General features: G+C 38.0%; 1 protein-coding gene and 1 pseudogene across 2 annotated transcripts; both read right to left on the reverse strand.

Moving 5' to 3' along the window:
* Positions 1-18,644: 18,644 nt before the first annotated feature.
* On the reverse strand, positions 18,645-192,016 carry ABCA12 (ATP binding cassette subfamily A member 12; the record flags this gene model as incomplete). Its single annotated transcript, XM_079782526.1, has 53 exons — positions 18,645-18,746; positions 20,281-20,418; positions 22,752-22,857; positions 23,931-24,023; positions 25,181-25,284; positions 27,654-27,788; positions 29,020-29,161; positions 29,462-29,571; positions 30,706-30,910; positions 32,947-33,200; positions 34,510-34,669; positions 35,686-35,801; positions 37,338-37,515; positions 38,083-38,137; positions 41,255-41,360; positions 43,104-43,191; positions 45,061-45,188; positions 48,987-49,080; positions 49,851-49,937; positions 50,547-50,799; positions 53,860-54,010; positions 54,335-54,571; positions 56,126-56,286; positions 56,954-57,150; positions 58,409-58,627; positions 61,459-61,645; positions 62,544-62,699; positions 63,691-63,825; positions 63,912-63,981; positions 65,033-65,362; positions 71,708-71,822; positions 75,067-75,382; positions 75,990-76,169; positions 80,364-80,454; positions 81,706-81,825; positions 84,431-84,570; positions 85,539-85,749; positions 86,068-86,232; positions 89,214-89,387; positions 91,224-91,348; positions 92,591-92,703; positions 93,352-93,608; positions 99,399-99,505; positions 100,514-100,632; positions 104,493-104,568; positions 108,976-109,088; positions 115,487-115,665; positions 116,134-116,319; positions 119,124-119,221; positions 121,250-121,341; positions 131,318-131,471; positions 175,408-175,501; positions 191,948-192,016. The coding sequence occupies 53 exons, from the start codon at positions 192,014-192,016 to the stop codon at positions 18,645-18,647; spliced, it is 7,791 nt and encodes a 2,596-aa protein (XP_079638652.1).
* Positions 192,017-277,815: 85,799 nt separating this feature from the next.
* On the reverse strand, positions 277,816-282,119 carry LOC307106543 (large ribosomal subunit protein uL16-like; annotated as a pseudogene). Its single transcript has 2 exons — positions 282,081-282,119; positions 277,816-278,375 (listed from the first exon to the last, which is right to left on the reverse strand). The product of its transcript is annotated as a large ribosomal subunit protein uL16-like (transcript).
* Positions 282,120-288,358: the final 6,239 nt, after the last annotated feature.

Genomic DNA, 288,358 nt, shown 5'->3' on the forward strand with positions numbered 1-288,358 from the left:
GATTTATAGTACCAAATCAGAATAATTATTGTTATTGGACAAATTTGCTTTGGCTTTGGTAAGAAACTATAGTAGACAGCATTCAAATTACTGTAATTTAGAATTTTAAGAAAATATTATTTGGTATAGGTATAGCTCTGCATTACATCATAATAATCTAATTTCCTATCAACATGGTGCTTTTTCATGTATTCTTTCGTCTACAAGTAATAGACTATCTAACTCAAGTGGTTTAACAAAAGTAATATAATTGTCTCATACACACCCCGCCCCCCTCGCCCCCGAGACACAGAGTCCAAAAGCTGGGTGCTTTCAGGATTGGTTCAACAACTTAGTAATATAATGAAGGATTTAGGTCTGTTCATATTTCAGCTCTACATTCTCCGAGAATTCTCCTGGACCTTAAGTTTATTTAAACCTCTTGGATATAAGAGTGTAGCTTTAGTTTAGGTATAACATGTAGACACGACAACATCGGCCATAAAAAAATGTAATTTTCCTCTATATACCTTTTTTTTTTTTTAATAGGAAGGAAAACCTTTTCCAGAAATTTCCTAACCAACTTTCCTTTAGGTGCCTCCTGCTAGAATTGAGTCACATGCCTCTGACCTAGATGCAAGGAACTTTAAGAAAATGATGTGTGGCATTTTGAGACCCTGTAGCTGGATGTCATCTGGACTAGCAAAGAAGTGAGGAGGGGGAAGAATATGACAGTTGGGAAGGCAACAGTTATCTACCAATAGTTTATCACTTCCTATTACTGTTTTTGTAAAATAAAGTTACTAAGAATTAAATGCAATTTTATTTAAAGTAAACCTTTGTTTTTTAAAGGAATTAGCCTCAATACATCACATATATTTGTATGAGAGAGTCACAAAATAACTCTAATTAAACCTCTTGAATTTATTTCAAATAAATTTTAGAAGTCCCCTTTAAACACTTTGTGATATTACTGTTGCAAGTAATAAAGAACAATAGGATGTGATGAATTGAGAAACCAAATCACACTCTTTCAATAAAATGTGGCAAAGACCAACCGACTAGTAATATAATTAGGAAACAAGGCCCTGAACATAGACAGAGGCACAATAGAAACCAATCAGATTAAGCAGACATCCGTGCTATAATTATATCCCACAACAGATGTAGAGCTGAAAACACCAGGGCACCTGTTTTGTTCAAACTGATGTTAGACTTTATAGACACAGTTTGAGAGGCGGCGGGCAACAGCAAATCATTGCTCTTCATTTGTCTTGATTCACTGCGCACATCTAGGTTTTCCAAGGATGAGACAATCCATTCAGGGGAAAAAAGAGACAACTAAAAAACACCAAACAACAAAACGAAGAGTTTACCTTTTTCCAAATGTTCCTATTCTGAAAAGTGTTGAAAGCATGGTTCTCTTTTCAGTGTTCTGGTTTTATCGATGATAAATACAGGTCATTTCCCCCAAACAAATAAGCTTCCGTGAGAAATATTGCTGAATATCACTGTGTAAACAGGGACTTATGAATCCTCAGAGGACTTCCTTCATTGTTTTATTCCTTCATTCCTCCTGTGACAGGAGAGAAAACAACTCTGAAATGCAAAGGAGACCTTGTTTCATAGGTCCCCAACTAAAGGCACAGAGCCCAAGGCCTGCCATATTTAACCAAAGACAGAGGAGACCAAAGTTTCACTGATAACCAAAATAAATGGAATTCTGGCTGCATTTAATCAAGGATTAATAGAGGATATAGAAATTACAGCACATTATTAAGGAGCATTTCACCTCCTGAAAGACAAAGTGCTTTTCTAACAAAAAGAAGCACAGTACATTGAAAAGTCCTTAAAGTAAAAAAAAAAAAAAAAAAAAAAAATTAAAAAGCTCATCCTAATGAGGCTAGAGCAATGACATTTTATTAATCTATTAATTTTTCAAGAATAAATGCTTTTGGTAGTCTTCATTATCCTAAAAGTCAAAATCTCCATTTCAATAAAGTGTTTTAAGGGGAGGTGAAGGGAGTTCTAATGAATATTTATATCTAATTCTGTCTGGATTTGGATGGTGACAGGACACAGAGCCCTTTTATATGCTTTTAAAAATGTGTATGGAACCTAACGTGAAAAACAGGACTGGCATCACATTGAAATTGCCGGAGCTGAATGTACTCCAACAGGGCATTTCAAACGTCTTAAAACAATCATTATTTTTCATGGTGACAAATGGCTTTCCCTCCAAGACACACAACAGCAAAACCAGTATTCATTTCATTACAGCTTAATTGCACCTAAGATATTAGGTTTAAGCCTGTGGAGTATTGGAACCAGCAGCCGCCATCAAGAACCCAGCATCTGATCACTTCTCCTGTCAGTCAGTAAGTCCGTAAATATTTATTGAACACCTAGTGTACACTGTGATGAATTTCGGGGACACAGCAGTGAACAAATCATAGGTTCTGTTAACTTTCAGTCTTCTTTCTCTCTTTGTCTTTTGCTTTAGGATTATAGGGGAGCATTCTGAAACTTGTTTTTGAGAAATTCTCCAGTGATTCTAATGGTAGGAAAAAGATAAATACCCACACAGACATATCTTTCAGGTTTTAACCTAAGTATAGCTTCATCCAGAGAAACTTTCTAGATACTCCTTCCTTCCACAATAGTCAAATTAGGCTTTTGTGGGCTTCAATGTTATGTTAATAACTATTTCCTTCCATTTATCTTAGTTTAAAGAAATATTTCATTCCAAGTACATGAAGGACTGAATGAAGGTAGAGGGCTGCTTTGAATGTCTGATGTAGGTCTTTCTTCTGGTCTAGATCATCTAAAGCAAATTAATAAAACTAGAGTCCCGGTGCATGAATTCGTGCACAGGGTTCCTCAGCCTGTCTGGCGATCAGGTCCTATTGGGGCCGTCTTGCCCAGTCCTGATCAGGGCTGATCAGGGCTGGCCGGGGGGAGAGACTGCAGGAGGTTGGCTGTGGGAGCGCACTGACCACCAGAGGGCAGCTCCTGCTTTGAGCATCTGCCCCCTGGTGGTCAGTGTGCATCATAGCGACCGGTCGACTGGTCATAACGGTTGCTAGGTTTTTATATATATAGATAGTCTGGCATAGATTACATGGTGACATATCTTCCAGAGATGATATTCACAATTTAACCAGGACTTTCCATGAAATGTGATGCTTCTCCTACTTGTGAACACAAAAACATTGGGAACTAAACTAAAAGTAATTAGCATGATGATTAAGATCATTTGGAGATTATTTTATGAATAATAGGCATATTTCTAACTGTATTAATTTTCCACTCATCTCCCCTTTTTTGGTTTAATTAAAATAAATGAAAGAAAATAAAAATTGGACATATAGGTTCTTTGATTTAATAAGGAAACAATACAGATATTGTCAGTAATGCTTTATAAAATTAAAACATATGCTTTATAGCAGCAACTCATGATATTTAGCCACGGCATTTTCAATTTTGCTCCTTTTTAGGTTTATTTGAGATCATTTTTCACTGCCTCTTTATCTGTCTAAATCCTTCATCCCTTCTTAGCATAAACATCACACCTTGGCTATGATTCTTGGAAAAATCATGCCACGTATGGTAGTGTGAACACCTCACCATTTCTAAGAAGAGCCTTTATTCTTCCCACCTTGAAGTACAGAAAGTATTGTAAGCAATACTTTATTAGCTTTTTAAAGACGTTATCTTCTTAGAGTAGTTTTAGGCTTACAACAAAATTGAGAGAAAAGTACAGAGATTTCTCCTATGCTCTTGCCTGCATATATGCACAGCCTTCCTTATGGTCAACATCACTCAGCGGAATGATACATTTCTTTACCAGTGGCGACCCACACTGACACATCATAATCACCCAAAGTCCATAGTTTAACTTAAGGTTCACTTTTGGCCTTGTACATTGTATGGGTTTGGAAAAACATATAATGACATATATTCATCATTACAATATATTTTCACTGCCTTAAAAATCCTCTGTTCTCTACCCATTCTTCTCACCTCTTCCACACCGTTCTGGTAGCTGATTTTTTTTTTTTTACTGTTTCTGTAGTTTTGCTTCTTCTAGAATGGCGTATTGTTGGAACCATACAGTATGTAGCCTTGTTATATTGGCTAATTTCACTTAGTAATATACTAGTATATTTAACTTTTCTCCATGTCTTTTCTTTTTTTTTTCTTTTTTAAATTTTTATTAAGGTATTATATGTGTACATATCTTACCATTACCCCCTCCCCACCCCACACCCACACATGCCCTCACCCCCCAGAGTTTTGCGTCCATTGTTTATGCTTATATGCATGCATACAAGTCCTTCGTTTGATTTCTTATCTCCCCCCCTCCCTAACTTTCCCCCTGTAATTTGAAAGTCTGTTTGTTGCTTTACTGTCTCTGTATCTATCTTTTTGTTCATCAGTTTATAATGTTCTTTATTATCCATAAATGAGTGAGATCATGTGGTATTTTTCTTTCATTGACTGGCTTATTTCACTTAGTATTCCATGTCTTTTCATAGTTTGATAGATTACTTCTTTTAGTGCTAAATAATATTCCATTGTCTGGGTATGCCGTAATTTATTTTCCCTCTACTGAAGGACAGTTTGGTTGCTTCCAAGTTTTGGCAATTAAAAATAAAGCTGCCAGTGTGTTCAGACTGAGACCAGGCAGGAAAAAACAAACAAACAAACAAACAAACAAAAATGCTGCCATAAACATATATGTATAGGTTTTTGTGTGGCCATAGGTTTTTAACTGTTTTGGGTATATTTCAAGGAGTGCAATTGATGGATTGTGTGTAAAGAGTGTTTTTAGTTTTGTATCTATTAGTTCTGTAGAGAAAAATAAAATTGGCAGTCTTCCATGTTTCATATGATTTAGTACAGGTGTGCTTTTTTTTATCCCATTATGTCTGTTTTATAGTCAGATGATAGTTTCTGAGACACCTGACCATGCTGTTATTTTCTTTTAGTTCTTAAACATTTCAGATCTGCAAAAATTGGTTAAAATTAATTAGATTCTAAAATACATTAAATAATGGAATCTTTCTTTGAAAAGAACTATTAAAGTAATTGAGTATAAACTTTCTAGGGTAAACCCTATTTGAAAACAAATTATTTACACTAGAAATATATTTAAAAATTAATATAATTACTCTCTTTAGGTTTTATAGCATAGGATGAAGCAGCAGGAGGAGGAGGAGGAGGGAGAGGAAGAGGAGGAGAAAGGGTAAAGAAACAAAAAGAAAAAAAAGGAAAGAAAAGAATATAGAACTTTTTTAAAGGAAATCTTTCTTTGCTTTTTACCTAGGGCAGATGGCATTGGTAAGGGGCAATGGGATCTTCCATCATGCTAACAACAGTAATGAGAATGGTGATGATGAGGGTAAGGATGGGGTCAAAAGCCTACATGTGAACCAAATCATTTTGAAATAAAAACTAGAACCTTCTACTATGAGACTTAAACACAGTTATGAAAATCACCCCCATCCATTGTTTTTCACTTTTCTGTACCTGTTATTCTTATGATCATGAAAGTTGTGTGCTGTTTTAGTTAGCATATTTACACTCTGAATGCAACCACTTCAAAACTGCCTTTGGTATATTTCTTTTTTTTTTTTCCTTTGAAAGTCAAAGTGACTGTTTTGTACTTGAAAGAGGTTAAAACCCATAATATTGATCCAGACAGAAAGTATCCTCTGCATAGAATTTCCTTTCCAAGAAACTGAAGAAAAGTTTGTTCTTGAAGAATGCCACTTTGACCTCTCTGTTCTGTTGTCTATTTGGAGACATAATAGGCTACAAGCTGTTCTTCTGCAAAATGAATTTGTTTTGAAGTTAGATCTTGGTGCAAAGTGGGATTTTGTACAGACTACTTAGAGAAGCTGCACCAGAATGGGGAGCTGTGGATGTGGATTTGTTGTTGGATGGAATTACCAAGCAGGTTTGGATCTTTGAGGACCCATTATTATTCTTCAAGTTTGGCCACTAAGATGTAGTTTGATTATTGCTAAGTTGCTTCAAAGACAGTAAGCAAATAACTGAGTAAATCCCTTAGCTCCCAGGCTTCCTGACTACAGTTCCTATGTATTCTTAGAAAACACCTTTCAAATCCTTAAATTTAAACTACTTATCCATTTCATCGCTAAAGATCAATGTATTCACCAAAGAACTGCTTACCATTCCATCTCCAGGGCACATCCTTTATCATAAAATAGAATCTGCTTTATAACCTCAACTGATGTAATTCATCCAATGATTAAAACATGCCATGAAAGTAAATTCTATTTCCTTCTTTACCACACATGCTAGTGTTAACCTTTCTCTAGAGCAAGTTCTTTTTATCAATGTCAAGCCTTTTGCCCAGTCCTTACCGCAAAAAAAAATGAACAATGACGTAATGAGTACAAAATCAGCATTCATCAGCTATTGGGAAATACATAATTTCTGAATGTATTTTGCTCATTCAAAATTAGGATGCATTTGGTCAACAGTAGTTGATATAATTAATATTTAAAGTATGTGTTTTATTGCTCTCTAAATAAACAGTGTAACCATATAATTTGAAAAGGTTTGATATAATTTATTGAATATTTTATATAGTCCTCCCAATAAATGATTGACCACATCATAATTATTGTACAGTTCTGAGAGTGTATGGTAGCGTTATGAATAACCAAGCTTGGTCCACAGATGTAAACCAGGACTGTCCCGGGCAAACCAGGTGCCTGTGGTTTGGACCCCTGAAGCATGTTCTCCAGCTAAGGAAGAGTTAAGTTTCCTCAGCCAGCAGCCAACTTGCTCCCATTTATATGTAGAATTCATATTTGCAAGCAAATAAAGCAATCAATTCCCCTTTCCTGCAAATAAGGAAACCTTGTCTAGTCAAATTTTCATCAATAACTTCTCCAGTGTGAATGTAACTGAATTAATCTGCATTATTCCTCCACCAAAATGGGAGGCTAATGTAGCAAGAACTTCTTGCTCTAATCTCTTGGTCACTCTTTCTACTGCCTGAAAATAATATATTACTTACACATTTGTTTTCCGATTTGTTTTCTATCCCTATACCTCCCCAAATACCATGTAAGCTTCATAGAGGCAAATACTTTGTTTTGCTTATTGCTGTATCCCCACTGCTCAGAACTTAGTAGGTGTTCAACAAGTATTTGTTAAATGAATGAGTGAATGAAGGTTTATATGCAGTAAATATTATTTGGTTAAAAGCTGAAAGAAAGATAAGTAGGAGGAACCCTTGGCGAGGAAGTTTTGTAAAGCCACAGTTTCAGAGGATTTTTAGGGCAGGTCCAGGATAGAATGAACCCAGCCAGGGGTAGATCAGCCTCAACCAGATGATGCCGAGCAAAGATGGAGGTCCAGTGATGTCATATTTTGCAAGATCAGAAATGTGAATTTCAAGACCAGAAATGTGAATTTCAAGCCAATACCTAGAACATAGTGAGAGGAAAAATAGGGGGGCACCCTCGGGGGGTGGGGGAGCTAGCAATCTGAATCTATACCTAGTTAACCAGTATCCTAATGCACATTCTTATTAACCTATAATTAACTCACTGCTTTTCCTTAGGCAATAATGTGTTTTCCTAAATACTTCCAGTTTACAAGGGCCACAAACCAAGAATTTAACAGCTTAGCCAGAGGGGAGGTCACTGGCACCAGCCAGGCCAGGCTTTTAGCTGTAATCTTACTTCCCCATTCTAATTTAGGTAGGGCAGCCTGGAAGTTAGGAAACAAAGAAATTTAGGAAAATATATAAGGAGTAATCTAATTGTAGAAGATGCTCAGGCTTTGGATCTTTGAATTCCCTGAGCCAGCAGCGCTGCTTTGAATAAAGGTTTCTTTTTTTCCTGAATTTTCTGAGTACCTGTTGTATGTTTTCCAGTTGCCTGGTAAATTCTGCAACGATAGTATTTTGGCTCTTTATTCTTTTTCATAATATTGTGTGGTGTAAGTAAAATACGTCTGGTTTTTGAATTGTACATTTGTGACCTCTGGTCTAATTCTAAGTCCTTAAGTTGAAAATTCATTAGGATAAAGTAATTCTTTTTAATATATATAAATAATGCTGAGAGGATGAACCTCTATCATTCTCAATTTCAAAACCATAGCTTTGGTTACATCGATACCTCTGCAGTTACCAGCTTCAGGAACTGGGAGATTTGACTATGGGAGGAGCAGGGGCTAACCTAGCCTATTTGACTTTGAGAGTGGATCTTTTTTCTAAGGCTCCTTTTCTTTATGACAAAATTATTTTTAATAACTATCATGAAATAAAACTAATAGTAACCAGGAAAGCAATGAAAATTTATCTTTTATTAAATTTCATATATAGTCAAGCAAATTAAAAATTAAAAATTTAATAAGTTTAGAGAATTAAATATTATGTCTACCATAGGAAAAAAGTAATGAATTAATGCTTTTAAATAATATTAAATTCATTTTCTGTTAAAAAGAAAAACTATCTATACATTAATCTGTCACTCCATGAATAACATTACAGCTCTGTGTTCAAGTCTTACCTTGTGCACATTTGTCAATGGCTTTATTAGAATACATTTCTGCATATTCAAATTCTTTGACTAGTATAGCCAGATTGTTTAATCTACCTGTTCAGAGTGGATCAAATTTTAACATTTTATTAATTTTAACTTCTAACTTTTTCTCACTCAAAGCAACCATTATATAAATGCTTAGAAAACTCTTTAAAATATGAAAATATTTTGCAGAGATTTATAAAACTCTCACTTCACAATTAATTCAGCTATCCCAATACTCACCTTGTCTTCATTTCAAATAAAGGCAGCTTCAAATGTCTGTGCAGTTTCAAATGTCGGTGTAGTCAAATATTTTTAAATAAAATATAATTTTGAATAAATAAAAACTCAAAGTGGCTACATAGAATGACATAACTGAAATAACAAATGCAGCTTCTTTATCTTTACAATTATAGTGCTACCATTGTTTATTTAAATCCTATGGTTCAAGCAGGAATATATAGTTTCAGAGAAGGCAGAAATTGAACTCAAGCTGGAAGGATTCTGAATCTTCTTGAACATGTATAACCAGGAGTTCTCCAAATATTCCTCCATTTGGAATACAATGGTTATCAAAGGATAAACATTTCTAAAACTTCTAATTTGAAGCTTACATATTATTAAAACTCAATAGTACCCACATCAATTGTTTAGAACTTATATTGACAAAAGATGTTTTGAAGTAGGGGTAGTTTATCACTGATCTTATTTAGAATTGTTGGAGCTAGGTGAAAACAAAAACAAAAACGTGTTTTAGTTGGTTCTATTATTATTTTTTAATATTCTACAGACTTTGTACCCTAACTTTGGCTGCACTGGAGTGGACAGATCCCATTTCCACTCTTGAATAGTCACAGAAAAGGAGTAGTAAGTAGAAGGAGGAAAAGAAATAATTGAGGAGGAGTATACTATATCCACATGACCTTTCCCATAAGCTCCTACTCTATTCTCATGGAAGGTATTTGCACATTGTCTTACAATTACCCTCTGGATCTGATTTTCTACATGTGCTAAGGTAAGTATTGTTTTTATTAAAAGAAGAGGGATTCACTGAGGATGCTTAAGTAACTGAGCTCTGGTACCCCCTCATCTCATTCAGGTAATTTTAGTTCCCTTTGCTCCCCAGTGGCTGAATTCAGGGCTACCATTGTTTGCCTATTCTTGGACCCAGAGTTTCAGAAAGCTGTGGTTCTTATTTCTGGTCTATAACACTGTTTATCTTGTGTGTGTGTATGTGTGTGTGTGTGTGTGTGTGTGTGTTGTTTTTTGTTTTTTGAGTCCAGGTTTGGTTTTCTTTTCTCTTTTGCATTTTATCTGCCATTATCTGTTTTTCAGCATAGGTGGGTCCAGCAGAGATTGGACTGAGAGCCAGCTTCTCAATTTTCCTTTGGCATGTTCATATGTGTGCACAATTGTGAGGTTATTTAAAACTCTCTACAAAGCTCTGGAATGAAGCACACTAAACTCATTATAATGGTTTTCTCTGGGGAGATGAGGAGAGAGCCCACATTGGCAATAGTGTCAAAATTACTTTAATCCTATGTAATATTTTAAGTTTTAAAGGAGGCTGTAGAAATATATTTTCAGTAATTTAAAATTGACTTAAACATTAATGAAATAAAACATAATGAGAAGGAGGAGTGAAGGAAAGTGTTTTATAAATAACTAAGGCTTTATTCTTTTTAGTTTTTAAATTAGAAGAATGGATTTACCTTTATTAAATCTTAACCCTTCTATTTATGTAATATTACTTTAATGGAACTCTAAAAATATTAAAAAATATGTTATATTGCTGTGCTTCTTGCTTTTATATAAGATATTTAAACTTTAAAAATTGAAAAATTATTCACAAAGTTTAATTTGCTGAGATATTGTAATGAACCATTTACTTCCAGTGATAAAATCTACAGTTAGAAGTGTACTTCTGTGTCAACACTTTCCTGAAAGTAATCAATTTACTCAGAAAACTCATTTCTTTGTGGTTGTTCTTATTCACTAATACATAACATCATGCCATAATGTCTTGATTGGATTGTTAGGTAGGATTCAAATGACTCACATATGATTCTGAGACAAAGTCTTCTTTTTAAGAACAGCTCAACATGATTCATATTCCATGCCATATTTTAAGAAAACAAGAAAGAATAGAGCAGCACCTACCAAAGCAGGTGGGACAAATACTTTAGAAGCTGTTTTGGTCCCTATAGGTGCTGTGGAACCACCTGGCTATAGAAGCAAAGGAATGCTCACCATGATAGTCTTGTTGGGAAGGACTTCTTTTAGAAAATAAACAGGCTCAGCTCTTTCTTCCTCTTGTCTATGGCAATTGAGTGAATGTCCATTTTCTAAAAAGCTGCATTGGTTTTTACATGTAAGTTTAAGAGAATAAAAACTAGGGCATAACTTGCTTTTTACATCATTTAAAACCATTATTGGATACCTGAAAGGCTCTTCCTCCCAATTCTAATTTTAATGCCATAATTATATTACAGGTTTTCAAAGAATATTAGTACCTGGGATTTATACTGAGGCAAAATCATTTATAGTTCTATCTATGGAACCAAAGACTGATATAAAGTTAATAAGACTCCAAGGAGTTATATACTGTTTTTGAACCTTTTCAGTGAGATATCAATTATCCATTGCAGATAGTGTTCCCTAATCTGACCTACTGAATCAGAGACTCCAGGGAAGGACTTGGAAAGCTGTATGTATTAAACAAAGGGCCCTAATTGATTCTTATTATTAGGGAAGCCTGGGAACATTGCTCCGAGTTAAGCTTTACAATCAATAAAGAACGATGACACAAAATCACTACGTCTGAAACACTGTGTCTTGATTGCAAGTGTTATATCATCATGTCTAAAGAAATAAGGATACATCAAAAGGGAGTTGGTTGGCCACAGAAGCACTGAAAAGAGCTTCTCGGAGACAAAGAATGGCAGAGCTCAGGGCTCTCTCAGCTCTGAGGAGGGAAGAAAGTTTTCAGAATCAAGAATGAGCCTTTTGAAGGTGTATCCTGCTATGGAGATGGATGCTTCAGGCGCCAGCAGCCTGATGACATTAAATGTTGGAATCATCTAATTAACTCAACTTGCCCCGTCTCTGCTCTGCAAGCAACCTTCTGATTAAAGCTTGACTTCCTATATAGTGTGCTTGTGGAGACAGAAAATGCACTGGCTCGGAGGAGGTGGGTAGGAATGGTTAATTAAAGTTCTCTTTGTAAATCAGTAATCGGGCACTCAGATTTTACCCATCAGTGCTCTGGACTTTCATGTGAGTCCTTCCGTGGGTGCTATATCCCCTGCAAGCTGTTAGGTTGTGATTCTGAGCCTGCAGAGCTGAGGCGAAGTGAAAGGTAGGGTCTGAGTTTCTGTGAAGAAGAGACCTGCCTGGACAGACCTGCCACAGCCCCTGGCCTTTGAAGCTTTTCCTTATTTGCCTTTCCGATGATGATGTCTTTCCCTGTAGCCCAAGGTATTTATCTCCTGGAGGTTAGAGAGGTTTGGGGATTATAAGGGAGGAAATTTAGGGAATTAGAAAAATTTCAGAAAGGCTGTGGAAGAAAAGACCAAGGTAATACTTAGTTTATGACAAACAAAATAGAAATATGCAGCAGAACCCAAGGACGGTATTATTTTAAGAATGGATTTGCCTAATTTCTTTGACTTTCCACCTTACATCCTGTTTTGTAGATTAATCTAGACTGGAAAACTAGGAATGAGTTCAAGGTCAGAGTTTTTTTGTAATGTAAAAAATATATACAATTTCAGTCTTAAAATTTGCTGTTTATTATAGAAGGGGGGGCGGTCTGATGTAGAGAGGGCTTTCCTGCTTTCCATTCTGGGGAACTAAGGAAAGGAGAGAGAGAAGGCAAGATGAGGATGGACTTAGTGCTAATTTTCTACTCTCTGTACTTTGACAACAGAGTGTGCGTGTCTCTTAGTGTTAAATAGTCATTAAATTAGCTTAATGTAGAAGGTAAGCTACTGTATGTCACTCCGGGACATGCCACATCAAAGTAGACTAGACTGCACAGGATGGTACAATAAAGGAGATGTTGGGTCTTGGCTTGGACACCTGCAGTTGACTGTGGCATAGTCTCTGACTTGAGAGCAGTGTTCCTGTCTTGGAATCCAGCCTGGTAGGACTAGGTGACCGCTGAGCTAAGGGTAACCTGTGGTGCCTATGGAAGAAATGGAACATGTAACAAACATCCAAGAAGCACTACCAGATACTGACCAAGCCAAGAAAGACCAGATCACAAGCTATGGAAGTCCAGGCTTCAGTCATTAATCCTAACCAGGAAAATAGTACTCACGGAACAGGGAACATTATCCATCCCAGAGACCATCAGAAGCACAGGGCACTATCCCTGGCATCCTTGATCCTTTCCTGCCCCCATTAGGGTATATAAGCCCTCTCTTCTGATAACTAATAATTTTCCAACTACTGCCCATTTCTCTGCTCCCCTTTCCCTTACTCTCTTGAAAAAGTCAATTATATACTTCACCTCCACTTTTTCTTCTATTTTTAATTGAGGTAATTCCTGAGGTTTTCTTTCCTATCATCCCACAGAAACATCACTTGTTAAGGTCACTCATGAATATGCCAAATCCAATGGCTAATTTTCAGTTCTTATATTAATTTACCCAAACAGCTGTCTAGATAATGTTAGTGACTCCCTCTTTTTTAGAAACACCTTTTTTTTGGGGGGGGGGGGGGAGGGATGAGGAGGACTTGCATGTTACACATTCTTTTATGGATGTTCCTTCTTTACTTGAAAAAATAGTGTAATGCCTCAGGATGCTCTCTGGAGACTGTTTCTCTGCTTTAAGTGCACTCAACTCCCCGAATAATCCCATCCAGACTTGTAGCTTGAATTTCCATCTATATGCCAATGACCACCACAGTTTTTTCTCCAGTATGGACCTTTTCCTGAACTCTAGATGTATAGATCCATCAGGGCACTCAACATTTCCTCTAGATTGTCTACCAATCATCTTAATCTACCGTAAATTTCTTCCTAAACTCTTAATTTCCCCCCTAAGCCTGCCTTTGTCTCTCCACTTTCACCATTCTTCAATAATGACAATTCCATTTATTCAGGTGCTCAGATCAACACTCTTGAATTCATTCCTGACTCCCTTTTTTCTTACACATTCCTCACTAATCTGGCAGTGAGTCCTGTCATTTTGCCTTCACCATAGAGTATAAGTAGAATCTGACTTTTTCTTACCGGCTCTGCTCCCACCTTATTCTGCTGCACTGGTTTCCTGGATTGCCCTGACTTCCACATTGCCTCACTACAGTGTGTCCTCCACAGCTTCCAGAGTGGTCTTCAAGGTGTGGCTGGATCCTATGGTTAAAAAATAAAAGTCATCAAGTTTGGTTTATTATTCCATTTGTCAGTTCTACCTGTCTCTGTTTGACTTTATCTAATGTGCAACCTCTTTCTAATATTATGGATATGATGGCAACTGGGAGCCCTGGACTCATCTCTCCTCAGTAGAGCAATCCCAGGAAAAGGAAATAGCTCTCCCAAAATTTAAATATTAATACATATTTAACAACTTTGCTGGAGTCACATGTCAATCATGCACCAAATCATAGGTTCTGTGCCCAACTTACTTGCTGGGAGGAAGTGGGGCCACCATCATGGACAGCCTCACTGAGACAACCTTGAACAGAAGAAAGTAAACCATAGAAGTCATAACATTACTGGGACAAACAAAAAAGATAGCTAGCTACTATAATTTAATACATTGTGTTTGTTGAAGAGAGTTATTTAATCCCCTTTATCCTATTTCTCCATCTAGAGACAATAACACTTCTCTGGACTGCTGTGAGGTTCAAATGACTTTATACATATAAAGTTGCTTTGTGAAAAATGCAATTATAAACTCTGTACTATAAATGTTGGCTATCATTAAATTGAGGTTAGTCCATCAGTGGCTGATAAAATACCAGGTGTATTGGTTAATAATGCAGATTTTTTTCAAAAGATGGAGTTATACATATATTGATATATATGTGATTTTGTTGTATTGACAGCAAGCTTCAAAACTTCATGTCAAATTTTCTGAAGGTGTTAACGTCATAGATATATTTATGCTTAAAAATGTCGCATTTTGTGCCAAAAAAAAGAGCATTTGCGGGAAGTTTTAATTCATTACTTTATTTTGAAGCAAAGTGCTGCTGAAAGTTATCATATACTTTGGGAAGCTTATGATGAACATGCTCCATCTCAAGATACTTGTGAACACTGGTTTAAATGCTTTAAAAGTGATGATTTCGATGTGAAAGACAAAGAACATTCAGGTCAACCATAAAAATTTGAAAACCAACAATTAAAAGCATTATTGGATGAATATGCGTGTCAAACTAAAAAATAACTTGCAGAAAGATTAAACGTTGCTCAGAAAACAATTTCCAATCATTTACAAGCAATGGGAAAGATTTTAAAGGAATGAAAATGGGTGCCACATCAACTGAATGAAAGACAAATGGAAAATCAAAAAGTCATCAGTAAAATGTTGCTTCAACGGCACAAAAGAAAGTCTTCTTTGCATTGAATTGTGACTAGCGATGGAAAGTGGATTTATTTTGAGTATCCCAAATACACAAAATCATGGGTTGATCCAAGTCAACCATCAACATTGACTGCAAGGCCAAATCACTTAGGAAAGAAAACAATGCTCTGCGTTTGGTGGGATCAGGAAGGTGTGGTGTATTATGAGCTTCTAAAACTGGGTGAAACCATTAATACTGATCACTACTGACAACGAATAATCAATTTGAACCACACTTTGATGGTGAAATGACCAGAATGGGCCAGAAGACACAGGAAAGTAATTTTGCTTCATGATAACGCACCATCACACACTTCAAAACCAGTTAAAGACACATTAAAAGATCTTGCCTGGGAAGTATTAACCCACCTGCCATATTCACCAGACCTTGCTCCTTCAGATTACCACTTGGTCTGATCAATGGCACACACACTTTCTGAGCAGCACTTCAAAACATACAAAGAAGTGGAAAATTGGGTCTCTGAATGGTTTGCCTCAAAACAAGAAAAGTACTATTGGGACGGTATCCACAAATTACCTGAAGATGGGGGAAATGTGTAGCTAGCGATGGACATTACTTTGAATAAAGCACTTTTGATGTTTCTCTTGAAATTACCGTGTTTTCTTTTATTACAAAATTCACATTATTAACCGGTACACCTGCGATAGATTCAGAGGATGACCTATAACTGTTAACAATGGCATAGGTGTAAACAAAAGGCAACCAAAGGGTTAACATATTTATCAGAGGGAGAGATAAAGAAAAATCAAGTTGACAATCAGGTGAATAGAATTGTTAATTACATATTTAAGTGAGTAATGACTACAGGTACATACTTTGCAAAGAATTATTTAAGGGAAAAAATGTTCTCAAACAAGGCTGCAACCCAGGTGTTGGCCAGGGCTGGTTTGTCATCCATGTGCTCAACTGGGAAGAATCTATTTCCAAACTCAGCATTCAATATCCTGCACATCGTCGGGTTGAGGGTCTCAGTTTCTTGCTGGCTGTCAGCTGGAGTCCATCTTTGCTCCTTGTAGTTGTTGACCAGAGGCTACCTGTAATTTCTTGCCAATGAGCTTCCCCAACATGGCCTTTTACTATATTAAAGCCAGCAAGGGAGAGAGGCTCTAGGTAAGGCATGCTACAATCTTGTGCAATGTAATTCCCTTCTGACCAATGGAAATCACAGGCCCCCCCCCCCACCACACACACACACACATTCAAGGAAGGAAATTGATCATTCAAGAACATGAGAACAGGAAGTGCTTGAGAGGTAGATAGGATGGGCTGGAAAGCTCCACACCCATGCTCTGTGGGATCAGAAGCTCCATTCTACATATATCGGAGGCTCTCGGTCTCATGGTCTCCTCTGCCGCTAAGCTTCTCCTTCTCCGTGGCAAAGCAGTCATTGCACCTCTTTCAAAGAAGATGTTAACATATCCTTTCCTCAATTTCCACTAGACGCTCATTCACATAACACATTGTAAATGTGGCTGACTTCAATGAAAATGTAGAGGTAGTGAGGAAAGTCCACAGCATGGCTGCACAGCAAATGAAGGCAAACACACGTTTGGATATTCATTGTTTAAAAGTCTATTCAACCTCTCCACTTCCTCACGAGACTGATCTCTGTCCAATCCTCAGCCTTCCACCATCTCACAGGTTCCTCCTTCCTCCACTTCCTTTCTCTCTTTTCCCTTTGCTTCTTTTCCTTCCATTGCTCAGAAGCAAGCAACCAACCACTACAATAACAAACACAATGAACAATAAAAAAATCCCAAGTTTCTTTATTCTTTCATTGAGTTTGACTTTTTTTTTTTTTCCGTATGGGCTCCTGAAGACATATCCTCTCAGAGTTACACCTTCTACTCCAAAAGTTTACCTATATATTATTTATATTTCACAAAGGCATTTTCTATCCCAAGAGAAATTCTGTTGCCATCTGTTAAGATACACATTGTTAGTCTGGATATATTACAAATTAGGATGCATGTTCTGATAGAAAAGTATGAGGGTCAATAAGTACAGTAGTAGAATGGGGTGGGGGACTGAATTTAAACTGAGAACAAGGAAGGAAAGCTGCTCAGAGAAAGAATAACATTTCTGAAGACTGTTAGCTAGGCAGCAAGAGTTGGGGCACAGCATTTCAAATAGCGGGAACAGCATACGCAAAAGCCTGGAAATGGGAGGGAGCGTGGCTTGGCACACTGGAGAAACTGAAAAGCCCAGAATGGCTAAATGCTAAAGAGGAAGGGGAGGATGAAAGGGATGAGAATGGAGAAAGGGATGAGGGTGGAAAGTAGGAGCACATACATGGGTCCTTGTAGGCCACATGGCTCCAGTTTTTAGGCCCCTGGCTCTCCCCTAACAAATAAAATGACTTCATGAATAGTTTTGTGGTTTTTTTTGAACCTTGAGTTTATTGATTTCAAAACAGAAACAGTTGTGCCAAAGCTGGCAAACTTGGACACACACACATACAGCATACACACACGCACACACACACACACACACACACACAAGCAAATGTTACATAAAGCACCTTCCCTGAGGGCCATATAATTTGGCATTATTACGAAGTCAATCAATCTTATAGCCATTAAAATGATTCTGGGTCAGCCGGGTAATTAGCTGAAAATTATCTTCATATTCATTTTTTCTCCACAGGAATCTTTCTTGCAGAGAGACCCAGAATACGAGGCTTTTTGTAAGAGCTTAAAAAACAAACAAACAAACTTGCCTGCCAGCAGCACATGGATTCTCTATCAGTTTTCAGGATTTGTATCTGCCCAGCTGACACACCCATTTTTCCCTGAAGAGAAAGTGGCGTCTTGCTCTGCCCTGTGCCTGCCTATTGTCAACGCACGTCAGGAATACAGCTAAGTTCTGTTTACCACCAGGGTAAACTGCCTTCCTATGACATTCTTGTAGAAAGCCATTGTGGGGGGTGGGGTTCAGTCTGTCCCCAAGTGTTTGCAGGAACGGAAAATGACATCATGTCCACTGCTTACTGCCAATGCTAATCTGGCCCTTAGCACATCACAGTAGATTCATTTAGTCATGATGATTTTCATTCTGCTATTTGTTGGAAATAATTTTTTTTTTGTCCTCCCAATTCTACCTACCCCAGACTGCCTTATTTTTCTTTTCCACTCTTACTTTTCAACTAATAACCATGCCTTTTAAGGTTTCTTTTTTATTGAAAGTAATAAATTAAGACATTCATCTTCAGGTGGTTCATCTTTGCATAAAAACCACCAGCATATACATTAGCGTGCTCACAGCGTTGAGTAGATAGGAATTCATTTCAGTAGCAACAACATTCAGTAACTTAGGAAGAAAATTCTCCGTTTATAGTTACTTGCTAGTCTTACACAATTGTAACTTTCTATGTAGTATAACACTTTAAAATGAAGATGTCCTAAGGAAGTGGTATCCTCAAGGGAGTGGTGCCTTCCGCGGTTCTTCCTCAAAATGAAGCCATTGGCTTTGCTGCGATCGGGTTTGCTGGAGGTATCAAGACTACATCCGGTCATCCTGTGAGTCAACACTTATGGTGGAGCCTTGGCTATTGGTATCAACATTTCCATAGGATTTCTGGTCTTTGGCAAAGTTGATGAAAACCTGATTTTTTTTCAAGGGAAATAAAGCCATTAGTGCTTGATAAACCAATGGAAGAAATAAGGTTAATTTACACACACACATACACACTTGGAAGAGCAAATAAAAAAGATTAGATTCTATAGGGGCATGCCTATATATATATATATATATATATATATATATACTCTTGCTAGGAGTCCTTCCTTTAGCTATTCAAATTTAATTAGGGTTTGAAAATAATACCTATATCTACAACTATAATTATGTTTATAATCATAATAGAAATCTAACATATGTAGCTACTTATCTGTACCTGAATGCTCTACATCAATATCTCTCTCTATTGAGTATAAACAAGGAGTCCAAACCAAACCCTTATCAAATGCTTATATGGTGATATTGAAAGAAATGCACTAATTTCAAGAGTTAATGCACTAAAATAAAATTTGTATAAAAATCTCATATTAACATTATGTTCAGTAAGCCAATTATTTAATAGGCAGACATTTATTACTTTGTTTAAAATTATTAAATCTATTAGTCATCTATTCATCTGGAAAAAATGAGAGTCTATTTCATGCCAGATATGGTGCTGGTAGTTAGTTACAAGTCAAAGGCTAAATATTCTGTGTTAGAAAAGCCATCCTCGTCTAAAACCCCATAGAAAATTGTCCATAAAATGCAGCACCATTTATTGACTCAGAGGCCCCCAAGGCCTCACCTTCTGACCCATTACAGTAGTAGATGCAATCAAATGTTCTATACATCAGGTTGGTTGAGCCAAACAATTCAAAGGTGATGAAGGATGCCCCATGAAGCCTTGAGTTATTGAATATAAATGTAATTAAGACATGATGTGAGTAAAACAAAAGAATTCTGCCTTTGCCACTTTGGTTTCCCAGAACCTAGCAGACCTAAAAAACTGGCACCAAATTCTCTCCAGATACCCCACAGAGTATCGAATTTAGGAAGCCAATCAATGGAAATGGTATTTAAGAAACCTATCAAGGAGAACGTAAGGAAAGCAGTTTGTTTTACAGGTGAAAGTTGTGTTTTGTTGCTTTACATATGTACATAACTTGATGGATATAGATGTCTTGTAGAAAGGAAAAAAATCTCCTTTTCTCGCCCTGGCCAGTTTGGCTCAGTGGGTAGGGTATTGGCCTGCAGACCTAAGGGTCCCAAGTTCGATTCCAGTTAAGGGCATGTACCTCGATTACAGGCTCCTCCCCTGCCCGGCCCTGGTCAGGGCATGCAGGAGGCAACCAATCGATGTGTTTCTCTCTGTCTTTCCCTCTCTCTAAAAATCACTGGAGAGATATCCTTGGGTGAGGATCAAAAAAACAACAACTTATTTTCTCTAGTAACAATAGTTAATGCTTTTAACATTTTTTTTCTAACAGCCCAAAATCTGGTTAGAAATCAATTAAGTTTTTCAGGTGTGAGATTAAATGTTGCTTCAACTATAACAAATAGAATGTCACTGAAAGGAAATAAACACAATGTGTAGTAATTAATGTGATATTGTGCGCGGGGGTCATGGCCTCCAGCTTACCTCCTCCAGAGTAGTCTGGCTCACTAAGAAGTTTGTGATATTTAAAGCAGTCTTGTTGGTTTCCAGCAGATCAAAAATGTTTGCTACTCCTCCTGCCGTGACTGGCACATGATACTCGAGCATACTGAGGTGCTGATCCTGTGGGAACCAAAGGAAAAAAAATGTATTTTGCAATGTCAGGTAATATTGACTTGACTAGTCATATTTGAGCAAGAGCCAAGAAAAATACTGAAATTTATTCCACTGAAAATGACACTACAGTGTAAATAATAGGTGTGTTTTGAAACTAACAGCTTAAAAAGATAAGATGAAAAGTTTTATGAATGTCAAAGAGAAAACAAATTAAAAAGCTAATGAAAATTCCAAAGCATTCTACATTAGTGTGCACTTATAAAGTCATGATAGTCTCACCTGCAAAAAAATATTATGGGATGATATTTCAGATGTCAGATTATGCTCTCAGCTCACATAAGCTTTTTCAGAGATAACATTTAGAAATTTCATTTTTTAAATGTTAAAATTCACCTGAAGGGCCAAGGATTAGTTGCTCAGTTTATATTGGCTAAAGAGGCTAGATTGCAACAGCATTTCCTAAGGAAACCTCATTCAAATAACACTATATATTTTCACACCTGACCCCAAAATTCTCTTCAACTTCTTTATGTTAGTCAATACATAGGATTAGCATCTACTTAGTAATCTATTCTCATTTCCTTGGAGCATCTCTAACACCTTGCTTTTCTGCATATTTAATCAGTTGTCATGTCCCATTTCCTTTTCACCTAAAACAACTTTCCAATCTAAACTTTCCTCTCTATTTGCACCATCAGTATCATTAACCTGAGATTGATCGCTCCAGGTCTGAGTTACTGCAACCACCTCTTCAGAAACCTAGAAACTATTTACACTCATATACTGTCCCAAAGCAGCATGGGTAATCTTTTCTAAACACTAGCTTAATCAGGATGTAGTCTTGCTCCAGAATCTACCCCTGGAACTCTATGGGTTAAATCATGGCTGTGCATTTCAGCCTGGCATTCCAGACTTCCCTTGCTGGAAACCCCTCCTCTCAGCCCTGTGCTCACTGCCCAGCCCCTCTCATCGACTTATTTTCACTTCACACCTGTCACTGCAATCAGGATCTTACTTCATTTTACTTCCAACTTGTTCCTGCTATTTCCCTTCTAGATATCTAGAAACCACCAGATGCTTGTAAAGGATGGTCTGTTTAAAAAGAAATAAGACTTTTATCATCACTGCATTTGTCTTGTGTAGCCCTGGTCCATGAGGAACAGACCAGGGCGAATGTAATCTCATCACTCAGCGAATAAGCACGGACTTCGATCTAGAAATTCACGGAAAGAAAAAGCACTATGACCAACGTGATTTGTGCAAGGAACGGGTCCTTTCGTTTTTTAAACTTGATTTTAATTTAGATGATAGAAAATGGGCTTTGATAAGAATTGTAAACGCTATTATTTCCTGGAGAAGTTAGCTAAAGCTTGGGAGGTTGAGGCAAAGGTATTTTGTAGAGATAAAAGAATTGTTTTTAAAAACACATTCTATTTTGTTCTCTCCAATCACTTCACATTAATATGGTGCACTTATTTCTCACACCAATCTTGTGATGGAGATGCCATTATTGCTATTTTAAAAATGAGAAAAATGGGGCTCAGAGACTTTAACTGTCTTGCTAGAAATCACACAGGGAGAACTTGACCTCTGCCCAAGACTTCCAATTTCTTTTCACCACTCCACACATGATTTCCCTTTACAACAAGAATTTGCTATAATCATTTTGTACAAGTTCCTGTACATCAAAGCTGTTATATAATCATAATTTTTTTTTCATAAAGTGCATTTAAGTTTGAACTATGTGAGATCTCTAGGGGTCCATCCTGTGGATACATATACTAGTAAGATGGAATTCATTGAATAATGTGGGTTTAAGAACTTGATTCCAAGTGATTCTGCTCAAACCTTTGTGGGCTTATCTTTTAAATGAGGGTAGCAAAGAAGAGAATTGCTTCTGGCTGAGCCATTCTGGAATTCTGGAATTCTTTTTCTAAACAGAAATAATATCTGTCATCCCTCAGTTCCCTAATGTATATAACTGGTAAACTAGTTATGTATACAACTCGGAAACTAATACAGTATGGTCATAAAGCCTTTGTGAGGAAGAAATAAAGGAAGGTGTGTGAAAAGATGACATTACTGTTAATAGCTACAAAAATATAATTTTTGTAATTATACAAAACAGGTTTTTGAAGATTCTATATGAAGAATAGAATAATTTGAAGTTCCTATTTATTTATGCTAAGTGTGCTTCAGAGCATCTTATAGAAATTTAACTAATGAATATATTAAGGTTAACAATAAAGCTGTGGTCAACTTGAAAAGGGCAAATGTCCACTATGTTATTGGATATCATAACCAGTCAATATAAAAAGGCAGGACAATCTCTTACTCACTTTTAAGTATGTTTTTGGAAAGTGCAGTTGCATGAACCTTGTGAGGGCTTCCATGCTAACTTTGGTATTCTTCACGTGAACCTTGACAGTAAATCCTCGTCCAAACCTAGAAAGCGAAAGTGCAAAATACAATATAAGTTCCATTTTGCTGAAATAGCTCCCCTGGAATTCTAGATAATGAAACAGGACCCAAGCTGACCATTAGAGCCCCTTTTCTTATATAAAGACTATTATTTTGTCATAAATGTTCAGGGCATGCTGCAAACTGGAAATAGTGAACTGCCATGGGTTTTTTAAATTTATTTCTACTGCTATACAAAGTCAAAATCTTTGGACAAAAGCTGCATTAGAAAAAAAATATATAAAATCTTGACTTTTTTGGACATCCATGAATTGACAGTTGATATCAATTTCTGGGGTGAAATACTTTCTAATTTAAAGCAAACAAGGTCTTGGGAGGTAAGTCATTGGGAATTTGGTGTCAATGGTAAAGATTAAAGTCATTGGGTTGTAAACATGGATAAAAATAGATATACCAGCTAACTGTTAGCACCAAGAGTAGAGTTTATATGCAAGTTGAGAACAACATATAAGGTCTCTTCCATCCTTTTTATTTATCTTGGTTAATACTATCATATAAGAAAGCCAGTTGTACAGATAAAGTTATAACATCATGAAGTTTGGATATGTATATGTATATCCACTCTGGCAAATATAAAATGTTAATTTCATTTTAATTTGTTAGTATTATATTTAAGCACATTACCCCAAAATATCATTGATTAAAAGGTTTTGAATGAGATACAAAATGTTAAATAGCTCACTGAAAGCTTGTGCATATGGCAAATGAACATATTAGATAAAAATCTTTGCCTTCCTATACCTGTCAAAGTCTAATTTGTTATTTAGTAAACTCCTGAAACTGCCTTTTGAGGTTATTTTGGTTGTGGATTAATCTTTTAAAGCTTGTAGGCCTTGTAAGTTTTGGGGTTATTAACTAAAAATACATCCAACCCTCATTAAGATAATTGAACTTTAAAATGAGGCAATGATCAACTTATCCATTCCAATTCTACTACTCATTGCAGGGTAGGCTGCTGAGATTGTCCTTGGACGTGAGCATAGTGCCATCAGATTGATTATGCCACTCCACATGTTAAACACACAGTTGCTCTTCACCTGCTCTTTATATGCTGCAAAGATCCAATGCACTGGAACCTCCCATTCACCATGATGGCCAGCCTGGTACAGAGAGCTTCACATTCTTCCATGCTGAAAGACAGCACAACCATTTCAGAATTCTGGGCACAGAAAATTGGAGTTCCATTCATGAACAGAAATTAACTATTTCATTATGGCACTTTAGAAATACTATTTTAGTTTCTTAATATGGCTTTTCCCTTGAAGAACTAAAAAAAAAAATTTAATATCACTTAAATATCTTCACATAGGGTTTATTACTGCTCCTTCTTAAGCCTGAGGCCAACTCTTTCACTCGGAACACCCTATCAAGCACATTACTTCTTTCAAACTCCCTCAAGCTTTGACTTGAGACCTACATTTCCTAAAAAAATGTTCCCCAAATAACACTGAGCTCTTTTCATCATGCTTCATAGTCCATACTTAGTTGGTTTTTATGGTTTTGTATTTATAACTCGTTAACCTGCATGTGATTACATAATTTATAATCTCATAGACCATGATAACTTCATACGAAAGTTCATGACAATTAAATGATTGGCTCCAGGATAGATGGTATGCTAGGGCAAGGCTAGGATAGAAACAAGTTTCTTGATGATAAACGAGTCGAACACTCTTTCTACTATATGATAATTGCAATAAAAGGGTGAACTTCATGCAAGGTCAACCTCACAAGAAAAGCACAGGTGCTTCAGGTGCTTCTTTACTTAACTGATTGGGAGGGTCTACTCTATGGAGAAGGCCTGGGAGCTGCTTCTTTAAGGACTTGTAAGGTTACACCTTGGAGAGACTTTCTGAAAAGACCATTTTCAGGGCACGGTGAGAGGAAAGGTCAATGAGTGTGTATGGAATCACGAGTCATTCAGATAGACTGATTGGAGAAGGTGTCATAGGGAAAAAAGGGCTAGACATTTAGATAATAAAAGGCCTTGCATACTAAGCCAAAAGATGCTGAACTTTATGCAATAGGCAACAGGGAGTCATAGTTGAGTTGTGAGGATCATAAATCATAAGAAATTTGTTTTTAAAAAGATTGTTTAGGCCCTATCTCAGCTGGATTCTCACTATGTAACCTGCCCGACTTGCTACTAAGGCTATAAACACAAAATACTTTCACCTAATTGTGAACACTCATTATCAATATGTATTACATGGGGATTACCTTTTCCCACCCATCATCCTAGAATCGTGCCTACCTATTGACCTGAAAGTTCCCGCACTCAGTTTACCTGTGAGATGTGAGGATGACAGAACATTTATTCTGTACTTCCTCTGAAATGATCTTCCAGAGGTGCCGTTTTGACTTAGGATCCATCCCAGAGCTTGGCTCATCCTTAATAGAAAGTTACAAGAAAAATTTATCAAATTAATTAATTTTTGATGAGGCTCCTCACATGAATCACTACATCTCACTAGCCTAGAACAAAAATCACTTTGCGAAGTCCTGTGACTAACTTGTTCATACTTAATAGACTTCTTTCTGCTGCTGTCTAAAAGCTCAGGATTAATCATTTAAAATTGACAATCTGTTTTAAAAAGTGTCTCATTGAAGTTGACATCCTATAACTTTACACTTGTCTCTTATATTTCTTTGGAAAACATTCTGCTTCAATTACTGACAAAGCAGAGTTTTTACATTTAATAGTACATTGTCACATATATATTTGAAGCCAACAGCAACGAGATTGCTGCCTTGCTCGTGATAGCAGACGTGTGGCTGTGAGTAATAATATGCTATGTGAAGTGGAAAGAACACAATTTGAGTTTTCAGTTAATACATTTGAGGTATATATATTTTAAAAAATATTTTATTGATTTCAGAGAGGAAAGGAAATGGAAAAAGAGATAGAAACATCAAGGATGAGAGAGAATCATTGATTGGCTGCCTCCTTCACACCCCGTACTGGGGATGGAGCCCACAACCTGAGCATATGTCCTGACCAGGAATCAAACCATGACCTTCTGGTTCATGGGTCCACGCTCAACAACTGAGCCAAACCGGCTGGCTTGAGATGTATTTTTAGTTTTATGTCATTAATTAAAATCTCATAATCTTTGGGGAAATAAGCATATAATTTGCAGAAACTGCCAAGTGGAAAGATATAAATTATATTTGAAAAGTAAATGCTGTTTCAAAAATTGTTCAGACATAAAATTAGAAATGTAGCAATGGATAATCTAAGCAAGCAATAGTAGGGCAAACGGATGATTAAACAAACAAATTACAGGTCATCAAGATTAGGTAAAAATTAAATATACACATATGTAATGGAAAGTATGTACATATGATCACCAGAGGCTGTTTTTATAGTAGGGGCTTAAATTTAAATTTAGAGAAAGAAATGAGTGATAATTTGGGGAAACAGTAAAGGATATATTGTTACAGCTCCTATTTTTGAAGATGATGGCACATATAGTAAATGCGTATAAAAGAAAATATACTATCTTTCTCTCAAAGCCAATATTTCAGTGAAGCTCATTAATAGCTAACATTTGCACAGCAGTTTTAACTTTTTGAAGTACTTTACATCTATTATCTCACAGGAGTGCCTAAGGATTGTTTTGTTCAATTTAAGGGACACTTACACAATAAAATTCCATTATAAGCATCGATTGGCAGGGATATAATACATTGTAAGCTCTGGTATTACAGAGAGTTGGGCTGTGCATCACTCCATCTGGGCAGTTTACATGAACTGATCCTCTGCATGACTTAATCCCGGGAATAATGTGGTGATTTATAAGTGGATTTTTATTGCATATACTTAAGGTTCTTTTGGAGTATGGATGTCCTTAAATTAAGGGGATTTTCCTAAATAAGGGCAAGCTTATTTCTCTGAAGTACTGGGGAGCAGAATGCTATGTTACCCCTGTGTATAATTTACATTTCCAGGTGGTCAGTTTAATTTTCTAGCTCTTAACAAAAATACTTATATTTCTTGCCTTTGAAAAATTCAGATAAAATAAAATGGCAGATTACCAATCACATGTCAAGCTAGGTAACTCATGGTTTTCAGTAACAAGGAAATAACATTTTAGCACAACACATTGTCTTAAAATGTGTCTTTCCTTCTTTCTAGAAGTTTAAAAATATGTTAGTTCACCTGATCCGTTACCAATACAACTGATTTCTCCAGTAACTGGGAATCAAATTCTACCATATTCCATTACTGACTCACTTGTATACCCTGAATTTATTCCAGCTAATTCCCATTCCCATGCCAAGTGTTTTCTCTGAAACCGACTGTGACACAGCTTCAGACAAAAACATATTTCAGGGCAACTGTTGTGGCAACAAATTATTTGCTGATATAAATTCCTTTCATGAGATAGTATAGGTAAAGTGCTTCGCAAAACAACCAGCACACAGTGAGCGCTTCACAAATGTTAATTCCAATAATGAGAATGAAATGTGACACCCAATTGGATATGTGGTTCTAATTGTGCAGTAGCCTTTTAAAAAATATTTGTTTTTATTGATTTCAGAGAGAGGGAGAGAGAGATAGAAACATCAATGATGAGAGAGAATCATCAACTGGCTGCCTCTTGTATATCCCCCCACTGGGGTTCCAGCCCACGACACAGTCATGTGGCATGTGCCCTGACTGGGAATCGAACTGTGACCTCCTAGTTCATGGGTGAAGCTCAACCACTGAGCCACACCAGCTGGGCTGCAATAGCCTTTTTCACGGCTTCTCTTACCAGCAGTAGGATGGAAGGCTTCCCGATCAAGGCCAGTGCAGTGGATAGTTTTCTTTTTGTGCCGTAGCTGCATAGAGAGGTAGCCCGGTCCTTGTAGGGCATCAGGTGAAGTCTGCGCAGGAGTTTATGAACAGTCTGTGGGCGGAAAAGAGAGTTAGATTGAACTTCTCCTACCAAAACCCTTAAAGCACTAAACAAAGAAACATAAAAGCAGTTTGTGAAAAGAGTGTGAAGAAATACATACCAGAAAAATTCAAACATTTAAACTGAACATAGACTTTATTTTTATTTTCAAAGGTCCACTTAAAATTAATAATGTTTTAAAAGATAAAAGTGATTCCATGGAGGCTCATTTTCAAGTGGGATTTCCCCCCCAAAGGTGTGGCGTTGTATGCATATGTGCATGTGAGTGTGTGTGTTTGTGTTTGCAATTGCAGATTATTTTTCCTGCTACATTAACACAGGGTTTCCTTGTTAAGCTTAAAAGAGCTAAAACAGAATTCAACCTTTCTCAAGGCAGGTTTCTCATTGATGTCCTCACGGTTTCATCTTTCTTCTCCCGGAGAGGTGAGTTGTCAGAAAGGCTTTAAGTCTTTTTAAACTGACCTGGTATCAAAATTTTTTCACATTAACTGAGGAATCATGAGTGCTTGTGGCTATTTTTGTACTTAAATAGCCCTGGCAAATAGTGGATTTCTAGGAAGATTTCAACAGGTCCCTGGGGTTGCAAAAATAGAGGAAACTGCCCTGAGGGTTAACCACTCCATTACAAGGGCAAATAATTGTAGTGAAGTACAAACCCACATTTAAAAATTCAAATGGGAAACTATTCTATTTTACTTGGGCATTTTGTAGGTAATTCCATTTTGTATCTGGACATTAAAGGATGTTCAGGCTTCACCAATCAATGCTCCACCCACAGCCAAGGCCTGTGTGATCCTTTTTTTGATAGCTCTTAAAAAGTAACTGAAAGCCTGCCCGGCATGACTCAGTGGTTGAGCATCCACCTATGAACCAGGAGGTCACAGTTCCATTCCCGGTCAGGGCACATGCCCAGGTTGTGGGGCCGATCTCCAGTAAGGGGGATGCACGAACCAGCCAATCAATGATTAGCTCTCACCATTGATGTTTCTATCTCTCTCTTCCTCTCCTTTCCTCTCCGAAATCAATAAAAATATGTTAAAAAATAACTGAACAAAAACTGACCGAGGAGCTTCTAAAGCTGAGTTCAAAGGTATGTATATGATATATGCAACCAAGCTAATCAGGAGGAAATGTCTTAGTTTTGTAGATATCAACTTGGTCTTGAGGGGATGAAGGGTGGGGAACAGAAACAAATGATCTAGTTTGTCACACTTATACTCACTTCTTTAATATCTTTTTCTGGAATTCCATGTATCCTGGCATAGAAATACAAATGCTCTTCCACAGTTACCAGGTCATCTAAGGCATCTTCCTGAGGACAGTAGCCAACTAGTGAGCTATGAGAGTCTACGTGAGCCAGAGATCTGAATTGGGAGAATCAAAGACACAGATGAGTTTCAAAACTTAGTTCCCTCTCCATCCCCAAATGTTGGGAAGGCAGTTCTCTTTCAGTCATAGTGATTAGTGGTTCAGATAAAAAGAGGAAAAAGAATCCCACCATCAGTTACACTTAAAGTTTAAAAATTTCTACTTTCTTGAATAGCCATCCCCCCATCCCCCGAGGATTTAATACCATAACCATAAAATAACATAAAGAATCTGCTTTAATTATTTTTCATTCAATTACATAGTGCTAAGTTATTCAAAGCATTTGTTTTTCATACCCAGTCTTATTTCTGATCAGAATGTTTCCACTTGACGGAATTATGTCTCCAGTCAGCATTTTGAAGATAGTGGTCTTTCCTGCTCCATTCACCCCAAGAAGGCCAAAGCACTGGTTAGCGGGAGAAAAAAAAAATTAAAGCTTAATTAAAACCAAAGACATGTTACTATTGTATATATTTCCTCCTTTTCCTTGGGTAAAATAAATTACCAAGAAAAATAAATCACTGGAATTATTCATGCACATTGTAGTGCTTTATTGGCATTTGATAAAACTTTCTATTTTAAAACAACTGGGTAATAAATTGGCAGTTACATAATAGTCATTGGATGTAAAGTACAGCATAGGGAATATAGTTAATAATATTGCAATAACTATGTATGGTGCCAGATGGGTACTAGATTTATTGTGGTGCTCACTTAGTTAGTTATATAAATGTCTAATCACTGAGTTGTACACTTGAAACTAATATAATTTTGTATGTCCACTATAACTGAAAAATAAAAATTCTTAAAACATATGGGTACTTATGTATCATTTCCTTCTCTTTAACTACATTTGAACATTTGAAAATATATATGACTTGTTCTATATATATCACAGCACACCTCTGTGTGACATGAAAAAATACCCGAGTAAGATATGCTAACCTGACAAAGTAATTGTATTTATGGATTTCACATTTTTCACACACACTGTAATCACAACTTTACTGAATAAGCTGCTGAAGCAGAAATTTCTATATACTGTCGAATACATTTGGTACATTTACTTTGCAGCTCTGCTTGGAAACTAAGGGATATGCCCACCCTGTCTTTCTCCTTTCAAAGCTGCCTTACTATTGCTCTGTGAAAACAGCAAGAATAAATATGGATGCAGTCCCAGGACCTCACTTCTGACAACTGATTTCTTTATGCTCTCTATTGAGGAGGCCTGGAAACTAAACATTGAGGAGAACACCCTACACCGGCTTCTTGACTGACAGCCCACCCAGGGGGGAGAGTAGCTTGGGAAGGGGCTCAGGACTTGGCATGTGATGAATCCTCCCTATCAAGAGGGAAGGCATATACTGTAGGTAAGTAACACGTGGGTCTATAAGTAAATTTTATAGATAGAACCCATCAAACGATTCAGAGGTTGATTTATATATTTTTAGGGAAAAAAATTAAGGAAAGATAAAGATTTGTATTTGTCACTTATCATACCAACATTAAGGACAGTTAGAAACAAAATACTGTTTCTCACCTCCCCAGCAGGTATCCCAATGCTGATGTTGTTTACAGCTATAATCTTTTTGTGGATAAGTTGGTAGGACTTGGTGAGACGATGGAGTTGGACCAGGTCAAATTCACCTGCACCATTCTCAACTCTTAATCTCTCAGCCCGCACATCTTCATCTTCATCTATTGTCTCAATTACAGGTGAAGAATTAAATTTTCTGAAGAAGAGTCTAAAAAATGAACCCAATAATTTGCATCAATGATTCTGAAAGGGCACCATTCAATTTTGACATGTTTTTATGGGTTCTTGCCTCACTACAAGTATGCTATCACATACTAGGTTTGTTTTAAATTTGTTATGCATTTTGCTACTCAAATAACTTAAAAATTAGTATGAGTGCTCTTCGCCATATTTGCTATGATATTTGGAAAACAACTTTTGCTTTCCATGACTCGAATGCCCACAGATCCACTGTTACAAATCAGATTCCTAATTTTTAGTAATAAGGAGGTCAGTTTGGTTACTTCCTAACAGAGACCAGAATCATTAATGAGAATCAACACTTACAATTGCACAATCAGTGATCACCTTTTTAAAATACTCTCTATTTCTTCTTTTATCATCAATAATATGAATGTTATTTCTATAATCTTTTTACTGTGAATGTCTTTAAGGTCAACCATGAAAGCTCAGTAAGTGTCAAATCTCAAATCTACATCAGTATCTTGCTTAACAAACACCAAAGCAAACCAAACAAAACAAAGCTAAAAACCCAACAAATCAGTTTAGTTTTCCTCCTGATGTCTCTGTGTCTTTTAATGATATCCCCAGAGATCACAACTGTGATGCTTTCTTTGAATCTTCCCCATTCCAAAATCCACTCACGCAGTCAGTCTGATAGCACTGGAAATGCCTTATAATATCCAGTCATTGTCATCGATCATTTTCTGTCTATTTCTATTACCATCATGGGCTTTCACTCTTTCTCACTTAGGTTTTTCCAGGAAACTCAAATTGCTACAGTGTCTCTGACTCGTCCATCTCAATTAGCACTATCTCAACAAAATCATATCTCCTGAGGCACCATTTGATCATGCTGCTCTCTGTTCAAAAACCTTTAATGGACTACTGTTTGTTTGTTGAACAAAGTCCAAACCACGTATCTCTAACCAAACATTCAATAAACTCCATGATCTTCCAACCACATACTCTAACTCCTATTTCATTGCATTTATTCTGTTCTAAACTAATAGATATTTCTCAGATATGTCCCAAGATTTTTTTCTCCAACTTTGCTCTTGTCATTTCTTTCATTATTATTTACTTAAGTTTTATTTTCTGATAGGTAATATGTGCACATCATGTATTAAAATGGTGCTGAGAATATATAATGAAAAGTAAATATTCTTCAACCATATACAGTTCTTTTCAGCATAGGCACACATAATTATATAGTCTATGCATGTGTTTGTATAAATAACATATATTTCCTGTCTAACCCAAATGGTAATATACTTTACTCAGTGTTCTAAACCCTGCATTTTTCACTTAATAAATATTAGAAGTAATCAAAAATATTACACAGGTAACTGTGTCATTCTGTCTAATGGTTGCATGGTTTTTAATTTATGAATACATGTATATAATTTATTTAACTAGTCCCTAAATAAAGTTAGGTTGTTTTCATTCTTTTGCTCTTAAGAATAGGTTGCTATGATGAATAATTTTATGTATACATAAATTCACATATTTGTGAGCATATCTGTAGAAAAAATTCCTAGAAATGGAATCGTTGGGTTAATGATAGGTGCATTTATGATTCTGTCCTCAATTTTATTTTCCTAAATCCATAGCTAATATGACACACATTCACAATTTTTCAAAAAGTTGCCCCAAATGCATTGTTAATATGCTACATAGTCAATCTTCTTTCCCCACTTCTATTTTCCCTAACTCAAACAACATAAACAGACTACATCTTTTGTTTATGTGCATATTTTCTCTCCATTGCTCAATCTTAATTTCTTTATAGCTCACAATTGTGCTTAATGTTACTCTCTAGTATACAATAATACTTGCATAGTAAAATTTTATAACTATTTACTGAATGAAATGAATGGTGAATTATGCTACAATTTTTGAAAAGGCTTTTTGAGCAAAACATTTCCATACTGATGGAAAAGCTTAGACATATTGACCCCTCCCTGAATATTTTGAATTGAGTTCCGTCATGGATGTCACACACTATGTTTTCATTGTATTTACCTGAATTTTTTTATTAGCCACTCATTAATTAAGAGTCGCAAGAAAAAGAACATGGTGCCCTGAGAAACCAAAGCCACGAACATTGCACCTAGTTTATCCATCTCAAAGGTTTCACTTGGGTATTCCACACCATATGCTTTTAAGAAGTCCAGGACCGACTGTTGCTGAGAAAGTTCAATCAATCCATAGCCAAAACAGAATTGTGGGAATATCAGGAAAATGCGCTTGAGGGTTTCAGAAATAAGTTCTAACGTCTGAAATAAAATAAACAAAAGTGAATCTCAGTGCTAAACTTCCAACAAATTGACAAAAATTTAAAGCGAGATGTAGACAAATATTGGAATGAGAAGCTTAACTCGATTGGCAATTATTTCATATGTATGCTGAATTTGCATATAGATATTTACTGTAACCAAATGGTGGAGATTCATACTAAAATTCAAGCAGATCCAGGCCAGTGTGGTTCAGTGGTTGACATTGACCTATGAACCAGGAGGTCACAGTTCAATTCCCGTTGGGGCACATGCTCCGGATGCGGGTGAAATCCCTAGTGTGGGGCATGCAAGATGCAGCTGATCAATGATTTTCTCTCACCATTGATGTTTCTATCTCTCTCTCTCCCTCTCCTCTCTGAAATCAATAAAAAGATATTTAAATATATATATATATATATATTAAAATACAGGCAGAAAAGATTATATTTTTCTTGAGATGATCTAAGATGTTGGGCCAAACCCTGGAGACAGAATCACTTCTAGACCTGCCTTAGGTTTTAGGAATGTAGAAATAGCCAGGGTATAGGGGTCTGACGCAGGGTATCAGCAGGTGCCTGAGTGAAACTTAGTACACTACAGCTTCAGAACCTAAGGTAATTTGTATTTGAAGAGGGACTAAAATGGTGAAATGAGATGGGAGGAGAAAGACGACCTATCTTAATGAGAAGCAAATGGCTCATTTTCTCATTATTCACACTTGGGGCCAGCCATGCTCCTCATGAATTTTCTTCTTCCTCCGGGAGTGTGCTTGTTTCTTCCTCAGTTCACTTCATTTCTTCTCTATTCTTTCCCATTCCATTGCCTGGCACTGTTATTGCTTCCCTTGTAACTAATCGTAATTGTCAGCTCTGAATGCAAAGTGATGCTTACAGTGAAGGAGGCTCCAACCCATGATCAAAAGGGAATGAATGGGGATTTTTTCCCATAAATGTTGAAATGAATCTTAACATACAATCATATGATTAAGCCATTGTCCTTGTCACTACCATATCATAAAAATTTGTTAATAAGTGAAAAGTTTAGCTGACCAATTGGTTGCATGATTCTTGTAGTGGAATACCTGATTTCACTCTATCACCCACTCTAGCCCTATCATATGTCAATAGTGTTGTTGCTGGGTAAGTGCAATTAAAAGGCTGTAGTTTCTCCTCTACTAAATGTAATAGAATCTAATGAAATGTCTCTTTTCTATTCAGGTAATGCAAATTACAGAAAACCTTTCCACCTTGGACTTGTTGAAGTATATGACATATCCATTGAAGTTTAGCAGACTATTAAAAGATCTTACCGGATCATTAAGCCTTTCCTTGGACAGAAAGTATACCACCGACAAGGAAACAATGGAATTGATGCCAAAGAAAAGGTTGATGCAGACATAAGTGATGAAAGCCATTCCTGTTTCATGGAAGATCCCAGCCAGCAAGTACATCCAAGAAAATGTGGCATACCTATATGTTAATAATTAAGAATTAAAATGATGCCTTCATTATTCTCTCTATTAAACACATACATACATACATACATACATAGATGGAGTTCCAAAGTGAAAATAAACATTAGGAATGAATTTCCAAGCCACATAGCTAGATCTCTCCTTTTTACAATTCTTCTCTTTAGCAACAACAACAGAAATCCAATAGAAGTTTTTAAAATGACAGTAAGAACCCTCTCTTTTAAGTAATCTTGAGCAGTCCTACATCGTTACAATTTTAAACTAATTCCTCCTAGAGATGGTATTATACTACCTAGGCAAGATCTTTTTTTCTTCTTGAAAATATGGATTTAATCAATATAAATCTTCCAATTTAAAGTTGAGGAAAAATAATAATATCATTATAAGCAAGCTAAACAGACCAGGATATGCTTGGAAGCTGGCTGTCTTATTTTGAGCAAATACTTGAGCAACCTTTGGGGTAATGAAGTAGAACTAGAGACAAAGAGATCCTTCACCAGCTGCAATTGCTAACTGAATGGATAGGACTCATGCATTCAGGGAAGAAAGAATTGCTACTCTAAGCATTGATTGTATCAATCTATATTACCCTAATATAGAAAGAATATTATGTGTATGGTTTAGACATCTATAAAAATATAAATAAAATAAACATATAAAATGCAATATATATATACTCAAAATTTGTTAATACACAAATCCATATATGCATATACATTTTTTCTGATCATTGTAAAGCCTCCACTTTTATGTAAATTAAATTACATATGTAAATTGCTAAGCATGGCACTTGGTACCTAGTAAATGCTCATTAATGGCAGGTAATTCTATTAATAACAACAACATTCACGTTGAGATGTATTGTACTTTACAAACTACAAGCGTAATGTGTTGTTAGTCATCACTCATGGCTAATGAAACCCCAAGGCAATCGTAAATGAGCTAATGAGATTTAGGCTTTGTTTGTGCCTAGGAGATTTTTATTCTGTTAATTCTTTCACTGCAGCTTACCCAAACAGCAGGAGTAGGAGAGATACAGCACCTAGGTTGTTCCCATTGTAGAAAGCAGGTAACTTGAAAATTGCAATGACACCAATTGAAAATGCTACAGGCACCAAGTAGAAGACCTACAGGAATAGGTAAAATAATGTTTAATATATGACAAGTATTTTTAAAGAAAAATTAATAGCCCATATAATTTAAAACTATAACAAGTTGACCTAGAAATGTTTAAAGAAAGAAATTTTTATTGATGTTCCTGTGGCTGGTAACATTCAGCTTATTTTACATTGATTTCACTCTAGAAATTGTCTCCTGCAACATGAGGTCAAGCCAGCCTTCATCTGTATAGATATACATGGAGTCCCTAGTGTTCCTGCCTCCAGGCCTTGAGACTGGATGATTTGGTGCCAGAAGCTCAGTGAGAAAGATAAGACAGCAAGGCACCCGATCCTGGCATTAGATTCAGTCCTCAAAGTATTGATTTCATTTTGAAGACTGGAACTCTCTCAGATGGTTGATTTCTAAGGCTTGGTTATCAGTGTGAGCCAGTCTGTGCCAAACAGCAGAGCAGCGGGGCTCACACATTCTTGGAATCACAGGTATATGAACAAAGAACAGTGTTTTATTGACAAGCACAAATATGAAATGTTGAGAGTTTACAGCAAGATGCACACAATAAAAGAGACAGCATTTTAATTTGGGGCGGGGGATGGGGGAGGTGAGAATCTTCTAAATTGAAGTGAACACCAGATTTAGAACAACAGAATCTGAATATTTAGCAGCCCTTCACAGAAGTATATACTTTTAAGCTTTCTTAACATTAAAGCTCCTATTAAGTCCAGAGGAGTCATTACTGTTCTTTTAGATTTGACTTCTACAACAAAAGCATTTCAGACCTCACTAAATACATTCACAAAATGGATATGCAGTTAATTACTCTCCAATCCTTTAAGCCAATGATCACTACAGCAACCCAGACAATTTCACCATAATCACCAGGCAAAGCATGCCCATCCTGGGCTTTTGGCCAATACAGGCACATTTGGAGTCAAGAAAAACCATCCGAACTTTGAGATCACTTTATGCAAATGAGAGGGCTAGCAATAAAATGCATCCTTTATTGTTCCTACTAATCTTCTCCAATGTGTCGTTCTGCCTGGGCTGCTACTTTGAAATGTTCAGTATTAGTTGATTAAATTGTATAAGCTTGATTATTTGGTACCATGGGGCAAGGTTGTTCTGCGGAGCTTCTGTTTCTCCACAGTAATGGCCCTTGAACTTCAGTGTGCATAAATTAACTTGAAGGATTTTGTTAACAGTGGATATTTCCCAGGCTCCATTTCCAAGACAGGGATCTAAGGTGTCTGGAGTGGGGCCCTGGAATCTGCAGTCAACAAGTGTACTGGGGGATCTGATCCGGGTGGTCCTCAGACCACAGAGATGAGAGCAGGTGGATTTCTCTGGGATCCTGGGATAAATGTAGCTCTAGCACATCATCCAACCACTGGATGACTACAAGCCAGATGCCAAGCATTTTTTTCTTAGTTTACTTATTTTATGGTAATAATATGAACAAACTAGCATCAGTAAGTTTAAAATTTAAAACTGATATCTTCTACTAAAATCAACCCTGTCTTCCCGAGAATACACAAGTTACTCACCATGTCATATATGAAGTTTGTTACCCAGTAGCATGTCACACCGATGCCTGAAATGTGCTGCAACTGCTTGGCTTTGGTCTGATGCTCCCTTACAACATAGGTGACAAAGCTGGCGGTAGTGACAGAGTAGCCCATCAGGATGGAGAGGGCTACTAAAATATCGATTAGGCTGCTCATTCTGTGGTGATCAATAGGAAGAAAGCACACATACATTTTTGAACCTCTTTTCCTTTCAGAAAGATTCATGACTAAAATCATCAACAAAACACTATAGGAGTTGGCTGTGACACAAATAAGTCTTCCTGTAAGGCATCCAGATAATACCTTCTACATGACTCGGCTGTGACCCTGGAATAAATGTAGCTCTAGCTCATCTGAATTGACTGGGGATATTTGATAGAAAACCTCTGTCTCCAAGGGTTATAGGGTGTATCAAGAGTTATATAGTTCTTGAGAATAGAAATAGAACTTAAATGCTATGCAGGGAAATTGAAATGATGAAGCACTGATGCACTTGACTTACAAAAGCAACAGATTCTATGAATCTACAGTCAACAAGCGCTACTTGGAAACCCCACTGTACAATCTTTCAGAAACTTCCTTTTGTCCCAGGCAGTGACTTATATTACCAACTTTTCTAGATTGACATTCATGCAGATACAACTGTGATTTCCAATTATAATACTTAGTGCAAAGACTCATCTAGGTCAAGGAGGAAGTAGTCATGTCATATATATGCACTTACGTGGCTTGTTCTTGGTCTTGCACGCCTGGATAAGGGTGACTATACATGATGATGGCTTAAAGAAGAGACAGTTCTTTTAGTCGGTATTCAGTTCATCAGAAATATCAATTTTTAGAGAATAAGAGCAATACTTTTCTCCTTATGGTATGATCTAAAGAATTTTACTTTAGGAAATTGTTATATAGTAAAGAAAAAAGTATGTAGTTGAAGTAAAACAGAGATACTAACAATAATAACCAGTTTTGCCTAGAACTTTAATCACATCACTGGGGGAATAAAATTTTCTTATTTATTTTTTTTGTGTGTAAATTAATGGGCTTTCTTTTTACTGAGATTCAGTTTTCCTTAGGACCCTACATAAACCTAATTGTTAAATTACAATATAGGCAGGGGAAAACCTTTTTAAAAAAAATTTCTGCTTTGTGCTTCAGAATCAAAAAGTACTCTAGAGGAATCTTTGCAAATACATTTAGCCCACTATAAAATATGGTGCAATTGTTTTCATACATATCGTTAGCTGAAAGGTCAAGTAAATGTGTCAGGGTTAGGGATCTATACCAAAATCTTCTCTGGGGTTCTACAGCATCCAGCACAATGTTTTGAGTACAGTGATTAGTCAATAAATGCTTATTAAATCTAGTCAATCTTAAAATTTCAACTATTTCTTCCACATCCAATACACATTAAAAGTAACACATTTTAACTCTGGCTGGTGTGGCTAACTTGGTTGGGTGTTGTCCTGTGTACCGAAAGGTCGCCGGTTTGATTCCTGGTCAGGTCATGCAGGAGGCAGCCGAGATGTTTCGCTCTCACATAGATATTTCTCTCTTTCTCTTTTCCTCTCCATTCCTCTCTCTAAAAATCTATTAAAAATATTTTTAAAAGTAACATATTTTATGTTGTTTCTCTAGTTGTAAACCTAAAATGAGATATTTCCTTTTGACCATTGTTACTAACACAATAAAAGGTAAGAATGAACACCAGGGGGTTGAGAACAATGTGTCAGTTATTCTGAAAAAGAGCCATGTTGTGTAATATTTGTTAGTAAAAACAATATTCCTTGGGAAGCAAGAACAGAATTTTCATGTGTAATTAACCATGAGAGGAAACCATATGAATATAATAGATATTGACATTATAAAGGAAAGTTAATTAAAATATTTTAAATAGAATGTGAGAATTCAAAGAAAATCAATTTTACAGCTAAAGCAAAGTCCAGGTCATGTAGACTCCAACAAAAATGCTTTAAAACAACTAGAGTAGTGGGGTGGGGGTGGCAGGAGAATAGTTAAGTTGATTTTTGTAGACAGTATTGCCATGCCAGACCCTACACATGCATTATAAAATATCAAAGGTATTTTGGGATGACATGGATTTTTTTTTCTTTTAAAAAAAATCAAACTTTTTCCAGAGAGGGAGGGAGGCTACTCTCCCCCTTACATAAGTCTATGTAAGAAAAGTTGATTACAAAATATAATTCAAGCTAAGCCTTATTTTTAAATTAAAAATAAATTTATTTTTAGGGTCAATGTAAAATGTATGTTCCAGAATTCTGAATTCTTTGTATTCTGTAACTTAAAAATACAGTAGTAGGTGGGGAGGGGGCGACAGCAGGTGGAGGGGGTTAATGGGGGGAAACAGGGGGATATCTGTAATACTTTCAACAACAAAGACTTTTAAAAATATAGTGGTAAGAGTCATAACTAGCCTGCTGGAGTCCAGGATGGTTCAGATTGCTTTGTTCTTGGTAAAGAACACTAGTAATAAATGAAAACTGAATACAGATTTCAATAGCTGACCCTTCAAAAGTGCACTGGTCTCTTGTTCTCACCTATCCACCTTTGCTACATTTCCCTTAGTCACTTCTATAGTTTTTACACTTTCATTACCTGTCACAGCAACAAATGTCCTTTGCTCGGAATAATACATCCTACTGAAAGTCAAGTGTTCAATAGTATTTCAAACCAGGTTATACTCAGCTAGCTTTAGTCACCATCTCACTTAATTTACCACTTTGACTATGCCCTTTTTTGATGCGCCACATCTCAGGACTATATCTATCTCTTGCTGTTTCATTATGGTTCCTCCTGCTAAGAAAATGCCAAAGCAGTTGGGGGAAAATGGTGTTTTCTCTGAAATGAAGATTGCAAAAGATTCTGTTTCTAGAATGAGTATTTGGTCCACAGTTGACTGGTACAATCACAGAACATACAGCATACACTATTATGCCCAACAGCAGGTTTAAGCAGATGAAAGAAAAGTAGGCCTCAGCATTTCTCAAAAACATGTTGTATCTTTTCTCCCTACGTAATAGGTTATTTGTTAGCTCATTTATTGGGCTAGCCCTCAGGCTTAGCCAGCAAATATGAGACTTATTTTTTTATCTTTATCTTTATCTTTATCATTATTATTTTTTAGGATCAATATGGCAAAAAACAATTTGAGCAATGCTTAAGACAATTAAAATAGTCTGATGGACAGTAATTGAATTAGAAAAAAATAAATCAGTCTCTTTCAAATTATAGACTCTAGTTTTAAAACTATGTGGAAGCCTCTTGGGATATCCAACTAAAGTAAAGCTGGCTGAGAATAAAGAAGTATTTAAAAAATAAAGAGGCAAGAGTCAGACAGGCATGAGTTCAAATCCCACTTCGGAGCCCCAGATAAATAGGAGGGAACAAGGATACCCAGCCTGAAAGGGTGCTTGAAAAGATTAGCCACAGTCCCTAGAAAGCATGCGTCATATGGTAAGTCTCAATTAATGGTAACACTTTTGGTCAAGCATAGAACTTTCATGTGTTGTCCTCATGTTTAGATTTGTGCTCAGTATTTATTGACATTATTTTTTTATTTTTTAGCCTATATACAAGTAACTAGTTATAAAATATTTTCCTCTGAGATATAACTAGTAGGTATGAAAGCAGAAATAAGGGCGAAGTCAGCATGACTACCCTGAATTGATAAATGAGAAACTAAATTGAAGTTAAAAGGATTATCCCAAACTTTCCATCTGGTGGTAGTTGGGAAGTAGTAGCTTTAAACTCCTTTTAAATATCTGTGATTTAGGTACCATAAAATGCCTGCCACGGGGAGGAAATGGGATCTAATATGAATTTTTATACGGAGAGTGGCAAAAGGTGCAATACAAGAAGCTCTGTGTAAGTAACTTTACCGTGTCGGGCAGCATCATATTTTGACATGTTAAGTCGTAGGAGGAAATTATTCAGGCTGTTGAGGTAAGCTGGAAGGGAGTGATATCCTTCTGGATCATACCACACCTGTTCAATTCCAAAAGAAGGCAAGATCAGAATTGTGTTTCAATAAATTAGGCTGTCTTTACACCTGACAGCCTACAGAATTTGTATTTAAAATAAGAGTACCAATTCCTAAGAGCTTATTTCATCTTGGAAGATTATGAACCATCCCCCAGAGTGTGGACCACAGACCTCTAAGTTTCCAATTCAGTGATGGACAGCGATTGGGTATTTTTCTGTATGGTAAGTTATTAGTTATCCTGATCTTCTCTGTAGCCCCAGCTTTAAATAAACTGGAGAAAGTGCTATTATCTCCATCTCTGCAGCTGATTTATAGTGAGTCTCAGACTAAAACTGAGGCATGTTGGCTCTCAAAATATAATAAAAACACATGGCATATATGTCAGGCTGTAGAAAAAAATTAAACACATATGCAAGCATCAGTCTTAGCAACAAGACTGATAACCTTGAAATTCCCCCACTAACTCTCTATTCTTAGTTACAACCCACAAAGAAGTGAGTTCCTTTACTTTCTATGTCAAATACAGAGGGACTTAAACTACTGGTGGACCTCTATTCAAGAAACCCAGGCAATACTTAAAAATTAAAAATCTGATTTACAGAGAAATTATTTAATATTACAACTCCTTTGTTTACGCAAGAATATTTACAGTGTTGAGAGAAGGAGGAAAGGAACAAAAGGGGGTGGCATTCAAATATTCAGTATTATTACTTACTTTTCACTTGCACTATGACCTTGTGGAAACCAGCTAAAATAGACTCAATACCTATTTTATAGAGATGTTGTGAGGATGGAATTAGGTAGCTTGTGTAACAGGTGATGCTAGTGCTTGGTTTATAACAATAACTAAATGAATGTTAGTTCTTTACTTCCCCAAGTTGGTATATGTCTCTTACAACCTAAACAGAAATATGGGAAGGGCAACTGAAACTCTCTAAGACTACCATTGATTGTAAGTCTGATCATACGTGTGTGATCCTGTGACTCATGCTTGTTTCAAAACATAGGTATGATCTAGAAGAAAAAAGAGCCAACAGGATTTTTTAAATCTCCTTCAAATTCTGTTAACTGTCCATGTTCTCTAAGAAACAAGACTAAATATATATGACACAACACAATAAAATATAAATAAAACATTAATGTATAGTTTAACAAAAAATTATAAAGGGAGTACACCATTGACCCATCACTCAGGCTGAGAAACAAAACTCGCCAGCATCCAGAATAACTTCTCCCTGACCCTCTGTCCTTCCAAATCATAATTCTCTCACCCCTAAACAATAGGATGGAGAGTTGCCAATTCTCAATGTCTACAGTGAATGAAATTATAGTTATTTATTCCTTTTTGTCTTTTCTTTTGCTTATTAATAATGTTTGGGAGATTTAGCCTATGTATTATATAACACTGAGTTTTTTCATTTCCATTGCTAAAAGGTCCATTGAATAAACACATAGTAATTTATTTGTGTATTCTACTGTATATGGACACTTGGAGTTGTATTTTGGGCTAATATGAGAAACACTAGTATGCATACACTTGTATATATATCCTGGTACTTATGTGTATGTGTTTCCCTGGGGTAAATACTCAGACTGAAATCACTGTGTTATGGGGTATGTATTACCCCAAACTGCTTTTCAAATGGATTATACCCATGTTTTGTTTTTACCTCATGGAAACGCTTGAACATTTCAAGTTCATATTCTCATTTCTATGACATCCCAGAAGAAACTTTATAATTTACCTTGGCAAGTGTTCTATTGGCAGGAACTGCTGTTACATCGAAACGAAGGTCGTTAGTCAAAGGCAGCCCAAAACTCCAACCTCCATATCTGTGTAAAATAATAAAATTTATATTTATTTAATGGAGCAAATAGTCATAAATAGATCTAAAATGTTTAAGAGCTCAATCTATTCTTTCCATTAAGAACACATTTATGGTATAAAATAAATACTTCCTGATAAATATTTTACATTTTCATTGATTTATTTTTATTATATTTTAGTCTAAAATGTACATATAGCTAGAAATAAAAAGTCCTAAACAATAGCAAATGTGGAGTAATCATCTTAAAACCAATGACAATTTAACCAAATTAGATTTAACCAATTCCTCCAACATAACCAGATTTGCACCATCACAGAAATCATGAGACTTTAGAGCTTAAATATCCCTTTTTAAATAAGTTTTGCTGTAAACCAAGCACTACAGTGATATAGCATCAGTTTTTAACTTTTTCCAAGTGACTCCATTTCTTCTATTCTCCCAACTTTTCCCCTTAGCTTGTCCCCTGCCGCTGTATGTTTTTTCTTCCTGGATATTTGAAGGTGAGTTATGATTATGTAACTCCCCATCAGTTCATGGTCTCTTAATAAGAAGTGGATTTAACAAATCCAAGTAGCAATTTAAATAATAGATTAGTTTAAATGTCCCAATAGGGGTTAGGTTAAATAAATAATAATGCAGTCATGCTGGTATAATCTTGTGGCTGTCATCTTAAATGTGGTCATAGCACTCACTATAGTTTTGGTATGTAAAGAACACTATAGTGTATTGTTCACTTTTTAAACAAAATAGGTTTTAAAACAGTTTTTTAATAATCAACCCAATTTTGTTGGCAATATTGACATGTATCTCTGACCAGAAAATTTTTGGAAGGATTATTTTACAGCTAATATTAGTCTTTTATGTACATTGAGAAATAAAAGTGGGAGAAAATGGAAAAGAGAAGAAAATAGTAGCTATTGCAAGCCCACCAACTCCCACATCCCTAGCTTTATTGAGGTATAGTGACAAATAAAAATTATATGTATTTAAGGTATACAACTTGAGGTTTTGATATGTGTATACATTGTGAAATAACCCCCACAATCAAGCTAATTAATATATCCATCACCTCACATAGTTACCATTTTCTTTGTGTGTGTTGTATGAATACGTACTGAGAACTCTTAAGGTTTATCCTCTTAGCAAATTTCAGTATACAATACAGTATTGTTAACCTTGTCAGATGGCTGTCCATTAGATCTCCAGAATCTATTCATCTTGACACTGTTATATCCTTGAGTAGCATCTCCCCATCTCCCCCTCTCCCTAAACTCTGGCAACTGCCATTCTACTCTCTACCTCTATGAGTCTGACTATTTCAGATTTCACATATAAGTGAAATCACGCAGTATTTGTCTTTCTGTGTTTGGCTTGTTTCACTTAGTTTAGTGTCCTCCAGATCCCTCCATGTTTTTGCAAATGCAAGCCTGCCAATCTTACATTCATAGAAAATGCTTAAGTGACTTAGGTATTTGTCCAGGGACCTTGAGGTACACATTTTATGCACATGCAGAGATATGCATATTGAAACTAAGGCCTTGTGTCATGGGAAGCAATGCCTTAAAATTCTCCAAGTTGGCATAATCCAGTCAATAACTTCTCTTTTACTTCAGGAAAAAAAAAGTGTATAAATTTTACAATACATTTTCGAAGCCGAAAAAACCCCAATGCTTTTTAATTTGTGCAAATGAATCCTAATTTAAAGTCATTACTTAAATATTAATACATAAGCTGTTTAGATAAAGCAGATAATTTAACTATGTAAATAATCAATAGACATGTGCATCTATTGCCTCAAGTTCAGAAGGCAATTACCATTAAAATTAAAAAGCAAGATATGCTCAATTAAATGTTATAAACAGAGTATTTTTACCTTTTTTGCATAAACTCATTAGCAGTTGATATAAGATAATTTTCCAAGCGGTGCCCAGTGAGGTCATAAATTACTTGGGAAGAATAAGTTCTTCTGTGAGGTGGAGAGTAGTTAAACTTGGGACATTCCTGAAAAATAAAGTTAAAAGTTAAGTTCTTTTCTGGCCAGTGCAGTGCAAATCAAATAGACAATGTCAAGGACCTTCAGTCTCATCACCTATTATTGCAGCTGATGGAGTGTGACCTCTGCTCCCTGACTTTATTTTTTTTTAATTTTTAACAATCTTTTATATTTATTGAATGTAATTTCACCTGTTTCCTTTTTTTTTAAATTGTTTAAAGTATTGCATATGCACCCTTTTTTCCTCAATTGAACCCCCCAGCCACTCTCACTCCTGAGGGCAAGCCCCCACCGCCCCAGTGTCTGTGTCCATTGGTCATGCTAATATGCATGCATACAAGTTCTTTGGTTGATCTCTAACCTCCATCCCCGCCCCCCGCCATTTGTCTCTGGATCTATTTTTGTTCATCAGTTTACGTTGATTATTATATCCCACATATGAGTGAGATCATACGATATTGATCTTTCTCTGACTGGCTTATTTCTCTTAGCATAATGTTCTCCAGTTCCATCCATGCTGTTTCAAATGGTAAAAGTTCCTTCTTTTCTATAGAAGCATAGTATTCCATTGTGTAGATGTACCACAGTTTTTTAATCCACTCATCTGCTGATGGGCACTTAGGCTGTTTCCAAATCTTAGCTATTGTAAATTGTGCTGCTATGAACATAGAGGTGCATATATACTTTATCATTGGTGTTTTTGGTTTCTTGGGATATATTCCTGGAAGTGGGATCACTGGGTCAAAGGGGAGTTTCATTTTTAATTTTTTGAGGAACTCCATACTGTTTTCCACAGTGGCTGCACCAGTCTGCATTCCCACCAGCAGTGCATGAGGGTTCCTTTTTCTCCGCATCCTCTCCAGCACTTGTCCTTTGTTGATTTGTTGATGATAGCCATTCTGACAGGTGTGAGATGGTATCTCATTGTTGTTTTAATTTGCATCTCTTGGATGATTAGTGACTTTGAGCATGTTTTCATATGTTTCTCAGCCTTCTGTATGTCCTCTTTCAAAAAGTATCTATATTGTTTTTTTGTCCATTTTCTTATTGGATTGTTTATCTTTCTTTTGTTAAGTTGTATGAGTTCTCTGTAAATTTTGGAGATTAAACCCTTATCTGAAATAACATTGGCAAATATGTTCTCCCATGCAGCGGGCTTTCTTGTTATTTTGTTGATGGTTTATTTTGCTGTGCAGAAGCTTTTTTATTTTGATGTAGTCCCATTTGTTTATTTTCTCTTTAGTCTCTATTGCCCTAGGAGCTGTATCGGTAAAGATATTACTATGACATATGTCTGATATTTTGCTGCCTATGAAGTCTTCTGACATTTTTATGGTTTCCCGACTTACATTTAAGTCCTTTAGCAATTTTGAGTTTATTTTTGTGTATGGTGTAAGTTAGTGTTCTAGTTTCATTTTTTTGCATGTATCTGACCAAATTTCCCAACACCATTTATTGAAGAGACTGTCTTGACTCCATTGTATGCTCTTGTCAAATATTAATTGACTGCTCCCTGACTTTAAAGAGCTTTGAAAAGGAAGGCATCTTGCCTAGGCCAAGAAGTTAGAACAAATAGTTATTATATAAATAGAGCTTACACTTGAGTTTTGGGTTCACTTGAAGTAAAAAAAAAATAACACAACTAATGTGCGATTATTTTTTTTACTGTACTGACAAGTTTGATATATTTGGAGAACAACAGTGAACACTAAGATGACTCAAAATTCCCTCAATAATTCACAGGGAAGAAAAAAATGTTTGCCCCAAATTGGAAAGATAACATTAGCAGACTTATGTTCTCAGGGTCTAATAGAAGTGGATGAAAAGTTTGAGTTATTGCCCTGGCCAGGTTGTTCAGTTGGGTTGGAGCATCATCTCAAACACCAAAAGGTTGTGGGTTCAATTCCCATTCAGGGCATATACCTAGGCTGAGGGTTCAATCCCTGGTCAGGAAGCAACCAATCAATGTTTCTCTCTCACCTCTCTCTCACTCTTCTTCTCTCTCTCTCTCCCCCTTCCTCTCTCTCTAAAATCAATAAAAAGCATGTCCTTGGGTGAGGATTAAAAAACAAAAGTTTGAGTTATATTAGTTTTAAAGTACCAAACTTAGGTGTCAGAGCTCAATTTTATATATATCTAAATCAAAATCTAAAATAATTTCCTATAAGTATAAATCTAATATTTACACATCCTATATAATAAAAGCCTAATCTGCTAAGTGTCCCACCGTCTAGTCGGCTGTTCAACCAATCAAAGCATAAGATGCTAATAATATGCTAAGGTCGCTCAATTGCTCGCTAGGGTGTGCACTGACCACCAGAGGGCAGATGCTCCAATCGGTAAGTTAGTTTGCTGCTGGGGTCCAGCTGATGAGGACACTCCCTGGAGCCCTCTTGTGGTTCCTCTCTAGCTGGCCAACTTCCTGCGTCACTCCCCAGCCCCAATCATGCACCGGTGGGTCCCTCGGCCTGGCCTGCACCCTCTCACAATCCAGGACCCCTCAGGGGATGTCAGAGAGACAGTTTTGGCCCTATCCCGCAGGCCAGGCTGAGGGACCTCTCTGGTGCATGAATTCGTGCACAGGGCCTCTAGTATAAATATAAAATTATTCCAAAATGAAAAGTACATATATTACAGGGTCCCTGCAGACCCTTCACGCAGTCTTCCCATTGTTAACATCTTACATTATAATCACACATTTGTTTAAGTGCTTTGGTACATGACTATTAACCAATCTCAGAGCTTAGTTTTAAGCACTTATTTTTATGCTTGTAACTTTCTGCACTTTCTATTTACTTTTCATTGTAGCTTCCTATGTTTCACTGCCTTGAACTGTAGTTTGGGAAAGCCTAGCACTTTTCCAGTTTTTCCTTCCATCCCTTCATACAATGTCCCACACCTTGAGGCTAGTACCACACATGGACTTCCACATTAGATAGATAGAGGCGGGATTAGAAAACTCTTTAAGTACTGGGTAAGGCTAATATGTAAATATGCAAAAATCCCAAAAGATGCCCATTGAACCCCAGCTTTTACTGTTAGTAATTGTCTTGCATGAAAACACAAAATCAGGTTGCATTTACAGGAAACATTTTCATTCTAACATCTTTTACAAAGATAGTTCAGGGTACAATCCTATGACACTTTGTAGAGAATATTGCTAGATTCTTCCCCATGGGGAAGTAAGCTGATAACATAGTGACTCTCAGAGACTAATAGTGATCTCTCTTCTTCAGCTATGTTTAATTTCCCCAGTGAATTTGGTTTTCTTAAAAGCGTATTGAATTGATAGGCCTAAGGTGTGTATCCATAGCATAGAGATAGGGTAAGTGATAATTGGACAATCTTTCCTGTTTCTTTCAGGGCATAGATTTTTCTTGCATTCTGGAGGTGTTGCTTAGAGGCAAAGGAGCTCTGTTTTGAACTTCCACATTACTGACTTCCCAGCTGACCACTACAGTGGCAGTCTTGCTGTGTTTTCAAATATGACAGTTATGGTGCCATTGTGTTGTATGAAATATAGAGCTTTCTGGTTAGAACTGAACTGAAACCAAAAATTCATCTTTGGTTAGTTTCCATGAAGACCGTCATAGAATTACCTACCCTTGGAAATTTGTCCTGAGATGGATTTACAACAGTGACCTGAAGTTCAAAGCCAATATTTTTGAGCTGCCCAGGTCCACATCTCTGAGCTACTAGCTTCCATAAAATGAAATTATACTGACTCTTTGGTAACCTAGATATATCTTTCAAGTTTTGATATTTATGCTTTTCTTTTTCCTACTTCACTAAGAATTTCATCTTACCTGGACATTTTCTGAGCAAGAGCAAACTCCAAAGTTGCTGATACGTTCTCCACTGCTGTTCCATTTTCCCAGACTGTCTTTTTCTAAACAGCTCCTGCAAGTAAAATTGATATTGAAATGAGGTATGTGTGTGTTCTCATATTTATGCATGAGCATAGGAGAGTGTGTTAGTTATTGAATTCAGGTCCTGTACAGCTTACTGATTTTTTATTACTTGAATGTACATTGCACTACCATTTTCAAGTAATCTGACATTTTGGGGAGTTAATGGAGAGCACTTAGTAATTAAACAGCATTAAAACCAAAGCTCACAGAATTGTCCTAAAGTGGCAGGAAGTGGTTTTTTGACCCCTTTCTTGTCTTGGTTCTTTCCATTCTCTCCTCTGACAGGAAGGGGATACTTTAGCAAAATGGTGCATTAATGTCAGGCTTACATGTGTTGTGGAAGTTTGAATAAGCAACACTACATAGTTCAAAAGCATGGGAATTGGAGTCAAGACTTGGGTCTCAGCTTTAGCTATACAACTTCCTACCTAAATTTCTTTATAAAAGAATCTTAGTCCCTAGGAGCCTCAGTTTCTTCATCTTAAAAATGGGATTAATACTTCACAGGACTGTATTGATTGTTAAATGAAAACATGTACACAAAAAAATCTTTACAAGCCACAAAGCATCTACTGTTTATTATTACAGCATGGCCAGGGAATGAACTAAAGGAGATAGATAATATCCATTAAACACATTTCTATCAGTGTACTGCCCTCCTCCAGCCAAATACTACACAGCCACTTGTTCACACACCCTCACACACATGCACACACACATAGTAGAATGTTGAAAAAAAAAAGAACGAGAAGCACTCACATATCACTGGTGTTCAAACACATGTTGTCAATGCCAGGGAAGGTCCACATTGCTGAGACCAGTGCTGCTGTGCTTGGGTTAGAATTCCTGCAACATAAAAAGATAGAAACAAATTCATGACTCCTTCACTTGTCTCCCATGTTAACCTCATGCTCATGAAGAATTTGAGGAAATAAAATAGCCTTTCTACGGCACTGCTGTCTTAAATATCTAAGAAAGAATCACAGAGGGAAAAGTATCACAGAAAAAGATAAACACACATCTCTATTTGGCTGCCTTGTTATTCTCTTGATTGTCATATAAGTTTACTGATCACATATTGTATCTACAACACTATATTATACAGAATTCTAACATTATTATTCAATTTGTGAGACCAATAAAAAGTTATTTGCTATATATTACAATAGATTGGAAAGCCATACCTAACCTGACTCTCTTGATTAAAGTCTAGTTTTTAAAAATAAAGATCTACTAAAACTTTATTTTTAGGCAAACGCAAAAACTCTTCTAAGTTATTTGTTGGCAATAGAAGTGTCATGTCACAATTAATCAAACTGTCCCATCCTTTGACAGAAGTAGCTACTGTAGTTCCTAAGTTCTTATTCTTCAGCAATTCATCCCATTCACTCAGGCACAACTGTACTTCTAGAAGCAAGGTGGAAATACCTTTTTAGGTAAAGAAAGGAAACTTACGCGTAGAAGGCTGTCTGTTCAGAGGTACCATAAAGAGATGGGGAGATCTGGATCTCAGGATAACTGTTGCTGGAATTTTTCAGTGTGCCCAGGCCCATGGCAGTGGTTACAAAGACAATGGGGAGGATGACCTGAGCAATGAAACCTTTCCAGTTCCTGCGGGTGTGGTGGAACCTCTTAATGAGGATAGCCATTATCTTCTTCAATAACAGTCCAAAACCATCCAGTCTCTCTCCTGTTGTCAGGATTTTGTCTGATTAAGAAAAAGAGATTTCAGATGGTTCTGGGAAGTCCTGATACATCACATAATAAAGTTACTCCAAAAACTACAGATAGAAGATATAATGTGACACGGTGGGAAAACCTTCTATTTTAAAGATTTGGATTTTAGATTCAGCTCTTTATTTATCACCTTTGGGCTAAACCCCTCCATCTCATAGAGCTTCATGTATAAGTGTTTTGAAAATTATAAATCTCTGTACACAAAATATTATTAGTCACGTACATCATAGTTTTGTACGTCAAAGAGACATCTAGAAGTTTATAAATGAACATTGTCCCCAATCTCCAGTCTCAGTGAAGGTTCAGTATGTATGACTAATTACTAATATCAAAGAGATAATTTCTAACAAGACATTGAATTCAAATAAGATAAATGGAAAGCAGAATATCAACCTAATCTAAGAACTCATTCCTACTGTGGAAAACTTAGTCATTATAAGTCTCACTGTCTCTCATTCTTTTTTTTGAAATAAGAATATTTTTTATTTACTTATTTATTTTTTTACATGGCTTATACCTATAGTATATATATTTAAATATATTTTTATTGACTTCAGAGAGAAAGAAGAGGGAGAGAGAGATAGAAACATCAATGATGAGAGAGAATCACTGTTCAGCTGTCTCCTGTATACCCACTACTGGGGATCAAGCCCAAAACCCAGGCATATGCCCTTGATTGGAATTGAACCCGGAACCCTTCAGTCCACAGGCTGACATTCTATCCACTGAGCCAAACCAGCTAGGGGTATAGTATATTTTATTTTATTGTCTCTCATTCTTAATGTGAAGTCCAATGAATTCACCTTAAACATGGGGAAAGGAAAATGCCTCCTCCAAAGTACAATTCTAGTTCAAACATTTATTCATTAAATTCTCTTTAGAAATTTGGTGTACTTTTATGGCATTTCAAAACTCCATTTTTACCACTAGAATCACAAAGAAGAGCTTATTAGGCAAAATGTTTACCCTCTTCCTCTCCAAAATGCTCTTCAGGTTCTGAGGAAAATTCCATGACTTCTAAGAGTCAGAGCAACTGTGGAGGCCATAAACTGTTTCCTCCTTAGTGCTCTTACAACTGATAATCTGAGCAACACCCCCTAAAATTAGGTTCAAATATAACATTTTCTCCTAAGGCCTGCTGCCAAGCAAGCATGTGATAAGTTGACAGTATCCACTCTGTGGATATTTTAAATTCTTCATCACAAATTATGCAGCACAAAAAATCATGATCTTCATTTAGCAGATAAGGACAAATACAAAGCTGCTTAATTTAAAATGAACTCCAATTAAACAGAGTGAACAACTTTAAATGAGAAGTCATATCTCTACAAAGGGAAATTGCAGAAGGAGCTGAATATATTAAGTTAATTAGTATGCTTTTCTGTTTCTTAAGAAAATTCTGTTTCTTAAGAATGGCTTACAGGTGGATCAAACGAAACTTTCTAAAAGATAATGTCAATGATGGGTACATTTTGACTGAAGAAGAGCTTCAAATTATGAGACAAATACAGAACATGTACTTCCTGAAGCAGATGACCACCTTCAAAGTCCTCAATTTCATGGACTCGACAGCTCTGTTCCCCAAAAGATGATAAATCAGGAAGATGGCAGAGGACAAATGAGACTCCCAAGTTCCAGAATTATACAAACATTGGAGATTGCCTTTTCTGAGTTTTGGAGCTAGGCAAATATTTGATGAAAAGTTCTGTTCCTAGAGACTTTTATAAATTTCAGCAAACTATTGAAATGACTCCTCCATAATTTATACATCATTTTACTATTAAAAAAAAATAGTGTTTCCAAAGGAATAAATTAACTGTCAGAAAGAGAATAACAGAATAAAAGTTATTTTCAAAAGAGCTCAATTCCTCAAAGTCATGTCAAGAAACACAATTTTTCAAACATATATTGTGTGAAGAACATGGGGGGAGGGACCTCTTATTTAGAGTCAGAGCCATTAGGTCCAACCTCATCAATTCAGAGACCCTCCTCCAAAAGCATTTCTCAGAGCCTGAATTTTCTCAGTACTTGAATTGTTCAGAGAGGTGGGAAGGTTAGACATGTTTTCCAATGAGTTCCATAAGGAGTGATGACTATATTTTTAACTTTTTAAAATGTCTATTATTTTCACTTACATATAAAAGCCTAAGTGACCCTTATGAACGGATGACTGGTTGACCTGTCACTATGTCGTGCACTGACCATCAGGGGGCAGATGCTCAATGCAGGAGCTGCCCCGTGGTGGTCAGTGTGCTCCCACAGCCAACCTCCCGTGGCCAGCCAACCTCCCGTGGTCCGTCCCCTGGCTGGCCGGCCCTGATTGGCCCCCATCAGGACTGGGCAAGACAGGCCCCCTCCTGCTCTGATCGATAGCCAGGCTGAGGGACCCCCAACCATGCACGAATTCGTGCACCAGGCCTCTAGTGTCTAATAATAGTCAGTGAATGTAACCTTGTTCATTGTTGAATAGCACCAGTTACAAGAAGGGTTTTAACTTGTAGAACACAAATCTGAGATTGTAGTAAGTTACATCTTGAAAATGACTACTGGTGGCTGGAAGAATACTCATTCCTGCCCTAACAAGGAAATTCTTTCACATTCTTCAAAACATTTTTAGAGAGTTTGATTTAGTTAAATAAACATGTTTTTATGTTAAAAAGAGAAGGCTAGCCGAAACCGGTTTGGCTCAGTGGATAGAGCATCGGCTTGCGGACTCAGGGGTCCCAGGTTCGATTCTGGTCAAGGGCATGTACCTTGGTTGCGGGCACATCCCCAGTGGGGGTTGTGCAGGAGGCAGCTGATCGATGTTTCTCTCTCATTGATGTTTCTGGCTCTCTATCCCTCTCCCTTCCTCTCTGTTAAAAATCAATAAAATATATTTTTTTAAAAAGAGAAGGCTAATATTTCTTTCATCTTTTTTCATTTAGAAAGAAAATTTAAAGTTGAGTTTTTTAAATTTAAAATCTGTCATGTGATTTTCTCATTTATGTCATTTACTGACATTAAGCAAAATATGTGATTAGATTTATACCATCTCTGTCTGTGAAGTTGCTGCTGCTCACAGATAAATCATCAGGAGTTGAGATGCCATTGGTACTGGAATTTCCAATCTTCTTTTGTGTTAAGTGCTCAAGACTCATATTACTGGGTTTGTGCGACTCTTTAGTCAAGTTCAGAAAGACCTGGAAAGAAAAAACAGAACACTTTGTTAACATAAAATATGCATTCTAGGCTCAGTTTTGATTTTGAATTTTTATCATGTTAATTGAGAAAAATAAGTGTGACTTTAATTGAACACATTTGTAGTAAAAGATAGGTATTCTCTAATTGGAGCAACACGTGTATTTTTTTTTAGAAGTCAGTCTTACATAAGAATTATATTGAGATAATTTTAAGATTTTATGACATGTTAATTTAAAAATATTTCTTTTTTTTAAAAAAACACCATACATAATATTTTAAGAGCACAGCAAGTTATATCAGCTTTAAGAAATGTCCAGATGTACCTCCTCTACGGTGGTATCTGAAATGCCATAGCACCCGATGTTGAGGTCACCCATGCCGTTGTCCAGCGCTCTTAGGAGTGACAGGTAGGCCCCTGAGACTTTGGTGCTAAATGGAGGAAGGACATAAACAAGCTCTCCCCCGATGTCCTCCTTCAAGTAGGCTTCAGGGAGGTGTGACCGGATCATTGCTGTCACAGCCATCGTGTCACATATTGCACTTGCATTTAGATTTGGACTCTAGAGACAAAAACAGCAGTTAAATACTCCCTTGTCTTTACATGTAGTGTCCAAGGGCCCTAATCAGAGGGTAGTGCATTCTTTTTGTCCACCCCTAGGGGTCCCTGTCCCACTAGGGGTCCCTATAGTATGCAAATAGCTACTCTGGCTCCATTCTCCCACCTCACCCTGTCTCTTCTCCAACCTCTTCTCCATCCTCTGCATCACTTGAAACCACAGTCTTTCTTCTGTGTGAGAGTTCTTCAGGCTCAGGTGCAGCCCTTCCTCACAGCCTTTGCAATTGCTTCTTTGCCCCCAGACTATGTGACATGGCTCATTCTCTCCCCAACTCCAACTATTGGCTCAAATGTCACTTTCTCAGAGACTCCTTCTCTTACTACCCTACTTAAAATGGCATCATTCAAGCATTCCTTGTTTCATTCTCTGCTTTATTTCTACCTATAGCATTTATCACCTGCTAATAAATTAAGTATATTTATTAATTGTATCACCTAAATTCCCCACACTCCATTAGAATATAAACTCCATGAGGGCAGCGATTTTAATCTTCAAGATCCCCAATGCCTAGAACAGTGCCCTGGGCACATAAGGCATAACACACACAATACAAAAAAAATGTGAATGCATTAATGAATATAAAAGTAAACTACTTTTTAATATTATGAAAGACACATCAGGATGATTAGATAAATAAATGACAGTGGTCAAAACCTGACTGATATCATATACATCTTGCACAATTTGATAAATCATATGCTATTTTAGGCAGTACAGGGATCCTTAGTCAGCATTTTTGGTTTTCAAAGATGTACAAGAAAAGCACCATTGGTCTGCCTGAGTTGGTCTCCACATTGCCATTTGAGGAGTACTGACCAGAAATTAAATATATGATGCCATATTCTCTTAATCTGCTTTGCTTTTTTTTTAATTTTTGTTTTTTTACAATATACAAAATAAATATATTACCAGATTGTAGATACAAAATAATTAGCCATTTACATGCACTAAACATTAATATTTAAAGAAAAATGATTTTAAACATAATAATGTTACATGCAATAAACATTAATATTTTGAGAAGAAAGATTTTAAATATAATAATGTTACCAAAACTGTACTAACATAATATAATAATTTGCTTTGTATAGGTTAGGAAAATCTACCTGTTAGCCTTACAGGATGAAGTGCTGGGAAAAATGAAAGGCTGATCCTTCATCAGTAACCTGAGGAAATAAGTCGTTCTTTACCTAGCACAATGGTTCTCACTGTGATCCCAGACCAGTAGCATCAGCACCATCCAGGACCCAGTTAGAAATGTAGTAAATCTGGAGCCTGAGCCCAGACCTATGGAATGCAAGACTCTTGGGGTGGGGCCAGAAGTCTGGGTTTACCAAGACCTCCAGGTGTCCTGATGCTTGCTCAAGTTTGAAAAACATGAATCTAACATATGAATAGTGAATTTTAGCAAGGAATAAAGTTGGAGAGATTCTGCCCCTGTTTCATACAAAATTCACTCATGACCCCATAATGAGGTGTATTTTCTCTCCCACAAACCTTTTTCTTGGTGAGCGTGAGGTGGTACCCATCCCCAAATGCTTCCTTGAGGTAGAACGGTGATCCACAGCAGCGGAGCCCACCCATCTCCAGGAAGGCAATGCGGTCACTCAGCACTTCGGCCTCATCCAAGTGGTGCGTCGACAGGATGATTGTTCTGGCTTGAAAACACAGAGGAGAACAACAAAGAATGAAAAATGAAAATACAGTTCTAAGATATATAGTGTTAGCACAAGTACATCCTGTGATTTATGAGAAGACTCACATTTTATGAGCTAACAGGAAAACTAACAGAAGGAGCTTCCGAAAGGAATAAAGAGAAATTCAGAAGGAGTGTTCCTAAGTATTTAGGGGTCTCGCTCTCTTTCCCACCCTCCCGTCTCCCACTTCCTTTCATCACTATGAAGCAGTGATTTTAAAGACTGTTTGAATGTTCCTCTCTGATTAATCCTCTCCACTCTGATTGCTCTTTGCTTCACATCCTGTTAGCACTTATTTAGTCTGTTTTCAGTTTATCTTCATTTGTGTATGTTTGGTCTCTCTAATTGGATTCTAAGCTCCTCTAGGCAGAATTTGGAACTTCTATTGGATTTCTATGCTCTCAAAAAGGCCAGTTAAGTGCTTAACTCAAAGTGGGCACTACATTAATATTAACTCACTGTCCCAGAAATTTAGCTGGGAAAAGAGAAGACTTGGGAAAAGGAAGAGCCCATGTGGGACTTTTAGTGAAGATTATCATAAACAGAAAAGGCTTCAGTTTGCTTGTGTGTATCCCAGAGAGCAAACCTATGACCGTTGGGTGGAGAAGTTATAAGAAGGTACTCATACCAGTTTTGTTCTTGGATATGACATCCCATATACTTCGGCGAGAACATGGGTCAACTCCAGTGGATGGTTCATCCAAAATGACCACCCTTGATCCACCAATGAGAGCTATGGATATGGATAACTTCCTCTTCATGCCTCCTGACAATGTTCCAACTCTCTTATGACGATGGCTATACAGTCCAGTATCTTTTAAAGTCCTTCAAAAAGAAAGTATGGTGGTCACTTTTGACAGAGCATTAGAATATTGCAAAAATTTAATAAGTACCCTAAATGATAAATATTCACTAAACAACCATTATATGCTCAGCAAGGTGCAATAAACTATTGAAAATTCATGACATAATTTTCTATTATTTATCATCTAGCTGAAGGTGTAAAATGAATGCTCAGCAAACAACACAAAGGAATATGTGGCTCATTATTTTATTCATTCACTTGACAAATATTTATAAAGTTTCTTACTTTTTGGTGCCAGACTGTGTTTTAGGTACAAGTGGAAAAGCAGTAAGCAGATAATGTTCCTATCCATAAAGTTATTATTTCTGTGTGTCTCATGATAAACATGTTTTCAAGTAAGTATGCAATAAGCTAGGTGGTGATAAGGGCAATAAAAAATAGCCTCTCTGGTGTGGGTCAGTGGTTGAGCATTGACTTATGAACCAGAAGGTCACAGTAGGGGGTGTGCAGAAGGCGGCCAATCAATGATTCTCTCTCATCATTGATGTTTCTATCTCTTTCTCCCTCTCCCTTCTTCTCTGAAATCAATAAAAATCTATTCTAAATAAATAACAAATGAATGAATAAATAAATAAGGGTACACGAGATAAATAGTGCCCGGGGCATGATATTTTAGGTACTTACATTATATAGGAAAGTCTCTTCAGAAGGTGACATTTTGTCAAAGACCAGGAGAGTGGAGGAGTAAGTCAAATAGATGTTTGGGAAAAGCTGCTTTAAGTAGAGGGAACAGCAAGTGTGCAACGGGGCTAGCGTGCCAAGAGCAGAGTCAATGTTGGGAGAACAGAAAGAAATGCATCAGAAGTGAGCCTGGGAACAGGTCAAGTAGGGCCTCAGGGATGGCATACTCTGACTTGTGGTTTACAAAGGTCACCGGGCTGCTCTTTGAAGAATCAACTATATAATGGAGGGTAAAAGCTGGGTGTCGAGTTAGGAGGCTTGAATCAGCATAGTAGTCATGGAGATTAGAAACAGAGGATTTGGGGCAATATGGGAGCCAGAGTTGAAGACATTTAAACAATACCTGTATGGCATTAAATGTATTTGAGACCAGAGAAGTAAAACAAACAAACAAACAAAAAAAAAAACCCCACACACAAACAAACCTAAAACTCAACTGGTTTGTGAGAAAATGTTCTCTACTGGTATTATCACCACAGCGTGACTTCCCTTGGAGAAGAGTTACCCACACACATTCTCATTCCTGCCGTCACTGACCTTTTCACTTCCTCGTGCAGCTGCTTTTTGGTCCAGTGGGGAACTTTGATGGAGCCATATAAGAGGAGGTGCTCCTTGGTGGTGAGGTAACTGAACAGGACGTCATGCTGCATGCACACTCCCATGCTCTTCCGCACATTGTGCAGGTCCTTTTTGATATCTTTCCCGTAAACATAGATGGTACCTGCTGAGGTCCCAAACAGCCCAGTCAACATGGAGCTAGAAGTAAAGAAATGATAAAGCAGGTGTAAGCCAAGCATCGAAGCTAGATTTTAGGAATAAATACATCTCAGTTGTTAGAAAAAAAAAAGTTAATAGTCTATCTCCTCAGATAAGGTCAAACTATGAAAGAAAATGGTATTAAATTGGAATAAAACAAGAAAAATTACTTTTAAGCTTTTAATAATTAAGAGTGTTATGTAAATAATGCATAATGATGATGATGAAAATGGTGGGGTGGTGGTGGTAATAATGACAGAAATTGTTGGACTTTGTAATTGCCAGTACCCTCTCTCCTTCAGCAAACTGGTGTATGTCCTTGGCATCAGATAGTAGCTATAGGCTGTTAGTCTCAAATTTAGATCTCTAGCCCAGATCTCATCACTCAGTTCCAGGCTTGCTTTATACATCCAAAAGGACTGTGGTCGGCAAACTGCAGCTCGCGAGCCACATGCGGCTCTTTGGCCCCTTGAGTGTGGCTCTTCCACAAAATACCACAGCCTGGGCGAGTCTATTTTGAAGAAGTGGCATTAGAAGAAGTTTAAGTTTAAAAAATTTGGCTCTCAAAAGAAATTTCAATCGTTGTACTGTTGATATTTGGCTCTGTTGACTAATGAGTTTGCCGACCACTGCAAAAGGAGATATCTTCCAGGGTCCTCTGTCTAATTCAATTTGTTTAAACCTGAACTTACGATCTTTGAACTCAAACCCATGCCCTCAGTCATATTACCTCCTTCATCATACAGTGAATTCATACCATGGTTGCACAAGCCTCAGACCCAGTTGTTTTTGTATCCTCCTCTTATCTTAGCCTCATAACTCCACCAGCATCTTTCCATTTTTCCAGCCACCACCATAGCGCAAGCCCCCATCACCACTTGCCTACTGCCGCTGTAGGCTTCTAACTCCACTCCTTGCATGTTATCTGGCCATCACCAGTTCTTTTCTCCACTCTGTGACCAAAATATTCTCACCTAGATAATTTCTTGTCATCTTTTAGATGGTGAGTGAACTGGGCAGTTATTTAATAATTATTTTCTTCACTAAAATGTAAGCTCCATGAGGTCAGGGAAAGGATCTGTTTTCTCACCACTCTGTGTCAGTACCTAACTAATGCTAAGAACTTCAGTGACGAATGTGGATTACATAGGGGATCAATACAATAAGCAATCCTTCCCGTAAAAACACATTAAAACACAGAGACACAGAAGCATGGAACAGGCTGTTAAACCTCAGAAGGAAGGCAGGGAGGAGGTGAGTGGGAAGAGATCAACCAAAGAACTTGTATACATATATGCATAACCCATGGGCACAGAAAATAGGGTGGTAAGGTGGGGGGCAGAGGGAGGGGGAAGGCTGGAAGAGGTCAATGGGGGGAACAAGGGGACATATGCAATACTTTCAACAATAAAGATAAAAAACACACATATAACCTATTTCATTCTTTATATTAAAGGTTCATATTCAGAAGAGTAAGATGGTGACTTTCTTGGTTAAAATGACAACCTCTTCAAAAGTTTCTCTATCTCCTTTTTCCATTGGCTTCTATTGCCTGTTAGAAATCTTGCCTTTTATGCATTCTATTCACAAGAGAAAGCCAATTCTGAATTTAAACAGGTCATGTAACATGGCTGCATGTTCACTCGTTTCATGACCTTTCTTTGTCCCCTTTTATTTACACAATAAATTAATTTGAATATGCTTTGGCAGTCACTGAATTTACTCATGATGATACTAAATAGGATATCCAGCAACTGATGCTTTTTCTCAAATAAGGGCTAAAGCGCCCACAGCATCTTAGAGCTGATGCCCAGCTAAGCAATATGAAGCATGGGAAGTGAATAGCAAACAAAACAAAACTAAAGTCAAAGCAATGTCACTTTTAAAACATTTGACTCTCTTCTCCACTCAGATACCAGAAAATGCTAGTTAAGTGAAGAGTGAGAAAGAACAGCTCCTGTACCACTTCTGTCTTTTTTTTTTATCTGTATCTGAGAGCTGGTGATTATGTTGTTTCTTTATGAGGCTTCCCTGTGAAGGAGCAGCTGGGGCTGGGTGTGTTTATACCAGAGCATATAAACTCTAGCTTATATGTGAGCCAGGAGAGAAGCAAATAAGTGAAACAGCCTGGGCACATGGCATAGTATGGGTTGATGGGGACCAGAGATAAACCAGAAAGCAGATGCCCCCTTTAAGAGAAAAGTCACTAGCCCGGCCAGCATGGCTCAGTGGTTGCGCATCGACCTATGAACCAGAAGGTCACGGTTTGATTCCTGGCCAGGGCGCAGGGTTGTGGGTTTGATCCACAGTGGAGGGCACGCAGGAGGCAGCCGATCAATGATTCTCTCTCATCATTGATGTTTCTCTCTCTCTCTCCTCTCCCTTCCTCTCTAAAATTAATAAAAATATATTTTTAAAAAGAGAGGAAAAAGTCACTAATAAACCCCAACCAAATGTGCCGACCCAAGACTGGGGTCTCAATGTTGCCAAAACTTCCTTTTATCTAAGAGATGCCAAGAATATTTGTGGGTTTTTTTTTGTTTTTTATTAGAACATTCCCCTATTTTTTTTTTTAATATTGGCACTGAAATAAAAATTTTAAGAAGTGCTGGGTGGGCCAGCACTAGGTGGAACAAATAAACCTGTCTGGTGGGCTGATCTGCCCTTTGCGCTCACAGTTTAAGATCTCTGATTTACACTCCATCCTTCAGTATACAGGTTGAGCCATCTTAATCCATCTGGGAGCTATAATGGCTTTACGTTTTATGAAAGAGGCAAGAAAATATTAAATAACATGCTTCTGTGACAATAAGTGTTAAAGAGTAACCTACATGGTCGTAGTTTTCCCTGCTCCGTTGGGTCCTAGCAATGAAGTGATATGCCCTTCGTAAAAGTTCAGATTGAGGTTATCAACAGCAATTTTAGAGCCATAGGTCTTTGTGACTCCATGCAGGGCAACTCCGACTGTGAGATCTTTAGGTTCAGGCTCAATGTTGGAAGGAAACATGTATTCAGGACCTAGAGAGAAATCAAGAGAAGTGTTGTAAGTTTACTAAGAAAGAAACCACAAATTAGATGTTTTTCTTAATTAAATTATAACCCTCTACATAAAAAATAATTCTGGAAACAAATGGTCTTTTATAGTGTTTAGAATCCTCTCTTGGTTAAAGAATGAGTAAGAGTGTGGAACCACATTCTCCAAGGTTTATATGGCCCTTCTCTGTCAGAAAGTGCAGTACCAGAAAACAGCATCATTATACTGAATTCTGCCTTATTTTCAAATATTGAAAAAACAAGTCAAAGGTTTGTTTGGCTAGATGATACCAGACTTATGAAATAAATGTCTACAAGCTGTGATTTTACAGTGACAAGGCTATCTCATTAGCTCAGATCTGTGGTTTACAGAAACCAGTTCATTAACTACTTTTTGCATCTCTTTCAGGCATCACAAAAAGACCACTTATTGGGTCATCCTTACTTTATAAAAATGACACTACTCTTCCAATGTCAGGAAGACATGAGTTTTATTCTGTTTGTCCAGTGTTGGTGATTTGGTGATGGGTTGTGCTAAACTATCCATACCTGTTACTTGGTTACTTCTTATGAGTAGTGACAGATGGCTGGAGTTAGGGGTGCAGACTGTGGCCAAGGAACAGAATTTTTCTCTGTGTGAGTCTAACTGGACCACAAAGGGATCTGCAATATTGGACTAATTAGCTCCATATGCTAACCAACTGAGCTAAGGAGCCCAGAAAAAGCCACAATTTAATCTCCATAAGAGTCCAAACAAATACGTGTGGATATATTCATCCATGATGAAAAGTATAATTTTGCCACTTAATAAAGCATAATTGAAATCACCAGTCATGTAAGTTTAATATCACTTCTCTCATAATAATACATGGTGTTGACCTACTTGTCTTGCTGGCAGATGGGTTGGTGTTCTGCATCATGATATTAGTAAACATAAGGCCATTGCTTTTCTCATGCTTCACCTCTGCACATCCAAATCGCTCCTTCCAATAGGAAGGAAGGATTGGGAAATACCATGGGGCCGCCATGCCATATGTACCTGTAATAAAATATATATTAGAAAAATAACTATTAATTGATTGTCAACATTAAGCATCAGAAGTTAAACAACATATTACTATATATGGTTCAGAAAATAGTTGTGGGTTGTTGTTGTTTTTTTGATACTATATAAAACTAAAGCGTGGTCTTGGTTTTCAAAGTAAAGTGGCCCAGCCTCTGTGGTTCAATGGTTGAGCATCAACCTCTGAACCAGGAGGTCACAGTTCGATTCCTGGCTGGGGCACATGCCCGGGCTGTGGACGCAAAAAGCAAAATGTTTCTATCTCTCCCTCTTCCTTCCTCTCTGAAATTAATAAAAATATTTTTAAAAAGTAAAGTAAAAAGATAGCTTTTCTTTTATTCTTTCCTTTTTGAACATTTTCATTGGGGTATGATTATATATTATAAAATTTACTCATTATAAGTAGAGTCAGATGTTTAGTAAATTTATAAAGTTGTGCAATTCACATATTAGAACATTTCTATAACTTCAAAAGGTTCTCTTATGCTCATTTGCAGATAATCCCTACGCCCAGTCAAGTCCCAGGTAACCACTGACCTTATTTCTATCTACATATTTGCCTTTTATACAAACTTTATATAAAGAGAATACTCTTTTATTCATTTACAAAAATGTACCAGTATAAACAAGGCTTAATGGAAAAACTCCTAAGCATGTTAGAAATGATGGCTACTTGAGAGCTAGAAGGGGAAAACCCAACTAGTCATTTTCCTTTAGAATTTGGTAAATTCTCCTTAGAATTAAGAGACTGACTTTTGTCTTACACTCCTATTTGTAAAGACTGGATTCCATGCTTCTTAATTCACTCCATCCTATAAAGAAACACCAGAGAAGGAACTCCCAAGTACATTATCTCATCTTAGAAAAATTCTGGTTAATTTTGGTATTTAACTAATTTATTTTTGGAGATTATATATGGTAAATAAAATATTAGAAAATATGTAATAGCTGGTTAATATGTTCATACCTGGGAAAACATTCCTGACATACCAAGCAATAAGGAAGTAAATGAAAGAGTCAGCTAGAATTAGACAGCACAGCCAGCCAAAGGAGGTGGTGTCATCCTGAACGGGGGAACTGTACATATTTTCCCACTGAAGACCTGTAAAGTGAACACATACATTTATTCTTGGGTGAGACATATTGCAGTTGTGAAAGATAAAATCCACTTTTAAAAAGTGAGCCTACCAATGCCCTGCTCCTCATAGCGTGCAATGTATTGACTTGCGTAACTGAATGCCGTTGGCGACAGAAGGCTCTGTGAAGAGAACAAACAGCAATGAGAGTTCTCACAGATTTCATACATTTCACCAAAGGAATCTTAACACACTTAAAACTTTGGACATATGTAGAGTAAAATCATATTTAAAAATACAGAGGTCCCTTACCAAGCATGTCACAACTCTGAGAGAAGAGAAGAGGGAATAGCAGTAAATAAAATCAAGAAAATTGTAACTTGGAAAAGATTTGTTAGAAATCTAAAATATATACCTAAACTTATTAAATGTTGCTCAGAATTTTTAAAAATAAGTAAGTACAAAGTAATGCAATGTTAAGACTAAAGTCAAATGAAATATTAGGAGCCAAATGATGTTTTTACTTTATAAATAGCTTTCAGGTAATAGAAGTGTTATGAGAAAATATACTAAAATATCAATTGATTGAATACTTATTATTGCAACAAATTAAAATTTTAAATTTTGTTTAAACCTAAAGTAGTCAAAGTTAAATGAAAGTTATTTATCACTTTCTATTTCTTTATGGAAACTTCTTAGTCAATAAAGAGGTTTACTTCTGCTTTCCAAATGTCATAATCTTAATACTTTCACTAAAATTCTTAAATTAATCTAGTACTTTTAAATTAAAAAGCAAAAAAAAATTTCAAAATTGATTATATGCTGTTAGTGCATTTATTTTTATGCCTGTAAGTTATATTGCATATCATGAAAACATCAAAATCATTCATATGAAAGAATAATTCCAGTAATAGAGGCTTTAAAGTAAGAAATCTTGATGATCTTTAAAATTTGACAGATTACATTTTAACTGTTCTTTCTTCAGGAACTATTTCTTAACAGCATCAATTTATGGTTTTAGAAACTGTGGGAGAAGTGTTTCTTCTTCATAGTCTTGTGCTTTTAGGGTACACAATGATGTAGAAAAAACTCCCAGAACAGTTTAGCTTATTTTGCAATCACTAAACTTTTAAATTTAAATAACTGTATTTTCAGTTTGAAAGTCTAAAAACAAAAAACAAAAAGGATCCCTTTTTCTCACACACTGGCCATTCCATGTGACAGTTGACTCACCATGAATACTTTCACTACATAGCTCAACTCATCGTCAACTGTGACCAGAACAATAAACGGGAAAAAGGCAATGATGTATATGAGGCTTCCGATTAGAGCGGCGATGTTGGTGTTGTTAAAAAAGACACTGATGAGATAGCTCATGCCGATAACTGAGAAGCTATAGTCCGAAAAATACAGGAACAGAATGAACCCATTGGTTTTAGGAAGAATATTGCCAAACTTGAGGATAACGATGAGGATGGCAATTGTGATCAGCAAAAACCCAACACTCTCGATCAGCCAGGCAAAAAAATGACTGCAGGAGTTCACACCCATCATCTTCATGTACTGTAAAAAGGAAAAAGTGTTAGCTGCTGCTGAAGATGATATGTTCTCAAACAACAATTTTTCTGTACCATGCAAAAATGCCCAAGAGACACTGCACATATGTGAAGGAGGTAGGCATCTTTATGCTTTTCATAAGTCAAGTATGTGTCCATGCTTGTTCTGTGAAAGTAATTTGACCATTTATTCCAGCCCATCTTAGTATGTTCTCAGAGAATCCCAATATAATGAAATAATAAATTATTTGGATGGTGAAGGTTTTATTTGTGTGTGTGTTTACAATTCGATTTTTAACTGGTATCTAACTGATGTCTCCAGATTAAATTACTTTAGAGTAGACCATCAAAATGTATGGTATCCCTTGAAGAATTTTACAACATGAAAATAAAATTTGTCATGAGTATTTTCAGCTGGTGAAAAACCATAGTTTATGCAAAATTCAATGTTGAGACTGATATAATAAAATTATTATTATTATTTTTTACTAAACAATCAGTATTCATGTTCCTGGGAGATATAAAACAGACCTGATTCCTAAGAATTTAAAAGATGGGAAAATTTTGAAGGGAGACTTTCTGGCTTTTGCCACACCTTCCCCATCTTTAAAATCACTGGCAGCCTAGGTCAGGTTTGTCATCTTGGTTTTCCAAAAAGACACCACACACTCAAAATGAACTCAGGTATCTTAGAGAATCTATATCTTTCTCAATTGATATTTTAATAACTCAGTGATACTCATAGAAGTCAAGGCATTTCACCAACATAGAAAAACAGACCAACGTGATGTGTCTATGCATTAACTCAAAGGATTATGAAGGATCTAAATTCCCCTGAACCTTGGTTGTCTCGAATTTGGTGGCATGTGGTATTTGGAGGAACCTGGATATCCTGGTTTCTAGTTTTAACAATTCATAATTAACATTAAACTTCTAAATCTGATATTTCATAAAAAAAAGAACCTCAAAGAAATAGTCCAGTAACTTTACAATCCCCACCTTCTTAACTTGTCTAGGGGGAAAAAAGGGAAATGTGCTCAAGCAAGAGAGTGAATTTTACTTTCTGCCTTTGCAACTTATCACATTTTGATAACTCTTCTGCTCCAGTTGTTACCATGGAAACAGCTACCTGACTGCCAACAGTTTAAGCTGTGGGCCTTAAGCTAATCACCGCTGAGAAAAAGCCTCTGACTTTTCCTCTTAACTTTGCCCTTTCCACACACTCTTTTCTCCCTACTGCTCTCTCCTCCAAGGCCCTATCACCCTTGGTTGTAAAGACTCAACCTATGTTTCCATAGGAAGGGACGTGTGGGTCAAAGTTAAAAAATCAGCATGGAGCGAAGATTCACTGTGGAAGTTTACCCATCATTGAAAACAAAATTACATTTTGGTGTGAAAAAATCCTTACAGATTTTATTTTTAAAAATATTTCTCTGCACCCCAACCCCTTTGAGAAAATTACTGTGTCATGTTTCATGACTACACTTCGAAGATATTCACCTATTCAAGTATGACCATGATGTGTTAGCTCTTTATTTGCCTTTCTTGCTATTTGTAATTTGAAGATGGAAGATGTGGTTTTTGTTGTTGTTTTTCTGAGTGTCTGCCTATTTAAATATAATTAAATGAGGCATTATAGAACCGATGTAGCTACTCCAAAGCTAATATTCACCTCCAAACTTTATGTGGTCTCCAAAATATATTTACCAACCTCCCCCCCCCCCACCACCACCACCACCAATGTATGTCAGTAGGAGACAGTGTCAATATACTTCACAAAGTGGGTATAAAATATCCATGACACTATCAAGGACATGACATAAAGCTGACTCCATTAGTATGAATATGTTTTCCTTTCCTGACAGTTGATAGCTGCAGTATAACATATTTACAAATCTAAAAAATTATCCATCCTTAGCCTTGTTAAAGATAATTCAGCAAACCTGAAAACCAGGACTAAAGGTGTTTATCATTGTAATTTTGAAATTTTTGAGACTCGAGATCAGATTCCTTTTCCCAAGATTTGGTAAAAGTTGGAAACTCGTTATTGCCTTTTATCGAAACAAATCGAGTTAGGTGCTTTCAAAAATACTCACTACTTAAAATTCTAGCATGAAATTTCAGTCTTAAACTTTAGGATTTTATGCCATGAGGAGAACAGCTGCTATTCATAAAGAGTCAGAGCAATGAGAGCATGTAAGTCATCCAGAAATTATCTAGATTCCCTGCCAACTTTGTTATAATAAACAAGACCAAACTTGCTGATGGAAGATGGCCCAGAGAGAATGGTTAGCTATGCTTTCTTGGATGTCGTTAGTTCCTCCTCAAAGTGACAGCTGTCAGGTGCCAGCTTTGTAAGCAGAGTCACGTGTCTCAAGCTTCCCAACCTGCCAGGGCAATGCATCAACACCCAATAACCTGCTGCTCAAGGAAAATCCCCTGGACAGTGGCCAAAGTCTGCCCCAGTTTGTGGCAGAAATTAATGAGAAGAAAGAGATTCTGTAAGATTTTGCATAAATGAAGCTTATACACAGGGATTGGCATTAGTGCTATCAGGAAAAGAAATCATAAATATTCACATATTTTACTTGACAGTAATATGTTGTTCATTCAGTTCAATCATATGCCAAGCACTAATTTGTAAAGAATAATATTTTCTAACTCAATTTAAAAAATTCTCATATCAGTAGGTATTTTTATTACTTTTTAGTAAGATGTACAGGATGTTGTGATCATTGCTTGAAATGTTCCTAATTTCCCCTAGTGATATGGATAATGTATGACAAAAAAGCATAAAAGGTTGTCTAAAGTGAAGCACCAAAGGACTAAAAATCTTTGTATAGTTCTTGGTAACATATCTGCAGCTGATAAATATTTTACTTTACCTGTCTAAACTGAGAAAGGACAACTCCAACTGAATATAGGCACTAAAATTCCCATAAATGACTTACATTAAATAAAATAGATAAAACTAACCCATAAATGAAGAATATATATAATACAAATATATAATACATACATATATATACACATATACATATATATGTATATAATGTGTGAAAAGGGACTCTTCCATGTGTTATAAAAGCAGCTTTTCTATAGCTTTAATATTTTGATTTTTAAAAGCAAGGAATGCAGAACAAAACCCAATTGAAATACATTTTGAAATATTTTTAAAAATACAGTCTTAATCTCTTGAATAAACTTATTTGTCATTAATATTTGTGCTAACTTCTTTATCAAGTTAAAGGAATTCACTGGAGTCATACCATAAGGAGGTCAGGGATTACTGGTTTCATTGAAATAACAACTAACTTGGTTTTCTTGCCCAGATTTGAGAACAATTACAGAAGAAAAAGACTGTGTGTGTGTTTTACCTTTTTAATTTAATTTAGAATGAGAAGGAAATAGAGAGTGGGTAGCTTTAGAATTTAACTAAATATACAAAGGATGACATTAAAAAGTAATTCTGAATCACTGGTAACCTAAGAAATTATCATCATCTTTAAACGTCCTTAAGAGTCCATGCTACTAAAATAACATTGTGAGAGGGAAGGTAGCTATGATGTGGATGTGGAAAGGATTTGATTGGAAGTCAAGACCCTTGAGTTCTAGCCAGATCTACTATTAACTAGCTCCACCATTTTCAGCAAGTCACCCCTCACTTTCTGGGTTTAGCTTTTTTATCTTTAAAAGGAAGGATATTAGTTTAGAACTGTGGGTAGTGGCGGGAGGCTGAGTAGGAGGCACTGGGAATATTCCACTCATTCCTCACCTGCTTCCATTCATCTTGCAAATAGACCATATTCCTTTGAATTCAGGACACCACTGATTTTAAAATGTGCCATAATTTTACATGCAACGAAGAAAGAAAAATCTCTGCCAAATAAATTATAACACCCTATCAAATGCATCCCAATTTCAGAGTCTTTAAAATGTGAAGAAAAAAATCATTACCCTGGAAGTGATAAAATATGGCTAATTGAATGCCTCCCATGTTCCAGCAGTGAGAGAGCTCCATTATAGAAATACAGTGCTGAATGAAGTCTTGGTAACTTTCAGAAAGCTTAAGAGATCAGGCCTAAGTGAATATGAACTGGAAGATTCAAAGCCTGATCCTCTGATTCCAAGTTCACTGATATTTAACCATGTGACTGACCCCCAAGTTCAGCTGGTTAAATTTAGTAAGTGGATGACTGAAAAATGAAGACACAGAACTACCAAACAGACACTTCTTCATTGTTCAAAATGTCTTTCATGTCTTTGAGTGAGAAAGGACTCTTTATTATGCTTTGATATTTTTTGGTGATATACATAGATGCTTAAAAATTACTACCTTTAAACATAAAATAATATAATGTATGTTTCATATGTATATATTATGTATGTAGGTTTATAACTCACACATTTCCTGTGTGTTTCTACCACAAGTAATATTTTTAAGGAAGATATTTATTTTGAAGTAAAAAAGAACTTAGTTTTATCACAGTTTTCTACTTCAAAATTTTCTATTAATCTGTGAAGATTCACTTCTGAGTACCAGGAACCTGAAAGAAAAATATATGGTAGGAATTTGCAACCAAAATCATTGTCCAAGGAATTAAGAAACCATTGCAATCAGTCCTGCATACAACAGGGCTCAAGCCAGTTGATGAGACCTTCATTTATCAACTTGTAACTGAAATCTAAAAATGCAGCTATGAGGATCAACCAGAATTTAACAGAAAAGGTAAGAAGTGTAGGTTCAAACTGTAGGACAACCTTAGAAGCCTGACACTGAATTAACACAAATATGAAGCAGTGCCTTGTACCTTGTAAGGAGAAGTAATCAATTGCCTAGCTGCATTAGCAAAGTCTGAAAAGTACAAGTAGATTAACAGGCTACTCAATTATCTCAGATTGTCAGCCAGGACTTGCAATAATTATTGTGAAATAATTACAGTTTTGAAATGTTTTTGCTTTCTCTTCACTCTTGAGTGTAAGAATGGACTCATTATAGGATGAGCAGACAAAATAATTCCTTTTCCAATACAATCCAAAAATCACACAATGCTTTTTCATGAATTCTAGAAAGAATATATTTTGGATTTGGGGATAATGATGCAGAATATGCTGAAGAAATCATGCTTTACCTCCTAGCTACTGTCTTCCATTGTTATATTATTAACCTAACAGTAACATAACATGAAATTCTTAGTCTATAAATCATGAGTTAGTGGGAGATAGAGGGGAAGGTAATTGAAGGAGACAAGTTATTCTGGAAAGAGAATGTTCTTCTTGAGAGCTGAAACAAGCCATATGTCTATGTCTGTGTCTGGCTGTGTCTATGTCTGTGTTTGTGTCTATCTGTGTCTGAGTCTGAGTCTGTGTGTCTGTGTGTGTGTGTGTGTGTGTGTGTGTGTGTGTGTGTGTGTGTGTGTCTGGGTCTGTGTCTTTGTCTGTGTCTGTGTCTGTCTGTATCTGTGTCTGTGTCTGTGTTTTGTGTGTGTTTTTGTCTGTGTCTGTCTATATCTGTGTGTGTGTGTGTGTCTGTGTCTGTTTCTATGTCTGTGTCTGGGTTTCACATCCCCAGATTCAACAAACCATGGATCAAAAACAGTATTTTTGGTCCACAGTTGGAAATCTGAGAATGAGGAGGGTGGACTGTATGCATTGATCTATGACGTTTTATATAAGTAACTTGAGAATCTGAGCATCTGAGTATCTGTGGGGGTCCTGGAACTAATCCTCCATGGATACCAAGGGACAACTAAAGTTTAGGTGGAAAAAAAAATAAAGTTTTGGTGGAGTCAAAAGTTACATGCAAGATTTTCAACTGTGCAGGGGCCAGTGACCCCAATCCCCATGGGTCAACTCTATATCTATACCTATATTTATATCATTATTTGGACTCATTTAATTACCATGCCAATAATCTTCTTGCTTTAATAGCATTATTGTTATTATTTAGACATCTTTGATAGATCTTAAGTCCTATAGGTAACTTTTTGGGCAAAAATTACTCTTAGGATCATTAATTGTACTTAAATTTTATACAGAATTATTCAGATTTTATTTTCAGAAACACTTTATAAAATACCATCTATGTAATTTTGGGGGAAAACAAAATACTACCTTATCCGCTGCCTTTATGATGCAAGAATATATTTCTTTTTAAAAAATCTTTATTGTTGAAAGTATTATTCAAGTCCCTCCTTTCCCCCCATTAACCTCTTCCAGCCCTCCATAAAATCTATTTCTAAAACACAAGGTATGACTCAGGCTTTCTGAATTTGTATAGGTATAATGAAAATCATAGTAATTAATTATATAAATAGAACTTATTCAGAATAAGAAGAGATTCTCAATATACCTCATGAAGCCGGAGGTCTTTCTCATAAACAAGCTTTTTCACAAATGCAGCTATAAATACAATCCAGGCAACCATGAGCACAATTGGAAGAGAATAAGAGACACTGGTTAGGAAGCTGTAAAAAAAACCAAACAAACAAAAAGAAAAATTCAGTGATCAAAATGAATGTCATACTTACAGATAGCAATATATAAAAAACACACTCCTTCTTACACTTAAATTATACTTCATTTTTGAAATTGAAAATAATCACTAATGTTACCCCTTTATTTATGAAATGTGAAGCTGACAACAGTAGGCCCATGATTTTCTTGCTCTAAGGCTGCAAGGACAAAAAACAGCTCTAAAGTGTTAGATAAAATTGTCATATTGTTTAAAGGGTGTTTGAGTATGTCTTGTACAGGAAAATGATTATCATCTATACTAATAAAATGGTAATATGCTAATTAGACCGGATGTCTTCCGGATGACCATCTGGACGTCCTTCCTGACAAAGCCGGGCCTGGGCGAAATCGCCTGCCCACAGTCCCGGGTGCCTGCAGCTGTGGCTGCAGCCCGGGAGAGGGAGAAGCTGCCCACCCCGCAGTCCCGGGCAGCTGCGGCCCGGGTGAAGCCGCCTGCCCATGGTTCCCTACACCTACGGCTGGCCTGGGAGAAGCCGGCCGGGGTCCCAGGTGCCTGCGGCTTGCTGGAGGAGGGAATCCTGGGTCCCAGGTGCAGGGCCAAGGTAGAGGCAGTTAGAGGCGATCAGGCAGGCAGGCAGGCAGGCAGGCAGGCAGGCAGGCAAGCAGTTAGGAGCCAGCAGTCCTGGATTGCGAGAGGCATGTCCGACTGCCCACAGAGATCAGGCCTAAACCAGCAGTCGGACATCCCCCAAGCGGTCCCAGAATGGAGAGGGTTCAGGCTGGGCTGAGGGAATCCCCTCCCCTCCGCGTGAATTTCGTGCACTGGGCCTCTAGTATAGATATAATTGCAAGGCCCCAAACCCTGCTGCCTAAACCAAATTCTTATCTAAAAGGCAGACTTAACATTAGGTGATAATTGGTTTATCTTCCCAAATTACTGTATTTATGTACTCTTTGGAAGTTCATAGTGATTATTAAACTAAATTGTCCAAAATAAGATAAAATAAAACTCAAGACATTTAATTTAAAATGCAGACAAAGAACTTGAATTCAGGAGATTTTTCATAAAGAGTATAGAAATGTCTTTCTTTGTAATGTGTGAACTAGAGGGTTACACACAGGAAGACCTCATCAGAACCCACCTGTATTCCTGAGTGACCTGCCCATGATACCTGAGGGTTCTAATGCAGTGTTTCTCAAAGTTGAACATTCATCAGAATTACCCAGAGGGCTTACTTACTGAAACACAGATTTCTGAGCTCCACCCATAAGCTCCTGATTTATTATATCTGGGTTGGGATAAGGGATTTGGATTTTAAATAATTTCCCAGAAGATTGAGAACCATAGCTTCCTACTTTGGCCGTCTTTCTATGAGCTAAGCAAATGAGTAGTTTTCAATGAGAGAAACTCTAAATTGATCTGATTTGCATATTAGGCTTCACTGAGGCTTTTACCTGGAGAAAGGTCCCAAGGCCATTTCCTTTTTAATCTATAAGGCTAAGAAGGAATTACCTTCAAGTTCCCCATGAAAAATACAAGTATTAATGGAACATGACATCACCATCATTCATTCTCACTTTAGCATCAGAACTGTAACTCCATCAGAAATATGAGGGTGTTTTTTTTTGTTGTTGTTTTTTTTGTTTTTGTGGGAGAGGAGTGAGGGAGGGTTGGGGCCATATGCAATTTTTTGGTTCCTAAGAACCTGTCTGGCCTGGAGTAGGCACTTAAAGGATATTGGTTGAATGAATTTTGTCTTGGTTCAGATCCAGCCCTGATGTTGCATCTGGCTCTAGTATTAGGCAAAAGCCCTCATTCATTAATAACAAATCCCCTGCAATGATTCTTTTAAGTGATTGTGTATTTTAGATTTGATATAGGACAAAGAAAAAAAAATGCTGGTCTCATAATCTAAGGATCAGTGGGGTACCAGCTCTACAACTTGGGACACATAACATAACCTTTGTGAATTTTAATTTTTTTTCATCTGGAAAGCATGGCTGATAATACCTGCTTGAGAGGAACAAATGAGCTAATATATGCAAAAGTACTTTGTATGTGACAGAGTTTATTAGTTTATGTACGTGTGAAGCATTATGATCATTCTCGCATATAGAATGCAAAGTATAGTTACTTTTAGTCTTAAATGAAATATCCATGTACCTGGGATTTACTAGGGGGAAAAAAGGAAGCAGGAAAATAGAGGAGAGTTTTCATTTAATTGAACCCACAGGTCTTTACTATTACTGCAAGCCATTGCGTTTCACTCGTGGGTCAGGCTGCAAAGTCCTTCCTGGCCTTCACAATAAGCAGCTCACCTTGACAACCAACGGACCCAGCCCTTGCCTGTCTGCTGTATCACAGCTGCACAAAGCGTTACATACCCTCTTCGAGTCTATAGCTGTTGAAGCTATACATCCATACAGAGAAAGAAAAAACCATTCAGAGCATCTGTATTGTATATAAATTGCAATAACTGGGCTGAATAATGTGTACAATTCCTTTAAAGTAATATTCAGCCTCAAGCTTTTGTGTATGAGAATGAGCTTGAAAACACTTAGCCCTCCAACCATTTTTTTTTTTTTTTTTACTATGGCCAGAGTGGAGGAGCCATTCAGTGTTACCCGGCTGGAAGATTTCTTGAACATTCATATTCAATTGTCTAACAGCGTGATACTTATGTATGTTTTTTTTTGTTGTTGTTCATTCAGCAAAACCACTTTAAAGATTCCTAGCAAGTGGACTAAAGGTACATGACATAGTTTTAGGCAGCACATTATTTATCTAGAGAGTTGATCAATGATATGTTCCATCAAAACTTTCTATGCAATTGACCATGCATTCACATATTTCTAATTAAATATGAGAATTGGAAGGGATTTTAAGATTGTCTTGTTTAACTCCCTCATCAGACTAGAGAAAGGTAAGACTGGCAGAGAGTGGGTAATATGAAGTCATGCAGCTGTGCGTGCACTGAAGGCTGGAGCCCAATACTCTGAATTCTGCAATCAAAGTCCTTGGAAAGCTAAGAGTTATGATAAAGAAAACATGGATCATTTGGTAAAAATCAATCCCATCTTGTTGTTAACGTTAGAGTTGTGCCAGAAACAAGCATTTGACAAAAGTTTGGTGAATATTTCCCCTTTCGCTTCAGATGTATGAAAGAACAGACATAAATGCGTTCTCAGAAAAACGGTGGATTATTAAGAAGGGCTGAAAGTGCACCGACTTACTTGTCTTTCATGTAGCAGGGGTAAGGAATTGCTTGGACCTGGACTGCTATTTCCTGGGAGTTCCTTCCAGTCTGCAATTCAATGATTGCTCTTTCAATATTATCCTGTAAGTAGACAAAAGCCCGGCCATAGATCTGGTTGTGTGATGGAGAATTATGCGGCCCCGGGGCCCAAATCTTGGTCCTTATGTTTCTTGTGGTCTGTGAGGTCTTGAGACTCATGCGGATGGTATATTTTACGACAGGAGGAAGAGAGACATTGTCAGAGTCATAGCCTCGGTACTGGCTTGTGTTAGAAGGAAGCTTAAATATAACACCTAAAAATAAAATGGCAACAACAGCAGAAAGGTTAGTTTATGGTTGGCATCATTCATTGTTTGGAAGGTACACATAGGGGATTTTCAAACAGGCAATTTAGTAGTAATGTGACAGTAAGTTCAGGCTCCCAATTTACAGAGAAGATGGCTAATTAGGAGTTACAATCTGAGAGATTCAAAGCAAGAATTTAAAGATATAATCACAAAGTGGCCAGATTAAATATATCAGTCCAAGCCAGTTACTGAAATCACACACACACACACACACACACACACACACACACACACACTTCACAATGAATAATCTTGACTAATTATAAGGATTGACTCAACTTTACCCTGTAACTATGGAATCCTTTTTCAGTTTTAATTTTAACCATATCAACAAAATTACATATAAGTTGAAGGTTCCTTTGACGATAAGGATGGTTGACTTCGTGAAAGGTTCTTATTTCTAAGGACATTGGAGTGATTGGAGTGGACAGTACCCTCCCCCTGCCCCCACCACCCTGACTACTTCTCTGAGTTCTGGATGAAAAAGGTGAGGAAAGAATTTGGCCAATTTTAGTACAAAGAGAAACTCAAACTCTAGCTGAATAACACTTACTTCCAAAGAGTTCGTTGCTTTTGTAGAGTCTTGCAGCCTCTCTCTCCATTTCATCTACACTTTCTGCTGCCTGAATGCGGTCATATAATACACAGGAGGAAATATTTACTGTCAGGGAAGATAGTGTGTTGAGATGATCAATGAGGTCGATGCTGTTCTCTAATTTCAGCCTTAGAATATCTGAAGAAGCAAAGCAAAACAGACAGAAAGCATGTTATGATGTTGTATTACAATGTTGTTTCTTCCAGTAGTACTATGAGACAAAAGAATGATTTGGTAAGTATACACTAAACTAGACAATAAATGATAGGAAGTTGCAAAATTTACTCTAAAAATATCTAATACCCTACATTGAGGAAAATGTGTCCATATTCATTGAGGACAATGTTCAATTACAAATGCAGTAAACCCAAGCTCAAAGAACAATACAAACTAAGTTAAAAGTATATTCTGCTGTAATTCAAATAACCAATGGCTAAATGTGAATAATTAAAAAAAATCTATCTACATGTAGTTAGAAAGAAAACTATAAACGGGAGATGAAATTTTCAAATAAACAGTAATGCCTGCTTTGTTTAGAGAATGGGAATGTAATAATTTAAACAAAGAAAAGCCTATTCAGAATGTGTATAAAACAAATCAATTATATTATTTAACATGTTGTTCTACATAATTATTTCTTAGGAGACTGTGACAATCTAAGCCACACACAACTTTCTAATATTGTTTGATTTAAAAGCTATGTGGGTTATCTCTATTGATATCTGTATTAATAGTGATCTAGATAAAATGATCAAGATTTTATTTCAGATAATTACTCTAGAAAAAAGAGAATTTAATTTCTCTTCAATTTCATGATTTCTTATGAGGAAATCAACTCAGACAAAGAGCAAATAGGAAATTGCAAGTCAATAAATCACTTGGCCAATTAAATTTTCACTGACTTCATCATGAATACTGAGGAGGCTGTGAATATCATAAATTCCTCCTCATAGAACCAAACAGGTCTCTTCCATTGTCCAGTATAAGACTAAAGTTCTCACAGAAGGCAACTTCTTAAATGAATTTCTCATTGGAATTTAAAGGGAAATATTTTGCTTGATACCTATGTTGGTGGGGGAGGGGTAAATTTGTGGTTGAACAGTGGCCTCCAGTGGTCATTGGAAATCAACACAACACCAAGGATTCTTTAAGAATGCTGGTAGATATAAAAGGCATCCAAATTGGAAAAGAACAAGTAAAGCTGTCTTTATTTGCAGACGACATGATATTGTACATAAAAAATCCGAAAGACTCCGTCAAAAAACTAATAGACTTAATAAATGAATTCGGCAATGTAGCAGGATACAAAATTAACGCCAAGAAATCTATGGCATTTCTATACACCAATAGTGAAATTACAGACAGAGAGACTAAAAAGGCAATCCCATTTACCATCGCACCAAAAAAATTAAGATGCCTAGGAATAAACTTAACTAAGGAGGTAAAAGACCTATACACGGAAAACTACAGGACACTGAAAAAAGAGATAGAGGAAGATGTAAACAGATGGAAGAACATACCATGTTCATGGATTGGTAGAATCAACATCATTAAAATGTCCATACTACCCAAAGCAATCTATAGATTCAATGCACTCCCCATTAAAATACCAATGGCATATTTCACAGACCTTGAAAGAACTCTCTAAAAATTCATCTGGAATAAAAAAAAGACCCTGAATAGCCACAGCAATCCTGAGAAAGAAGAATAAAGTAGGAGGGATCTCAATACCAGATTTCAAGCTGTATTACAAAGCCACTGTTCTCAAAACAGCCTGGTACTGGCACAAGAACAGACATATAGATCAATGGAACAGAATAGAGAATCCAGATATTGACCCAAACCACTATGCTCAATTAATATTTGACAAAGGAGGCATGAACATACAATGGAATAAAGACAGTCTCTTCAATAAATGGTGTTGGGAAAATTGGACAGATACATGCAAAAAAAAATGAAGCTAGATCACCAACTTATGCCATACACAAAAATAAACTCAACATGGATACAGGACTTAAACATAAGACAGAAAACCATAAAAATCCTAGAGGAATCCACAGGCAGCAAAATCTCAGACATATGCCAAAAGAAATTCTTCACTGATACTGCCCCTAGGGCAATGGAAGCTAAAGAGAAAATAAAAAAATGGGACTACATCAAAATAAAAAGCTTTTTTATAGCAAAAGAAACTATCAACAAAACAACAAGAAAGCCCACTGCATGGGAGAACATATTTGCAAATGGTATCACTGATAAAGGTTTAATCTCCAACATCTACAGGCAGCTTATACAACTTAATAAAAGGAAGATAAATGGTCCAATAAAAAAATGGGCAACGGACCTAAATAGAATCTTCTCAAAAGAAGACAGAAGGAAGGCCAAGAGACACATGAAAACATGCTCAACGTCACTAATTATCCAAGAGATGCAAATCAAAACAACAATGCGGTACCATCTCACACCTGTCAGAATGGCTAACATCAACAAATCAACAAACGACAAGTGTTGGCGAGGATGTGGAGAAAAAGGAACCCTCGTGCACTGCTGGTGGGAATGCAGACTGGTGCAGCCACTGTTGAGAACAGTATGGAGTTTCCTCAAAAAACTGAAAATGGAACTCCCATTTGACCCAGTAATCCCACTCCTAGGAATATATCCTAAGAAACTGGGAACACCAATAAGAAAGGATATATGCACCTCTATGTTCATAGCAGCACAATTTACAATAGCTAAGATCTGGAAACAGCCTAGGTGCCCATCAGCAGATGACTGGATCAGAAAACTATGGTACATCTACACAATGGAATATTATGCTGCCATAAAAAAGAAGGTATTCTTACCATTTGCAGCAACCTGGATGGAATTGGAGAACATTATGCTGAGTGAAATAAGCCAGTCAATGAAAGAAAAATACCACATGATCTCACTCATTTATGGATAATAAAGAACATTATAAACTTGAACAAAAAGATAGATACAGAGGCAGTAAAGCATCAAACAGACTGTCAAATTACAATGGGAAGGTTAGGGAGAGGTGGGGAAGATAAGAGATCAACCAAAGGACTTGTATGCATGCATATAAACATAACAAATGGACGCAAAACTCTGGGGGTGAGGACATATATGGGAGTGGGGTGGGGGGGGGCAATGGTAAGATATGTACACATATAATACCTTAATAAAAAAATTGAAAAAAAAAGAATGCTGGTAGATAGAGTCAAAGAAGAGCTATGAGGGTTAGTCATCCCCAAATTCAAACTATACAGTGCCTTAGATACTAAGCTACATACACAACACATACAACTATAGATATCAATTGCTATATTCATTTTAGCCATTTTTAAATTCTAAAAATGATACCTCTATCTAAAGTTAGGAATAATAAAATTCATGTAAGAACTTTATAGTACATTCATGATATTTTGGTTCCTTACCCAGATGATACTTTTAGAGAATAATTCCACTAGTATCTTTCTTTAATCAAACTAGGCTGGATATAATAAAGTGAATACAATTATATACAAAGTGCAATACAAATGTAGGCATAATTCCTCCCCAGTGGTTTGTAACCTAAGACACTATGTCCCTGTAGCTCCAAGGAGGAAGATGGGGTATTTTCCCTCTGCTGCCAAATTCGGATACTCTCAATCCCTTCTTCATACCCATGGTTGCATAGCAACAGCGAATCAGACTAAATTAGAGGTCTTGCATCCCTCAGGTTGAAGGTGGGGATGTGGCAGAGAGAGTGCATGAGTTCAGATGGTTTCCTTTGATCTTCTTCAGCTGTTCCTTTTAAATGATCATGAGAGGAGGATCCAACCTGACTACTGATTTAGGTTTAGTATTTTCTTTTGAGTCTCTGCATTGCCTTTGTTTTGCTTCTGACAACTCTATAACCTCTCCCAGTTACATTCTGGTTTAGTCAAAGTGATACTGAGCCTAGTGGAGATAAAATGTTAAATGTAGCCAGAAAGAAATCATTTCATCTTCTTTTGTCCTTAAGGACTTGCTTTTCATTAAGCTACAAAAAAATATAAAGTGTCTTCTTATTTTTAACAACCCAACAACCTATCTGTGATTTTACAAAAAGCTGCATTTACAGTTGGAATATATAGCCTTATAATTAGTGAAACTAACCACAGGTATAATTACTACTTATAATGGTACAACTATTGGGGAATATGATAAACATATATCCAGGATCTTACTTTTCTTAGAAAAACTAGCTAAAAACCAATTAAAAGGAAAAAAGAAAGGAATGTCTCATAGGGGCAATGGTTTTCACATTTCTGACATGACGAGTGAGTAAACGTTTTGTGAATATGGACTCACCGAGTTCATCTATCTGTTTCAATAGTTCAACGGCATCAAGTCCCACGGAGAATTTTATAAAAACTTGCACAAAGGGATTCCTTAGTGTATTCTAACAAATAATGACAGGGAATCGGTTTTAATATAAGAGGAAAACATTATTAATCACCATCTCTCTAATAACACCCACTGTGAAATGAAGCAACCACCATGTGCACTATCAATGCACCATGTTGCAAAGGGTCACATAGACATTCTTGAGAAAGGAAGAGAAGGTATGTGGCTGGTAATGACCTGAATGGCTGGGCTTTTGCTTGTCTGTAGACACAAATTGGTTAGCATGCTAACATGGCCAGATATGACCATAATCATCAACATTAGGAAATTATGTTTAATGTAGCAATACTTTTTCCATAGCTAACTAATTTGCATTTGTTTTTAACATATGATATACAAAATTTTGATGGTTCATAGTTAAATTTTATTAAACTGAAACAAACAAAAACAGTTAAAAATTGGGATGTCTACAAGGAATTTGACATCACAACTCATTTGTGTATTAGTTCTACTTTCTAGCTGTGAAGCTTTCAGCAGGCACTCAGTCCTTTCTACCTTTAGTTCCTTTTCTGTAAAGTAGGGATGAATGACTCATCAGAAAAGTCTAATGTAAATTATTATATATTTTTTATACTCTAATAACTGAACATGAAAAAAATAAACTGATAATAAAACTTTAAATTACATCAATTCTCTTCTTCAATTGATAACTGATCTAACTCTGATGCTTGAACTCTAATTATCAACAGCTCTGTGTGTGATTGAAACATTTTGAAAATATCATGCATCTCTCATAAGAATAGCAAATTATACTTTTCAATCAGGCGTCACTGTATTTGAATTGCATTGTCAAATCTTTAACCTAGAGTGTCATGTGTTTTAACCAAAGAACTCCCCAAATTTAACATTCTTCTCCAGTGTATTAGTATTTTAGGAAACCTGCTTCTGTTAAAATAGCAAAGCACACTATAAAGTAGAAAAATAAATAAATAGGCATATTTTAACTAGAGTTTACAGCATTTTATTTTGGGGAAACAGATTTACACCACTAGCTATAGCCTCCAGATCACTGTAAGATGGCTTATCTCTGAATTACAGACAAGGTGCAATTTAAGAGGTGAGGATGGTTATGAACATGAGTGACAGATCTGTTATCCTGTCTCAGACCCACTCTCTGAAGGAGAAGCAATTTTAATCTGTTGAATATGGATACTAAGTCCCTATCTTATCATTCCCATAATGAAGGTGATTAAAATCTCAAAGAATTATAAGACATAGGAAAGTGAGCGGCAGGACCATCTCCTACCTGGAGCATTGGAATCGTCTGGTTTAACAGATGGAAAGAATTCATGAAAAGTGGTGACTGGTTCATCCACTCCTGAGATTTTTCTCTTAATTCTGCCAGCTGCCTCAGAGTTACATTAGACTGAAAGACAAAAAATAAAAACAGATATGGTTTATTAGTATTTGTCCTAGATTTCATAAAGGTCTCTTAAGGTTTTGTTACATAACTTCAAGGAACACTTTCAAAAGGTAAAAAATATTGTCAGAATTTCCCACATGGTCAAAGCTTTTTATTTTTTTAATATATATTTTTGTTGATTTTACAGAGGAAGGGAGAGGGAGAGATAGAAACAACAATGATGAGAGAAAATCATTGATTGGCTGCCTCCTGTACGGCCCCCTCTAGAGATGGAGTCCACAACCCAGGCATGTGCCATGTGCCCTGACCAGGAATCGAACCATGACCTCCTAGTTCATAGATCTATGCTCAACCACTGAGCCACACCAGCTGGGCTTGTCAAAGGTTTTTGAATGGCAGCTTTTATAGGGTTAAGATTACTAATAAAAATTCTGATAAATTTAGGGTTTGCTTCATTCCCATAATGGATTTGTAGCCAAATGAAACCATGTTTTCTGCAATTCTCACAAGTTATTAACTTTACAAATGATACACTTAAGTTTACTGTTAAAGAAACAGTAAAGTTCAAAGATAAAGGAAGAGGATAGAGTCATATATTGCTGGTGGAAACAGATGTTACAGGCATGTGTGTTTTTAAAGCAATCTGACATTAGTTATTAAAATAAAATATAATACCCTTCAATCTTTCAATCTTGAACATTCATCTCACTGAATGAAATAAAAATACCATTGTGTAAAATCATATGCACAAGAGTATTTGTTGCCACATTGTTTACATTAGCAAAAATCAAAAGTAAACTCTTGATGGTATGAAAACCTCTATGGTATAAAAATTTTCAATCTTCAAAAAGAATGAATTAGTCTATACCTATTGAGTGGAAGAATTTCCACAAGGTATTGTTGTATGAGCAAAGTATTATAATGCTACCTAATTTTAATAATGCAAACAATGACCAAAGAACTCTGCATATGAATATATATAGTTTAATAATTTATAGAGGATGAGAGAAATGTGCATAAATTATAGAAAGGCATATCCTTGAATGTTAACATTCATTAGTTTACATGGAAGAAAGAGTGGAATAAGGAAGGACAAAAAGAAAAGGTGAGAACCAAGCAGAAAGGAAAGAACGAAAGAGACAGCACTAGAAAATAAGCATATAATAACTTAATTGTTACAAAATTAGGTACAAATGTGTAGTCAATACAGCGAGTAAGGTATTAAAATGTAATGCAATAAAAACAAAGAACACTCTAGAAATCAGTGATGCCCTCATGTCCATTTCTATAGACCTAAAATAATGTTATATTCACATAAACTATCTATATATATAAAACGCTACGCAACCAGCCAATTGGCCAGTAGGTATGACGTGCACTGACCACCAGGGGGCAGACGCTCAATGCCGGAGCTGCTGAGCAACAGCAACTTTGCAGAGTGCCCTCTCGCACTCAAGGACCCCCTGGGGAATGTTGGACTGCTGGTTTTGACCTGATCCCCACAGGCCAGGCTGAGGAACCCCACCTGCAGGAGGGACCCCTCTCACTCTGCAGATGCCCTTCGAGCCCCAGTGCCACCCCAGGTGCAGCTGGCCAGGGGAGGGACCACAGGAGGTTGGCTCCAGGGCATGTCTAGCCTGTCTCACCCAGTCCCACGCCCCTGGCCACCTTCTAATTAATTTCCTTTCAATGTGCATGAATCTATGCACTGGGCCTCTATTAGTTTAATAACCAAATAATGGTAAAACAGAGATTTTTTTTAACTTTTATTCTATCATTTTAAAAGTATTAAGTTTTGCCTGGCCAGTTTTCTCAGTAGTTAGAGCATCGATCAGCAGACAAAAGGGTCACAGATTCGATTCCCAGTCAAGGGCATGTACCTCGGTTGCAGATTTGTACCTCGGCCTGGCCCCAGTCAGGGGGCACAAGCAGGAAGCAACCAATGATGTGTCTCTCATGTCTATGTTTCTCTCTTTTTCCCCCTTCTCCCTCCCTTTCACTCTGTCTAAAAATCAATGGGAAAAATATCCTCAGGTGAGTATTAAAATAAAAAAGTATTAAGTTTATAATTCAAATCATTAAAGCCAATTTTAAAAATGAGAGGGAAATACTATTATGGTTAAATTAGATAAGTATAACTACTATTAATAATGTTGTCTTTCTCAACGTCTACCTCTTATATAAGATGTTAAATTGTACAACCAAATATGAAGTCAAGAGTCTATAATTTAGGGATTCTTTTTGTTTAAATTGGTTATATAATGGCTCATTATTATTTTTTCTAGTGCCATTCTTTTTTACATACTTTGAAAGTCAGACAGAGTTATAGAAAAATAATTCTACTTTGGGAGATAAATTGAAAAATCTGAGGCCCTGCTTTAAGTAGCCTCATTCTCAAGCATCAACATGGTACATTCTCTTCAAAGAACTACTACACAATCTACATTGTTTGCACATATACAGAGTAGAAGTAGAGAACTGTTAATAGCTTCAGAAAGCCACATAAGATATAAAGAAATCTGAGTCAGCTAGAGTAAATTTGGAAGTTGGTTACTTTAAAAATCATTTTAATATGCACAATAGAAACTTTGATTTATAATGGTCAAACCTTTTCCATTATTGCCCTTGTGACTGGAGTATATGGTGCATACAAAATCTTTCCCAACAACATAGGTTTCAAGAAAGCCCAAATCACAGGTCCAGCGGGCATGTTAATGATGTCTTTATAAAGGGAGAAGCAAAAGGGTGCTGGAAAGAAGAATAAAACATTTTAGTATTTGTATTTCAAATCTATTTCCTGATGGCAAATTGAGACTTTTATCACACCAAAAAATACATGCCTTAGCACTAACAACAGATGTGAGGCATTTAATATCAAAGTTAGAAAGCATAGTAACAAATCTTTTTAGGTGTAAAAGTCTAACCCAATAAACAAGCCCACAAGAAGTGATGGCATTTTGCCAAGAGGAGTTAGCAAGGTTGAAAATCACATTTCAAAACTGCTTCCAACAGATCCACATCTCCAGCACTTAATTTATATATATATTAACTCGGAATGTACCAGATACATAAGAGCTGTTTAATAAATGTTTGTTGAATGAATAAAAAGAGGAGTGAATGAGTCAATACAATTGCTGTACTAAACATCTATAGTATATTATTTGATCGTGTTTTGCATCTCAAAGTTTATAGATCACGTAAATAACTTTGATGCACCACTAAATGCTCATACTTCTGCTGCATTCCTGGAACTCCTCCTATATGCTGATGCTAGTTTCTAGTTCTAGAACGTTAAGAAAAAATATGGACTGAGCAGATTTAAGGTGTGTGTTTTTTATGTTATCTATTGTCAAGGAAGATATAAGTATGACTGACAAATTCTTCGTGTTGTGGTTTAGTGACTAGACTTTGCAGCAGACACCTGGGCTCAAATCACAACTCTGATATTTAAAAGTTGGGTGACTATGACCAGATTCCTTCATCTTTTTGTGCCTCCCATCCCCTTACTAAGATGGAGATACAATCATGCACATCTCATAGGATGGTTGTGAAGAATGAATGAGTTAATATACATAACATGCTTGACATGTGATAAGTGCTGTACAAATCTTTTCTTTTTATACTTGGAGGAAATTAACCATTTATTACAAAAGGGTAAGATATAGTAGACAATGTTGTTAGGAGACATTACCATGCTGATTTTCAGGTATACTCACTGGTATGTGTAGGAATTCCATATTTTTCAGCAATTTCCTCTTTACTTAATTTATAAGTCAAAAAGTCTTTGGTGTGGTTGCCTTTTTGCCTCTGGGAGGAGGGTAGCAAGGCGGTTAAGTATTCAGTGGTGATTCCTTGGGAACACAATGCTTGGGAGATGGTACTAAATGACCCTTGAGCTGTGCTCATCCGGTTGCTTCTGTACATTGCCTGTGAGATCAAAATCCATGATGTCTGAATATTATATGAGCAATAAGTGTTATTGAAAACAATAAAAAAGAAAACCTGGCCAAACTTAGAGTATTCTTATAGTTTCCATAATTGTTTTAAAACGTGCATCCCAAATGTAAATGCAGAATTTTAAACTTCACCAATTTAAGTGACCAAAACTTTTGCTGGAGTAGAAGAGTTTTCCTGTAGGAGATTTTTTGTAGTATACTTTATTTATAACAATGCATTATAACCAATTTCAAATAAACGTTAATGTGGCAAAAGGAATTTTCTGACATTACGGGGTGGCTTTTCTACCTGCGTTAAGGGGACACTTCTGGGCAGATGCATTTGCTTCAGGGACCTCATTTTGCTGAGCAGCGGACGGGTGCCGGAAGCCAGCTGGTTGAGAATGCCTTTTAGCTTTATGAAGAGTTCTATCATCTTTTCTACTGGCTTTTGATCTTCCCTAGGGAAAATCACCTAACAGAAACAGAATAAAAATAAATTATTTATGCGGAGAAACCGGAACCTTCACACACTGTTGGTGAGAATATTAAAAGGGACAGGAACTTCGGAAAACATTTTGGAAGTTTATTAAATGGTTAAACATAAATATACCATACAATCCAGCAATTCCATTCGCAGGTATTTACCTGAGAGAAATGAAAACACATGTCCACACAAAGCTTGGAACGTTCATTGCAGCATTACTCACAATAGCCAACAGGTGGAAACAATCCAAATGAATGGATAAAACATACGGCCTTAAATTGGAATACTATTTGACAATTTAAAGTGAAATACTGACATATGTTACAACATGTATGGAACTAAAAAATATAACACTAAGTGAAAAGACCCAGACACAAAGACCACGTATTGTATAATTCAATTTCTATTAAAAGATCTAAAAAAAAAAAAAAAAAAGGAAAATCTTGGGCTAAAGGTCAAAATGAGAAGTGACTGCAAATGGACACCGGTTTCTCTTGGAATTGATGGAAATGTTCTATAATTAGATTGTGTTAATAATTGCATAATTTTTAATATTTACTAAAAAAATTTAATTGTATACTCGAGTGAATTTTATGTTATCTAAATAATCCTCAATAAAGTTTCCCAAAAAATCATTTAAAAAGTAAGGTAAATATCAATTACATAATTCTTCATGTATACTATTGCTCAATATCATGTAATGTGCTCCTGAAAAGCAGAAAACTGTCCAAAAGCTCATGTGCTTTATCAGGCTTAATCAGAATCACACAATGCATTTCTACTGCAGAAAAACAACAACACTGAAAATATTTCAAAAATTTAAAGTCATTCATTTATTTATTAAACAAACATTAACTGAATGCCTACTACGTTCCCAGCACTGGGCAAGGTGATGGGTGTACAGTGGTGCACAAATTGGCATCCTCTTTCCAATAAGAGAGCTTTGGTCTAAGAGGAAAAACAGATATCAAATAAGTCAACAAACAAAAGGCTGGGGAATATGATTAGCTAGATTTTAGCTAAGAAATAAAAGGGGGTCTTTCCAAGATAGAATCCCAAAGAAGAGAAAGAACAAATAATAAAACAATAAGGAGAAGAAGGTTATAGACTCGGGGGTAGGGAGTGGGGGGACATGTGAGGTCCATTAGGAAGGAAAACTCTTGAGAGGTCCAAGGGAGAAATAAACCACCATTATGAGCACAAGATTTAGTTGGAAAGATATCATGAAGACATAGCTGCCTCCATAGCACAGCTACTAACTGCCATCAGATTTTTCTAAAGTAGAATCAAAAGTCTAGCCATTCCTAGTTTAAAATAACATGACTAATGATGAGAAATTTGTTTATTAATTTTGTTTTTATTACTTTTGTTTGCAAAAGAATTAGGTATGGTCTTCAGCTTGTCAAATGCACATGTTTAATTACTGGACTCAACAAGAAATGTTTGGTTTGATATCTTCCCTGCAGAGGCATAATAAAATAAAGATGAAAATTTTAGATGAACAAAATTAATTATATCACTTCATATGGATGTGAGGTTATAGTTTATGTAAAAATAACCATTTGTTTAGTTAGGGGGTATTTTCTGAATTTTTCCTATGGGCCAGGCACTGTTCTTGGCATTTGAGATGTTTCGGTGAACAAAGAGTACCTATGGAGCTTATATCCTAGGGGGGCGGGGGGGAGACAAAAAATAAATAATAAAAATAAATATTGAATAAAAGATATAGTATTATTCTGGAAGGGCAATAGAAAACAAATAGAGCAAGAAAAGGAGATCTGAGAGTGCTGTAGGTGAGGCTGGTTGCATCTTCAATAGGGAGGTCAGTGTAGGCCTTACTGAGGTCAGTGTTGAGTAAGACCAACAGCCCTGCAAATCATGTGAAGGGGGCCTCGCTCAGCCGTGCCACACAGCAGCCCTGGGCCATTTATATTGTGCCAGGGAGTAGCCAAGTAGGAAACAGAACTTTAGAGATGGAGAGGGGTTGTACAGATTATGGGGCCCTTGTAGGGCTTGGGGCGGGGGGGGGGGGGTTACTTGAATAAAATGGGGAGCCGCTGGAAGGTTGAACACAGGTGTGACATAATTTAAACCAGTTTTAAAAGGATCATTCTGGCTGCTTAGGGATGGTGGGGGTGGGGGTGGGGGAGTGGGGTAAGTGTGGCAGCAGGGAGGCCAGAAAAGAGATCATTGCAGAATATAGGTGTGGGATAGTGATCATTCAGAAAAGAATTATTTATAAGTAGACTTTGCTATGTTTCAACAATATAAGTCAGCTCTGTTGCTTTTGGTTTTTCTCACCAAAAGAGTGGGACATTTTTTCCCAGTGTTTTCAATAACATATAAATATTTTTTACTTACTCTAGATTTGGGTGATCAAAGGGCTTAAGTTTTTTAAGTTTAAATTTTCTTTCAGTTTTTTTTTTTATTAAATAAGTACTTATAAAGCATCCACTTACTGCAAGATGGAGTCATTGCTGCCTTTACTAAGCCCTAATAACGACCATTTGTTTTGTTCTACTGAATGACTAATGGTAGCGTCTTTCTAAACCGATGAGGAAAACACTAATTTTTTTAAAAAACATACCAAAAATCCCTTATTTTTTTACTTGAAAAAAATAACTGTTCTAGTTTTAATTTTTATCTTATCAAATTAATGCTTATTCACTGTAAAAAAATTATAGCATTTGTACTTCACACATTAATATAGTATATATTAAACTTAATTCCTGGTCTTGGATACACAAACTAAGAGTTAATGAGGTAATAATATTCATTTTCTCATCTACAAATGTGCAAATTTGCCATATTTGATCTCTAAGGTCCCATTTCACTCTAACATAAAGCTATAATTTCACAAGCTATATAAATGAATTTCATTCCTTACAGTATCAAAGAGCATGCATGTGTAATCAAATATTTTTATACTGAAGTATGAATATAAAAATATTTCATCAACAGCAACTTGCCTTGTATGTGAAGTTGTAAATGTCTAAGTAGTGCAGCAGAGTGAGCCCGATGAGGTAAGACTGGCGGGATCTCTCTGGAAGAGGCAGGCTGCAGAATTCCTTCATCGCAGCTTCCAGTTTGGGATTGGTCCCATTAGCACCACAAGAATGCAACCAGAACACACGAGAAATAATCTGCAAGTTGGAGGAAGAAAAAGATTTTAGCTGTGAACCCTTTGAGAGCCACCTGTCCATTTTGAGCGTTTTTTTTTATACTCTTAGTCTTCATTACAAAACATGACAGCCCAGCGAGAGTAGCGCAGTGGTTGAGCATCGACCTATGAATCAGATGATCACGGTTCGATTTCCGGTTGCAGGCTCGGTCCCCAGTATGGGGCATGCAGGAGGCAGCCGATCAATGATTCTCTCTCTTCATTGATGTTTCTATCTTTCTCTCCCTCCCCCTTCCTCACTGAAATCAATAAAAATATAAAAATTAAAAAAAAGAAAGGGGTTGCAGAGTAGGGAACATATTTTTTAAAATATGACATTATCCTCAAAAGCAAATACTTATTTAAAGCACTAATTACTATCAATAAAACTACAGCAAGTCCACAGTTCACTGGAAAGCTTAAGGAATAAGATGTGAAAAGAGACAGAGATGGGTCTATGATGATTTATTGCTTGAACACCTGGGAGAATGATGGCACCAAGAAAAATAATTGATTTGGAGTAAGTTTGGGGAAAATACTAGGTTAAGATCCATGCTGCCTTTAAATTTTAACCTTAGTTTATTCAAATTGCATTTTATTTTTATAATTATTGAAAGTTATAATCTTGTACAATGAACTCTTGTCATCATGGACAGCAATGCTGGTGTGAAAAGTGAGGTGTTAATATGAGAAATAAGGAGTCATCTCTATTGCCACCAAAATGAAATAAAGAGAAAAGTTTATGAAATTCCAGATTAGGGAAATGTGTCCCTCCTTCCTTTTGAAAGCAATAACATGCATGCTCTCCATTTACATGCTTTAATGTATTAAAATGAAACTGCTCTTCAGAAGCCCAAAACACGATTGCTGAAATCAGGTCTTAGGATCAAATGAGCAAGAGGTGAGATCAAAGGGAAAAGGTGAATGAAAATTACCTGCTCAATCAAGAGGAAAAAGTGCAGGCAAAGCAGTTCTAATGTTTGTATTGGGTAACCAATTAACATGACACAAGTAAACATAAATACTATCCAAAGGCAGCGTTTATAGGCTTTTTAAAAAGACATTATCCAATATTGGAGGATGGCTGGGCTGTGCTTAGAAATGACACACTCTGTCACACGTGAGTTTGGAATGGAGGAGGCCGTAAGCTCTGCAGCTCTTTTGGAAAATTTCCATGACGTTTCCAGACAATGGACTTGAAAAGGGGATAAAAGATAAGAGATTTCAAGTGGAAAACCCTATTACCAGCCTATGAGTAAATGACATTATTCATTTTCACACCAAAAAAAAATGTTTACTACACTCATAAACTTACACAAACTTCCTTTGCCCATATCTATGTTATATACTACATCTTATCTTGGGACTTTTAAGTACAAATATTTACTTTTATTTTAATTTTTACAAATTAGTCTCTCTGTTTTTGACCCCTAACTAGGTTACTGAAACTTTACTTTGATACCATCATAATAGAAAATGATAATGCAAAGTTACCTTTGATAACGTGTGATAGTGAATATTAAAGAATGGACGGCACCATTATTTAAGAAAACCATCTGGGGGCAAAGAGAAGGAGAGGAACAAGGAGGTAAGAGGAAGGAAAAGATCAGAGGGAAAGGAACAGAAAGTGATAATATTCTTGCTTCAGGATTTTTCTTCATCTTCACTTAGGATAGGCCTCTAATTTTATCACTTGCATGGAAAATTCACCAGATTTACATTCAACTACTCAGTATTTTACTGACAAATGTTCAACAAATATTAAATACTACTGAGACTTTTAGAAACTGGATATAAGTACAGATACATCATACCCCACCTCAGCTCTGTTATCCGGAATAGGAATGGCCAGCAAATTGTCGATACTCCTATTGGACATTCCTGTCCTTCTCCTTAGTTCTTCTTTCAGCTCTTCAACATTTTTAAACATTTCTATTAACTGACCTGCAAGGGGGGAAAAAAGGAAAAAAAAAAACTCACATGCTGATTGCAATGTAATTTTGTTAGTTATACCAACACAGAGAAACCTTCTTGACTAAAACATATATTCAACATATATGCCTTGTGTGAGGAACAGATTTCTCCCAGTTTGGGCAAAATTTGCATCTTAAGGGTGTATCTCTATCTGACTTAGACTTGTTTCTATTATGATATCATTAACCTACGGTAACAGATTCCTCTGTGTTCTGTAGAGTCTCTCCCCCTAGTCCCAGGAATAATTCAAGATTCATTAAAAGAATATATGGTTTCCTCACTGTTTCTGATCACATAGTGCACTAAATATACATCCCTCTATTTGATTTAAAGCATCACACAAATTTAAAATACTTGTGAACCTCGAATCATATAATATTGTCAACTTAGGGCAAGGTTTGTTAAATCCACAACACACGGCCACAGGGCACAGGGCATTTTCCCTTAACTTTGCCCAGCACCCTGCAGTTTATAAAGAGTTTTCACAATCATTACCTCACTTTTAAATAGATTGTGTTTCACTTCAAACCTTTTTAGGACAGCTATTATAATTATTTCATATCTGGGTCATTTAATGCATAGTATTTTGACTTTACTTTGGCAGATGGTGATTTCCATTCTGCAAATGCCTTTCGACTTCTTTATGAAGTATCCCTCATGCAAATACTCTGTCTTTATTTTTGGACTTAGTGCCCTTCCAATTTTGCTGCCTGTTGTCCAAAATTCTGAATGCCTTTCTTTTCAGTATTGAGGTATTATGCAAAGGAGAAGCGTATTGCATGATGCATCGTGCTCAGAATACTAACAGGAGGTTCTGAATTGAGATTTCTGTAGAGAGAAGTGCAGCTATTTTAGTTTTTAAATCATATTATTCTTACGGAAGTAAATAAATTTCATCCTAGCTTTCTCAATGGACTATCTAATGTACTTTGATATATCAGAGAAACAAAAGATAAATAAATGGTCTAACTAGTTAAATGTTTGGAGACCTTTTCACTGTGAAATCAGATTTCCCTGTTTCATTCTCTGCTAGCTTTTTCTGTGTTTTTACTTTAGTTGAGTAACCATATTTGAAAGCTTCAGGTTTCTAATATGAAAGAGCAGCTACAAAGAAGGTTCTGTAGGGAACTTCAAAAAAGGCTTTCTTAATCTGCAGCATAAGAAAAACATGCATTCTCATAAGACAGCATTTACATGTGGATGAGGACACACCTGGTTTTTCGGAAGTGTCTGCACTGTTATTGACATGCAGTGTGGCTTCTATGGCCGGTATTAATCGTGTAATATTTTCCAAGTAATTCATTTGCAACGCTTGTTCTAGAAACCTGGAACAGAACATAAAAGAAGTAAGAATCGGACTAGGAATTTCAGTAAATTGAGAATGACCCTGGCTGGTTCTGCCCAGTGGTTAGAGTGTCAGCCCTCGAAAGGAAGGGTTGTGGTTTCGATTCTCAGTCAAGGGCATGTACTGCAGTTGCAGGTTTGACCCCCAGCCCCAAGGGGCATGTGTGGGAGGCAACTAATGGATGTGCCTCTCACATCAATGTTTCTCTCCCCCTCCTCCCTCCCTTCCATTCTAAAAAAATCAATGGGAAAAAATATCCTCAAGTGAGGACTAATCCTAATATATAAAAATCCAGGGGCCATCATGACCAAAACAACTGGACAGACAACCGAACAGCAGGCTGTGTGGGGCGGCCAGGCTCGCAGGGAGGGGCAGTTGGGGGCGATCAGGCAGGCAGGCACATGAGCAGTTAGGAGCCAGTGGTTCTGGATTGTGAGAGGGATGTCCGACTGCAGGTGATTGGGCCTAAACCGGCAGTCAGACATCCCCCAAGGGGTCCCAGATTGGAGAGGGTGCAGGCTGGGCTGAGGGGAGCCCCCCGTGCATGAATTTCATGCACCAGGCCTCTAGTAATAATAATAATTTGAGAAGGGATTTCACCAAGGAGGAACACAATGGAAAAACTTACTGATCCATATTTAAATTAATTTTGATTGAATCCCCAGTAAGCAGGTCCTTCAGATTTTTAGATATGATGTTGTCCTGGTATAGTAAGCTGGTGGCTATTTCGGTGCCAAGCTCTGCTGCTTCGAGGAGCTGCACATGGAACGCACTCTCTTCACACAGGCTTCTGAAGCTCATGCCAGAGAGCTGGCACATTTTCTCCACTGAACTGAAAGTTTCAGGCTCACAAAGAAGTTCGGTCAAGTTTCGAAGCTGAGACACCTTTTCAGAAAGGGGAAAGAGTGGCAAATAGATCAGTCACATTATCCTAAACACTTGGTAGTTGATAACAAGCAACCAAAAGTGACTTACTTAAAAAAAAGTTACATGTGGTTAGTTAGTTGGCATTTAGCACAGTTTTTCCACAAAGCACTATTTTCTCTCATGTAAATTTATTGTTCTCTTAAGAATTTTGTAAAACTTTTGAACCTATCAGACTTATGTTTCCCAACTGCATTAATACTAGTATCTTGTAGAGTCACAGTTTAAAAAGATGTCATTTAGCTTTATCCATTTAAACCACAAATATTTAAATTTTATATTTCAGTTTGTATGTTAAATCACAGGTAAGGGAAGATAGCAAAGCAAGTTTGGTTTGGAACTTTAAAAAGTCTTTCTTCCTCACACCCATTAAGATGGCTACTATTTTTTTAAAAACCCCAAAACAAAACAAAACAAAAACAAAAAACAGAAAATAACAAGTGTTGACAAGGATATGGAGAAATTAGAGTACTTGTGCACTGCTTGTGGGAAGGTAAAATAATGCACCATGGAAAACAATATGGTGGTTCCTCAAAAAATTAAAAAACAGAATTATCATATAATCTACTTCTATGTATATACCCAAAAGTATTGAAAGTTGGATTTTGGACAGCTATTGGTTCAGGGCAGCATTATTCACAATAGCCAAGAGCTCGAAGTAGCCCAAGTGTCCACTGCCAGATGAATGGATGAAACATATGTGGTATATACATACAATGGAATATTATCCAGTCTTAACAAGGAAAGAAATTCTGTAACATGCTACAACATGGATGAGCCTTGAGGACATTATACCAAATGAAGTAAGCCAGTCACAGAAAGATAATTACAGATGATTCTACTTACATAAGTTACCTAGAGTAGTAAAATTCATAGTGACAGAAAGTAGAATTGTGGGTTTCCAGGGACTAGGGGGAGAGAGAGATGTGGAGTTGTTTAATGGGTACAGTTTCAGTTTTTTGCAAGATGGAAAGAATTCTGGAGATGATTGCACAACGATGTGGAGGCATTTAACAAGACTGAACTGTACAGTTAAAATTGGTTAAGGTGGTAAATTTTATATTATGTATATTTTAGCACCATAAAAAACACACAATAATGGACAAGAAAAGGCCTTTCTAACTGCAGCCTGAGAATCACATGCATTTTAATAAGACTGCATTTAAAATATGGACTGAAATACACCTTGGTTTTGAGAAGTGTCTGCACTGGTATCGACATTATCTTTTACCCTTTTATCTATTGAGGAAAACTAGGTCCATTTGTTCTATGGGACAAAAGTGTTTTAAAGAGGTTAAAATCCTGCACGTATAAGAAAAGAAGAAAAGTGGAAATCAACTAATTTCCTGTCTTGTCACCTATATTCAATGAAGTTCACTACACTCAGCTCATTTTTGAGGATATATCCCCAAATCATACTTCCTGGAGGAAAATATTATGCCTCCAGGCAAGCCAGTTCTATTGTGCTTGGAAGCTACCCTAGAGCTATTTCTTTTAAAAAGTCAAATAATTGGGAGCACCACCTGAAAGAGCAAATATGTGTCATTCACTGCAGCTCAGTGGTTTTTTGTTTTATTTTGTTTTGTTTTTGTTAATCTTCACCTGAGGATATTTTTCCATTGATTTTCAGAGAGAGTGGAAGGGATGGGGAGAGACAGAGAGAGAGTGAAGAACATCAATGTGAGAGAGACACATCAATTGGTTGCCTCCTGCATGCACCAGGGATTAAGCCTGCAACCAAGGTACGTGCCCTTGACCGGAATCGAACCTGGGACCCTTCAGTTTCCTGGGCCAATGCTCTATCCACTAAGCCAAACCAGCTAGGGCTGCAGCTCAGTTTTTAATAAGAAGTTGTATTTTGACAGAAATGAATTGTTTTATAATACAGGCAAATGTTTGGAACATTTCTTTCCATATATCAAATGGAACAAGCACAAGGATGTGTCTTTGATGAGAGGTTTATAGTAACAACATGCAGGCAGCTGCAATTAAACACCAATCATCTTAGCAAATACTATTGGCCTGTTTTCAACTGTATTTAATATCCCAATTGACTTCTGGGTTTGAACTATCTGAAATGGTCAAATATGTATTAAACTTCTACTTACTAGTCTTATTGCTATGATAAATTTTCCATTTTGTAATAGATCCAATCATTACCAGCTGTAACTACATGTTTGCCACTCTGTTCCTTCCTTTGATTTTCCAGATAATAGATATGCTTGAACTTCTAATGAATAGAGGCCAATCCTTCCTGCCATATCTTCCACCTACTTTTATTTTAGTGATTTCTTAAATAAAAGAATAAATACTGGTAGCTCAATATGTTTATTTCAATTGAGCATCTGAGGGTATAGTCCATTTAAATGACTTACTCTCCTTCCTAGAGACCAAAATATATTTTTTAAATGGCAACTTTGGTATACATGTATGAGAACCCAGTAAAAGTCCATATAGTACAATTTTTACTTGACAAGCTAAAAGTAATAGAAGTGAAATGGAAATCTAGCCATGCTATTGAAGTGGCTTTGGTCCTCTGAAATAAGGATTTAACTCAATGTTAATACCATGGAATGCACGGTGAGGCACATCTACTAAGGGGTAGCATGCTGGTAATTTAGTATTTGTCATTATTTACAACCATCTTCTAAAATTTGTTCATGCACGCATTAAAACTTTGAAGCTACATGGGTCATTAGTAATCAACATAAATTCAGAGAATTATAATTCTCTCTTCAAAATTATGTGTCAAGTCCAGATTGCAGGTCTGTCAGAGCCTCAAGTAAGCCCCTCTCTCCTTTATCACCACCCTGCCTAGTAAGAGCTCAAGTCTACTCTTGAACAATGACCCATAACTAACTCCATGTCCCTCTGCAACTGAATCCCCCAGTGCCTATGGTGCCCAAATGCATCTGAATCAGGATTGTAAGTGACATGATGGTGTACAACTCAAAATATTGTAAGCATAAAAATGATAAAACAGCAATACACCTGGCCTCTTTGCAGGGGGAAGGGGACTACTTAAAAATGTAAAAGTGTTACAGTAAAAATACTGTGTTATCTATATTTCTGCCCAATATGGAGAATATCTACTTCATTTATAGTTCCCCAGTCATGAATTTTCCTTCCCACCAAAGTGACTGGAACTAAAAAGGCATAAAATAAACAATGAAGGGACAAGAATACATAAAGTTCTAGAGTAGAATGTTAGGGCTAGAACTGAGGGATGGGAACGGAGGAAAAGTCACCAACAAATGACAGGCCAATCAGGGAAGTAAAGGCACCTCTTATTGTAAAGCTCTAGGAGTTTGTCTTCATTCTTTCAATGATATGCACTGAATATTTTCCATGAGTCAGACTCTACACCAGGTGCAGAAGATATAACACTAAATGGACAAACTTAGCAACATTCCTCACGGAGCTTATAGTCTTGGACTGAAGGGTTCTGTCAATGGCAAACAGCACCCATGCTTTTATAAATGACAATGCATTTTCTACCCAAGGGATAAAATTGTAGTTTATTTCCATGCTTCTAGAATTTTTTCTTAATATAACCCTCTAGTAGAATAGTACATTAAAAATGTGGGTGCTGTTTTAAATTATTCTTAGCTCTATTCCCATCCCATTACTCTAAAAGATTGAGAATGCTTTGTTTCCATTTCCCTAGTGTATATTGTATATTGTATATTGTATATTGTATATTGTATATTGTATATTGTATATTGTATATTGTATATTGGTTACTTTCACAAGTTGAGAACTACAGTGAGTAATTGCCCAGTAACACAATTGCATCGCCAGGGCTCTACTTTAGCACCCTCATTTATTCATAACAATCAAAAGCTCCTACTATGTGCTAGGGGCTTTAGAGATGCCGCGGTATAATTTAATCAGAGTTTACACTCTATTGAGGGAAATAGATTCTATCTTTACAACAAATTGTAGTGCTAAGTAATAAATTCCAAAACCCAGAAATGTCACTGTCATCAGAAACTCTTCCTTATGCCTCACCCCTCACTGGCTGCCATTTCCTGTCAACGCAAACTCCTACAACACTCTTGAAACTGTCTCTTCCTTCCCACCTTCCCATTCTCTGCCACTGACACAGTGCTGGGTCTCAATTTTTGCTTAGGTTACTTCAAATATCACCTATTTTGCTTTCCTCCGATCTATCCCCCACAATTCTCCCAGAGAGATCTCTTTCTAAAATGCAAATATCACCTTCTTAAAATTTGCAAATTTCAGCATCAGATCCAAACCCTCTGACGAAGCACAAAGAGGCCTTTATAATCTGGGCCCAGTTTCTTCCACAGGCACCTTCTGCTCAAGCTTGACACCATGACTCCAGGTAACCTGTGTCTCTTACAAATGTAGGTCTCTATGTCTGGAATGTAGGATTGTAGCCTCATTCTTCTACACAGTCCTACAAGACGCAGAGTAAACATGATCTCCTCCAAGAAATTGTCTCTCCACCTCCATCTCCTGCAATCTGACTTAGCTATCCCACCTCCATACACAGAATCCTGTCCTTCCACATACCACAGCACTCACCTCACTGGGTTATAGTTATTGGGCTGTTTTTCGTTCTCCAAATGATTATAAGAATTTGACAAATGGAGATTATGTATTTTAAAGAAATAGATTAGTATTATGTGAGTGTAGATGATGGATGGAATGGAAGAATGGATAAATATTATATGCACACAAAGTCATTATCCTGGCTGAGGAATAGGGAGAAAGGCGATACTCTCATATTACTGGAATGACATTTAAACTTGTCCTTGAAGAAGAGTAGAAATTTTCCAGATGAATGCACAACTTCCTTCTCATTTGAACAAACAAATCAAGATAGTGCTAAATTAAGTACATTAGAAATGTTGATTTGTGGAAGACTAGGACTCAATGTAGGTAATCTAACCAGCATATATATTTGCAATCTTTATGGACATACGATTTGGATGTCTGCTTAATTATACCATGTTGACTCTACAGCAAGGCATCTTGCTTGCCCTGAATAAACCAGTTCTAATTTTATTTTATCCCTGGCTACATAAATCATATTAAACTGCTGTTCTAACTAGGAAATCTGCTTTCAGAATTTAATAGAGTTATTTTAAGAAATGAAGTGAATTTCATGATAACCTGCATACTATATGCATGAGCTAAGCAAAAAATAATTGACCAATAAACATGAACCAATTCAGACAAACTTCTGAGTTTTTAAGTTTTGTTGTTGCTTTCTCCTCTTTCTTCAATGTCATACATTCTAATATGTTGTTAGTTTCTTCTTATGATGATAACAATAAAAAATAAGGTGAGTCAACTCCTGAGGTTTTTTGTACACTGTGAAGTCTAAAACATCGGCTTTTGAAATCAAATTTTATAGTTTTGAAAACTAAGGACAACTCAAATTAGAAATGATATTATGAATGTTTTTTTAAAATCATGAAGCTTTAAGAGATAACCATATTTTAGTCATTCTTTTATGTGTATGTATACTGTAACTTGACTCTTATGGGTCATTTCATATAAAGAAATCCATTGATTAAAAACAAAATATTATTATAAACACCAGCACAAAATATTGTTATATAACATCAGCACACTCTGTCACACTTTTCCAGCATGAATCTAGAGTCCAAATAGGACCCATATTTATGAAGATACAGATTTAAAACTTAAACTAAAAGCCATCTTGATAAAGGACAACAGGAAAGGTTGAGGTTTATTTTTTTTTCTTTCAGGGCTTACTTTTGATTTTAGGACTTCAGGAAGTGAAGGGAAGTGATCCTCATAGGAACCATTTTGAAGAAAATATTTTTTAAATCGAATTGTGGACTGCAGGAGTCTTAAATTTTCTGCAAAGGAGGGAAGAAAAGTTATTTTATGTGAATTGCAAAGTCATTTAGGAAACGAATTTGAAAGATACCTTAATCCTAATTTATTGCTTTTCTAAAATAATAGTCTAGTTCAATCTAAACAGAAGGAGAGTGAAAATGTAACCTTTTTTTGAACAATGGAGACTACGGAGTTCACTGTTTTAGAAACATTCAGGTATTCTGCCTAGAGACAAAAATATTTCCAGCAAAGTTGCTAAGCAGTTTTGGCTCTCTGTGAACTGACTGTTTTTGTTTATGACTTTTAGATCTACTATTAAGTTGAAGTGTTTGGGGAGAATAGGTTGTATAATCACTGTGACACAAACATGCCCCAGCAACCTCAATTAATTCATGCCTGCTAAACGGAGACCGTGTATAATTATTTGTTATGCGATTTGCTTGCCATTAAGTCTCAAAAATGTGTTTGGTGTAGGAAAAGGGAAAAACCTATCTCCTCTAAAATGTGAGAACATAGATATTTTCTCTTTAAAGGAAAAGAAAAGAAACCACATTTGATTAAATGCAATTTTTATGGTTGCACGTGCAGGCAGAAAACTGAAAATAAAGTGTGTAAAGGTAGGAAGTAAAAAATATTCTACCACAAAAATTCCTTTGTTTATGTAATTTACATCTGCTTTAGGAAGTCACTATTATCATTCTTCTTCTTCTTCTTCTTCTTCTTCTTTTTTTTTTTTTTTTTTACAATTGAGAGTATCAAGGGCACAAAAAAAAGTTATGAAGGGTTAGGTGAACCCTTAAGGACTCTGGGACCTTTGGCAAGTTTGTACTAGCAGCAGCAAGAGAACAATATAATAATCTGATTACATATTCCCTTCATATATCACACCACCCAAGTAAAACTGATGCATATGGAAACAAGATGTGTAAATTCTCTTTCCTTTTTAAGCAAACATCTTGAAAGACTTACTACTTCAGAACAGAATTAGAAACCATGAGCCGCGCTTTGACTGTTAAGAGAAATATTACCTTGTGATCCCCTGGCCAAGTTGTCAGTGACATTTCTCACACATGCCAAGTAAGGAAGATAAGGACTATCTGCTGATATACTTAAGAGGGCATCTTCAAAGTTCTCTAGTAGTAGGAGCCTATAGAATTGGAAAAGAATATGTAAATTAAGTCATATAGAAATAAAGCAAAGCCATTTTGTTGAGATCATTTGAGTCCCTGGTGTTGGCATGTGAAGCAGCAGGACTCTGGGTTCTCCGAGCACTTACCTTTCCCATGGGCATAATCAAAGTACTTAATTATTTTAATATTCAATCATAAGTGATGTCAAGATAATTTTAGGCACATTTATGGGACAGAAAAATTCACTGGGCTAGGGGTGCCTGATAAAATACATAACTCCTAGTTAAACTTGAATTTTGTATAAACAATAGTTTATCTTTTTAAAAAAAATATTTTTTTCTTTGATTTCAGAGAGGAAGGGAGAGGGAGAGAGAGATAGAGACATCAATGATGAGAGAGAATCATTGATCGGCTGCCTCCTGCACACCCCCCACAGGATCGAGCCTGCAACCCAGGCATGTGACCTGAGCAGGAATTGAACCATGACCTCTTGGTTCACAGGTTAACTCTCTACCACTGACTATCATGAGCTGGATATAATTTTTCAATGAAAGTATGTCCTGTGAGTCTTGTGTGTTTTTTTCTTTTCCCTCTAAGCCTTGCAACCTCACACCATGCCTCAGTTTCTTCTCTTGTCAATCAAGTTGCAATTTTTATGGTTGCACGTGTAGACAGAAAACTGAAAATAAAGTGTGTAAGAGGCTAGATAATCTACTATATCTTTTACACCTATATCATTCCCTATATAAATTCATTTCATTATAATTAAAGAGAAAGAGAGGCATACAATTAAACAGTATATGTTCCTTTTTTTTAAATATCCAATTCAACATGACAACAGTGTGGTGATTGCTGGGGGGAGGTGGGGAGAGAGGTGGAGGAAGATAAAGAAAGGATAAATGGTGATGGACGGAGACTTGACTTGGGGTGATGAACACACAATACAGTGTACAGATGATGTGTGGGGAATTGTGCACCTGAAACCTGTATAATTTTATTAACCAGTGTCACCCCAATAAACTCAACAAAAAAGAAAAAACGACAAGGAAAAATGTAAAGAAACAACCAATTTAGTGTTCCCAAATTAACCACTTTATGGTTTCTTTTTGACTGGCATATGAGAACATAGCCTTATATTTTGGGAGTATATGTATGTAAACAAATAAATCTGTGTGTTATGCATGCCCTTCACTTCAACTATGAGGCTGTTTCTCTATTTATTTTATAACTTCTTCCCTTAATGTCTACTGTTGAATTTTGTTACGGTAGAGATAGAATAAATGTCAATGACTGCTTTGGGGCCATCTACTTTGAATCAAACTGTACAATACACAAATTAACTACTTTTGTCAGATGTGTTTAACTTTGATTTTCAAATACTAAGGGAAGAGTCCTATCCTGGCATAGCTAGGAAACATGTAAGGAAATGTATACATTAACACTAAAGAAGTTTCAGAGTGCTTAGATGTGGGTTAACAACACTGGGTCCTTGAGGAACTTTAAAAAAATCTATGTCAAGAAAAGTCTCTAACTTGGCAGACAGAGCACAGCTAATTGATCAGATGGCTGATCCTCATTTCAGTACAATCCATAGCCTTCATATTAAAAACAACAGCAACCATTCCCAAAACCTGTTGCTTTTGTTTAGGCATTTTTTTGAACAGAGGCTCTCTCTTAGCTATTGCCTTTCTTTCTTTTGTGTTTGTCTTCTTTTCTGTCACAGTTATTATAGCATAGAGCCATTTCCATCCCGGTGCAGCGCTCAATAGCAAAATATTGGCCTAACCTTCTAAATGGAGTGGCATGGAAGATTCTCATGATAAAATTTCAAGCTTAAAATAAAATAAAAAAATGCTGCACTAGAAGTGACCTTGAAATATTACCTGAGCCATTCTCTTAGTTGCCTAAAGAACATTTAATTGACAAGATTTTTGAGACTGGATTTAATATACTCCCCAAATTAAGATTCCATATCTATGTGCCACTGTCCTGGCATAAGCATCCAATTATTTTTTCAAACAATTTAATATATGGATCCTTTCTATATAATTCTATCTACTTCCCAAGCATGCTTATAAGAAGATGAGCTTGCAGATGTGTGCATGAATGAGTGTGCACATACACACATACTAGTACACACACACACACACACACACACACACACACACACACACACCAATCCTATATAATAAAAGGGTAATATGCAAATTGACCCTGATGGCAGAACAACTGCTGGACCAGTCCCTATGAGGCGCACTGACCACATTTTGGTCTCTTTCCCCCAGCCGACAGGCTCCAATCGCCTGATGGCGAATGGGGAACCAGGGGTGGGTGGCGGCAGGGGGGCGGAGATGGCTGCGGGCAGCGGGGAAGATGGCCCTGATCGCAGGCCAGGCCTAGGAACCGTACCCCCACATGAATTTCTTGTGCCAGGCCTCTAGTAACAACAATAAAAACAATAACCTTAGAACAAAAACAATGAGGAGGAAGAAGAGCTAAGAAAAAAATATTTTCGAGCAGCTTTCTTTAGAAATTTCTGGACCAAGAATTTTTATTTTATGCCAAATAATGCCACGCTGGGATTATTTTAAAATGGGAATGGAATGGAAGTCCAAATATAAAAAATCCCTTCATTTTATCAATCTCAACAAGAACCATCTTAAAAGTATTGAATTCTTCCTAATAAACTGTCAGATAGCTGTCAGCAGCTAACTATGTTTACTGTAGAATTTGCAGGTCTTCAGTGCTAGCATTCTCAATGCTATGGATGCCTTGAGGCTCTGGTAAAGATACCTGGCCTTAGCAATAAACATTCAGTTGTCTCAATTCAAGGCTTTTTAAAAAAATTATTTTGATGGCTATAAAAGACCATTTGGAACATGGCATCCTAGCAAAGGGGGATTGTCCCAGGGCTGCTCGATTGCTCTGGGAGAAGCATTTGATTCAGCTACTTTAGAGGTGAAGAGAGGTGGAAACAGACATAGGAGATGGTGGTTTATGGGAGGATTTTGCCTAGAATTACCCAGAGTTGGAGAACTTCTTGTTCAGTAATAGAAATATTATAAACAACTAAATGCATTTTATTTTAGAAAAACATTAATGGTTACAAATAAGACCTACTATTTTTTTTATTTGTACAAATTTCCATTAGCATAAAAATGTATCCTTTGGGACTAAAGTAAAAAAAATTCAATAATATAATTTATCAAGCCTAAACAACCTTTACATAGCAGGCCATCTAGTCTCTAAATTTGCCTTGAGGTAGGAATTTACTTCAATCGGCTTCAACAGGCAACTGCTTGTACTTCCTACAATACCTGTTACAGCTATTACAGGGAACTACTTATATTAACGGTCCTCAGAAGCCAAGGTTGCTGCTGTCAATTCCCCTGCCTGTATCTGGGACAACATATTTGCATGCCCCAATAAGAGTTCCCTACAAACAGGTTTGCTCCCGGAATACTACTGAAGCAAATACATTTTTGCATGACCTTGACTGGGCATAAGAAATACTTTTATTTTAAAAGCTGAAATAAGTAATAATGTAAAAAATTGCAACGTTATACATTTTTCATGATGAAAAACCTCAAAAAGGGTTGGAAATTGAACCTTCAGCTAGATTTCCTCATAGACATAAGGCAACCAATCCAGATAGGACACGTTGGATCTAGTTATGTAATCTTAGAATTGAAATGAGACCCCTATAAGTTCCAACATTAATGCACTTCAACTATACCCTTTTCTTTAATTAATCAAGAATTGACTTTTCTATTCCATAGTCTTACACACATGAATGAATTATGCCTATGAATTGTTTTGATTGATTCAGCCAGGTTGCCTACCCATTTAGAAAAAAAACCAACAGAAAAAGACTTACTGTGCAGCCAGGCTGCTTGGAGAAAGTGACTGGGCATCTTCTTCACTCCACGTATGCGTTGTATTATCAGAGGTGCCTATAGTAAAACATTTATATAGGTCAATGTTTAACATGTTTCCTTACAGTAGTTATATTTCTTAACAGATATCTTCTCCGGTCAAATTAAAGGGGGAAAAAAATGCAGAAAATCTGCAGAATTTTTCTCCAAAGAATTTTACAAGTGTGTCTATGCTCTTTTTGTTAAAAGAAAAAAAAAATTAGGATATTTATAGGAAATAGATGACTACTAATCAAAATAATCCTAATGGTCAAGTACACGCATTTCTAACAAATTCTTTCTTTGTGCATCGAACCATTTACATTATTTTATCCTAAGACCTGAATGCATCGATGATTCTTGAATAGTATAATGCAGATTGACTACCATGTGACTTGTTAATCAAATGAAGCCAATTACAGTCATGGATCACTGGGTTTTCTTTGCCTAAGTTGTCTAGAACTTAGGAACATCTGTCATCACTAATCGACATTTTTCATCTTTCAAAAAGCAGCCTCTGACTTCAATTGAATGCAGCTGTGAATGCAAATTGGCCAATTTAAACAGAATTCTGAGTGGTTTCAAATAATATGAAGGTTTGGAGTGTGGAAGGTAATCACTAAGTTGGGTCTGTTGGAAGCCATATGTGAAGATCTAATTTAACATTGAGAATTGCCCCCAGAAGTCAAATAGGTTGTTGATGCAGCTCGCCGCGAACATTGTATCATTAAACAGTAAGTGTGCAATAGCATTCACATGAAAAATTGAAAGTGAAAATATTTGAAATGGCTACTGCATAAATAAAAACATCATCAATCCAGTGCTTTCATTCAGCCCCTTTAGGAAAACACTATCACTTATTTTAGTCTTCTCTTCTGTCACTACTTATTCCTTATAAATAATTCATTATGTTTCAGTGCTGTCATTTTAACAGTGGCCTAATCGTTTTCAATAGGAAATTTTATTACCAGCACTAATAGTTCTCCCATTGTCTCTAGTTGGGGTGTCCTATGGCCTTCTGAAAGGTCCTAGTGCACAACGATGCACTCATCCATGCTTTCCCAGTGCTGATCATGTCGTCTATTTAAATTAGCATGTGTGTAAAAGAGTATCACAGAATTGAAGACCTCCTCATCTATCTCTGCATCAGTCATGTTTGAGTAATGTTTGCACCATCCCTAGTCACTGGCAGAGTGGCTTTTTCAGTTTTCCTGTTCAGCCGAGCGGAGTTTTCTCGCATTCAGCTCAAGGTGCAGCTGAATGTTATTGCTCTAATGATAGCAACGCATCAGTGGGCTAAAGGACCATCAATGAATGAAGATACGCAGAATAAATAAACCTAATTAATGATGGTAAAACTGATTATTTATTGGCATCTATATAGAGAATAGGCAAGGATAGGACTCTGTTGAGATTTATGCTTTTGCAATGTAAAAGTATATAAAGCCATTTTTCTAAGACCAAATATTTCTCACTTCGAACTCCAAGGTGATACTGAGCATGTTCCGTGGCATTTGTATAATATGTTGCATGAAGTTTCTCTTTCTCATCAGGCTACTAAAATGAGTACCTAATAGAATTAACTTTGCACATCAAGGATAGACTTGGCCCTGATGTTAGCAGGCACTATTTTCTCTGGCCACTTTTGCTTCTGGACTATAAAATATCCTGATAAAAATACTACACTAAATAGGCTTTAACAAAGTGGGAAATGTTACAGACCTTTAAAGAGTGAGAGTTTACTGTTTTTAGTTTATAGAATTAGACATATTTTAAAATGGTGTCCATAGATACAAAGTAATCTAGTGCACAGATAACGTTTTACCAGTAAAAAATGGCTTTCTAGTTAAAGATATAGTTTCATATAATTTACTACTTTGCAAAAGAGCAAACTTCAGCGAGTCACAGAGGTAACCTTTGCTCTCAAAATTCAGTGTTTATAAATGGAAATGCTAAATACTAAATTCCGAAGCAGGGAGCCTCGCTTAGGCAGAGCTGAGGACTGGATTCCTTAACACAGGAAATTAGGAGACAAACTTTTTCCCAAGAGTCTATTGGCATCTCCATATTTTCATGGTAGCTGAGTAGGCTTCTGAAGAAACCTTGAAGTGTGTTCATAATCAAGGTTGAATCAGAAATAGACCTGGGGAGGGGAGGAGATTGTAGAAACCAGTGTGTGGAGAAGAATGAGGGGATGGCTGTGGGAAATGTATCACGTGGAAGGAATCTGGAACAATGAGTCAAACTCCACCAGTGACTGAAAGTGGAGCCATTCTGAGGTTGGGTGGTGGCAGGTACTTGCACGAGATATCCTGGAATCAAGTGTGTAAATGTCCCATTAAGTAAATATGAGTGAGGCCATCTAGCAAAAAGCTCCAGGGACCTGGCTTTGGACATAGATCCAGGATTTAGTTTTTACTTGCTGAATGTATCACATAGGCGAAGTGCCCCACCTCCCTTTGCCTCAGTTTCTTTGTCTGAAAAAAAGGGGTTAATAACTGCATTTCATGGAGTGGTCTTGATGATAAAAGGGACTTAAGATAACAAAGCACTTACCATTGATACAAAAAATACTACCTTTTTATTGTCCTTCTTTGAATGAGTGGTGTGAGATTTCCAAAACTCTATCAGCCCTGTCATACGTTAGAGAGGATCCAACCACTCTGCTGTGAGATCCCACCCCACTCCAGCTTAACTGAAGCTAAAGCCAAGGGAGAAAATGTGTTCCCTTCACAAATACTGCGCAATGCCATGAACAATGAGCCCTGGGTGGCGTGGCAATGTGGCAGGAGGCTATACTTGGTGCTAGAGACCCCTGAGCTGTTGGTCTCTGGTTGAGCCCTCAGTGACAAGTTCAGGTTTCCTGAAAGATTTCCTCAAACACCTAGAAGGATTTTTCAAAGTCCAGAAAGTTTCTACATAAGCAGGTACAGACTTTTAGGAATTGACATTAAAACCACTGCCTTGGTGTTCTCAGACTGATGAAGTCACAAGGAGGAAAGTAAAACAAATTTAATTAATCCTATCAAGTTTTCAAATAAAAACATTTCTTTGATGCATTTCCTTGTCATCTTGACCATCCAATGACATGTTTCAATGCATGCAAAAATTATTACTATACGCATAGACATGAGACGTGGCTAATGCAAAATATTAGAATACTGAATTATATTGTTCACCAGGATAAATGGTTTGCTGTCTGTTAATAAGAAATGCTGCTTACTCCTTTGGCTTTTAAAGCCCTGATGAGCTTTTGTCATTTGTAAAACACCTTTTTAATGTTATCTCTTTATATAATTACAAGGTGTGAGTCTGCAGGTGAAAAGGAAAAGAATGGTAAGGAGACACTTGAAGTTCTCGAGTCTTTAAAATGCAAGTACAAAAAGAAATACGTGGGAAATAATTGGTGTTTGTTAGTGCGCTGTCTGGTTTTCTGGCCTGGACTTTTTTAAAAGGGTAAGCCTTCCCCTAGCACCTCCATGTTCTTTAAGACCTTGAATTTAACAAAAATCTTGAAAGCTAGTCATTAATTCTGTAATTGTAGATGTGCAAAATGCTCTAGACTAACAGAAATTGGTATCCAAGAATGTGTTAGACCCTCCAGTGAGAATTCACCAAGGCCTTTCCAAACCTGCTTTTCATATGAAAACTAATGGTTCGAGACCTTACAATGAATAAGCAGCTTGTGACCTGATGTTCTCAGGGTACTTCTTTGTCGATCCAAAGATAAAGACCACATATTTAAAAGCTGACAAACTCAGTTGAGAAGATGTAATTCTAAAGTCATTCAGGAAAGCTAAATGCAAACAGAACATTTTACTTGGGGATTAGGGACTTATTACAGCCCTAAATATCTGTGTGTGTGTGTGTGTGTGTGTGTGTGTGTTGTGTGTTTTCATGTGTGGTATATGATGCTATTCTACATATGCAAAGGTGATATTTTCAGACTCACTAGCACCATGCTATAGCCTTGCACTGGGATTGACAGTAAATTTATACTGATCTATTCACACTCCGATGTCCATCATGCATTTTCAAAATGGTGGTGGAGGGGTATATTTTTACCAATAAAAGACTCATCCTGATTAAAAACCCGAAATTTGGAAGTGAGGGCAAACAGTCTGCAATTCAGTGTTCCAGAAAGTACTAGTTAAAATCTGTTGAGGCTTACTCCTGATATTTATTTTCCTTACCAAGTATAAACATAGTTTTATAAGCTGAGAGATTGTTTTCACCTAAATAAAAGCTCTAGAAAGCCAGTGTCTTTTCTGGCCATTTCTCCCTTTCTCCACGCTTTGATTAGCCAGATGTCCAGATTTAGTCCAGCATATGCCCCCACCTGAGAATAATATCATCCATAAATGATTACTTCCATTGCACTCTGTTTTATACTCTTAACAGGCTTTGAGGCATAGAAGAGAATAGAGTAAAATGGAAATACAATACCTTGAGCTGGGGAGTTCAGAGTGTACAGCAGATGTTTAACAGATTTATGGAGAGTTCTGAAACCTTCGTTAGTTGTGAGATGTGGAAAAACCTTCTGCACGACCAGCAGCGCACTAACAAGTAGAAAAACAATTAAGCCAAATCGCATTTCGAGGTTTGCAGACAGAAACAAAAGGTTATTCAAGGAGAAAATGTCTACAGTAGAGAAAATGTTCTTGTAACAGAAAAAAGACAAGATGGTGTTTTTGTTGTTAAATTACATGTTTGGCTTTTCATGCATAAAATCCCAACAAAATTTTCATAAATTAAGAGCACGTTTCCAGAATTTTTAAGCCTGGGCCTAAAAGTAAGGGAGCAAAGTTCACATTAGTTGTTTCAGTTAAGATTTAAAGATAAGTGATTAGGAATTGGAAGAAAGGATATCACTTTTTTTAAGTAAAGGAAAATTTTAAATATTGAAGATTATTTTCATGAAAAATCACACCTTGATAAAGGAATAATTATTATTTAAGCACTTGAGAAATATTTATGTCTTGCTAACTAAATGGTAATGTTTTTGAAAAAAAAAATGGAGCTTGACCTAATTAAAGACTTCATTCTGCCCTCTAAGTAGCCCACAGGCACTCCTCCAAGGAGAGTTTAGAATTAATATCCAGACTAAATGGCACTGTCTCTCAAGATTATTATGTTACCAATAAGATGGGCAGTCTGCATTGGAAATAGACAATCAGAAAATTCACTGATGCTTGACTTCATTCCATATTCCTAAAAAGCAATTCATTAAGAAATGCAATCCCCTTTTTGTCATTAGTATATTTTTAAAAATATTGGCATTGTACATGTATGTCTGAATTTCATAAATACTATGATTTATATACCAATGATCAAAGCTAAGGCAATGCTTTAATTTACATGAGTAGTAACTAGAACAAAAGGCTCTGTTAACTATTTGCCATTGTAATAAAGTTAAATGTAGTACAAATTAGCTAATAGTTCTCCCCATGCCTCTCAGCCAACTAAAGGCTTGCTTTAGCTATAGATACCGTATGTGCATATATGTTAATTGTTTTTACAATATTTTTGGAATTTTTATTATTTAAGATTATTTTAATTTTAGCTTCTTCGCTATGGATTAAAGCTATATTTAGAGTGTTAATTTTTGAGTTTCCTCTAGTTCATAGTATAACATTAAGATATACATATAGATAATGATGTATTTGTGTGTGTATTAGCATATATATATATATATATATATATAATTTCATTTATTTCTGTACTAATTCCATAAAGTCAATTTTATTTGGCTTTTTGAAGATGGGACAACTAACATTGAAAAAGTTATATGACTTACACAGTTTTATCCAGGTAATAATAAGTAGAGCTGGTTCTGTCTAATTTCCAAGTGTATGTTCTTTCCACTCTACGTCTTACATCTGGAATAGAAACTTTGCCCCAACATGGGGAGGAGGAGGGCAGAGGATTTCCGAACAGAGCCCACAGGCATCATTACCTTGTTATGCCAGCCGTGTGGTTGGCCATAGAGATGTGGCTCTATTTTTTTCATCTCTACTCTGTACACCTCAGGCATTTTTAGATTTGCCCCAAGAATTTCCTGGTTCTCAGACTTTAGTTGTTTCTGAACCCTGGTGACCATGTAACTAGTTAAACAGCCTCAGATCCTAGATCTGCGAGCCTTCTCCCAGCGAGACCTGCTGCCAGGCTTACCTGATCTGTTGTCCAAAGGAACACCTTCAAAGACTGAATACTTGGCATTAGTATACTTTATACTCATTAAAACTGTCAGCATTATTGTTATTAATACCATGAATAAAATATCAGTAGACTTAGTTTATCTTTATTTTACAAAATGTAAAATAATGACACCTGGCCCCCATCTTCTCTAAAATCTTTTGAACCATTGATCAGAATGTTTTTATTTTAACTTATATATATATATGTACTAGAGGCCCATTGCACGATATTCGTGCAAGAATAGGCCTTCCTTCCCCTGGCTTCACTCCCGGCCTCCCAGGAGCCTGCAAGTACCCACTCCCGGGCTGCCCAGGAGCCGCCAAGTCCCCGCTCCAGGGCCGCCTGGGAGCCAGCAAGGCCTTTCTCCCGGCCAGAGCACCGCTTCTATAGCTCCCTCTGCTCCACCCTCCCCCTCATAGTGGCATCCCGCCCCGCCCGGCTGCTCCACGTTTGCATATGCAAATTAACCTGACATCTTTGTCAGGTTAATTTGCACACTTACTCCTGATTGGCTGTGGGCGTAGCGGAGATACGGTCAACTTACATGTTTGTCTATTATTAGGTAAAATATATTTTTGCTGTTCATCATATAAAAATGAAAGTTACCCAAAACAAGTTGCCTTGTAAATAAGTATATTTTTAAATAGTTTTTGTTATTCATATCTTGGCTTCTTCATAAGTGGTGAAAGTAATGGATATTTTTATATCCCTCTTGATTTTTTTATGATTGCTCATTTTTGCTAATTTCTGTCATAACCTTAACATTATATCATCTGGTTTTGGTGATTTGGTTATATGCCAACTTGAAACTTAAAAAAAAAAAGTTGTTGGAGAAAATGATGAAAATTGTTATAGGGTTCATAGAATAAAATAAGCCAATGAGACTGTAATTTGGTGATAAAATATAGTCATTTGTGAAGAAATTGCGGCTCTTAATGAGATTCAGTTTAATAACAATAGTAAAGAAGAATTAACTTTTAAAAAATGGTTCATGAGGGCTTTTCAAGTAAATATAATGCAAGCCACATATTCAATTTTAAATTTTCTAGTACTCATATTAAAAAAGAAATTAATTTCAGTAATGCATTTTATTTAACCCAGTACTTCTAAAATACATTATTTCAACTTTTAATCATTATAAAATTATTAATAAAACATTTTAAGTATTTTACTGTAGTAAGTCTTCAAAATTCACCTTGTATTTTATACTTAAAGAACATCTCAATTCAGTTGGTAAATTTTCATTTAAGAATACTTAATCTGTATTTTATTTATTTATTTATTTATTTGTTTGTTTATTATAGGGTATGTAGATTTCATTACATTTACAGATGAAAAAGTAGGTTCACATACCCACATTGTTCCAAACATACTAAAAGGTTTACCAGTTACTGTATCAAGTGTCAGTGTTTAAAATTTAAGTTAATTAAAGTTAAATGAGGTTTAAAATTAATTTTCTAAGTAAAAAAGCTCATATAGCTAGGGCCTATAATATTAAAAAGAATGAATATTATTCTTTAGCAATAATAAATAAATAAATATTGACCAGTTTAAAAAAGAAAGAGTTCTGACTAGTTAAAAGTCTAATGTCATCTGCTTTAAAAATAACTTGAAGCTATTTCTTTTAGCTACTTTTTTTCTTCTTTGTTACTATATAGTTTGATTTACAACATTTGTAATCATCACCTAACAAACTCTATTGCATAATGCAACAATATACAATTTTATTTTGGATTTTAAGAGAATAAAAATAGCCATAGTGCAATGTCCTTCCTATGTACTATATTCCACCAAAGTAATAAAGTATTTTTAATTTATTTATTTATTAATTTGGAACTTCTACCTTCTACTGAATGTTATTTTGTGAGATTTCTTATTTTTATTTGTTGTTTTTAAAGCAAATTTCATTGATGTATAATTGACATACAATACAATATATCTAGGTTACAGTTCAGTAAGTTTTGACAAATTTATATTCTTACTAGAGGCCCAGTGCATGAAATTCATTCACTCAGTGGGGGGGTTGGGGTCCCTCAGCCCAGCCTGCACCCTTTCACAGTCTGGGAGCCCTCAGGGGATGTCCCACTGCCGGCTTAGGCCCACTCCCTGGGCCTAAGCCGGCAGTCGGACATCCTTAGCACTGTTGCAGAGGTGTGAGAGGCTCCTGCCATCACTGTTGTGCTCACCAGCCATGAGCCCAGCTTCTGGCTGAGTGGCACTTCCCCTGTGGAATTTGTCCAAAACCAGCTCTCTGACATCCCCCGAGGAGTCCTGGATTGCGAGAGGGTGCAGGCCAGGCTAAGGGATCCCTCCTGTGGTCCCACTGGTGCACAACTGGGGCCTGGGAGAGATGCAGGAGGTTGGCCAGCTGGGGAGGGACCACAGGAGGGCTCCAGGGCATGTTCAGCCCATCTTGCTCAGCTGGCCCATCTGGCTCATCCAACAGGGGCCCATCTGGCTCATCATACCGGACCCCAGCAGCAAGCTAACCTTCTGGTCAGAGCATCTGCCCCCTGGTGGTCAGTGCACATCATAACGAGTGGTTGAGCAGCCTTAGCATATCATTAGCATATTATGCTTTGATTGGTTGAATAGCTGGCTGGTCAACTAGACACTTAGCATATTAGGCTTTTATTATATAGGATGTAACTACCATCTAATAAAGATACAAGGCATTTTGATAAAACCTACCCCACCAAAAAATTTTTTCCTCATTCTCTCAATAGATGCTCTAAAGTACACTGATCTGATTTCTAATACTTTAGATTAATTTAATAAATTTGGGAACTTCATTTAAATAAAATCATACAATATCTACAAATTCTGTATGTTGGAGGTTTTTTGGCCTGGGTTCTTTTATGAGCATAATATTCATAAGATTTATTCATCTTGTGTGGTTCAGTGATCTGTTTATTTTTATTATTGAGTAGAATTCCAATGTATAAATAAACTATACTTTTGTCATTCTGTTTACAAATATTTGTTTTTATAATCTAATTTTTAGCTATCATGAATAAATCTGCTATAATCATTAGCATAGAAGTCTTCATGTGGGCATACATTTTCATTTGCTTGGTAAACACCCAAGAATAAAATGCTACATTATATGGATCTACTGTTAACCTCATTAGAAGCTGTCATACTGTTTTCCAAAATGGTTTTATCATTTTACACTTTAACAAGCAAGCTATAAGAGTACCATTTGCTCTACATTCTTGCCAACAATTGGGGTTGTCCATCTTTAAAATTTTTACCCATTCTAGTGAGTGTGTAGCAATATCTTACTGTAGTCTGAATATTATTTTGACTTTTTTAATTGCTACACTATACATTCATACAATTTCTCTTCACCTTTAATTGATTTTCCTGTTTGCTTTCTAAGACAGAATATAAATAGGAGTACGAGGATCGAGTATAAAATTCTGGGTGAGTAAAAATTTCCCTACATGCTAAAATGAGGACCAACCTAGAGAATCAAATTTTCTAATATGTTGTTCCTTCTACAAATTAGTTATGACATGCTATTGTGGAAAGAGCATGGGACTTACATTCCTTGAGTTCAGGTCCTGTTTTTGCTACTTACTAATTGTAGAACCTTGGGTAAATCATATGACCTCCATGAGGTTTTATTTCCTCTTCTATAAAACGGGGATATCTGTTGTCTCTATCTCAAAGCACTGTGGTGAGGATTTAATGTTGTGAGATTAATGTGCCAGCATAAGGGTTTATTATAAGGTCTTTGAATAAACATAAGCTCTTGGAAGCTTTCCAAAGAAGATGAGAACACTGTTTTCTGGTGCTTCAGACATTAGAGATGGACTACAGTGTACTCTTAATGACATATTAGAGAGAAGGCCTGGGTTCTGGAGTTGGAAAACTCAGGTTTAAACCCTCCTACCTGCATGATCATCAGATATTTAATTTTTATGACCATCTGTTATCTCATTTATAAAATAAATAATAGTTTACTTGCAGAACTTAATGTGATATTTATAAAGGGCCCAGTGAACTGTCTGGTATGTAATGGGACTCAATAATTGATAGTTGATGTAGTTATTGTTGATTTTTTTAATGCTCATTTTCAACTTAACTAGATGGGACAATCAAAACCTAAGTGCCATTCCATTAAACTTTAAATGCTGTCCATACTGTGGTCTCTTATAAGGAAAGCAACCTTTAAAGGGGTTTCTTCTGCAAAAAATTTCCCAGTTTTTGTGTTCCATATGTCAAATAAAGCCAACCCAATATGCAGGCTCAGAAAGAGCATGTACAGCCTGGAAGCACAGGAGGGAGACCAATCCCTTTGAGGCGACTCAGTTCAAAACTCGAATAAACAGGCTTGTTTCATATTGGATGGTGTCAACCAAAACCCAATGCAATATTTATTATTGGGTAGTTTACATGCTATATACATGGAGCTCTTGTCCCTGAATGAACCTGAGTCAATGTTCCAGTCTACCATTGGTCCTGCTATACATCTCTTTCTCAGAAGCTCAGGGATACCAACTGACAATCCAGTTGTTAACATTAGTGTTCTTCCTCACTTTCTCATGTACATTTTGATAACCCTAATGACCTTAATGTGTGGTTCTTCTTGCTTAACTAATACCTTTACCTTCATTTACGAAAATCTGCAATAAGGTGCTGAAGGGTTATTTGCTCCAATTTTACCTACCTACCAATGATCCTCACAAGTAATATTTTTAAAAACGGACTCTTTTTTGTAAATAGTGATATCTCAATCCTTACATTTTCTTACCTGTTTGCATTTCGAAGAACATCAAATGCATGGCTTAGTGTCGTGTCATTCTGAAACACATCTGGAAAACTAGAGAGAAGCTGCCACACAGCTGTCTGCTCTTGCACTTTTGAGAAGAAGGATAGGATTGTGACCATATCCTGAAAAACTGTCTTCTGGTTATTGGGGTCCCTTGATATCTTTAAAAAAAATAAAACCACAAACAGGACAAAATGAGACTTCAACACTTGTGATCACATGGCTTATTGCTATAGACATCTAGATTCTCACATAAGCCATTCTCTCAAATTTTTAGTCAGTTTGAAGTCATCCTTTACTTGAAAAGACAATCACTATTTCTTTTGTACTTATACATTATTGCATTTTCCCTATACCTACAGAAATTGGCATATTTAAAGTTTGGTTAACAGAGCTATATTTGGAATTGCATTTTTGGAGGTTAATTTCTTAAAATAAAATTAGCTCCTGAGTAATATTTTTATTTTTTCTCTAGGACCTGGTTTGGGAGGTACAGTCATATCTTCCCTCATTCCATTAGTAGACCTTATAATATTTATTTGTATATTATTTATTTGTATTTATTATTTAAGTAGACCTTAAAACTTCATATATGAAAATGTTTACTATTATAAAATATTTACACTCACCTGAGAGAACTGGTTTGTTAATTCTTGGAGAGAAGACTCTAAAAGGGTCATATTGGACAGGCAAAATTTGTTTAAAACATTTTTCCCTAGAGTGGTCCAAGAGAAGGTGTAATCAGCAGTGTATCCTGGATAGCTCTCACACAGTTCTCTTCGTATGTCTTCTGAAGTTGAATTTTGATTTAATAGCTAAAAATGTGTGTGAGAAGAGTGGAATAATTTTGTTAGTAAAATATAGACATTAAAGTATTCCAGTCTTTAATGAAATCTATTTTCGCAATAGTCATTTTAAGTTCCTGCATTATAGCAAAATAACACTAAAAGACACTAGGCTTACCCATGAAGAGTCATCAAATGGGTGAATGCAGTAATTTTTGTCATTGTTACAATTTAAGTGATTTTTATATAATTTTTTTAACTGAACTCATTTCCTGTCTCTGACCAGAGAACCTAAATGCATCAGATCTTTTCTGACAAAAATCGTCAGGCTTAAAAGGCTTAGTGTTTCCTTGGTATTTAGCAGCAGAGACTCAGGTTTTCTAACTCTTTGTAACCCCTAATGGGAAACTGGCCATGATCTTCAGAAGACTTCCAAAAGGTAGCAGCATAAGAGTTTATTCTCAAGCCCAACAGTATTTATTCAGAGAAGTGGAAAAACGGGTTATGTTTCATTTGTAAAGCAATTATTTATTTAAGAATTATGCATAAAGCCCAGCCTGCGTGGCTCAGTGTTTGAGCATCAACCTATGAACCAGGAGGTCATGGTTCGATTCCCGGTCAGGGCATATGTCCAAATTGTGAGCTCAGTCCCCAGTGGGAGGCATAAAGGAGGCAGCCAATCAGGGATTCTCTCTCATCATTGATGTTTCTGTCTCTCTCTCCCTCTCCCTTCATCCCTGAAATCAATTAAAAAAATTTAAAGAAAAAAAAAAGAATTATGTATATGAAGGAATAATTGGAAAGCATTTTCATTATGGAATTATAAATCCCCCATATATTTCACAATACTGACCAGTCACAGGTGCAGCAATATTTTCAGCTACAATATTGATCACATTTCCTATTATTGAACTTGCTTAGATATTTATAGAGCCAATTATATTTAGTTATAATATTTAATGGGTCTTTCTTAATAATTAATTCTAATGTGAAGTAATGATCAACTAACTTCATTCTCATCTTAAGTTACATCACAGAATCTATATTCTGCCCTCCAGTGACACAACTTCTAAATGTAATGGAACAAAACAGGATCTGCTTATTCTAGGATATAAGTGCCAGGTCTTCTAATCATTCATCTATATCTCTTCCCTAACATTGCACATAAACTCACCCCAAAATGATTTCTCTACTCATCCTTGCAAGGGTTGCAAAAAGCAGTAAAGAAAAAAGAGGGAGGAATCAGAGATTGCTGATATGGGCATCAATATGTCACCCTAATTTTTACATCCCTTCCCTGCTCTAACTAGTCTAAAAATATGTATCTACACATAGAAATTTCATTTTTGACTTATTTTCACTGGATATATGATTCTGTGCTGCCTTACAAAATTCTGAAATTTTATTCCATATGAGAAAGAGAACTTGGGAGTTTCAACACGATGAAGTGGTATTTTGGAGGATAGCATTGCTCTTCTAGATATTAAAGAATTTAACTGAGCCAATGCAAGAATGATTGCTTTTAGGAACCAACATGGAAGAAATAGAATGGAATAAAACAACTTCCCCTGGTTTATACACGAGCCTGATTTGAGGGGAAAGCTTTAAGTTAGAATAACTGGGCACAGCAGAGGCTTCCTATGCCACTCAGGGTGCTTTGGGAATCTCGACTGTTATTTATTATTGAAACTAGATATTTAGCATCTAGACTGGACTGAAGGGGAAAGTCTTATATTTCAACCAGCACTGGTTGAATTGCTTTGATGGGTATGGTGCCTTTTCCTGGCATTCATTTTTGAGTGTTGTCCTTTGGTTTATAACCAGTTTATTGAGATGCTTTATTTATACAGAATGCAAACTCAAGGGTAACTAATACAGGCATATTAAGCAGCAGTGGTTATAGTCACTGGAATATAATAAAAGTTAGAGATATGTTCATACGAAAAATGTATTCTACATAAAGACATGGGTATATTATTTAAAATGCTTGTGTGCTGGGAGGAGGGGGAAAGAGAGAGAAAGAGAGAGGGAGAGAGAGACCTCCTCTGAATTTCTGAAGAACTCATACTAGTAAAGCAAGACTCAAATGCCTATAGGGGCCAAACAAATAACCTAAATGTATGAATCTGGCTGGATAAAAGACAACAAGAAAAAGTAGAGTTAATAGAAGAGTACCTTGTCTGTCTTAATACATTTAAGTTTAATCTCTTAACATCTCTGTATACACACACACACACACACACACACACACACACACACACACACACACACACACTTCCAGGATGCCAGTTTACACCTTTGATAGAAATTATGTGTATTAACTTGCAATCTAGAATCTTCAGGTAAATGACTAATAAATAGAGGGGAAACCATAGATAAGCTTCCTAAACTCTGCTAAGGAAAAGGATGTTACTACTTTAGAGAGATATTTTTGTTGCTCCAATTTTTCCAAAGGCATTAGTATGAGTGAGGCAGCAAGCTTAATGAGTGTTACAGTTTTGTTTGCTTTCATGTAGCTTTTTCCTTTCCTGCCTCAGAAAATGAAAAGATCACATATAATACTACCTTTTTTCTTATTAAAGGAAAATCTTAAGTTTGATTAAGGGACTTAACAGGGAAGTAAATAAATATTTAAGACCTTAAAGAATTCAGAATGTCTCAAAATTAAGCTTTTTTTTACTGAACTCCTTACAAAAGAATATTCCTGAGATATTACTCCAAATGGGAAAGATGGCCCAAACCTCTTCCTATCCGGGAGATCCCTCTCCTAATGAAAAAGGCATTTGTTCAACTGTTCTTTATTATCAGTTCATTACACAACTGAGTGAAATTACCTTTTCCAAATCAAGGATCCTGGCAAGGACTTGACTTCCATTGAAGGTATCTGTTCCAGCACTTTCCAAATGAGAATGTGGACTGGGAAATACAGTGGCTGTAGTAGAAGAAAGAACAGATTAGATGCTAAACACACACACAATAATAGGCAGGCTCACATAAGAATCCACAAATACCACTGTGCCCTCATATACCCCACAGTGAGAATGTGCTCAAATAGGCACCTTCCATAAAAGTTTCATTCTGACAAAATGGCAAATTTAATCTGCTTTTCTTTTCACATAAAATTGTGATGGTTTTGTTCTGCTCTTGGTTGTTTTCCAGTCATTTTAGACGTGATTTGCTTTCATTCCAGTTTATGTCATTAAACTTCATCACCAGTATTATTGCCTAATAAACGGAATCATTTCTGTGCAGGCCTAGAGGATGTGAGGTGCCTCCACCAGCTCCACAGATCCATCATATCCAACATCTGTTCAAAGGATCTGCCAATGTACATCTGGTGATAATGGTTTTCTTTTTAATTATTCAATTGGGAGGCTGAAATCTGCCTAGGGCCATAAATTCTCTCCTCCCCAAAGTGGCTTCTGAATGATATTTCAGATCAAATAAATGGGATAAAGCAATTAGTCTAGACTACAGTATACTCCACTTAAGTAATTCCCAAAATGACCTCAGCTAGGACTATATGGAATGTGGCAGAGAGCTCTGGATTAGGAGCATTAGTTAGGAGAGTATGCTCATAGCTATAGCATGGGTATTCATTAAGCCAATCTGTTAACTTTTATAATTTTTGGACAGACATACTTTGCTATTCTCACAGCAAAGAATTTTAATGTTAAAGATAGATACAGTAACCTATCAGCATTAGGTCCTAGGCTTTATTATAGTCCTCATGGGGCTGAAGAATTTACCAACTGTGGTGAGCATACAATGCAATATACAGATGTGTTATAGAATTGCACAATTGAAACTTATATAGTATTATTAACCAGTGTCACCCCAATAAATTTATTAAATTACCAACAAATTTCTCTAAACCCTGGCACTACTTCTGTAAGATGACTAGCCAGGGTAAGAAACATAATCGGCTATCAAGCAAAGCAAAGCTTACTGGACCACAGCACTATGCTTTTATTCCACTGTGCTTTCACCTATTCAGCAAATGGATCATTCACAACAGAACCTTAACTCCTCAAAGCCACTCACCATATACCTACCACATTAACACAGGACTTCTCTCATTTGGTTCATCCACTTGTATTGGAGTGTTATTTAGTGTCACAAAATCTTAAATGTCCCATGGTATTCTTTTTCCCCCCCCAAATAGAATCATATTCTAACATACAGGAATTTTTTGTTTCGTTCACTAGTATGTCCCCAGGACCTAGGACAGTGGGACTGATAGCTGCCACCCAATAAATATTGTCAAATGTATGTAAAAAAGTTCTGCTGTTTCAAGAATATTCTCAATTTGTGCCTTCAAGAATGCGTGTTTCTCAAGACCAGCTGCATCAGAATCACTTGGCTAAGGCTCAAGAAGCTTAGCCTCAGTTCTCCTGCTCATTAAAGTTTGAGGACCACGAGCCCACTATGAATGAAGGAAGTACACAGCCACACTGGTAACTGATTCTGAGTGCTGAATTGGAAGAATAAGGGTCAAGCTGAAAGAGTCCATCAGGTCTGCTGGATGACTGTTGTCTCCACACTTAACCTTATTTGGGCCATAGTCCTCATCTGTCAGATGGGAAATCTGGATAAATCTCTGCGATTCTACTCAATAATTTTTATTTCTGAGTTGTTTTCTGTACCATCCCAGCAACATCTCACAGACAACTACAGAGTCCCTACTCAATTCAGGCAAAGTCTGTAATTCTCAATATATGAGTACCAACTAGGCTTTTGCTCTCAAAGAGTATTTCACTAAGGACTTAATTTCCAATTATTCTCAAGAACTTTGTGTAATTGCACTGCCACACTTAAGACAACCATGACAAACAGATCTCTTAGGGATATTCTAGGCATTCCATATTGCTGAAAAGTTAAAAGTATAAACACATTTAAAGATTAAGCCTTTACCGGATGTTCCAAAACCTGTTCTAAACTCGGGAAGAGAATAGCTTACCTGGTGATGTGTGTCTCCTTTCTGGAACTTCAGTGCTCTGGAGTGATAAATCGCTGCCCTTCAGCAGGTTGGATGACTTTCTCAGAATCACACTAAAGAAGAAAAAGCAAGAACTCTATAACTTCGCCCACATTAATTTCAGTTAGTTACGGCAATGTATTATGTGGCAGATTCCAGGGCTCTCAGAGGACGTTCACATTTTTAATCTGCTTTCTAGGATTTTAGTTGGAAGAGCTCACCTAACCATACACCAGTGAATATGTAATATATCCGACAAAGTAAATCTTATCCAGAAAAAAATGGCCTAGATGAGGTTTAAAGGGGTTATTTTTACTTTAATCTTATAGAAAGGAAATTGTTTTTAAAAGAGGTTGGAGCTAAATATTGAATATATATAACATATTTTTCTTTCAAAAAGATAATGGATTATAAATACATAAGAGTCCAAGGTTGTTAAAGAGATAGAAACAAAAGTCTGTTCATTTATCAACTTTAAAAAAAACCCACACTTCCATATTAAATTACAGATGGCATTTTGAAGATTATCAAAGATGAGTGCTTGCAAGACAGAGTTAAAGAAGAAGGAAAAGAAAGCACATTTATTGAGTATCTAGTCTGTTCCAGGCACTATGGGCTGTGTCATTACAGGTGGCACCAGGTGTTAAAGGAATAATGATATCAGCCAATTTTTAATTGTACTGAATCTATCAGCCGGGCAATAATAGCACTGTGATGCCAGGAATCCCTGCACAACGTGATTACACTAGCTTTGGAATAAAACAGTCTTGGCCATCCCCATAATATAGGAACCCTCTTTTTAAAAAAACTCATTGTCTGTTTAGTTGATTATTATTAAAATGGATATAATCATATTTTCTTAAAAACTGGATATACTTAAAGAATTTAAATTTAAAAATAAATACATAAGGAAGTGCATAAAATAAATGCATATATATTTTAAGAATAAAATCAGTCCAGATACCAGGATATGAATATTTTTCAGAATTTCTAAACATTAGTGGACATTGTGTAATTATTTATAAACTAGAGACCCAGTGCACAAAATTCATACACGGGGGTGGGTGGGGCGGGGATTGTCCCTCAGCCTGGCCTGCACCCTCCCCAGTCTGGGACCCCTCGGGGGATGTCCTACTGCCGGTTTAGGCCTGATCCTTACTGGATCAGGCCTAAACCGGCAGTAGGACATCCCTCTCACAATCTGAACCACTAGCTCCTAACCACTCGCCTGCCTTCCTGATTGCCCCTAACTGCTTCTGCCTGCCAGCCTGACTGCCCCCTAACCGCTCCCCTGCCGGCCTGATTGACACCTAACTACTCCTCTGCTGGCCTGATCGCCCACAACTGCCCTCTCCTGATGGCCTGATCGCCCACAACTGCCCTCCCCTGCCATGACCCGCCTCCTCCACTGGGACCTGCCTCTTCCATGTGAAGCGGCAGAGACGCCTGGACGGGCCTCCTCCACACCACCCGGAGCTGTGGGACCCCCAGGCCTCACCATGCAGAGCAGCCGCTGGGCCCTGCCTCCACTGTGCACGTGGCCATCTTGTGGCAGCCATCTTGTGGCGGCCATCTTGTGATGACATTGGACGAGGGCCACCTAGGCTTTTATTAGTATAGATAAAAGCTTAGTTAAGGTACATGAGGATGGATATAAAAAGATAACGGTGGAAAAGCAAGAAGTTCTGCTAACTACTGTGGTTCCATTTGACTTTCTTTTTAAAAACAAGATCTGAATCCTGATACCAGGGCACTTTGTGATTAGTAATTGGGGGGGAAATCTGTGCTTTTTTTCTTTCAGTGTGTCCTTTTAGTACCCATGATAAGAAAATATTTGTTTTCATTCCCTAGTGTTGCTGTTTTTCAATATTCTCTATAAAATGTACCTTTTGCTTCAAAAGTTTTGCATTCTTAATGTACGTTTGAATTATTCATGACCATGACTATATTCCCCTAAATATTTTTACATTCCTCATGCTGCCTATTTGGATGGGAAGCTATTCAGATAAAAATAAGAACTGACCTGAACCTTTCCCTTCTCTCATGTAGAAGTTTGAGAAAGTCAGGTTCACTTTTCTTTTCATCAACATTTTTTTAGTTCACTTTGAAATACTGTAAGGAAGACTATTGAGTATCAACGCATTTCGAAAATACAAGGAAAAACTGCCTACATAAAAATTTTAAGGATTGGGGACAACAACAAAAACAAAAGGGAAAATGACGATCAAAGTGAATAAAGAAAGAACAAGAGCAAAAAGAGACTGAATAGTAACTTGGGAGGGGAGGGAGAAGAGGCAATAGGAAACTAAGAAAGTGTGAGCTTGGAGAATGAAAAGCTGCATATACTCTACAGAGGACACCTTGCCCATCTTCCCACACTCAGATAAGAGCCCTAAACACCAAAGAAAAACAAACTCATCCCTTCCCAGCAAGCTGCTGGCTCAGCAGTTCTGAATTTGCTCAATAGTAAAATGGCTGTTTCCAGACAAGGAGGCCTCTTTCTAACGGGACCTGTCCTGGTCAGGGCGTGTCCATGATTCCATGGTCTCCCAGGAATAAATTCCATGTAACATGAGTGAAGAAGTGATCCATCTCTTTTGATGTGGTCTTGGCTGGTCTTTTTGTTGGGCGAGAGTTCAGGATAGCATGTGTGCTTTAACATTCGTCTGCCTGCAGGTGTTCCTGTTTTACTTTGCGTTTACACGGTGTGGTATGATGGCATGTGTCCACTATCACTGCACACAAAAAGACCTATTGTTTTTAGACTTTTAAAATGGAAACCACAAAATAAATGTAAAACAGAGAGTGTTGTGGGTAAAAAGATAAATTAAGGTTATAAGTTGAAACACAGCTACTTCCCCCAGGCAAAGGTAATTAATTCTATTAACTCTCCATTAAATTACTAAAGGAGGGCAGCAAGCTGACCGGTCTTACTGAATTAATCATGGTAATCTCTGAACTTTGTAATTAGCATGATCGTATAGACAGAGCGTTATCTGCTTCTTAAAACGGTAGGTGAGAGCTAGCACCCTTCCTTCTATTCGATACAATTTCAGCACTTTTACATACTTATTTTATACCAATGTTAAGTGCTTTATGTTTGTGTGCCTATTCTTACCACTTCTCCATTTTAGGCTGTGACATTTTTGGAAATAGGAACCATGTCTCATTCATTCTTTTTTTTTTATTCTAAGCACCTAGCACAGTACTGGACCACAAGCTCAGATGGTTGATTAAATGAAAAGCGACCGTATTGCTGGGGTGTAGCAGAATATCTTTGGAATCTCAGCTCTGCCTCTTCCTAAAATACCTCAGTCATTGCTTCCTTCATCTGACAATTAGGAATGATATAGTTACTTTGCAAGGTTGTTGTGAATACTTGCTGCCTGGGCCCTATCATCATAGGCACTCACTGATATTAAACTTCAAAGTACCCACAAAAGATGGTGCAGAGACACAGCCTTACCCCTTACTATGGAGCCAAAGTACCATGCTGATACATCTATGCTCCACATATAACCCCTCTAGAACACTAGAACCTTCAACATCTCTGGACAGCAACGGAATGCACCCCTATTATTCATAGACCTGGAACCTGTAAGCATTGGCTAGTGAGTTGGGACAAGGCAAAGGACCTCATCCAGGGTTTTGTAACACCTTCTTCATTTTATTATTTAATTTATCAGTTTACTTATAACAGGAATTTTCCATTTGTAGTAATGATCACTTTTCCCCTTCATAGACTTTAAAATTCTTGAGAAAACTCTGCAATGTGTTGTGTTGGCAGATGGCAGGGTGTTTAGCACAGGACAAGCATTGAATACTAGATAATAAAGTCTATCACTTGGAAGAATGGATAGCTAAGGAAGCATCCTTTTTACATAGCCTGGTCTGCCCTCCACTATTGCATATCTTGTTCTGCAAAGGTCCTTGAAAGAGGAAAAATCCCAGGGATGACATCTCAGACCCTAATGTATAATGGGACATTGTACCCATCATATTCATTCATTAACTCACCAAATGTATTAAATTCACACCATATATAATAAATGAGCAAATCAAATAAGAAAACCAGGAATTGTGCATTAATTGTACTAGCTAAGCAGGAACATGCATAGAGAACAATGGGAACACATTACAGGAGCTGCTAAATCAGTCATTTGTGTTTCTTGTAGAGCAAGATTCTAGGACCTTAATTCTTTAAAATTTGCTACCTTAAAAATTTACCTTTACCCTTTTACTAGACCAGTGGATATCAACTGTGGACAATTCCCTCCCAAACCCCAAGGGGACATTTGGCAATGTTTGAAGACATATTTGATTGTCACAACTAGAAGGGGGTGGTGCTACTGGCATATAGTGTGTAGAGGCCAGGGATGCTGCTAAACATCCACAATGTACAGGACACACAAAAATTATCTGTCCACAAGGAGCAATGATGCTGAGGTCAAGAAACCCTCCACTAGGCTATGACAGATACGGATTTACTCCATGATGACTCATCCCACATCCACTCCCTAAAACCAACTCAGGAGACTTGCAAGTCCTATTCTGGAACTCTGAATAGTTTTAAGGAAATCTTAGAGAATGTATTTCATACTGGATACCTCTTAGAGGTATTTTAGAGTATTATGCAAAACTTAGATGTCCCTGAGACCAGCATGTGAGCTTCCTGAGTCCAGAAAATTAACCTTCTGGGTGAGGCATGAAAGCCTGACTCAAATCTCTAGGTGACCCATGGCACAATTTAACTACCTTTTGCTGGACCCAACCATATGTACAGTAGCATAGAGATGGCTAAGGGCCTCTCCTTAAGATGGTACAGAAGTAGATTCTGCCTCAGTGGTATCTAAATGGCTCTAGTTTGGAATGGAATTCAATAAAAGAAACACCTTGGTCTCAAAATGTTAAATTTAAGGTACTAGGAGAAAAAACAGGCCCAGAGTAGATTTTACTTCTTCTCAGACATGTCTAACAACAGTTACATTTGGGAAATGTCACATTGCTATAAATTCTAGATCATCTTATGCACTTCTACTGGGTGTCCTTGTGTTTCCTGTGAGTGGAAAGACTACCTGTGTAGGTGTTATCCATGTGTGCCATGGTACATTCTGTCTATAAAAGGACTTCCTACCAGAACAGACACATATGGCAAATCCTGAAAAGAAAATTCAGAAATTCTTTTTTTCTCTCTCAGGACTAGTTAACTTTTTCTATTTTTCTATTTCTCCCCATAATTATAGTTACATGGGTATCTAGTGACCATTGGAAAGAAGATGCAAGAAGTGCTCTAGACCCATTTGATCCCATGAATGTCCAGATGACATCCATTATTAACCTATAACTACAAATAAGGACTTGCAATGGCATCAAGGGCCTCTTGGTGATTTGCTGCAGTTGTCCTTCCTGTCTACTCCTGAGTAGAAGTCATTCATAAAAAAAAATTAAACATTTTTTTTTAATTTCATCCTGACTTTATTCCTTCAGGGTCATTCATGCTTCAGATATAATCCTGCCTGTCCATGTTCAAAATATACCTCTTTTCTAAGTGGACCACTTCCCAATCATCAATATATATCAGTTAAGATGTTAAGATATTAAGATTTAGAAATACCTTAGTATGTTGCTTTGTCTTAGGGTATTTGATATTAGGAGAGACTTTGAATATATATATATGCATTGTAGTTAAGACATACCTCAAATTTGTTTTCTGATAAAAAATGAACCTTTATTTTTACATGAATACTCACTAAAATGATTACCAAATGACTATAAATTACACTGAAATTAATCCAGTCCAGTGTTTGACCTATACAGGCTATTTCATCTTTTTGGCAAATGAAGAGACATGCTACTCTACTTTTTCTTAACTTACATTCCCCAAAATCTCTCCAGGTCAGTTTCTAAACACATATTTTTAAATACTAAACAAGTCTTGGCACTCTAAAATTATCCCAAATAAAATCTGATTAGCTCTGTTTTAAGTTCTATAGAAGGAGCCATTTAATAGGAACAGAGATATGAATTTGGGAATCATGGGTCATGGATGAGTGTCGACATGACAGAGATAGGGAGCAAAGCCATAGAGGCATTTCCCCTCCAGGATCTGCAGGAATGCTGCATCACTCCTCCAAATAATGACCCTGTGAGCTCTGGAGGATGATCTTTGCCATTTGCCAGCTGTGTGAGCAATAGCACAGCCAGGTCTCCCACTGTTCTGATGTATTCTTGGAGGCAGTGCAAGCAGGAAGGACCACAAGGGTAAGTCCTGTGATGTTGGCTCATCCATTGTGCAAAGGAGCAAAAAAAAAACAAAACACAAAAAAACAAAAAAAACCCCATAAATGTAATCTTTTCTTTTTTCAGACAGCTAGTTAGAGTGGACGCTGAGTGTAGCATTGGATTTTATTTTTAAAGCACCTCATCCTGAAGCTAATGCCCAGAGAAATATGAATTTAATGACAGGAGGCCAGTGCCAATGCAAAAATACATCAAAGCACACTTGGTAACTGGCCAGCAAATAGTGACTGCAGTGTGATCATCATGTCTTTCAGAGAGCATTCTATTACAATAAACATGGTGGGCCTTTTTTGATGAGGCCAAAGATGGCACTTTTCCTCTCACTTATAAAAGGGAAAAAGAAGACTATTTTGTCTCTTAATGAGGCTGTGCTGGCAAATCTTTCTTCACCAAAGGGAAGCAATTTAGTGGAACGGCTTACCCAGTAACCATGCTCAGTTTCATTGCATGGCTATATAAAGCATAAAAGTTAATAGCATGGTGGGAAATACCATTAATGCAATTTTATTATTGTACATAATTTTCCAAATTAAGCTCCAATTACTTGGTAGTTTAGAAAAAATACTGAATATACAGCTTGAGCTAGACAATCTATCTGGAGGTTAGAATAAAATTTTCAAAAGCAGATATTGTCAGCTGTCTAGCGAATAATCAACAGAAGATAAAATAAACCTGGACTTTAATCATAGTTGCAAAACTAACTCAATGGCTCATCTCAGGCAACTCTCATAAGTTTGATTCTCTATTATATCAGACTAGTGGCCTGGTGCATGAAATTCATGCATGAGGGGGGTGTCCTCAGCCAGGCCTGCACCCTCTCCAACCTGGGACCCCTTGGGGGATGCCTGACTTCCAGTTTAGGTCCGATCCCTCTCGGGCCTAAACCAGCAGTCCAACTCCCTCTCACAATCCGGGACCGTTGGCTCCTAACCACTCACCTGACTGCCTGTCTGATTGCCCCTAACTCTGCCTGCTGACCTGCTCACCCGCAACTGCCCCCCTTGCTGGCCTGCTCGCCCCCAACTGCCCTCCCCTCCTGGCCTGATTGCCCCTAACTGCCTCTGCCTTGGCCCTGCCACCATGGCTTTGCCTGAAAGGACGTCCAAAAGGTCTCCCGGAAGGTCTCCTGGTCTAATTAGCATATTAACCTTTTATTAGTATAGATACAAAAATACTTCTTTGGGGGGGAGGTATATTTATATACTTCTTAGATATTGCTAACTATTTTCCTCATCATTATTGTGTTCTTCATTTAAAAACAAAAAAAGTAAAGAATAAAGCCCCAGAGGGGAGCTATAATTTAATTTACAAATAATAGATATTAATTATTCCCATATCTTCTCCACTGCTTAGTCATGACATGTCCAGCTCAAGTCAAAACTCTTCATGAAGCCTGGCTGGTGTGGCTCAGTGCTTGAGCATCGACCTATGAACCAGGAGGTCACAATTTGATTCCTGGTCAGGACACATGCTCAGGTTTGGGGCTTGATCCCCAGTAGGGGGCGTAGAGGAGATAGTCATCAATGATTCTCTCTCATCATTGATGTTTCTATATCTCTCTCTCTCCCTATCCCTACCTCTCTGAAATCAATAAAAAATATATTTAAAAAAAAAACCTTCATGAAGAGTCATCTGATTACCCCAGCTGAAAGTTTGAAAATGGAGGGTGTTAGCTTCAGCATCCTTCTGGTGCTCTCCATTGTACCCTCTCCTATTATTGTTACTGATATAGTATTTTACCTCCCCTGCTAGAACAGAGGCATAGATCACACCTAACTCACCTCTCACATAGGGACACATAGACCATCTTACCTCTACACTGACTACACGAGGTCATAGGCTCTCAGTAGCTTCTGGTCTCCTTTCAGAGAAATGAAACTTGTGCTAATGGGGGTGATGCTTGTATATGCCTAGGACAGGTTAGTCTCATAGACAATATGTCATGATTTTTCTTTGCTTAAAACTTTCCAGTGGCTTCTCTGTATACTAAAAATAAAATGCAGATCCCTTCCTTTCCCTACATATTAGATTCTGCATGCTATCTCCTGTCTTCCTTATCAGCATATCTCCTCTCTGTTTCATCATTCCTCACTATGTTCTAGCCATATTAGCTGATTTTCTGTTCCTCTAAATGGTCATGTTTGTCCCTACCTCAGGATCATTGGCTATTTATGTGCCTGGAACATTCTGTTCCAGATGTTCACATGCTGGTGCTGGTTTCTCCTTGTCATTGTTGGTCTTTAGCCCAATGCCACTTTCTCTCACCACTCAAATTCCTACCTTTCAAGTTCTATCTCTTAACCTGCGTTATTTTCTTGCTATCAAAGTTATTGTCAGTAATTATGCTGCTTATTTATTTGATTGCTTTTGGTTTTGCTTGTTCTTCCATTAGAGTGCAAGTGACAAGTGGGTAGAGAATTTGTCTGATTCACCTCTGTGTCACAGTGCCTAGAATGGAACCTGGCACATAGAAACATCTTAATCATTACCTCTTAAATAAATTAATAAGTAAATGAATGAACATGAGAATGTTTTAAGCATCAAGCCTAAATAACTTATGGAAACAACAAAACCAATGTGAATTAGCAACCCAACAATTATGTGCCCCAAGTCACTTCCCATGACAATTCCTGACACATTTATATTATATACTAATCAGCACATAGTTGCTCTCTCTTAAAGTATCACCCATACTATTTGATGACCAAAATAATGATGGTGATATTAAAGGAGAAGTGATGCTACACACCAAAGAATTAAAATTAAAATTCTGGAAACAAATATTTCTGATTATAGATAAATATAAACTTTTGCTGAGACACTTAAAAATACATCTCTACCCAAATTATCTCATGGTTAATTAAAATTATAATACTGTTTTACTCTATAGACAGGTGGGCTCTTGGGATATCTCGGTTTAGAATCCCATGATGAAAAATTAAGATGGGTCCCAGCTGGTTTGGCTCAGTGGATAGAGTGTCAGACTGTGGAATGAAGGGTCTCAGGTTCAGTTCTGGTCAGGGGCACATGCCCAGGTTCCGGGCTCGATCCCCAGTTGGGGGTGTGCAGGAGGCAGCCAGTCAATGATTCTTTCTCATCATTGATGTTTCTATCTCTCTCTCCCTCTCCCTTCCTCTCTAAAATCAATAAAATTATAAAAAGAAAAGAAAAGAAAATTAAGATGGTAAATGGTCTAGAGTCTCTCTTTTTATTCTTCAGCTGCTGCTTACACCATAAAATAGGACACACATTAACCTCATTTTTAAAGGTTGTTGTTCAATTAAATATAATCTCAACTTTATTACTTTGATTTCTAGACCTTTAATTTCCTTTTTTGCATTTCTTAGTTTCTGTTATATCTGGAAGTATCACATAGAGTAATATTAATATTATTCTTCCAGGAGATCGTATCCTTGACATTGACCTACATCTTATGCTCGTGACCAAGTCATAGGGCAATGTGTCCCTGACAATTTGAGGAGGGATAGAGAATCTTTTAGGGAATAAAGGAGGATTGCTTGGCCACGCAGTTTAAAAAGCAAAGTTTGGGTAATTCATCAAAAGTAGATTATGCTTAAAATACACGTGGTAATTTCAGCTTGTATCCACCTGTCCATTCAGATTTAAAGCATCCCATTTGTAGATATGTATATAAAATAAAGTTATATATCTAGCCTAGGATGGTTTCCTGGGTATCTCATGAGATCTGACCTCTCCAAACAACTGAACACACTTGGGAAGTGCCCCTACCTGTCTTTGAATAGCGCGTCATCAATCCCCTTCCTGCGAAGCAGATCCTGTGGGCCATAGGGTGTGTCTTTGCATTTGGAATCTGTGTCACACAGTAAGGTTTGCAGGAACGGGAAGAAGCCGGTACTAGGAAGGTTTCGAGGTGCAAGGTAACCTGAAATTTAAAACAAACAATAATTACATCACTATGACATGTACCTGGGAAGGAAAAGAGATGTAGTAACCCTGTTTTGGAAATTACCTTCTGGATTATGACTGTTTGGGTCCCCTACGTACCAAAAGAGTTAAAAATGCCATGAAATCTTCTTCCTTGGATTTATTCTAAGGAATGGCTGCAAGAATGTTTTCTAGAGTGTTTTAAAAACAAATCACAGTGTATCCATATAATAAAAGACAATGCAGCCAATAAAAATGTCAAATAACATAGAAAATATTTATAATATATTGTTAACTAAAAAGAGCAAATCAGAAGGCAGTATGACCAGAACAGTCCTAATCTTTTAAAAAATAAATAACAATATATGCATATATAAAAACCTGTAGGGATTTTTTTTTCCCCTCTGGGTGGTATATTTCACATGAAATTTACTTTTGTTTGAGTATATATGAACAATTCTTTCCCAAATGGATATGTCTTCTTTTCTAATTAAGGTTGTTATAAATTCAGCCAATCCTTCAGCTACCAAAAATATTTTTGGTCTCCTCAAAATTTAATATAATAGAAAATTAATTATCCTACACACACAATACTTTTTTGTTTAAAAACCAATACTAATGGTGTGAATGAACATGCAGATTTTCCTTGTGTGGGTTTTTTTTTTGTGTGTGGGTTTGTGGTGGGGTTTTTTTGTCACAGAAAACAAGAACTATAACAGTGGAGAGTTTTATAACCTTTACTTTAACATCTGTTTTATAAACTACGAAGATGGCATACACATGAGTCGGGACAATAGGCAACTTGGAAAGTACAAATCTTTCCCCAATTACTTTTGATATTGAAACTCTAGATTCCTCCCTTTCGGGAACATGGGGACCCTGAACTTTCCAAAAAGGCAGATTTAGAAACTATAAGGGTATTTCCAAACTGAAGACTAAAAAGCAAAACCTTAACTTCCTCAAAAATCTGGTAAAAAGATGTGTTTTCATCTGTAAAGAGATCTGTTTTCATTATAAAAAGAAAGAGGAAAAAGTTCAAAAAAACACAGTAGAAGCAACATGGCTAAGCATGCATTCATATATTAGCAGAGAGAATAATAAATCAATTTTTGATTCATGTAACTTACATACAGATTGAGACAAAGAAAGAAAATTGAAAATAAAAGGGAAGGGGTAATAAGAAAGTTTGTCAGATGTCAAGAGAGGGGGTGGGGAGAGATTGGAAAATGTTATACTGTTGACTTTGAAGTTGGAGAAAGCAGACAAAAACCGAGGAAAGTGGGCTTTTTCTAGAAGCTGGAAAAGGCAGGGAAATAGATTATCTTGGAGCCTCCGGAGGGAATGTAGCCCTGCCAACACCGTAATTTTTAAATGCCAAGTTTACATTTTAGACTTCTGACCTCTACAACTGTAAAATAAGTTGGTGTTATTTGTAAAACACTAAGTTTGTGGTGATTTGTTATAGCAGTCATAGAAATACCTAATACATAAAATCATACCAGTATGAATTAAAGTTTTGAAAATTCAGAAGAAATTAGAAAGACAAATCCACCCAACTACTTAGTACTACCTTCTAAGCATCTTCTCTTTTTGACATCAGAAAGACCAGGTCTCTCCTAATATTACACCTAAGTGAAAATTGCAATGAACCAGCAATATTTTCATTGTAGTACAATCCCTTGAATAAGCTAGAGTATAGCTGTCAAATTGGCTGTTAACGTTGCACGTCATCCCTCTATAACAAAATTCTGCCCCAGTGAACTGCATACAGCATGGCCTTTACAATTCTGCAGCGCAATTTCATTATTAATGGTATTCCACCCAGTTACACAGATTGCAACTGTGGCTGCTTACTAGGGGTGCTGGTCTGCAACTGGGCTTAATTCTATTCCATGTCAAACATGTGCAGTGGGTTGTTTAAATGGAAGGCAGGTGGAAGGGCAACAAAAACAGTGACCCCTCTGTTCTATGCGTCTTATCAAGGTGATGGTATGCCTGAGCCAGGCAGTGCTGAAAACAGTGGAAGCTCAAGGGAAGCCATATTGTAACAGGAAGAGAAGGAAAAAGAAGTCAGGGAAGAAGACCTGGGAAGAGGTGGCACATCACATCCAATTTTACTTTTTCTGGCATTGATTAAAATTTGCAAATTATTAGAGGGAAATTTGAAAGAATTTAAATCCACAATATGCTTTGAAGATTAACTATATATTTAGTTAATCCCAACAGAAAAAATTATCACAGGATTTTTAAATATGTTTTTATTGATTTCAGAGAGGAAGGAAGAGGGAGAGAGAGATAGAAACATCATTGATGAGAGAGAATCACTGATCAGCTGCCTCCTCCATGCCCCCTACTGCAGATTAAGCCCGCAACCCAGGCATGTGCCCTGATCCGGAATCGAACTGGGACCTCCTGGTTCATAGGTCGAGGCTCAACCACTGAGCCATCCCAACCAGCCAGCCAGGCATTATTTCTTTTTTCGTTTTTAAGTATTTTTATTGTTGATAGTACTATCAGGCATTATTTTTTTATACTAAGAAAAAGTAAAGCCATTTTCATATCAAGGTGGGTAAAAAGTGAGTCATCATAGCCCCCTTGGGCCAGAGGGACTGGGAAATCAGAGGATTTTTAAAAAAACAAGTCTGGATGAAGATTTAAAAACAACAACAACAAAAATCAAGTACAGACAGTATACATTTTGCATGGTTCTATAGATAATTAATATTTAACTAGTCACAATGGGTTTATGCAAATGAAGAATTGGTTTAGGTGTGCATACCTTTAGTTAGCACAGTGCCACGCAGAACATGAACTGCCTGCACTACTTATTTTGCCATCATTTCCTTTATTTTAATTGTCTTAAGTTTTATATATGTCTCCTTTTTCCCCAATTGACCCTCCCCCCACCCCCAACCATTCCCACCCCGGGCAAGCCTCCAGTGCCCCCGTGTCTGTGTCCATTGGTTATGCTAATATGCATGCATACAAGTCCTTTGGTTGCTCTCTAACCCCCCCACCTCCCCTTCCATTTGTCTCTGGATCTATTTTTGTTCATCAAATTATGTTGATCATTATATCCCACATATGAGTGAGATCATGTGATATTTATCTATCTCCGACTGGCTTATTTCGCTTAGCATTAAAAAAAATAGAACGCTTCACAAATTTGCGTGTCATCCTTGCACAGGGGCCGTGCTAATCTTCTCTGTATCGTTCCAATTTTAGTATATGTGCTGCCAAAGTGAGCACTTACCATCATTTCTTAACCAAGAAACATACACTCATTAAGATGAAGAGGCCTGCTACAGCAACATTAGCACTGATTTATTAAGAATCTACTGTATTCCACATGCTATGCTAGGCATATAACATACATTTACATCATTCATCCTTTTTTGATATTCATAATATACTTTTTCATGCACATCAACTTTTCACAAAATCTATAAATGGCCTAGAATTAGCAAGGCAAAATTAATTAAAATTAAATGCTGCTGTAGCTTTCTTGTAAAAAAAAATGATTTGTTATCTTTTTTCTGTCCATCTCAATTATGTGTGCAAGGAAGTAACCACTCACAACAATGGTGGAATGAAACCATCAGACATTTTTTTAAAATATATTTTTATTGATTTCAGAGAGAAAGGGAGAGAGAGAGAAGCATCAATGATGAGAGAGAATTATTGATTGGCTGACTCCTGCCCACCCCCACCAGGGACTGAGCATGCAACCTGGGCGTGTACCCTGACCAGGAATTGAACCATGACCTTCTGGTTCATAGGTCGATACTCAGCCACTGAGCCATGCCAGCTGGGCCCTTCACACATTTTAAAGAACTGCTAATTCTAAGTTGAACTTCTATTCTGAAGGTGTCTCTGGAACTTTCAAGTTCCAAAATTATGTTTCTCTTTATATTTTTAATGCTAGGATGCAGAGAAAAGAGAAACATTTCTCTATCCCTTACAGAACTTCCATATATCAAGTGTGAATCATGCAAAGCTAAGGCTAATAAGTGGTTGCCCACATTCATAGCCAGAGCCCAGATTTAAGGATACAAATAGAGAAAGATCACAACTGTGCAAACCACGGCTCTACTTGAAGGGGGAAATTTTGTTCAGGGTCTTGGGATGGAGTGTTTAGGCTGGATAAAGTTCTTGGAATCATAATTTCCAAAGGTCTCACACCTAGGACAACATTCATGTCGATCTCCAGGAGAAAAGCTATTGAAGAATTTGCAGTTTCATGGGAAATTGGAGCCAGAAGACTCCAGCATAATCTAAGAGAGGTGGAGTAGGTGAGAAGCAAAATTCCATCATCTTATGGCTTAGTTTCTTAGGGGCTCCATGTAGAGGCAGTGAGGTTGTCTACGGAGGCCCCTATCGGTGGGGAGAGGTTCGCCACATAAACTGGATACAGTTGACATTAGTGACACAAACAAGCAATGGCATTGACAGAATCCAATGCTACTTCAGGGAGTGGAATCAAACAAGACTAAAAAAACAAACAGTTTTAGGAACAGACCTTCAGTCACCTAAGGTTTTACCTAAATCAAATTTACTTTTCATTAAGAATGAAACCAGCTTTACAAAAAGACCCAGTTCTAAAGATTTTTTAAAAAAATAGATATTTTGTAAACAACTGTGATATCAGGCAATGTATCTATGTTTACCTAATAGAGGGAATATGTTTGATATTCCTTTCCCTTTCTGCACAGAATCCCTTATTCAGAACAATCTTAGTGCAATATAATGTGAAGATTAGAGCAGTGGTTCTCAAAGTGTGGTCTCTGGACCGCAGTATCAGCATCACCTGGGAACTTATTAGACAAGAAAATTTGAGATCCCACTCCAGATATGTTTAACTCTGGGGGGCGGGGTACGGCAATCTTTAATAAGCCCTCCAGGCAATTCTGTTGCATGCTAAAGTTTGAGAACAACTGGGTTTACTGCAAACTTTTTCATAAGAGCCAGAAAGTAAATATTTTAAGTTTGGGGTCACAAACAATCAACTGTCTCCATCACAATTAGTCAAGTCTGGCATTATAGCATGAAAACAGTCATAGACCACATGTACATCAAGGGGCCTGGTTGTATTCCAATAAAAATTTATTTACAAAGAAGTGAGTACGTTGGATTTGGCTCACTTGCTGTAGTTTGTTGATTCTTGGAAGGATGACCTTCCTTACACTCATCCTTCTCCCTCTTCTGCCTTGTTCACTTCTTGGTTTCACTTAGTTTCTTCTTCCCTCATCTCATCTCATCTCATCTCATCTCATCTCATCTCATCTCATCTACTTAATATCCCTTTTCATCTATTTACCTTTTTTCTTTCCTTTCCCCTTACCACCTCCTTTATTTACTGTTTCTCATTCATTTTCTCTCCTGCTACTCCTCTCTCACACTTACTCCTCTATCTCTTAGTATTGACAGTCAAAAATACACATTCTTCCAACATCTTACTTTACCCATTTCACCAGCACAGAAGCATTTTTACCCACTTCCATAATAAATTCAGGAGCACATTGCTCATTGGCACTACCTACAGAAGTGCTAGTCTCTATTTATTATATTATCAAAGAAACAAATGTCACAGTCTTTTCAGTAAAGAATCTACTTCAATTTCACATCATTAGGCTCAGGAAGCATATTTTGTAGGCTGCCAGGGTGATATTTGTGGACATTATAGTAATGGTAGAATTGGAAGACTTCATGTGTTTGTTTGTTTTTTTAAAGCAAGTCAGAACACAGCCTAGGTTTTGTTTTTTGTATTTCTAGGTGAAAAGTAATTTGGTCTTTATCCCATTAAAGACATAAATGACAAATCTTAAAAGGAAATACCTGGCTTTTCAAAACATCAAGCAATTCATTTGGGGATTGCATTTTTTTTAACTTTTTGGATATAGAGTCATGTTGGCAGAATAAGTAGCAGGCCTTCTGATCAGGCAAATTATAAGACTCCTTGTGAAACACCATACACAAAAATGATCACCATAAAAAGGGCACAAAATGAGATAAGCATATCCAGAAACATTTTCTACAAATAATTAAATAACCAGATATAAATCAAGAAAATATGGAGAAGTTCTGCCCCATAAGGATGTCTCCTACACAGCAGCTCTTCCATAGTAGACACAGCTGGTCCTCACAGTCAATTGGCCTGGAGGTCAATTCCTCCCAGTGATACCAACAGCAATCAAGGCTCAACTACAACAAGACTGTGCACACAGCCCACAAAGGGGTACACCAAGAGTGTCCACCTCAGTTGATTGGGGAGGCTGGGCCATTGGGCCCTATAGGACACCTACTACACAAGGTCACTCCATCAACTCAAGGAGACTTAGCAGCTACCCAATACATAGAAACAATCACAGGGAAGCAGCTAAAATGCAGAGACAAGGAAACATGTCACAAATGAAAGAAATGGAAGAAAGCAAACTACTGGATATAGAGTTCAAAACCAGTTATAAGGTTACTCAAGAATCTTTTAGAAACCTCTGAGGAACGTAGTGAGACCTTCAAGGATCTTAGTGAGAATGCCAAAAAAAAAAAAAAAAAATGGAAAAGGACTAGTCAGAAATTAAGCATACACTAACTGAAATAATGAATAATATCCAGAGATTCAACAGCAGACTAGAGGACCCCAAGAATCAAGTCAAAGATTTGAAATATGAGGAAGCAAAAAACACCCAACCGGAAGAGCAAAAAGAAAAAAGAACCCAAAAATATGAAGATAGTGTAAGGAGCCTCTGGGACAACTTTAAGTGTACCAACATCCGAATTATAGGGGTGCCAGAAGAAGAGAGAGAGCAAGATATTGAAAACCTATTTGAAGAAATAATGACAGAAAACTTCCCCTACCTGGTGAAAGAAATATATTTACAAGTTTAGGAAGTGCAGAGGACCCCAAACAAGAGGAATCCAAAGAGGACCACACCATAACACATCATAATTAAAATGCCATGGGCAAGAGACAAAGAGAGAATCTTAAAAGCAGCAAGAGAAAAACAGTTAGTTACCTAAAGGGAGTACCAATATGACTGTCAGCTGATTTCTCAACAGAAACTATGCAGGCCAGAAAGGAGTGGCAAGAAATATTCAAAGTGATGAATAGCAAGAACCTACAACCAAGATTACTCTACCCAGCAAAGCTATCATTTAGAATTGAAGGTCAGATAAAGAGCTTCACAGACAAGAAAAAGCTAAAGGAGTTCATCACAACCAAACCAGTATTATATGAAACTAGAAGCCCGGTGCATGAAATTCGTGCACGGAGGGGGGTTGTCCCTCAGCCCAGCCTGTACCGTCTCCAATCTGGGACTCCTGGAGGGATGTCCGACTGCCCGTTTAGGCCCGATCCTGGTGGAATCGGGCCTAAACGGGCAGTCGGACATCCCTCTCACAATCCAGGACTGCTGGCTCCCAACTGCTTGCCTGCCTGCCTTCCTGATTGCCCCTAACCGCTTCTGCCTGCTAGCCTGATCACCCCCTAACCACTCCGCTGCCAGCCTGGTTGATGCTTAACTGCTCCCCTGCCAGCCTGTTTGCCCCCAACTTCCCTCCTCTGCCAGCCTGGTCACCCCTAACTGCCCTCTCCTGCAGGGTTGATCACCTCCAACTGCCCTCCCTTGCAGGCTTGGTCCCTCTCAACTGCCCTCACTTGCAGGCAGGGTGCCTCCCAACTGCCCTCTCCTGCTGGCCATCTTGTGGTGGCCATCTTGTGTCCACATGGGGGCAGGATCTTTGACCACATGGGGGCAGCTATATTGTGTGTTGCAGTGATGATCAATCTGCATATTACTCTTTTATTAGATAGGATAGAGGCCTGGTACAGGGGTGGGGGCCAGCTGGTTTGCCCTGAAGGGCGTCCCGGATCAGGTGGGGGTTCCCTTGGGGTGTGGGGCGGCCTGAGCGAGGGGCCTGTGGTGGTTTGCAGGCCGGCCACGCCCCCTGGCAACCCAAGCAGAGGCCCTGGTATCTGGAATTTATTTTCCTTCTACAATTGAAACTTTGTAGCCTGGAGCAGAGCCAAGCCTGGGGCTCCCTCTGAGGCCGGCAGCCATTTGTGTTGGGGTTATAATTGAAACTTTGTTGCCTTAAGCGGGTAAGCCCCACCAGGGTGTGCGAAAAACTTTGCTTCCCCTGTTGCCGCCGGCAACCCTGGCCTGCTCTCTCAAGCTCCATTCTGCCGCCATTTGTTTGAATTTGTTTACCTTCTATAATTGAAACTTTGTAGCTTGAGTGGAGGCTTAGGCCTGCAACGGCTATGGAAAGCTTGGCTTGCTCTGATACCTGGGAAACCTTGCTCTCTGTGGCTGTAGCCATCTTGGATGGGGTTAATTTGCATACTCGCCCTGATTGGCTTGTGGGCGTGGCTTGGCTGGTGGGCGTGGCTTATGTAGCGGAGTGATGGTTAATTTGCATATTACCATTTTATTAGAGAGGATGCTGAAGGGTATTCTTTAAGAGGAAAAAGAAGGAAAAGGTAAAGATAAAAAATTATGGACAACAAATACATATCTATCAACAAGTGAATCTAAAAATCAAATGAATAAAAAAATCTGATGAACAGAATAAACTGGTGAATGTAATAGAATCAGGGGCATGGAAATGGAGCAGACTGACAATTCTCATGGGGAAGAGAGTGTGGGGGGTGCAGGAAGAGATTGGACAAAGATCTTATATGCATGTACTAGTATGCAGTACCTATGGACATGGACAGTGGGGTGGTGAGGGCCTGGGATGGAGTGGAAACCAGGTGGAGGGGAGCTATGGGGGGAAAAAAGAGAGACATCTGTAATAATCTGAACAATAAAGACTTAAAAAAAAAGATACTGTCCCTACATCCTCTGAGTTGAACCAGCAACCATAATAAGGAAATCTTAAGTTACATTAACAAAAAGAGGAAGTAAAATAAAGATGAGTAAATAGGGGATAAAAATGAATTTAAAGAAAGAAAATATGGAAAAAGAAATTAATCTCAGAAGTATATTTGTAATATTTTATTAAAGTAAGTCATTTTATCCTCCTTGTAGTTTTTAGCATATTTTGTTCTTTATTACACTTTAAAGAGATAATTAAAATTATAAATGATATAACTAGCCTTTCAAGTTATTTCACAGCATTCTCTCAGGAACCCATAGGACTGTCCCTGTCCTTCCCATGCACTTTCCACTTGCAGGATTGGGTTGTTCTCTGAGGGGAGGTGTCCTGTTCCCTGCCCATCACCAGGTAAGATCAAATACACTTCTGACTCCAATTCCTATAAATAGGGATTTTATTTTTTTTCTAATCTTTGTGGCCCAGAGAGACCTTATTAGGTTAGAGTTAAATACTAATATGACTCTGAATCTATAGATTGACACTAGCTCAATAAAATTCCACTTTTTGAGAGACTGAATAAAAAATCAGCTATTTGGGGAAAAAATAAAAAAGCCTTACATGGTTCTTAGCAAAATGCTTGACTCATTGCAAGTAATTATTAACTATATTAATAAATGAATCCATGAATGAATAAACCCCTGAGGGTGACAGGAATACTGCGTGATTTGGGACTTTAACATAATCTACATCTTTATCTTTATTATTTGTAAGACAATGTTTCAAATTTTGTCCTAATATTATAGTACGATCAAAAGATAACAATGGATATAGTAAGTTCAGTGGATAGTAATGCATTATATTCCTGTGCCTTATAGAAATGGATAGATTGATATTGACTCACATAACTAGTAGCATTTATTGTTATAGGCTCTTTGTCTTGGTTTCCTCAAATATCTAGCCATTCCACATTGACAGCTGTAATTTCAACAACTAAATTTATTATCCACAAAGTGAATCCATTCATTATCTATTCAATAAATATGAACAGATACTGTGTGTCTGGAAATGAGTGAATTGCTAAGTAAGGTTCATTGTTTTAAATTTTTTTTCATGTAAAGACTAAAAATATAACGTGTGTGTGTGTGTGTGTGTGCGCGCGCGCGCGCGCGCGCGCGCGCGCGTGTGTGTGAAAGAGAGAACAGGGCAGAGAGAGAGTGGTTTCAAAGCTCATCACACTTTCATTTAAAAAAATGCAGGGAGAAGTCATTTGTTTTCCTCAATTGTCAGAAATACTATGTATAAAAATAACATATATTTGAAAATAGTGAAGCATTGGTTTAAAATACTTCATGTTTTTAGAGAAATTAAGCAATCATCATTTCACATGAGCCCAAAGGCAAGGCAAGTGTTATATCCATTTTGCAGGTAACCTCAGTGGGGACAAGCAATTTGTTCAAGCTCACATGAAGAATAAAATGCCAGAGATAGAACTAGAACTACATGATACATGACACTAATGAAAACAACATTTTGTTTAGCTAAGTTTCAGCATATTTTGGAGAGAAGAGTCTGAGAATTTGAGAAACAGGTGCCACTTCTGGTTTTGCTGTTGAGTCACTGAATCACCAGAGGTAAATTAACCTCTCTATGTCTCTGTTTCCACATCTACCAAATTGAGGATAATGGGCCTTGCCGCCTCACAGGGCACAAGGAAGATTAATTAGATAAAGCTTGTGTAAGGTACTCTGATCATGGAAGAGGAAAGGCCCCAGAGAATCATGAGTTACCATTGCTCATCAGACTGCTGTCGCAACATTTATCTTATTTTCCACGCAGTGGGGCTTTGCTGCTCTACCTGGTCTCCCATCTCTGTGTCTTGAGCCAATGAATGGTTAGGAGTATTGCATGATGTGTTTCTCTCCCTAGTAATTCATAATATGTACCTGTATCAACTGGTGTAGTGCTTCAATTACTGCTTGCTTAGTGGGTGTGGTGCCATGACACATTCTTCCTAATTCTCCCCAGGCAAGTCTTGCTTCATAGTGCAGGTGCTTTTCCAAGTTCAAATCCATTGGCAAAAAGGTAGACTGTTTCTGGTAGCACGGGCTGAAGCAAGATGCCTAATCCTGAAAGCATTATGTCAGCAGATCCTATACTCCAGAAGTTGACATCCATATATGTTTAATGAATAGATCCACGGAGAACAACAAACCTTGGGTCATTTGAGATGGTTTCCTACCTACTAGGATCTTTTCTACATCCCCCATATCCCTCAGAGTTTCTTTCAAGTACCATAGGCAACAGGTTTTGAAAGGTGCAAAAAGTGTCCCTGTGGAGATAATTTAGGGACTTTGGCTATGACATTGCAGGTGCAAAGGAAGTAGAGAAAGATTCCTGCCTTCTTTATGTCTTTGGCATATTACTATTATTACTTTTTAAGATAAGAAGATAAGGTCGTTTGGACTTGGGACCTTGCTATTCCTTTGGATATTCCTATCTCTTTGATCTTAAAGTGCCCACATGAACTGATGGTCAGCCCAAAGGACCCCATTACCCACCTTATTGAGTTTCCAGAATAGAATGTGCCCCCTCCTTTCTGAATGCTAAGGAGACCCTGTTGGGGGATGGATTCCAAAGTCCATGGCCTGCTCTATTTAAATAGTAAACAAATTGGTTTGATTCAAGCTTTGGAGACATAACAGTAGCACATACATGCCAGATAATAAACTCCCACATGGACTGAATCAGGAGAAGTTGAAAAATGAGAATCTCATTAATACAATTCAACATATCCCCACTTGGCAAGGAAAGTTGAGTCCTATGGCTCATCTTGGTGAGTGAGGTCTGTTTGTATTGTTAGACGGGGCCTAACAGTAACTAACATTTTGTTTGTCTGAAATTTTGTCTTTTAGTAACAAAGATTCACAGTTGCATAAAAACCTCCCTGCCATGGACATTTGCAAACATAAACTTGGCAACTTTTATTTCCTCCTAACTCTAAACTCAAGCTAAAAGAAACCTTAGATCCTTATTTCATTGTAGAGCATTCTTCCTATAAAACTTAGTCTCCTAATTCTCCTTACATGTGGCTAACCAGGAAAGTGCCCTGTGACCTCTGAGGCAGGGCTGATATGAAGCTGGGTACACATTGGTAAGACGGGGCTGGTTGGGCTGGTGCCAGTAGGTTGAGAGCCTAGGTGCTGAGCCCCATTAGTTGCAGCCCCTCCCCTGAGACATTGCCCACTTCCACAGACCCATCAACATCAGTTAACATCTAGCAAAGGGAGGATGTGGTGCTTCCTCTGTGCCTCCACATCTGTTCTGATTTGTGAGGGATGTGTTGCTCTGTCAACCCCATTGCATGTCACCCAGCCATCTAGGTAGTTCAATCGCAATGCTTGGACTAAGGAAATGAAATGAAGGGTTAATTCCTCTCCCATCATGATGGTTTCCAATAGGATGTTGGAGATGGGCGAGTGGGAAGCAGGGGAGCATCAGGATTTGCATAAACCAGACTCTGGGGCCAAATGAGTTCAGGAAACTAAACTCTATCTCCTTTCTGGGGAAGTCAGAATATATTTGCATATTAAAGACTCCAAGACATTTTTCAGTAAAATCTTGAATAACTTTGGTTAATTCACATTTCCACATATGTGAGCCCAGAATATGCAGAATATGGTTTCCTTTCTCTCTCTCTCTCTTTTTCCCCCTCTTTCTTCCTGTATTTTAAGGTAGCACTGGATTATATCCTGGGAACCAATATTCCACGGGGTACGCTTTGGAAGCAGTGGCTTAACCCATGATCTCACATATCCCCAACAGAAAAGGGGCCTGGGAGGAAACATTTTGCTTAAGGAAATATCCTGGCTTTGAGTCTTAACATACTAACACTACTTATAAACTGCCACCTCACTAACTGGCTTAGCTCTAGTAATTCAGCAAGCACCTTAGCACTCCTATTGTGCACCACCGTGTGAGTCCTTCAGCAAAAGTTGTCTAAGACATTGCTTAGAGATGGGAATTTCATTCCAGAAGCATTTGGAGAGGCTTACAAAAGTACACATGCCATAATGAGGAAAATTAGGTAATGAGGAGATCAGAATGAGAACAAACAAGGGTCAGAAAACATAAAGCCAGCACAGCAGTAGGTGCCAAGGCTCTGTGTATTATTAGATGTTGGTGCAAATTTGAATCTGAATTAAAATGATCACTTACTCAGTTCACAGTGTCCATACAATACAATAAAAATAAATAAATGTACTAGGAGAGGTACAGCTTTTTCTAGACAGAGAGAAGTCATACCTCTTAGGCAATAAGAACTGTATTTCAGTGGTCCTATAGTATTTGCCCTCACTGAGGAGCTTGCTGAATTGCTAACTCAACAGATGGTCTATTCACTTGGGAAGAACAAGGTCTGGTTCAGGATCCTATCACTCCTCAACAGCTTGTGTAATACTTAGGAGTCCGGTATTCACATTCTATCTTTTTACCAATGATATATGTGAAGGCCTGCCAGTGGGAAATGTATGTCACAACCTTTTCTTTCAGGCAGCGCTGCCGGCAGGTGGCAACCTCATCATTGTGTCACACTTGACTTTCTCCTAAACCAAAAATTCTCTTACCAAGACCTCTGCCAATCAAAAAGAGACAATCTAGGTTGTAACTCAAAACATATTACCAGCTTTCTCCCTCCCTCAATGTTCAACCAGTTTTCATCAAAGCTACTATCTCATTAGAAAAAAGAGAAGAAAAGGCAGGGGAAAATTCCCCAGTGGCATTTTCCTAAGTTGTACCGTCAAAATAACTAATACAGCAATTAGCATTTTTTACTTTCTTAAGAAAATAGTTCAGGGTTAATATCTAAATTTGATAAAGAACTTATAAACTCAACACCAAAAATCCCAAACAATCCAATTAAAAAATGGGCAAAGGACTTGATTAGTCACTTCTCCAAAGAGGACATACAGATGGCCAATAGACATATGTAAAGATGCTCAACGTCACTAATCATTAGAGAGATGCAAATTAAAACCACAATATCACCTCACACCTGTTAAAATGGCTATCATCAATAAATCAACAAATAACAAGTGCTGGCAAGGATGTGGAGAAATAGGAACCCTGGTGCACTATTGGTGGGAATGCAGACCAGTGCAGCCACTGTGGAAAATGGTATGGAGTTTCCTCAAAAAAAATTAAAAATGGAACTGCCATTTGACCCAGTGATCCCACTTCTAGGAATATATTTTAAGAATTCCAAAACAAAAATTCAAAAGAATATATGCAGCCCCATGTTCATAGCAGCATTATTTACAATAATAAGATCTGGAAACAGCCTAAGTGCCCATCATTAAATAAGTGGGTAAAAAAAAACACAAAACTGTAGTGCATTTATACAATGGAATACTACTCAGCCATAAAAAGGAAATATTACCATTTGCAACAGCATGTATGGACCTGTAGAGTATTATGCTAAGTGAAATAAGCCAGTCAGAGAGAGACAAATACCATATGACTTGATTTATATGTGAAGTCTAATGAATAAAATAAACTAACAAACAAAACAGAAAAAAAAAAGGAAGAAAATGAAATACTTCAGAAAAATATATGAAATTTCATTTTATACCTAACCGATTAGCAAACATTTTAGAAGTCTAACAACATCAAGTGTAGGGGAGGATATGCCGCAGTGGGCACTCACTTCTTATAGTGGGGAAAGGGAACTTAGTAACACCACTGTGGACAGCATTTGGCCACATTCAGTGTTTAAAATGTGCATAGCTCCACGTAAATACACTAGAGACACATGCACACGTGTCAAACAGACATAAAAGAATATTTATCATGATACTATTGGGAAAAAAAGTTGAAAAAAAGCACTAAGCACTAAGATACTCATAAAAAAAACAATGGATAGAAAGTGATACATCTATGAATAGTGTATGTGGTAAAAATGAATACAATGAAGCTGCATAAGTCAATGGAGATAAATATAGAAAATGTAATGCTGGCCCTAGCCAGTTTGGCTCAGTGGATAGAGCATTAACCTGCGAACTGAAGGACTGCAAGTTCAATTCCAGTCAAGGGCACATACCTCAGTTGCAGGCTTGATCCGTAGCCCCAGTCAGGGTGTGTATGGGAGGTAACCAATCAATGAGTGTGTCTCTCACATTGTTGTTTCTCTCTCTGTATCTATTTCCCTCCCTTCCAATCTATCTAAAAAAATCAATGGAAAAAATATCCTCAGGTGAGGGAGGATTAACAACAACAACAAAAAAATGTAATGCTGAGCAAAACATTATGTTCAGCCTAAAAAGTATGATGCAAAAAGATGCTAGAATGGGTTACCATTTATACTAGTATAATGTTTAAAAACCAGTGGACAAACGGTACAAACTTTCAGTTATAAGATCAATAAGTCCTGAGGATTTAATGTATAGCATAGAGTTTATAGTTAGCAATACTGTATTGCATATTTGAAAGTTGCTGAGTAGACTTTAAAAATTCTCATCACAAGAAAAAAAATTGTAATCATGTGAGTTGATGGATATAACTAAATGTATTGTGGTGATCATTTTACAATGTACACATATATCAATCATTATAACACCTTAAATTAATATAATGTTATGTGCCAATTATCCTAATATATGAAAACCCAGGATCCATAACGACCAACCGAAGCTTCAACCAAATACGAGAAGTCAGTCCTACAGTCAGTGCTGAGTTGCTGTGGCGACCCAGCACTGACTGCCGAGGAGGCTGCAGATCAGGCCCAGAGAGAGGCCCGAATAGAGAGGCAGGTTCTGATCCACAGCCTCCACGGGGGCTGCTGATCAGCCCCGCCTCTCTGATCAGGCCTGGAGATAGGCCTGAAGACGCTGACTGGCATAGTAACCGACCAATCAGAACCAAATCTGGGAGAACTGTGAGGAGTCCATGGCTGCCTAGGAGGCAGAGCTTTTGACACTGACTGGCATAGAAACCAACCATTCAGAACCAAATTGGCCAGCAGGGGAGGGCAGTTGGAGGTTAGATCAGGCCAGCAGGGGAAGTCAGTTAGGGGTGATCAGGCAGGCAGAGGCAGTTAGCAGCGATCAGGACTGCAGGGGAGGGCAGTTAGGGGCAATCAGGTAGGCAGGCAGAGAGGTTAGGGGCTATCAGGCAGATGGCAGAGGGGTTAGGGGCAATCAGGCAGGCAGGCAGAGGCAGTTAGGGGATCAGGCAGACAGGCAGGTGAGCAGTTAGGAGCCAGCAGTCCCAGATTGTGAGAGGGATGTCCCCGATTGGAGAGGGTGCAGGCTGGGCTGAGGGAATACCCCCTTTGTGTACAAATTTCGTGCACCAGGCCACTAGTCCATAATAATAAAATCAAAATATGCTAATTAGAACAGACAGCCGAATGACCTTCCAGACGTCATTCCAGACATCCTTCCTGATGAAGTTGCAGAAGCGGTTAGGGGTGATCGGGCAGGCAGGTGAGTGGTTAGGAGCCAGCAGTCCTGGATTGTGAGAAGGATGTCTGACTGCCGGTTTAGGCTCTTTGGGGCCTAAACCGGCAGTCAGACATCCCCCGAGGGGCCCCAGATTGCGAGAGGATGCAGGCTGGGCTGAGGGATCCCTCTCCATGCACGAATTTTGTGCACTGGGCATCTAGTATCTCAATAAAACTGGAAAAAAAAACACTTACAACTGTACTAGGAGACATAGAAAATAAAAGTTCAGGGCAGCACTGTTTATAGTAAGAGAAGAAGAAAATAAACTACTTGACATACTACATAGCAAGGAAATTTTCAAAGACATTCTTCTGCAAAGAATCATCAAATTGTCCCTGATTCCTGTCAGCACCAATTTCAGAACAAAACCCTGCTTTTAAGGACCCCCCTCAATCATCCCCCAAAAATCTAAATCCTGAATCAGGTGTTTCTAATACCCTCTTACTGAGATACCACAGTTCCTCATGCTGTGCACTCTCCCCAGCTGCAAGGAGTAAAAACTCAACTGGTTCAACAACAACGAAATTAAAGAAAATCCAGAAATCACAGAACTTTTTAAAACCCTGCAAGATAATAGTATATAAGTATCAAATATATAAATACATAGTACAAATATATAATATAAGCATGGGAATGCTACACACTGAATTTATGATATTGTTTTTCTTCAAGAAAGAAGAAAGAAATAGAAATTGATCTGGGAGGTTTACACAAGGGCCTCTTTAAAAACACACACACAAAAGATTTCTGAAAGAAATACAGCAGAAAAATGTTCAGGTTTGATAAAGTTAGGTAGTAGATATACGAGTGTTTGTGTCATTTGTATGCTTGCCAATGTGTTTGAAATACTCCACACTTTTCTTTTTAATGATAATATACTGGAATTTCATTCGACCTTAACTAGGAGGTTCAGTTACTGAAGTACCAGAGAAAACTCATTATAATGGAATCTTACCTATCAGCCAGTTCAAAAACAGCTTTATAACCATGCTCCCTGGGTTGATAAATTCCATCCACTGTTTGCAAATGCGGTGAGTAACTCCTTGACCTAGGATGTTTGCCCAGGTCCTCCTGGCTCTGTTTATTATGACACTAGCTGGGAATGTCTCTTCCTGAGAGGCAGGGCTAATCAGAACTCATTAAATGCAGGAGTCCAAATTGTTCATTGTATATTACCTTCATCTTTCTCTCTACTGAGCATTATCTTTTGCTGTGTTTACCCCATTACCAAGCTTAATTGAGTCCTTCAAGGGTTTCTCGTAATCTTACAAACTTCTTGTTGGTGTTGGCAAATATGTGCCATCTATTTGCATCGCTTCTGAATTATTAATAAATGTTTTTAGATGGTTTCTAGGTCTCTAAAAGTCATCTCACTGTTCAAACTGATTGCCATGCTCTCTATTTACATATTTGCTTATTCAACTGATTTTTGGGATTGTCCTGGGATCTGACCTTTTATCTACTATACCCCAACTTATCTAAAGGACCTCTGACTCTGAGCCTTGTGGGAAGATCTTAACAAACTTCCAGCTACTAGCTTTCCCAACTGCAAATATTCAGTTAATACTTTCAAGGAAATTCAGCAGGTTAGAAAGACATAGCTTAATTTATTAAAACTATACCAAGTGAGCTGCCTGGGTAATCTTTTTTTTTTTTTCCTGCTTAAAGAAATGTGAATTCTGCTTATACCTAATGTGAATTCCCAGGATCTCTCTCCTCATATTGAAAAAACAGGTTAGCCATTAGCCAGCTGGCAGCACTTTGAAGATATTCTCATAATTAAAGGTAAATGATACAGCTTTATTAGTACGTCAGTTTCATACTGCAGTCCCTTCAGATTTTTAAAGATGATAACCAAAGAAAGCAATGCCATTTCATTCCCTCAGACTCCTCCGGCTTTCATTATCAAATTTGGGGGGGGGGGGCATTCTCCACCACTGGGCAGACAAGAGTAATGCAAGATCAGTGAGTATCATATTTAGCTTCTGCCATCCTCCTTGACCACTTGAGAGAGTATTGATCTAGCAGACTCCTCTGACTTTGCCACATGGCTGCTTTCATGGAAATGTTACTCTTTTAAATTGTAGGCAATGTTGCCTTCAAATCCCTTCCTAATTTAAAAAATCTTAGTTCTTATGTGGCCCTGCTGCTGTTTACCTTCTGTTGTCCCTTCTTGGGTAGATATTGTTTCAGTATGTGTGTCTACATCAGCGAATGTGGCACCATTATTCATTCAAACAATCTTTTAGGTACCTAACATGGAAATGCTCTTGTTGGACAAGAGAACTACCCCGGCCTCTATGCTTAGGAAGACTGAGAGAAAGGAAAACACACAGGGTTCATCATGTTAGCAAAACAAACCCTGGCCACCCTATTTTTATTTGGGGCCATTGATATCTGAGAATTATATGTAATTGACACATTAACCTCCAGGCAATTAACCTTCTTTTCCCATTTTGAAACTGCCCTTTCAGGATTAGACATTTCTGAGGGAAATGTGAAATTAAATCCTTCCTGTAAGTCCAGTCATTACACTGGAATGTGACTCAGTGCATGAACTAAGTGAGTAGCATCGTGTATTTTGTTTCTTCCTTCTTGTCCCTTTTTATGCATGTCTAGTGGACTTTATAGCAGCCCCTTTTGTGTCTGATGCAAGCAGGTGCTTTTATTCTCTCAGTCTAATGATGTGAAGAAAAACAGAAGGATGTGAAGAGTCTTCAAATGCTTTGTCTTCAGAGATAATAGATACTAAAATTGCACGCCTCACGCCATTCTCTCTTCCCACTTCAATATCTGGAAAAGGTGAAAGAAGCATAAAGCTCTGCTGTAACACAAAAGAAAATCCTTCTGTAGACAGAGGTGGGTTTCTATTTTTTTTAAAAGGTGGCTAACTACAGAAGATTTAGAATTTGAAATCACAGCACTTTGTTTCTGGCTCTGACACAGTAAGTGTAAACGAGGAGGGCCTTACTAAATATTCAATATCAAATCCTCAGTCCAGCCTGAGAGAATATCAACAAATAATGAAAATGAAACATAGAAGACATCTGAAAGCTCAAACTGAGCTCCAGTTTTCAAATATCAAAATTGATGCAATTTCACTGACTCCTTACTATGCTTATAGGAACAGTTAAGTCATGGTAAATCCCCTTAATTTCTTCCAATTCCATTTTATCTTTTCCTGGTCATTTTCCCTCTTGTTTTATATCATTCATGTCAACAAAATGAGTTGCCAGCTTTTGCTTATTGCTACTAAACATGCCCAGGTTTCCCCATAAGCACCAGGCTTTTGTGAATGATTCCCTTGGGTAACATTGCACAGCTCTTAATTTTGTGTTACTTAATAATATGCTTAGAAAAAAATTAACAGAAACTTTAAGTTCCAGGCAAGAGACTTTCAACATTTAAAAAGGCTGATAAATCAGGTACAGTATAGAAAATTGGGAAGAAATTAAAGTTAGATATACCAATAAGATTAATGCCAGAATATTGGTTGGAACTGGATGCTCCAATAGATAAATGGATAAGTGAATAAATAAATAAATAAATGGATGACCACAATTTGTTGTATTCTTAATATGTATTTCTTCATGTGACATATGTTTCTCAATTCTTATAACTCTTGCAGGTGAAGATTTTCTTTCTTGGTCCATATAGTAATTTGGAGAATCCTGCCTGAATTTAAAAGGCCTGTTTTGCATCTGTAATCCCACATCATTTATTTTTGCTTGTTTACGGAATGCGATCTATAATTAATACCTTTAGTGTAATTTAAAGAAATGTCTTTAACAAATAAAGTGGATAGCTCCCCTTAAGATGTAATTACAAGGATTTATCACAGATCTAAGATACACATTCCTAATTAAGATCCAGAGTGCTTTAAAAATGTATATTTATAAATCTAAGCAAAAACTGCCTTAGGCTACTTACAAGAGAAAAAAAATACTTATTTATATTTTATAGATTAGAAAAGAACGACACTGCAGGAGTAAACGATGCACCAGAGGCAGCCCAGTCCATGGCCATAAATAACGTCTATTTTTTCCTGTGTCCAGAGGGCTACTCCACTGGGAAGTCAAGATGGGATTGTAAGTGCCATCGTCCACCCAATGGTCCATTTTTCCTGCTTGCTGCAGTAACTGGGTTTCATACAGACAGCACTGGCAATACCAGGTAGCCCTTCAAAGCAGTTCAAGTCAAGCCCCTGTATCCTTCCACCTGTAGAATCACACTATTTTTCATCTTTTCTGGATCAGTGCTCAGATATTTGCTAATCAAGAATTGAGAACTGAGAATTCATGGGAAAGTGCTTACTTTTACTATTTATTTTTGCTCTCTACAGTAAGCCTAGTTTTGTGATGCCAATACCTGCCCAGGAAAAGAAAAAGACCAATTACTCTATCTGAGCTTTATATTGTGCATATTTGTATTCACAAGCTCCAGTTAAAATTTATCTTGACTCCCTTATCTACCTACCTTCATTTTTTGACAAAACAAACAAACAGAAATGAGGAAGAGGATTTAGATTTAGTTTTTCCTCTAAATACTAGTAAAGGTGACCAAATTATTATACTCCTACTTGAATTACTTTTTGACATAGAGATACTCTGACAACATTACTTTATAACCCATCACAGAGCTAATATTTAAAATTATACATTTAAGTGTGTGGGTGTATTATATATTTTATTACATATTATGTAATGTTTTTATATGTGTGTGTGTGTGTGTGTGTGTGTGTGTGTGTGTGTGTGTTAGAGGGGCCCAAAAGAATGCAAGAGAAGACACTGAGACAAGGAACAGAAGGGGTATTCAGGAAGAAGAGATTCAGATGGAGTTTTGTTCCTCTACCAAATAAGTAGAGGATCTTGAAGTCTCTAACACAAAACCAAAATTCAAAAGGGACTGGACAATTTTTTTTGTTACTGGACTAGTGGAATTGTCTTTCTTAAGAGTGTTACACAGTTGTGTAGACCTCAGATGAAAGTGAGAGTCCCTCTTCTTGAGTCCTTATGCAGTTACATATTATATAGGCACTACACTGAAATTGTTCAGTTTTTCCTGGCATTTTAATGCCCTCTTTTCTGAGCAGCCTTTTTACATTCAGGATAAGATCCAAGCTTTAGCATCTACCAGCCACCACCCTCTACTAACTTCCAACAACAGAATCTCTCTCACACCCACTCAAATGAAACATTTTTAAATATTTTGCAATAAGACTTTTATAATTGTGCCACAGAGCTCAGGAAAACAGGCCAGCACAGTCAGTATTCCTTGTTCAAGCACTTGACTTCTTTCTCCTCACTGTTCCCAGTCTGATGGACTTAAGGCTGAGATGAGGGGAAAGAAGGATCAATAACCTATAAAGAATCAATGAAGAGGCTGGTACATAAAAGTTTGTGACCCCCTCTTCCATACTCAAGCCCCTTGCTAGCTGCCAGTCCTCCCATAGTTTTTGAAATATATATAACCTGTTATATGTCCTTGAAGAATTGACTTGAAGGGGTCTCTTTTTCAATTACTATAAGGATAACATATGTGGCCAACTGTAACTATAACATGTTTTAATGCTCTTAGGTTCAAAAGTACTTTCACAAATAACATCACATTTGAGCTGTATCCACATAACCATGAAAGATAAGCATCATTTCCCCTTTTATGGATTAGGTAATAGAAGCTCAGTGACATTTGTAAATAAAGTTGGAACTTTAAACAAGAAGTTATGATTTCAAATCTTATATTCTTTCAAATACTACATTATTCTGTTTATACTGTGTGATCTGAAAGCTGATGGGAGTATGGAAGTCCCCTTCTGCCTCTGATTAAATCCTCTTCCCTAACTTGGCAATATGATAGGCATTTCCACATAGTAATGGTTCTCTAGAGATGTGTGCATGTAAATTAGATTAATAGATTATGTTTCCTGAGATGTGTAAAACATTGGATACCTGACAGATTCACTGGTGTTACTGCCTATCGGTCATAAATTGTAGAGTTACCTAGCAGGGAACAGGAGTCTGTGGAAATGGATGGTGAATGTGAAAGTTTGATAGAGAAAGGAAGCTGGGAAATGTCCTGAGCACGAGCTGTCCCTGAGCAGTACATCAGAGGGAGAGATCTAGACATCAGCGTTCAGTACAAAGGCTTAGAGAGGGTCAGGATGCAGCATGGGAACCAGAGAGAAAGGTGAGGAGGATCCCATGGTCTAAAAGTACTAATTGCTTTTGGACATTAGAAGAGATTATATGTCAACGTCTCTTTATACTGAACAACCAGCAAAACATTTGCAAAAACAGAAAAAACAATAGATCAATCCCACTCACTTGTCTTCTGGATTAGTGTAATACTGCTTTTCATTGTGTCTCTAGTGTGTGCTAACTAGAAGTCACTTTACCATTGTGGTGCTCTCTTGGGGACAATGAGATTGAAACTCATAGTTCAGATGGGTATACTGAGGCAGAGCAGCTCACATGACATGTCAGGAGGCTTATCTTGGGTATTCAATCTAATGAGAAAGGTATGTGGTATGCCATGCTGAGTAGCTTAGCTTTAACTGCTACATGTATTTTGCCCTTAAACTACTAGATCAAAATGGAAACATTTTTGGTATGGTTTGATCTCTATGATTTTCATGTTTATCATTATGGAGTTTCTTTTTCTACCTTTTACCACTCTTATAAAGAATATTTTTAATCTACACAAGATGTCACTATATAATTTACATGTGAATCATATCTTATGCTTATAGCCAGACACCAAAAAAGTGCAGTGACTTTTTATTTATCAAATGGCAATCTGAGTCTCAACTGATGATTGTCTTATTACTCAAATTAAACAAAATGGTTGCACTTGTCTTCCTGTAATTCTTTAAAACCAAAGATAAAAAATTAGAGAAGCAATTACAGATGCTAAGGTCAAATACAATCTTCTACTAAGCTGAAATGGCTGTAAGATTAATGCTTTTCATCTAGTAAAGCTGAATTGAAGTCCTTAAACATCCAAAGAGGAAAACTGGACAAAGTTTCTTATAGCTATTATCCCAACTGCACAAGGATCAATATGTTTATTGATCCCAGGAACCTGTTGGCAGCTACATGAAGGCCAATTTGCCTTCCTGGCAAAATTGCATATGTATATCATGCCCTATATAGGTCTGTCATAGCATGGTTGGAGTAGGAGCTCAAAAAATCATTGTTGAATAGACAAATTAACAAATGAGTGGATGACACAGTGTTTGGTGCCAATATAAGAAGCTCATGCTATAACATCCAAATTTCAATGAGCTCCCTGTACATTAGATGTACTAAACTTTCACTGCAGCAACTATTAATTGAAAATAAGTTAATCAGATCAAGATTTCACAGCATTTCTGGCAATGGGTATGGTGAAGATTTGCATGCTGTTAGCTCAGGCCTGGACTCAAAGCTGGCTGCAGCTTTACCCACTGGATGACATTAGCCAACTGATTTCACTTCCTCTTTTCCTCAGAGGCAAAAGGAGACAACAGCATCTATCTCCAAGTGATACTGTCAAGGTCAAATGAAATGTTGTATGTAAAAGATTTATCATAGTCCTGAGCACAATAAAGATTAATTCCTCACCCATAAGTATTTTTTACAATGGGATTTACTTCAACAAGACGGGGTCTAAATTAATTTGGTTTAATAAGTAATAATTCTGTCTCATTCACTTTAGTATTATGTACTCAAGGATAAGATTCTCCTCTTTATAACTTGGAATGTCACGCATTCATTCTATAAACATTTTAGCACTTTATATTCGAAAGTAACTCTGCTGGACACTGGGGATACTGTGTTAGGGAGGAGGAAGGGCAGAAATGTTGGGCAAATAGTCAAGCTGAAGAAACTGAACATATAGGGACTTGGAGAATCAAGTAATACTATATAATTGATAGACCCCATAAATAAGTGAAAAAACCATTATATAGTTTTCATATAAAGCATAAAAGGTAATAATGGTGGTAGAAGAAGTCTGGACCCTTGCATTGAAGACAAGACAATAAGAGAACAATTACAACCAACGGTGAACGCAGGAAGGGAGTAATGAATGGGAAATATTTTAAACTATTACAGGAGAGTGTTTGTTCAGCTAAACAAGCCTTCTGACCTGAATCTGTTGCTGTCAGCAGCACTATAACATACACCATTTATAGCAGGGGACTGGCAACTATCCTTGTTGACTGGCCAAAGAATCCAAGTGTTCACTGATGTTATATATGTAGTTTATACTTTAAGATGCATCAGGATACTGTGGGTTAAGTGTCTTGGTTAATTTTAATCTAGCAACTATCTGTTAATTTTTGAAGTTAACTCTAATCTAAAATGCAGAGGCTGTTAGGTAACTTTTGAAGTTCCCGAGTCAGGAATATACAGTCCAGCAGTAGTTAAACCTAAATGAGGAACTCTCCGAGGCCCTGAGCCAGGATGGCACTCTGCAAGGCAATGCTTCCCCTGCCTTTACTTCAGTCAGCCCTGGAATGTGTTAGGAGCCAATGGAGTGTAAAAAGTAAGTTTTCAGAGGGGAAATAAATGGTGTCCAAATTAAAGTGGCTTGGCCAGAAATACTATAAATACACCTCCTCCTTTACATGAATGGGGTGTGAGAATCTGCAAACACAGGATCCTGTACCTTCCGAGAGCCCATGTTGTCTAGGAGCTCCATTCAGCCCTGAGCTCCAGCACTGATCTGGTAATTCTGAGTCTAATATCCACTAATGCTACATGTATTGCTGCATGTGAGTGTCTGAAAGGACAAAGAGCTGGGACTTCGTTGAGCTTCACAAACAGGTTCATGTGATCTCTTTTGTACATGCTAGCTAATACATGTTTTTGTGGACAGCAAACTGCAAGATTTGTTTTCATTGCAGATATCCCAAATTTGGGGGGTGAAACCCACAGAACTGCCTTATCTCAAATTCTCAGATAATTATTAATATTGTCTACCAAGAAGAACCCAAATGAGCATGAATGGCCAAATTGGCTTAGGATACTTATAACAGATTGGAAAGCAGAAAGTAGCAAATATTTATTTAAATGCTTTACTGTAAATACATATTTTTAGCTTCCATTTATACCATTGATTTATTGTTTGTGCTTGCCACTAGACTGTGTATCAAGGGCAAATATACATATAAAAAATAGAATTCATAAATGACCTTGTAATCTGTGTGTGTGTATGTGTGTGTGTGTGTGTGTGTGTGTGTGTGTGTGTGTGTACATATACACATGGGTGTGTGTCGTTCAGAGAGGTAAAAGATGAGAGACAAGCATGTGTCTGGACAATTATAATCAGCCCAATACATACTATGATGATGGGGTCATGTACTGGGTATGCTATTAAAGCATGCAATTTGGACTCCTGATACAATTTGGTGGCAAAAGGTAATGTGGGCAGGTGAGAGAGAAGATAGTACCTGCCATGAATTTTGAAGGACAAGTTAGAGCTAGCCAAGAGAATGACAGTGAAGAAAGAAAATAATATATGCAAAGGCATAAAGGTCCTTGAGAAGCCTGAAGTACAATAAGGCCCTATGATAATGCAATAACTTGAATTCAGACATAAAGAAATTGGCTCACCAGGTCATTTCATTATCCTTGCAAAACAAGCTTCTGCATTTTACATGATTGGATGTCCTGGACCCCACTTATAATGGCAATATTTCCTTTAGTTTGTTCAAAGTGGCTGAGTGTGAAATACATGGTTGTGAGTGATAGGGAGGAAATCAATCATGACCAGAGATGGTGTTGAAGAGTTAAGTCAGAACATGATCATAAAAGTTCATAGGTGCCATGCAATAGAGTCTGGATTTTATTCCGAAAGGAATGTTGAATCAGAAGGATATTAAGCATGGGAATAAGATTAATAGATTTGTGTTTAGAAAAATAACTGACATTGGTATAAATGATAAAGTGAAAGGAACTAGGTTAGAAGTATGGAAACCTAAAATGAAAAAACTACTATAGTTATAGCAGGAGACAGGATAAAGATCTTAACTAAGGCCGAAACCAGTTTGGCTCGGTGGATAGAGCGTCGGTCTGTGGACTGAAGGGTCCCAGGTTCGATTCTGGTCAAGGGCATGTACATTGGTTGCGGGCACATCCCCGGTGGGGGGTGTGCAGGAGGCAGCTGGTCGATGTTTCTCTCTCATCGATGTTTCTAGCTCTCTATCCCTCTCCCTTCCTCTCTGTAAAAAAACAATAAAAAATATATATATATATATATATATATATATATATATATATATATATATCTTAACTAAGGCAGGGTCAGTGGAAATAGAAGAGTTTAAAAGACATAAGGAAGGACAAATTGGCAGAATTTGGTGACTGAAGAATGTGTGAGTGAAAAGAAAGGAAGGCTACCATTTTACTGCTTAGGGTGACTCGGAAAATGGAGGATCCTTTCCCCACATTATAAAATGGCTAGTTTGAGAGAAAGGAAGGATAAAGGGCTTAGGAAAATATCCTTTGAACACTTATAACGAAGCCACATTTTCTTTTTTTTAAATATATTTTATTAATTTTTTACAGAGAGGAAGGGAGAAGGATAGAGAGTTAGAAACCTAGATGAGAGAGAAACATTGATCAGCTGCCTCCTGCACACCCCCCACTGGGGATGTGCCCGCAACCATGGTATATGCCCTTGACTGGAATCAAACCTGGAACCCTTCAGTCTGCAGGCTGACGCTCTATCCACTGAGCCAAACCGGTTAGGGCAAACCCACATTTTCTTAATCATTTTTCTTTAGGCATTAAAATTGGGCTAGTCTAACATAATGAATAACCATTAGATTTCACTGGCTAGACTGAGCTCAATTGGATTCATTTATCACGAGTTGACGGGGAGATGTGAAAATCAAGCTGTCGGGAGCTTAGTTTGGGGTTATTTATCAGCAGCCCCACCTAGGATTTTAACAAATGGAAGGAGGACATTTTTATTTTATTAAGAAAAAGAAAATGAGAATGGAGACACCTATTCTTTTAAAAAAGCTTGTTAATTCCTAGTTAAGCTCATGTGTTTGTCACCAGTGATGCTGAATGATGGTGGTGATGTGACACAATGGCTCCTCAAATGAGTTTTAGTAGCAAACAGGGAAATTTCAATGACCCATTAATTTAGTCATTCCATAATGCATCCATCCATCCCATAAACATTTATTGTACATCTGCTAAGAGCTATTATGCACATTGAATGATCTGGGGGAGTCTGGACAAACTTCAAAAGAAAAGGATCAAGTCTTGGTCAAAACATCCAGCGAAGGTTTTAGTACTTCAGACCTTCTCTATATGAATAAGGAAATCTGAGAATAATACTAAAGTGATTAACACTCAGGTTTGATTGAATTCTTTTTAGCTGTGGCTTAAGCTGGGTTTGTTTGTTTTACTTATGCTCAAATATGTTTTTTACTGACTATGTAATATTTTCTTGTGTATTATTTTATGATATCCATGTCCCTTCTCCTAAAAAATGGGAAAAGAGCATGTCAAAATGAAAAGAGTGACTGTTACTCCTCAAAACCGATTAGAAACCCCTAGCTTCTAGAAAATCAACACAAATACTAGCAAGGATATGACAGGAAAACAACGGCTACCTTTTGAAAATTAGTGAGCAAGCCAGAAAGCCTCTATTTCTGCTCTCAGAAAACATTTTTTCATAAACTCACCTCTCCTAGGTGATTGTGTCTGGGGCCTACTGGAAAGAGTAGAATTCTTTCAAACGTTGGTTCTATTAAACTATACTTCATTCCCACTGTGGGGCATGCAGGTAGCAGCCAATCAATGATTCTCTCTCTTCAGTGATGTTTCTATCTCTCTCTCCATTTCCCTTCCTCTCTGAAATCAATAATAAAAAATATATATATTTTTTAAATTTAAATAAGAGAAACAAGTTCCATAAACTGGTTTCTGCTAAAGATTATAAGAATAACTTAGCATTAAGAGAATTTTTATCCAGTTCATTTCTCTTGGCACAGTTTCACACAGATGATCCAGTGCACAAATATAGAAACCAAAGAAGAATTTATGTCCTTTGCCAAATCTTAGGATAATTAAGATTGGCAGAACTAAGCTAAAAACCAATGATTTTTCTCTATGCAAACACTGGATAAGTGATTCTTAAAGTATGGATTGCAATAAACAAGTAGTGTCCTTTGGGTAATAAACAACTAATATTTTCACAGCTCTATCCCTGTGCCTTTATTCTCTGCAGTAGCAAATGATATGTATAAGAAATACATCAAAAGACCTTAATTTAAATCAGAAGCTCTTCCCCTTACTAGATGTTTAATCTTGGGCAAGTCATCTATAATAATAAAAGCGTAATATACTAATTAGACCAGATGTCCTTCCGGACGAAGCTGGACTGCAAGGGAAGCCCAGGTCCCAGGTGCCAGAGGGAAGCTGGTGCCGGCAGCCAGGGGAAGGATGGTCTATTCTTGCATGAATTTCATGCATCGAACCTCTAGTCTTATCACAATAATCTTATACTGAGCTCTTACTATATGCATCTATAGACTATGGGCATCCTTCTCTGTGATATCACAAATTATCATATTTCATGCTTTACCTTATTCAACTATACCCCCTCCCCCAAATGCTATGAGGTAGTTACTGTAATTATCCCCATTTTACAGATGAAGAAACAGGCTCCGAGAAGTGAAGTGACTTCTCAAGGTCAAACTGGGGCTTGAGTTGAACACCCTGATCAAAGGCCCATGGGTTATCATTAGGCTCTATCCCCTCTCTAAGCATTTTGATTTTTTCATCTATAAAATAGAAATCACGATAATGAAACTCTCAAGATTTTTACAAAGATTAAAAGACAATATTACATGAAATTACATGAAAGTGATCCCTGTTGTTATAGTTCTTGCTGTTCTACAATCTCAGACTCCAGATTAAAGTCCAGGGTAGTGCTTTCGTTTCCAATCATGCCTTTGTCCCCCAAATTCACACTTCATCTTATCCTACTGATTCTCTCCTCCCAATATATTTAAGACATTCATTCCTGCACATTTCTGTTTCTCTAGCTGTGTTAGTAAGAGTGCCAATCAATTATTATAATTTCAATAACTGCATAATTCTTTCTCTTGCTTCAGCCTTTTCTCACGCTTGTTGATACATCTTTCTCACACTATCTGATTAATGTATACAAAGTTCCATGTTCCTATTTCCATGTGTTATTCTTTATCGCTTATCAGATAAAGATATCTCAATATCATCACCCTGGTATTTGAGGCTCTGGGTCTTTTGGTCCTATTATTACCCATTCAAACTCATTTCTCAGCAGAATCTAAGGGGTTGGAAGGGGACATTTATTTATCTATTGAGTGTCTGTTATGTGCTTGGTGCTGCTGTTATTTGGTGGAAATGATAGGTTTAATGCAAATCAATCAACAGTACAATGAGATACCACCTCATACTTGTAGAATGGTTATTATTAACAAGTGATAACAAGTGTTGGAGAGGTTGAAGAGAGAGAGAGAGAAAAAAACACACCCATTCACTAATGGTGGGAATGTAAACTGGTGCAGCCACTATGGCAAACAGTATTGGGGTTACTAAAAAAATTAAGGATAGAGTTACCATATAACTTAGCAACCCCTCTTGTGGTGGGTATCACAGGGAAGGGGGGGATGAGGGGTAAGGAAGGGTAAAGGGGGACAAATATATGGTGAGGGAAGATGATTTGACTTTGGGTGGTGGGCACACAATGTAATATACAGATCATGTATCATAGAAATATACACTTGAAAGTTATAAAATCTTATTAAACGATGTCACCCCAATAAATTTAATTTTTAAAAAGATAGGCTTACACACAGGCCTCATAAAGGAGAGATCAAATAAATACAGACATAGTAAATTACAATTATACAGGAGTGGTAGTATGGGGGTGAAAATTAACCTAGTATAAAGGTTCAGGGAAGGTTCCCTGAGGTAAGATAAGACCATTCACCTTACATCCCACTACCATGAACTTGATTGATTCTTTCCTCCCTCAAAAAACTCCCCATTCTTCTCATGCAAATCCAGCTAACCAATTTGTCTTCCTCAGGATGCAGTTCAAGTCCTACTTACAAAATGTTAAGTATTGCTAACTTCTCTAGACTCCAAAGGTCATAATAATTTTTTAAAAAATCTTAATGCGTTTGTGGTTTTTTGTTCCTGCTATCAAAGTTGATCATGTAATAGGTTATGGATCAAGTACAGAGTATCTTGCCCCCACAACTTGATTGTTGATATTTTTTTTTTGTCTAAAAATCCCGTGTTCTCCTTTAAATTCCACATAGTGCTATAATAAGTGTTTGCTTAAAGAATAGCTGAGTGCCCAGGGGATGTGCACAGCTAGATGTTTAGAAATCTATGTAAGAAAAGTAGGCATCAGAATCATGGCTCTAATACCTTAGGCAATATTGTGAATGTTTGAGATTAACCTAATCCCACTCTTGTTCGTTTGCTTTAGTTTTTACTGGAGCTTAAATTTGATAGTTTACATTAACATTGCAGAAAAACTCCTTATTATTCTGGAGGTTTGTCTATATTACCTAATGTTAACCACAGAATTCATAATATCCCCCAAACTGAACCTGCCTATGAAAATTGCTGATCACTATCATTTACCTTTCAGATTACATATATTTAATGTCAAATTTCCACATGAAACTAAAGATACATCAACAAGTAAAGACCTTACATTTTAGCTCTTGGCATGCCTCTGAAAAAAAAATGTAATCCATGTAAAAAGTTGTGGTTCCCTTCCCCTCTCCCCCTGATTTTCAGAGCTCTGCTTAGCATGCAATCTTATAAACATCTAATTAAAGCTACAGGATCCAATGGAGGTGAGTAGAATTTTCAAAGCAGATCAGCTTCTATTTTGCCACAAAATTTTTTTCCAGAGTAAATAGTGTTAGAGCTGTGTAGAAAGGTGTATGAGAGTTTAGGTATGCCATGATGTCCTCAATTTAATTTGTTGCTGTTTCCTGTGGGATAAATGTCATCACTTAATGCTATTAATATGAGAGGAATTCTGGCTGAACCCCACTTATTTTTCCCCCTTTACTCCACTCTCACTCTTAGAAAAACTATATTCAAAATAACGATGCAATGATATAAAGTTGCTTCTCCATAGAATCCTTGTGTGTGGTCTTAAGCTTTTCAAACCACAGGAACATTACATCTATATTTTTAGTATCTGACTTCCACCCTTTAAAAAAGATGTCTTTTTATTATTATTATTAAGGTATTATATGTGTACATATCTTACCATTGCCCCCCCCACCCCACTCCCATCTATGCCCTCACCCCCCAGAGTTTTGAGTCCATTGGTTATGCTTATATGCATGCATACAAGTCCTTTGATTGATCTCTTATCTTCCCCACCTCTCCCTAACCTTCCTGCTGTAATTTGACAGACTGTTTGATGCTTTACTGCCTCTGTATCTATCTTTTTGTTCAAGTTTATAATGTTCTTTATTATGCATAAATGAGTGAGATCATGTGGTATTTTTCTTTCATTGACTGGCTTATTTCACTTAACATAAAGTTCTCCAATTCCATCCAGGTTGCTGCAAATGGTAAGAATTCCTTCTTTTTTATGGCAGCATAATATTCCATTGTGTAGATGTACCATAGTTCTGATCCAGTCATCTGCTGATGGGCACCTAGGCTGTTTCCAGATCTTAGCTATTGTAAATTGTGCTGCTATGAACATAGGGGTGCATATATCCTTTCTTATTGGTGTTCCCAGTTTCTTAGGATATATTCCTAGGAGTGGGATTACTGGGTCAAATGGGAGTTCCATTTTCAGTTTTTTGAGGAAACTCCATACTGTTCTCCACAGTGGCTGCACCAGTCTGCATTCCCACCAGCAGTGCACGAGGGTTCCTTTTTCTCTGCATCCTCGCCAACACTTTAAACAAGATGTCTTTTCAATGAAAATGACAAACTAATAACCTGCACAAGAGGCAAACTTTCTGGCCCCAAGTATGCCCCTGTTTTTCATTGACTTATTAGTCAATTTGAAAAGGTTCTTCCTATTTCTAGCCTGCATGTATTACACCAAATTTGTTCATTTATTCAACAAATACTTGTTGAGTGACTACTAAGTGCCAGGCAATATTCCAGAGAGTAGTTCAGTGAGCTCTGCCTACAGCAAGGTAAGTTTTTCTAATAGAGATGAGTGATTCTGTTTGACAGATAGCCTGGTGAATAGGAAGAGGATTTTGATGGTAAGACCAAATTAAATCTTGACTTCAATACTTACCTAATGAGAACTGTCACTAAAACCCCTGAAAATAAATATCTTTATCTATACAACAATAATCGTTGAAAAAATGCTAACTGATACCTCCAGTTGCAGGTATTGGACTATATACTAGGAATGCAGTATGGCACCAAGCACATAAGTTCTCTGGTATGCACACGCCCCTGGGTCGGGTGAGGCCACGCGCCCCTGGGTCCGGGTGAGGCCATGCGCCCCTGGGTCCAGGTGAAGCTGGATCCCGGGTCCGGGTGAGGCCATGTGCCTCTGGATCCGGGTGAGGCTGGATCCCGGGTCCGGGTGAGGCCGTGTGCCTCTGGATCCGGGTGAGGCTGGATCCCGGGTCCGGGGGAAGCCGCGCGCACCTGGGTCCAGGTGAGGCCACGCACCCCCTGGGTCCGGGTGAGGCCACGTGCCCCTGGGTCCGGGTGAGGCCACGTGCCCCTGGGTCCGGGTGAGGCCACGTGCCCCTGGGTCCGGGTGAGGCCACGTGCCCCTGGGTCCGGATGAAGCCGTGCCCCTGGGTCCGGATGAAGCCGTGCCCCTGGGTCTGGCCGAGACCCAACCAGAGGGAATCGAACCTGCATTACCACCATTTGTCCACCATCCAGAGCTGAGGGGTCAGTGCCGACATGTACACATAAGGAACTGGTGGACATTGATATTGGGTCTCAAAAGAACTGTTGGTCCAGAAAGAAACTCACTACAGACTGATTCATTTGCCTGTCAGCATAACTATTATTGCTCATCTCACATTCAGTTCATATAAGTATATCTCTAGTGACACATGATCTCGCTCATCTAGGGGAAATGATGAACAACATAGACTGATGAACAAGAACAGAACCAGAAACAAGGAGGCATCGATCGGACTATCGGGCCTCAGAGGGAGGATAGGGGAGGGTGGGGGGAGGGGGGAGAGATCAACCAAAGGACTTGTGTGCATGCATATGAGCCTAACCAATGGTTAAGTTCAACAGGGGGTTGGGGCATCCGTGGGGAGGGGTGTGGGATGGGAATGGGGGATGAGGACAAATATGTGACACCTTAATCAATAAAGAAATTTAAAAAAAAAGTTCTCTGGCATGATGGACCTGAATAATTTACACATGTTTAGTACACACTACTACTGTACCACTGACTCTTGTTAGTCTGTATAGTGGTTTTAAAATGTGTCCTCAGAATCATTGGCACTTTTTCCTTCAAAAAATGGAGTCTAGTTCCCCTGCCCTTGACTATGGGCCAGGCTTAGTGACTTGTTTCCAATGAACAGATGTGGCGGAAGTGATGCTCTGAGGTTAGGTCATAAAAAGGATAGCATCTGCCTGACTGTTCCTTGTGTTGCTCGCTCTGGGAGAAGCCAGATGCCACGTCATGAGAGCACTGAAACAGTCTGCAGGGAGAAACTGAGAACTCTCACCAACAGTCAGCACCAACTCGCTTGCCTTATGAGCAATCCACCTTGGAAACACCATCTAGCCCTAGTCAAGCCGTCATATGAGGGCAGCCCTGCACCAAATCTACAGTCTCATGAGAGACTCCAAGCCAAAACTGCACAGCTAAACCACTCCCAAATTTCTGACCCATAGAACTGGAGGCAAATAAATGTTAATTGTTGTTGCCACTCAATTTTGGGAGGCAATTTGTTAGAGAGCAATAGATAACTAATATAGCCTGTGATAGAAACAACTGGATGGAGCTAAACAGTTATGGTGGAAAACCTTTCAAACTTCTTTTAGTTTACCTCTCATGTTAGAAAAAAAGTAAATAACTTCTCATAGACTTTCAATGTTTCTATGACTACAGAAAAATACCCAAACTCTTAGTATTGAAAACCCTATATGATTGACCCTACTGCACTTGATCTCCTCTACTCTCCAGCACAAACTTTGTTTTGGCCAGACAACTCTACTATCCTCAGCCAGTTAGTGACCCTGAGGGTTCCTGCCTCCAAGGTTTTGATCATGACCTTGCTCTCTCTTGAAGGACACCTCTCTTCTTGTTGCATATTTCATTTTTTTTTTCCTTTCCAAGCTTAAGTCCTGGAGTAATTCTTGATGACACTAATTGATAGTAATCTCTTCCTTTTTAAAACTTATTGTTTTTACTACCAATGCTGCTTATTGAATACTTATTTTCTTAAGTATTTGCACTGTTGTTACACATCACTTTTAATTAATGAATAAATATCTGAGTTTCTATTACATATAAAATCCTGTGCCAAGAGCTATATTTAACACTTTTACTTTAGTTGTATTTAACTTTTTATTTTTAAAGTCTATTATGGCAAATAACTTTTTATGTGTGTTTCTTCAACCAGCGTTAGATTCCAAGCAACATGAGGATGGAAAGAAGACCTAGTCTTTACAGCTGTAGGCACATCCTTGTAGAATATAAAGCATCTTTCTACCATCTCACATAGAGCAGCAATTTCAAAATAATGAAATGATTTTTTTATATTTTCTCATTCTCCTGATATTTATGAAACTAGAAGCATAGTGATACAATGTTAGAATATGAAGTAGCATTTGTTTAAGTGGAACTGGGCTCCCCTGGGCAGGTAACTTAACCATGAAATCATCTTGGAAAAACACCTGTGCATAAAAATTCAGGAAATTATGAACACTTCCTTCTTTAGTAACCAAGCTGGCAGTGCATTCTGAGAGGAGGCATTCTCCTATCAACTGTCCTGAAAATGGTGTCAACATAAGACATGAAAATGGTATGAGACTGCTGACATCCTGAGGATTGCCCTGAAAGAGCCAGGGTTAAGTGCTGCAATGTAGTTCAGGCAAAAGCAAATTCTTCCCTGAACTTACTCAAATAATTAAATCCATTTGCTGGTTCACTTTAACTGCAGTGAGCTAGTAAAAACTGCAACTGCTTTAAGTAAGAAAAGCTAGTTGAAAAGAAAGGAAGAGGTCACTCTCAAACTTTAACTTGCTTAAGAATTTCCTGCCCTAGCTGGCGTGGCTCAGTGGATAGAGTGTTGGCCTGCGAACTGAAGGATTGCAGGTTCAATTCCAGTCAAGGGCATATGCCTGGGTTGCGGGCTTGATCCCCAGTAGGGGGCATGCAGGAGGCAGCCGATCGATGATTCTCTCTTATCATTGATGTTTCTATCTCTCTCTCTCCCTCTCTCTTCCTCTATGAAATCAATAAATATATATTTTTTTAAAAAGTATTTCCCACTCAACTACCATCAGCCCATCCTCATCACCTCATCTCCACCAGCTCCTCCACCAAATGCCCATTCAAAAAGCTTAGGGTAGCCTAGCCAGGATGCCTCAGTGGTTGAGCATTGACCTATGAACCAGGAGGTCATGGTTCAATTCTAGTCAGGGCACATGCCCATGCCCAGGTTGAGGGCTTTATCCTCAGTGAGGAGTGTGCAAGAAGCAGCTGATCAATGATTCTCTCATCACTGATGTTTCTATCTCTCTCCCCATTCCTTCCTCTCTGAAATCAATAAAAAATATATATATTTTAAAAAGCCTAGGTAAGAACCTGGAATCCACATCTTTCAAGGAGCTTATTTTAATGTGTTTAAGTAACATAGAGTGGGTATATCTGTTTGTAAATTTCAACGATAGAGAAGAGGCAAAGGGGAAAAATACTGGTAATGTGGTATGAAACCTGTATTATTTTCTCTTTAGTTAGCTGCATTTCCACTCCCAAAATTTGTTGTGTTAATTGTGTTGATCCATCTGGACAGTATGAAATTAGGAGGCTATGGTTAGCTGTGCATTGAAAACCCCATATCATAAAAAGTAACTCTATTCTTTAAAGAAATTTGGATAGAAATATCTGGAAAGAAAGTCAGGGAGTGAAGGAGGAGGTTTAAAAAATTCTGAGAAATAGTTAGCTGTGATGGAGAAGTCTACAGACATTTTAACCCCATAGCATTCCCAGTATCTGGGCTCTCTGGCTCTTAACTTCAAGGGCATATTGGAAATAACAGCTGATATTGGCAACTTCAGCAAGTAACATTGCTATTCTTGAGAGGGTTTTAGAAATAATCAATTTTTCTTTTCATACAGACTTGGGAGTAAGCTATGGAAGGAGAGGAGTCAGGACAAGTTGGAAGCTACCAGGATATTTGATTGAGGAGGAGAAGATGGAAGTGGAATAAGCAGACCTTTCTTGCACCTCCTCCTAGGACCAGACCGGAAATAAAACTAAATTAGGGAATATTCACCCAGAGAAAGAAACTTATAACAAGGAAGGGCAGAAACCACCTGGACACTGCCCTGCACAACAACTCACACAATGTGGTCAGGGATGAGCCTCACAGTCAGTCAGCCTGAGAGGAGATCCCACCCATGATTGGAACACCCACAATCAAGACCCAATTACAACAGGAGAGCCCAAATAACAAGGGACATTCTAGAGCACCCAGCTCAGGAGATGGAAGAGACTGTTCCAGTGGGTCCCACAAAACACTTACTACATAAAGGCCACCCCACAAAGATGGGGAAGCATTGCAATTTGATCTAATACATAGAAACAAATACAAAGGGACAGCAAAAATGGGGAGACAAAGTAACAACCCCCAAATAAAAGAAAAGGAGGAAACTCCAAAAAAAAGCTAAATGAAACGGAGGCACCTTATCAGATACAAATTTATCATATAGACTTAGATATTAGAGGATCCTATCTGAGAGTAACAGGAGCCCCTCTGCTCTTTTAAAGGAAGGGAAGAGAAAAGGAACAAGAAAGAGAAGATGTGGCTCCCAGAGCCAATATCAGTGAGGCAGTCACCTCTGCGAAGCTTGTAAGGTAGATCATCAAAAGTAGAGATGATGTAGAACAGACAGAAAAATAGATCTGCGACTGTACAATCAACAGCTATTCTTTCCTCTTTAGTTTTCCCCTTGTTGAAATAAGTTTACTGTAGTTCAAGGAACTTCCGGTTCTGTGATGCAGCTCTTTATACTAAGCCTGCTGTTAGGCATTAGTTGGGAAATCCTTTTGTCATACTTTCTGGCATTAGGGTGTGTCCATCTGCATTGCATGAGAGAATGATAGAATTTCAAGTCAGGATTGGGGAGAGATGGGCAACTACCCACAGAAGCTGTAGCCATTCCTGTATATTCGTGTGATGGAGCCAATGTTCCCTTCCTCCTGCTGTTTCCTGCAGCTCTGTGCAGAATGCTAGAGGAAGCAAAGTCACAATCTAATCCCAATATCCGTTTCTATGAGTTTCACAGAATTTACCCTCATGTTACCACCTAAGGGTCACCAGTGTTTCCGTAAAAGTTGTCAACTACTGACTTGCTAATGGAAGAAGTAAGTGATGGGGCTTTCATTGTGAAATTCAAAAGCTATTCTGACATTTTCTGGAACTTAAGCAAGAAGCAGACTGTAAAATCTCTCCCACACAAAAATCTTATGTATGTAGTATTTGTAAGAGCCCTTAGGTGTTCATGATGGAAATTCCCAGGTGGACTTACCTGGGGAGGAGTGAGGGAGCCTTATGTTCATTCCCCCACCCCCTCAACATTATCATTATGGACATTTTTGATAGCACAGTGAGATTTACCTAGATCTGAGAAGTAAAGATCTAACCAAAACCAACCTAACTTCTTGTCCTTTACTCATCTCATACACTGAGGGATTTTTGTTTGTTTGTTTTTACTATTCATCTTTTGGTGAATTTTGTAATTCAGTCACCCATATTAATCTGTATCCAAATCTGACCAATTTATTAAACTCCTATTTTGTTCCCTATGCTGGGAATCATGCTGTATATAATAGTGTGGTGTTATGATGTGAGTTCTGCTATTCATGTTCTGTCTCTCCAACGAGTGAGTCAAGATTAAAGCATAAAACACTCAGAGATCACTATAATACAATACATCAACAAGAGAGATAGAAAGCAGAACTAATTGGAGTTTGAATGATGCGGGAAAGCCGAAAGGTAAGCCTTGGATGTGAGCTTGCCTTTTAATAGACATTGAGGATAATTCACAAGCATGCCGATCCAAGCAGGAATGAGTGTTAAGATGTGTGGGACAGCCGAAACGGGTTTGGCTCAGTGGATAGAGTGTCGGCCTGCGGACTGGGGGGTCCCAGGTTCGGTTCTGGTCAAGGGCATGTACCTTGGTTGTGGGCACATCCCCAGTGGGGGGTGTACAGGAGGCAGCTGATCGATGTTTCTCTCTCATCGATGTTTCTAACTCTCTATCCCTCTCCCTTCCTCTCTATTAAAAATCAATAAAATATATTTTTTTAAAAAAAAGATGTGTGGGACACACTCAGACACTGCTTCCTTAGGCATAGGCATCATACTGCAGAACAGAAGGAACAGAAAGGTAGATGAATTCTGATTATAAAGGTCTTGAAAGTTAAACAAAGAGAAGCTGAAACTTGTTAGGCCCCAAAAGTATTTTAGGAGATTATCTGATGAGGGTATTTGAAAAATCTACAGAAGAAATCTAGGCATGAAACAATGAAATTTTGGAGCGACGGGTGGCAGGAAGGATGAAAAGAAAGGATTCATTTCAGGACGCATTTCACAAGATAGATTCTGACTTTAAGGCTACTAGAAAGGGAGGAGTCAAAGATGACTCAGATATTTCTAACCTGGGAGGTTGCCTAGTGTTGCTGGCATGTGTGAGAATGGAGAAATTGGATGGGGCAATCCCCAGCAGAAGAAGAATGATGATGAGTTCTGGGCTTCCCAGAATAAAATCCAAATTCATTTTAAGCCAATCAAATAGAAATGAAAGTTATTTACTATGGGCCCCTCAACTATTACTATTTATTACTATTACTATTAATTATATCATGAGCGAGCATGGTACATCCAGAATCCTGTCCTCATGCACCTGCCTTCACTTCCATAGAAACACCACCATGCAAAAGTCAGCAGCAAGAGCTGGGCCAGAAGAAACCTCACTCCTCTATCTTTCACAACCATCACCAGTGAGATGCCTCATAGACTCCTTCAACTTAAAACTACACAATAGTTTTAACAATTCAGGTAGTGTAGGTATAACATCACGCATGGATCCCACAAACCACCAATTAATCAATAATTTCAATCTTCCTTCTCAATTTTTTCCTGGAGTTGCTGACAAGTAGAAAAACCAATTGAGTTCACTTTTACAGCCACATTCAATCTATGATAGTGCTAATAGGTGGTATGAAGTAGAAAAAGGAGATGCTATAAATTCTAATGAGCCAGACCTTAGTATTTCCATTGTTGGCACTCATTACCTGTATAAAACCACTCCACTCCAGGTAAAAACTCTATGGTTAAATTTCAGAATCGGGCACAAAGTAACTATGTGATCGTTGGTAAATTACTTAACATTTCTGCACCTCAGTTTTGTCATCTTTACAATGGGGACAATCAAATTACATTGTTCAAAGAGATGATGTGTCTGTAACTAAGGAAATATATGCAAAGTAGTTAGCATAGTGTCTGACACATGGTAAAGTATTCAATAAATGTTCACCCCTATGATTATTTTTATTTGTCCCTGAAGACAAAAGGTATGCTTAGAGGTCAAAAGACATACTAAGAATGTCAATCTTGCGTTGACCAAAGCCACTGAGTCACATCTGGATGGATGGTATTCAGTATAACCTTGTGATAACACAAATTTGGATATAATTCAATTACTAGCTGGCTTCTGCCTTCCACCAGCCCCTATTTTCAGATGTAGGATGGGCAAAATTTCTTATGTTCTAAAGGGGGAGGGGTACTAGAAAGTAACAGCCTCAAGATAGTTGGGGTTTAATTCAGTGTGAGGCTATAGTTGTACAGAATAACTTCCACTGTGCTTTTAGTGATATTTTCTACCACTTGTAAAATATTGTTTTTCATTAACTTCGTAAAAATGCGACTCCTTGTTTGGCAGAACTGCATTTTTGGAGTCCACTTATCTTATTATGGCAGGGTTTTACTGTTCTTAAAAGTAGTCAGCGCCACAGTAATTAGGAACTTCTCGCCTGCATTTTCAGAGGTACAAATGTATTAAAAGGAGACAAAATTAACTCACTGCACATTACTGCTTGGCTTAGTCTAAATGCATTTTGGAGGGTTTTGTTTTGTTTTGTTTGCCTTTGCTCCTGAGCATGGTATTTTGGCTTTAAGTTTGCCTCTTGACAAGACACTGCATGTAGAGATTGTAAGAGGTTGGAATTAATCCAAACTTGCAGCCTCAGCTCATTTCCCCTCCGTGAATGAGAGGCAGCGGGCCCTGCCTGCCAGACTTTGGAAGCTTTCTTTACCTGGAACTCATCTGCCGAGGCCAGTTACCTAAGCTGTTGGTGGCAACACAAAAGGGAGTAAGTGAAAGCAGACTATGCCAAAAAGGAAACATTTTGCTCTGGACTGGTGCTTACTGTGGCCAAGGCTGCAGCAGCTTCCTTTGATTTATCAGTCCTACAAACCCGCCCGGCCATTCTGAGAGTAGAATGTGCCCGCAAGATGACAACTCCCGTTCTCACCACAGCTGAGTTTCAGCTGGGGTGTAGTCTGAAGTTTCATCTTCATTTCTCTGTTGCCCAACTAGCACTGAAGACGTCACTGTAGCCCAGAAAGGAGTTTAACTCTGTCAAGGGGACCTGATTTCTATGGTACTACAATTACAGTGGCTCACGCAGAATTCACCAGACAAAGGCAGCATTCTACACTGAATACTAATATTTAGGATAACTCTGATACACACATTGGAATGTACCTCTTCCTTATATCTTTTGATTTCATGATACAGAGAAGAGTTTCTATTCCTAATTTCTAGTTTTTAGTCTACTCTTTCAAACTTAAGTAATGCAACATGAGAAATTAGTACTGACTACTAGATGTAAAAAATATGAGTCCATGGGCTGAAAACCAGATTCTGGAGCCTACATTCAAATCCTGTCATCACCACTTATTACCTGTGCAATCTTGATCAAGTCACTTAATCTCTGTGCATTGGTGTTCTCAACTTGAAATGAATAACATTGCCATTACCCCCGCTAAGTGCTTGGTGCATAGTCTAAGATCAAGAAATGCTTATTATTAGTAGCTAATTTTAATCTTTTGATATAATGGACATGAGAAACAAAGAAAAATCACAATTACAAAAAAACAATAAAAATACCTAAATTCGAATCGCCATTTTTTTGAAACATCATTTTGAAGTTATTCTCTCTCTACTACAAGAAAGAAGAAAAGGTAACTGTCTATACTAGTTTTAGGTTCTCTAAATTACTCTACAAAATAGCACCTCCAAATATAAAATTATATTTTATACTCTATTGATTGTGTATGATGGGTTGAAATCTTGGACATAATTTGTATGTGGCTCTTTGTATAAGAGGGTAAGATAATTTATAAATCTCATGGACAAAGAATAAATAAAGGTAGTTTTCAAAAAAACCTTTCTCTCCTATCCCACATGATTGAATTTTGGCCAATTACAATCTTCCTGGGTCCCAGTGTTCTCATCTGTAAAGTGATAGAGTTCCTTCCAAGTCTAATAACAAACCAATAAACTATATGTTAGACTGAGTCTTATAGATCTGAGAGACTAGAAAAATATATTCAATGTTTGAACTTTCCTATAACTTTGTTCTCTCCTACCCACAAACATACATATAACCACCTCATAGCTAATTATTATTAGAGTATGATAATAACTACCTCATAGCTAATTATTATTAGAGTATGATAATGGGTCCATGATGAAAGTTGGTATTCATCTTCTTTTGGGTATCGTGTTTTTCCAGATCCTTTTAGATTAGGTCTATAAGGCATTTGTCACAGAGCTGTTCTATTCTTTTTTTTCTTTGTTTGTTAGTGGAATTGTAAGGGGTTTGCATCATTTTCGCCATGAATCTCTAAAGTCTATGAGCTAGCACCAATTAGAATAAGACTCCTCACTCACACATCTTATATTTATCTCTTGGAAGCTTATAAAAGGAACTTTATATAACTGAATATCCTTATAAAACAATAAATTGGTGAAAATAAGTGGAGGAAAGGAGATATAAACTCCTCTATCACTATCATTAACAAATTGATAATTAGCATCTTAAACCAGAATAGTTCAAACAGTGTTTGTCCTTATGTAATGAATGCATTACTTCTGAAGTCTATGCTACTTAAGATATGCTAGAATATTAATTCTAATGTATACAATGGAATTAATCTTCTATAAAGAATTAATGTACATACAATATGATGAGAACAAAATTATGCTGTTTTTATAACCAAATAAAATCTCATCAACAACTCTACATAATTACCTGTGCAAAAGTCCTTTAGAAATGATGAAGTACTATTAAAATAAAAGGAATTATTTATTCTAGCACCAAAAGTTTAAATATTTTACACTAATTGACTTGATATTTTCTTTTGAATTATCCTATTGTGCATGATTTAAGTAGATTCCACCATGGCTCTCATTTCTTAGGACCGAGTGATTGAAAAGCAATACTTTTTTTAGTGTCAATAGCTCATTATTCTGTTTACAAATAATTCAGCATAGTATTCTTTTATATAGCATACTGTATGGTCATACTTTATCTGAAATACAATCTGATTTACAGAAATTTGATCAATTAGGATCTTTATAAGATAACTTTTGTAAAACATAAAGGATCTCACCTGACTTCTACTTAAGTAAATGAGTTTACTTAAGTAAAATAGTTTATAAGTATTTCTTATAAAAATACTTAAGTATTACTACTGAGAAAATTAACTCCAAAGTTTAAGAACAAAAGCAAAAACAACATTGGTCAAATCATTGGGGTTAAAAAGCTCACCTCCCTCAGTTCTAAGGACTTGTTTGAATTTTTTCTGCATTTTCATTCTGGGGCATTAAGCCCAATTTATAACTTGGCAATGACTAAATGTAACTAAAATAACACTAATTGGAAACCAATCCTCTCAAACTGCGTTGATACATTTGTACCATTCCAGTATCTGCCCTGAGGAGAGATAATAGATCTTTTTGTGGAACTCTGGATTTCATTCATTCAGTTGATCAAATACCAGTCTATAGTTTCTGCTACAGCACAAAAGTAAACAATGATCTAGCTGAGACTGCTGCTTGTTTGTGTTGTGCAGACCATGGTGACATCTATGAGATGAATAATGAATGAGTCCATATTTTACAGATAAAGCACAGCTCCTACATGCTTTGTATTTTTCTAAATAAATATTACAGGCCCATCTTTGTTATGAATTCAAAAATATGGAAGAAAACATACCAAGTATTTATATAAATGTTTTCAAGAGGAAACCCTATTTTAAAAAATTTAGAATAAAACACTAAAGTAGTATCAAAATATTTTTAACTACAATTCAAAAGTTAGGGGGAAAAATTTTCATTTACTTACAAGTTGGTTTTGCTCTTGGAGGAAATTTGGTCCGAGTAATAGCCAAAATTATAAAAATAATGACTGGCCATAAAATCAAGACAAGTGTCCAAAGCTGCAAAATAATGATAAGAAAAAAAATATATTAATTATATTGCTGAACCAAAAAACCTGACAAGAAATACATCATTCTATAACATTCCAACACAAAACAAGTATTTGCCTGTAAATATTATTAATAAAAAGGAAATGAGGGCATTTTTTAAATGAAAGAGATCTAGAAATGAACACAAGATTTTTTCCAAGCTTAAAACCTTAAAATGATCTTCTGAAACCCCTTTCCAGTCACCTCTCATGACTACCCTAAAAGTGATGATATTAAACTTCAAATCTGATCAGTAAGTTCTTAACTTAAAATCCATTGTTTTCCCAGTTGCTTGTTGGGTAAGGCTCAGCATTCTAAACAGGGCATACAAAACCTAACAGGATTGTAGCGTAGACCTCTTTTACCAATTCCAAAGTCAACATTTTATGCGCAGCCAACAAGGTTAGTGGGTGACATTGAATAATGGTTCAATAGACATCATTGAACAAATAAATAAATGAATAATTGAGTCAATGAGTAAGTGAGTAAACAGGAACTCCAAGTTTTATGCAACACCCCCCAGCATACCTCTATAAATAGCATCTTGTGTCTGCTTCTATCACAGAACGTAACATACTCTTACCATCAAAATTTTTCTGCCTGACTCACAAAATAAGTTGGCAACTCTTTTATGGCAGGAACAGTGTCTTATAGATCCCTGAATTTTCACTGGTACAAAATAAATATTTAAAAATGTATACTGATACTGCATTAAATTTCTATCAGAGAACTTCACTGTAAGACACTTCAAGAGTGGCTTTTCTCCCCATGCAGACATGATGTGTTGTGTAAGACATCAACTGCTTAATATTTTACATACCTATAAAATTTTTCAAACATGCATTAACAAAAAAACATTAACTGTGGCATGCAAACAGTTATAGCACGCAAACCAAACTGTACCGAACAAACCTTGCCTAGACTTAATAAAGTAAAACTTGGAACTCTGTTTCTGCCTGGTTATGCAATCAGACTTATTATCATTCCTCCCCCACTTTTCAGAGACAGCTTGCTTCTGCCAAATCTCAAGCCACTGCCTGGGGCTCTTTAATTCTCCAAAACAATCTAGACCCATTCAAGTATTGATCCTTAGGAAACTCCTGATCTCAATTCTCTCTGGATATCTCCATTGTGTGTCTAATAGCACTGCTCTCCTTGCGAGCAGACCTGTCACCAACTTCTTAGACTTTGGGTTTAAAAAAAGAAGTTGACTCTTGATGTAAGGAATCCTGAGGTGCTGGGTTTGGTCATAGCTGAAAAGCTCCCAGACTATATACAGCGCTTCTCAAGTACTAATGTGCATACCACGTCACCTAGGGTCGTGTATGCATGTAGAACAGGATTCAGTAGACGAGAGGCAGAGCCAGAAACCCTGCTTTTCTATTAAGCTCCAGGTGGGTGCTGCTGGTGCTGAGCCCAAGCACCATACTGGGAGTAGAGCAGTTCTAAATATATGCCACCCACCTAACTGGCAGGATTGTTTATAAAGTCCTGGACTATTTTTGTTGAAAATCTCCCTTGAGATCAATTAATGAATAGAATTCAGGGCATTCATAAACCTGGATAGGAGAAAAAAAGATCACATTTTTATTTTCTCCAGCTTGTTATTGAAATTTAGCATTTCTATTGATGATGGATGTAATCAACAAACCAGAGTATGATTAGAAGTACCTGTGACTTGGTCACCAATAGAAACCAGGGATATTTTCAAATAACATTAGTGTTGTTGTAGAGACCTCCAAGTGCTATTTACAATTATTGTGAAATTAAAATTACAGTAGTTATGGGTTCATAATATTTATTTAGTTAGTTAATGCTATAATAAACACATTGCCATGTCCTAAATTTGCTTTTAAATACCTTAATAACTGAATTTCAATATAATTTGTTTTATTTGTAATACTACTTATTTTATTGATTTAAAAACATTATTCTTAGAGGAGTCATATATTTCACCAGGCTGCCAAAGAGATCCATAGCATATTGGAGGTTAAGAAGCCTTGATCTCTTCCAACTCTCTTTTTTTCTTTTCTGGGATACAGAAGGTTAGCATAATTATCCAAAGTCACATACCCAGTTGGGAAGCAGAGCAGGGAACAAGGATCTGAATATCAAAATACTTAGGCGAGGTCTTTTTTAAAATTACCATACTGCTCTGAGAAACAAGTAAGAAAGAATTACAGAAAGTGTATTGCAAAAATACAAGTGCTATAAAAAATATAAAATGTGCCTGGGTTGGCATGGCTCAGTGGTTGAGCGTTGACCTATGAACCAGAAGATCATTGTTCGATTCCCAGTCACAGCATGTGCAAGGGAGAGGGGTGTGTGAGGCTTGATCCCCAGTGTGGGGAGTGCAGGAGGCATTCATTCAATGATTCTCTCTCATCATTGATGTTTTTCTTTCTCTCCTCCCTTCCTCTCTGAAATCAATAAAAATATTTTTAAATATATATATATACGTATTTATATATCCTATATAATAAAGAGGTAATATGCAAATTGACCATCACTCTAACACACAAGATGGCCACCCCCATGTGGTCAAAGATGGCCACCCCCATGTGGACACAAGATGGCCACCACAAGATGGCCGGCAGGGGAGGGCAGTTGTGGGTGATCAGGCCAGCAGGGGAGGGCAGTTGGGGGGGACCCAGGCCTGCAGGGAAGGGCAGTTGGGGGGGGACTAGGTATACAGGGGAGGACAGTTGGGGGGGACCAGGCCTGCAGGGGTGGGCAGTTAGGCATTGATCAGGCTGTCATGGGAGTGGTTAGGGGTTGATCAGGCTGGCAGGCAGAAGTGGTTAGGGACAATCAGGCAGGCAGGCAGGCGAGCAGTTGGGAGCCAGCAGTCCTGGATTGTGAGAGGGATGTCCCAGATTGGAGAGGGTGCAGGCTGGGCTGAGGGACACACACCCCTCCCCCTTGCATGAATTTCTTGCACTGGGATGTGTTATTATTGTAGCCTAGTATGATATATTTGAAAATTAAAGTCTATGTTTTAAGGATCCTAGATATGATACAAGTTATTATCTTTATTCAATGTGACTCATTTGAAATGCAGACTATAAAGAATTAAGGTTACAAAAATATAATGTCTGTGGATTTATTGGTCTTATATTTGAAGCCATAGTTATTCTTTTTAAAAAAGGATCCATCTGAGTAGGTTTAATGTCCCATAGCTACTTTCAGGAGCATCTATTCATTTTTCTATAGTAACCTCATGAGAATTCAGGGAGAAACTGAGATTAATTACATTCACATTTAAATAAGGAGAATATGTCGTGGGATATCTTTAAGTGGTCTTTTGGTTTATCTACTTTGAAGGCTTTTTTTAAGTTTTATTTTATTGTTTAAAGTATTACGTATAGTAATACATATGTCTCCTTTTTCTTCTACTGATCTCCCCCCACCCCCACCGGCCAACCCCTGCCCTCTAGCACATGTCCTCACCCCCCTAGTGTCTGTGTCCATTGGTTAGGCTTATACACATGCATACAAGTCCTTTGGTTGATCTCTTACCCCTCCCCTGCCTTCCCACTGAAGCTTGGCAGCCTGTTTGATGCTTCTTTGTCTCTATATCTATTTTTGTTCATCAGTTTATACATAATGTTCATTATATTACACAAATGAGTGAGATCATGTGATATTTATCTTTCTCTGACTGGCTTATTTCACTTAGCATACTGCTTTCCAGTTCCATCCATTCTGTTGTGAACGGTAAGAATTCCTTGTATTTTTATAGCAGCATAGTTTTCAATTGTGTAGATGTACCACAGTTTTCTAATCTACTCATCAGCTGATGGGCACTTAGGCTGTGTCCAAATCTTAGCTATTGTAAATTGTGCTGCTATGAACATAGGTATGCATATGTCATTTCTTATTGGTCTTTGTTTTCTTGGGATATATTTCCAGAAGTGGGATCACTGGGTCAAATGGGAGTTCCATTTTTAATTTTTTGAGGAAACTCCATACTGTTTTCCACAGTGGCTGCACCAGTCTGCATTCCCACCAGCAGGGCAGGAGAGTTCCTTTTTCTTCACATCCTCACCCACTTGTCCTTTGTTGATTTGTTGATGATAGCCATTCTGACAAGTGTGAGATGGTACCACACTATTGTTTTGATTTGCAGCTCTCGGATGATTAGTGATTTAGAGCATGTTTTCACATGTCTCTCGGTCTTCTGTATGTCAACTTTCAAAGGGTGTCTATTTAAGTCCTTTGCCCATTTTTTGATTGGATTCTTTATCTTCTTTTTGTTAAGATGTATGAGTTCCCTATAAATTTGGAGATTAGGCCCTAATTTGATGGCTTCATGAAGAGGTTTTGGTAAATTTTGAAGTTAATTTTTGACACGATTTAAGTCCAGCCCAAAATGTAATCTACTAGTATATCAGTGTAGTTTAAGGCATTTTTTACTCTGTTACAGATAAAAATCACAGCTAGGCCCATAAGCAATTTATTATCACAATATTTCCCCTGGGATTGTAGGTCAGAGAGGTTTGAAGAACATTTCTGAATGCTGCGTTTTAGAAGGATAAGAAATACAGAGCCGTTCACACTGTGGTCGCAGTAATGTTAAGGCTGACAAGTTAATCACAAAAGCCAGAAACAAACAAAACTTAAATTTTCATAGCAGCAGGATTGCTCTCAACTCCATTCTAAATATTATCATAAATAACCTGGAAGAAAATGTGTGCCAAGGATCCAAATGCTAAACTAATGAGTCATGGCTTTTCTTGCTATTGGTTTACAGCCGTGGTCGGCAAACTGCGGCTCGCGAGCCACATGCGGCTCTTTGGCCTCTTGTGTGTGGCTCTTCCACAAAATACCATGGCCTGGGCGAGTCTATTTTGAAGAAGTGGCATTAGAAGAAGTTTAAGTTTAAAAAATTTGTCTCTCAAAAGAAATTTCAATCGTTGTACTGTTGATATTTGGCTCTGTTGACTAATGAGTTTGCCGACCACTGGTTTAGAGAAAGGGCTAATATAATGATCTTATAGATTTGGGACTACTGGAAACTTTGGGAAAAGCAGTTTTTAACAGTTTCATATTTTTGCTGATATTTTAACTTACCTCACACTTGCCTCTATACCTCATTTGCCTTCCACCCCCTCTGCATTCCTTTTTAAAAATGTATTTTTATTTATTTTAGAGAGGAAGGGAGAGGGAGAGAGAGATAGAAACATCAATGATGAGAGAGAATCATTGATTGTCTGCTTCCCGCATGCCCCACACTGGGGATCAAGCCCGCAACCTGGGCAGGTAACCCAGACAGGAACCAAAATACGACCTCCTGGTTCACAGGTCGACACTCAACCATTGAGCCACGTCAGTCAGGCCTCCCTGCATTCTTGACATTGAAGGGCATAGGCACACTGAGCCATGGCATTTGTCTCCTTTTATTTCTCCAGGGATTATTTTCTATTGAGATGTCCCATCCTTTCTCTTTCTATTCCCTTTCAGCTTTTGAAAATTTCAGTGTCTGAAAGTCCTTAGGTAGTGCCCACCAAGGTAAGTCCATTCTATGACTGGGTGCCCCACAGTGACACAGTGAGGGAGGTGGGTCCCTAGTAAGTTAAAGAGGACACCTGCAGCAGCCAGACATGGGGTGTCCGTTGGGTAAGGAAGGTGTCTGTGCAGAGCGAAGATCAGGCAATTGGTTTCATATAGGGAGGCTGACCAAAAAGTCAATATGCCCCATTAGAGAAGCCAGGTTCCTCACTACCCATCAGGGGAATTTAGAACATGGAAAGGGAGAAAACTAGAATGAACTCTTTAATGTTGGGTTTGAGTTAAGGATATGTGTGTGAACTGCTGGGTTTCCAAATGTATAAAGATACATGAACTACAGTGATAAATATGTATATAACAACTAGAGGCCCAGTGCATGAAATTCGTGCAGGGAAGGGGTCCCCTCAGCCCAGCCTCTCCAATCCAGGACCTCTAGGGTGATGTCCAACTGCTGGTTTAGGCCCAATCCCGGGGATCAGACCTAAACTGGCAGTCAGATATCCCTCTCACAATTCTGGACCACTGGCTCCTAATCACTCACCTGCCTGCCTGCCTGGTCACCCCCAACTACCCCCCTCTGCTGGCCTGGTTGCCCCCAACTGCACCCCCCCCCCCCGCCGGCCTGGTCGCCCCCAACTGTCCCCCCTGCTGGCCTGGTCGGTCGACCCACGCAGCCTGCTGTTCAGTCATTTTGTCATCCCTCACTAACACCCCTGCTGGCCTAGTTGTAGACAGCCATCTTGTGAAGGCATGAGAGTCAATTTGTATATCACCTCTTTATTATACAGGATTATTTCCTTCTTTCTGGTTCCACACGTTTTTCTGCCTCATTGTGTACTTTCTCTGCCCTGGTCCTGAAAATACCCATTTTCCAGGAAGTGCTAGCTTATTTTAGTGCACAGATGAGAGCTAAGTGTGCTGGTTGCTATTGGGATGTCACTGTTTCCAAGAGTAGACAGAACCACAGAATATATGTGCAATATATGTAGACACAGAGATGGATGATAGAAAGATAGGTAGATAGATGATGATATAGATAGATGATAGATAGATAGATAGATAGATAGATAGATAGATAGATAGATACATCCCTTAAAATTGAGTGGTCAGAAGTTGGTTGTGTCCAAAATGAATGACAGTGGTTATCATTACAATTTTCAAATTGCAATGGGGATTTCTTTTCTAACTCTGAAAATAAATAAAAGTAAAATGTTTAAGATGAAGATTCTTCTTCCCCTTCAGGGAATCATAGTCTTGGAGAGTCTTAAGGAAACTTAGGGTTTAACATATACTACAGTAATCATTTATTATTATTATTATATAAAATTATTGAGCCCTACTGTATACTGTATGCTAGGCACTGAGAATAGAGAAACTAAAAGTTTCAGTCTTTTGAGGAAAGAAAATATTAAAAATAATTTTAACCATATGCAATAGATAACAGGAATAAGACATAGGAAGTAAAGAGTGTGGAAGGAAAATAAAGCAGGAGGTGCTGATTAAAACCTAAAAGATGGAAAAGGTCAGGAAGAAGAAAAGATAGGTATGTTGGATGGAGTGTGAAAAAGAAGTAGGAGTCTTTTCAGCAGAGAAAACATATGGGTGAAGACCCACAGATGGAAAAGAGGGTGAAATGTTCCAGGAAAAGAAATAAGTCCAGAATGACTAGTGCATTAAGAGACAGGGAAAACATCCCTGCCATATGGTTATCCAACCTCTACTTGAATGCTTCTAGTGACTAGAAGTTAACTATTTCACAAGACTTCTTTATTATTGGACAACTTATATTGTCTTATTTTATTTATTTATTTATTTATTTATTTATTTATTTATTTATTTTGCTTATATCAAGGGGATATCTTCCTGTTTTGACTAACACTTGTTTGTCTTAGTTTGGCCTTCTCTTTCACATGAGAATTCAACAAGTATTTGAAGAGAAACAAAGTCCCCTCTCCTCTTAGGTACCAGTGCCAGTTCCTTCAGCCATTCCCTGTTAAAAATGATTTTGAAATATCTTTCCCACTGTAAATTCTTGTTGTCAAGTGTTCTCCTTACAATTATATCAGAATTCAATATAATACCCCAAGTGACAATAGCTAATAGTTATTGATTGCTTAGAAAGTACAAGATGCTATGTAAAACACTTAATATACATTATCTTATTTAATATAATCACCTCATTTCCTCTTGCAGATGGGAAAAATTGGAACCTTAAAGACACTAAATAAGCCTCCATTCCTTAAGTCATAAATCATAGAGCTGATCTTTGAACCCAGGGATCCTGGCTTCAGCACCTGTACCATAAAGCTATATCCAAACCACTACAAAACGGATCACTTGCTCTCTTTGACCCTAATACTATCTTTTTATTAGTTCAGCCTATATGAACATTAAAAGTTATTTGAAAGTCATCCTGTAACCTCAAATCATAACTTTTTATTACAAACTGGAAAATAACACTTGCCTAACTTTCCATAAGTAAAGTACACTGCCTCTTCCTTTCTCTTCTATTCCTTCCTTTGTGGATTGTCCCATAAGTGAAGGATGACTGTTACTTGATGGTAGCAAGAGGATTCCCAAGTTCACATTCTGAAGTAAGAGTCTGGTTGTACTTTAGATCTGGAATAAACATTAGTTTAACCCCCAAAACAAGAAACTAAAGTGGCAAGAGTTCTGTTAATTGGGCTTTTTGCCTATTAACACTGTCATCCATATAAAAGACCATGTGGAAACTGGGATCAAAGACTTTTTCTGAAATCTGTGCTTATAGGTTATAATACATTTTGGAGTTTGGTAAACTTTCTATGATGTACATAAAAACAACACATTTTTATTGGACTTTAAGCTTATTTACTTATCTATTTCTAAAACATTTTCATCTCACCCAGATGGCGTGGCTCAGTGGTTGAGCATTGACCTATGAATCAGGAGGTCATGTTAGATTCCCAGTCAGGGCACATGCCCAGGTTGCAGGCTCGATCCCCAGTGTAGGGCGTGCAGGAGGCAGCCGATCAATGATTCTCTCTCTCATCAATGATGTTTCTATCTCTCCCTCTCCTCTCTGAAGTCAATAAAAATATACTTTAAAAAATAAAATAGCCCTAGTTGGTTTGGTTCAGTGGATAGAGCCTCGGCCTGAGGACTGAAGGGCCCCAGGTTCAATTCCAATTAAGGGCACACAATGATTCTCTCTCATCATTGATGTTTCTATCTCTCTCACCCTCCCCTTCCTCTCTGAACACAATAAAACATATATTTTTAAAAAGTAAAAATAAATAAAACATTTTCATCTCATTTACTTTTTATTGATTGACTAAACTAATAAAATGTTCATGGCCACTATGTGACAAGCACCATAATCAATAGGTAGATCTAATTTCTTTTAACAATTAAATGGTATTAAGGGAGTGAGTGGAATAGACCCAGAGGAGATGAAAAGCCTGGAACATTTGAAGACATAGTTGACTGAATTGTATAAGGTCTAGTTCATTTTAAAATGATTTAGAATTTTAAATTTGGGGACTAGAGTTTAATTATAAATTTTTTATTCTAAAAAATTGTTTTAATACATAGAGTGCACTGCTCCAAAATTTTGAAGCTAAGTCTTCCTCTTTCTCTAGTCACTCTGAGGGGAAGTTACATGGGCAATATGGGGATTGAGGAGGAAGTGTCAAACTTGATCCAAAGTGTTAGAAGAGTATCAAGTTGTAGGAATGTCTGTGATAGAAAAAAACAGCTCTATCATCAACTGAGCTAAAGTGCAATCCACTAGATAAAGTTACAACAGAAAATACTGTAAACAGCTGAAGTTAATTTTCTTTCTTCAGGTCATAAGTCTGGAATTAGATTTTACTTCAATAGACATCAAGAATCATTCTTTGATATGCTCTTCAGAACCCATCTTCTTCATGAAAGATAAACTCTTACCTTAACTATCCAGTCTTTCTGTCTCTTTGCTGCACAAGGACTCTTTCCTGTCATTAACTAGCATCCCTGTTGCTAACCATTTCCAGTGGAATGTATCTTCATTTTCCCATTATTTTAAGAGTTACATTACAAACCCAGCAGGGTAGCAACTGCATTTAATTGATTTTCTCTATTACCTAACATTTCTGTTCGTGATTAATGTGATTTTTTTCACACTTTTTTAGTATTTGTTTTTTGCAATTGAGAAAAATGACATAAATGGAGCCATTTCAAAATGAAGTTGGAACCACCAGACCATAGAAATGGCCTTGTACATCTTGCTCTTTGAACCCTTAAAATGTTTGCCTTTGGCAAAATAACCTTTGGGGAGGGGGCGGGGGCAAAGCAGCATTGTCTTCCATACAGCTGTGCATACAGCTAAGAGGAAATTGAACAACCTGACTACAAGAACTGAAAATTACAAACATTTTTAGAATCAGTAAATAGCCATGTAGAGTTAAAGAAGAACTTAGCCTATTAGCACCAATAGAAGTTCCTTCTTTCTATTCATGTAATTGTTTCCCTTCCCTTTCTCATAAAAATCCATTACCTACACCCCATAATCAGGACAAAATTTGGGTTTCTGCCTAAATCAGTGCTTCTTGAGTAACTATTCTTTGATCTTAAATAAATGCTTATTGCTGCTCACAGGTGGCTTTTGATTTTTTTGGTTAACAAATATGGGGACCTGAAGTAACCTTATCTTCATGGACCAGAGTCCCCTGAAACCTGATAAGATCCCCACATGAGCCTCTTTTGTGTTCACTGTTTCCATGGACCACGCACTAGTAATTTCTATCAGGCTCCTGACTTCCCTCCTTTTTGGTTGAGGTCAGTGACTTTCTTTGAGATCAGTAGGGGAATTCCCTCAGGGAGGCATTGCCCACATGGGGTGCCCACGTGGCTGCTGCCACAGGAACTCGATACCACATAAGAAATTTTCCTCAGGAAGGGCTTCTTTCATGCTTGTCAGAAGTTCCCTGGGTGTTGAGTAGCTTAGAGCTACTGGCAGGTTAGTACAAATTTTTGTTGTGCATTCTTACATGTTTCTTTCCTTTATCTCTATTGTGTTGTTTGTCATAAGAAAGAGATTCAAAAGGGACCAACACAAGCTCAAATTTTATAAACCTGTTGTCTGGGCTGGCCCCTGCAAACTGATGATTTCTGCAGATCTCACCAGATGAGCATCTATTTAAATAAATGTTATTGTGGGCTAAGTGTACATGAGGTGAAAGTGTTGCTAAGGGAGCCTTGGAAAACAAAGCTGCAAAATTAGTGAACACAGGTAAGAGCATTTAAGAGCAGAAGGGCACTGGACACCTCAGATGAGTTGGTCATGAAATGGGTTAGAAGCCAATAAAACCTCCTTGGAAAAATTGGCGCGGTACCTTGCTTATAGGGTTCTCAGTTTAACCAAGTGAGTAAGGAAGGTCACTTCCTGGCAGGCACAAGAACCTCAGGGTATTTTGGGGACCTCAAGACAAGAGGAATTGACACAAATCTAAAAAGTACTACAGGTGAAGTCTAATGGCAAGTAGTTGGCTTGGCCTCTTAGCCCCAAGAGGCTGATAAAAGTTTAATCTGAAGATTTCTTATGGAAAGTTCAAGCAAAGCAGATTTAAAAGGGTCTATATAATCAATTGTCATATTCGACGCATTTATATAGATAATCAGGCTAAGTATATCAAAACTAGACTTAATTGTAGTAAAAGCAATTTGCTTGCAAAATATCTTTGATAAAAATGTAGATAATTGTAGAGAGAGAAAAAATTATATTTCAATAGAAGCTATAATACACACTTGTGGATACTAATTCTGTTCATTGGCTTTGAGGTTTGATTTTCCACCTGTAAACTGGACTGAATCCTAAATTTTTTTAGTTTGCTCAAATATTTGGCTTCAACTCTTCAAACCAACGTTTCCAATTTCTCTCCCACTTTTGACTTGAAATCATTTTGAACTAAAGCTGCCACTTTCTGGAAGCCCTGAAAATGGACTGTAAATAATTTGATATAAACTTCACAGAAGTCACCACAAATGCTCATGCTTAAACAATCTTCATGCCTGGTGTTCTGTAAGCCACTTGGAAAGTCTATATGAACAATGGATGACATCATCAGAGACATTTCAAACAGCTAACGATGCTTCAACAATGATATCTAAAATTGTTCTTGACTGACTGCCCCCCAGCTCAGAAACTGGTTACTTACCATTAACCTTTGTTTTTCTTTTGTTCCCATAGAAATGTCTCTTATTAAATACCTGATTGCTGACACTCCATGGTCCTTGACCTTTTCATCTGGCTATGCTCAGACATTTCCCCTACTCAGGTCTAATCTCCAAATTCAACTTAGCATTTTGTTTGTCATTCTAGAAATTCTTGTTATAAAATTTTGTCTGCTTTACACAGCTCAATGTTGTAAAGACACCACTTGGATAATGATTGCTCAGAGACTTGAGATAATCACTAAGTCCTATGAGAGTTCATGTGAAAAACTTCAAGGAACTAATTTTTAGTTGTTTGCCCTTAAAGAAACATGACAGTAAGACCTTCCTCTGTTCTGGTGCTCTTGTTGCTTAAATGTGGCCTAAGATTCCTACAAAAACGACTTTCCCTCCTACATGGTACATGATATACTGGAAATGAGCCTTACCAGTGACAGATAAATGAAGCTTTCAACAGCTGATCAGTGTTGCTTACCAATGGTTGATCAGAGATGCTTTCAAGGAAAGATCTCAATCAAAAGGGAGAAATATGAAAAATGAAATAAATGGAGCCATTTCAAAATGAAGCCAAAGTCACCTCCCTCCTTGCACACCTTGCTCCTTGAACCTTTGGACTGTTTGACTTGGACAAAATAACCTTTGGACAGGGCCAGAGCAGCCTTGTCTTCCAAACAACTGTTTGTGGAGCTAACAGGAAAGCAAACATCCTGATTACAGAGATTGAAGACTACAGGCCTTTTTTAGAATCAGTAAACATCCATGTAGAGCTCTTCGTCCCTATAAGCACCAATAGAAATTCATTTCTTCTTTATGTAATTATTTCCCTTCCCTTTCTCATACAACCCTTTGCTTTCATCCCCTAATTAGAACACAGTTTGGATTTCTGCCTAATTTCGTGCATCCTGAATACCTAGCTATTCTTTGAACTCAAAAAAAATGCTATTGAATCTCAATTTGGCTTTTTATTTTTAGTTTACCAATGTAATTGAGAATTGATGTTGCCATTAATATTTTTTTTAAAAAAACAGCACTATCTTAAGGCCTCCTTAGCACATATGATGTCTTCGTTGGTGACCTGAACTCTGAGAAGGGATCAGAGAATATTGGGAAAGGAAACTCAACTCAGGGGCAACAGAGAAGCAGCAGGAGGTAATAGAAAGAATAGATCTATTTTGGGGAAAATCTGACTTTGAGACTTTAAATTCACTATGTGAGCATGGACAAGTCTATTGAATACTCTGAAACCCTATAAAATAAAAGCATTTAGATAATCCCAAATATTCCATAATCCTGGTATTTGATTTTACAGAGAGGGAAAGAGAAAGAGAGAAACATTTACTCTGAGAACAATTTTGAGGGTGATCACCTCAAAAATTAAAGATCCCATCTTCCCTCTTTTGCAGCCAAACTCAACATTTAACTTATCCCACTGTCATTCTATTTATTTTTAATTGAATTTTTTGGTGACATTGGTTAATAAAATTATATAGATTTTAGGTGTACAATTCTACAATACATCACCTGTGTATTGTATTGTGTGTTTACCACTCCAAGTCAAGTCTCCTTCTATCACCATTTATCCTTCCTTTACCTTCTTCTACCTCTCCCCTTTTCCTCTGACAATCACCATATTGTCTGTGTCCATGAGTCTTTCTATTATTTATTCTTTGCTTAATCCCTTCACCCATCTCATCCATCCCTCAACCCCCACCCCTCTGACAGCTGTCCATTTTCTGTACCTTTGAGTCTGTTTCTGTTTTGTTTGTTAGTTTATTTTGTTCATTAGATTCCACATTCTATTTCTTAGACTACATACCTGTTTGAAATTCTTATCTCGTTTTCTATTGTAGTATATAATTTATACTATGTTTCCTCAGTAATCCCCTCTCTACTTTAATATTTTTACTATATCTTTGTTTTTCTTTTTATTCTTTCTTATATATCATTTATTTCTCCATTAATAGATTTCTAGCTTTTTTCATTTATAGACTATCTTTCCCACTACCTTGCTTTGTGATAGAATTGCATATTTGGGTCAATTACAAAGATTGAAATTAAAACGCTTGCATTTAAAATAATTACTTGATGGATGACAAAGGCCAGTTCCTACCAGAAGACTATGTCCTCTCCTTAAATGTAATACACATGCTTTTTCCTGTGCTCTGTCTTCTAATTTGTCTGTATTTCTTATTTTCACGATGTTCTTTCATTTCATCTTCTTTTAAATCTTTAATCCTAATTTTCTAGCCCCTTGATTTTCTTATTCTTCCCTTATGAATAACAGTGGCACACATATGCTCTTTCCACTAGTGTCCTCAAATCTTTCCAATACCAAGACTTAGGACTAGTCTAGACAAAAGTATGAAGAAAGAAAAACACCTTTCTTTGCCCTTTCACCCTCCACTTAAAATTGTCTTCCCTTCTTTTGGCACCACTATTTTCTAAAAATCTCTTGTGTTCCTCTAGTTGGTCATAATGGGTTCAGGTGAGGCCTCTGTGTTACCCCAAATTCTGGACTTTTTCTAATCTTTCTTCCTGCAACAAAGACTTTTATGCCCTGGGACCCATTCTCTTAGGGTGCCCTAACTTCTGTATCACCTGATGTCCCAAAATGAACTAGTAGCTTATGTATTCTCTTTCCCTGGGCAAAGATATAATTAACTGGGGCTTTTTAGGGATTTTGGCTGAAGAGGAATAATATAAGGCATTATACTGAAAACATTTTAGCACACCTAACTTCTCTCCCCTCTAAATATGCCATGTCCAGCAGAAATTGAATAAAATAGAGAAAAACTCCAAAGTGGAAAATTGATTTACCAGCTATGTTATAGATGAGGGAGAAACTTATTAAAGTTTCTAAGGATAAAATTTCTCAATGATATATTTTATTCACCTAAGGGTTTTGTGGGTTTCTTTTAATCTTCACTTGAGGATGTTTTTTATTGATTCCTTTTTTAGAGAGAGGAAGTGGGGGGAGAGAAAAAGAGAGGGAGGGAGGGAGGGAGAGAGAGAGAGAGAGAGAGAGAGAGAGAGAGAGAGAGAGAGAGAGAGATTGACTGCATCCAGTATGTGCCCAACAGGGAATCAAACCCACAATCTTTTGGCATATGGGATGACGTTCCAAACAACTGAGCCATGTGGCCAGGGTCTCAGGCCTTTTTAAAAATTTTTAGATAAAATGCAGTTGTAAGGAAAATATATAACTTCAGCATTTTGTTTATCCAGTAAAAATTGGTATTTCTCTTCCTCTATGCTTTTATTTTTAACTATTGAGTTTTCATCACTTAAGAACTTTACTGTATATAAATTTCTTTTCTTCTCTCATAATCCCTTCTCCTTTCATCATTATGTCAAATAAAATATATAACCACATTGCCCCAATCTTTCTATAACCTATTTGCCAAGTGTTTGCCATCATTTATAAAGCAATTTGAAATACATTAGTACATTTGGTTCTCACCCTATGAGATAGATACGGTAGATCTCATGCCCATTTGGGGAAATGGGAAAGCCAGTGCTCAAACTGTGATGTGCTACTCAAGTCTTATAGCTGGTAAGGAGCAAAACCAAGAACCCAACTCTTGTCTTTTGACCATAATCACCGATCCAGACTCTAACCTGCTGAATTCCACACAGAACCTACCATGGGTATTAAGGGAAATTTTACTTTGTGTTTCTTTCAGTAAAAAAACAATGAAACAAAAATAGTAATAATTTAAAATTTATGTCCAAACCCACACACATGCAATCACATAATGCCTTAAGATTTAAAATCCTACCCACCAAAATCACAAAGGTGAGAGAACATTTACTTCGCCCTCTTAATCTACACATCAGAACATTTAAATAAGGGTTCAGGTACTATAAGCAAACCTAGAATGAGATAAGTTGCATAGATAAAATGTTGGTTTCTATGACGCATACAATTTGCGTAATATTTATATTATTCATTTAAGGCTGGGAATTACCACTCTAAAATGCAGTATATTGAGTGCCTTGCTGAATTTCTCTGGTTTTCAAACATTCTTCTGACTATGTGGTAACTCATAGAAGCCAATTCCTTTTTCAATCTACCAAGACCATTTCTGGTGAGGATCTAATAGCTGGCTTTGTAATTTAAAAAGCAAACATGAATGTAAGAGCATAAAAAAAGATGTTGCAATGAGCAACATGATACTCTGGAAACATGGCACATATACATTGGATCATGGTTAGCATTTCTAGTAAATAATTTTTAGATAACTAAAGTATCTTAGGAGTTTTTCTATACCAACAGCCTGCAAACTATTTCCTTTTTATATCTTACTTTTCAACCAAGATTTCTATGGTTTTGGTTTTCAAATACATTTCTCTCCCATTTATTATACCTTTCATCTCATACATTTCGCCATCTAATTTATAACTAAATTCATTTAAAAATTTTTTTAAAGCATCTTGGCCAGAAACTTAGGATTCAACACTAGTCCCAATTCAGCCAGTAACAAGCCGCATCCTTTTCTTTGCCCAAGGCATATCCTGGTTTACTCTTTTAATTTACTGAAAGGCAAGTTTAAACTCATGTGTTTAGCTAGAAGACAGATGCAGGGATGATTTCCAAACATCTTATTTCCTGCTTTAAAAATCAAATTAAAACTCTTTTCTTTTTCCTTCATTAGCGTCATCAGGATTGCCTGTAGCGTTGCCACAGAGCTCCCCTGCCTCAATTGTACTCACCGGCTGCCTTTTGACACCTAGCCAATTCTTCCAGACCAGGATCCGAAGCTGGTGAAACTGGGAGGCCATCCTTCAAACACCCCGAACAATATTTTTTTTTCCTCCACCCCTCAAAAAAAAAAAAAAAAAAAAGAATTGGTTCAACTTGTGTGTCAATGGGCCAGAAGTCTTTTCACGGCATAGCTTCCGTGGCGACGGGGGTAAGAAACCCACAGATGTTCTCTGCCACAGATGTTATTTTCCTGTGCAAGGATTGGCTTCAGTCTTGACCCAGGAGCACTTCTCAACCAACTCTTCCTCCCAAATAAGGACCCACACCAGTATCTTTCAGTGGCTTCTGCTTATATTAAAATAACTTCCAGTTGCTGCTTGTTGCACGATATCCAGACTCAAGAGAGAATGAATACCATTCAGATAATGCCCCACTGTGAAGAAGAAGAAGGAAAAAAAAAGAGCTGAACCTACACCTCCTACTCTCCATGAAATTAACTGCCTATCCACACCTTCGAGGAGGTGTCACCTGCACTGAACACGTCATGAGGAATTAGGTGGGACCCTTGCCAGGCCAGTAGGACTTGTCCTACATTCTCTCGCCTTCTTTACTACATAGTGCCTACTCTAGCAGAGGCAGGCAGGGCGTGAGGAGCATTTTACAGACTCTAGCCCAGTGACTCTTACAATATTTACAGTGTCGTTAAGATGTTTTAAGTCAGTAAGACCAGAGCTCAGCTAAAAAGCTCTGAACCTTAGCTCATCATTAGATATATAGAGAAAGTTTTATGTTCATTCTGAACTTGACTTGAATGTTTTGATCTGAGGGGAAGTGACTATGTTGGCTAGGTCCCACCTTCCATCACAATTTACTAGGTTAGGCAAATGCAGAAAATAAAAGGGGACATAAATAATGTGCAATGGATTCCTTATTTTGGAGATGTGGTTTCATGCATACACCATAGAAAATCTCTCTTATTCAGGCTTTCTTAGTTAAAGTGAAACAGAGGCAATCAAGTAATTTTGATGGTGATTTAAGGGTATACATAATGAAGAAGTAACCTTGCTTACACACCTTAATAACAACACATTCCCTTGGACACTCAATGCTTCCGCCATCTGGCTCCAGCCAGTTTTCCAATCTTATCTTCCAATAGTCTATTACAAATGCTTGACCACTTGCCAAACTGGTATATATTACAATATGCAAACATAACATGTGCTTTCTGGTCTCTGACCTGTTTATTCTACCTTCTCTACCTGGGATGCACTTCTCCCTCTCTAAACTCCTACCTCCCAAAATTATTCCCAGGTTGACATCTTCCATGAAGCTTTTTTTTTTTTTTTTTTTTTTTTTTTTTAGATATACTGCATAAGATATCCTCCCCTGCCTTTGTATCCAACATAATTCTTTGTTTCTATCTATCTCAAGGGACTTACATTTTTGCTTTATTGCCATTTTTGTCTATCTTATTTTTCCCACTAGATTGCAAATTCTTTGAGAGTCTAGACTATTTCAGAAAACAGTACTTCATACATGATCAGTGATCAATAATCACTCTGAATTTGATTGAATAGACTTTTTAAGCCAAGGCCGGTGAAGCTCTCTTTCGATATTCACACTTTTCCATTCCTCTGTTTGTGAAATCCATTAAAACAGTGTTTGAGCTCTCCCTTCACACCTGGAGCAAGTGCTCCCCTTCCTGGTCCCCCATGGCTAGCTTCCTGGTCCCCATGCCAACTCTGCGATGATGATGACAGCCAGCCTGGGGCTGACAGCCAGCCTGGGGCTAACTGGAGCTATGCCCGTTGCATCACTTTGGCTATGCCCCTATTGTGATGAATCCAATCCTCATGAGGCAGTCAGTCCTAAATATGGAGATCTGACCCTTTAATTATTTCTGGACAAGGTTAAAGACAAGGGGTTCTTCAGACAGCCAATGGTCTCAGAGATAATACTCTCCTTCACCACTCCTGAAATGTAGTGTCAAGATTCAGGCGGCTTTCTCAAGTTTCGCTGAAGACTTGAACTCCTGCTTCCCTATATTCTTTCTCTGCCATCTGTCACAATCTACAATTCACTAGGAGTTTGGTTCACAAATAAACACTATTCAGTTGTGAAGACAGGTGGGATTTGAAATGTGACTCTACATGTCTAGGTCCATTATCGGCAAAGAGTCACTTTATTCTTTCAGGTTATGTCAGGTTAAAAAGTATTGACTCACCACATGACTGATGCAGGTGAGAGGTCAATTCAAAAAGTTCCAAATAGTTTCTCCCAGAAGTTGCTCATCACCTCTCCAGTGTAATCATGGAGTTGGTTTTGTTTAATTTTGGTGAAAGATGTTTCTCTCCAGCTGTCTTCTACCGGACATCTTCATCTATGATCTCAAATTTTCTGATGAAGATAATGTATTTTATTACATCTCATGACTTCCCGGATATATTTCTTCAAAGCAATTCCACAATTATACATTAGTTAATGTATATAGATATTCCTTTATACTTTCAGGCACACAATAGCATGCACACTTCCTTGGGGACTGGAGTAATATTTCACAAAATATAATTCAAAGTAGTTTAAGTTAGGGTACATAGGAAATCATACATCCAAATTTTACCCTATTCTGAATAACTGTATTTTAAATTAAATGTATTGGGGTAACTGGTTAATAATATTATATAAGTTGCAGGTGTTCAATTCTATAATACATCTATACATTGCATTGTGTTCTCACTACTCAAAGTCTAGTCTCCTTCCATATATCTGACCCTGTTTACCCTCTTCATTGTCCCACCAGGCCCTTTCCCTTCTGGTAATCACCATGCTATTGTCTGTGTCTATGAGTTTGTTTGTTTGTTGCTTTCTGTTTTATCCCATATCTGAGTGATATCATATGGTTCTTGTACTTTTCTATATCTTGGCATCTATATTGACCATATCTGCTTCTAATAACTTCTTTAAGGTTTTCAAATTTCTTTTAAATTTTGATTTTAAAAGCATTTTTTAAGATTTAATTGTAGAAAAGGTGTTAGCTAACAATAATCTTGGGAACTATAGCTTACATAAACCAGGCATTATAATCATTGATCATAAGAGAACTTGAAGTAATGATTAGACCAACCAAAATAAAATGGGAGAATGTGGAAGGAAATTAAAGACAGTAAAACATTTTTTTTCACAGAGTAAGATGTAATTTTGTGCCCACTCCTGATTGTATATTGAGGTGCTATTGGCAGGTATCATGAAACTTCCTCTTAAGGGAAGAAAGAACAATTTTGTAACCAGAAATAAGTTGTTCCAAGGACCTACAGCTGCTGAAAAATGTGGGGTTTTTTTAAGTAAAAAGCTAAACTGAGCAAAAAACTGAACAAAGGCAAATTAGAATGATATAACCCATGAAAGAACCCTTTTACCAAAAAACTGTTTACAGATTTTATTATTATAGGTGTACCAAGAAGTTAAATTATTCTATTTGGCAGGACTATTATTCTGTTTGGCAGGACTATGGTGATCGACCACACTCCTCAGTCATTCCAGCCCTTCTGCCAGAGGCCAGCAGACCCACATTGTCTTTAGGATGACTTCCAGGTCTTAGTCCATAGTATCTGCCGGCACTCCCTTTCTCTGCTGCTGGTGACTCTGCTTCTTGGTGATCAATAGGTTCATCCCTTTATTAAGCAAGGACATCTACCAGAACTCAGGCATTGTTTGCTTTTATGCACTAATTTGACCAACATTAAAAATACAAATATAGCTTTATCACAGAATAGCTTGAACAAAAATTAGCTAATCTCAGGATTCCAGCCTTCTGCATTCTGAAACTTCAGTAATCACAAGTTTTGGAGAATAGTTCAACCAGCCCAAATTTGACTGAGCCAGGCATGCCAAGAATTAGTTTTGAGCATACGCAATCATTCTCCTGAAGTTGGTCTTATCTAAGATTACCTCCAGGGTAACTTCACCTACTGAAACTGTACAGAATGATGGCTCAGCCAAGACTGCACAACTGTGTACTAATTGGTGGGCTCCATGAGCATTAGATGTGGCAGTTCTTATCTGTCAACTACCATGTAGTGTACTCCAGAACCAGGGCAAGAGGGAATCGGTCCAACCATGAACAGGATATTGATGTAGCTCAGACATGTTGATTTGTTTTAATAGTATTTATTAGATACCTATATTTATAATAGCAATAATAACAAATACTGGACTACAATACTCCTGTTCTGTCTAACTCATCACTGTATAGTAGGAATCTAGCACAGGAATTACCCTGTATAGGTGGCTAATCAGTGCTTATTGAATAATTAAATAGCAAACATTTGTTAAGCATTTATTGAATCATCACAGGAGGCATATTGTATAGAAACTGGTCTAATCCCCATTTTCAAAGGAAAAATGTGACATTCAGAGATGATGTAACTTGCCTAAGTTCACCCAGTTAGAAGTGAGGACAATGAGAACAGCAGAGTTGGAACTCAAACCCTAAATCTGTTATTTTCATCTCTGTGCTATGCTACCTCTGATCCTATCTACTGTTTGTTGGGGGAAGAGCTGAGAAGAAAAGTAAATGACTTTGGGGGTCTTCTGGTTCTCCTGGAGCCTATAAATCACTTATAGACATTTACTTAAAATGAAAATTTATTACCAAAATAAGTGCACAAAGAATAATTGTACCAGGAATTCAGGAAAAGGAAGGCTGCTCTTTTTAGGTTTCTTGGTAGATGACCAAAGAGCATCCCAGCCTGGCCCTTGCCATCTTCATCAGGTGTGTCTCTCACTCTCAACCATCCCTCCCGCCATCTGCTGTAATGCTTCGGATGAGGATATTTACTTTCAGGCTTTCGTCATGCTGCTTCCTCTGCCCAAAATGAAATCGTGCTCATTCTTAAATGAATGACTCCAATGTTACTTCCTCTCTGAAGCCTTTCCCAGCATTTCCACCCACCACACCTCCACCCCTGGCTGAATTAATCACCTCGTCACCTGTTTTACTCTGGATCTCTGTTCCCAGTCCACTTCTTACTTGTTACTATGATATTCAGTTTGTCTTGCTGTCTATACTCTGAGCCACTGAAGACAAGGACCATGCCTTATGAAACAGTAAGAGTTGGGGATTAATTCTGTATCCCTACAGAATGGTGATAAATTTGGCCTGACTAGATCTAAGTGTTAGTTTGGTAGTATAAGATAAAGTTGGAAGAGTTAGAGACCGTAATGTTAAAGAACAGAGGATGCCATATTGAGGGTTTGTATTGGAAGTTCTGGCAACTCAGCTAAAGAGATAGATAGAGCAATATAGAAACGGTGCTGTGAGATGAAAATACTAGTAAGATGAGAGATTCAGGTTTAGACCTGAAACCTCTATTTTGAATGAAAAGTAATGTGAAATTAAGTTAATGGTGAAATGAAATAGTTTAGGACATTTAATGGTAACCAGAGCCACAAATTTACTTTTCACCTCCAAACTGGTTTTCATCCATAGCATTAGTGAAACCTACTTTTCTCCCCATAATTAATTGATTTTTACATTAAGGTCCTATTGGATGTTCATCATAAACAGGATCTAATCTCTATGATAAACCTGTGAGGTCAATATTATTATCTACTAGAGGCCCAGCACACAAAATTTGTGCACTGGTAGGTTCCCTAGCATCTGCCAGCCGGGGCCTCCCTTCCCCTGGCTGCCTGCTGCCTTGGCCTGGCACTGCTCGCTCACCTGCTCCACCATCCCGCCATGGTCCCGCTCTCGGGGCCCATTGGGGCTGGCAGTGCCTCCACTGCCACATCACCGATGCCCACCATGTTCCATGGAAATTTGTGCACAGAGCGGGGGGGGGGGGGGGCGGCCCTCAGCCCAGCCTTCACCCTCTGCAATCTGGGACCCCTCAGGGAATGTCCAACTACTCTTGGGGATCAGGCCTAAACGGCAGTCGGACATCCCTCTCACAATCCAGGACCACTGGCTCCTAACTGTTCACCTTCCTGCCTACCTGATCGCCCCTAACTGCCCCCCGCACTGGCCTGGTCACCCCCAACTGTCCCCCCTGTCAGCCTGGTCACCCCCAACTGCCCCCCCACCCGTCGGCCTGGTCGCCCCTCACTGCCCTGCTCTGCCGGCCTGGTTGCCCCTCACTGCCCTCCCCTGTCAGCTTGGTTGCTCCCAACTGCCCCCCCTGTGGGCCTGGTCACCCCACACAGCCTGCTGCTCAGTCGTTTGGTCGTCCCCCATTAACCCCTCTGCTGGCCTGGTCGCCCCACGCAGCCTGTTGGGCCATCTGTTCGGTTGCAATGGTCACTTAGGCATTTACATATATAGATGATGCTCTATAGATAAGGGAGCATAGGTAAAGTAGCTTCCCCAGTTCACGGAGTTAATGAGTGTCAGAACAGTGATTTGAATCCTGGTCTCTATGTCTGCAAAGCCTGTTCTTCAATAGGACCTCAAATAACAAGCATGGATAAGAAATCATGGCAAGTGTATGCATTGAACCCAGGTGGAAATGTGCAATAAGTTGGGAAACTAAAGCTAACTCACGGTAAAAATAACAGCATCCTTCTTTTATGAGAAGGGTGGGGCTCCACCAGGGTTTAAGATAATGAGGCACCGATTGCTAATACCTCATTACCTGAGATCCACCTTCGATGAAAGGTGGTGATAGCCAATGCTATGAAGTAGGTAGGTGTGAGAGAGGTATCAGATTCAGGATTTTCAGGTACTTTATCAGCACTGAGACACTCCAATAATGATGGGGACAGAAGAACTATGTCAAGAAACAACTGGTAAAGATTCACAAAACCAAGTAAGACATATTTATAAGGGGGTTTCAATAAGACTCACTCCAAGCTAAACTTTTCTCTTCCAGATGATACACTGGCACAGACAGAATGAACAAAATGCTTCATCACAAACAACATGGTCTTGTCAGATGAGCTAGTTTGATAAACTATCTGATTATCTTACTTACTATTGAGCTGTGTGAATCTGGGAATTTCAGGGTGATTTAGAATCTTGCAAAGAATTACTCACCCACTCACCCAGGATGAGTAATAACTTGCTTGGTTAAACTAGTAAAGTATGTTGAATTAATTAATTTTACTACATATATTGCTATAATTAGAAATAAGAAATAAGAAATAATTGGTATTTTTTTGGCCAATCCATTAAAACTGAAAAAAAATTAAGTTTTAATTCTCCTTTTAGGATCCATCTGATAGCTCAGTCGGTACAGCATGAGACTCTTAATTCTCCTTTTAGAGGAAAAAATAAAAATTAAAATAGTATTGTTTTTATCTCAATTTATATCTTTTCTGCCATAAAACCTAAATCAGCTTAAAAGTCAAGTCTGTTTTTATCTAACATCATTTTTTCTTTATTGAAAAAATACAATAACCAATTTCTACATGTGTGTTAGTCTTTGGTGACCAGCCTGCTCCTAGAGAATTTTACAAAAAGAATATCACAAATATTAAAGTTTTCTATATTTTATGTGGCAGCATGCATTCCCTTGAATATAACAGAAAATAAACTATGTTAGGAAAATAGATTTTTCTTGAATAAGCTAGAAAATGATCATTCCTAGCATTTTGAAATTCCAAACCTTCAGTATAGGAAAAATAAGACTCAGTTATCTGTCCCCTCAATGTTGAGCAACACACCATTTTTCTACATGCTTTCTATGTTTATTACTGTTAAATTACTTTAAAAGCATAGGACTGGGGGAAAGGAACTGGTTAATGATTCCAATTCAAAACAATAATAAAATATTTTAGCTGAAAAGTCTGATGATTAAAGCATTGATTGGCCAGGGAATTAAGATCTTTATTTTCATGGCCCTCCATATGGCCTCCCTTTAATGGCACTTCCCTTTCATCACCCTCCCCCATTAGCAATATTCGGAAACAAAGGAGAAGCAAAGATATCAAGTAGAAATGGAAGGGGGTAACTAATTGCCATGTATATTGGTATCTGACAGATGGTTTAGAACAAGATAATATATTTTTATATAAGATAAAATTAATTCATAAGTCCATACTCAAAAATATCCATTTTGTATGTGTTAATATAGACATAAGTATATGGCCATATATGCTTCTTTACAAACATGTAACTATAGATATAAAACATATGCATAAGTATGTAAAGAAACATTTACAAAATTTTAGCTATATTATAAGTGTAAGTGGATTGTGAATGTGAAGAAAATGGTGTATAATAAAAATGAAACATCTGGCCCTCCAGGCATGCATTTTAATGGGTGCCTTAATGATAGCATGTGACAAATGGAGCATATGGCCATATCAGTAAAGTCTTGCTACAGAGAACTGGACAGATCTTTTGAACCAAATTTTTTTGTAGCATATAGCTATACCCACAGTATTTTTCTAAACATACAAATTCAAAATCATTCTAAATTAAAGAACTGCATATTCAGTAATTTTTTATTACATTTTCACATTAACTGTCTTCTTAAGGGTAAGCACTCACATGTAATACAAAATGAATGGATCTCAATCTAAAAATAACAATCTGAATGGCTGCAATGGAGTTAATTATACCCATTCTGCTACTATTCTAGCTTTCTCTCTGGATCATGGAATTGTTATAAAAACTGGTCATAAATCTATATATAGCCTATAACAAAGAATAATAAAGAAGAACCTTGCTCAAAACTCTCCAAGCGGCTTACACAAACTTTCCTACCATAAGGCTCTTTATGGGAACCATAATCCCATTCTCACCTACATCCCGACTCTCAAATCTTCAACCTTCCTTCAATAATGAAAGTTCATTGCCCAGAGCATACAACAAGCATTTTGTGTAGCACAAAGAGCCCATGAAATGGAGTTGTGTTGACCCTGTGATTCTGCAGCCTCAGGAGGTCACTGGCAAGATGCCATTTTGATAGAGCAACTTCACTCCTAAAACCAGGGACCATGTGAGAAATGTCAAATCACATGTTAATAGAGAAGACACCGACTGACTCTAAGTGAAGAGAACAATACAAGAGCTTATTTAGAGGAGACTTGTTCTGACTAGCAAAGAAGCATAGCGTTTTGAGGAAAAGAAGAGAGGGATTCTAGTGAGGAGATGGATATAGAGGCCATTCAGGTGCTTCCCAGCTAAGCTGAATTTGAGTGAAGGCTCAAATGCTCTGCCTAAGAAGTGGTTATGCTTAGTCCACAGATTTGTGGGGGAATTAAATTAAAGGATCAAACAAATGTAAACAAACTGGATGTTAGCTAAGGCTTCTCTGTCCCCTAGTTCTCAAGTCTATGCATGTGGCTTGAGTTAACACCCTACACAACCCAGATAAAAATTCAAACCATAGGGTGTGTACAGGAAAACAAAAACAAAAAAGTACACGTTTTTTAGTGAGTCTCCTACCCTTATTGCAGTTTAGTGGGTCACTAATTGTAAGCGTGTGATCTCTCAATCTCATCAGCTCAACCTCTTCCTATCCCCTTCCCATCTCCTTCTTCTCTTTACTCCATTCTTCCTCCTCTCATTCTGGGAAAATTAAATCCCTCTTCTTTTCTCTTGCTGAGTAATTTTGCCTCCTTCTCTAAAGCTTCTATGCCCCCCTGAGCACCAGACTCTAGGGGTGCATTTATACCCAAGCTTGTATGTAACTAGAATAAGGGCTATTCTCTGTCCATAAGAAACTCTGGCAGCAACTCCTAAAGGAGTAAAAATTTCACCAACTCCTTATAGTTAATTACTATTATTACTGGTTAAAATAATGCTTGATCAGTTGGAACCTCCAGAACAATGACAATCAAGGAAGACAATGAGATTATCTCCACCGCAATTATTTCAAACTCAAAGCAATATTCAATTACCTATCAGGACATATGAAATAGTATCACTTTCTATTTTTTCTATACCCAAGACAGTTTGAATAGAAGTAAAGATCCCTCTGGGATCTATGACATATTCTCAGGGTCCTGTGAATTCTTTTTGAAGATTTAACATTTTGGGGCTTTCATGTATAATAAATACTCTTTGAAAATTAAAGCGAGCTTATTCTGCTTCATTTGAATGACCGCCTTATGAACAATTAAGTGTCAAGTAATCATCTGTGGTACAATTGTTCAATTATCAGTGAATTTATAAACTTGTCTAGGTCCTCTTGTTCTAATATGAAAATGACAACATTATTACATATCTGCTATTGTAACTCAAATTCAAAAGAATTGTTAAATTCTACAAGTTATAAAAGTAATACTTCTCTGTAGCAATGATATTTCATAACTAAATTTTTCTTGTTTTTAATATATCTTAAGGCTTTGATTTTACATTATTAATATGATATGGAGAAGCAAAGCAAATTCTATTTTAATTATAGAAAGTGAGAAAAGAAGGTGGATTTAATACAGAAATGATACTTTCACCGTAGTATTGAAAAATGGACACAAATGTATTAAATACGTATAGTTTTAGTACAGAAGGAAAAAATTAGCAGTAAATGACTTGTTCATAACATCCTAAAAGCAAAGTATAAATTGAGATTTCTTAGTTTTACTTTAAATTCAGAGAAAGTTGCTCTTCAGAAGGTTCTGGTTAAATATAAAGTCTGAACTAACAAACAAAAGTTTAAAGAAATTAATATCATGCCCTAGCTGGTTTGGCTCAATAGATAGAGCATCAGCCTATGGACTGAAGGGTCTCAGGTTCAATTCTGGTCAAGAGCATGTGCCGGGATTGTGGGCTCGATCCCCAGTGGGAGGGCATGCAGGAGGCAGCCAATCAATGATTCTCTTTCATCATTGATGTTTCTATCTCTCTCTCCCTCTCCCTTCCTCTCTGAAATCAATAAAATAAATTTTAAAAAATATATATCATTATGTATGATTTGTATGAACGTGCATGTCCTACATTTAGAATATACTGAGACTTCTTTGTAAGTTAATAAACAATCCATTTAAATATCAAAAAATATCATGTATAGGTGCAAATAAACCTCTCTGATTAAAGGCATGAAGAAAATAAAATTAGACTATGAGCAACATTGGGAAACTCTAGGAACAAACATTTAGATACCCGTGATGGTCTTTCCAAGTGTCACTTGGCTAGGCTAAGCCCCCAGTTATTAATTTAAAGGCTAAGCTCCATGGACATAGACAATAGGGTGGTGAAGGCCTGGGGTGGGGGGAGGGGAGGGCGGGAGCAAGTGGGAGGGGGTTAATGGGGAAAAAGGGGGACATATGTAATACTTTCAACAATAAAGATTTATTTTAAGAAAAAAAGGCTAAGCTAAGTATTCCTGTAAAGATATTTTGTAGGTGTGATTAAAGTTCATAATCAGTTTTAAGAGATTATTTTAGATAATCTGGGTGGGCCTGATTCAATGGATGAAACTCTTTGAGAGAGGAACTGAGGCCTCCAAGATAAGACTTTCAGCCTGGGGGTAGCAGGGTTAGACCCAGACTTACAGCCTGCCCTTCCTGATGTCTTGGGCTACAGATTTCAGACATGCTTGGCCAGCCCCCATCATTGTATAAAAGCCAATTTCTTGCAATAAATGTCTCAATATAGATCTTTTGTTAGGTCTGCTTCCCTGAGGGAGCCCTGACTGAAACAGGGCCTCAATAACCTGATGATATGCAAATATGTATCAATCATAAGAAATTGTTATAAAATAAAAATTTAAATCCAGCAGAACTTTGTAGGTATTTGGAAACTAACCTCGCATTTTTTTTTATTTTTTTTTACCTCTTGATTTTTAAAAAGTTTCTGAAACAGTTATACCCACATACAAATACTTGAAGGGGAAAAGGCATTTGCTTTTAACACTTTTTTTAAATGGCAACTACTTCTAATGAAATAATATTGTTGACTGCAAAACTGGGAAAGCTTCAAGCAATTGCTGCAAACTTCATTGGATGAATAACCAAGAGCTGCAGTGTAGGGAAACTTCAATATTAGACAAATATAGTTGACAAATGGCCATGAGTGGTGGATACTGGCTTGATGCTCCACATCATCACAGAGAACTGCCTCAGGGGTTCTAAGCCAGAGAACAAACAAGATCTGTCACAGTCACTCTAAAAGAGACCAATGAGGTTCCAGAATGAATATGGAACTGTGGAATTCCCATTTCCCAAACCTCAAAATCACTTTGACCCCTGATACTTCTAAATCATAAACCCAGCCCTCAATAAATTCTATCATCTTGGAGAGGATCACAGAGAGTAGGAAGAAATATTAAAAACTGAGGACTTATCCCAAACACACTGAGCCATCATAAAAAGGTTATGTAGAACCTTGTCTGGCAACTCAGTTGGTTCAAGTGTCGTCCTGATATCTCAAGATTTGAGTTCAATTACCTGTCAGGGTACATACAGGATTCAACGAATGAATGTATAAATAAATAACAAGTTGATGTTTTTCTCTCTCTCAAATTAATGAATAAAAAAATAAAAAATGAAGAGGTTATGTAAACTGGAAAAGGCTATATATTACCAAGTTTATAGAATTGTCTTTTCCTTCATGTTACCCAGTGGACTAGAATATTGTAAAGAAGATCAGATCTATGAAGCAAAATAAAGAATTTGCATTTTATTTGCACATTTTATGGCAGCATGAGTAAATTTTCAACCTCATCATAGCATTATGTGTTCTGGATTTTTTTTGCTGAAAGAACTGGAATTGCAATATTAATGGTGTCAAGTGATTCTCCCAAAACCTGCTTCATGTCGAGGAATATCCCTAAAGGACTTTTGTTTTATAACTGAAGGAAGAGGGAGGAATTTTATTTGAGGATGAGTTAGAATAGAAAGATAAAGAAGGAAGTGCCTGGCATCTGTTCCTTTTCAGATAATCTGGACTCAATTTGAATCAGTGAGGTTATAGGGATGAGAGTCAAAACTTGATGGAGATGTTCACAAGAGATGTAGTGAAACTGAGTACAAATAGAATTTCTTTGTTGCCCAGGTGATAAGACGTGGCATGAAACTAAAAGAATAAGACTGGTCTTCCTACCAAACAAAGGTTAAAAGGCATTTATAGCCAGGAATCAAGTACCTGAATTCCCTTCAGACATCAAACCTCTGGCATAGAGCAAATGAGGAAACTTCTTTAAGGCAAAGGGGATCCCAACTGATCCAGACTGTCCCCAAGACAGCTGTAGTCCCATGAGGATTAGCATTAGTTCCTTAGTGAGGAAAAAATGGGCCTTCGTATCAAAATTCAACAAGTCCTTTTGTAGTAGAACTGTCCTGAAGTTTGGCTTTGGCCTCATTATTTGACCAAAATCTGCCCTAAAGCCTCAGCCACTGAAGATAAAGAATCAAATATTTGCCCTAGCCGGTTTGGCTCAGTGGATAGAACATCGGCCTGTGGACTGAAGGGTCCTGGGTTTGATTCTGGTCAAGGGCACATACCTGGGTTGGGGCCCAATCCCTGGTGGGAGGACATGCAGGAGGCAGTCAATCAATGATTCTCTCTCATCATTGATGTCTCTCTCTCTCTCTCTCTCTCTCTCTCTCTCTATCTCTATCTCTATCTCTCTCTCTCCCTTTCTCTCTGAAATCAATAAAAATATATTTAATATAAAAAGAATTGAATACTTATGCAAATGCCATTTCAGACATCTCTGAATTTGCCTGTGATTAATGGTTATATCATCATGTATGTTACAATCATACCTAACCAGAATTTTATACTCAGTAATACAAATAAGACATGTCATTTGAATTTATTATTACTATCTTAATTGCTCCTTTCAAAAATTGGTAAAATTTCAAGACATAATTTGGAAAGAAAATTTCTTTGTGTGCTTGTCATTGAAATTCTATGTCAATTGACATCTAAATGTATTTCATTCTAGTGAGCATAAAATGTTGCTATAATGATGTACTTTGAAAGCTGTTAATTCACTGTACAAAAACAATTATTAAGAACCTTGAGATTGTTAAGTAAATAGGAAAATAGATTGACAGTTAAGATGAATGTTAAGAGAGAATGCATAAGCTTGCTACTTTTACGAATACTATTGTGGTACCAAGTCTCCAAGATGGTGCCCAGTGATCCTCACCTCCTGGTATTTCTGCCCTTGAGGAGTACCTTCCCATCTATATATATAAAAGGTTAATATGCTAAGTGTCCAACCATTTGACCATTCAACTGGTAGCTATAATGCGCACTGACCACCAGGGGGCAGACGCTCAACGCACAGGCATGGAAACATGGAACAGACTGATGAGTCTCAGAAGGAAGCAGGGAGCAGGGAGGGCAGAAAGAGATTAACCAAAGATCTTATATGCATGCTAGAGGCCCAGTGCACAGATTCGTTCACCAGTGAGGTCCCTTGGCCTGGCCTGCGGGGATCGAGCCAAATCGTGCACCGGGCCTCCAACATCCCCTGAGGCCCGATTGCAAGAGGGCGCAGGCCAGACCAAGGGACCCCCCAGGCCTCTAATACTGAATAAAAATGACTTCCATAAATAATAATCACATAGTATGGCTTCTAGGACTATGTGAAAATAGACACCAAGATTTCCACCTTGCTTTCTCTGGAATCACCAGTCCTCAGGGAAGCCAAATGCTATGTTGTGAGGACACTCAAGCAGCCTGTGAAGAAGCACAAGTAGGGAAGAAATGAGGCCTCCCGCCAACAACCACCACCAGCTTGTCAGTAATTTGTGTAAGCCAACACAGAAGCAGGCCGGCCCACCAACCCATCAAGTTTCAGATGACTGCATCCTGGACCAACTTGTCAACTGCAATCTCAAGAGAGACCCTGAGCCAGAACTGCCGCTGTAAGGCACTTTAAGTTTCTAACCTAGTAAAAGTAAGGATAATAAGTGTTTACTGTTGTTTTAAACCACTAAGTTTGGGGGTGACTTTTAATGAAGCAAAACTTAATTAACTATAAAGGTTTGCCTTATTGGGAATGATAGCACAGAGATGATGAACCCTTCTTGGGGCATTATATCTAAGGACACATGATGTCAATAAATCTTATTATTGGTGACATTAACCGAATCCTCGGTCAAGGAGATGTCTGCCAGGTTTCTGTACTGTACAGTTACTTATTTTGGAAGAGATACTTTGATATTCTGTTTTTCCTTAAACTTTTACCCACTGATTTCAGCATCCACTGGAGGATCTTGCCTGCAGTAATTATTACTGTGGAGTTATAATGGTAATCTTCTCTTTTCTACCTTCCTTTACTACTTATTAAATGGAATTTCTCTGTAAAGAAATGTCCCTTGTCTGCCAATTGCATATTTATTCAATTATTATTTATATCATTATGGACTCATGGATGTGTACTTTATTTGGGGGGTTAACTTCAATTATGTTTAACTGGTTTTTTGTTGTTGTTGTTGGTTTTATAAAACCTTGAGTTAAAGATACTTGGACCAATGCCGAAACCGGTTTGGCTCAGTGGATAGAGCATCGGCCTGCAGACTCAAGGGTCCCAGGTTCGATTCCAGTCAAGGGCATGTACCTTGGTTGCGGGCACATCTCCAGTAGGGGGTGTGCAAGAGGCAGCTAATCGATGTTTCTCCCTCATCGATGTTTCTAACTCTCTATCTCTCTCTCTTCCTCTCTGTAAAAAATCAATAAAATATATTTTAAAAAAAAAAAAGATACTTGGACCAAGAAAATCCACTGTGAATATGTAAATCAAAATTCTGGAATCTAGTATAGGCCCTATCATGTAACAGAGTGTTTTACAGAATTATGTCTTAACTTGTTTGCCTCTGCAAGTGTTTCCTATACTAGGCTTGCATGTAGATGCTCAATAACTGTCAAGTAGAATTCCTGAAAAGGATTAAAAATGGCGGCAGAGTAAGTGGATGCTGCACGAACATGCTCCCAGGAACAAACTGGTATTACAACTAAAATACAGATAAACTTCCTGAATAATCAACAGAAAAGTCACAGGAGAGAACCCTGACACCTGAGGACCGAAAGTGGAGACTGCATAGACACTGGTTGAAGGGGCGGAGGAGCGAAAGGGCTGGCCAGGCACCCACAGGCAGCAACTGAAGTCCCAGAGAGATATCTCAGCTGTGGGGAGTTGCCACTGAGAGCACCAAAACTGAGAGGGGTACCCATGTAACATCTGGCTGTGAAAAGCAGTGGGGTGCTATCTGCCAGAGAGTAACAGCAGAAAATTCAGGCACCCTCATAAAGGGCCAATGCACAAAATTCCCTGTGGAGCCATTCACCTTGTGCTCTGGCAGAGGGAGGGTGAAGTAGACTTGAGCTGTGAGAGCAGAAGCCAGGACAGGGGACCCAGGAGATAGAGACCAGAAGGCAGAAACTCAAGTTTCCTGGGCTGTCATTCTCTCATGCAGTGGAGGACATATTTCCCAAATAGACATTTGACTTTCCTTGGGGGAAGACAGTTGACACACCCTATTGGAAAACACCTTGCCCTGAGGCCACTTAAGAGATTAAAACTAACAATTAGCCTCCAGGCAGAAACAACTGCCTCATCCTATTTTTTTTTTTAAGGATATATTTTATTGATTTTTAACAGAGAGGAAGGGAGAGGGATAGAGAGTTAGAAACATCAATCAGCTGCCTCCTGCACACCTACTGGGGATGTGTCCTCAACCAAGGTACATGCCCTCGACCGGAATCGAACCTGGGACCTTTCAGTCCGCCGGCCGACGCTCTATCCACTGAGCCAAACCAGTCAGGGCTGCCTCATCCTATTGAAAAAGCTCTCGCCACACCTGAGGACAATTGCCTGGGGGGCAATTCAAGTCTGTAGGCAGAGGTAATCTCTGGAGGCTTTGAGTCTTTGCCTGATCTAAATAGTCAGAAACAGCCTTTAACACTGTCCTGCACTAGAGATTGAAAGGTGTACAGGATCTACCTCATACATAGTCACAAACCCAAACAGAAAGCCAAAATTAGGAGACAAAGGAACAACCCTCAAATGAAAGGACTAGAGAATTCTCCAGAAGAAGAGATAAATGAAGCAGAGATAAAAAATTTATCTGAAACAGAGTTCAGAGTAATGATGGTAAAGATGCTCAACATGAAAAAAGATATAGTAACTATGAAAAAAGAACAGTCTGAGATAAAGAATGGCATAACACAAATAAAGAACACATTGGAAGGAATACACAGCAGATTAGGGGAAGCTGAGGATCAAATCAGTGAATTAGAAGTCAGAGTTGAAAATATCACTCAATCAGAAAATCAAGAAGAAAAAACAATTAAAAAACAGGAGGACAGCTTAAGGGAGCTGTGGAACAACATGAAACATAACAATATTAGAATAGCAGGTGTGCCAGAAGAGGCATAAAAGGAGAAAGGCATAGAGAAGGTGTTTGAAGAAACAATGGCAGAAAACTTCCCTAACCTGGTAAAGGAAAAAGTCACACAAGTTCAGGAGGCACAGAGAACCCCAAACAAGATGAACCCAAACAGGGCCATGCCCAGGCACATCATAATTAAAATGCCAAAAATTAAAGACAAAGAGAGACTCTTAAATACAGCAAGAGAAAACTGTTACCTACAAAGGAGTTCCCATAAGGCTGACACCTGATTTCTCATCAGAAACTCTACAGGCCAGCAGGGAATGGCATGAAGTACTCAAGGTAATGGAAAGCAAGGATCTGAGACCAAGATTACTATGTCCAGCAAGGCTATCATTCAAAATAGACGGTCAAATAAAAAGCTTCCAAGACCAAAAAAAAAAAAAAAGGCTAAAGGAGTACATCACCACCAAGCCAGCATTATAAGAAATGCTAAAGGAATTGCTATAAGAGAAGAAGAAACAGAGAGAAACCTAGCCATGCAGAATTAAAATGGCAATAAATGACTACCTATCTACACTAATAAAAGAGTAACATGCTAATTGGCCATACCTTTGTGACACCCACCAGTCAATCAGGAGTGAGTATGCAAATTAACCCAACAAAGATGGTGGGTTAATTTGCTTATGCAGGCACCTAGCAGCCAGGGGCGGGGCGGGATGCTTGCGTTGTCACCATGGTGATGATGCAGGCCTTCCACACCACCCCAGCCGCTCCAGGCCTCTGGGCAGCGTGGGAAGGCAGAAAGGTAGCTCCGGCCAGAACGAAGGTGGTGCTGGCAGCCAGGGGAAGGAAGGCCCATTCTTGCACAAATCTTCATGCATCGGGCTTCTAGTCAATAATAACCCTAAATGTAAATGGACTAAATGCTCCAATCAAAAGGTGTAGAGAGCAGAATGGATACAAAAACATGACCCAACTATATGCTGTCTTCAAGAGACCTACTTCAAAACAAAAGACAAACACAAGATGAGAGTGAAGGCCATCACAAGAGACAACAAAGGTCACTACATAATACTAAAGAGATTGATTCAACAAGTGGATATAACCCTGGTAGGAAAACATATATGCACCCAATATAGGAGCACCTACATATATAAAAAAAATTCTAGAGGACCTTAATGGAGAGATCAACAACAATATAGTCACAGTAGGGAACTTTAATACTCCTCTGACTTCACTGGATAGATAGTCCAAACAAAAACTTAACAAGGAAACAGAGACTCTAAAGGACACACTGGATCAGATAGATTTAACTGACATTTATAGAACATTTCACCCCAATGCTGCAGAATATACCTTCTTCTCAAGTGCACATGGATCATTCACAAAGATAGACCACATGTTAGGACACAAAACAAGTCTCTACAAGTTCAAGAAAATTGAAATCATATCAAGCATCTTCTCAGATAACAGTGGAATGAAATTAGAAATCAACTACAGTAAAAACCCAAAAACATTCAACACACGGTGTTGTGGCAGAATGCACACGAGAATGATCAGTCAGCACTCTGAGGGAGGAAAGTTTAACCTTTATTTCGCAGATCTGCTAGTCCAGGGGAATTCTGGATCCAAAGCCTGAACTGAACTCATGGGGAGTCTCTGACCTATATATCTCCTCCTGTGGTGGGCCCCTGAGGGTCCCCACAGTTCTGCCCAAGTCAGATGAGTGGATTAGAAAACTGTGACATATCTATACAATGGAATACTATGCTGCTGTGAAGAAGAAGGAACTCTTACCATTTGCAACAGCATGTATGGAACTGTAGAGCATTATGCTAAGCGAAATAAGCCAGTCAGAGAAAGATAAATATCACATGATCTTACTCATTTGTGGAATATAATGAACAACATAAACTGATGAACAAAAATAGAGCCAGAGGTGAAAAAAATTTTTTAAATATACTGGAACTAATCCTGTTATTTGCAGATTTTTTTATTTGCAGATTTTTAATATTTCCTATAACTTTTGTGATATTAAACTATGTTAGTACAGTTTTGGTAATATTATTATTTTTAAAATCTTTTTTTCTTGAAATATAAATGTTTATTGCATGTAACATTACATTTAATATCGTTTTTCTTGAAATAACTGTCAAGTAAATTAGTAATTGCTTAGAATCAAACACTTGTTAAGCTGTCAAAGTATCTATCTATGCTAATAAAAGGGTAATATGTTAATTAGACCGGGTCGACTGGCCATCTTCCAGACATCCGACTTCCTTCCAGACAAAGCCATGGTGGTGGGGGCTGAGGCAGAGGCAGTTAGGGGCAATCGGGCCGGCAGAGGTTTAGGGGCAATCAAGCCGGCAGGGGAGGGCAGTTGGGGGCCATATCAGGTCAGCAGGGGAGGGCCATTGGGGGCAAGATCAGGCCAGCAGGGGAGGGCAGTTGGGGCTAGATAAGGCCGGAAGGGGAGAGCACTTAGGGGCAATCAGGCAAGCAGAGGCAGTTAGGGGCGATCAGGCCAGCAGGGGAGGGCAGTTAAGGGTGATCAGGCAGAGAGGTTAGGGGCAATCAGGCAGGCAGGCAGAGCAGTTAGGGGCGATCAGGCAGGCAGGCAGGTGAGCAGTTAGGAGCCAGTGGTCCCAGTTTGTGAGTGAGATGTCCGACTGCAGTTGGACATCCCCCAAGGGGTCCCCAATTGGAGAGGGTGCAGACTGGACTGAGGGAAACCACCCCCCCACCACCACCATGCACAAATTTTGTCCACTGGGCCACTAGTAATAGATAACTATGTTGAATAAAGATGATGGACCTGACTTATAAACATTCTGGGGCTTACATTTTAGCAGGCTCTTATTTCACCATAGTACACCTGATCAAAGAGCAAGAAGTTTCTCTCTGGAAGACAGTTTTAATGCCATCATTATATCATGCATCAAGATATGGATCTTGAACCCTGAGTTAAGGAAGAGTCTGCTTTTGAGACTATATTAATATCTTGCTTCTCCTTAAACTTTTACCTACTAATTTTACTCACTAAATTCATTGTTCCTTACTTCTGCTTAGTCAATTACAGGATCCAGTGAATTCAAAATACTTTGACTAAATAATTGGAAGTCTGACATGGTATAAAAATTTAGGTAAAAATGTGCATAATTTTGCTAAAGCCCAAGGCCTTTTTCTGTTACTCAGGTGTTTTAGTTAAAAACAAATAAATGGTTTTTGCCTAAATCAAGCATGTCAAACACACGGCCCGCGGGTCGCATGTGGCCCACAATGAGTATTTTTGCAGCCCAGCCAATGTAATGGCATGTAAGAAACATTTTAATAAAAACTTCATAACTTAATTTTTACAATATCCTGTCATACATACTCTATAATAATAAAAGCGTAATATGCTAATTAGACTGGACAGTCAAACAACCTTCCGGACGTACTTCCGGATGACCTTTCTGACAAAGCCGGGGCTGCGAGGGCCAAGGGCAGCCACCACAGCTGCGAGGGCCAAGCCCCTTGCACGAATTTCATGCATCAGGCCTCTAGTTATTAATAACAAACTACAACGTTCGCTAATGACTGATTACAATAATTGTGTTGCATTCATTTCCTTTACGCACCTTATGTGCAGGAGCACCATTTCTCTCTACTGATACCAGCAGCAAATATTTTAGCAGCCGATTGCCACATCATTAGTCTTGTACTGACTTGTTTGGTGTGCTCAACAGGAAATATTTTGCTTTCAGAGAACAAGAAAAATAGGTTTATTTGCGTTATGCTTATTAATTTGTGCAGTTATTCAGTGTCTGGTAAGTTAAAGTTCAAGAAAAAATATTAATTTTTATTAAAATGTTCTATTATTTTATGTTAACAATTACTCATTTATTTCAGCCCTTTGTATTAAGCATGTCTCTATTGAAATAAACCTACATTTCTATGAAAATTGAAGCTTTTGTTTTTTTGAGGCCCATATAAACTTAAACCTTGTTTATCTAGCCCATGTTAGCCTTTGAGTTTGACATGCTTAGCCTAAATTATTCAGGTATTTAGAGTTGAATGACCCAGATATAGCATTATATGTTTGGCCAGTATTTCAAAGATAAATTTTAGTATCAATTATAATATCTTTTTATGATACAAAAATAATTTCTTCTGTGATAATGCACTACTGAAATGAATAATCAAACTAGTTGAACTACTTTCTCTGATACAATTTAAAAAGAGCTACTGAAAAATCTTTAGTTCAAAAAAAAAAAAAAAGAAAGGAAAATCTTTAGTTCAGATTCTAGGCCAGAAGAATGCCTGTTTGGGGAGAAGAGAGATCATTAAAACTTACTCCCACTGACATTCTCCAGGAATTGTTTTAGAACATCATATACATTTAAAACTTCTTAGAAACTCTAGAGCCCTAGCTGATTTGGGTCAGTGGCTAGAATGTTGGCCTGTGGACTGAAGGGCCCTAGGTTAAATTCCAGTTAAGGACACATACCTTGGTTGCAAGCTCAATCCCAGGCACGTGCAGGAGGCAACCAATTGATGTGTCTCTTTCACATTGATGTTTCTCTCTGTGTGTCTCTTCTCCTTCTTTCCACTTTCTCTAAAAATCAATTGAAAAATATCCTTGGGTGAGGATTAACAAAAAAAACAAAAAGAAACTCTTGAAAATGGGGAGTCAATATTACAAGTTAGATCAAACAAGAGATGTTAATTAAAATCAACCTTTAGAAAAGAATATTATTGGTGCAATTTGATTTAGTTTTTAAAACAATTTGTATTCTTCATGTTTTATCACCTAAGGAAAAAATGAAATGGAGAAAGTTTGCATAGAAGGCCAAAGGTTATGTACAAAAATTTCCATAAGATTAACATGCATCAACCCTTTGAAAACTCCATTTGCACTGCAATGGACACACAGCTTTGGTTGAGTCCATATAGGGTAAGACTGAAAACTTAGCAGAATCCTTACAAGTTCATAAAACTATTGTCTATAAACTTACTGCTAAAGGTTTAATAAGTAACATGCAGGGATTGGTGAAATTAAGTGGAAAATGCACATAATCCTATATAATAAAAGGGTAGTATGCAAATTGACCCTAAAGGCAGAACAACCTGGAATGACCGGTTGCTATGATGCACACTAACCACCAGGGGGCAGAAGCTCAATGCAGGAGCTGCCCCCTGGTGGTCAGTGCGCTCCCATAGAGAAATCTCCACTCAGCCACCAGCCAGGATGATGGCTGTGAGTGCAGCGGTGGTGGCAGGAGCCTCTCCCACCTTCTCGGCAGCACTAAGGATGTCCAACTGTGGCTTAGGCCCACTCCCTAAACTGTCAGTTGGACATCACCTGAGGGCTCCTGGGCTGCCAGAGGGATGTCTGACTGCCATCTTAAGCCCTAACCCCTGGGGGAGCAGGCCTAAGCCGGCAGGTGGACATCCCCCGAGGGGTCCTGGACTGCAAGATGGCACAGGCCGGGCTGAGGGACCCCCCCCCCCCCGCGCCACCAAGTGCACAAATTTTCATGCACTGGCCTCTAGTGTGTACATAAAAAGCAAAAACTGAGGTGAAAGGCATAGCCTCACACTTGAAATAGCGTTAGGGGGACGTCCAAGGAGTCTAAAACATTACATTTGACTTCATCCAATGCTAAGTGCTCCGGGATATTTCTGTTAAATGCAAGGTCATCTGGACAACTCAGGGAACTGAAAGGCTGGGAAGAAAGTCACTGCTACTAAATTTTTTTCATGACCTAGGATATGTCACTACTCTCTGCCCCCAAGTTCTTAAACTCCACGTGTATAAAATCAAGCTTGTGATACCAACTTGCTTCTCAGTGTTGTTGTGAAGGTTATTCAATAAGAGGCCCAGCATTTTAAAACACTGAAATGGGATCCTCTGTAATAAAGTCAAATGTCAGTATCTGTTCCCAAGAGATATGGTAGATTTTCTCTTTTGGAGACTTTATGAAGTCATTTGTTCTGAAAGTTTGTAACATCCCCAGGTCTGAAAGGAGAATATCAGATTAAATTTTTTGACATCTTTTACAGCTTTATTCTCTTATAGATGAAATGCTGCTTTCATGTTACAATTCTCAGTGAGGTTTGATGAGTGCTATGTGCTCTACCACCCACCCTTGCCTTTCCAAAGCATTCTCCAGATTGCAGCCACAGTGATCTTGACAAAGTACAGATGTAGTAATGTCAGAGACACACGCCTTTTAAAGCCCTTGAATGCCTTTCCTTTATGTTTAGGAAAAGGACAGAACATCTCTATTATGATCTGACACCTACCTTCATACCCTCGTCCTCCCAAATTCTCTCCACTTGTCTTCTTTCAGTGCCCCCTCACCATGCTCCCTCCCATCTCGGACCCTGAGTCTGCACACACTTTCTATCCTATCCAAGTTCATAGCTACTCTTTTTTTTGTTGTTGTCACTTCCTAAAAAGGCCTACCGTACTTTCCGGTGTATAAGACGACTGGGCGTATAAGATTTTCCTGGGTTAAAAAGTGGTTTTATACGCAGGAAAATACGGTATATTGGACTATATTGATGGGATTAGATATAATGGATTAGATATATTGGACTACTGTATTTTCCGGGGTATATAACGACTTTTTAACCCAGGAAAATCTTATACACCCAGTTGTCTTATATGCCGGAAAATACGGTAATCTAAGTGCTTCTCACTTAGATAGCACTTATTATTGTTGCAATTTACATTTTTGTGTGTAGTTATTTCATTGCTGTCTATATCCCTCACGAGATTGTGAACATCTCAGGACTCTTGACACTTTGGAATCATGTTGTGTCCCAGGGCCTACACAGTGCTTGACCCAAAGAAGGCTGTTAGTACATTTTTGTTGAATAAATAGCATTTACTGAAATCATTGCTATTTTCCATTTAACTGAAGGCAGTTATGAGGAAGAAGCTCCCTTTTTGTATCACCTCTGTACATGCCACAAATGAACAAAGCAATGTGCTGGTTTCGTCGGCACATATACTAAAATTGGAACAATACAAAGATTAGCGTGGCCCCAGCACAAGGATGACATTCAGATAAGCAAAGCAAAATGTTGATAATGATGCTCATAGCTTTGCAAGACCTTTCTTTCAATAAGAAATCTTTTTAAAAACCAACTTCTTGAAAAAAAAAAAAAGAAGAAAAAAAAAACACACAACTTCCTGCCCTGCCAGCATGGCTCAGTGGTTGAGTGTCAATCTATGAACCAGAAGGTTTTGGTTCTATTCAGGTCTGGTCACATGCCCAAGTTGCAGACTCGATCACCAGTAGGGGTGCATGCAGGAGGCAGCCTAGATGTTTATCTCTCATCATTGATGTTTCTATCTCTCTCTCCCTCTCTCTTCCTCTCTGAAATCAATTTTTTTTCCAATAAATAAATAATAAAATAAGTAAATAAAAAACCAACTTCTTTCAAGCCTGGCCTCTTTATTGAGAACACAAGTGGCCCTTGATCTTAGCAAGGGATAGAAATGCAGTGGTGACTGGCAGTCATTGTGGAAACACAATAGTAGGTCTCAGGGTTGCTCCTCAAAGGACAGCAGCCCAGCCTGCTGAAAGGTCTAACCTCGTTTTCCATCATTTTATATTATGTGCTGATGCTTTCCTCTACCCTCTTTAATCCTCTTGTGGGATAACGCTAATCATTTTAGCTTCCTATTGCTCAAGTCCTCGGGGTAGCATGTTTCTTTAAGGGCAACAGAAAACAGCTAAAATTGTTTTCAAAAGTAACCTGGGTGGAATATGCTTCCTATTTCTATGAAAATAAAGCCTGCTCTTAAATGTTGGCACATCTTTCAAAAATAAATCTATTAAGAAGGAAACAAACTTCTGAGTGAGCCCACCTCTTAAGGGAAATATTTGGACTACATGAATTAAAAGTCTTCAGAGCAGCTCTCTGAAGTAGAGTAAAAACAAAAGCAAAAGTGTATTGGTTCAAGCCTCAAATGCCTGGAAGGAAGAAATCATGGATTCTCTTTGAGGTCAGAAAGGATTCATTCTACCCTTGAGCAAGGTGACTTCTTTGGGTCTCTGTTATTCTCTTTAATAGTACAGCTATTTATTCCTTCATTCTCTATTTCATCCTGTGGTTCTTCTTCCTCATATTTATTTGTATTTTTCCCAGCTTTATTGAGATAGCATTAACATATCACATATGTATGTTTAAGGAGTACAATGTGATGATTTGATACACATATATATTGCAAAATGATTACCATAATATGGCTAGTTAATACCTCCATTCCTTCACATAATCAATATTGTGTGTGGGGGGGGGTGAGTCAGAACATTTAAAATCTACTCTCTTAATAACTTTCAAGTATATATACAGTATTATTAACAATAGTCACCATGCTATACATTAAATCCTAGAACTTTATTCATCTTATAGCTGGAACTTTGTGCCTTTTGACAATCATCTCCCCATTTCTCCAATTTTTCAGCACCTAGCAACCACCATTCTACTCTATTTTTTTGAGTTCAGCTTTTTTTTTAATTCCACATGTATATGATAACATGCAGTAGTTGTTTTTCTCTGTCTGAATTATGCCATATAGCATAATGCCCATGATATTGCATATAATAGGACTTCCTGCTTTTTTATGGCTGAATAATATTCCCTTGTATAAATATACCACACTTTCTTTATCCATTCATTTGTTAATATGCATGGTTATTGTGAACAATGCTGCAATGAACTGGGGATGCAGATATCTCTTTGAAATAGTCATTAAATTTCTTTTGGGTATGCACCCAGAAGTTAATACTATTCAATAAAGCTGTTCTTAAATGTTAGTACATCTTTAAAAAAAATAAATCTATTAAGAAGGAAACTAATGGCAGTTCTATTTTTAATTTTTTGAGGAACTTTCATACTACTTCCACCAACAAGGTATGAGTTCTCTTTTCTATACATTCTCACTGACTCATGTTATCTCATCTTTTTTATAATAACCATTCTAAAAGTTGTGAGGTGATGTCTCACTGTGGTTTTAATTTTGCATTTCCCTGATGATTAGTAACACTGAGCATCTTTTCATGCATCTGTTGGTTATTTGCTTGTCTTCTTTGGAAAACTGGCTATTCAGTTCTTTCGCCCATTTTTTAGATTGGATTGGTTGTTTGTTTGTGGGTTTTTTGTTTTTGTTTTTGTTTTGTGTGTGTGTGTTGTTTTTGCTATTGAGTTGTATGAACTCCTGATATGTTTTGGACATTAACCCCTTATCAGATAGATGGTTGCAAATATTTGCTCCCATTCCTTAGATTTGCCTTATTCTTTTGCTGTGCTAAAGCTTTTTAGTTTGATGAGTCCTATTTGTTTATTTTTGGTTTTGTTGCTTACACTTTTGGTGTCATATCCAAAAAAAATCTTGCTAAGGTCAATGTTAAAGAGCTTCTTCCCTATATTTTCTTCTAGGAATTTTAGAGTTCCAAATCTTCCATTTCAGCCTTTGATCCACTTTGACTTAAATTTGTGAGTGGGGTAAAACATGGTCCAATTTTATTTTTCTGCGTGCAGTTATCCAGATTTCTGAGCACCATTTATTGAAAGGACTATCCTTTCCTCATAAAGTCTTCTTGGCTCCCTTGTCAAATACTAGTTAACCGTATATGTGTATGTTTATTTATGGGGGCTCGTTTCTATTCCATTGGTCTATGTGTTCCATAAATTGGCAAATTACATCCAGAAACAACCCCCATTAATATTTCTTTAAAAATTGTCAGCCATAAAACAACCAGATAACCAAGAGAAGCTTTAACATTAAATGCAGAAACTAAACAAACATAAAACACAGAGGAAAGAGAGATAAGGGAAGAAATAAAAGAAAACTCTAAAACATTTACATCAATTTTGTTAAAAGGAAAAGAGAAGATGCTGCAACAATCTGAAAGAAGATACAGCGCCCAGAAAACAGCCAAAAATGTTTTTGCTGCAAAAGAAGAAAATTAAAAGTATGAAACAAAAACAAACCTTTCAACATGTATGAGAGGCAAAACTTTTTCTCTACCCACTTAGGATCTCCTGCTAGGCATGAAAATTAATTTGACATAAATAGATTAACAAGAGAAAAGCATACAAACTTAATTTTACATGTACATTGAAGACTTCACAGAAAAATAAACACTCAAAAAGTGGTTAAACCAAGTGCTAATACTATACTAGGTTGCACAAATAATGGCAATTGTGAAAAAAGTTACTGAAACATACAAGGAGGCTAAAGGAGATAATAGTTATTAACAAAATTTATTTGTAAAGGTTGTTTTCAGCCTCAATTCCCAGTCTTTGGTGCTAAGAACGTTCTTTTCCACCAGGTCAGGGAGAAATCTTTCACATGGGAGTTCTATTTAGGAAGAAAAGGGAAGGTCACTTGCCTTTCCTGGCCTGTTAAGGCCCTTTAGCACAAAAGAATCAACATGCCAAATTGGTATATTTTGGGGTGATGTGTTCTGAATCCTTTCAAACAAAATTATTGAAAAATAAAATAGAAAGTAGAAATAAAATACAGAGATATTGAAATTAAGGAAAAATTTTTGAAACAATCTGAGAAATCTCACATATAAATAGTAATCCTATATTAAAAAGAGCTAATATGCTAATTAGACCAGACAGCAGAATGACCTTCTGGAACAACCTTCCGGGACAACCCTCTGAAATGACCAGTGGGCGGGGGGCAGGGCTGCAAGGCAGCCAGGGTTGCAAAGGCAGAGGTGGCAGTCAGAGGTGCTACGAGGGCAGAGCCCCTTGCATTAATTTTGTGCATCAGGCCTCTAGTAGTTCTATAAATAGAAAACAGAGCAGCCTGGTAGGTGTGGCTCAGTGGTCAATCTATGAACCAGGAGGTCACAGTTTGGTTCCTAGTCGAGGCACATGCCCAGGTTTTAGGCTCAGTCTCCAGTGTGGGGCATGCAGGAAGCATCCAATCAATTATTGTCTCTCATCATTGATGTATCTATTTCTCTTCTCCTCCCTCTCTGAAATCAATAAAAATATATTTTTTAAAAAGAAAGAAAACAGAGCATAGGAGATCACCAATGGATAAAACAATAATATTTTCCAGAACTTAAAGGCATATCTTTCTAAGTAGTTCCCACCATAGGATCATATGGCGTGGACCTTTCACATTATTAATTCTAGGGAACAAAGCAAAAGTTGTGCAGGAAAAGATGTGCAATTACCTTATTCATGAACAATATCTCAGTTGTCAATGATGTTTATATAACCATTTTAATGATTCAATTGTTTCAACAAAAACTGTGACATATCTATAAAGAGTGTGTGTGTGTGTGTGTGTGTGTGTGTGTGTGTGTGTGTGTGTGTGTTAGCACCAAGGATATAGATTGGTTAGTATTTGTAAGATAGCAAAACTCTTCTTCTTCCATAGTATGAAATAGAAAGTGCCTAAAACTTTAAAAACCAAGTAATCAATTCAAGAAGCATGAAATTTTGAAATATGGAGGTGAATACCAGAAGAAATAGCCTAAAGAGTTAAAAGTGGTTGCCTCTGAGTAGCAGGATGGGGATTTTTTTATTATAGGCCAAGTAATAATTTTTATTTTTAAATTATGTCTAGTTAGTACTTTAATAATAATTCTATTTAAATGTCAACAAGTAGGCATACGTATAATATTCTGCAAAGAAGTTTATGGGTTCTGTCCAGGTCTCCCTGGGTGACATTCCTATCATGCTAAATATATAAACTTGAACTTCTGGTCCTCAGCTCTGCAGAAGCAAAACGTTAATTTCACCTGCACATAGCAGGTTCATCTCTGGGAAAAGCAGTGAAACTCACTGAGTCACTGTCATGAGATGAGGTATAATAATTTAGGATGAGACAGCAATACACTGGTAGCCAGCATGCTTATGCCTGTAAAAATGGTACATTCCTTTCCTATGGTAAAGCAACTTAGATAGGTAAGTGAAAATCACTGGTTTACCATAAGAAAATGATTGAGAAAGTCCATAAGTCCATGTAATCACCAGAAAATCTCCCTCTAGAAAGACTTACCTAGGAAAACACAAAGTTAAAAGGTTGTTTGGAACCAAAACAAAACAAAGTCAGTGAATTGAATGTTTAATGGCCTCATCCTAAACCAGTGGTCAGCAAACTCATTAGTCAACAGAGCCAAATATCAACAGTACAACGATTGAAATTTCTTTTGAGAGCCAAATTTTTAAACTTAAACTTCTTCTAACACCACTTCTTCAAAATAGACTCGCCCAGGCCGTGGTATTTTGTGGAAGAGCCACACTCAAAGGGCCAAAGAGCCGCATGTGGCTCTCGAGCCGCAGTTTGCCGACCACGGTCCTAAACTATTAGATTGGTTCTGCAATGCAGTATTATTAGCCACTTCCTTGAATCTTCAGAATATCTTCTTATTTTAAGAATAAGAAACTGATACTCAGATAATTAAATAGGTTCCCTAAGGTCCTACAGTTAGCTGGGATTTGAAAAGGTTTGTCTGATTCATAATATTTCTATTGTGCCACATTATCTTTCCAAAATAACCAATGATATGGGTGATCCAAAGGCCCACTCTTCTTACTTTAGCACTTAATTTCCTTTTTTGCCATAAATAGTCTTTTAACAAAACCATCTTTGAAATATAGAAAGTTAAAGCTAAAAGAAAACAAGGGCAATAAATATTTAACAGAGGCCTACTATGTAAGGCTCTGTACTAGCAATTTTTCTATTCTTATCTATTTTTAAGTTTGTTTATTAAGTACATTTACTTGTCTTTATGTATTTTACATATTGTTGTTTATCCCACATAAACAGTGGTTAGCAAACAGCGTGTAATAAAGGTTACAGGTTATTTTGTATTATTAAACCAGAAATGGAAATTTCCATTGCCATATTTCAGAAATTTGTTGGCATTTGTACTTCTGTAAAGTTAATTGCATAAAAACACGTCCAAAAAGTCTAATGCATCTCCAATGAGTAATGCCACAGTCGTTTCAGAAAATGAAAATGGAAGTAATAATACATTATATTCTGTTACCACCATGGCTCTAAAGCCAGATTTTAATGAACCCAACTCTATCATCTGCCTGAGCATTTATAGACCTCAAGAGGGGAACTCAATGGCTTCAGGCTAGAAGCCGCTGCAGAATGTCTCATTCCTGCAAGAATAGGGCTGTGTATGGCTGCTCTGCGGATAAGCTCATCAATTGTGCCACTTGCAGGGGGCACTGCCCAGGGCAGGAGTAAAGCTGGCCAAGTTTGCTACTAGACATTAAGAGGCATATAAAATTCATCCACTTTCCCCCATTTCTTTGTGAAGAAATGGAAAAGAAAACAGTAGCCAACTACCTACTACCTTGTCAGTATAGATAAGCAACCTTACAAACATTTATAATATTTTTCTTGTGGAAATCCACCTATACTCCTGGGAGGATGGGCAAAAGGAAGCAAGAAAATGAAAAAAATTAACAATTAAGATGGTGCCAGAAATTCCACCTGCTTTCTCTCTCAATATGTTGAATGGGTTCCCAGGATGCGTAAAAGTAAGAGACATAAATCTGTTTTCTCAGTTTATCTCAGTTCCTCTGAGCTTCTCATAGTGTGAGAATCAGATGCACTAAAATAAAATTCTGGTACTCAGACATAGAAGACAGTTTTCTTACAACATGGTCCCTAAATAGAAGCCAACTCCTTCATCTGGTGTTCAACTGAAGAACAAGTAACTTGTTCCAAAGCTGGAGGAAAAACTAGCTGAGCTGAATTCAGCTGCGAGACAGTGTGGTGACGTCAAACTTGGCATCATCCTAAAGGAGTTTTGGTAGTAACTTTGACTATAGGTAGTTTTTTTCTTACTGGCTTGAGACTCCAACACCTATTTAAGATCAAATGCAGCTACACCAGGTTCTAAGCCAGGGGTGGGGAACCTTTTTTCTGCCAAGAGCCATTTGGATATTTATAATACCATTCACAGGCCATACAAAATTATTAACTTAAAAATTAGCCTGCTATATTTGGTCAAACATTTAATTAACTCACCCATAATGCCTTGACAGGGCCAGGCCAAATGATTTCCTGGGCCCTGTATGGCCTGCTGGCCAGACATTCCCCATCCCAGGGCAAGCCATAATTGCCAGGCTAGTCAAGTAACAGAGGGATCAGTAAGATTTTGAGATGCTATAGGACAAAAGTCAGGTGAATAACAGCTATTCTAGTGTGTGCCTAGAACACCATAACTCTGAGGCTCACTCACTCCAAAGACCAGTTCTATGCAGTCAATAGAGAACAGAAGATAATTCCAAGAAAGGATTGAGATATAATTCTTATAAAAAATAGGACTAAAACTGTCATGTATCTGATATTAAACTTGGCAGTACTATATTTTAACTTGTGCTATGAAGTCAATGTCTCTTTCTTAGTATTTTAAATATTCCCTAACTTAAAATAGTTGTGTAGTAGCAAAAGAGTCTTTGGTTATTTCTGAACCCTTGGTACTGGGCTAAAGGGGCAAGAGAGCTAGTCTATAACTATACATTTGCTATCTATAGCTCAGGATGTATAATTCATCACTGTGGGAACCTGCCTTTGCTCTGGGATGCATCTGTAGTATACATCTTCTTGGCCAAGCAGATGTAAGTCAAATGAGCGCTCAGGGTCTTTGGGATTGCTCCAGATAGTGGTGATTTAATACAAGTGCAAGTACATTAAGCTGGAATAATAAGTATTTTGTTTCATAATGTAAAAGACATTCTTGTGGAAAAAAAACAACAAAGAAAGATATATCTTACTATATACCTAGTAGAATGGCAAAAAAATAAAAACAAACAAAAAACCTTAGTTATATCAGGTATTATCAGAGGAGTTTCTGCAACTTGCATACATCACTAGTAAGCATGTAAAATGTAGTATGACCACTCTGTAAAGCAGTTTGGTAGTCTCTAGTAAAATTGAACATATACTTACCATATAACCCAGCAATTCCACTCATGGGCATTTGCCAATAAGAAATTAAAACTTACATTCACACAAAACTTGTACATGAGTTTTATAGCAGCATTATTCATAATTACCCAAGAGTGGAAACAACCCAATGTCCTTTTTCAGCCAGTGAACAGATAGACTGTGTACTTCCATGTGGTGGAATACTACTCAGCAATGAGAAGGAATGAACTGTGCACCAGCAGAAATAAATCTCAAATGCGTTATGTAAATTGAAAGAAAACACACTCAAAATTTAATACTATGTAGTTCCTATTGTATGACATTCTGGAAAATGCAAAAGTTTTGGGTCAGAAAACAAATCAGTAATTGACAAGGGTTAAACCTGGGGGAAGAGTTTGACTACAAAGGGGCAGCTCACGGAAATTTTTAGCATAAGGGCACTTCTCTGGATCTGACTGGTGCTGGCTATATGACTATGCATTTATTAGAACTTATATAACTGTACACCAAAAAAAAGTGAATTAAACATTTTAAACATTTACAAATAGTTTCACAGAAAGGTTTGTTTAAAATCATGTGACTGACAGATTCCCCTAGCTGGTCAGCAGTCTAAATTTAGGCTAAAAAATTGAAGTGGTTATGAGATAATAATGAGGAGACTTAAGAAATGTGGTAACAGGGCCCAAGGAAAGGCTCGTCGGAAGGGAATTCTCTGTGACACAATCTAGGCATGAGTGCAGTTGTGAAAAATGGAAGCATTTCAGTGCTCGAATATCAGCTGCAATTTATTTTAAAAAATCATTTCAGAACTGTGCATTGATTTTCATCTCTGGAATGCATGCGTGGAAAGAATTTTCTATTTAACAAATGTGCAGAGACAGTTAGCAAAACAAAATGTGCTCGAAATTGATTTTAATTGAACTTTGCATATTCCCCAGCATTCCATACAGCTGTTCCATATGAAAAGAATTTCTAATAGAAATATTTTATAAATATAATATATTCACAGAAATAGGCCAAATATTTAATTCTAAAAATATATTCTCCTCCTCTCTCACCATACAGGTAGTCCTGTAAGTTACTGGGGGACAACTTGCATACCTAATAAGAGGTGACTATTAAAAAGTGTATTTCAGATGGGGACAGAATCTGGGAGACCAGCACAGCTAGACTAATGTTGACTAATTAGGTGGGTGCCCAGCCAGCATGGCTCAGTGGTTGAGTATCAACCTATGAACCAGGAAGTCACAGTTCGATTCCTGTTCAGGGCACATGCCCATATTGTAGGCTCGATCCCCAGTGGGGGGTATGCAGGAGTCAGCCAATCAATGATTCTCTCTTATCATGATATTTCTATCCCTCTCTCCCTCTCCCTTCCTCTCTGAAATCAATAAAAATACATTTAAAAGAATTAGTCAAGGTGGGTGAAGAACTACTAGTAGAAGCTTTAAAGGCAGCTTAGAGATCATCTAAGGATCCCTCTCATTTTACTGAGAAAAACTGGGGCCCAGAGATATAAAGTGACTTGCCAGAAGTCACAGAATTAAGAAATTGTTTAATCTAGATTTCTGCCTCAAAGCACAGTGTTTGTTTTGTTGGTGTATTTTTTCCCCTAAAATGTATGATTTGCCATTCTTTCTTAAGCTGGGGATATAAATCTAAATGTACAATTTAAACACTCTATGATACAGTGGGGGGGGGGGGAATATATATATTTGGAAAGTTAATTAAATTGGCAAGATGCAATCCTTTCTAAATAGTATGTTGTTCCTGATAACTATAATTTTGTAATTTTCAGAACTCAGCCAATTATTTTTAATTTATTATTAGTCCTCAGACAAGCTGAATCTCTCTCTCCCACCTCCTGTGTCTGGTGTTATATCAGCATGGAAACCAGACCGAAGGCACGGGCTCTATGTCACATTCGCATACAGAAATGTATAGCAGACTCTTCTGAGTCACTTTGGTTTGCTCCTAAGAAAGTTTGCTTCTGACCTCAACCAGAGAGGAAGAGAGAGATAGAAACATCAATGATGAGAGAGAATCACAGAATCATTGATCAGCTGCCTCCTGCACACCACCCACCGGGGATCAAGCCCACAACCCAGGCATGTGCCCTAACCGGCAATCGAACCATGATCTCATGGTTCCTTAGTTGATGCTCAACCACTGAGTCATGCTGGCCTGGGCTGTTCTTGCAGATTTGCAGGGACCAAGGAGCATGTATGGGCTTTTATACATACTCCTTGGTCCCTGTAAATCTGTAAGAACAGAGCACCATGCAAGGACCAGTCACGTGATAGCAAATTAGCAGCATATTTTTCCAGAATTATCCATTAACCATCCCTTGAGCAAGCACAGGAACGTCTAATCTGTTAGGTACTTAAATAAAATCAACATCAGAAAAAATGTCACTTTTTTTTTGTTCCTTCTTTGCTCCTAATTCCACATAAGCATGTTACAAAATTACTGCTGAAACTTCAACATATAGGCAATAGTTAAACATGATGAATGATGTTGTTTTATGAAATTAATCATCAATGGTAGATTTAGTGGTAGAAGGGGGGAGGGAAGCAAAGCTCAAGTTCTGAGATGTTCTTTCACTTTGTTTAATTTATATTGTCTGTCTCCTCACAGTAGGATTTAACTTCACAGAAACAGCTTCCATTTCTTGTTCACTGCCGTATCTCTGGGGTCTAACAATGATTGACCTTTATTTGTATAGAAGGAGTGAACTGATCAATTAATAAAACAGAAATCTTGGATCAAGAGAGACTTCAGGTGTTTATGAAATCTCCATAAAAAAGATAATAAATATAAAATATTTTTTGAAAAGGTTAACTAATATACAAATGAAAATATTTTAATTATTGTCATTTCAGATTGAGCATATTCACTTTGGGACACATTGTCTGCACTCCATTTGCTTTAAGATACCAGTGATACTCATCTGGGCCAATAATTTTAATGCTCATTACATCACTTCAAGTATTAGTAATTCTAAATACGAAATCTCATGACAGTTTGACAGAAGGCTACATATAAATGTGTCTGAATTATACATGCAAACAAACCTGAATGAATATCAAAGGCAAAGATCTTTTCTCAGAGGGAAAGAAGAAAATTCATACCAGTTTATCATTTAATACTTTGGCAAAGGCTTTTTGCTCAAAGATTTTTAATGTTCCTTTCAGTATTCAATCAAACAACTGACTGAAGAGGATGTTGTGATTTGGGTAATAATTTTCTCAAACACATTTACATCCCTAATTTCTTTTCGAACCAAATCAATCAACATGCCATTTGGGATGCACCTGGAGGCAACTTGTTTGAGTTGGTGGTGGTTTTATTTATTTATTTATTTATTTATTTTTCTGAAAAGTGAGAACTACTCAGCATCCATCTGCACTTGAACTGCCTGTAAATACCTCCCAAAGCCCTAAGAGGGAGAACAAAGGAAACAGCCATTTTCAGTCAGTACTTGTGATTCCTGCATTTCACATGCTGGGGAATAGAATAGAGAATGCACTCAACACTTTTTGGGGCCACTCTCTCAAATAAAGAGGTTTTTCACATTCTAAATGCTTTTCCTTACAGGGGCTGCAATGTCACCTGACAGCCATGTTTGCACCCGCGACTGTCTGATAAGAGTTTCTCCTGATTTTTCGTTCAAGTGGCAAGTGAAAAGTGAGGTAAATATCACTCTCCTTAGTAACTTATTAAATGTTTAGCCCTCAAATCTTCCCTTTCCATGCATTATCTTTCTCACACCAGTATTTCCAGAACTTCCGCCTGGCATTCATAGCAAGAGCCTTGTTGGAGAGGAAAAAAATTTCCTCCTCCTTTCTAAGTTCTTCTGGCTGGTCTAATAATTAAATTGACATGAGACAGATTAGCAGGAAAAAAGAACCAAATGTAATTATGTATATACATATGGTAGATCTATAAGAATATGGGGCACAAGGGCTAGGTGGGCAGGTAAAGCTTATGTGCCATCATGAACTAAGAAGTTGATAGTGGTTTGGGACTTCAGAGGGATCAAGGAAGGTAATTTACATGAAAATGGAGAAGCAAATGTTTGGTAAACAAATATTTGCTTGGCAATGCAGATAGTACATACTATCCTATCATTATCAATGATGTAGTTCCCTTTCTGAAACAGGCCCTCTTTCTAAATTTCTTTTATGCAGTAAGGGAGATTGTCATAGGTTCTTCCTTATTCTTTTTGTTTCTTAAAAATAAAATAATCCTCATGCCAGAGAGACACATTAGGGGTTAACAAATTTTGCTGCCCAATAGCCTGTATTCAAAGACTTGAACTGAAAGTCAGTCTGGACATACAAGGAGTCATTAGTTCTTTAAGGAGGAGAAAAGGAGCTTAAGGGGTGGGGGTAGGTGAAAATGCAAATAAAAACAATGCCTACGCTTCGGTGTCATACAATCAACTCCTCATCACTGATTATTTCATTCAAAAGTTTTTGCAATCATACCCACTTTTCCATCTCCATCTCCAACAGCTCACACACATGAATTTTAAAGTCCAGCCAACCAAGAACAATTTTGCTTCCATGACTATATTCTGCATTTATCTCACCCCTGGCCTCTTCTTCACACTTGTTTTTCCTGCTGGAACAAACTCAGTCTATCTCAGCCTTTTCCAATCCTACTCATTCTTCAAGAGCCTTTTCAAATCTACTATTAACCCTTTATTTATGACTCCCCATCTAGATAGAAAAAAGATTGAAATAGAATTATTTTTATAGCTGTGTGAGAAAATACTTAGTTAAATTATTTTAGATGAAAGATGATGCCCTGAAGGCATAATCCCAAGAAGCAAAATGACCGTTATCCTATATTTCTAAAGAAAGGGAAGGTCTCTAGCCATTGGTGGGATAGAAATTCTGTAAGGAAGTAGTCAGTGGAGATATCTGGTGACCAAATAGTCAAAAGACATTTTAAGAATGGAGAAACCAACTTCAGATTAAAGTTGTTTACATGGTGTGAGGGCTGGTTTTAGTGTCAATTTGACTAAGCTATAGTTATCCTAGTTACTTAAAGCAAACACTAATCTAGGTCTTGTTGTGGAAGTATTTTGTAACTGTGGATAACATCTACAGTAAGTTGACTTTTTTTTTTTTTTAATCCTCACCCAAGGATATTTCTTCCATTGAGTTTTAGAGAGAGTGGAAGGGAGAGTGAGAGACAGAGAGAAACACCAATGTGAGAGAAACACATCAATTTTTTTGCCTCCTGCATACCCCCAACCAGGGCTGAGAGCCTGCAACTGCGGTACAGGCCCTTGATCAGAATCAAACCTGGGACCTTTCAGTCCACAGGCTGACGCTCTATCCACTGAGCCAAACCAGCTAGGGCTACAATCAGTTGACTTTAAATAAAGGATATTACCTTCAATAATATGGGTGGGCTTCCTCTAATCAGTTGAAGTCCTTAAAAGCAAAAACTGAGGTTTCTCACAGAAGAAATTCCGCAAGATTGCAGCATTAACTCCTGCCTGAGTTCCCAGCCTGTACTGTGTGTTTGTATTATGAATGAAAAGGGGGCTCTGCAATAAATCTGAGAAGTCCAATGACCGAGAGTAAATTCACAGGGTGACCTGGTCATAAATTCCTAACTGAGCAGGTCTTAGTGGGTAGTCATGCCCCAGGCCTATAACTTCTGTAGTCAAACCCTGTCCATTATTCTTGTGCATCAAGGTTAACACCATTGAAATGACAGAGTAATCCTCTTTTTCAAACCCCTCAAAGGGAAACCACCCTCAAGGGAACAAATAATCTTGTTAACAATCCTCTAATCCAATCATAGAAATTTCCCTACCTGGCTTTCTCCCACCTTGTAATCTTCCTTATGTTCCCTCCTTAATTCCAAATGTATAAAAGGAACTGCAAAACTGTCATTCTCTGGAACATTTGAGATCTTGCTTCCCAGCATGTCGTTAGTTTGCCTCAAATAAATTAAAAATAAACTCATATAAATTCTCCACAGAGTTGGACATCCTTATGTTGACAAAATGGATGTATATGTAGGTAACCTATATATATAAAAGCCTAAGCAACTGTCCAACTGTTTGACCATTCACCTGGTAGCTATGACGTTCACTGACCACCAGGGGACAGACGCTCTGACCAGTAGAGGGAGCCCAATTCCTCGCGGAATTGGCCATGGGTTAGGTTGCTCCTGGGACCCTGTTGGCCCTGAATCTGCTTCACCCACACCCAGGACCCAGAGAAGAGGGAGCATCGCCCTCTCCCAATCCGGGACCCCTTGGGGGATGTTAGAGAGCTGGTTTTGGCCAGATCCCCCCACAGGCCAGGCCGAGGGACCCCACTGGTGCATGAATTTATGCACTGGGGCTCTAGTATATGTATATTTATACATGTATGTGTTGCATAAATACATATAAGCATACACATATACAATTGATCCTCATTATTTGTAGATTCTATATTTGCAATTTGTCTACTTGCTAAAATTTATTAGTAACTCCAAAACCAATACTCATGGTGCTTTTGCTGTCATTTATGGACATGCACAGGGTAATAAAAAAGTTTAATCCCCCAATACACATGTTCCCATGTGAGGTCAAACAAGCAAATCTCAACCTTCTTGTTGTAAATACATGTCCTTTTGTGGTTTATTTAGTGTCACATTTTTTGCATTTTTATGCTTTTTTGCTGTTTAAAATGACAACCCCACCCAGCATAGTGCCAAATGCTGCCTAATGTTTCTAGTGCAAGAGGTTGTGACATGCCTTAGAGAACATATACTAGTATGTGTTACATAAGCTTTGTTTAGGCATGAGTTATAGTCTTGTTGGGCATGCGTTCAATGTTAATGAATCAAACACACACACACACACACACACACACACACACACACACACACACACACACAGTGTCTTTAAATAGAAACACACATAAAACAAGGTTATATATTGATCAGATAATGAAAACATTGTGACTAGTGACCACAGGAACCCAACTCTGTATTTCCCCTAGGAGCAATGGTTCAGTGTTTTCTAATTTAAGTGTTTGCAGCAACTTAATTGCAGGAACTTAATAGAACATAACTACTGTCAATTGTGAGTAACAAGAATTGACTGTATGTACATATGCCTACAGATACATATATCCATATCTGTGTCCTATTGGTTCTGTTTCTCTGGAGAACCCTGACTGATATGCATAACTATCATCTTATGAATTACCTCTGTGCTTCCAGAAAACTGATAGGAAGTGAAAGAAGCAGGAAAGAGAATGGGGAGCCAGGCACAGAAGCAAGTTCAGATAATATCCCATCTCTCTGTCATTGGCTATTGTCTCCCTGGAAGAACATAAATGTCCAGGCATTTTCAGTTCTGACTCTGACTTGGTCCTGGCAATGAATTCCAGAGGCCCAAGCCCACTACAGTGAGGTAGCCTCAAGCTGGGAGGATAGAATAGTAAGTCACTAATGGATACCAAGATGGCATGAAGAGGAAAAATCCCCCTTTATCTTTGTAAACTAGCACCTAGCTAAGTGCCTTGTGCATGGTAATGCTATATAAATGTTGAACAAATAAATGATCCAATCTACTTCATTTTATTAAGATTCCCATGTGCAAACAAAGCAGAAAATCAACCATTCTCAGGAGTATCTGATGCTTCCCTAGAGCACAGCTATTGAAAAATATTGTAAAATGGAAGTTTTGAAAATGTCTTCAAAATAGATAATTTCTTTTATAGAACTATGTGATAAAATTAAATTAGTCTTTTTCCTGAAAATTTTCAGAGCTCACCCTAACAGTAAGTCAGAAAAGAAGCCATATATGATCAAAACAACTTTGAAAAATACAAATGTACACATTACACCAGGAAACTCTTTCAGTCGCCCTCTCTTTCTCTCTCCCCGCTTTTTGCTCACATGCACAGTGGTTTTATACATGCATGAACAAATACACACACAAACAACAATTTACTCTCCATAAAAACAATTCTATACTCACCATAAAATTAAAATATAAGTGATTAAGTAAAAATCAGAATATCATAAAAATCTGATATTAAGTGCAGTTTTCTACAAGGTGGCCACAAAGTAAGGAAATGTATTTGTATGTAAAATGTAAGAAAAGATATTTGCAAGGGCAGTGGTTAGAAATCTATCTGCCTTTTAGAAGAATCATACCAACATTATGTAACTTCTAGAGCATAGAAGTCTTACTGATTTATACACTGAGTGGCCAGATTATTATGATCTCTGAATGCATAATAATCTGGCCACTCAGTGTGTGTGTGTGTGTGTGTGTGTGTGTGTGTGTGTGTGTGTGTGCATGGGTCGGGGTCCGGCCATCCTGACCAGGGGAAGGGGACATGGGCGGTTGGCCGGCCTGCCTGCTGGTCGAACTCCTGGTCCAGAGAATAATTTGCATATTAGCCTTTTATTATATAGGATATACACTGAGTGGCCAGATTATTATGCGTTCAGAGATCATAATAATCTGGCCACTCTGTGTGTGTGTGTGTGTGTGTGTGTGTGTGTGTGTGTGTGTGTGTGTATAATTTTTTTATTGTCTAAAGTTTTACATATGTTTCCTTTTTCTCCAATTGACCCCCCCCCAGACATTCCCACCCTGGGCAAGCCCCCACCACCCCAAGGTCTGTGTCCATTGGTTATGCTAATATGCATGCATACAAGTCCTTTGGTTGCTCTCTACCCCCACCTCCTCTGCCATTTGTCTCTGGATCTATTCTTGTTCATCAGTTTATGTTGATCATTATATCCCACATATGAGTGAGATCATGTGATATTTATCTTCCTCCGACTGGCTTATTTTGCTTAGCATAATGCTCTCCAGTTCCATCCTTGCTGTTGCAAATGGTAAAAGTTCCTTCTTTTTTATAGTGGCATAGTATTCCATTGTGTAGATGTACCACAGTTTTTTAAACCACTCATCTGCTGATGGGCACTTAGGCTGTTTCCAAATCTTAGCTATTGTAAATTGTGCTGCTATGAACATAGGGGTGCATATGTCCTTTTTGATTGGTGTTTCTGGTTTCTTGGGATATAGTCCTAGAAGTGGGATTACTGGGTCAAATGGGAGTTCCATTCTTAATTTTTTGAGGAAACTCCATATTGTCTTCCACAGTGTCTGCACCAGTCTGCATTCCCACCAGCAGTGCAGGAGGGTTCCTTTTTCTCCACATCCTCACCAGCACTTGTTGTTTGTTGATTTCTTAACTGATTTCTTAAAATTCTGTGACTATATTTTTTTGGCAAGTGATAAGCACTGGATTACTCCATAAGGCAATTGAGGAATTGCTCAACTGTCTGGGGTAGGTCCCTACAGAATCAGGTCCCAACTCTTTAGCATAGCATAGCATAAGTTATTTCACCACTAGTTCCCAACCTGTCTCTCCAGCCATGTTTCCTGCTTCTTCCTCCTTAACAGAGTTTACAATAGGGCCACCCAAATTATTCATGCTTCATCCAATGGAATGGGCCATGCTCTGACATGCCTGGGTATCTTTTGACTTCCTGTTTCTTCAGCTAGGCATAACTTATTCTCTATGGCAAACTCTTACTCATCCTTAAGGAGCCCACTCAAACTGTGAAGCAACCCCTGTTCCTCTTGCTCCAAGGCAGATAAGTCAAGTCTACTCTGCTCTCAGAGTTCCTTGCATATCCCATTTGGTGAAACTTTTATCATATTGTAATTGGGTGGTGTGTGAGCTCCTTAAGGACAAGTACTGTATTTTATTTATCTTTGTGCCCCACGTGTTCTAGCACATAGCAAGTTTTCAATAAATTAATCATGGATACCCTATTTTAGGAACAGTGATATAGACGGTAGGCACATTTTTCATCATTTTAAGAATAAAAAAGAACATTATAGAGCAAACAACAAATCATAAATAATCTCTCCCAAAAGAAAATAATCATTAATGGGTAAAACCCCCAAAAAGTGGATAATAATACATTAAAACGTTATTTAGGTCCTTAAATATGTTAAAGGTTTTGTCAAAGTGGGAATTTGGAATGAAAACTTAACCCCAGACTTAAATAAGAAATTACTTCCTAGAATTGAACAGATGCTAGAGAGTAGAGCCCTTGTTCAAGAATGGAAAGAACTATTACTTGACCTAAGTCATATCTGGAGAGGAGTCTAGTCAAGTGGTCAATGCCTGGGAGGTTCAAACTGAGATAAAGGGTGTGTGTTCCACTAAACAGGCGGAGCCTGGAGATGGGTAGTCTGACCAGGTAATACTCAGAGGTCTAGCCAAGTAGATAGCTGATAAGCACCAGGAAGCTCTGGAAACAAGAAATATGGTTCCAGACATGAGGCTAGAGTTCAAAAGTTGGGCTCCAGACCCTTACAAAGGCTGATAATGCAGTCTTACTGAGACTGGAGTACCAAGCAGGCTATCAAAGCAGAAGTTCAGGCAAAAAGTAAGAAAAAAGGTATACAGCCCTATCCAGTTTGGATCTGTGGATAGAGCATCGGCCTGTGGTCCAAAGGATCCTGGGTTCAATTCTGGTCAAGGGCACGTACCTTGCTTGCAGGCTCCTCCCCAACCCAGGCCCTGGTCAGGGCTCATGCAGTAGGCAACCCATCGATGTATTTCTCTCAGATCGGTATTTCTCTGCCTTTCCCTCATCTCCACTCCCTCTAAAATTCTATGGAAAAAATATCCTCAGGTGAAGATTACAAAGCAAACAAATAAACAAAATGAAAAAAATGTATACAGAATCTGGAATTAGGATACATGAAAGAAGATCTATCAAAGCATGGGCCTAAATATGATTACCAAGTCATAGCAACAGTACCATGGAAATGGCAGCAGGATTAATAAGATGCTTAATCATTGGAGCTCTTCGCCAAGGGTTTCTGGAGTTCACTCAACCAAGAACAGGATTGTCCCCAGCCAGAGATAGGCTAAACGTGCCTTGTTTAGGGGAGAGATTGGAGGCAGGGAGCCAGATGGTCAGGATAAGTCTGTTTAAAATATGGTAAGGAGACTTTCAGAGAAGGTTGGTTCTTCTCTCCAACATGCTAATGAATATTTGTAATATGCAAATGTCAGCAAAGATGATATGTGACTCATGATGGTGAAAGAAAGAAGAGGAGAGTCCAACCTACCTGATGAAGTCAAGGGCTTGAAAAGCAAGAAGGCTTTGAGTTGTCAGGAAATGGAATGGGGGAAAAAGTGCTTCAAAAAAAAGATGAGTTGATTCATAGTTAAGCAGCCTTGAAATAATACATCAAAGACTCTAGAAAATAGTGAAGAGAAGAGGAGATGAAAAAAGTCAAGGACAGAACTTGTAGAAAAGAACCCAGGATATGCTAGCACAATATATATATCCTATATAATAAAAGCCTAATATGCTAAGTGTCCGGTCATCTGGTCGTCCATTCAACCAATCAAAGTGTAATATGCTAATGATATGCTAAGGCCACTCAACTACTTGCTATGATGTGCACTGACCACTGGGGGCAGACACTCCAACCAGTAGGTTAGCTTGCTGCTGGGGTGTGGCTGATTGGGACTGAGCAAGACAGGTCAGACATGCCCTGGAGCCCTCCCATGGTCCCTCCCAGGCTAGCCAACTCCCGCGTTCCTCCCCAGCCCCGATTGTGCACTGGTGGGGTCCCCCAGCCCAGCTTGTGCCCTCTCACAGTCTGGGAGCCCTCAGGGGATTCTGATTGATGGCTTAGGCCCGCTCCCCCTAGGGAGCGGGCCTAAGCCATCAGTTGGACATCCTTAGCACTGCTGCAGAGGCAGGAGAGGCTCCCACCACTGCCATTGAGCTTGCCAGCCATGAGCTTGGCTCAGGGCTTCTGGCTGAGCTGTGATCCCCCTGTGGGAGCTAACTGACCACCAGGGGGCAGTTCCTGCATTGAGCGTCTGCCCCCTGTTGGTCAGTGTGCATCATAGTGACCGGTTGTTCTACTGTTTGGTCGATTTGCATATTAGCCTTTTATTATATAGAATATAAATATCACCTAATGTTCCAGTAGATAATTTGATCCAGTATAAAGTATTTTAAGTAAAATTATATAAACATGATCAATTTTCATCAAGAAAGTATTTTCTAGAACTTATTCCATTAAGCCAATTTGATTCTTTGAACAATTTTCTGTACATTGCAGTTCATTATTTTTATTTTTAATGTAACTGAAACTACTTTTTATTGAGAGCAATCTCTTTTTTTTTTAAATCCTCACCCAAGGATATTTTTTTATCTTGATTTTCAGAGAGAGTAGAGGGAGAGGGAGAGACAAAGAGAAACATCAATGTGGGAGAGACACACAGATTGGTTGCCTCCTGCATGCCCCCGACCAGGGCAAGGAGCCTAGAATCCATGTACGTGCCCTTGACCGGAATCAAACCCAGGACCCTTCAATGCACAGGCTGACACTCTACCCACTGAGCCAAACCAACTAGAGTGAGATTGATTCTTTCCAACTTAAATATTACTCTGAAGCTATGATTATTCTATGAAATTTGGGGGGAATATTGTATTTTCCCAGTAATAGCTTTGACTATTGGGTTATTTTCTCCAGTAGCTCTTTTAGCAAACTCAGTTTTCCCAGGTCAAATTTGATATATCTAAATTTTGTAAAAAATACAATTGATTCCCGTATCAGATTTTAGGAATTCATAAATCTTATGTGAAGTTTTAGCTTTTTAAATTTTATTTTATGAGGAATAACTCTAGTCTTGTCAATCTTTCCCAATATACTACTTTTATCGATTTTTTTATCTTTAACAAATTTTATAATGTGAAGTTTTCATCATTGTAAGTTTATTTTGAGATTTTTAGCAATAATATTTATTATAATATTTACAGAATGGAGTATTATGGAGACACTGATAAAAAGAACAGACAAGATCTCTATGAACTGCTACTATTGTTAAAAAGCAAAAGTATACTTATACTGTGCTATCTTTTACATAAGAATAAAGGAAAAATAATGTATATAATATAAATAAACATACATATATATATATATATATATATATATATATATATATATATTTGCTAATTTTTGTAACATAGGAAAAATAAGCCAGAACTAATTATAAAGGTTATCTATATATGTGGATATAAATGAGTAAGTAGGAGTGAGACACCGCTAAGTACACATTTTTAAAATACTTTTCTGTTTTGGACTATATACATGTGTTGCCTATTCAAAAACTAAAGTGAAAAGAGAATGAAAAACTAACCTCCCCAAATGAATCTAAACAGAAACAAATAAATCTAACAAATAATCACTCAGAAAGTACTCACTAGTTTGTATTTAACTGTAAGTTTATTTATTAGAAAATTGGGAGTAATGATGGACAGACAGTTCAGCTCAGTGAATTTGTAAAAAGAAAAAAAAAAAATCTATGTTCTCAAAATGAGGAGAAAGACTCTTCAAGATTTCCCTAAAACAAAATGGCAGAGTGGCTGGGTCCATGGAATATTTGTCTGGTACCCAAAAAAAGAATCACAGAAGGTCGAAGGATATATCAACTTTGATCTTAGAGCCAGCAAAAGCTACAGCAACAAAAAGGAGCAATGTTATGAAACTTCATAACAAAGGCAAAAATTAAAGTTCTTTTCATTTCTAAAAAAAGAACGACAACACAACTAACCTCAGTAGCAAAGGCCTCCTGAGATTTCAGGGGAAGAGGAGTCACAATGGCTGGAAGGGACTTTCTGAGACTTTGTGTCTAGTCCAGGCTGTAGAATCTTCATATGATATTTTTTCAAAAGTGAACTTGCCCTAGCTGGTTTAGCTCAGTGGATAGAGTGTCGGCCTGTGGACTGAAGGGTCCCAGGTTTGATTCCGGTCAAGGGCATATGCCAAGGTTGTGGGCTTGATCCCCAGTAGGGGGCGTGCAAGAGGCAGCCGATCAATGATTCTCTCTCATCATTGATGTTTTTATCTCTCTCTCCCCTCTCTCCCTTCCTCTCTGAAATCAATAAAAACATTTTAAAAAAAAAAAAACAGTAAAAAAAATGAACTTGATGTAATAAAGTAGGGAGGGAAATCACAATGAAGGAACAAAGCAGGACTGTTCATCTCTGGATGGTCTGTTTCTAAGAGAGAAATCCCCCACTGTCACCAGGTGGTATCTGTGAAAGATTAACCTTGATGAACTACAACTGGTCTTTGGGTTAAATGGGTTATGGCAGTGGTCAGCAAACTCATTAGTCAACAGAGCCAAATATCAACATTACAACGAATGAAATTGCTTTTGAGAGCCAAATTTTTTAAACTTAAACTTCTTCTAACGCCACTTCTTCAAAATAGACTCACCCAGGCCGTGGTATTTTGTGGAAGAGCCACACTCAAGGGGCCAAAGAGCTGCATGTGGCTTGCAAGCCGCAGTTTGCCGACCACGGGGTTATAGGGTGAGAGTTCAGTAATAGGAAAAGCAGATTTTTTTTTTTTCAAGAAGATCTCAAAAATTTTGTTCATTAGGTTTTAAGAATTCTCTATACCAGTGGTCGGCAAACAGCGGCTCGAGAGCCACATGCAGCTCTTTGGCCCCTTGAGTGTGGCTCTTCCACAAAATACCACGGCCTGGGCGAGTCTATTTTGAAGAAGTGGCGTTAGAAGAAGATTAAGTTTAAAAAAGTTGGCTCTCAAAAGAAATTTCAATCGTTGTACTGTTGATATTTGGCTCTGTTGACTAATGAGTTTGCCGACCACTGCTCTATACAGACCCATTTTTATACATTAGCCTGTCTTAGCCTCATCTCTAAATGTGAAGTTTAGTGTAAACTTTTGTGTTCTAGGCATTTATTGTAGGACTTTTTACTACTACCAACATTTTCGTGCAATGACCCTCTCTTGAACTTCACATGTATTGATTTTAAATTTATTCCATAATAAAGCTCCTAAATGTAAAGGCTCAACTACAATGTTATTTTAACTTTAATAGGACAATTATGTGTATAGTACCTAACTTGTGCTGAAACATTGTTGCTTTCTTCTAGTTTTAAACCACAAAATATCTACATGCTCTTGACCCTTTCTAATGGTCTCAATCCATCATGGTCATTTATTCATACAGCCTGTTTCATTCACAATACTGGTGATTGGCTGCCTAGCAGGCAAAATTATGTTCATGCTCTAAAAGCTAATTTAGAAGCTCAGAAAAGGCCTGTATATACCAAATTGCCAGAGTGAAAGATTATTAGATAGTCTAAAATGTTTCAGTATCTTCAATTAGTCTTCAGAGCATATTTCAATGTACAGTATAATATCTATACTAATAAAAGGGTAATATGCTAATTAGACTGGATAGACCAGACATCTTCCGGGCGTCCTTCTGGACATCCTTCTGGACAAAGCCACAGTGGTGGGGGCTGAGGCAGAGATGGTTAGGGGCGATCAGGCCGGCAGGGGAGAACAGTTAGGGGTGATCAGGCTAGCAGGACAGAGCAGTTAGGGGCATCAGGCAGGCAGGCAGAGACAGTTAAGAGTGATCAGGCAAGCAGGCAGAGTGGTTAGGGGCGATCAGGCAGGCAGACAGAGTGGTTAGGGGCGATCAGGCAGGCAGGCAAGTGAGCGGTTAGGAGCCAGCAGTCCTGGATTGCGAGAGGGATGTCCAACTGCTGGTTTAGGACATCTGGCAGCCAGACATCCCCCAAGGGGTCCCGGATTGGAGATGGTGCAGGCCGGGCTGAGGGAACCCCCTCACCCGTACACAAATTTCATGCACTGGCCCTCTAGTGTGTGTATATATAAAACTGGATGCTCAGTGCATGAAATATCCTACCTAATAATAGACAAATATGCAAATTGACCGCACCTTCGCTACGCCAAAGCCACGCCCACCATCCAAGCCACACCCACCAAATAATCAGGCCGAGTATGCAAATTACCCCAACCAAGATGGCGGCTGATTTGCATATCAAGACAGCATAGAAAGAAGCCAAGAGCTGCAGAAGGGAGCAAAGCTGCAGAGAAGCAAGCAAGCCGGGGGGCGGGGGGGAGGAGAAGGGAGGAGCAGAGGCAGGGCTGGGGGAGAAGGAAGGAGAGCAGGCGGGGCGGGGTAGAGTGCAGCAGGAAACCCTATTGCAGGATTTTTCCTGCAATGGGAACGCTAGTATACATATAAAACTAGATGCTCAATTTTGTTAATGTAGGATTTTTATGTGGGTCTGTATTTTAAGTAAGGTTGAATAAAACAGTGAACAAGGAGTAAGGCTCATGACTTTTATATACCATTGATACCATTATAATTAGCTAGTTATTAATAATAGGAAAGAAGCAAAGGGGGAAGCCAGACATTATAAGCATGTCATTTGGGCAGCTTCATCAGGAAGCTGTAATTTCACTTTCTCCGGGGAATACCAGCAAAACTCTGAGGGAAGTGATCCAACTAAGGGAAGATAGATGCATGCCCAGTAAAGCCGGGGTGACATAGGGAAAGTACTTGTCTGTCAGTCACACCTGGGAACAAAGATCATTGGCCAGAACGGACATGGCCACTGTAAGTGCACAACAGTTTAGGAATAATCTCCTAAACCAGTGGTCAGCAAACTGCGGTTCGCGAACCACATGCGGCTCGCGAGCCGCGGTTTGCCGCTCTGTTGACTAATGAGTTTGCTGACCACTGACCTAGACTCTCGATTCCAATAATTACAGGCTGTTGTTGTTCCTTGTGATTAAGCCCCTATCCCAGTGGTCGGCAAACTCATTAGTCAACAGTTAGTCGCGAGCCGCAGTTTGCCGACCACTGTCCTAAACAAAGGAGTCCTCTTTATTGCTGTGCTTGTGCTCTTGGCTTGTTGTTTCATTGTATTTGTCCATGTTTCCTGCATGGCCATGTGGACCTGCAGACCCCACATGCAATGGACTGATGGACTGCAGTAGGGAAACACAAATTAAATTAGCCTGACGCTATATTGGACTGTGCAGACATGAAAAGGAAATTCTGGACACTGGCTCTGACCTTAACCCTGCAAAAGGCAAAATGGGACTTCTTCCTTGGCAGGACTGAGAGAAATGAAACCTTGGAAACTCAGGAGTTCGATTCCACAGAAATAAAAACTGCTCATTCTCCTATGTGAGTCTCAGGAAATTCTTTTTCTTGGGATATCGCAAGAATTCCACTCTCACTAGAAACCAGGGAAGATGAGGACCCCTCCCCTGCTTAACACCATTATCCTATATTCTAGAAAATATTCAAAAGTGGTCTACTTAAATTTTCTCACTTAATCCTCTCATTTAACCTCCTATGAGGACAGAATTATTAACTTCCTTTTACAGATGAATACACTGAGCAGAAAGAGTAACTTGCCAGAGTCATAAAAGTAGTAAGGAGTGGAGGTGAGATTCAAACTAACATCAAACTCCAGGATCCTCATTCTTAACTTATTTTGAAACTGCTTCTGAGAAGTTTTCTCATGGACTGAGAAATTGTGACACAGTACAGGATATCTGTGAACATCCAAAACTTCACATGTTCACAATGGGCTCTTTTCTCAGCCCCACCATCCTGACCTTATTCTTCCCTTCGCTTCTTTCCTTCTCCCTCATTTCTTTTACATGGTTCCCAAAGTTGAAACATTGGTTTTCTCTTAATCATGCCTAATATTTCATTTGTTGCAAAGCTCTATAACTTCTTTCCATAATGTGCCTTGAATCTAGCTCTGATTTTTCCTACATAATTTCCACAACTTGAGTACAGAGATCATTGCTTCTCATCTAAGAACTTGTCATTTTCTGACTACTATTCCCAACTCCTTTATTGGTGCTGTTATCAATACATCCTATCATTATTTCAAAATTCATCCTAAAGCTAAGCTATGAGGATTCTTGTTCTTTGATTTTATAAACAATTCTTTCATCTCTTTTGCATATAGAATTAACATCCAAATTGTATACCTGAGGTTGTGGAGAGATTAATTGAGACCTCCTTTCCCAACTGTTATCAGAAAGGACTTGGGGATTTTCCTAACCATTCTCAAGTAAGGTTGTGGTTCTCAAGCTCAAACAGTCACAGGAAGTAGTCACATGCTTCTTATCATAATAAGTCCTAGGTTGTTATTTCACAAGCAGGACAATCAAGGTCACAATACAAAGAGAAATATGATTTCCTCATAGGAGACTATACTGTGTTGTTCTTAGAAGAAAATTAATGTTTACTCTAGTAGGATGAGTTTGCCTTTGGGTAACTTGGGAGGAACCTAGCTGTAGCTTTTGATGGTTCAGCTACTTCCCCCATCTTGAGGGAGTAGAACCCACTGACCTTTCTTCAGAACCCAAAAATCCTCAGCAATGGGAAGTCTGCATTTGTGTTTGGTCGAAAATCAAGCCTCAAAAGAAGGGAAGTAGTTTTCTTTCTTACTGGGAGGGTGTGAGACTTTGAAATGGAAGAGATTGGGATTCCATATGTGGAGAATTGAGATTGAAAAAGAATTATGAGATGATTGTCAAAGGAATTTAAAAGACAAACCATTGTTTGCTCTGGCCAGAGTGGCTCATTGGTTAAGCATTGTCCCATGCACCACGAGGTTGCCAGTTCGATGCCCAGATCTCAAGCTCAATCCCCAGTAGGGGGCATGCAGGAAGCAGCTAATCAATGTTTCTCTACCTCTCCCTTTCTCTCACTCTAAAATCAATAAAAACATACCAAAAAAAAAAAAAAAAGATAAACCATTGCTGAGAATAAGAAGGGCAACCTATCGCTCTCCATAAGTATAAACTCTTAATCTGATTTTTTTCATTTCTTTCCTTTCTTTTTCTCCCCCTTCTTTTCCTCCTCTTCCTTTTCTTTTAAGCATTTATCGTCCCATGATTTATATGTCAGTTTGTCTGATTGTTGTCTATATCACTCTACTAAACTATATCCACCATGGGATCAAGGAACTTCATATTATTCACTGCTCTCTCCCTAAATTCTAGAACAGATGCTGGCCTAAGTTAGGTGCTCAATAAATAGGTGTTGAGTGAATGAAGGAATGACATAAAGAAGGAAGTCATGAAAGAACTTCAGAAGGCACAAACTATTTGTTCCATCTCAAAACAACTGGGAAGTGTTTTTGCCATCACCAATCACCTATTTTAAAGCAAGCAGAATACTTAATTCTAGGAGTACACTTAATTCATCTCATATATTAATTTCCACATATATGCCAAGAATGCTCTAGGCATTAGAGGTTTAAAAAGATGAATGAGCCCAGCCAGTGTGGCTCAGTGGTTGAGCATCGACCTATGAAGCAGGAAGTCATGGTTGATTCCCAGTAGGGGCACACATCCAAGTTACAGGCTCAATTCCCAATAGGGGGCATGCGGTAGGCAGCTGATCTCAACATTGATGTTTCTATCTTTCTATCCCTCTCTTTTCCTCTCGGAAATCAATAAAAAATATATTTTAAAAAACAGATGAATGATATTTGATTATCAAAGGGCTTCCATACAGGCAAGTAAAAAGACAGACATGCTCATGGGTAATTCTAATACCAAGCTGACTGCGTCTTCTATGTCCACACAGATGAGTGTTCACTTGAAAGAATCCTACTGGTTTCTGGATGACAAAGTTTGTAACGGTTTGGTCTGTACACTAACAAAACAATGCTCTCTACCTACTTGTACCCAGGCTGAGACATTTTAAAGACGAACATTCATTTAGGTTTTTAGTGATTGGAACTATTAAAGTATCTATTTTCTCTTTAGACTTTATTGTGCTCATCTGCAGCACCAATATTATCAAATATTCCACCATCCACCCCACTAACATTAGAAAAGAAGTAAAAATAATGAAATTATAACTACCTTGCCTTAATAGTAACTTTCCTGAAAAAGTCTGAAGATGTTTTATAGCATCATTAGATGGTTATACTTTGAAATAGCTGAGGAAAATGTGTAGGTTAAAAACAGGAGAGTGGAAAAGATCAGAAGAGATTAAAGACTAGACTGGGAATTAGAAAACAGAGCCGTGTTTCTATTTCAGACACTGATTTGCTGTTTGATGTTGGATCCTTTGGGCCTCAGCACCTCTATTGTAAAAGGAAGAAGTAAGGTATCTCTTCGGCTTCTGAAATTCTGATTCTAGAGCTCTTTTTTAAAAAATATATTTTTTAATATTTCAGAGAGGAAGGGAGAGGGAGAAAGAGATAATAAAGACCTCAATGATGAGAGAGAATCATTGATTGGCTGCCTCCTGCACACTGCCTACTGGAGATGGAGCCTGCAACCCAGGCCTGTCCTGACCGGGAATGGAACTGTGACTTCCTAGTTCATAGGTCGATGCTCAACAGCACTGGCAGGGCTGATTCTAGAGTTCATAGTATTAGAGGGACAAGGCTTCTCCCCCATCTCCAAGGCTCTCTTCAGTTACAATGAGGAAAGTCGTGCCCCCAAGTGGATGATGGAAAGTGACAAACCCTGTGCCAAGAACAGTTGACTTGATGATTTTTTTTAAAGTGCTCGCAAGTGGGAAAAATAAAGGGAAAATAGCTTCTGGATATTGGTAGCTAGATATTATTAACAAATTACTGCTTAACTGTATCTCTCAGAATCAAAAATAAATGATGCCTCTGAAGTAGTGCCAGGATGAAAGTCTCCCTCATAATCCTGTATCAAAAAGCCTATACATCTGGAAGTGCAATCTAGAATGGAAAGCCTCTTGTGATTGTTGTGTCACCGTAACTAGGCTATAGTCAACTACTTACTCTATCAAACACTAATCTAGGTGCTGCTGGGAAGGTACTTTGCAGATGTGATTAACATCCAACTTTAAGGAAAGGAGATTCTTCTTGATAATATGGGTGGGCCTCTTCTAATCAGTTGAAAGGCCTTAAGGGCCAAATTGAGTTTTCCATGAGGAAGAAGAAATCCCACCTGTGGACTGCAGTAAGCTGCTGCCCAAGAGTTTCCAGCAGCTGCTGTCCTGCCCTTGTCTAGCCAGACTCCACAATTGCATAAGTCAATTACTTGAAATCAATGTACCTCTCTCTCTCTCTCTTTCTCTCTCTCTCTACACACACACACACACACACACACACACACACACACACACACAGTACCTGATACATCCATATTGTGTGTGTATTTTGTGTGTGTGTGTTTGCTACTGGTTCTATTTCTCTGGTAGAATTCTGATTCATATACCATACACCTCTGCTAAATTTATATATATATGTATATAAATTATTTATAATAATTATTAGATATATATACATGTATATCAGATTATATATATACATACCTTGATCCTGTGAACTAAAACTGTCAATTTAGAACAAAAGTTAACATATATATAGTATTTAATATGTGTTGGGCTTAATTTATACAAATTGATTTATTTAACACTCACTTCAATTCTACGAGGATGTTACACCTATCATCCTGTTTTATAATTAGGGAAGCTGCAGCATAGAGAAGTTAGATGACTTGCTCAGGGCTATGTGACTGGTAATGCGTAGAATCAAAATTCAAACTCAGGGAGTATGGTGATAGAAGCAGAATTCTTAACCACTTTGTTATGCTGCCTCTTGGAACCAGCCCCGAACATCTCCCAAAGATTGTAAAATGGCACAAAAGCATTAAAAAGTCTAGAATACTATAGCGCTCTTCAAATTTTGATGTGGTTGTTAGAACCTGACTCCAGTTAGAATCTGATCTCTTTAATTGACTCCAAATTCAAACTCATCAAACAGAGACCCACAATCTCTGATAGGGACAGGGCAAAGTAGTCAGAAGACTCCTCGACCACTATGAGCAGATTCACTTCAAAAGTCACTGCTAATAAAAATACTGCTCTATTCGTCTACTCACAGTTTTCCTTAATATTAGCTGCCAAGCTAATCAGAGATACCAAAGTGCTAACTGACCTTTGGAAAAGCAATGAAATCACTAATATGTTTAAATATGTTGCCATTACTGAATAGAAACTTATTTTCCACAACTTTCCCCATGGAAGTTGAAAGAAAGAAATCTTACCACTCACAATTGAATATCATTTGATGAAAAGTGCAGCCAAGCTATCCGCTGTGGTTTTAGTCACCTTGTCACTTTGATTGAGCCCCTGTTTACCTCTCATGTCCTCCCCCAAGACTTCCCAGTCAGTTTTTATTCTTGTGACTCCAGTTTCCACCACGTCAGATTACTGTGTGAATTGTCACACTATTCTGCCCATGCTATTTGTTTTTCCTCAACGCATCAACTCAAATATTTCAATTTTCTTCCATAATTTTTATACAATTTAGTGGGCATATACTTGTCTTTTCTGCCAAGAAAAAAATGCCCATGAGTTGGAAATGAGCAAAAGGGATTACTGGGATTACTGTGTGTCCTTTCAGAGAAGGCCTGGGCATGGTCCAGTGGACCCTGTGGGGATTATCTGATTTTATACAGGCGTGGACCGCTGATTATCTTTCTATTAACCAGGCTGTTTTATAACTCTCTCAGGGTTGTCAAAAAACTGGCAGTAACTGAAATGATTCTTGTCCAAAGCAAAGGAAATAAAGTTTGCCCAGTGAAGATACAATTCAATTCTGCCTTATAGAAAAGATTGATCCCAAACATAAAATATTTTGCTCTATAAGAAATGAACCAGCTTTACATCTATTAGCAAATTCACTTAAGCACTCTCAGCTTCATGTTTATTCTCATTTGAACTAGCTTTAATATCAAACTTTCCTGCATTAATTGATGCGTTGAACAACATCTTTCATTTTATATTCACATGAATGTCGTATTATTAACTTTTGAAAATTACATTGTAACACTCTGACCATTTGGGAAATGGAGGATATTTACATTGAAGAAACACAAAAGATTTTAAATTGAATATTAAGCATCCTCCTTGAAAACCCTTTCAGCTATTTTTATCAACTCAGGCTCCAACCTCTAACCATGTTGTGGACTCAGATGCTTTTGTTTTTTCTGCTCTCCCCCATCCCAATGCCAGGCATTTTCCTATGTGTACACTGTTCCTCATTAGTAAAGAGACTTACAGAATTATTTTCCAAAACAAATACTGATCTTTCCTAAAAAGAATCCTTGTGCCAACTTTATTTGGAAAATATCTTCATAAGGAAGACTGAAGGAGATTGAAAAAGGAAAATAAACCTGCATACCAACTGGCTTTTCAGAGATGAAAAATCTGAGGCCCAGAATTAATTTGCTCACATATGTCCAACTATTTAGTTAATTCATTATTAGAGAAATATGCTCTTTTCACCAGTATGTAATACTATTTTAGACTGAACTAGACAACTCAAATTAAGCCCAGTAGGCATGGCTAAGTGGTTGAGCTTCAACCTATGAACCAGGAGGTCACTGTTTGATTCCCGGTCAGGGCACATGCATGGGTTGCATGCAGTAAGGGACATGCAGGAAGCAGCCAATCAATGATTCTCTCTCATCGTTGATGTTTCTATCTCTCTCTCCCTCTTCCTTCCTCTCTGAAATCAATAAAAATATATTTTTTTAAAATTCAATTAAGTACTAAAATGGACTGATTTCAGTCTCATTAAAATGTTTGTAATAGGATGGAGAGATTAATCAAGTAAATCGTAAGTTAAATTTGATCCAATTGTAATTGATTCTTCAGAACTGGAAATCTTCCTAGGAAAAAAATATCATAAATGTTGGCATTATTAAGATGTATAATTTAAACACTGTGAATTTATTATAAACAATTATATAAAACACTATTGTTGCAATATTATTTGGGGAGATAAATATCTATACTGAAAGAAACTTCCAAAATTTGTCTTGAATGTAGTTCCTTTAGAAAAAAATATAGGCTTATTTTCAGGTTGATGGAGAAAATAGAAACAGTTATACTGATTTTGAAAGAAGCTTCTAGTAATTTTCAAAGGCCTTACAAAATAAAATATTTATAACATATCTTATTAAATAATTAGAATAAAATGCAAATATAACAACTAATTTATTCATTCAATTTCACAAATAGTTGTATGGCTTACTTGCTTTCTTCAGAAATAAAACACAAAATAAAATAGTTGAACATATGGTATATGCAATAATGATAAATGCTAATAGGAAAAATAAAGCTGGAAAAGGGTAAGAGGTACTAGAGGCAAATTTTGATAGTGTTGGTCAAAGATGGCTTCACTACAAGAAAACTTAAGCATGCAAAGTACTTAGTGACAAATAGTTATAAAGACTCCCTTTAAGATCAGGAATAAAACAAGATGCCTGCTATTATCACTGCTAATCAAAATTGTTCTTGAGTTTTCCAGAATATTACAACAAAGAAGTGGGAAAAATAAATACAGAAAATTAGAAAGGAAGAAAAACAATGTCATTATTTATAAAAGATCTGACAATCTCTGTATAAAACTTTATAGATAGAATCTTAGATTATAAAGAGAAGTTGTATATATAAAATACATATTTTTAAAAATCACATTTTATACAACAAATGTATAGTAGCAACAAGACATATGACATACTCATAAATAAATCCAACAGGTGGAAAATCTCTATAGAGAACATTATAAAACATATTAAGAGACATTAAAGTAAACCTAAATAAAATTGGTGATTAAACCATTTTCCTGGGTAGGAAAACTTTCTATCCTAAGGAAGGCATTTCTTCCTAAGTTGATCTAGAGATTCAATGCAATTCTGATCAATATCTCCAAAGGTTATTTTGGGGCAATTGTCAACTTCATTCTAAAACTGTGTACAGAAGAGCTTAGGACCAAGATCAAAACATAACTGAAGAAGAAAAGCAAGTTGAAGAAACTTGCCCTACCAGATATGAGGCCTTATTATAAAGTTTTAATTAAGACAGTATGGTAATAGAACCAAAAGTCCAGAAATAGACCCACACAGATAATATAATAAAGTTGGCACTGCAGAAGTGGAGAAAAGGTTCTGCAGGGAATAGTTCTGAAATAATTTTGTATATCCATATGGAAGAAATGAAATTTGGCTCCTAGTTCATACCATATAAAAATTCAATTTCAGATTAATTAAAGATTTATAAGGCAAAATACATAACTTTTAAAAGATTATATAAAAGAATATCTTCATAACCTCAGGGTAAAAAAAGTGATTTCTTAAGCAAAACCTAAAAATCAATAAACTTAAGGAAGATTAAAAAATTAAGAACTTTTGGAAGAAAGATGGCAACCTGCAGGAAGCTAAGGAGGGAGAGTGTGTGAGAGAGTGAGGGAGCGATAGAGCAGTGTGTAGACCTGAGTATGTGTGTGTGAGAGTGAAATAGGGACAGTTAGACCCTGCGGGTCCTCCAAGGGGCTTCCAATCCGGGAAGTCCTAGACGGCAAAACCCCACTGGCACCGCAAACACTCCAGAGAGAACACCAGCAGCACAGAGACCACGCCATCTTGAAAACCAGAACTGCTTGAGACTAGGATCCTAGCCTCACCACCACCCAGTCTGGTCTCGGTAGCAAACCGGGACCCTACAGCCGCTTTGGTAGAAGATCTGCGACCACAGCTGCAGACACCAAGACTCCAGGCACCCCGGCTGCAGATTTCTGTGACTCACAAAGCCAATCACCCTTCCCTGTCACTCCTGCAGCAGCAGATGGGAACTGCCAGACCCTGGCGGCACAATAGAGCAGTGGCAGCTCCACCTGACTTTAAGCCTTGGTGTCGGACCTGGGAAGTTTGTTTCCTGAGAGCAGGCTCCGCGCCAAGGCGGGGAGACTGCTGAATTTGACCCTAAGTGTGCATCTTTGGGAGATTGTTTGCTTCAACCAGATCCTGTGCCCATGCAGGGCAGGGAGACAGCACTGAATTTGAGCCTGGATGCGCAAAATAGGGGAATTTGTTTCCCATAACTAGGTTCCGTGCCCAGGCAGGAGGCTGTGCTGAATTTGTGCATACGTGCGCGACCTTGGGGAGATTGTTTTCTGCAACCAGATCCTGCACCCACACAGAGAGACAGCACTGAATTTGAGCCTGGGGGTGCAAACCCAGGGAGTTTGTTTTCCACGACCAGACCCTGCACCCCAGCAGAGAGGCTGCACTGAATTTGAACCTGGATGTGAGAACCCAGAGAGTTTGTTTCCCAAGCTCCACATCCAGGCCAGGAGGATGTGCTGAATTTGAGCCCAGGTACACAAACTTGGGGAGATTGTTTTCCGCGACCAAATCCCACACCCATGTGGGGAGACAGCGCTGAATTTGAGCCTGGGGGCACAAACCCAGGGAGTTTGATTCCCAAGACCAGAACCCATCCACACACAAGGGGGCAATGAGGAATTTGAGCCTGGGTGCATGGACACGGGGAGTTTGTTTCCCGAAGTACACACCCGCGAGACAGGACCCCACACTCACACTGAGTGGCAGTGCCACCTGACTTTGATTCAGGGCAAGTGCACACAGAGGCTGTTTTCCGCAGGGCAAGAGTGGACCTCCTGCCAACACAGTGTGACTGTGCAACTCAGTTTCCCAAGCAGATCGGGGACCCTGAATCTCCACGCAAGAGGCAGCAATGAGCACCAGTGACTAGACTCTGTTTCTCACTGTATGCGCCAAGGATCCCTGATTCCCAGTACATTCACACTAAGAGTCAGTGACTCCAATTCTTGGTGCAGGCACACACAGGGACCCTTATTCTCGGTGTGAGGTAGCACCAAGCAACAGAGATTCTGATACTCGATTCTCGGTGTGGACACAGGGAGCATCTGCCTCCTGACATGCACTAGGGGACTTTGATTTTTGGCACACCTCAGCAGGTCCTCTGTTTCAATGTGATGTAGGCAGGGCCCCAGATCCTAGGTGCACACACGAGGCCACACTAAGCACCTATGACTCTGACCCAGGGCGAGTGTGGCTCCCACCATCCCATAGCAGCTGCACGTTGTGGTATCAGAGCTACTCAGTGTCACTTGGGGAGTGCAAAATTCCCATTGCATACGGCCCAGGCCCCTGCAACTTGACATTTGAACCCTCTGGTTATAGTCAGAATGGGGAGACAACAAAACAATCCCCAGAGGAAAGAAAAGGAGGAATCACCAAGAAAGGAAATAAGTGAAACAGAAGCATGCAACATGACAGAAAAAGAATTCAGAGTAATGGTCATACAGTTCATACACCCAATGGACGAGAAAATCAACAACCTATGCAAAAATCAAGAAGAAATTAAAAATGATATAGCTACAATAAAAAACACCATGGAAGGCTTCAACAGTATACTGGAAGAAGCAAAAGACCGAATTAGTGAATTAGAAGAAAAAGGTACAAAAACAAGCCCAATCTGAGCAACAACTAGAGAAAAAAATAAACATTAAAAAGCAAGAGGAGAGCCTAAGGGAGCTTTGGACAATGCAAAATGAAATAACATATGTATAATAGGGCTGCCAGAAGGACAAGATGAACAGCAAGGATTAGAAAATTTATTTGAAGAAATAATGATAGAAAACTTCCCTGATATGGGGAAGAAAAAAGTTACACAAGTACAGAGAGTCCTAACTAAGATGAATCCCAAAAGACCCACAACAAGACATGCCATAATTATAATGGCAAATGTTATTGACAAAGAGAGAATCTTAAAGGCTGCAAGAGAGAGACAGAGAGTTACCTACAAAGGATCCCCCATCAGATTATCAAATGATTTCTCAACAGAAACACATCAAGCTAGAAGGGAATTGAAGGAGATATAAAAGGTGATGCAAAACAAGGGTCTGAATCCAAGAATACTCTATCCAGCAAGTCTATCAATCAAAATTGAAGGGGAAATCAGGAGCTTCGCAGACAAAAAAAGGCTAAGGGAGTTTATCACTACCAAGCCAGCAATACAAGAAATGCTAAAGGGAATGCTGTAAAAAGAAGAAATAAAAAGGTAAGAAGGAATACAGGCTCAAAAAAATAAAAATGACTACAAACAAGTACCTTTAAATAATAACTTTAAACGTAAATGGACTAAATGCTTCAATCAAAAGAAATTGAGTGGTTGGATGGATAAAAAAACAAGACCCATACATATGCTGTCTATAAGAGACCCAACTCAAAACAAGGGACTCACACAGACTGAAAGTGAAGGGATGGAAAAAATGTCTTCCAGGCAAATGGAAATTAAAAAAAAAAAAAAGCTGGGATAGCAATACTTAGATCAGACAAAATAGACCTCCAAGTGAAGTCCATAACTAGAGATAAGGAAGGCCACTTCATAATACTAAAGGGATTGATACAACAAGAGGATATAACCCTGGTAAACATATATGCACCCAATGCAGGAGCACCCAAATACATAAAAATACTCGTGGAAGATATCAAGGGAGAGATTGACAACAATACAATCATAGTAGGGGACTTTAATACACCACTGACTTCACTGGATAAATCCTCTAGGCAAAAAAACAGCAATCCTAAATGACACACTAAATCAGATGGACTTAGTTGACATCTTCAGAACATTTCACCCCAAAGCCGTGGAATATACGTTCTTCTCAAGTGCACATGGGACATTCTCAAAAATAGACCACATATTGGGTCACAAGCAAAGTCTCCCCAAATTCAAGAAGATTGAAATCATACCAAGCATCTTCTCAGACCACAATGGCATAATATTAGAAATAAACTACAATAAAAACAATCCAAAACACTCAAACACTTGGAAGCTGAATAGCATGTTATTAAATATTGATTGGGTTACCAATGAGATCAAAGAAGAAATTAAAAACATCCTGGAAACTAATGGCAATAAAAACACAACAATCCAAAATCTATGGGACACAATGAAAGCAGTCCTGAGAGGGAAGTTTATAGCTCTACAGGCCTACCTCAAAAAACAAGAAAAAATGGTAGTAAATCATCTAACTCTACAACTCAAAGAATTAGAAAAAGAGCAACAAGAAAAGTCCAGAGTGAGCAGAAGGAAGGAGATAATAAGATTAGAGCAGAAATAAATGACATAGAGACAAAAAAAAAAAATACAAAAGATCAATGAATCCAAGAGCTGGTAATTTGAAAGGATAAACAAGATTGATGAACCTCTAGCCAGGCTCACCAAGAAGCAAAGAGAGAGGACCCAAATAAACAAAATCAGAAATGATAGAGGCGAAATAACAACAGACCCCACAGAAATACAAAGGATTGTTAAAAAATACTATGAACAACTCTATTCCAACAAACTAGACAACCTGGAGGAAATGGACATATTCCTAGAAAAAATATAACCTTCCAAAACCCAATCAGGAAGAATCTAAAAATCTCAATAGGCCAATAAATATGGAAGAAATTGAAGCAGTCATCAAAAAATTTCCAGCAAACAAAAGCCCGGGGCCAGATGGCTTCACATGAGAGTTATACCAAACATTCAAGGAGAACTAAAACCTATTCTCCTCAGACTATTCCAAAAAATTAAAGAGGAAGGAACACTTCCAAGCTCATTCTATGAAGCCAGCATCACCCTAATACCAAAACCAGATAAAGACAAAACAATGAAAGAGAATTACAGGCCAATATCCCTCATGAACATAGATGCCAAAATCCTCATCAAAATTCTAGCAAATCGGATCCAGCAGTACAGCAAAAAGATCATACACCATGACCAAGCAGGATTTATCCCAGGGATGCAAGGATGGTACAATATCTGCAAATTGAGGGAGAAAAATCACATAGTCATATCAATTGACACAGAAAAAGCATTTGACAAAATCCAACACCCATTTTTGATAAAAACTCTCAGCAAGGTGGGAATAGAAGGATCATACCTCAACATCATAAAAGCCATATATGACAAACCCACAGCCAACATCATACTCAATGGGCAAAAACTAAAACCATTTCCCCTAAGAACAGGAACAAGACAGGGATGCCCACTCTCACCACTCCTGTTCAACATAGTACTGGAAGTACTAGCCATTGCTATCAGACAAGAAGAAGAAATAAAAGGCATCCAAATCGAAAAAGAAGAAGTAAAACTGTCCTTATTTGCAGATGACATGATATTGTACATAAAAAACCCAAAAGACTCCATCAAAAAATTATTAGACTTAATAAATGAATTCGGTAAGGTAGCAGGATACAAAATTAACGCCAAGAAATCTATGGCATTTCTATACATCAATAGTGAATTTACAGAAAGAGAGATTTAAAAAGCAATCCCATTTACCATCGCACCAAAAAAATTAAGATACCTAAGAATAAACTTAACTAAGGAGGTAAAAGACCTATATGCAAAAAACTACAGGACACTGAAAAAAGAGATAGAGGAAGACATAAACAGATGGAAGAACATACTGTGTTCATGGATTGGTAGAATCAACATCATTAAAATGTCCATACTACCCAAAGCAATCTATAGGTTCAATGCAATCCCCACTAAAATACCAACAGCACATTTCACAGACCTAGAACGAACTCTCCAAAAATTCATCTGGAATAAAAAAAGACCCCAAATAGCTGCAGCAATCCTGAGAAAGAAGAACAAAGTAGGTGGGATCTCAATACCAGATATCAAGCTGTATTACAAAGGCACTGTTCTCAAAACAGCCTGGTACTGGCACAAGAACAGACATATAGATCAATGGAATAGAATAGAGAACCCAGAAATCGACCCAAACCACTATGCCCAATTAATATTCAACAAAGGAGGCATGAACACACAATGGAGTCAAGACATTCTCTTCAATAAATGGTGTTGGGCCCTAACCGGTTTGGCTCAGTGGATAGATCGTCGGCCTGCAGACTGAAAGGTCCCAGGTTCGATTCCAGTCAAGAGCATGTACCTTGGTTGCAGGCACATCCCCAGTAGAGGGTGTGCAGGAGGCGGCTAATTGATGTTTCTCTCTCATCAATGTTTCTAACTCTCTATCCTTCCTTCCTCTCTGTAAAAAATCAATAAAATATATTTAAAAAAATAAAAATAATAAATGGTGTTGGGAAAATTGGACAGATACATGCAAAAAAATGACACTAGACCACCAAATTACACCATACACAAAAATAAACTCAAAATGGATAAAGGACTTAAACATAAAACAGGAAACCATAAAAATCCTAGAGGAATCCACAGGCAGAGAAATCTCAGACATACGCCGAAGGAATGTTTTCAATGATACCGCTCCTAGGGCAATGGAAACTAAAGAGAAAATAAACAAATGGGACTAGATCAAAATAAAAAGTTTTTGCACAGCAAAAGAAACCATCAACAAAACAAGAAAGCCCACTGTATGGGAGAACATATTTGCCAATGTGATCACCGATAAGGGTTTAATCTCCAACATTTACAGGGAACTCATACAGCTTAACAAAAGGAAGATAAACAACCCAATCAAAAAATGGGCAATGGACCTAAATAGAAACTTTTCGAAAGAAGACAGAAGGAAGGCCAAGAAAAATATGAAAACATGCTCAAAGTCACTAATTATCTGAGAGATGCGAATCAAAATGACAATGCGGTAGCATCTCACACCTGTCAGAATGGCTATCATCAACAAACGACAAGTGCTGGTGAGGATGCGGAGAAAAAGGAACCCTCGTGCACTACTGGTGGGAATGCAGATTGGTGCAGCCACTGTGGAGAAGAGTATGGAGTTTCCTCAAAAAATTAAAAATGGAACTCCCATTTGACCCAGTGATCCCATTTCTAAGAATATATCCCAAGAAGCTAGAAACACCAATCAGAAAGAATATATGCACCCCTATGTTCATAGCAGCACAATTTACCATAGCTAAGATCTGGAAACATCCTAAATGCCCATCAGCAGATGAGTGGATTAAAAAACTGTGGTGCATCTACACCAAGGGTCCTCAAACTTTTTAAACAGGGGGCCAGTTCACTGTCCCTCAGACCATTGGAGGGCCGGACTATAGTTTAAAAAAACAAAACTACGAACAAATTCCTATGCACACTGCACATATCTTATTTTGAAATAAAAAAACAAAACAGCAAAAGCACCCGGAGGGCCAGATAAATATCCTCGGCGGGCCGCATGTGGCCCGCGGGCCATAGTTTGAGGACGCCTGATCTACACAATGGAATACTATGCTGCGCTAAAAAAGAAGGCATTCCTACCATTTGCAACAACATGGATGGAACTGGAGAGCATTATGCTAAGTTAAATAAGTCAGTCAGAGAAAGATAAATATCACATGATCTCACTCATCTATGGGAAATAATCCTATCTAATAATAGACAAATATGCAAATTGACCATACCTCCGACACACCCACAAGCCACACCCACCATCCAATCAGAGCGAGTATGCAAATTAACCCAAACCAAGATGGCTACAGCCACAGAGAGCAAGGTTTCCTAGGTAACAGAGGAAGCCAAGCTTTCCACTTGCCATTGCCAGGCCTAAGCCTCCACTCAAGCTACAAAGTTTCAATTATAAAAGGTAAACAAATTCAAACAAATGGCGGCAGAATGGAGCTTGAGAGAGCAGGCCAGGGTTGCCGCCAGCAACAGGGGAAGCAAAGCTTTCTGCACACCCTGGCCAGGCCCACCCGCTTAAGGCAACAAAGTTTCAATTATAACCCCAACACAAATGGCTACCAGCCTCAGAGGGAGCCCCAGGCTTGGCTCCACTCCAGGCTACAAAGTTTCAATTGTAGAAGGAAAATAAATTCCAGATACCAGGGCCTCCGCTTGCGTTGCCAGGGGGCGTGGCCCGCCTGCAAACCACCACAGGCCCCTCGCTCAGGCCGCCCCACACCCCAAGGGAATCCCCACCTGATCTGGGACGCCCTTCAGGGCAAACCAGCTGGCCCCCACCCCTGTACCAGGCCTCTATCCTATCTAATAAAAGAGTACTATGCAGATTGATCATCACTGCAACACACAATATAGCTGCCCCCATGGGGTCAAAGATCCTGCCCCCATGTGGACACAAGATGGCCACCACAAGATGGCCAGCAGAAGAGGGCAGTTGGGAGGCACCTGGCCTGCAAGGGAGAGCAGTTGAGAAGGACCAGGCCTTCAAGGGAGGGTAGTTGGAGGTGATCAACCCTGCAGGAGAGGGCAGTTAGGGGTAACCAGGCCAGCAGAGGAGGGAAGTTGGGGGCAAACAGGCTGGCAGCAGAGTGGTTAGGGGGTGATCAGGCTGGCAGGCAGAAGTGGTTAGGGGCAATCAGGAAGGCAGGCAGGCAAGCAGTTGGGAGCCAGCAGTCCTGGATGGTGAGAGGGATGTCTGATGCCCTCTAGGGGTCCCAGATTGGAGAGGGTACAGGCTGGGCTGAGGGACAACCCCCCCTTTGTGCACGAATTTCGTGCACCAGACCTCTAGTGAACAACATAAACTGATGAACAAAAATAGATCCAGAGACAGGGAAGCATCAATCAGACTGTCAAACCTCAGTGGGAAGGTAGGGGAGGGTGGGGGAAAGGGGGAGAGATAGACCAAAGGACTTGTATGCATGCATATAAACCTAACCAGTGGTCACAGACAACAGGAGAGTAGGGGCATGAGTGGGGGGGTGGGGTTGGGAAGGTAATGGGGGGATGAGGACAAATATGTAATACCTTAATCAATAAAGAAATTTAAAAAATAATAAAAAATAACAATAAAAATTTTAAAAATTAAGAACTTTTGTTCATCAACTGGCACCATTAAAAGAGTAAAAAAAATAAGTTATAAATTGAACAAGATATATGGAATATCTTTAACTGATAATGATTGGCATCCAGAATATATACAGTTTCCTATATAATAAAGATGTAATATGCAAATTGACCCTCATGCCCTTGTGTCACAAGATGGCCGCCCCCACATCATCACAAGATGGCCACCACAAGATGGCTGCCCCCACATCATCACTAGATAGCCGCCCCTACGTCATCACAAGATAGCTGCCACAATATGGCCGCCACAAGATTGCCACTCTCATGTCGTCACAAGATGACCATCCCATGTCAGTACAAGATGGCCGCCCCACATCATCACAAAATGGCCACCACAAGATGGCTGCCCCCACATCATCACAAGATGGCCACCCCCACATTGGCACACGATGGCTGGCAGGGGAGGGCAGTTGGGGGTGATCAGGCCAGCAGGAGAGGGGAATTGGGGGCAATCACGCCAGCAGGGGAGCAGTTAGGTCTCAATCAGGCCAGTAGGGGAGCAGTTAGGAGGTGATCAGGTTGGCAGGCAGGCTAGTGGTTAGGAGCCAGCAGTCCCGGATTGTGAGAGGGATGTCCGACTGCCGGTTTAGGCCCAAACCCTAAATTGGCAGTCGGACATCCCCCGAGGGGTCCCAGATTGGAGAGGGTGCAGGCTGGGCTGAGGGACACCCTCCCCGCCACAGTGCACGAATTTCATGCACCAGGCCTCTAGTGAATCAATAAGAAAAAGACAAACAGACCAACTGAAAAATAGTCAAAGTAATGGAAAAATAAATGAAGAAAGAAGCACAAAAGGCCATTGGACATTAGCTAATAAGATTGGACATGTGCATATACAGTGACATAATACTTCCACTACATATATATACTCCAAAGCAGTATATCACAAACTGTGGGTTGTAACCCCCTCATTTAAAAATAAAATAGAATTGAATAGAAAAGTCAGAACATATTGCAATTAGTAAGGGTAAGCATTGTTTTGTGAAATTTTTTTCATACATTACTTATGCGTGTGTTAACTGAACTATAAAGAAAAATATATTTTTACTGTGTATCTTGGGCAAAAATGAATAGCACTGTCTACAGAAAATCTTACATATGTGCACCAGGAGACAAGTAGAAAAATGTTTATTACTGCACTAGTATGTTAGCTTATGATAGTAAAAACCTGGGAGCAACACAAATAATCATTTCTAGTAAAATTCATTTCCAGATAAATAAGATGTGGTGTATTTATGTAACTCAACAGAGTACATTAGTGAAAATGCATAATCTACTATAAATATAACCATGCATGAATCTCAAAAATAGAATGATTTTAAAAAAGGAGGCCCCAGAAGCATACATACTGTATGGTACCACCTATATATGATTCAAAAATAAGAAAAAGTAAATGTAGTGTTTAGGATCACCCAATGTGCTTCTGGAGCAAAACTAGGTGATGAAACTATAAAGAAAACCATGGGAATTATTCAGACAAAAGCCATATGGTGGTATCTTAGGGTCAGGGTGGGGACGGAGGAGATGCAATCGAGGCGGAGCCCTGGAGGTCTTCTAAGGTGCTTATCAAGTTTCACTTCCTAACTTGAGTGCTGAGTACATAAGTATTCATTTTATTATGATTCTTAAGTTTGTATATATCTGATTTATACAACTATACATACCAACGATGCATACCATATATGTATATAATGTGATGTATATCACAATTAAAATTTGAAAATTTAAAATAAATGTTAGCTACTGTTATTTTACTTAATTTTATACCTCGCCCAATTAAAGTTTAATATTAGAAGAAAACCTAGCACCATGACCAATGCATATAACGTTTCAATGACTATATAATTTATTTTTTAAATATTTTAAAACTTAACAAAAAGTGGAAAGTAATCAGTATTGCTGAAACTATTAAGCCTCTGTCAGGCCAGCCAATGTTTCCAAGAACTCAGTAATAGGATCATGCCGGGTTTACTTCAGTATTTAATTAAGGCCAACCCATTGGTATCCAGGCCTACCATCACTCTAAAATATGCTCTCTAGAGAGATACTTGGGAACTTAAAAAAAAAATTTAAATGAATAATTTTAAGAATTGGAAAATAATGGAGGTGGGGATCAACCTGAATCCCTGGATTGAGTATTTAAATAATTATACCCAGAATATGGCATACTCTGAAATCACCAAAAATAACCAGAAAATGTGGGCTGAAATGAGAAGATGCTCCTGAAATTATGTTGAAGCAAGAGAAGTTGCAGAGCAATTTATATGTCATAATACCATTTGTATATGTATATGTATATGTATATGTATATGTATATATGTATATGTATATCATACACATGTATGTGTATATATGTATGTATATATAGTGTAATACCAACTGTATATACATATGTATATGTATATGTATATCATACACATGTATGTGTATATGTGTATGTATATATAGTGTAATACCAACTGTTAAATAATGACAATAAATTGGAGTAATCCATTTTCTAGTATGAAATAAAAGAAAATCAAATGGTTGCAGAGACTTCAGTTTAGTAATAATCATGATCATCTAGCAAAGAACTTTCTGATCATTAAAGAGCTGGTTCTAGTCTGTGAAGAAATAGTTGTTTGTTGTGCCAGGCTTGTAAATGCTGACCCACATATTTTTCAAAAATAGCAATAGGGACTCCAGTGGCCATCTTGGAATTCTTTATTAGTAGATAATGAATTGTCCCTCCCTCTCGCCCTCACACAGAGAGGATGCTCTTCTTACATTATTATGTTGACACTTGAATGAACTCTGATTTGATCTGTTTGCCCTAAAGTACCCTGGGTGAGTTTATAGTCCTGAAGATATCAATAAAAATAAGGTTTAGCTGCACCCTATTCCATTTGTACTTTCAATTTAGCTCACATATCTATATGTATAAAAGCCTAAGCAACCATCCGACCGTCCAACCAGTAGCTATGACGCGCACTGACCACCAGGGGGTAGACGCTCAATGCAGGAGCTACTGAGCTGCAGTGAGTTGGCAGCTGCAGTTCTCAGGTGACGCACCCGGAACCAGAGAGGAGGGAGCCCGATTCCAGGGTGCGTCACCCAAGAACTACCCTCTTGCAATCCGGGACCCCTCAGGGGATATCGGAGAGCTGGTTTCGGTTTTGGACTGATCCTCACAGGCCAGGCCGAGGGACCCAACCGGTGCAAGGTCTTCTAGTGTTAAAACAATTTATTTGGACCTAAAATGTAGCAAAGTAAAATTATTAAGACTTTTCTCTCCTTCCCTTATACATTCAGCATTAGGAATCAAAGATAACATTTCAGATATAGTCAATTCCATGATTTTGCTGTAAAGTTGCAGCATTGAAAAATATTTTTTAAAAATAAAATTGTTGTAAGTAAAATATTTGATGACTAGTCCCAATAAACCATATATAAACCAAGATTACATTTGGGATTAGAAGGTTGACTGTCCCAAACTCTTCACCAAATTTATAGGCCTATACTTTTTTATATTGAGATTATCACCAGCCTTTCTTCCACCCCTTGCAACTGAGGACAGAAAGTTATACATTAACTATAAAGTCTAGTGGCTTGCTTCTAAATGTAAAAAGGTCTAATTCAAGGCAGACATGGGCATGAACTGCAATTGTCATAAATACCACCACTGAGCCCTCTCCTACTGTTTTTTTCTTGCTTCACTCTCCATTTTCTAATAGTAATTCTCACCTACTTCTTCTCTAAGGTGGGTAAATAGGCGAAGCTCCGAAAATACTATGAAATGGATCTAATCTATTCAAATCTTTTTTTCTGTTTTTCCTGCGCTATTATTGGTCTTTCCATCACAGCTTTGAGTGACAGCCTTACCAGCCCTCCACCAGTGTCTCTGAAACTCAAATGTCCCTGCATTCTATTCACACCTAGCAATCCACATGAGCTAATTTTCTAGATTAGACATACCATTAGGGAAGGTACTAATTTAGTGCGCATAATATCCATGGTGCAATGAGCTCACACCCTGTGTGTGTTGGTGGTGGTGAGGGGGAAATGATCCCAGTGGAGATGAAGGAACTGAGGCAGAGTATTGATGAATTATCAAGATTGTAAGGTAAGATGGAGGCATCACTCTTTTCATAGTCCCTTTTCCTCTGCCAAGAGTTGTAGCATAGGCAATACCCAGATCTTGGTAACAATAGCTGGAAACTGTAGTAATACATGCAATAAAGATGAAGTGTATTAGATCAGTAAACAAGTCTCTTACTCAATCCCATAGGCTGACTAGACAAGTGGTGCAAAGTCAAAATGCTTTGAGAATATTAAGTAAATCTATTTTTGTCTACAGATCCAATAATAAGATACATTTCTAATTCTAATGGCATCATGATAGAACCACATTTCAGTGATTTGTGACAAGGATATAGTAAGGAGATCTCAAATTATTCCAGTTTTATATTCCTGTTTATTTTGTCAATTGCATTCATCTTTATCGACATTTTTTTAATAATAGAGAGCAGGGAGCTGGTTTGATTGACAGCCATTCTTGGTGCAGGATTTCCTCTGTCTGTTAAACATGCATCTCACTCATTACAATGCATCTCTAGGACAAGGCAGTCAGAAAGCAAGAAAACAACTTTCATCGTTAGTGAACTTGCTGGAAGCTTTAGCAGATGTCACAGAGTGAAAGAGCCATTGATATTGAGCCTAACTTTTTAACTGGGAAAGTTTGAAATGTAATGTAGTTTTCTATACAGGTTGCATTAAGGTAATTGGCAGAAAGTAAATTAAAAATGCAATGAAGCCCGGCTGGCATGGCTCAGTGATTGAGCGTCGACCTATGAACCTGGAGGGCACATGCCCGGGTTGCGGGCTCAATCCCCAGTGGGAGGCGTGCAGGAAGCAGCCGATCTATGATTCTCTCTCATCATTGATGTTTCTATCTCTCTCTTCCTCTCCCTTTCTTTCTGAAATCAATAAAGGAATCTTTTTAAAAAATTCAATGCAAAATGGATACATATCCAATGTCTGCAAGATTGTCTAAACCAAGTGCAAGTGCATTGCTTTCAAACATGGAAACAAGGCACAAAGAAGCCACTATTTTTGTTTTTCAGCAAAGTTGCTTCACTATCATGCAACTGCTTTCTTTTTTTATTAAATGGTGAGTTCATTGAATTCTCCAAAAGATGGATTATTTCTGTTGCATTGAGTGGAAAGCATGATTTTAAATATGCTCACTGGAAACATGCACCAATGTCCAAAATGTTTTTAGTAATCATACAAAAAGTGATATTGTGCATCATATTGAACAGGTATTATATTTACTTCTTTAGTTAAAACTAGGGATATCTGGAGAGATTATAAGTCAAGAGCATCCTATCTAATAAAGACAGAATATGCAAATTGACTGTAACTCCACGACAAATATGGTGGCGCCCACAGCCAATAAGGAGGGAATATGCAAATTGACACAACAAGGCGAGAGGCGGAAGGCGACTCCAGGCTGGAGCAAAGGCGGAAAGGCGGCTCCGGGCCGGAGTGAAGGCGGTGCCGGCAGCCAGGGGAAGGAAGGCCTATTCTTTCACAAATCTTCATGCATCGGGCCTCTAGTCTATATATAAAAAGCCAGCCACTGGAATTCTGGAACGACTGGAACAACTGGTCAGTTGCTATGACGCCCACTGCGGCCAGCGAATGGCCCGTCTTTGGTGGGGCCGGCGGCCAACCTCCCACAGCCCCTCCCCCCAGCTGGCCCCACACCCAATGGGTCCCCACCACCGCGATCAGCCCACAGCCCCTTCCCCCAGCTGGCCCTACCCCTGTTTGCCCCCTTTATCCCAATAGGGGACAGGGTAGGCCAGCCAACATCCTGCAGCCCCTCCCCCAGCCCAGTCCCACCCCAGATCGGCCCTCCCCACCCCAATTAGGGGCAGGGCCGGCTGGCCAACTACCTGTGGCCCCTCCCACTGGCCAGCCCCATGCCTGATTGGCCCCCCCACCAATTGGGGGTGGGCCAGCCAGCCAACCACCCACAGCCCCTCCCGCTGGTCACTGGCCCCCGATCAGTCCCCCACCCCATTTGGGAGCGGGGCCAGCTGACCAATCACCCAAGACCCCTCCCCCCAAGCTGGGGTGGCCCTGATTGGGCTCCAATCAGGGTGGGCTGGCCGGCCAACCTCCTGCTGTCTCCTCCTCTTGACAGGCCCTGCCCTGATCCACCTCAATTGGGGCCAGGCTGGCTGGACCCCACCCATGCACGAATTCATGCACTGGGCCTCTAGTTTATGTACATAAAAGGCTAAGTGACCCACCGTATGTCTGTCTAACTTTCCAACTGACCGACCAGCCAGTACATATAACATGCACTGGCAATCTTGTATAATAAAAGGCTAATATGCAAGTAGACTGAATGGTGGAACAACCTGAACAACCGAACAACCAGTCGCTATGATGTGCACTGACCACCAGAGGGCGTGTGCAGAACATGGCTGGCATTGGCCGCAGCGGGATGGTGGAGCAGGTGAGCAGGGGTGCCAGACCAAGTTGGGGCTCTGGTTGCTGTCATCAGGGCGAATCTCTGGTGGTTACTGAAAATTCTTTGCTCCCGCATGCTACAGTCCTGCCCGGTGCTCACACTTGTTGCTGGCACAGCCCTGCTCGCATCCACTGCCAGCGCCAGAGCCGCCGCTCCCACCTACTGCCAGCACCGGCCCCACTCGCACCCGCTGCTGGTGCCCGGCGTTGGTCCCAATCACTCAGCGTCATCAGCAGTTTCAAGCAGTGGCTGCCAACCCTGATTGCCCCTGAGGGCTTCTCCACCTCCCCCTGCTCCTGAGGGGCAATTGGGGCAGCAGCCACCACTCGCACCTGCTGACAGCGCCGGCCCCACTCTCACCCACTGCTGGCGCTGGCCCAAATCGCTCTGCACTGTCAGCAGGTGCAAGCGGGGCCGGCGTCGTCAGCATGTGGGAGTAGCAGGAGCGGGAATGCCAGCAGACAGGGGACCGGGGGCTGTGGCAGGAGGAGCGAGGTGGGGGCTCCAAGGATGGGCCAAGACCCACCCCTATGCCTACCACAGCCTCGCGGCCCACAGTTCCTTTCAAGATGCATGAATTTGTGCACGGGGCCCCTAGTTTAAAAATAAACGTTGACTCTCATATGCGTAATACATATAAAGTTCTCTCTGGTACCAATCGCACTCATGTGTTTCGATCTGTCATCATCAATCGTGAATTTGGTTGTTTTGTTGACATTCTGAAGCTGAAAGAAAGTGGCGTCATAGACAGAATATGTCTGAAGACCATTAATAAATCACAAGGACAAATTCTAGACAGAGTAGGAATATTCCTACCTGAACCCGTTTTTGGACATGGTCGGTTATATGTTGCTCTCTCTCAAGTTCGAAGAGCGTGTGACATTAAAGTTAAAATTGTAAATACTTCATCACAAAGGAAATTAGTCAAGCACTCTGAAAGTGTTTTCACTCTTAATGTGGTATACAGGGAGATATTAGAATAAGTTAATCAATTTATCAGTCATTGTTTTTATCCATGCTTTTATATCATGTTTTTGTTGTTTTTATATCATGTCGTTGCTGTTGTTATATCATGTTGTTATTGTTTATTAATCAATTTATATATTATTTTCATATACATTTTACTAATTTCTTTCATCTCTGACACTTCTATTATAGCGAAAGGGCAAATAGCGATATTAAAATATTTCTTCTAATTAATTTCCTTCGAATCTGTGCACCAGGCCACTATTTCTTCATAAAGTAACTCAGTATTTAAATCAATTGTAAGCATTATTTTATTTTATTTTATTTTATTTTATTTTATTTTATTGTTTAAAGTATTACAAATAGTAGTACATATGTCTCCTTTTTTTCCCCATTGACCTCCCCCTGGCCTCCTCTACCCCCCGGCACATGCCCTCACCCCAATCCCCAATGTCTTGCATCCATTGGTTATGCTTATATGCATGCATACAAGTCCTTCAGTTGATCTCTTACCCCCCCCCCCAACCCTCATAAGCATTATTTTTTTTAAATTTAGAAGTATAATATATATGTATATACAGTATATACATATATATACACATACACACATTTATACATTTTTTTCTTGTTAACTAAGCAATTGTCCATTTTCTTTTTTAGAGGGTGAGAGAGAAGAGAGGGGAGGGAGGGAGAGAGAGAGAAAAACATGGATGTGAGAGAGACACATCTAATGGTTGCCTCCCGTACACAGCCCTGGTTGGGTTCAGTTCTCAGGCCAATGCTCTAACCACTAAACAACCAGCCAGGGCAGTAACTTTCTTAATAAGCAACTTAAGTAAGCCTTAAATGAGCAAATTTCTTCAATGAGCAATTTTCTTAAGTGCTTTTGAAGTTAGGTTCAAACCTGGAAGACACTATTTAATTACCTAATTTAATATTTATTGTATTTACCCCAATTATGCATCTGTAGCTCACTGAATGCCAATGATGTGCTACAGAAAACAATGAAGGCCTTGTACCTCTATGTGGGTTACCCACATGTGAATTTCCCAAAGTTTATTAAAGACTAACCATGCCTGGCCAGCGTGGCTTAATGGTTGAGCGTTGACCTATGAACCAAGAGGTCATGGTTCGATTCCCATTCAGGGCACATGCCCAAGTTGCAGGCTTGATTCCCAGTGTAGGGTGTGCAGGAGGAAGCCGATCAATGATTCTCTTTCATCACTGATGTTTCTAGCTTTTTCTCTCTTTCCCTTCCTCTCTGAAATAAATAAAATATATATTTTTTAAAAGACTAGCTACTTGAAGACTCAGGTAAGTCGTATTTCCTCTCAAAATTAAAAAGGTGCTTTGACTTTTTCAGAACTCCCACTCGCGTCACTCATTAAGCTTTTATTACTGCCTTTTTTTTCTCAATAAAATAAAATTCAATTTACTTTAAGAACTGTTATTTACTTTGATATTCTCCTTCATAGTTTTTTTTATATTAATATATGTCCTTTCTCTATAAAATGACAATGAAAGTGAATGGTGGTTGGTTATTTTCTCATATCTTTCTTGTATGTAAGTTTCCCGAACATTTTTTTTCTTGGTGTAGACATTTTACTACTCTGGCCAATGGGAAACATTGCTCTGCAGCCTTCCTTGACCTTTGTAGTTCATTTATTGTATTTTCACAAATTTCTGTGACGTTGTGATCTTGCCTGAGCCTCCACACTGAACCGCATGCTTTTTGAGAGCCCTGAAGGTCACGTTCACCTCCATGTTCTACCTAGAATCCAGCATTACACTTAGAGCGGTCTCCGTGGGTGTTAGTTGACTCAAATCCTCATGTAGGACCATTGTGATGATATTTGACAGAAAAGATAGTCTTGCAATTTTAGTAGAAATGTCTTGTAAAGCAAAGGTCATGGAAGGTATCTTTTCAGGTTCCTGTGCTAACCACTGAAATTAGGTTTCAAATTATATTGATGGCCACAGATGAATGCTGTTACTAATACTCACAATACCCAAAATTGTTTTATCTAATCTGTATGTGATCCATTTAGTGGATAATAAATATTAGCAGGTGGTGTAGAGCTCTGACTGTTTCTGAATTTTTTATTTTTTATTGTAAAAAAGTCAAATTTACTGAAAAATTGCACAAGTAGCACAATGAACAAATAGCAAGAAGAGAGAACAATTGCTAACATTCTGTCATATTTTCTTTGTCTGTGTTTCTGTGTGTATACTATATGTTACTTTTTCTGAATATTACTTTTTCTGAATCATTCAAAAGTAATTTGGAGCTTTGTAACCCCTAAATACTTTAGCATCTATCTCCGAAGAATGGGGTGTCCTCTTATAGAACCACAGGAGAAAAATCGAATTCAGGAAATTTTACACTATTACAAGACTGATATACAGCACATATTCAAATTCCATCAGTTGTCCCAACAATGTCTTCTATAGCATTTTCTTTTTTCTGTTTGGATTCAGGATCCATTTCAATACTACATATTGCATTTACTTGTCTTTTTAGTCTCCTTTAATCTATCAGTACCTCAGTCTTCCTTTTTCTTTTGTGACACATCTTTTTAAAAGTATAGGCCAATTCAATTTGGGTTTGTCTATTTACTCATATCTAGATTCAGATTCTGCATCATGGGCTGGCAGAGATGCTAAGTAAGTCATTTGGATCCTTCTCAGATGATCACATTAGGAGGCATGAGACATCAGTTTATGCTAATACTGATGATGCTGACTTGGATCACTTGGTTAACATGGTGTCTGACAGGTCCTGGTACTGTTTTGTCTTTTATCTTTTCATATTTTGGAACCTGTAAGGAGAACTTCCAAATGAGCCTCCTCCACTCCTAAATAGAAACTAGTCTGTTTGATCCAATCTGTTATTTTCAGAATATACTCTACAATTCAGTTCAGTCTATCCTCTGTCCCCATCACTCCCCAAACCACTCTGTCAATGCCAACAGTGATGGTCATATTGTTCTTTTTTCCATCTTTCTTCACCAGTTCTCAGCAGCTTTGAACACTGTTGAGCATTCCTTTTTTCTAGAAATACCTCCTCCTTTGATAGCCTCCTGCTTTTCTGCTACTCATTTTCATTATCTGTCTTCTCCACAGACTCTGCCCCCTGTACTTGATCATTAAACATTCATCACAAAGTCTGTATTCTTCTCACTCTATAATCTCTATACAAACTCATTTATGCACATGGCTTTCATTCCCATTTGAACATAGTTAACTCACAGATTTATATCTCTAACCCCAAACCCCTTTTCTGCCTACTTCATAGCTCTACTTACAATCATGAAGGTGCCTCAAACTCAAAATATCTAAAACCAAATTATAATCTCCTCCCTCAAACCTCCCATTTCCCCTACTGTCCCTTGTATCAACTAAGGACATCCTATATAATAAAAGCCTAATATGCAAATCAACCTAACGACGGAATGACTGGTGGAATGACTGGTTGCTATGATGCTCACTGACCACCAAGGGGCAGATGCTCAATGCAGGAGCTGCCCCCAGTCCATAGGATCCTGGCCAACCAAGGCAGTGTTAGTGGGGACCCCCTAATCACCCCACTGGTTGCCCTGCAGAGGGAGACGACCAACGGTGGTGGTGGCACCACAATTGGGGGTGGGGCCAGTCAGCAAGTGGGCCAGCACCACCACCCAAATCACCCCGCTGGACAGGAGGCAGGGCCAGCAAACCGTGGTCAAGGCAGGTGCCATTAGGAGCCCCCTGATTGACCCACCAGTCACCCCACAGATTGGCCCTGATTACCAGCCAGGCCTAGGGACCCTACCCATGCACAAATTTCATGCATTGGGCCTCTAGTCTATATTATTAACCTTTTGCACTCAGATGTTGAGATTAAAATTACTCTTTGAATGTATCAATAATTTGAAATATAAAAAAATCCAAATAAATAAGTTTGTATGAAAAGAAACTCCAGTTTTTTATTCTACTGCCGCGCTTTGTAAAATCTGGGGTATTTAAAAAATTAAATCCTGAATAGAATAAAGGAATCGAGAAAAAAGCAAGCGAGTGCAAAGTGTTAAAAGCCTAACCGACCGAATGACCGAACGACTGAAAGACTGGTCACTATGACACACACTGACCACCAGGGGCAGACACTCAATGCAGCAGCTGCCTCTTGGTGGTCAGTGCACTTCCACAGTGGGAGTGCCGCTCAGCTGACCAATGGGCGCCAGACGCATGGCTCATGGCTAGCGAGCGCCGCTGCAGCGGCGCAAGCCTCTCCCAATTGGGACTGACCGGGCATGAGCCCCTGGCAGGTGCACTGGGGCCGGGATGAGCAGGAGCAGCAGGCAGGAGCAGCAGGCGGCATTGGACTGCTGGCTTCAGCCCAATCTCCGCAGGCCAGGCCGAGGGATCCCACTGGTGCACGAATCAGTGTACTGGGCCTCTAGTCTATATCATGAAAGGCCTGTAGTTGTGACACCATTACAGAGTCATGACCAACTACTGGACTCATCAAGAGGTGCATTGATGGGTCTCGTGATGGCCACGGTGGGCGGGACTTTGGAGCATCGTGGAGCACCAGCAGCATATGAGGAGTGTCGCAGGCTGCCGGCAGCATCCGCAGAGCATGTGAGGCTTCATGGGGCAGCGGACATGGCCCTGATGGCAGGCTAGGCCTAGGGGACCCTACACACGCACGATTTAATCATGTGCTGGGCCTCTAGTATTAAATAAAAACCTATGAGCCATTTTGATACTGCTTTCTTCATTACCCACCTAATCCAATTCAGTAAAAACTCCCATTGACATAACTAAGCAAATCTATTTCTCCCTAAAGCCACAGCCACCACTTTAATTCCATAACTCCAAAACAGCATGATTTATTTCCTGGCGAGTGTATTAGATGCTTGACTATCTCCCTGCATCTACTCTTGCCACTGCATCCCATTCCCTATTCTCCAAACAGGGCCCAGAATTCTCTTTTCAAATAGTCTCTCCCCTCTCCCACACACACATTCAGATATACACAAACTCACACAGACACACTTAGTCTGTACTTAAAACTTCTGATGTCCTTCACTGACTTCAGTATGAAGATCTACATCCCTATTTTAGCCATGGTTTAAAAGAGTTGCAAAAATAACCTACCTACCTTCCCTAGTTCACCAAAAGCCCCTTTTGGCCTCATTCTCTTTATATATCAGTCAAATTAACCTGCTTCCATTTTCAGAAAGGTACCATTTTTATTCTTTATCCATAGAATTGACACACGCTCTCTCCTTGACCTAGTCAATTTCTATCCATGGCACAGAACTTAGCTTAAATCTTACTTCTTCTCTGAAGCCTCCTTGACTCATGAGATTCTACCGTATGTTCTCACTGCACCAAGTATTTTTTATTCTCCATTTTATGTCTTTATTTATGTGATTATTTGAGTGTATAACTTTTATTGTATTTTATTATATTTATTGATTTGAGAGAAAGAGAGAGATTTCTTGTTCCACTTACTTACACATTCATTGGTTGATTCTTGTATGTGCCCTGACTGGGGATTGAACCCGCAAACTTAGTGTATTGGGATGATGCTCTAACCAACTGAGTTATTTGACCAGGATGAGTGTCTAACTTTTAAACACTGAGTTCCATGAAGACAAGGATCTACTCTTTTTTGGCTCGTTATTTATCCCTAACACTTTGCTCAGTGTCTGCCATATGGTAGATATTCAATAATAAATAAATGTATACAATTTATTGAATTTATTTTTTATCAAACACTTATTTAGTGTTTACTAATAGGACCAGGCACCATTCTAAGTACTTTTAGAATGTTACATTATATAACCCATGTGTCCTATTAGCCTCCTTTTCAAGCACTTTCAGCTGTGTATTTTGGACTGCATTTTAATCAATACTACATCAAATTTGTGATATAAAGTACACATTTTAAATGATCAGGGTTTGTTTCTGAGCCCTTATAAAGGTGAATCTTCAGGAGGCTTTTTGTGAACTCTATATACCACTCTAAAATGTGTCACCTAATATCCAAATTGTAATGTAGAGAGAGATGACATAACTCAGCAAAGTTAATGGCAATGTCTTCACCTTGATGTGGACCCATTTGTGAAATGTCCCTTTTAAAATAAATATCTGATAATGCTTTCCAATCTAACTCTTTACTTAGCTGATTGCTATATAAATATACTAAGAATATTAACTATATTCTTTTTTCCCCTTTTATGGTCTTGAGCATTACTTAATCTTTTTTAAAGAGATGGGTAGTATCTCTTTTTTTAATATATTTTTATCGATTTCAGAGAGGAAGGGAGAGGGAGAGAGAGATAGAAACATCAATGATGATGAGAGAGAGTCATTGATCATTTGCCTCCTGCATGCCCCCTGCTGGAGATCAAGGCCGCAACCCGCAACCCAGGCATGTGCTCTTGACTAGAATCAAACCTGAGACCCTTCAGTTTGCAGGCCAATGCTCTATCCACTGAGCCAAACCAGCTAGGGCAAGAATAGTTTATTTGTTTTTGTTTTGCAAGCAGGTTAGGGAAAATGCTCATTTTGAATATGCTCTGCACACATTAGCAGGTCTGGCAAGAATCTTAAATTATGAAGGGAATTTGTTAATGAATTCACAGCAGCCTAAATTATTTTTGCAAGGTCTTGAAGAACTAAAAAGTTGTTAGGGGCCAAAAGAAAACAAATGTAATTGGATATTTTAAAGAGTTGATTGAAGCAATTCACATAAAATAAGTCACAAAAATAGCTTATAACATAGCAGAAAACAATGGAAGAAATGGATAATAGGTAACATGTCTCTACCAAAGAAAGCTCATGAGTCATAAAATGGATTCGATTTTTAAGGGGAAATCTAATTTTTTATAAAGTCACTATATCTATAAGATGTGACATATTCTAAGCCCCTTTCTGGTAGAGATTTACCTAAGATGCTGATAGCATATTTGTATACTTCCTGTATAAATATCTTTTTAAATGTGTCTTTTAAATTGTCTGGAGAGTACCAGTTACACCCAGGGCAGGGGTCGGGGGGAAATAATAAAGCAAAAATCAATCCTTAAACCCAAGGGTAAATAATCAAGATTTCAACACATGCTGCTAGTAAAACAACCTACAAATCTATCAATAGCCTGACTGAAGATTAATCAAGTAACAGACCGACTCATTTCATGGCCCATGCGGAGTTATTTTGAATATGCAGACATAAAATAGGTATCATGAAAACTCACAAAAACATTTCTACTGTTGCCCACTGTTTTGCTTTCATAGCAAATGTTTTTTTTTAAATTCATTTGTTTTTAGAAATTAAAGAAGAGCATATTTCAACTACTACTTAAAAGACTAAAGACTTTTGATGGGAGCCCCATTGCCATCTAGAGAAGATCACTAAAATATCCTTTCCAACTTAAAAAAAAATGACAATTTATAGTAACTCTTTCTTACTCTACATTTTTCCAACTAGATTTCTTTAATTTGTTGGCAAGTTTGTGCTTCCTGAATGGTTTCTGTAATTGACAACATTGACCAGTGAATGGAGACGGCAGAGAGGAAATCATGAGATAAGAAATTAGAGACAGGAAGTGAGGACAGCACTTGGGTAATTTTACTTGTCCCATCACAACAAGAAGCTCCCGCCCTAGATCTGAAGCATCTCTTTCACTGACAAGGATGAAGGACCTCAACAGGCAGATGACTGGCTGTGACTTACACCTGCATTTGGGTGTGGTTTGAAATTACTGAATAATTACTGAGCAATGACTCGCTGGAAGGCTTGAAACTCTTTGCTCTTCAACCTCAACTGACAAAGCAATGACTTTAAATCTATGGACAGTCAGTCCTCATAAAAGAAGAGAGGATTGATTGGAATCAAAAGGAAGATTTTGCTGAGATACCAAAAAGAAAAAAAGACAATTTCCCTTGTCAGTTTTACTAATCAAACATGAAGGAACTCTCTCTGACCTGGAATTTTGCATCTTTTAGCACAGGCTTCTTCTAGTTTGAAAAGACAGTGCTCGTTTGATTTTAAAACATAATCACTATTTACATTAATTCTAAGAAGGAAATTGGCCGCCTAATTATAATATTGATGTTTTCTTTGTCTAATTGGATAGGTCAAGGCACTAATTTGATTCACAGCTGTGGCATGTTTTTATAGACTTTGGTGAACTTTAATTGCTTATAAATATGGGATTATAAGACCATGAGCCTTCAGTAGAATCCTGTTTAGCCCCGTATGCTTTCAAACTTGACAATATACTGTCCATTTCCTGAGAATCCTTCATTCCAAATGGCCCTGAGGGTGAGAGAGAAAGAAATAACACATATGGCTCACATAGCTCAAGTCCATTAAGATTTTTTTGCTGTTGACAGCACCTAATGAATTATTGTCAGGAAAAAAAAAAAATGTTGTCAATAAGCCCATTCTTCCATAATACTAAAATTGAAATACAAAGACACCACAGCTCAATGCCCTGTAGTCTTATTGTGAAAGTTAGATTATTTTTAAATGATGCTCCTGATCCCATAGCCAGCCTTCCAATAAGTGTAAATGGAAACTTTAGATGGGGTGGCAACTGGGAGTGGAGCAGGCTGCAGCTAGCTGATCAAGTTTCCTGAGTGATATGATAAAAGACCAAATTGGCCTCCTGCTGAAGGTGGTAACAGCCTGTGACTAAATAACCGCTCCCAGAGTCTGTCCTACACCCCCAATGCGAGTGGGGACTGTCACTCTCCTCTTCACTCCTCCAGTCCCATCCTCGGGTTGCAAGGACTGGGGGTGTCAGCCCTTCGTGGTCTAGTTGAAACCATGAAGGGTAATCAGAGCTGGGAAGAGAATCAAATCACACTTTTACTGCTGGATTACAGCTTGGGTTTCTGGAAGTCACTCATCACGACCACCCCTACACAGGCATTCAGATTCCCCCAGCACAGCCATGGTTGTCCTGAAAGTATAACTGTCCTCCTCATCTCAGTTCCTGCAGTTCATCCCCCCAAAACCACCCAGAACCTATAATGACCAGCACTAGGTCAGGTCAATGATTCGGATTCCTTCCTGTTGCCCAGGTCAGAACTTGAGCACCAAGTCCTGTTTGATAGTCAAGCATTGATTCTTTCTTTGGTCATAAAGGCATGGACTCAAACCCTACCTCTGCCACTTGAGATTAGTGGTTACATACCAAATTGAATTTTATTAGAACCAATGCACACATAGCCATTTAAAATTTTTCTTTTAATATGAGGTATTTTGATACAGGTTTTGTAGCTAAATGCTGACACGTGAACAACTTGATAGGAAAAGATTTTTGTCTGTTCTTATGTTCAAGGAATTCCTCTTTTTAGGTGCTTGGCACATGTAAACATTACATTTTAATTTTTCAATGGCTCTGGTTGCTGTATGGAAGGAGCAGCCAGTTATAAGGCTACTCCAGGAAAGAGATGGCAATGCCTTGGATGAGTCTGGTAGATGGAGATAAATACAATAGTGTTATCAATGATTTTGAATCTATTTTCAAGGTGGAGTCAGCAAGACCCACTGATGGAATAGAAGTGAGAATGACAAAAAAGTTACCTACAACAGCCCTCTTGTGGAAGGAATAGAGCCTAGGCCCACACAGCAGCCCATCAGCGGCCTTGGCAACCATGGGGGCTGTTAAGAACAGAGCAATTCTGAAAAAGCAGGCAGCAGAATAGCCCTACCAGGAGAATGCCATCACTTGGAGCTTCCCAGAAAGATTTGATGGAGGGATAGAGAGGTCGGAACGTGAGGCCTGGTGTTTTTATAGTGAATGGGATGGGGGCTCTACTCATTTTCATTGGACCCTGTGGTGTTCAGAAGCTGGCTTGCACACATGATTATTAAATATTGAAGAATTTTGTGAGTCCCATCAATAGCATGAAATTGCCCAGCATTGGCAATACTTACACCACAGAAGCTAGCAAATACTACATATCAGGGCTCTTCCCCCACCCTTTTGCCTTTTTCTCAGCCAATGCTGGCCGTTAAACACTGACCAGCACACCTCTGACAGCACCTCACAAGCTGGAAGACCTCAGAACACTGGCAGATATTTCACTGACACAATCAACTCACATTGTTCTCTCTTCCAGGGAAGCAGAGAATGTGACTAATTCTCCAAAATTTACAAGCTTTTGGAAAATACTTCGAAATACAATGTCTACTTGTCCTACCAACCAAAGTTCCTAATTCCTAATGATGTTTTCCAGAAGATAATATTAAAATGATCTTTCATTTGATGGCACATATTGTATAGGAAATATTTGGATCACAAGAAAAGCTGACCCAATATTTAAAACACCACCCAAAACTAGACGATAAAAGAAGGTGCTCAGTATCCAAGTAATCAAAAGAACTACCTTTATTTTAATTTATTCTTCTGATAAATAGTTTATAATATTTATGTGACCCAATCCTATTCTAATTGAATTACTAAAATAGCAGTATGTCATTGACAATATAAAAATGGAATATAATTGAATGCTTTAATTATAAAAATTGCCCCTCTGAAAGGCATCCTTCTTGCTCCAGAGGGGCTAAGACAGACACTCTTATTGCTAGAGTTAAAGAATCCAGGACCAAAGAGTTTATATAAACAAACCTCACTACCCTTTTACTAATTAACTTATACACAAGCCCAAACTTTGTTTAGATTCCTCACTAATGAGCAATCTCAACCTAAATGCCTCTTTCCTGTCATTTCTTCACAGATTCATTGTTTCTCTGTCTAAAAAAGTATAAAAAGCTGTGTGGTTCATCATTTCAAAGAGCATCATCTATGATTTCCAATGTGTGCATATTAAATTGATTTTTCTACTAATCTGCCCTTGGGTCAATTCTATTATTAGTCCAGCCATAAGAACTCAAGAAGGGGCGGAAGAAATTTCCTTTCCCCAAAAAAAAGCCAAAAGAAGAAAATTAAATCTAGAATTATAGCTCCTAGAGATAATCACTGTTTACAATTAGAGATCAGGATCAGCAAACTACAGTCCAGGAACTAAATTCAGCAGTACCCACTTGTTAAATGTTGTAGACAGCTGTTTTTGCACTATAGCAACTGAGCAGCGTAGTCACAACAGAAACCAAATGGCCCCCAAAACCTAAAATATTAACTATCTGGCCCTTGACAGAAAAAGGTTGGTGACCTCCAGTCTTTTCTCAACATAGAGTTACAATCTGAAATCAAAAGACGGTGATATCTTACATATTCCTAATAACCTGCTTTCTTCTCCCACTTCCATTATATAGCGGATGCCCTTCCATGTCACTGAAATGATATATTGCATTATTTTTGACAGTTGTGTAAGCATCCATTGTCATGATATAACAAAATTTGTTTAGGTTGTTTTCTATTATATTTTAGGTAATAAATATCCTTCAACCTAACCCTCTCCTCTTACCTCTAATTATTTCCTTAAGAGTAATTTTATTTTATTTTATTTTTATTGATTTCAGATTGGAAGGGAGAGGGAGAGAAAGATAGAAACATCAATGAGAGAAAAACATCGATTGGCTGCCCACCGCATGCCCCCCATTGGGGATCAAGCCCACAAACCAGGCATGTGCCCGTGACCTCCTGGTTCATAGGTCGATGCCCAACCACTAAGCCACACCAGCCGGGTCCTTAGAGTAATTTTATAATTGTAGAATTGTTGGATCAAAACTAGACATTCTAAAGTTTTAAGATTTGATAAGTTTTGCAAATTTGCCCTATAAAGAGGTTTTCTCTCTGTATCTCACAACCTTGCTCTGAATTTTACTGTAAATGTTAGAGGGATGCATATTTTCCAGGTAAAAATTCTCCAAAAGTTCTTCCATAATATTAGGAGTAAATGTGCTTTAATATATGTCTTTATAAAGTACCCTTGTGAGATAAAAGCAGATAAGATTGATATTCTTCTCTTAGATATCAAATTTCAGTCATAGATGTACATTTTTAAAGTATATGAGAGAAAGCTGTAATACTGGCTATGTCAGAAAACAGCTACAGTGAGTAATTTTTCTAATCCTCAGCTTTTGCACTTATTATATAGGATAATAAAATAGATTATCTTAGATTATTATAATAATTGAAATAATCAAGTAACATGCATAAGAAGGAGGTATAAAATTCTATAAAATGCAGTTATTATTTCAGAAGGAAGACCTAATTGTTTAAATTATTTCAACAAGGTGTTTTTCATTACATTTTATTTTTAGGTAGTAAAATTTAATTGATACTAAGATTTAAAAAAATAATAATAAAGCAAATGTGTAACTGAATGGGATAAATTTCCCCTACCTGTTTTCCTTCAGAGGAAAATTTCCATGTGCAAGGCTGCAAGGCCACTTGATAATTCTCTGTGGAAAAATGCATGAGAATTAGAGCCTAGAAGTGGAATTCAAGGGGTAGCCACAACCTTTTCTACCCACTACCTACCCCTTCTTTCTTCATTAGGACACTAGGCTTGCTTGATTGCTTGGCCACCTCACCACTCAGTCCTTTTCTGTCTCCTTTTTTTTTTTTTTTTTAATTGATTTCAGAGAGGAAGAGAGAGAAACATCAATGATGAGAGAGAATCATTGACCAGCTGCCTCCTGCACGCTCCCCACTGGGGATGGAGCCCACAACCCAGGCATGTGCGCTGACCAGGAATCAAACCGGCAACCTTCTGGTTTCATGGGTTGATGCTCAATCACTGATCCACAAGGGCTGGGTGGATGAGCTGCTTTTCAACCATCATGTCTTCTAGCTCATCGGCATTAAACTTAGCAAAGCCCCACAGATGTGGGTCTTCTGGCGGCCAGGGAACTTGAACTTGGCTCTGTGTAGGGCCTCCATCACATGCTCCTTGGTTTGCAGTTTGGTGCGGATGGACACGATGACTTGGCCAAGGTGGGCCCTGGCCACTGAGCCCTGGGGCTTTCCAAAGGCACCCTGCATGCCTGTCTGGAGCCTATCAGCCCCAGGACAGGCCAACATCTTGTTAATGCGGATGACGTGGAAGAGGTGGAACGCACTGGATGTGAAAGCCAACTTAGCCACAGTTTTTCACCACGTGCTGGTTGGCACAAATATAGGCAGCCTCCAGAGCTTTGGAGTAGAGCTGCTCATATTCATTGGACACCATGTGGCTACAGAGTGGGAACTCATCCACTTTTGCCTCCCTCCGCTCCAGGACAAGATGCGGATCTTGGCATCAGGGACACTTCGGGGGAAGTGAGACTTTGGGTACAGCTGGGTCTCACAATACCCCTAACACCGGGTAGAGTGGCAGCCGATGGTAACACCAGGATCTTCAGTGGCACGCCCAAGGGAATTTGTTTTTTAGCTATTCTGTCTGCCTCTTGTCAGACATTCATGGGACCAGCTCTCTCACCTCCTTCTCAGGAAGGTCCACCTACTTAAAATTGCAACCCCCACTCCTGACTCCTTATTTTTTTATCTTCTGTTTGTCATTTTTCTATAGCACTTAGCATCTTCTAACAAATTATACAATTTGCTTATGTTCATTGTTTATATGTGCTCCACCCCCACCCCACAGAATGTAAGTTCCATTCGGAGAGGGATCTTTGTTTTGTTAAATAGATTAAAAGAATTAATAAATAGCTACCTCCTCAGTAGATAACTATGAGACATATAAAAATAATTAAAACAAAATTAAAGATTTAGGGAGAAAATGTAGAGTAAAATAAAGAAAATTAGTTAAATGACATTTTTAAAAGACTCCATGCTATAGATTACTTAAATCTCAAAAAGAAACTTATTATAAACAAGAAAGGAAAGGGATGGATAAGTAAGTAAAACAGACTCCTAGCTGACTAGAAATCAGAAAACCTTGGAATATAGTATTCCCAAAGAGTGAATGTATACAAGAGTTGCATAAATTATGACAAAGCAGTTTTAGTAAAGTCTTAGTGAAGAGGCAATTTTCCTGTATGTAAACTTCTAAATCATGTTATTTATTTTTTATTAATAAAGATACCAATTAACTGACCAGCAATTGGTGTCTTAAAAGTTCAGCAATGACTAGATAAGTAGCCAGAATCTAGCTGTAGTGTACTTCATTTATTTAAGGCCTCCCCGTCAGGCCTGCTTCGAGTTTTTTTTAATGAGACTGATAACATTGAAATAATTCGAACATGAAAGTGTTAGGACATATTAGAAGCTCGATGTGGAAATCTGTAAACAGAGATAAATAAATATGTGAAGATATTGGAAGCAACTCCTCTGGCATTTGTATTCCTTTACTCCAAGACACCATCTCTGTTTTTAGTTGTGTTAGTGCCCTCTAGTGGTCAGAGTGGTATATGCGTTTTATTAAGTCATTCCTGCCTTCAAAACACATCACTGATGACATTCCCAAAAGAGAAGATAAAAAAGAATAAGCCTAGCAATAGAATCATAAATCTTTTTAAATGCTGCACTCAGGATAAAAGAGCATATAGAAAAAAAGAAAATTAATCATACATCACTATTAACAAAAAAGATTTGTACATTAATGGAATTTCAAAATTTTGAAGAAAGAAGACTTTTCAGGTCAAAGATGGAATTGAGAATGTTGTAAAAGCTATGGACCCACTTCTCGAAAAAAATACATGTGCAGGTGTAATTCAGGAGTTCATGTAGCACCTGAAACTTGCATCCCAATGTAAAGGCTTGGGGTTTATCTAACTCTATACATGTTCCAAGTTCCTCAAGACAACATTCCTAGCTTAAATGTTGAGTTTAAGTTTCAGGTTGGAGAAAGATATGTACAGTATGACAAAATGAAAAATGAGACTATATAGTTATTATGTATACAGAGTAAAAATATACAAACTATGGGAATGGTGAACATTGATTTCATGGTAGTGGTTACTTCTCAGAGCAAAGGTAATAACTGGATGAGGAGAAAATAAAGATGATCATAGTTATATCTGCAGGATAACATTTCTTCAGAAATTATTCAAGTATATAAATGGCATAATATTATTTTAATAAAGCTAGGTTAGTATATATTTAGATAATGGATTTCCATAATTTTGTTTTCCTATTCTTTTCTATATATTTTATATACTTCCCAATTTTAAAAAGTTAAATTAAAAAAGTAAAATTATTATATCTTAATAATAAATTATCTAATTTCACTGCCATGTAAAAAAGGTTGATTTAAAAAAAAAACACATGCCAATGGCCCTAGCTGATTTGGCTCAGTGGATAGAGCGTCGTCCTGCGGACTGAAGGGTCCCAGATTCAATTCTGGTCAAGGGTACATGCCTAGGTTTCGGGTTAGATCCCCATTAGAAGGCGTGCAGGAGGCAGCCAATCAATGATTCTCTCTCATCATTGATGTTTCTACCTCTCTCTCCCTCTCCCTTCCTCTCTGAAACCAAGAAAAATATATTTAAAAAACAAACAAACATGCCAACGTAAGTTCAAATTCTGAGAAACATTTAATTCTACATTGTATAAAATCACCTGAGTATATTTTAAAATATAAGCTAAATATTAATATTATAAAGGAAACCATTATTCTTTTCCCAGAGCCTTTAGGTAGAAAGCCTTTATTTTTATGGTTATAATTTTATTTTTTGATAAAGAGAGAAAAGGGGAAATTCTTCTGAAACTAATGTTATATTGGAACAAAACTTATTATCGATCCATATTCATTCTACTATAAAATATAATGAGAGTTCAAATAAGGTATGATTTTCTTTGGGGATTTCATATATAACAAAGTCAGCATGAAGCCGACTATGCCATCACCTGAGAGTCTGAACCTAATAGCCGATTAATTGATTCATGCCTGCAGCTGCACTGCCGCATAGCATCCCAGCGCTCTCAGATACATCTCATCACAATGCAAACCAGCGAGCCTTACGCCTCCCTTGATTTAAATGGAACGTTGGAGGAATGAGGCAGCACAGGTGACATGGAAGGCTGGTAGAGAAGAGCATCAGCGCTGGTGCACCTCTCAATGGATAGAGGCCCTAGACATGCCTGGGGAGGTAAACCATGGCCATGGCATGAACCACCTGTTGGACAATATACACCGTTGGCCTCTGGGGTCAGATCGAGGCTCCCTGCTCTGCATTCTTAAGGAAAAGCAATGTTAATTTAAGAGGATCTTTGTGGGGCCATGGTGCTGAGCGGGTGAGGGAGAACCTCCAGAGGTAAGGTAAGCAACGGACACAAGACCTTATGCTTCTTTGGCAATGTTCTCCAGCTAGATTGGTTTTCTTAGAGGTCCTTTCCTTTCTGACTTATCTCATTAAAATGACCTCCCCACCAGCTGGTGCTCTGGAAAGAGAGCTAGGCCCTGCTTCCCACCTTCTAATTAACTCCTTCAACCTCTTCTCACCTGCCACCCAAACTCCACTTCCTGTCTTGGGAAAAGAAGACCTGATTTAGGGTAGAGCATTAGACCACTTCAGTTTAGGTCTTAGGGAGAAAAATTACCCACTTGTCCCTCTTTTTTCTTTGGGTTTATCTTATTTATTTATTTGCTTGTTTATTTTTTTACCACTAGAGTAAGAAGATCTGGGGGAACTTTTGGCAGTTAGGCCTTTGACAAAAGACACATAGGGATGTTTTCAGCCCTCTGTAGTCCAGCACAATGGAACCAAACCCAAATACTAGTCGCCAGTATTCATGGGCTTGGCCTCCTCCTCGGTGCATGTATCCCCTGTGGGGAATACAATAGAGGTGGCAGTGATCACAATAGGTAGCTATTTAGAGATTTGGTGATCTTGAGTATGGCCTAATATCAACTCAGAAATGGCTGACATACACTCTTGGGACAGTTTGGAATAGAGTGAGGGGAAAGTAGAATTCAGGCAAAATGAAGATGGAGATATCCTGTATGCTACCACCACCTTAAGGTGTGGAACCAGCAATGTGGCTTCCCCAAATCAATGATATTTCTGAAGCATTTACATTACCCCTGAATATTTGGATATTTTGAGCAATTTTTTTTACCTTGTTTACATTTAAGCTACCTCCCAAAGCAAATGCCATCCGTCCTAAATGATTTGTTTTTAAATCAGTCTTGTCTTTAAAATATTTCTACAGATAATCGGGTGGTGGATATCAATATAATAGGTAAATATTCAGCTTTAGACCAGAAGAATCAGCATATTTCCCCATCAAATTAAGAGGAAAAAAAAGCAAATAATCTTTTCTCAGTCATGTTGAGTGAGATTCACTGTAGAATTTCCTTCTCATGAGGCAAAGCTTGACATTCAGCAATTCATACATTTCAGAGGTAAATGAACATGCTGCAGTTAAATTGGAGGGCATGATCCATGTTGCCATAGATCATTAATGTGGTCAAGGTCCTGATGCCTCATTGATCCTGTACCCTTACGTGGCTACTAAAGATCTACTTGATAGGTATAGAGCATTAGCCCTGGACTTCTAGAGTTGCCCTTTGATAAATTTGTAAGTTTTCAGGGTATAACATTTTATTTGGGGTGAATAAAGGTGGTTAGTGAGAAGAGTTTGGTCTCTGAATGCAGGCAAACCTGAATTTGAATCCCAGTTTTCCTAATCCCTGATTATGTAATCTTGCTCCGGGCCTGGCACATAGCAGACAATCAACACATCGTTTTTGTTTCCTCTGAAACAAGTCTGTATTGGTTTCCTATTGTGGCTGTAACAAATTACCACAAGCCTGGGGGCTTAAAACTACAAAAATGTGTTATCATTCTGGAGGTCAGAAGTTCTGAAATCAAGGTGTTAATGTTAGCAAGCTTGTTTTTCTCCTGAGTCTCTAGAGGTAAATCTGTTTCCTTGCCAGCTCATAACCCCACTACTACTGCATATTAGACACCAAGTAATAAAAAGAAAAATCTCCTAAGGTTCTCATGGCCAAGCTGTCTCGGCATTTTATTGTAAACACAAATAACCACATTATTCTTCTATTGTGTCCATTTTCAAAGTTTTCGGTCTCAGAACCTTTTTATACTCTTAATAAATATTGAAAACCAGGAACAACTGGTTTATGGAGGAGATACCTATTGGTATTTGTCACATTCAAAATCAAGACTAGGATTACAAAAAATACATGGGAATATAGTATAAGCACAAGCTCCATTAGCTGTTAGAACAATGATATCATCATACTCCATGGAGGCACTGGAAACTTTGCTCTTGAAAGAATGAGATTCATAAAAGAAAATAAGCCCTGGCTGGGTAGCTCAGTTAGTTAGAGCGTCATCCCAATATGCCAACGTTTTGGGTTTGATCCCCAGTCAGGGCACACACAAGAATCAACCAGTGAATGCATAACTAAGTGGAAAAACAAATCAATGTTTCTCTCTCTCAAAGTAATTAATTAATTAATTAAAAAGTTGGTTAAATAAGCAAATAATAGCTTAGTATTATTATGAAAAGAATTTTGCCCTTGTAATCCCCCTAAAAGAGTCTTAGGGGGTCCCTGCTGTTCTAGAAGATATCCCTTGATAAATGCCAATATCAAAGTTCTGACAGAGCAAAATATAGATTTCAGGAGGCATAAGCAGATATAGTCAAAAGTTTTTCCCTGTCACAGATGAAGAAGTGCAGCATATTATATTAAAAAACAGTGAACCAAAATAGCTAACTGTAGACATTTTCAGATTGAGTTCAATAACACTAAAGTAAATAAATACTCAAAAAATGAATACAAATTCTCTCTCATTATTGATGTTTCTATCTCTCTCTACCTCTCCCTTCCTCTCTGAAATCAATAAAAAAATATTTTTAAAAAATGAATACAACTTTTACATAATCATAGCTTTCTGTCATCTGAGGCATCTTCAGGCCAGTGAATGATGGGAGAGAAGCAACAACAGCTGCAGAAATGCCGGTTCCCCACCATTTGAAGCAATTGCCATGCTTACTATGCCAAGAATAGCATGGCAGCTAATGTTGCCTTCTTCTGGTTGAAAAGACCAAACAAGTGCCTCTCCCTCTCCCCCATCTCCTGCAGGCTGTGGGCTGCATCTATTCCCTGGAGTGTTAGAATCAACCAGTGGGGAAGCAAGAAGCTTTGAAATGTTAAATAAATTTTAAATCATGAGGTGACCTTAAGTATCACTGTGTTGACCTGGGAGAAAATGAATTACACTTAGTTGGCTGCACAAGCCATAGCAAAGTATTGGGTGTCAGCAATTACATTGGGTTCTAACAAGTTTTTTAAACTAAACTTCATTGTTGTGACCATGATTGTCATAGACAATGCAAGAACTATTAACTGTTTCATCCATCTCTCTATATAAAAGCCTAATATGCAAATTGTGTCCACGGGAGTTTGACCGAGAGACCGATTGCTCCCTATGACATGCGCTGACCACCAGGGGGCAGTGCAGAATGAAGGGAGGCCCCAGCCAGCAGCTGGAAGCTGGGGAAGTGAGGCCCTGACTGGCAGCCAGAAGGCCCTGATCGGTCCTGATCACCAGCCAGGCCTAGGGACCCTATCCTTGCACAAATTTCATGCACCAGGCCTCTAGTATAGGTATAAAACACTCAGAAATATTTTCCCCTGGTTGAGCCGGGTATGCTGTTCCTGGGATCCCCTGACATCGGTTAAAGTGATCACATGAAACCACAGTCATCTGAACCCTGGGAACACATGCCTCAGCGTTTATAAATACAGGAATAACATCAGGACACTATGGGTGATAGATCTCAGTGCCACACTGATATAATTATGGTCTGCAGCCCTTCTCAAGGGGAGCTGGAGGTGAGGATAAAGAAGTCAGCCTCTTTCCACTCCCTAATCAGATTCCCAGCCCAAGCCAAACACCAGTGTGGGGCTTGAAGATGAGCAGAGGAACCCACAGCAACGATAAAGTGTGGTCTGTACACCCTGCAGTCCTGGGAATTGTTCATTATTGGTTCATGGCAAGATAAGTACAGAAATTGAGAGTAAGGATTTAAAACTTTTAGAAAATTAGACAATTGTATGTTGGTTAAAACTATCAAAAATCAGTGGTTTTATTTTGTGTCTTTATTTTCACTTTTCCATGATTCTAGTACTTCAATTTTATTGAATTTTATAAAAGTATTGGTCTGCAATAAATCAGTGGTAGAATGTGGTAGAAGTCTGGTCTATCATCAAAGACAATTTGTAAAATGTTGATCTAGAAGTTTTGGTCTGTTGATTGAAATATAATAAATAATCTTTTATGCAAAAATACTGACTCCATATAGATATGGTCATTTTAATTTTTTCCCCCAATTTGATTAATCTCAGTAAAGCACTTAAGTTCAAATTTAATGTCATGATTTAGATTTGACAACTTCAGGGCTATATAGTAAACTAATTAGAAGACATTGTGCTCATTGGATACATCTATTTAATATCATTTCTTCTGCCTGGCTCAATGGTTTCTAGGCTTCCATGAAGCAACACTATTTAATTAAATACCAACAACATACCTATTTCATGTGATGCTACATTCCATAAGCAATAATAAAAATGCTATTAAAAATCAAGAGAAATGACTCATCTAGATGTATGAAACAATTTAATTGAGAATATGGGTCAGAAGACTTAATTTTTTTAAAGCACTTTTTTCCTTTGGGTTTGTGCTATCTTTATGGTTCTATGCAATTTTTTAACATCTAATACAGATCTCAGAGTGCTATTATTGAAGCTCACAGTTGAAAATACTTGTTTATACGTGTTTATCTTGCCAAACAGATAAACATTGAGGTGCTCTGTAATGGGCTTTTGTTTTGAGTTTATCCATTGATTTGTAAAATTCAGAGGGAGCAGATCCCCTGTGTAGGTTTTTAAATTTGCAAGCACCAGAGTTCAATCAATTCCAATTGTTGGAGTGGGACCAACATCCCTAGATGAAAGAAAACATTACTTGATAACTCCTTTTATCTTTTTTAAGCTGAGAAAAGCAGCCATCTCATTCAAATGCCAACTTCCCAATGAGAAGCACACACTTTCTGCTTTATCTCCAACATAAGGCAGAAAGAAGATGAGAATACAGCAAGCAGGAGAATATTACATTGTGTCTGAACATCTGATAGCCAGACACATCAGAAACAGATCTCAAATTGAAGGCTTTGCACCTTTTAATGGACTTATTCCTTTAATCATAGAAACCAAGGTTTTATATTGCTTCTCCCATATTGAGAGTATTAAAGATTTTATTATACCCTTTTCCTGATTATAAAAGAAATGCATGTTCACTATAGGAATGTGTAATAAGAAAGCAAAAATCATCCATAGGCTTACCACATATAGAGATAAATGTTATTTGTATTTCTTTCCTTTTTTTTTCCTATGGATATTCATACTTTTTTTTCCTATATAGCTGAGATCATTATATGTATATCATATCATATCAGTGTGTATCTTATTCTTTCATTTACTACTGAAATATAAATATTTTCCAAAGTCAATACAAATTATTTGGGTACACAATTTCCAGTGGTTGCATAATATTATATTGTATTGAAGCAGGAGAATATTACATATGAGTATTCTTCTGTTGTTGAACATTTAAGTTTTTACAGAGGTTAAGAAGATGGTTTCAAAATTGGTTCAATTCCTGTCTGGCTCTGCCACTTACTAGCTACATGACCTTAATCAAGTTCCTTAATCTCTCTCAATAGCAATTTTCTCATCTATACAAATTAGGACAATAATACAAGCTACTTTATAGGGTTGCAATAGTAAACAAGATGATGCATATAAAAGAGCTAACCACAATGCCTGACTTTCCTCAAGAATTGTTAATTATTTTAATACTAGAGGCCCAGTGCATGAAATTCATGCACTCAGGGGTCCTTCAGCCCGGCCTGTGCCCTCTGGCAGTCTGGGAGCCCTTGGGGGATGTCCGACTGATGGCTTACACCCGCCACAGGGAGCGGGCCTAAGCCACCAGTCAGACATCCTTAGCTCTGCCGTGTAGGCAGGAGAGGCTCCTGTCACCGCTGTTGCACTCATCAGCCGTGAGCCTGGCTTCTGGCTGAGCAGAGCTCCCCCTATGGGGGTGTACTGACCACCAGGGACAGCTCCTGCATTGAGCGTCTGCCCTCTGGTGGTCAGTGTGCGTCATAGCGACTGGTCATTCCGCCATTTGGTCTATTCGCATATTAGCCATTTACTATATAGGATTGTGATGAACATTTTAAGTCATATAGCTTTGATCTAGCATGTTTTAGTTAATTTAGACATATGCCAAGTACACTACGCATAGACTATGAGTATATTTTAAAGAGTATTTTTCAGTTTTGAATACAACCAAGAGAAATAAGTGAACAGTGACTACACTTTATCATAACATGTTAGATAACTGTAAACAACCTGGTAAGACAATGTGGTTAAGTTAATGGATTTAAATGCTGCAAGAGCGAAAATGCCTACTTCACTTGTAATTATTCGCATGTTCCTCAGGTGAATAATAGAAAGATGACTAAGAGCTAAAAATGGAAAGATGACTATTTGGTTCACTCGGTAAAAGAATTTTATGTCCATTAAAAAGGGGGTTATGGATTTAAAAGGATTACAAAATATCCCTTTAAGAAATTGTTCAGTATTATAAGCCTCATGGCTAGAAGGATGATGCCATGAGGATAATATTCTTTTTATTATTTCTCTTACTTTTAAATTTTACAAATAAACCAAATGTTGTGCTTGTCATTTAAGGTTTTATATTTGCTGTACCATAAGTAATCATTTTTTAAGTTTACTGTTACTTGTGACCAATTAGCTCAGCTTGTTAGTTACTGTGCTAACGAGGCCAAGGCCTCAGATCTGATCCCCAAATGATGAAGCTGGTCTTACAAACTCATGCTGTGTCACTCATCACAAGAGAAATCTAATGGTTAGTAAGAAGCTGGGTGAAATCCATCAGCCTCAAAATAACTCCAGTTATACCCCCAAATTTCATATGTTGACAGCATTCTTTATCATGCATTGGGGGCTATAGAAACATGTCAAACCCAGAGCTAACTATAGCCAATGACTTTTTTTTGTAGCTAATGAAAGATAAAAAGAAGGTTGATCATAAATTTCACAGAATGCTTTAGTTTTAATAAACCATTTACCAAAATATGAATAACTAGGGCTTCTCTTATACAGAAAAATTATGTTTGCTCTATCAATACTTATAAATTGGAGCGCTATCTGATGCTGAGCATCCCTTGGCTTATATTTAATTCACTCTGACTTATTTGGCTTACCCAGGGACTGTCAACTCCCTGTCATTAAAACAGTTCTAAGAGTGTTAAAGCCCTTCTTCTTTGCCATG

Source organism: Cnephaeus nilssonii (assembly GCF_951640355.1).
Source record: "Cnephaeus nilssonii genome assembly, chromosome: 10".
NCBI lineage: Eukaryota > Metazoa > Chordata > Mammalia > Chiroptera > Vespertilionidae > Cnephaeus > Cnephaeus nilssonii.